The sequence below is a fragment of the Asterias rubens genome, chromosome 8 (assembly GCF_902459465.1).
Source record: "Asterias rubens chromosome 8, eAstRub1.3, whole genome shotgun sequence".
NCBI classification, from domain to species: Eukaryota; Metazoa; Echinodermata; class Asteroidea; order Forcipulatida; family Asteriidae; genus Asterias; species Asterias rubens.
The window spans coordinates 12,836,517-13,052,305 of NC_047069.1; the positions used below are offsets into that span (position 1 = coordinate 12,836,517).

General features: G+C 38.3%; 9 protein-coding genes across 13 annotated transcripts; 6 read left to right on the top strand and 3 right to left on the bottom strand.

Annotated features, from left to right (window-relative positions):
- Positions 1-287: 287 nt before the first annotated feature.
- Positions 288-8,337, bottom strand: LOC117293884. Its single transcript, XM_033776359.1, has 6 exons — positions 8,162-8,337; positions 7,266-7,332; positions 6,430-6,504; positions 5,961-6,073; positions 5,122-5,176; positions 288-4,417 (listed from the first exon to the last, which is right to left on the bottom strand). Exons 1-6 carry the CDS (start codon positions 8,264-8,266, stop codon positions 921-923), a joined length of 3,912 nt encoding a protein of 1,303 aa, XP_033632250.1. The 5' UTR covers positions 8,267-8,337; the 3' UTR covers positions 288-920.
- A 92-nt stretch (positions 8,338-8,429) lies between these two features.
- Positions 8,430-23,392, top strand: LOC117293434 (electron transfer flavoprotein-ubiquinone oxidoreductase, mitochondrial-like). Of its 2 annotated transcripts, none has more exons than XM_033775765.1 (13): positions 8,430-8,464; positions 10,236-10,346; positions 12,134-12,286; positions 12,921-13,079; positions 13,448-13,566; positions 14,565-14,642; positions 14,873-15,019; positions 15,552-15,617; positions 15,945-16,163; positions 17,697-17,865; positions 18,145-18,327; positions 20,281-20,502; positions 20,884-23,392. In XM_033775765.1, the coding sequence occupies exons 1-13, from the start codon at positions 8,431-8,433 to the stop codon at positions 21,045-21,047; spliced, it is 1,824 nt and encodes a 607-aa protein (XP_033631656.1). In that variant the 5' UTR covers position 8,430; the 3' UTR covers positions 21,048-23,392. The 2 variants fall into 2 exon arrangements, with proteins under 2 accessions (XP_033631656.1, XP_033631657.1); XM_033775766.1 differs by having other exon boundaries at positions 8,451-8,464; positions 10,233-10,346.
- Positions 23,393-23,792: 400 nt separating this feature from the next.
- On the bottom strand, positions 23,793-27,389 carry LOC117293436 (60S ribosomal protein L21-like). Its single transcript, XM_033775768.1, has 5 exons — positions 27,318-27,389; positions 26,023-26,165; positions 25,524-25,636; positions 24,781-24,940; positions 23,793-24,006 (listed from the first exon to the last, which is right to left on the bottom strand). The coding sequence occupies exons 2-5, from the start codon at positions 26,155-26,157 to the stop codon at positions 23,917-23,919; spliced, it is 498 nt and encodes a 165-aa protein (XP_033631659.1). The 5' UTR covers positions 26,158-26,165; positions 27,318-27,389; the 3' UTR covers positions 23,793-23,916.
- A 119-nt stretch (positions 27,390-27,508) lies between these two features.
- LOC117293435 (ubiquitin carboxyl-terminal hydrolase 12-B-like) lies at positions 27,509-44,053 on the top strand. Its single transcript, XM_033775767.1, has 11 exons — positions 27,509-27,594; positions 30,915-30,995; positions 34,671-34,884; positions 36,139-36,219; positions 36,729-36,901; positions 37,531-37,607; positions 39,167-39,250; positions 39,979-40,111; positions 40,884-40,948; positions 41,363-41,441; positions 41,860-44,053. The coding sequence occupies exons 1-11, from the start codon at positions 27,592-27,594 to the stop codon at positions 41,962-41,964; spliced, it is 1,095 nt and encodes a 364-aa protein (XP_033631658.1). The 5' UTR covers positions 27,509-27,591; the 3' UTR covers positions 41,965-44,053.
- A 4,637-nt stretch (positions 44,054-48,690) lies between these two features.
- Positions 48,691-52,667, bottom strand: LOC117293437 (signal peptidase complex subunit 3-like). Its single transcript, XM_033775769.1, has 4 exons — positions 52,462-52,667; positions 50,639-50,783; positions 49,861-49,976; positions 48,691-49,627 (listed from the first exon to the last, which is right to left on the bottom strand). Exons 1-4 carry the CDS (start codon positions 52,602-52,604, stop codon positions 49,498-49,500), a joined length of 534 nt encoding a protein of 177 aa, XP_033631660.1. The 5' UTR covers positions 52,605-52,667; the 3' UTR covers positions 48,691-49,497.
- A 5,923-nt stretch (positions 52,668-58,590) lies between these two features.
- On the top strand, positions 58,591-73,912 carry LOC117293452 (microfibril-associated glycoprotein 4-like). The gene is made up of 5 exons (XM_033775791.1): positions 58,591-58,803; positions 69,946-70,212; positions 70,688-70,857; positions 72,012-72,279; positions 73,214-73,912. Exons 1-5 carry the CDS (start codon positions 58,752-58,754, stop codon positions 73,453-73,455), a joined length of 999 nt encoding a protein of 332 aa, XP_033631682.1. The 5' UTR covers positions 58,591-58,751; the 3' UTR covers positions 73,456-73,912.
- A 9,038-nt stretch (positions 73,913-82,950) lies between these two features.
- LOC117293601 (fibrinogen C domain-containing protein 1-like) lies at positions 82,951-93,574 on the top strand. Its single transcript, XM_033775958.1, has 6 exons — positions 82,951-83,263; positions 83,762-83,931; positions 85,001-85,268; positions 86,062-86,148; positions 92,187-92,362; positions 93,266-93,574. The coding sequence occupies exons 1-6, from the start codon at positions 82,951-82,953 to the stop codon at positions 93,572-93,574; spliced, it is 1,323 nt and encodes a 440-aa protein (XP_033631849.1).
- Positions 93,575-98,241: 4,667 nt separating this feature from the next.
- Positions 98,242-154,885, top strand: LOC117293319 (kelch-like protein 8). 4 transcript variants are annotated; one of them, XM_033775579.1, is made up of 9 exons: positions 98,242-99,085; positions 120,268-121,030; positions 130,168-130,363; positions 146,081-146,224; positions 146,656-146,767; positions 147,334-147,518; positions 147,996-148,139; positions 152,207-152,408; positions 152,590-154,885. In XM_033775579.1, the coding sequence occupies exons 1-9, from the start codon at positions 98,943-98,945 to the stop codon at positions 152,711-152,713; spliced, it is 2,013 nt and encodes a 670-aa protein (XP_033631470.1). In that variant the 5' UTR covers positions 98,242-98,942; the 3' UTR covers positions 152,714-154,885. The 4 variants fall into 4 exon arrangements, with proteins under 4 accessions (XP_033631470.1, XP_033631471.1, XP_033631473.1 ...); XM_033775580.1 differs by lacking the exon at positions 98,242-99,085 and adding an exon at positions 107,833-108,248; XM_033775582.1 differs by lacking the exon at positions 98,242-99,085 and adding an exon at positions 116,273-116,877.
- A 10,097-nt stretch (positions 154,886-164,982) lies between these two features.
- On the top strand, positions 164,983-196,218 carry LOC117293603 (fibropellin-1-like). The gene is made up of 29 exons (XM_033775961.1): positions 164,983-165,064; positions 166,734-166,893; positions 167,822-168,012; positions 170,317-170,488; positions 174,643-174,756; positions 175,275-175,382; positions 176,788-176,901; positions 177,415-177,528; positions 178,019-178,132; positions 178,526-178,639; positions 179,319-179,432; positions 180,645-180,758; positions 181,568-181,681; positions 182,535-182,648; positions 183,421-183,534; positions 184,540-184,653; positions 185,129-185,245; positions 186,084-186,178; positions 186,373-186,591; positions 187,118-187,189; positions 188,062-188,218; positions 190,009-190,146; positions 190,905-190,989; positions 191,503-191,611; positions 192,252-192,298; positions 193,277-193,400; positions 194,408-194,517; positions 195,035-195,134; positions 196,060-196,218. Exons 1-29 carry the CDS (start codon positions 165,047-165,049, stop codon positions 196,216-196,218), a joined length of 3,435 nt encoding a protein of 1,144 aa, XP_033631852.1. The 5' UTR covers positions 164,983-165,046.
- The last annotated feature ends 19,571 nt before the right edge of the window (positions 196,219-215,789 follow it).

The window sequence follows — 215,789 nt, forward strand, 5'->3', positions numbered from 1 at the left end:
TGCTCAAAATAATTTTTAGCATAAAACCTCACTTGGTAACAAGTAATGGGGAGCGGTTGATAGTATAAAACATTCTGAGAAACGGCTCCCTTTGAAGTGAGGTAGTTTTCGAGAAAGAAGGCATTTTCCACAAATTTGATTTCAAGACCACAGATTTAGAATTTGGGGTCTCGAAATCAAGCATCTGAAAGCACAGAACTTCGTGTGACAAGGGTGTTTTTTCTTCCATTATTATCAACTTTGATGACCGATGAGCTCAAATGTTCACAGGTTTTGTATTTTGTGCATATGTTGAGATACAGCAAGTGAGAGGACTGGTCTTTGACAATTACCAATAGTGTCCACTGGCTTTTATACCTTATTGCTTTTAAGGAATATAAAATTGTTTTCTCATGTTACACAGCCATACTTCTACATTGTTTATGTACATCAGCATTAAACAACAAAATATTACAACTCCCTTCATACAAAACAGTGAGATTTTGGTTTTAAAAAAGCAGTTCTTTTCACCACCAGAAGTAGTGCAAATAACAAATTGCAGAAACTATAAACAGAGGTACAGCCACCAGAATGCATCACGCTGTAAAAGATAAATCTTCTCTGATGTAAAAAAGTGAGATTTTAATCAATCTTTGAGAACACTTTGGTATGTTTTGGACGATGATTTATACAAGTATTTACACTTTGGTTTTTTTGGCAAGGTTATCATTAAGAAAAAACACTGCAAGTCACCAACATTTCATAGAGCTGCTTAACAGATTATACTGCTAAGCACAATTAGCCGAGGACCAGTCATAAGGGACAGATAGCATAGCTATGACATTTGGACTGGTAACCCAACTTTTTGTTGGGAATTGTTCTCTTGTTTTTAGCTTGTGAGTGTTATAAGCACCTTTGTGACTGCAAGTTAATACCGACCTTTAACTGAGCTCACTTAAAGCACAGCTGAAGCAGAAGGGTTTGGTGCAGTGGCCTGGTCCCTCACACATATAGGAAGAGCTGACATTGCAACCACTAGAACGCAGGGGACTAGACGCTAACGATCCAACATTGCCACTCTCGTCAAACTTTTTCATCGGAGACGCAATCAACCTCCTCGCTACTGTCTTGGCAGGCGACCCTCTCTGGTCAACTTTGGTTGAACTCCGCACAGATTTGGTGTCCGACTGATATGCCCTTGTTGGGGAGTTTGCGTACATTTTCCTGCTTTTTTCCACACGGCCTGTGCGTGGCGGTGAAGCACTGTGGAGATTTCTGGCGATGCTCTTCGTCGATTTTGGAGAGGAGATAATCTGGCCGCACCGGATGATGGTTTTATGTTTGGTTTTGAAGCTTCCTACGTGGTTTCTTTTACTGACTTCGGGAACGGCCACTGGTACTTCCGCAGGGTCACTGTCATATGTGTCCATGATGCTGTGGTTGGACACCAGGGAGAGAAATTTAGCAGAGTCACCTGAAGAATCACTCTCCTCGTCCGAGAAGTCCAGCGTTTGTTCCGCTCGGACAACGAGCTTCCTCTCTCCTCGGATTAGAGTGGTATCTGAATTATTCTTCCCTTGTTTTGACACTGTTCTGTTTGGCGCAAAAGTCTTGTTTGCTAAAACTTTCTCCTTCTTTGAATGAAAAGGACTTGACTGTCCAAACTCTCCATCATTTTCTGAATTTCTAAGATCTTTATGATATCTCTCTGATTGTCGTTGATGCGTGTACCGTTCTAGCTGCGTCTTGGTATCGACATCAAAAACTCTGTCATGCTCTTGAGACTTTCGCGAAAGATGACTTGCTCTTGATTTATCTTTGCCCGAGATGCTGTTATCTCTATGGTCATTATAGCTCATGGGAGCTGGTTTGCCGTAAGAATGAGCAGTGCGTCGACTGCGGAAGTGACTTGGACCTGGCGATGAATCATCTGCTGTTAGTGAGTAAGGATCGACGTCAACTTCCATCTCATCCTCGGAATCGTCATCAAAATCTCTGATGGTCATATGGGTTTGGTTAAATTCTTCTGAGGCTCGCTGCCTATCATTCAATCTCAAATGTTCAGCCATAAGGCTTGTCTTCGGATGACCCTCGGAGAGCTTTTTCTGTTTTTTCCTGACAGCCTGTTCCAAAGATGTCTTTTTATCAGAACCTTTAGGGAGTTGGCCTTTAACGGGTCTGTTGGTTGCTTGGGGCAAAGCTAGGGGCGAAGCCAGAGACATGCGATTCAACGGGGAGGAGAGCGTGGAGGGTGACCTTTGAACTGTAGGGGTCAAAATACTCCTCTTGACCTTTGAGGTCTTTGAGGACAACGGGGTCGTCTTTGAGTCGTCTTGAACATCTTCAGCACTGTTTTCCTTCAGATGCCTGGACTTCTGCATTGACTTTTTGCCAGTGTTGTTTGCAGTCCTTATTGGTAATTGTCTAGTGGTTGAAGGTTTTTGCTCACTGTGTTTTCTCCTTGCGTCCTGTTTTGTTATTGAAGCCGGAGTTCTCCGGCAGTCCAATTTTGGATTGACTGAATTCAAATCAGTGTGTAGGTCTGGGGTGTCAGTCGACCGTGAAGAGCGATGATGATGAGCTGTTCGTCTGATTTGAGAATCTGTCACCCTGAGGTCGGCTCCACAAACTTCAGAATGCTTGGCGTGTTGCTCTGGTACATTTAACAATTCATTGCTGTTGCCAGGAATTTGTCTCGTGGAGATGTGAACCCCTTTGCACACAGATTTGTCTTTTCTAGTAGGAGCCATAGTCTTAAGTTCCCTCGTACCTTCCTTCAAATGTCGATTACTTCCCTGTACTTCAGGCCTAGCAATATTGGTTGCTTCAACTACTTCTCTCTGGTGTTTACAATGACTTGCAATTTCAACAACCGTTGGTGTCTTTGGCGTCCTTGCAATTTGGTTTGGTCCATCATCAGAAGTTTCACTTCGCTGATCATCATCACTCTCGGAATCAAACCTTAAACAGTCTAATGTCATCTCAGAAGCAAAGTCATTGCTCTGAATGATGATCTCCTTTGCTGATTGACTTCTGTGACCTGTACTTTTCTCTTCTTTTGACAATGAGGGACTCTGGAGGCGCAGTAACGCATTCGTTAGTGGACCTGGAGAGGGCGCTCCAGAGCCTTCTCGCCTTACTCTCCGTCGTGGTGTCAAATCCAAACTATCAAAATTGATACCTGGTATGATCAGTGGCTTCGGCGATCGGAATATCTCCATGATTTCCTGAGTGTTAAACCGAGGGGAAGCAAGGCTCGTCTTTGAGTTTACCGTTACGACTTTCCGCTGCCGGGCTCTAGGGGTGATGCCCGATACATCGCAGTTACTGGGACTCCTAATGGAATCTTGACGGTTGTGATTCCTTGTTGTTGGTGTGTTTGATTTCAGTGAATTATGAGCAGGTCTTCTGTTGGCGTCATCATATTTGATGGGAGTTCTGAATTCTGAGCTCCTTTCAGACTTTGGGGACTTGCTTTGTTCGTCGTCACTTCTAACTTCAGGCTTAGACTGAGCACTAAAGGGCACCACTCCGAGGCACATCTCTCCCTGCCCGTCAAGGGGTAACTCAAGTTCTCTGTGCCGATCCAAATCCAGTTGTGGTTTCCTCTTGGCTGTTCCAAGTGCAGAGGGTTGAATCTCACTAAGCATAGTGCTGTTGCAAATTGCCTCAAAGGGCGGCTGGGATTTTTTGCCCCTCGAGTCTCTGTTCTGGTTCACCCTCGAGAGCAGATTGGAAGGGCGGAAAAGTTGTTGGTTAGAATGCAGGTTACCAGCTAAGATAGTGCTGCAGTCTGTGTAGTCGGAGTCGGTGCTGGTGATTGTAAGTCCATCTAAGAGCCTCTCATCCTGCTGAGGAAAATCTTCATTTTTACTGCTAGTATTACCCGCACCTGTTATCCGATTCAATTTTGAAGTTCTTTTTGGTGTGGTCCTGGACTGGAGTGTCGACCACGCGGAGATGGATCCACTTGTTGCTTCACTGCTCTCAATAGTTCCCGCGCTTGCCTCGTCCTCACTCGACGAGTCCATCTCATCAACACCATCACCATCGCTAAAGCTGTCAGCAAGAATCGACTGCATCTTGAATAAGAATCGGTTCCGCTCCTCAAGGATGGAAGGAAGTTCATCTTTGAATTCATACGGATCCTCCTCCTCCTCCTCCTCCTCATCTTCGTCGTTCTCACTAAGTTCCTTAATCATCTCTTGCTCTTTTTTCTCTTTTACTCGATACTCATCCTCGAACCTCTTGGAGAGATTTCCACGAGCTCTCTGGTGAGCGCGATGGATGGGGTCACTTGTGGTGTCTTGAGGTCTTTGGCGTTGCGTCAGTGTTTTGAGAGAGGATTTTGTTGGGGTGGAGATCGGGCCGCTGCAGTCGGACTCCACATCCTCATTGCCTGAATCCTCTGAATGTGAATTACGACTCATCAAATCATCTGTAAAAGGAACAACAAAAACAAATTACAGACCAGAATATTCATAGTGTTTGGCCCAATTTCATAGAGCTGTTTAAAGGCACTGAACACCTTTTGTAATTGTCAAAGACCGGTATTCTCACTTGGTGTATCCCATCATAAACATAAAATAACAAATCTGGACTCAACCTACATAGTTGTAAGAGAACAGTGAAAGAAAACAGACTCTTGTTGCACAAATTTGTGTGCTTTCAGATGCCTGATAAAAGGCTTCAAGCCTGAATTTTTTTAATATTTCAGTGAGAAATTACCTTTTTTCGAAAACTTTTTCACAATGTTATATACTATAAATAAAACAGCTCTCCGTAATTTGTTACCGGGTAAGCTTTTATGCTACTAAATATTTTGATTCAGTAATTACCATTAATGTCCAGTGCCTTTAAGCACAAAAAGTAACTAAGCACAGAACGACGGTACAAGCCAACTTCTGTGGTGCTTGCTTTATTTTATCCAAGGAAACTTGACCGGTAAATGAGGAATCACAAAATCCTGACATCAAGAAAAATTCCTGAGCAAGTTACTTATAATTGGTTTGGCCAGGACGTATTAACTCTCAAAATAAGGCAAAACTAGAGTGTGGATTTGGGCAGGTGAACAATAAAAATTCCCCCTCCCCCCCTCACAAAAAAAATAATAATACAAATTGACCAGGAGAACCAACTTACCATCAACTCTTTGTACAGCTTTTGCTCTCTCTTCTTTGTTGACATGTTTGGGATTCTGGACAAAGGAAATATATAAATTGGGACATTAGAAAGCTTTTGTCAAATATCAAGTGAAATTGTATGATGCTGGCTTTCATATCATTATCTACATTTGACCTGTTTGATGACTTGGGTCTGTCAAAGTGAACCTACAAGAAGATTTGTCTAATTTGTTCTAAATCTTTCATACTCGACAGACTTGAAAGACACATGTATTTATCACTCTAAAAAAAGGCAATATACATTAAATTTCCTTTACCCACAAATCTTTGAGGTACGAAGGCAAACAATTGTTCAAGATCTCGGACTTCATCTCCTCAGTGTGTTCACAACTGTACCGTTCGGTGCTCTGGTATTTTTCAACTCCAATTTAAAGAGAATGTGTATAAGGGGGAACAAATCTGATCTTTCAACCACAGTATGAGCTTGGAAATGGAGGGTGATCATTGACAAAACTAAAGCTGTCTAACAAATCCTCTGGTTGCTCATGCTCAAGTATTTCTTTTGTTTATCTTGGTTGACTAAAGTTGCCACACAACAGAATTTAAAGATATTTTTTCAGACTCTCATAGTCAATTATTTTTTCCAAAAAGATATTGCACAATGCGGTAGCCTATTATTACCCATTTGAAAAACACAATACCACAGGGATTGCCCGGTCATAAGCTTACTGGCCCAAAGCTAAAATCTAGGGCCTAGGGCCTGTGGTCTAGTGTTGACTTCAAGCCCTGGTAAAACACTTGCAAAGCCCTGTTTATTACTATTACATGGTGGAGGATTCATGTGTCTGTGTACAGTACCTGGTGGTAGGTATAGTTGACTAACGTCTCCGTCCCTGATGTGTCTTCACTCTCGCTGAGGCGGCTGCCAAAAGCCGAGTCCGTACTGTCCTTAGTTGAGTCCCAAGGGGTAGCTACGAAGAACAAAATGAAAAAAATTGCAAAACAAAGCGGCAAATCCTACTTTTCTGAACAAAATTCAGGCTAGTATTTTATCCTTGGACAAGAAGTAGGAACATCTTTTTTTCGCAAGGGCTGACCTACATGTTGAATAAGGAGTTGGGTTTAATGGACTTTGCAGGCTAATTAATCACAATTTTTTGTATTGTTTCAAGGCAAAATATTTGACAATCAGACTATAAATAGGAAGAATACCATGCCTGGCAACAATTGTGGATAGTTTTTCCAGTTTTTTCAAGGTTACCCTCCTGTGACTAAGCCCCCCTCCCCCTAATTTTTCTAAAATAATAACATGAATAATAATTGTTACCTTTGTTAGGGGAGACTTTATCTGCTGCTAGTTTGATTGTTCCGATCCGTATCTTTCCTGTCCTGCCAATGGAACCTGCATGAATAAAAAATAAAAAACAGTAAGCAACAATCAATAAAAGTTAATTTTGCAATCAAATTTGCAAATGGTACACATACATGTATTAACTCATTCTGTGTCTTGGCTCTGAGGTCTACTAGAGCATGGGGACTCAAGATCTGCTGGCCCCTAGACATCGGGGGTGTGAGGTTCAAATCTTGGGCATGACTCCTGTGTCTTTGAGCAACCACTTAACCATAAATTGCTTCTCTTAACACAGTATATCAATCAATAGGAACCTACAAGGGCTGAGATTGAAATTATGTTGGATTAACACAAGCAGCTTGATGTTGGATGGTACCCAAGAAATTGAGAAAGTTTGAGGATTGAATCAAGTATGTAAGATGAACAAGGATAATGTTGTGAATCGCCTTTACCTACAATCCCAGGAAAAAAACATTGGTACACATCACCCTTCCAAGTACACCACTCCTTAGTTTATCCATATTGTAATGGCAAAGCCGATTGGCTGGTAAGAGGTGAGGGGGAAGCGCCAGTTAAGCTTCGCTGTGGAGCTTCCGCTGCTGGTCGCCCCCTGCTAAGCCATTGGGTAAACTGTTTGTCAATAACTTTGTTGGGGGTGTCAGTCAGAAGCCATTCGACCTGTACTGTTCTCCATGGTTGTACTAGCCAGAGATCACCCGAGTTTCCTGGGAAGCAGCAGTAGGGCCTGGATTGTAATAACCAGTCACTTTTTAATATGCAGTTCTGCCCTCTACACTGATTTATTATGTTACCTCGATCCTCTACCACTGTCATGTTGCTGAGATCCAGAACGTCGGATTCAACAAACGGGCGGTCATACTGCAAAGGGGAAGGTTACAAACAAAAACAACAAGAGTTGTTGTTGAATTTTGTTTTACCATTTGATTTTGAATTTGTGACACTTTCGCTTAATAAGCAAAAAATTAGATCCAATCATAATGCATCAAACAGGAACAGAACGCTTTTCGACCACATTTGTAGAAACCTTTTGAAACTACTTATTAATTTATTTTAATGACCAATGATAAATACATTATAAATGCCTGGTATTTCATCTTTGACATATTGAGAAGCCAGGCCCAGGCAAAAAGCATGTAAATCAATTAATAGCACATCATATCTCTCCAATCAAGTTAAGTTAAACCATGGAATGGAGCAATAAGGCTTGAAATAAAATTGGATAACTTTCCGTATGGCGCCACCACTTTTTCACTCATTTTTACAAAAAGGGATATCTCATTGAGGTAAATTAGAATGATATTTTTTCATATCAAATGAAAAAGTGGTGGCGCCATACGGAAACTTTTCCATAAAATTATTTAATGCTTAAATTAAAAGTTAAGTTAAACAAATATTTAAACAAAAGAAAAGCGAATAGTTTTTAATTTTATAATAAAAAAAAAATTCAATTTTCTGAAAATTTACACAAGCAGCAAATCAAGTAAGAGGCAACTTGGTCGGGGTGACTTTGTAGGGGACGAGGACCGGGAACGATTTTGAAATAGGGTGATTTTGTGTGTGCGGGGGCCGGGGCGACTTCGCAAGGGGGGGCCACTGACCGAAACCACTTGTTATCGGTAATGACTTTGTATTCATTTTTATTTGCATGAATTATTAATTTAAAGCGAGGGAAGTTTGAAAAGCATACCTTGTCAATAATTGCCTCCAAATTCGTCCGAAACCTTGTGGAAATTCGCTCTTTATCTCTAAGATAACTGCTAGTCTTCGTCTCATTTTGCGTCAAGAATGCCATGATTCTGAACGAACTATTCTCAGAAAATAAGACGACCTTTTTTCATTTTCGGCGGGTGCGTGATCGATGGCGATGGCGATGTTGTTTTCCTAAAATCTACAGACTGAAAAGCGCCCTCAATAGTTTAATTCTGGTAAACAATGAATTACACAACTATTTTTGAGATGGCGCTGTCCACGTCGAGACTATGCCGTGCTGGTATGTAAAAAAAGTATTTTGTTTGTGTATTTCTTTACCTGTAAATCCTTTTAATTTCAATTATTTATGTAGCCCTATGATATCCCGTTGTTTTCGAGTTGTTTCTATGCGTCTTATTTGTCTCATAAGAGAGTTTATCAAGACATTAGCACCGGCAGTTTTTCATTCTTAGAAAAATCAGATTCTCTGTTGTGTTGTGATGCTGACAGTCAATGATGATGTAATTGTATTGTAATGTCTTTTTTTTCTAGGGCGGTGAGCTCAAAGGGTCAATTTTTGTTTACATTAACTCCTTCCCCCTCCATGGTTATTATAGCTCTATGGTTTATGTTTATCCGTGCCCATGGTTTATCATACCACAATGACAAAAATATAGTTCAAACTGATTGTTTTGTTGATATTAAAACTTTATTTTTAAAAGTCTATGCATGGATGGACTCGGTCGGACGTAGAAAGTGTGATCAGCAGGCAGGCAATCAGTTGAATTGAACCAACATTGAAATAATTGTTATCTCTACAGACTCAACCTTGTCATTGTGAGTGTCGACTGGACTGGACCGGAGTACAGTATCTCAGTTCCATTACATTCATTAAACAAAATTGAGAGAATCCACCATAACTATATTGACACTACATTTTAGGGGTGGGGCTAGCTGTTCGGGCAGCCAACCCATCACAAACAGTGTATGGACTGTAGTGTTTGTGTGCATTTGTAGTTAGTTGAATTGGGCCTTTTTGTGTATTTTGTTTTCAAGGTTCTTAATTGGTAAACAGAATTGTCCAAAGGCCCACATCACAACTTATATTATAAAATAACAAACCTGTGAAAATTTAGGCTCAATCTGTCATCGGAGTCAAGAAAAAATAACTGGAAAACCCACCCTTGTTCCCACCCTTTCTTCGTGTCATGACATGTGTTCAAAATAAATCAGTTATTCTCGGTATAGAGAATTGACAATTGTTTTAATGTTTTCTCAAGTAAAGCATTTCATGGAACAATATTTCAAGGGAAGTCTTTCACCATTACCTTCTGTAAACCCTATAAGTTACATGTACTTGTAAATCTGTGAACTTTTAATTTTTTGTTCTGTTCAGAAAGTGTCCAATGGCTTTGAAACCAAATAAAATTTAAAAAACAGTTGATCATCCGGATTTAAAAAAAAAAAAGGAGGATGAGGGCCTTTAACATTTGTTTTCATTATTTTGTTTTCTAAGATGGCCGCTTAGTATTTTAAATCAAACAGGCCACCAATTCTTCAGTTTGAAAACCAGCCGCAAACTTATTTTATATCTATTTGTTGCATGAGGACCCGGGTTAACAGGGTCAAATTATTACACTAAAAATATTTGCTGGTACATCACTAATTTTGTTTTATGAAACAGATGGTTACACGTGTTCGAGAAAACCAAAGATATTAGAATGCTAATGCGCAACATGATAAACTCCAGCTGAAATTGTTGGCCTGTTTTTTGCGTTTATTTATTAACATATTTATCTATTTTTATATTTCAATGTTGTTCTCTTTAGGACCAGCTGGAGAGGAGAGCCTCTCGACAGGCTGTGTTTCTTTTTTCTTTTTTCTTTTTTTTTTCTAAACAAAAATCGAAAAATAAAAAATAGTTAAAAGGTCTCTGTTGCTTGTTACCAAGTAAGGTTTATGCTTATATGTATATTTTGAGTAATTACCAAATGTGTACAGTGCCTTTAAAGACCTCAAGTCATATTCCTTTATCTCCTTTCTCTCTAATTCAATTCATGTTTTGTCAGCAGCGTGCAGATATGCCAGAGTGTCTACTAAGGCATCGTACTGCACATCCACAACACCCAAAATCACTACACACTACACAGTCGTCCCAAGGGAAAAAGATGAAAGATGGAAAGGTAATGGTTTTAAATATTAAAGAATGACCCAGTAATATTCAGGGTGTGAGTTTGGCACTAGACCACATCTCACAGGCTGAGGCCAGTGATTTTAGCATTGGGCAAGTAAACTGAATGACCCAGTAATATTCAGGGTTTGAGTTTGGCACTAGACCATAGCACCCAGGCTGAGGCCAGTGATTTTAGCATTGGGCCAGTAAACTGAATGACCCAGTAATATTCAGGGTTTGAGTTTGGCACTAGACCACAGCACCCAGGCTGAGGCCAGTGATTTTAGCATTGGGCCAGTAAACTGAATGACCCAGTAATATTCAGGGTTTGAGTTTGGCACTAGACCAGAGCACCCAGGCTGAGGCCAGTGATTTTAGCATTGGGCCAGTGAACTGAATGACCCAGTAATATTCAGGGTTTGAGTTTGGCACTAGACTACATCTCACAGGCTGAGGCCAGTGATTTTAGCCTTGGGCAAGTAAACTGAATGACCCAGTAATATTCAGGGTTTGAGTTTGGCACTAGACCATAGCACCCAGGCTGAGGCCAGTGATATTAGCATTGGGCCAGTAAACTCATGACCTGACAATTCCTGCAGTCTTGTGATTTTCAATTGAATAATAGGCCCTAGCCACTGTGATTTCAGAAAGAGCCGACGTTGGAATGTTGACTTGGAGTCTGGTACTTATACAATTATAACTCTGTTGAGTATCAAAGTACATCGTACACTTCTGTAAACCATCAGACAAATAAAATAAAGCTTCTATCAGTACTTGTTAAAAAGATAAACTTACAAGATGAGAAAGCAGATTCTCACGAAGATTCCGATAGAGGTGAAATAAATTCTGGTACGGTTATTATTTTGAACTTTGATTATATATTCAGTTCAAAAGGCATTTTATTTGATCTTTGATCTTTTGACTGACGCAAAAACTCCTAATTGAATTGTACAGACTCATCTGTATTTGGTATAAAGGACATCGTATTTGAAATATCACTTGTAAATAATATAAAATAATATAATGAATAGGGTAGGTGGCCTTAGCTTTCGATCCAAACCGGACCTTCTTCAGAGGCATAAAATAAGTACAAACAAATACATGTATCCATTTATAGAAGAAGAGAGGGGAAAGGGATTAAGGGAAGGATCATATTATAATAATAAGATTACATGTTGTCTTGCAATTACATTTCACTGCCACGCAATAGATTTTTCAATATTCGGTAGACATCTAAGTTCTTATTAAAGAACTGGTTATTAACTTCTACTTTCACTTTAGTGGATTGAAGGGACTTCCCGCCATAAACTTCACTATTGCAGAGTGAGTTCTAAAAGGCAGTGGACACTATTGGTAATTGTCAAAGACTTGCCTTCATAGCTGGTGTATCTCGACATATGCATAAAATAACAACCCTGTGAAAATTTGAGCTCAATCGGTCATCGAAGTTGCGAGATAATAATGAAAGAAAAATAATCCTTGTCACACGAAGTTGTGTGCGTTCAGATGGTTGATTTCGAGACCTCAAGTTCTAAATCTGAGGTCTCGAAATCAAATTCGTGGAAAATTACTTCTTTCTCGAAAACTATGGCACTTCAGAGGGAGCCGTTATTCACAATGTTTTATACCGTCAACCTCTCCCCATTACTCGTCATCAAGAAAGGTTTTGTGCCAATAATTATTTTGAGTAATTACCAGTAGTGTCCACTGCCTTTAATTGGTCTCAACGTTTGGACTAGCTTGCACTAGTTATCATCAGGAGACTTGCTGAATTACACTTTGTTTGTGACTTCCTAGATGTGGAGATGGAACGTTACGCTGATGAGGCTGATGTTGTGATCGTAGGAGGCGGCCCAGCCGGGATGGCCGCTGCCATCAAACTCAAACAACTGAGTCTAGAAAAAGGAACTGAACTCAGGGTGTGTCTGGTGGAGAAGGCTGCTGAAATAGGTAAGCGCTAAGACATGGGGCCAATTTCATAGAGCTGCTTAAGCAGAAAATATTCCTTAACAATTGTCTGCTTAGCAGATATAAGCAGGATACCAGTCACAAAATGTGTTTGTGGCATGGTAGTTTAGTTGGTAACCATGTTCTGGTTAGCACAATTTTGTTGTGCTTAGCACAATTTTGTTGTGCTTAGCTATTGTTTTTGCTGAAAGCAGTTCTATGAAGTTGGGCCCTGTGTTGTAGCTAGACTAATTTTAGTGGTGGGGTCCAGATCCACCAAGGGCAAATCAGATCAACAAAATTATTTGTGTTTAGATATATGGGCCATCATTGCTGAAGTGCAATCTGGGGGAAGTCTTTGCTGGGCGGCACAGTGTATATTTTTTGTTAGAATGCTGGGAAAAAATGTTTTGTCCTGGGTAGGCCCATCTTGCACTGCCTACCACGCTGATTAAGACCAACAAAGTCATTGTGGATGTTTTGTGAGATTAAAACCGAGTGTTTTTTTAAGTTGTCATCAGTTTTAAAATTTAGTTAAACAATGCTGTTGCTAACTCCTCCGTCGTGATGTGACAAACGAAACCACCGAGCCAACCTGGATAACTAACAAGTTGCTGGTGTATTTTTTTCTTTTCAGGTGGTCACACACTCTCTGGAGCGTGCGTTGAGCCCCGGGTATTTGATGAGCTTATACCTGACTGGAAGGAGAAAGGCTTGCCCCTTCTCACCCCTGTAAAGGAGGACAAATTTGGGATCCTGACGGAGAAGGGACGAATTCCAATTCCAATTTTTAAAGGTACATAAACACAAAGATTTTTTTTAAGGGCAATTTCAAAGTTACTCACAAAAATGAGAAATTCTCCTATGCATAACACATAATTGTGCATTGTCAAAATAATCTTAGCATTTGCCCATACCTGTAGGTATTACTGATTTTACACTTTGACATTAACTTTGAGCTATGTATTGATGTAGAAAGGATTCGCTATGTGTTTTGTGTTGTCGTTTAGCCTTCGAGAAAGGCTCTGCTAGTGTCGAATCATCAGGCCAGAACCTTTTTTTACATTTATGTCGTAAGTCTTTTAGGTTGGTAAGCAGATTGCAACAGCTATTTATGCTTCTGTGTACTTAAGATTCATTTCTTGTTATTTATCTCCCTTTAAGGGCTTCCAATGTACAACCATGGCAATTACATTGTGAGGTTGGGTAACGTTGTACGCTGGCTCGGTGAATACGCAGAAGAGCTGGGAGTTGAGATATATCCTGGCTACCCAGCAAGTGAGGTTAGTAGAGGAAGAGTTAAGTTTTTTGGTTTATAACAAATGATAATAGAGCGTCAATGGCGCTACATGGAGATTTTCTGCTGAAATTGTGTGCCCTTGTATGTGTTTTTTTATGCGTATTTGTAACATTGTTATTGCTGATTGTGTATTTAATATTTGTATATTTTTACATTTGTACATTTTTAAATTTCAGTTGTGGTCTTTAGCTGGAGAGGAAAGCCTCTAGACAGTAACTGTGTTTCTTTTAGGCAATCCGTTGGGCTCAAGATGGTTGTTTTCCTCTGTATTTTAATTGCTCATTGCTATATCTTGTAATGTTTTCACCTAATTAATGTGCGTAATATTGTACTTTTTATCTACCCGCGAAAATTAAGTTAATATAAATGTGAAATGTGTTCTGAAGGCCATTTCAGTAAGCAACTCTTTTGATGCAACATTAGACAAGTGCAGACACTGACATTTACTGTCAAAGATATAACAAATCATTTGCTTGCTGAAATGGTACAGGGACTCTGTAATCTTTGGTTATAACTCGCTTTTATACTAGTGTAAACACAACCCAAGAAGGGTAGTTCTGTTAGGATCCTACCTCACTCCAACAAAATCCAACACGATATGATAACTGAACACCCAAACTGTTGGACTGTATGCAGGCATGAAATTCTTCCTACATTTACTTTAGTCTGTTTCTGATTTGTTGCCCTTATTTTTTAATCAGCAAAGAGCGTCATTAACAAGCTGGGAAAAAAAACATTAAAGCCTACACCATATGAACATATAGGTCAGCCTTGGTGCTCTAAATGTTTGACAAAATATCATGCCTGTATTATGTAGGTTTGCATAATCCATGTAATCGGCTTATTACAGTCCTCAGTTTAACAGAATAAAATGTGGGCACATACCAAACCAAACCAGTTTGACTTACCATTTCTGTTGTGATTTTGTGTAGCAATTGCCCCAAATAAACCATTTAAACAATGTGATAAACTTACCTGCAGATTCTGTATCATGAAGATGGAAGTGTTAAAGGCATAGCAACCAGCGATGTGGGAATTGCAAAGGATGGCTCACCAAAGGTAAGAAGAGACTCAAGTTTTTTCACTTCCTTCCCACAAAGTTTTATTGTTGATTTTTGTTTTGTCGTCAGCCTGAACTGGTAAAAAGTTCATCATGTTTTATGAAGCCCTTAATTTTATCCTTGAGAAGGCTCATTGAATTCCACAAAGGAATTCTTCCATGGAACTCTGCTCATCATACCCCAACTGCTTTTTATTGTTATTAAATGGTTGAATCCTTGCATTTTCAGGACACATTTGAGAGAGGAATGGAGCTCCATGCAAAATGTACAATCTTCGCCGAGGGATGCCATGGTCATCTAGGCAAGGAACTGTACAAGAAGTTTGACCTCAGGAAGGACTGTCAACCACAGACATACGCCATCGGTCTGAAAGAGGTCAGGCGGAACACTTTTATCATTTAAATTCTTGGAAAAAAACAAAGCCTCACCCCCAAAATAAATTAACTAAATAAAAATAAAACAGCTCCAGATTCATCAACCAGACAGCTTTTTCTGCTGATCTGATACCTTTGGTTTCCGGAACTGTTTAATTGCTTTCATTCTATATAAATGTAGATGTATACAATAAAAGTAAGAGGTGAAATTTTCATTCCAAAAGGTGGTCAGGTTTCCGAGAAATCACCTAAGTGGTTATGTCAACAGAGTAAGAATAATCTCCAATAGGAATACACAATCTTAAAACCTAAATGTCACTAGTTTCTCAGATTCAAATTTTGGGGCATAACAACTTAAATCCTTTCACATAACCATATTACTTTAAAGTGTTTTCTAGGGAATGCTGCTGTAGGCTTCTAAATATTTATCTCCATTAACTTTCAGAGTGATTACCAAGCGTATACCTTCCCTTAAACTGTGTCTGGTTATCATGAAATAATGCAATTTTTTCCAAATTGATCTTGGATTAAAGGTATGGGAAGTTGATCCAAGCCAGCACCATCCAGGGCGAGTGGAACACACCGTGGGTTGGCCACTGGTAAGTTGAGTTTAGCAAGTTGGCCTAAACAAAGAAACAAGTGATTTATTTGATCATCAAACAAGCCTTACTAGCTTCTGTAGATGTCCTAGGGCGACCTTGCTACGTTTCCCATGGATGGCCAGCGTAACCAGTTGTAGAGTTGCAATACAATACAACACAATACACCAACACGACCGCCCCTGATGTTAGTAAGGCATACACAAGGCGGACACAAGTTCGAAATTGGCATCCCAAACTTTATTTTGGTCACAACAAAATTGCGTTAAATAATAATGATGTTTGAAGATATTAAATAACTTGATTTCTGTGTTTTTTCCCGTTCAGAAACTTGACACATACGGTGGCTCATTCCTCTACCACTTGGATGAGGGCTCCCCAACAGTTGTCGTTGGGTTTGTCGTTTGTCTAGATTACAAAAACCCATACATCAGTCCATTCAAAGAGCTACAGAGATTCAAGCAGCATCCGTCCATCAGGCCCACGTTTGCAGGAGGCACAAGGATAGCTTATGGTGCAAGGGCCCTCAATGAGGGCGGTGTACAGGTAAATAAAGACATCGGAGCATGATTTCATAAAGCTGTCAGTAATGCTTAGAACGGTTTCTTTGCTAAGTGAAAATGAGTGGGCACCAGTCACAACAACCTTTAGCTAAGCAAGTTTTTTTCTGTGCTGAAAATTTTGTGTCCGCTTTAAGGCACAGATTTTATCGTGTCATCAAAACTTCTTACAGGGCCAAAATTTCTGAGCTATGAAGTAAAACAAAAAAACACAAAGTAAGCACAAGACTATAATTGCTTACCAGAAATATCTTACCAGCCAAACTTTAACCTTTAGTGTATTGTTGCTGACTGAATCCCTGCTTATTTTTTCCTCAGCAGAAATTCATTGAGCACAATTTTTCTGCTCGAGCACCTCTTTGAAAATTGAGCCCATCGTTGTCCAGAATTTATTAGTCTTTGGGAACTCGACCACCTTGATATGGTTGAAGTCTGTTAAGATTGCTGTATGATTTATGACATGAGTTGTGACATGAGTTGTGATGTTGTGCAGTAGGACCCGATTTATCAATTTTCACCCCATTTATCAAATTTTGTTTGTTTGTATAATTGTGTCTTGCATTATGGTGCATTATTGTTGTCTTTGATCCATTGTTCTTTGCAAACTGTACTGTATTTGTTTCCAATTTCTAAATATTATAGTTTGTAATGTGCCATTTACCATTTTGCATATGAACCATTATTTTATTACTTTTTCTCTGTGTTTATTTAAATTCTTTACTGCCTTTGTACTTTTCCATGTAATTTCTTTTTCATTGTACCTGAGTTTTAGCTTTGTTTTTTTCAATTGGCCTAGATGTATTTCCTAAAACTTAACTGCTCCTACAAATATAACGCTGTGTTGTCCGTGCTGTGTGATTTGTTTTTAAATCCGAAGTGTAACATTAAGTATGACTCTTTATCTGACACAAGGGAATTTTCAGGCAATCAATCATATTCATACCAAACAATTATAAAGGTCATACTCATTTCATTTTAGAGGGTGAGCTCGAGAAAATTGACTAAAGTGAGGTTTGAACATGGGACCTCTGGATAAATGTGTCGGCGCTCTACCAACTGAGTGCCAAGCCCTAATACCCAGCCAGTTATCTGTTGCAGCAGCCTTATCTGTGTGGACAAGTGCGTTCCACTATGTCATGCACTTTGTGCATAGTGCAATGATTATTACCGCGATCGGATATTACGAGCTCCTGATATAACGAGGAATACTGGCCAGCCCGGCGGACCTCATAATAAATAAGAGTCGATTGTATTTTACAAAACCAAAGCTGGCACATTAGTCCAAAGCTTACAGGTTCAAAACCGCTGTAGTCAATTTTTCTTTGTTCAACCATATACATGTAATATTATTATTTACTCAATCAGTTTCCATTATGATTAATTACTTAATTCATTTTTTAAATACTTTTAGAAAAAAAAATCTATTTTGCAAGCAAAGTATTCATTATGAATGCTTGACAAAAAAATGACCACCTATGATAAGACACTTATATGCTCTTTGTTTCCTTCATGATTTCAGTCCATTCCGAAGCTAGCTTTCCCCGGAGGCATGTTAATTGGATGCAGCCCGGGCTTCATGAACGTGCCTAAGCTTAAAGGTACCCATAATGCCATGAAAAGCGGCATGATCGCAGCGGAGACGCTGTTTGAAAAGCTCACTCAGGAAAATCCCTCGTCGGAAACAGCAGGTAATGTCTTCTCTTTTTTTTTCTCACTTAATATTAAAGGCACTGGACACTATTGGTAATTACTCAAAATAATTTTTAGCATTTACATTAACTTGTTATTGAGAAATGGAGAGCTGTTGATAGTATAAAGCATTGTTTCAGACAACAAATTTTTTGTGAACTTAATTCAGAATTTGGTTCGGCACGACTCTGGAGCGCCTGTCTGAAAAGGGTGTTAATCAGAAATATCAATATTTATAAACCAACTTTTTCTTGTTCCGCCCTTTCTCTGTTATGCAGGGTTATACATTGAAGACTATGAGCCCAAGCTGAAGGATAGTTGGTTGTGGAAGGAGCTGTACTCAATAAGAAACATCAGACCAGCGTTCTATAATCCTCTAGGAGTCTACGGGTCTATGCTGTATGCGGGCATCTTTTACCTCCTAGGAAGAGGGAAGGAACCATGGACACTGAAGCATCATGGTAAGCTGAGCTCAAAATTAACACTGGACCCCAGGCCTGAGGCCAGTGATGTAGCATTGGGCCAGAAGACTTACGACAGTACAAGTTTGGCGATCTTGTGTTTTTGAAAAATAATAACCTCACTGCATTTTTAACATACAAATATCTTTCAATTCTGTTGAGAATTTAACTTTACACATAAGACAAATGAGATCAATCTTATAATAGATGTTGTTTGCATCGGGATAAGGAATATTAATTTTGGTTGTTACACATACACCGATGTTTGTTAGCACTGTTTACTCAGTACTTTCCCGAGTCCTGGGAACAAAATATCTCGGGCATATTACTCGGGTGGGATTCGAACCATAGACCCTTGCAATTGCAATCTTATCTTAGTGCTTGTTCCAAACACAGCTTCAATGTAGAACTGTGTAGATAGTGTCTCATTTTGGTTCCAGTCTCTGGTCCAGTTAAAGTTCTGAGCTACAAGCCCTGCAGTCTTGTGCATATTCCCCCCCAATTCGAGCCCAGGTATAATAATAATGGCTTCTTAAACAGCGCTCAGGTCCGTCACGCAGTGACGCTCATGGCGCTCCAACATTATTACTCCTGGTCACAAGGCCTTAACTCACTCCTTAAACCATCTCAGCTTCCTGGGGAGTATACATCCTTGTGCAACAAATGCGCTACTCGGCTAAATCAATCACAAGAACCATCTCTGCCCTCACAGGATACCCATTTACCCCTGGGTGGAGAGAAGCAATTGTAGTGAAGTGTCTTGCTCAGGGACACAAGTGTCACGACCGTGATTCGAACCCACACTCTGCTGAACAGAATCACCAGAGCTTGAATTCTGCGCTCTTCTCCGCTCGGCCACGACACCCCATATAATATGTATTATGGGAAGATAACATTTGTAAATTAGTGATTTTGTATGTTTGGGTATTCAGTCTCTTCATACAATAAAGGCCTCCATACCCGTTGTTACATATTGCCTTGGTGCCTCTGAAATGGTCCAGTAGGAATTTGCTTACAGGACATATTTTCTGACCTACATCACTCTATGAAATTATAATATTTTTTTTTTTGACTTCCTTTTTTGGTTTTTTTGGGCATCGGCTTACCAAAGCATATCTCACAAGAAATGTGTTATCGTGCAGGGGTCCTTTCTCAAAAAGTTAGGACTAATCCTTGGAGATATTAAAAATGTATGGCGAGTGCTAAGTTAGGACGAGTAACACGTCTTATACTCGATGTAAGACTAGTCTTTACTTTTTGTGAAATCTACCCCACGTGACATTGCCTCTTGCGTGACATTGCCTCTTGCAGAAGTACACAGCCGCAATCATGGGTACACTTTTTGTTATAAAGACCCCAATTGAACAGTGTTGAGTAACTCTTTGCAGATCTTGTATACTTGATGTATGACTAGTCTTTACTTTTTGTGAAATCCACCCAACTCAACATTGCCTCAGGCAGGACATTGCCTGTTGCAGAAGTACACAGCCGCAATCATGGGTACACTTTTTGTAAATAGAAAGACCCCAATTGAACAGTGTTGAGTAACTCTTTGCAGATCTTGTATTCAACAAACTCCATCATTTTTGACACAGCGATTGCATATACATGTACATGTACATGTACATGTACATGTACATTAAGATAACTGCTACACAGTGGTTTTCAAACTGTTGTTCATATTAGGACAACACAAAATTGTGTACACATGATAATGACTGTGCACATTTTGTGCTAACTTACAAAATAATCAAAAGACCTTATGCATTTACGTCATCCAGCCTCCATCTTAGAGGTAAAACGATGATGAAACTATTGTACACGTAGCGCACATGTTTGGCCAATGAACGGCAATTTTTTTACCTCTAGGTGAGGGCGCCTTACTGGTATGACATCATGTGCATAAGGTCTATTCTTCACATTTAAACAAATGCATTCCTCTCCCTCTCACAGGTAAGGACAACGAGTATTTAAAACCAGCGGCGGAGTGTACCCCCATCGAGTACCCCAAGCCAGACAATGAGGTGAGCTTTGACCTCCTCAGCTCCGTGGCTCTCAGCGGGACCAATCACGAGAGCGATCAGCCGGCCCATCTCACACTGCTGGACGACTCTGTTCCTGTCAACCATAACCTGAGTCTGTACGATGGACCAGAAGGAAGGTTTTGCCCTGCTGGTAAGAACTTTAATTCAAATAAGTAAATAAAAGTCAAATTTGTTTAATGTTTGGCGATGACTTAAGCAGGCTAAGACTAGTCGTATTTCACTCCATGACATATTCGTTTTCGATAGTGTAAATCCTTTAGTTTTCATGAAAACAATTTTTGTAAATGATATTTGATTTTAAACCTTTTGGGGGACAGAAAATATGATGATTATTTTTGTTAAATGATTATTTGTTTGTTATTTATATTAATGTTTAGTTTAAGAATTTTTTTATGTTTCTTTAAATTAGTATCATGCCTGTACAGAGCATTGGGGTCTTGCCTTGGACGAATGCGCTATACCAGAATGATTTTTAGTATTATTGTTCTGTTTCGTTTACCTGTCTCCCTAGGTGTCTATGAATACGTTCCCAAAGAGGAAGGAGAAGGGATGAGACTACAAATCAATGCAGCCAACTGCGTCCACTGCAAAACCTGCGACATCAAAGACCCCACCCAAAACATCAACTGGGTTGTACCTGAAGCCGGTGGTGGCCCAGCCTATAGTGGCATGTAACGACTGGTTACTGGTGGCCTAGCATACTGTGGAATGTAATGACTGGCTACTAGTGGCCTAGCATACTGTGGAAAATATCTTTCACTGAAGGGGGAGGGGGGTGGGGGCATTGGTTGCTAAGCCAATATTGCAATAATTAGAACAGTTGCTGGCCATTAACCCTTGGAGCAGCTGCGAGGGAAATACATTTATGACCCACTGGGCGCGCTCGGAAGGCAGATTGTATTTACGGGTTAATGACTATGTTTGGAGGGCACAATTCTGGTTCTAACGTTCTGAACAGAGTTATGGATGTTCCCTGGACCCATTGAAGCAGTCTGAAAATTTACACATTGGTTCACTACTGAAAGGCTAATTCAAAGGATTAAGTTTTTGAGCACACATAAGAATTTTGTGTGTACACTAATTCGGGTCCATTTTGACTAATCTGCCAGTCCACACTATTTTGTCAACCTCTGGGTTAACCCACCCAGAAAACACTATAGTATATGAAAGTTTATGGGTAGTTCCAAAAAATCAAGCAGCAGACTTTATCCAAATACTTTGTAGTTAATAAAAAAAAATAAAAAGTATGAAGCTGGTCCTTCTGCCTGCGCCCCTCGGCTGCTCAAAAGGTTAAAAGCTGGTGGCTCAAATTAACTATTGACCCAAATTTTGTATAGAGATCCTTCAGCAGGAAATAATTTGCTAAGCAAAATACGCAGGATACCAGTCTTGGATGATACATGTTACATGGAGTGTTGTCCGGTATCCGCACTTGCCCAACTCAACATACACATGAACTAACAAACCTGTGAAAGTTTAAGCTCAATCCGTCTTTAAAGTCATAAGAAAATAGTTGAGGTCCACATTTCATGTTATCATTGTTTAGATGTTGGCCACGCGAGATCAAAACGTTTTGGACTCCCGAGAAAATAGCATTCCTGGGCAGGTGTATTTCAAGTGAAGTTTTCAACCATGACCATATCCAAGTCTGTGAACATTAATATTGTAATTTTACCAATGTTGTATCCGACCTGTAATTGACCAGAAGTGCCCCCTAGAATGGTGCACCCCTTGTATTCTCCACCCTAAAATTTGAGCCTAGTTTCAGCGAAGATTGGAACTTTTCCAAGTGTGATTGATGTGAATTGTAAATTCCTGTTTTTAATTTTGGATAATTTGGTCATGAAATAAAACAAATTTTTGTTAATTTATTACAGAAATAAACTGAGTTTTGAGGCTTAAAACTGTCGTGTTGTTGAGAGAAATGATTGTGCTCAAAGGCTCTCCAAACTTTTGGAAAAAGACGGGGACCAATTCAGGCATAGAAAAATGTTTGTTTTTTTTTACATGCCTTTTTAACAGAATATTTGTGTACATGCAACAACAATGCAAAATATTTGAATTTCTTTGTTATCTAGTGTGTCTTGATAATCTCATCATTGTGGATTGCTTGATTTTGTTTTTTAAGAAGATTGCATTTGAAACTGGTGTTTAAATTCTGTCGGGGTTGGCCTGCTGCCGAGTGCATAATTTTTCCCAGGAAAATTGCATTATGTGTGAAAGGAACTACGCTGGCAGTTGGGTTATTGTTCCCAAGGAACTTCTGGGGTTTTAATTCCTGGGAATAGGCTCTGTGGTGTGTAGAGGGGCCATAATAATCAGAGTTACTGGGTTGTGTGAGACTGAGGAAGGGTCCAAGTAGGCTGGTATTAATCACTCAATGAAGTTGGGGTTTATGGAGCGGCCGAGATTCTATTTGAATTGTGTTCACAAACGTGCAATTTCTAAATCGACTACTGAGGCTTGTTTCTTGTTGGCTGCATATATTTATAATGTTTACCAGAACTGGATGAATAAAGTATTTGAAATGTTTGACATTCATGACATCTACTTTAACCTTTGACAAAGACTCTCCTTTGGTCAAAATATAAGCCACTACAATGTTTTTGTAGTTTTTCTACTCTCCTTTTTGAAGAGATGGTACATTTTAAAACCAAATTTGAAAACATAATCAAGTGTTTAACAGTTAATTTACCGATTCTGTCGTCAAACTTTCCCAGTAGAATTTTGGTCATCCAAACCTTTTGAATTGCTCTACAACCAACAGCATAAGTAAATCTTCTGTCTGGGTACCATTAATTACTAGTTAGTTGAACACTAGCAGTAGGAATTGAGTTCCCTGCATTCAGCGATGCATCCTTAGCCGTGGAATGCATTTTGAACACCAGGTAACATCTTTGAATAATTGTATCGTTCTATTAATATTGTACATTCCTGTGATTTTATTTTTTCAAGCCTTATTCTCAAGGATTTGTCAAATGCAAAATGGAAGAAAGGGTTTAATCTGTGGTTTTAAAATATTAAATATTTGTTTTTAATATTGTTCCCAACAGCAAGACTGGGCCCAATCTTACAAGAGCTGCGTTACCACAAAAATTAGATACACACATGGTGTTACCGCAAACCAAAAATACATTGATACCTCACCATGCAATGCCTCAAATCCTATACACAAACAGTTACTTGGCATAAAACAATTGCGCTGATCAGAATACTTTTTGATTCGTTTTGATTCACTCTTTAATCAGAGTACATACATTCAGAAAACTTTCTTTAGTTGACATTGGTATTAAAAATTAATGGTATCCTGCACCATCAGCAGAAAGCTTTTAGTAGTAAAGCAATTTTGTTTCCATAACAGCTCTGTGAAATTGGGCCTATAATAGATAAACGACAACAAACAAAAGGACAACAGAGGAATTTTTTTCAAGTTTTACCTTTGATATTTTTTTTATTTTTTTTTATTACATAACTTTAACCCACACAACAGCTGGTTGCATTTTACAATGATGTAATTTTGTATCCGTCCCGTTATCGTCGTAGATTAGGCGATGAACTTGTATGGGATGGGCTCCACAAGCTGCGGTGCATTGTTCTTGGACCTCACGAAGTGGGCTTTGCGGGGCTGCTCCGGCTGCAAATGAAATGAAAACACTGCATCAAAAAAGTCTGCATAGAAAAATAAATCCGCTCAGTCCCCTTGTAATGCATACATGCCACAAATTGGATGGTCAAGTTACTTGCAAGAAAGCTGTTGTGATCTCACTATGCGCGAGTTGCATGACAGTGATTTTACTCAACATCAGCGATGGGTGACATGGCTCAACTTTAACACAGGACCACATGCCTGAGGCAAGTGATTTCAGTGTCTGGCTGGTAAACGCAAGACGGGACGTGTTCGTTGGTCTTGGGTTTTTTTTCAATTCAACAACTTTATTGCAAAAGCATGATGTTCAAAAATTGGGTTTGAGATTCATGTCCTTCAATCCTGTGGAGTATCACCCATAAAATATACAAGATCTATCTTCTCTTAATTCTTTGATCAAATGAAACAGTTCAGATGATAAAACTGCATTCTCATTTTGATTCTAGTTTCTTTTCGTGTTGATTCTGGTCTTGTATTAACATAAAACACTGCGATGGCTTGAGAATGTATGCCAAAGTCCAATAGCATGATTGGCAGCTGATTCAGCCTGTGAATTGTGAAATATAAAACCCTCAATGGGGGACTTTTGAACACTAGGTGGCAGCAGACTTACCAATGTTTACGTAGTTCTGAGCCTGCGCACATTACCAAAAACAGTGGATTTTACCTAGTAAGTCTGCTGCCACCAAGCGTCCCAATGGTCTCCCATTAATACCGGCCTCAATACTAGCACCATTACTCTTAAATATGTTGAGAACTAACCTGTCTTTTGAGGAGACTGCGGTCCAGCTTGACACCCTTCTCCTTAGCGTCACGTCTCAGCTGTTCGTTGCGCTTCACACGCAGGAGGAAATCGTCACGGCACTTGGAGGGCTTCACGTGCTGGATGCGTACGTTGATACGCTTGGGGAGGATTCGGTTTCTGTATGCAACAAAAAAATCAATCCAACATTAAGTTTGTGTTTTCCATTAAGACGTTTCCAGTCAGTTTCCGTGTTTGTTTTGCTTTTGAGCAATTTTAGATTTTTGTTTTGTGGATTTTCTAGCGCTCTTTTGGAGGGTTTTTGCAATATTTTGTCTGGACCTGGAAAATAAATGTATATATTTGCTGGAAATCATTCAAAGTCTTCACTTCGTGCAAGTAAAACCCAGCTGGCCAACACTAGGTGGAAAAGTTGGGAATTTTGGAGGGAGAAGAATTGACTCAACTGAATTCTCTGTATAACCCATTACATCGTTGCGACTCGCGACCTCAACACATATGATTTGAGCTACCTCCAACCACAGGGCTAGCTCAATGTTCTAGTAGTAAAACATTTGCTGCAGCAAGGCAACTTGGGAGAGTACTGAGTATACAGTGTGTGTTGGTGTAACAGGCCTTTAAGTTCACTCTTAAAGGGGCACAGCAATTTTTCCTCTGGCAATTCTACGCCAACAATAAAGTGGACTTGAACTTTGCTCGGTACTGTTTAATTTGTTGCGTGTATTCATCTTGGGATACTTACCCGACCTGCTTGTTGACGATGACTCCAACAGCGTGAGGGGTCACGTTGAAGACACGACCAGTTCTACCATGGTAGGTCTTGTGGGGCATACCCTTCTGGAAGGCTCCGCAACCCTAACAGAAACCAATACAAAGAGTAACAAGTTAGCCACCCAAGCGTACTTCTCATTTTACTTGATTAAAAATGTGACAAAATTAGTAGTTTTGCATAATCATGGGTACACGTTTTGTTCAGGTCAGTTTTACGAACAACAGTTCAGACACTACTGATGTAGCAGACTAATTATTTATATCAATAAACAATCACTGTGTCAATGATGAACGATAAAAAGTGCTTGAGTTTGTCAAATACAAGATCTGCAAAGAGTTACGCAGTATTTATTTGTTGTTCATTTGGTGTATTTGTAACCAACCTTTTTAACAATGATAAACTTTACTCAACAACCATATTTTTTGTCCATGAGGTAAACGACCCTCATCAAAATTTGTTTTCATAATACCTTGATGTCGACGTAGTCTCCTCGCTTGTAAACATGGAGGAAAGTGGAAAGCGGCTCTACACCCTTCTTGCGGAATTCACGCGAGAACATGTACCGCGTACCGCGACGGTAACCTGTTGTGTTTGTCTTCACCATGATGCTGTCTGTAGGAAAAATGACATTACAGAAATGGTGAATTAATGAATTTTAGTGAATTAATTTTGTCAGGTCAGGTAAAACAAAGTCACGCCCCCTTACATGTTATCGTTTCACTTCCTTAAGTATCCACACTTTTCCATGAGCATGATTCTCATGTCATGCCATTTGTTGGTGGCCGGCACCAAGAAGCGTTTTCGCTGCAAAACATTTTGGAAAGATGCCAAACCCCCACTTTTTTAGTGATCCCAACACAAGTAAATTTTTAACTCTCCTCAGAAAAGTTTCCATATCCGCAAACTGGTCGCCACTTTGTCATATTATGAAATAAAATTGTCTTGAATAATAATGAGTGGCACTGGCACTGTACGATTGAAATTGAATATAAACCATAGGATAACTTTTCGTATGGTGCCACCACTTTTTCACTCATTTTTACAAAAAGGGATATATCAATCAGGTAAATTAGATACTATATTATTTTATTTCGAATGAAAAAGTGGTGGCGCCATACGGAAACTTTTCCAAACCATATAAATAATTATAAATGATTGAATTTGAATATGGGAAACCAAAAGTTTCAGTATTCTGCTCCCACTTTTGCATTGGTCATTATCTGAAATGAGAAATTCCTTTTTGAAAAAAGTAAACAATTTGAATTTGTGAAAAAATTGTGGTATTTTATGGGATGGATGGATAACAAAAGATATCCATCTCATTCTTCCTTTCTTTCTGTGCAGGATGATTGTAATCTAACTGATAATATTAATAAGTTATTGATGGCGAAATATTAAACAATAGTGTAGGCTGGATTTTGGCCACCTTTTCTAACAGTTTTTTAGACTTGGGGCGACCTCACGGGGCGAACTGACCCTACGTGTTACGTCCACCATCCACACAGCAGTTGCAGCACACACAAGCCGAAGCATGCTGCACAACATGTACCGCCAATGCAACGCGATGTACATGCACACAACTGGCCAAGGTGAACTGTTAATTATGTTCAATTTTATCCAGCTTTATGATAACCCAGCTTTATATTTACACAAATATTAGAAATTCAACTATATCATTTACAACCCTTTCCATAAAAACCGATGTTATTATAGCCCGAAACACCCTTATAATGGGTGTAAAATGAGGAACACTTTTTCTCTCACCTCTGGTGAAATGGCCGACTAGAAAGAGGGAAATCACGGGCACGTGGTATTTCTCGCGATAAAATACGTGGCTTGCACTGAAATTCCAAAGTCATTGACCTTAATAGTCTAGTCTGGTTCCTTCAAAAACCCATTCCCAAATCATGCAAAGTGTGCATCATTTCCCTGTTGAGGTAGAGGCGGCGCCTTGACCAAAGTTGACATGATGAGATTGCGCGAGTGGAAAACTACGATCCTGTAATGTTGTCGTCGGGTTTTTTATCCCATTTTTAAGATGGTGAGAAATGTTGTTTTCTTTATTTACGTAAACATTTACAGAGGAAAGGTATTTTGTGACATATTTCAATTGTTCTTTTATAATTTTAAGCTGTGCAACTGTTTATGCCAGTGAGGTAAATAAGCGAAAACAAACTAGAAACGCGACTGTGTACTTTGGGAGACGCATTGGATTGCACGTAATCTGTAGCTGAATGGTCCAGTTGTTGAGTGGTATGGTTTATTGTGTCAGGCCGGCCGAGCAAACGGGGGTTGAGGGCAGGGCTGGTTTTGTGCCACAAAGACATTGTATGGATGGGAAGGCAAGTCCTTCACCCTTTCGTGAACTATAAATATTTTATTGCCAATTCTCATCACAATATTGAGACTTGAACAAGATCAGAAATTAAATTTTTACTTTTTGTAAGGAATTTGTCTACACCCAACCATGCCAACACCACTCAACAAGAACAATGCCCAAGTTTGGGCTTCACCAGCCAGGAAAACTGGAAATTTAAATAAAAAGTTAAATACTTCAATATTTGTTTACAAGAATTAGATTGAATTTATTCGCATTGTGTGTAAATGGATGATTACCTTTTTTGTTTATGAAAACAGTGAATAGTTAGGCGATGTGTTAACTTAAAGTTTAAAGTTTAATAATAATAATAACGAGGTCTTATAGTCATAGATAGAGCGCACAATTCTCAAAAGTACTCAGGGCGCTATTAGTATTACAGAGAAAAAACAAACAGAAATAACAAAAAACAGATTAATTAAATACAAAAGAACGGATCTATAGACGTGAGGTGTGTTTTGAGAGATGTTTTGAAAGAGTGAATGGAAGTGGATGTTTTGATGTGAAGAGGTAGTTGATTCCAGAGACAGGAAAAAAAAAGGCAAAAAAAAAAAAGTAAAAAAGGCTGTGAAATCATTGATGACATATATTACTACACTAGGTTACTTTACTTTTTATTCATTAAGCATTCTAATTTCATTTGCAGCATTAAAACAAAAGAAAACCGCAGTGTTTTAGTTTCACTTTTATATTTAGTATTATTAGTAATGTGTGAAGTTTGATTTTGAAACAACTCTCCTCAATATTTACGGATCGCAGTTTATTGCGCTGGTATTTTTCATAGGACTGTGGAGTGCTGTTTGCATTTCATTTTCATTTCATAACATTTATTTCCATTCCAGCAGATATTCAAAGTAACAATAACAAAGGTATTCACTACAACAGAACAATAGACAGTATTTTAGACAGAAATTGTTGCCAGGGTTCTTCTCAGGACCTTTAAAAACAGGGCATTCTTGACCCAAATTTTATAAGTTTGGCATTTAAGGCATGGTCCTCGGAATGTTGATTAGATTGTATAGTCATCTTTTGTTTATAAATATGAAAGCCTTACTCTGCAATCTGGAGCAATCTAATGTTTTTATCTTTATGATTTTTGTGAAGTTGATCTTAAAGACATTGGACACTATTGGTAATTGTCTAAGACCAGTCTTCTCACTTGGTGTATCTCAACATATGCATAAAATAACAAACCTGTGAAAATTTGAGCTCAATCGGTCGTCGAAGTTGCGAGATAATAATGAAAGAAAAAACACCCTTGTAACACGAAGTTGTGTGCTTTCAGATGCTTGATTTCGAGACTTCAAATTCTTAATCTGAGGTCTTGAAATCAAAATTGTGGAAAATGACTTCTTTCTCGAAAACTACGTTACTTCAGAGGGAGCCCTTTCTCAGAATGTTTTATACTATCAACCTCTACCCATTACTTGTTACCAATTAAGTTTTTTGTGCTAATAATTATTTTGAGTAATTACCAATAGTGTCCACTGCCTTTAAGTCATTAACATTTTTTTTTTTTTTTTTTTTTTTTTTTTGGAGGGGGGGGGGTGACATATCGGTGATTACCCATACATGCTTTCAAATTTTCTACACAAGCACAATTTCTTTTTAACTTGTATTTATAAGGTATAGATGCAGAACATTGGTAATACTCACATGTAGATTAAAAATGTTCACAGCTTTGCACTTGACTTTGTATGGTGATGGTGTGTAGATGGGTACGGGCAAAAACTTCACTTGAAATGTTTTTGCCTTAAATGCTATAGTTTTGTGAAACAGTATAGTTTTTATCTCAAGTTTAGTCAATTTTCACAGGTTAAATTATTTAGATGTTGGTCACATAATGTGCAACTTTGACAAGTTGTCCATGTGCTTTACAAGAAGGGGCACAGCAATTCTCTGAGGAAAATGTAGCTTTGTATTGAAACTTTGCAAAGGGCACTACTGCAAAAGCACAGGGCACCACAGCTGTGGTTGTAGTGGGTTATTTCGAAGCCTGTCTTCTTATTGCGTCAGATGCCGACATGTATACATGTCGGCATTTGACATGACACGTATCCTTACAGCAAGTCAAAGTAACCACTTCCTTGAGGAGTGATGTATTTTTTTGCCCTTTTGCGGACGGACACTCCTCCGCTATGATTTCCTTAGAGATCTCTCACTGCTATGTCTTGAGCTCGATGATTCATCCACCTCCAAGTTGTTGATTTTTCAGCCAGTGGCTGTAGGCTCTTATCATAGAGTAAGGACATGCTCTTATCACCTCTCCTCTGATGTTCAATCACTGAGGCGAGTTCTTTCCATTTCCAATATAGACATGTAAAAAAGTGTTTAAACATACACCCCTATGTACGTTTGGCACGTAATGCAGTCAGCTCAATGTAAAATCTATCCTAGTAAATTTGACTCTTGCAGGCCTGTATGCTTCATTTTTGAAAGGGCAAGGGCACCAAGGTATTTTCTCCCTGATAAAGGCCACCCTATGAGGAAATTGTAAAATTCTACTGTAGTAATTCAAGGGCACCAAGGCAATGACTAGGTGGCATGGAGGCAATCAGGCCTTTGTTGCTTCCGTTAAGTATCAGGCCTGCAATTACATGATGTTACCCTCGTATACTTAGTACATTTTACACGCAGTCAGTTCAAAAGTTCACCTACCGGTACAATGCAGATGTCAATTAAAATTAATTGTTTTATTCAAATACCTAGGCAGAAAATAATGTCACAATTATGCTAATTGGTTTTAGGCCTTTGATAAATTCTCCTAATTATATTTTTAGGTTGAAGTTCCCTGTGTGGTAAGATTGTCAATAAATATTCAAAATATATGGTTTTCTAACTGAGTAAAACTGAGTTTCCTAGCCCCGGTGGGCTACATTACAATGCCTGCTATAAAGTGGTAATATTTATGTGGTTGAATATGCTTGAAAAAAGTTGTAAAAAATCTTCTTCTCATATTGTTTGGTTTTGTTTCTTTTGCACAGGGAGCAAATGCATCTGCTTTGGAGAAAGAGATTGGATCAGACCAGTTTCCTCCCAATGAGCATTACTTTGGATTAGTCAATGTAAGTGAAGTAGAACTTGAAACTTTGCATTATGGCTATTGGCCAAAATACTAACTATATCTACGTAGTAAGGTTTGCTGCAATGACAGAGATTATTATAATAATAATTATAATGATAAGACTTGTAATGCGCAGATATGCACCCTGCTGGGTGTTCAAGGCGCAGTAAAACCAAAAACAAAACAAAAACAAAACATATCACAAAGAAAAACAGACACAACAAAATTAATCCTTGAAAACCTGTGACATAAGATAAGTTTTGAGAAGAGACTTGAATTTTGTGGTACAAAGACAAGATCGAAGATTAAGTGGTAGAGAGTTCCAGATGCGTGGCGCGGTTGAAGAAAAAGACCTATCACCCCATGAGTGTCGAGACTTGGGTTCAATGAGGAGAAGCATGTTGTGTTAAGGTTGCAAATCTCACCATCCCCCAGAAATTTTAGAAACTATTCATGCATGAATTCTTACTTCTGAGTGAAATGTTTTGTGTTGAGAAATTATCCAAATATTACTTCCAATAGAATCCCTTCTTGAAACAGTTTATACTACCTCTATCAACAGCTGCAGTGCTTCTCAGCAAGTAGGTTTTTTTGGTCATTACTTTTTGGAATATTGACCAATCTATAGTCCAACCTTTAAAGCAAACATTAGCAGATGCCTACATTGTTGTACATGTATGCAAATGTTACCAGAGCATTTGAGCTATAGACAGTGCAAGGCTCGCACATACATGTAGTAAAAATGTCTTGTGTATCTTGGGTTCCTATCATGTATACATGAACATTGCCTTTATTTACGAAAGAAACAAAATTGTACACTTAAATTTCAAGACTTTGCCCAGTCTTTCCTCGCTGAATGGAATTTGCCCCTTCGCATTAGCATATCCAGAATTATTTGTAATAATCATTTGAAGTGATCTGTTTGTTTCCATACTGTTTGTTACAATGCCCTTTTCAAAACCATAAAACTTAAGTGCACTTAAACCTCTCATGTGCAGCCTGTATATAATTGGCAACAAAAAAAAAACAATTGAAGAGGGCACCTCGATTGGGAAAATGTAAACTCAACTTGAATGTTTTATTGGGCACCAGGACAATGACTATTGGTTTTGACATTGCCAATAAACGCAGGCCTGGTCATGATGTTTCGGTGAGGCAGCGGAGGCAATAAACCCTTTGAATGTAACATCACAAGCCCAAAACATTGAGGTCAATGAAGGCCTATCATTGGCTGAGAGTAACGTGCAGCGCTTCCATGTTTCCAATGTTTGACTTGGTGATGGTGTCGAAATGAAGAGGTCTATTGCCTCAATGGTTATAGAGATGCTCTGTTCTAAACTAACTTGCCATTTTTATGTCATTGTAGCATCAGGCCTGTTGTATGCTATAATTGAGGAAGCGATTCGTCAAGACCACATGACTGTGTTTGATTTCTTTCCAAAAGTCCCCTTGTTGTTTTAAAAAGGGACTCGTTGCCTTGGATCGGGCGAATTGGTCTTTGAAAAGCATTTCAAACCTTTTGTTAATATAAAATGCATAATGGTTAGAAAGATAGTCTATAAGTAGGACATAATGATCCACACAAGCATGCCTCGAAATTGCCCGTTTTCCTTTTATCTCGCCAGTTAACATGGTTAACACGGTCGGTCATCTTATGGAGTCAAAATTTTGACTCCACCGAATGGCCGACCGTGTTTGTTCGCAACAAATTCCATTAAGATAGCTATAATAGTACTTCCTGCTGTGCAATTGTTTCATTGGAAATTCCTCCGTTGTTTAGAACAAGAATGTCAACAATTTTGAACCTCCAAGTCTAGCCTTAAGTTTTAGAGATCTGAAAATTTATGTGTCTCACTAAAACGTGGATGGACTTTCCAGTCTTGATTAAAATACCCTAACACCATGGACACATTTGTTTTGCTTTCTCAACAAGTAAACACTGTGTTTAGCTAAAACTTTGACATATCACCTAAGTGACTTTTTCTTGATAAATTCGCCCAAATCATACATTGACAAAAACAAAGACTCTACCTTTAATAATGTCCTTTGTCCACAACTTGGAACTTCAGTGCACTTATAATATGTAAACCTTCAATTTAAAATGGATATTGTTGTCTATGATATTACATTGCAATAAGCACCAATACATGTACGTTTGTAGGTTCGGACTGCTCTCTCAAAATTCATTGATAATCTTGATATTCTGAAAATACACATAGAAAGTATGCATGATTGGTTTCCCTAAAATAATAACACTTGATAATTGTGTACACGGATGCACTTATAGCTGGAAAAATAGAGGTCTCCCTTTTGTTTGTAGAGAACCATCTGGCAGCATTCAATGTTGACACAAACATTGTCTGCCACCCAGCCATATATGATTGAGCATGAATGGATTTTCATTCGAGATTTAAAAGTGCATTTATAATTTTTTTAAGTGTTACTCTATACTTCCATGGAACAGAATTCTTTTCATATTACAAATAGTAACATATGTAATCTGTTTTTATTTGAACAATCACTTAGAGAAAATTTATCTTATATTGTTTTTTTTTTTTTTTTTTTTTTTAATTAAACATATATTACACATTGAGGTTGGACAGGCCCAAAGCTAAAATCAAAGGCCTCAAGCCTTTTTGTCTAAATTCTAATCCTACAATAAAAATACCTACAGATGAACATGTGTACAAATTTAAACAGTCTTTTAATAATGCAGTTAACAGAATGTGAGAGGTAAAATATCAAATTTAATTTGACAAATTTCCAAATAACAGACAGCAGGTTTTACATCCACAGCTGGTGGACGATGCTCGTAATCGTAATTAGAACAGCCCATATGCTCCCTGTACTAGATACATATTAAAATCAGCTGGTGTTTTTTAGGTATGCTAAAGTGTACAATCGATCAATTGAGAAAAACGTTTACAGTGTATTAGGCCCTACCATGTCACTCAGAGAGCATCCCACTTTTAGATTTTCCTGTACAAGATGTAACTCATTGAAGCGCAGACCTAGAATAACACAGAAGCCATGTGCTCTGCTGGTGCCCTGGTCTTGTCCTTGGTGCCCTTTCTAAAGAGCGCGGATTTTTCCCATGGAAGTGCCCTTTCAACATGTTAAAATATTCAAAATGATGGCCTCGTCATTGTTGACAAACATGTAGCAATATCTAAAACCAAAACAACTTGTTTGTTTCATGTTATTTTTGTTCAAATTTGAATGGAAAACATGTAATGGACCAAGTGTGGTTGGAGGTTCAATACTAAGTCATCTACACGTAGCGCAATGGACTACCCCATTAGCAAATTTCCTAGAGCTTCTTAAGCACAAAACCAATTTGGCTTTAAAGTCACCAGTCAAAATCACCTGTTTTTGTGACAGGTGTCCTGCTTAATTGTGCTAATCAGGGTATGTGTAAATGTAAGCATTATTGTGTGCCTAAGCAGCTCTTTGTAATTGGGCCTTGAGGCTGAACAAAAAATGAGCACTAGTGTTATCAATGTCTTGGTTTTGTTTGTGATGATTATACATGATGTGATGATTTGTCTTTAAAAGGTTAAGGGATTCCTGTTGTCCAATTTACATCAAATTTGAACACCCTGTTTTTTTTTAAATTCCGTTGCAGACCCTGCTCTACATTTCTAATACAGTAATTTATTCTCATTCTCTCCTGCAGTTTGGGAACACCTGCTACTGTAATTCCGTTCTTCAAGCGTTGTATTTCTGCAAGCCCTTCCGGGACAAGGTACTCGGCTACAAGGCCCAGCCGAAGAAGAAGGAGAACCTACTGACGTGCCTCAGCGACCTCTTCAATAACATCACCACACAGAAGAAGAAAGTGGGCGTCATCGCACCCAAGAAGTTCATCGGGAGGCTGCGCAAGGAAAATGGTAGGAGTGTGCGATGGGTGGTTTTTTTTAGCAGAAATATTTTTAGTTTTGGATTGAACAAAGACAAACTGATGAGGGTGGAACTAGAACCCATGTCCTTTGGTATTAAAGACAGTGGACACTATTTGTAATTGTCAAAGACCAGTACTCTCACTTGGTGTATCTCAACATATGCACGAAATAACAAACCTGTGGAAATTTGAGCTCAATTGGTCGTCGAAGTTGCGAGATAATAATGAAAGAAAAAACACCCTTGTCACACGAAGTAGTGTGCGTTTAGATGGTTGATTTCGAGACCTCAAGTTCTAAACTTGAGGTCTCGAAATCAAGTTTGTGGAAAATTACTTCTTTCACGAAAAACTACTCCACTTCAGAGGGAGCCGTTTCTCACAATGTTTTATACTACCAACCTCTCCCCATTACTCGTTACCAAGTAAGGTTTCGTGCGAATAATTATTTTGAGTAATTACCAATAGTGTCCACTGCCTTTAATGTGCTGGCCAAAAGATCTTCCTATTTTGTTTTCAGATACATAGAATTTTTTTAACTTGAAACGGATTCATCTAGCAAATTGACATAGCAAAGAAAGCTCGACTGATCATTCAACATATATTTTACACAATGAATGCCGATGTTGGATAGCAGCAAATGAATGATGGTTTTGTATTTCATGAGTAGTAATGGATGCATTTTGTGTAGCATTGTGCAATGCTATACAAATAAAAAAATCATTCACTGATGTACCATCATTGAACAGAGAGACGTTCATTTAATATCCCTAACTTAATTACAAATTATAGAGCCATGTTTCTCCCAGGAGAGAGTCATGTCGAATGTTCTGTTGATGTTTGCTCTGATAAGCTCTGTATTTGCATGACTATTCGATCTTAGTGGAGAGTGGGCCTGAAGCAGAATGAGAAAAGCAAAAACATAGCCCGGTTTTGATTCGCCTTTCTGCATCTCCAGGATGCCAGCCAATTTCTACAAAAACCTTTTTGTTTTTTTTCTTTTTTTGCTTTAGGGTTGTGTCAGGCAAGGCCTTATTTCGTTCATGAAGGGGTACAGCATTTTTCCTCTTTGATGACAAATTTCAATTTGTAATGGAACTTTGCAAGGGCACCAAATCAAAAGCCTAGGGCAACAGGGCACTTGAGTGAAATGACTTTGACTCTAGCAATGTCTCGGGTCGATCGTATTGGCTCAATACTTTACGCAATCTCATCTTGGCTTGTTCTACTGTTTGATTTTCTTCAGAGGTGTTTGATAACTACATGCAGCAGGATGCCCATGAGTTCCTCATCTATCTACTCAATACAATAGCGGATATCCTGCAAGGTATGTGCATTGTTCACAGTGTCTCTCTACAAGTTTCTGCCCACAGTAGTTGGTGCCCGGAAACCTGCCTGACACTCTTGACTCCCCAACCACCACTGGCAGAATTTTCTGTTTTTGACCACCACACGTTTTCCGAATTGCTGAATTAAACTTGCAGTTTCCTTTCAAAGGTTTCAACAAAATGTCAAGTTGGATAATTTACCAGTTAAAAATAGTTAATACAAAGCCATACATTTCAAGTACTGTATCTCTCGATTTCGATTTTAGTATATTTTTATGGTAATCTAAATAAAAAAATACAATTGGTGTTAATAAAATACCAAATCGTTGCTAAGTTGTACTTTGGTTTTGGGTTTTAAAAAGTTCAGTTTTTCATACAGTTAGTTGATTTGTATAAAAGTTCATACATTCTATTGCTGTTTCAGTACACATTTTGCATTTTTTGTTTTGTTAATTGAAAAAATCTTATAAGAATATTTTCTGAATTTTCCTTTCTGATCTACTTTTAGCGGAGAGAACAGCAGACAAGCAAGGTAGTAAACCAAACAGTAAAGCCAGTACGCCAAACGGTTCGTTAAGCAACAACAACGACTATCATCACCACAAGACGGAACCAACATGGATCCATGAAATCTTTCAGGGTACCCTCACCAACGAGACCAGATGCCTCTGCTGTGAAGGGGTAAGTTACTGCATAACTGGATCCGTGTTTAACAATCTCTCTCATACAAACATTGGTTGAATGTCTGTGGTTATGAATTGCACAACTCAAGACATTGAGATCCAAAAAATAGATGGCAATAGTTATTCTAGTCATTGTGAAATCAAGGGTTAGCTTGGTAGGACTTGAACCCACAACCTGCAAGTCCTGCAATCTTAACCACTTGACCACAGTGATCTGGTCCTTTAAGGCACTGGACACTTCTTGGTAATTACTCAAAATAAATTTTAGCATAAAAACTTAATTGGTAACGAGCAACGGAGAGCTTAAGATTGTATAAAACTTTGTGAGAAATGTCTCCCTCTGAAGTTACCTACTTTTTGAGAAAGAGGTTATTTCTCCCTCAAATATTAAAACACGCCTGAAGCCGTTTTTAGGCTTCTGGGAGCTTACAAGGTTTTTGTTTTATTATTTTTTTTTTTCATTATTCTCTTGCGACTTTAACGACCAATTAATTCCAATGTTTTACAGATTTGCTATTTTATGCATACATGTATGTTGGGATATGCAAAGTGAGAATACTTGTCTTTGACAATTACCAAAGGTATCCATTGCCTTTAATGGACTTTCACTTTCTTCAATTTTTGTAGGTGAGCAGCAAAGATGAGGATTTCCTGGACCTGTCAGTTGATGTGGAACAAAATACTTCAATCACCCACTGTCTAAGGTAAATGCCAAGCCATATCACTAATCTTGACGGCCACTCTGTGTTTTTTTTAAGGGCTTTTTGCTGATTTTGTTATATTCTGTGTTGTCGTTTTTACTATATTGAGTCTTCTCTGACGTCACATTTTCAATATTTTTCTTTTAATATAATTTCTCTTAGGCAACACTGACCGCCTTGTTATTTTAAATCATTCTCTATTCTTGGGCTCTTTTCTTCAAGACCTACCTTGAGTCAGAGAAATCCCAAGTTGAAACATGTTCAGCTTCGGGAAGTGAGGACAGAGCGAGGTTGTTGAAGTATCCACTTTTCATGCATTTTATATGCAGCCTTCAATCAATTGGGTTCATGTTACATTCAGAATGGTTGACATGCATTGGTTGTAACATTGCACCAACTCAAATACAATGCTTTTTCTGCCTTGACTTTTTCTGTTAATTTTCTGTTTGTTTTTTCTTCTGTTACAGGGCTGACTGTTTGAATTATTAAAATGTGTACCAACTCATAATCAGAAATATGTTTGCGATTAAACAATGTGGTTGAATGTATTCTGAGTGATGGTTGTTCTGAGAAGAACCGAAGGACTCCGTGTTTCAGACTTATACTCTGTCCATCATCAGAAGACAGTCATCACAGAGTATACTCTTCGAAGCACTGAGTCCTCTGTAGCCGGTTTCACGAAACGCTAGGATTAATCCTAATTCAAGTTAGGACGAGTAACCTGTCCTAACTTGGGAAGGGTTCAATGCATCCTACGTATTTGGATACGGAACTGACCCCATCTTAAGTCCTAAGATTAATCCTAAGTTAGGAAGAGTTTGGTGAAATCGACGTCTGGTTGTTCTCAGAACCACCATCACTCAACGAGATTTATCAAATGTCACCGCAAAATATTTCTTATGAGCCTTCCACCATGCAAACTTTCTAATCTTGTCAATGCATAATCGTTATTATGTATTATTGTATTATTGTTGTTGTTATTTTTCTTTTCATTTATTTTCTGCATATTTTCCTTGTGTTACAGGCCTAAAAACATATTTTTGAAATTATTGAAATGTGTATCAATTCATTATGGTGATCTGTTGACTATTATGTATTACTGTTGTTTTTGCTTTCAAGATTTAATATGATATTATCATTCATTGTGTTACTGTGGTGGTGTTTTTTTGTGTGGTTTTTTATTATTAATTGATTGATTGATTTATAATGTAGAATGAAATTTAATGTAACCTATCAAGCTTAGCTGATCATAAGAGGCCCTCGGTTTAAATTGTTAAAACTTTTTTACTTGCACTTTAGCTTTAATATACTTTATTTTTATTGGTATATTCATTATATTAATTATGGTTTCCCATTGAAATTATTATAGTGATTATTAGAAATATGAATCTATTGATGTTTTTATCATACATGTACCTTAATGATGACTCACTGAAATTAATTTGGTACTTTTTTTCAACTGTATTAAACATTATCATTTAATAATACACAATTTTGAGAAGAGATTTGCACAAGCTAGTGTTATTTTTATAACATGCCTGTCATCCATTCTTTGTTTGCAGAGGTTTTAGTAACACCGAGACGTTATGCCATGAGTGTAAATATTACTGTGAAACGTGTTGCAGCAAACAAGAAGCGCAAAAAAGGTAGGTTGCCCAAATCTTTGTTGTTAGTTTTATTCACATGTCCCGGAACTTTCTTCCTCATAAAACTGCACTACAGAGTCACTGGAAATTTTCAAAAAAAAAACATCTTGACTGGAGCAGGACTTAAACCCAAAACCTCTGCATTAACATGCCAGCGTCTTGTGGTTGCAGGTTCAATAATAAACTACAGCATTTATAAGGCGCACTTTACTGGAAAAGACAAACATTCAAAGGCAACGGTCAAGTTTTGTCAAGATGTTGGAAAGCAAGCAAGAACAAGTGTGTTTTGAGTTTCTGCTGGAAGAGTGATGTTGTGTATTTGTCTGAGGTATTTCGGAAGTGAGTTTCCGAGGCGAGTTCGAGGAACACGGAGCGTATTGTTAATAGATCTTAGACCGTGTCTAGTTGTATGGGGTGTCAAGAGATCGTGTATGTAGGGTAGAGCTGAACCATGTAGTGCCTTGAATGTGAGTAGGATTATTTTGAAAGATGGCCGCTGCATAGACTTTTGAACAAATGTCTCAACAGTAAATGTCCAGGAAAGCCATATTATGTTAGTAAGGTTTATGGTGAAAAGATCCTTTTTGATTAATTTCCAAACACGTCCTCAAAATCTCACCATGACCCTCCAGCATAACATAATCTGACGAATTTCCACTCTTGGATCCGGCGTTTTTTACATTTTTTATCTTCTTATTTTCTAATGATTTTGTTTTGCTGTCTGACAGAATGCAAGTAAAGAAATTGCCTCAGATTCTAGCCTTACACCTCAAGCGCTTCAAGTACATGGAGCAGGTTCACCGCTACACAAAGCTATCCTACCGCGTTGTATTCCCGCTGGAGCTGAGACTAATGAACACAGTAAGTCAAATGTATTGCATCATTCAGTCAGTCCCACAATTGTATACCATTCCTTATATATGGTAGATGGTGCTCCATTAGTCTTTGATGTTAGTCAAATAGCACCTCTTTTTTTTAATGTGATACAATTGTAAACAATGTGAGATCGGTGTAAGGAAAAAATCAATTATTTTCTTATTCTTATGCCCTTTCTTGCCTTAATGTATTTTGGGGATTTAGGATATGTACATGCGCCTTTATTTTTTTTTACTTTTGTGCTCTCCTGGGCACCCCATTGTTGTTTTACTTTGTTGCCTTAAATATTTATAATGTGTGTTAATGTGTGCCTGTAAATGTGTTTGCCCGAATAAGTATTATTATATTATTATCACTGATGCACCTGAGACGAGCAGAATATACTGTTCGAAACATCCAGACCACACCGGCTCTTCTCCGAGCCAACACTCACACAAAAAAGGGGTGGGGGGGGGGGGGAAAGTGAACTATTTGTTTATATATAGTTTTTTCCTATTTACTGTATCCACACCATGCAAAACTTCAAACAATACTTCAATCTATTAAATCGTTGTGTCACCTGCTGCTAACACATAGAGCTGGCTCGGTGACAGTGGTCAAGCAATTCAAAAGAGCGATTTGCCTGTGGATTTTTTTCAAAGAATTAAGGAAAGTAATGAGTTTGTGAATACACATCGATGTTATGGGTGCAAACAAATTATAGCACCTTTTGTATGAAATATGAGTTTAATTTTTCCCCCTGTTTTTCTCTTGACAGTCTGACGATGCGACGAGTCCGGACAAGCTCTATGACTTGGTTTCTGTTGTCATCCACTGTGGAAGGTAAACCACTAGATTCTTATGTTAAATAACACTTCTTACAGCGCTAATGGCAAAATGAATGGGAGACTTTGAAACGCAAGGTGGCAGCAGACTTATCAGGTAAATGTCCATTGTTTATGTAGTTCTGAGCTTGCGCACATTACCGAAAAGAATGGATTGTATCTGGCAAGTCTGCTGCCACCAAGCGTCCCGAAAGTCCCCTATTGGTCTCATAGCTCCACGTACCTTGCAGGGAAAAATACTAAGCGCTTTGATACGCCACTGATAAAACGATATATATATTTACAAGAACGTAGTATTATTATTACTATTATTTAAACACGAGCAAGTTACATGCATTACTTTAATTTGATCAAGGTCATTTGGTTGTTGTTTTTTTGTGTTGATACAATGTTGTTTTTCTCCTGAACACAGTGGACCAAACAGAGGTCATTATATCACCATCGTCAAAAGTCACGGGTTCTGGTTACTGTTTGATGATGACCTTGTAGATGTAAGTGTTTTTGTAGCTTTCTCTAGTGTAACGTTGCGTCTTGTGACCACATAAATTCATTGGGGATATAACCGCGTCAACCATGGTATTTGTGATAGTGTAAAAACAGTTTTGTTTCGTAATCAGTTTCTTGAATGTTCTTGATCGTTCTGGGGGTCGTTCGAAAGTGACATGGTTATCCTGTTTCTTTATTTACGTGTTAATATCCCTTTACTGTATTATTTTATGTAATTTTTATAAATCTTTTTAACTTCTCCATTTTTTGAGGTTTTGATGAAATAAATTAATAAAAATAAATAAATAGAATATAATGTGTTTTTACCTTAACACCAATGTGTATTAAGCACTACTTTCAAAAAAAATTCACAGGCAAATTAAATTATACTGTTCTCATTCTTCTCTTTGTTTATCTTGGCAGAAAATTGATGTTTCAAACATCGAGGAGTTCTACGGACTTGCAACCGAGGTCCAAAAGACGTCAGATTCTGGCTACATTCTCTTCTATCAGGCAAGGGACTTATAAGCCGAAGTCGTTTGGGGGGAGGGAAGGGCAGGAGTTGTAAACTATCCATAATTACTTTTTAGTCAACATGCTGCAATGGTTTGTGAATGGTCTGCGAGGATTGTAAATTGGGAGAGGGAAGTTGTGTCTTGGTTTAAGTGAGTTTATACTTGGTAAAGAAATCTTCAACATTTCAATGGCTAAGGGTTGTCCGATGCATTCAACTAGTTCCTTGTGTTTGTGGAAATGTGTCTTCACCTTGTGTCTTCATGAATTTCATTTATCTGGTTTACACACGAAAATGTGCTTAGCATGGAAACACCTTGCTTAGTAGAAATGGGTTACCGGCTAAAATGATGTGTACTAGACATACATGTAGTTGTAACTGGTTCCCTATACATTTTTATTTTTATTTTTTCGTTTTGGTATTTTGGGGGGTCATCAGTCCACCGCAGATGATGAACAGGAGTTTATTCATACATGATGGCCCAAAATACCAGCTGGGCCACGAGCAAGAGTCCAGTCCTTTTAACTTTGGGCAAGTAACATCACAACCAAACAAGTCCTAAAAATGAGTGTTTTTTTTACCCAAACCAGTATATTTGAAGCCTTCGCCAAAATATTCTCATCTTTTCAATCCCAAACCTCCATCCTAAAATGTCGGGAAATATATATAACATCAAGTAAAAAAATCACAAGGGAAACTAACTGGGTAAATTTACGTTGCAGGGAAAGTTAATCGCAATCTCAGACTTGAAATCAAGAGTTATAGCATACATGTATGATAGCCAGTAGAGGCAAACAGAGCTCTGCATGACTGATGCAGACCAAAGTAAAGGCAATCTTAAGACTTGAAATCAAGTCTAGAAATGAACTTGACTACATATGAGCTGACTAAAGCAACAAGCACCCTCATGCATGGGTTTTGAGCTAGGATTTGGTGAAAGGGTGTCTAAGTTTGCTGGAAATAAAAAGAAATGGGTGTTCAAATTGTTCACTTGTAATACGTTTACATGTACAGATAAAACAGGGTGTCCAAACTTACAACAGGGTTTCCAAAAGACACCAGACACCCTATTGGCTAACACTAAGCCCTCCTGAATTTGAATATCGGTTGATTAAATTATCACAAATTTAACTCAGTAAGCATTAAAGCAATTACCATCAGCAAGGTTGTAGTTTGCAAACAGCACATAAGTTGTATCTTTCAAAAAAAGGAACAAAAAAAACGAAAGTATTTTTCTAAAAAAGGCAACATTCTTATTTTGTAATGATTTTAGAAAAGTCGAAAAGAGTTGCCAAAAGTAGCATATGTAATGAATAAGTATAGAGATTATTTCAATAATTTGTACATAAATATCTGAGAGATGTTGATAATTTTTGTATATGTAAAGCAGATTTTAGTGTCATGGTGGTAACGTGTGGTTGAGTGTGGTAAGAAAAAAAAGTAACCAATTTTATTTTAACAGTAATCTGTGAGTTTTTTTATTTTAATTTGTTCCCCTTCAGATGTGGAAATGTGATGTTTCTTTTTGGTTTTAAGGTTAACGCTTAGTGCGTTTAATACTTGTTATTTTTTCTTGTTTGTTTAAACAATGCATTTGTAGCCAGCCCAGGGGCTAAATTGCTACAAACTTTACAATTTAAAAACACTACAATGTACATTATATAACTTCTGTAAAAATAGTTACTGATTTGCACATGAAACTAAAATATAACTAGAAAACCAAAACATTGCTAAAAAGAGAAAATTTATACTTGGTTCAAAATACTGACACAAAAATTTAGGTATCAGACTATGTTTGTTTTTGTGGGAAAGATTGTTAATGTTTCATAAGTTCATACTGCAAACTAAAACCTCTTTGTTTGGGTAACCACAGACCGAACATATCAAAATCGTTCAGCTTTGGTGCAAAGATCTTTTCTGTGTCAATGACGTAACATCTTGTGCTAAATGCATTAGGACGTGGCGATCCAGTCTTAGCCGTAGCCGAGGCTGCCAGTTCAGACACAACCCTAAGTTTAAGAAAACATCTGCCTCTAGCTACCGGGCAATCTCGGTAGTCTCGTTGGTAAGACACTGCTCTATTGCAAGGGTCATGGGTTCGAATCCCACCCGAGTAAACATGCCTGTGATATTTTTCCACAGGACTCGGGGGGGAAGGTAGTGAGTATACAGTGCTATAAACCAAAATTATTATAACATCTACCATCAAAAGCATTTTGCAACGGCTATTTCTTCATCATATTAGATGAGTTGCAATAGACGCCATCTTTACGGGCAAATTGCATTTTAGCTTGCAGGCTGTTTTTGCACAAAACGCATGGCTGTGTTTTCAAATAGCCCGTAAAGATGGTTGATTTATGTAATGTGGGACTTTCTATTGTGGACAAACATGATTCAGGGGGATCATTTTCTGTCAAGCTTGTTTCCAGTTCACTTAGTTTTTGCATCAAATAAAGAACATGTATAAATTTTTCTTTGCAAAAAGAAAGAATATTATGTTTGACACCCAATGTAAAAATGGTTGTAGATATTTCTTGAATTTCTTGAATGTTCTTTGAAACATTTATGTATGCAAGCATATTTTGTGTTTCCTCATATATATCCATGTGTTCTAATTTTTACTTATAAATCTTATCACAGTTTAGGCCACATACAATTTTAAAGAAATGTGGTTGGTCTATCGCACATGCACATTGATTCATACCAAAAACATAGCAGAGAGGATGTGTACAGCTTAGTATGAAGAATCGCTAGGTTTTAAATATTACTTTATTGGAAATAGCTAGAAGTTGAAATTCCATGTCGGAATTGCAGCAGAGGGCTGTTTTTCAAAATAATTTGATGAGGATGGTTTATGTTTTCCTTTCATCGATGTCATGGGTGTCATGCTTGATACTTCATGCCCCCGATCAGCCTAGGTGTATGGGTCTCTTTGGGTAAAGAAGGAGATGAGAAGAGCAGTTGATTTCCCGGAATTGTACACAAACTTGTTTCAGGAGACGATTTAATAATAATAAGGCTAAATTGGTACAATGCCACCACAATTTAGAGAGAGTGATTTGTTCATTCACAGAGTCTTGCCACAAACATCTTAATCTAATAATATTAGATTAAGATTTGAGTTTGAGTCCACACCAACATTGAACCTAAGCACTGTAGTTTAAATTCGCACGCACTTCAGAGTAGACTATTTTAATCACACAATGCGTGTAAACACAGTTAGCTGTATTCACTTTTACCTGCCTTTGGGGTTATGCCTAAAAGGGGGCACCTTGCTTTCAAATCTCTCAACATTTTTTGCTGTTTGGAACTATTTCTTATCTTTGTTTAAGAGTTGCTCAATGTGTTATCATTGGTTTGTAATTATTACAAAAACATAAAGTTTGCCTCTTGGAATACAACCAGCGGAACATATACAGTCCTCCATTTTGCGGAGTCAAAGTTTGGTTGTACAGAATAGTGGACTGTTTTATCTGTCATTAAAAAAAAACGGACAATTTCAAGGGATATTTATGTGAAACATTATACATGTACTCTACATTTGAAATATCTTTCCAATCATATTCATTTGAAAGCAAATGGGTTTTTTTTTTTCGCCCAAAGCACCCAATCGGAAGGCAACATGTCCTATAATATGTATCCGAGACATGCATTTAGTGTTGTGTATTTGTCATTGTATGTACATAGCCATCTGCCATCTTGGTCTAGTTCTCTGAATACAATGACTCAAGTTGTAGTGACAAGGTGGAACACCACCCTTTGTATCATACCAAAGGTGCCAGACTATTTGCCCAGCATTAGTGAAGTGCTGTTTGAAGCTTTGCATGGTGTGAATAATAAGAATTAACTATACTGGTAAATAAGTAGTCAGTTTGCAGAGACAACCATGTATTAAATCTCTTTCGTGTGAGATTTAGCTCTGAAAAGAGCCAGTATGGCCCTGACTTTTCTAACAGTATTCTCCTGAAGGCGAGCAGAGTAATAATAATAATTTACAGCACTTATAGAGCGCACAGAATCTGGCAAAAAAAAAATTGCCATTCAAGGGCGCTGGTTCCCAAAGTCAAGAGTCACGGATTTAAGATATTTGTTTGAAGAGCCGAGTTTTGAGCTGCCGTTTGAAGATTGAGGGATTATTTTGAGTATACTGTTTAAAGGGTCAACACTTACACAAAGAGATTTAATACATAGTTGTACCTGCAAGATTACTATTTAATTATAGTTAAATCTCGGCACTAGGTAGATGTGGGAGCCAGATACCTAGTTATGGCAGTAGTTTATGCCCCTAACTGCCAAATCTAAACTTTTCAAAATCTATTTAAAAAAAAGAACCTACCGATTATCAAGATTGTAACTAATCGTTATCGCATTACGCTCAGCACAGAGAGGTTTCATCTGTATGAGTAATTAAACTTCAGGGGAATAGTGGAAAAACACTTTTGTATGAAGGGATTGTAATGTTATTGCTCTGTATAAATGTTTTTTCACATTTATTGAAATGCCACAAAATAAAAACTATGTACAGACTCGAATAAGCCTTGTATTACTTTTGCCTCGTCATTCAATTCTTGTTTTTCATACATTTACAAGGTAAAACTTGAAACATAGTACTAAATTAATAAATGCACATTATAATATTAATGTACACGATTCTAATATAGACCTTTGTCACACCGGCTCCTGCCAGATATATGGAGCTACGTATTGAAGTATGAGACCTATTCCTTTATAGCACCAGGTAATGGTTTACAATGTACTGTGGCGCAACATGATGCCGATAAAACCCCTTCTTAAGCGCTTGGCCACAACACTATATTTTACTGATTTTTTGTTGACAAAATGATCATACCAGAATGAGTGTTCAGGGACTGGGGATTTGTATTTAGTTTTGGAGAAAAACAAAATGCTTCTGTAAGTTTTATCATTTATTGAAAACTTCAATAGAAAATTTTTTCCTGAAATTTAGCAATATGTCTTAATTAATTTTGTGCCAATACATTGCAGTTCTATGAGCATGGCGGTGCTACAAGGGGGGGGTGAACAGGAGTGGAGGAACTTGCAAGTTTTCCCCCAATGGCACAAATTGTAATTAAACACCAAAACATTAAAAAAAAACAATAATGCAGTTATGTTGGCGTTACCGCAGCTCAATGCTCTACATGTAAGTCACTTGGTTTATCAAAATTATTTTTTGCCCCTTAAATTAACCTTGCCCCTTAAATTAACCTCCCCCGCTGCCCCAAAGATGTACCAAACATAACTATGAGAGCAACATGCCTGTACAACCAGTCTTCTTTGTGGTCCCATCATAGTGTTAGCCAGAGGGGTGTCAAAGTGTCTTTTTGACACCCCGTTTTAAACTTTTAGTGTGCTAATTCTCATGTAAGTGTATTGTTATAGTAAGTGAACAATTTGGATGCTCAGTTTTTAAGGTTCCAGCAAACTTTGACATCCTTTTACCAAATTCTGGCTAAAAACCTTGCTTGGGTCCCATCAAGACTTGTGTTACACATTTCCATTAATAAAACAACTAATACAAGGCAAATGCCTGGGCTGTAAAATGTTAATTTCAATTAAGTTTTAGTAATATTCTAAATAAGGATTACGTTATCGGTGTTCAAATTTACGATAATACCAATGATGACATTAACAATACAAAATCAATTCATAAAATAGTCAACAACACATTTTAATTAGGAGAAAAATCTTAATGTGAAATGTAAAGAAGTATTATTCAGATATTATGATAAATCAACCGTTGATTTTACAAAGAATTAGGACTCGTCTTATCTCAAGTTAGGACTAATCTTAAGGTCTGCATGCTACAGTGCAGGGTTGGGACTCTTCCTAAGTCCTAAGATTAGTCTTAAGTTAGGAAGAGTTTTGTGAAATCGACGGCAGGTGCTCAACAAATATTGTAAATGTTCAGGATATTTCAAATCTCAACCCTGATGTCCAATAGTAGACACTCATGATGCTTCAATTCAATTGTGATCAATATTTATTGTACATAAAATAATAATAAAATGAATAAAATCCAAGAAATTTTAGCTGATTGTTTCGAGCCAATCAAAAGAAAAGCATAGAGTAAGTTATCATTATTAGAAGATTATTTTGTTAAAATTTGACTTTGCGTTAAGAATGGCAATTGAGGTCCAGCATGTCACTATTTTTAAATTGAAATTTTACTAAAATGGCCCCATTTCATGACTCTGCTTACTGCCAAATTCTGCGCTTATGATCATTCTCCGCTTATTGTGAAAGCGTTGAATTTCTGTGCCAGCTGTGCAAGTGAAGAATGCCTAATAAAGTGGAGTACGATTGCGCACAAGCAAAAATTCCCTTCTTCTGTAAGCGCCAATTCTATGCTAACAGTAGCAGAGCCATGTCATTCAGCCCAAGTCCACCGCACCATGACTGATCAAAAGATTGAAAACATACGAATGTTGGAATAAATAAAAATGTCCAGAACCTTAAAGTAAAACATGAGACATAAAAGTTTGTCAAATACATAAAGTGTGCCAGGGGTATCTCCATCAAATCATTTGTATGATATAATTTGGTCAGTAGCGATAAATCTTCAACCACTTTTGACAACATAAGTTCACCTTTTGCCAACAGAATTCAAACATGACTCACAGAGGGTACTGTAGTCATGATCAAAACAGGATTGTGGCTGTACATTGAACTCTCACCCAATTACTGAACACAACCTTACCGATCCTACTATCGTTCTATTATTCCTTTTTCTAAAGAATTCCTTTCTTGGGTCCAGGTTTAACAAAGATTTCCCTTGTGTGGTCCATTGTTGCAATGTGTTTAAGACCCCACAAGGGAACTCCTGAAAGCCCACATATTCCTGTGCCCTCCATAGATAAGAGGGAGGGGGCTGGGTGGCACACTTCATGAAGTCTAAAACAGGATTTCTGGGCCCAAATTTAACAGCTCTATTTAAAAATACAAACAAGTAGTGAAGCAAAAAAGAAATTACGCTTGATCAGAATAAGCCGAAATCCCATGGCGCCAATTTCAAAAAGCTGTTTAGCAAAAATTCTGCTGAGCATATTTCTATGCTACGAGAAAATGAGTCGAGTACCAGTCGCAGTAATAGTAATTGTATGGTATTCTGGCTGGTAACCTAATTTGTCCAAGCAAGCTTTTGTGCTTACATGCTTTTTGAAGTTGAGCCCTGGTCACATGTACTTTCAGAGACTTTTTTCGCCGAGCAGAAAATTGTTTAGCAATGTGTTTTGCTTCAGCAGCTCTGTGAAAGTGGGGCCTAGCCATAGAGTTATATATAAGAACTAGAGGACGCACTGGCCTAGTTACGCAGTCGCATAGCGTGTATTTATCATACACAGACACCGACGTGTACTTCATATTCATTGCACGTACAATGTTCATCTTACAAAATGGCATGCATGTCTCCTTGCAGTCCTGTAGCAATTGTGCACGCAGCATCACCGGTGCGCCCTCTAGTTCTTATATAACACTATGGGCCCAGCTGATGCTTCCTAACGAGATTAAGATTGGATGTTATCTTTCCATCATACTCTCTTCCTACTGTATTCATCTGGGAATCCAAATACATGCTTGCCCTGGCCACCGACCCTCGGCAGCATGCCGGCTCCTGGTACTACATTCCAATTCAGTGTCATTGTAATATTGTCGTGCCCTCTGTAGAAGATAACCGATGAAAAAGAGAAAGAACATTTAAGAAAAATTTACCCCAAATAATTGGTCAGGGGTTTTTTCTTCAAAATTTTGAAAAACAAATAAACAGTTTTAGAGATGAACTAGTAGAAAAGTAGATCACCAAGTACACTTCTAAAAAGTCTAGAAACTAGATAATCTAGTAAAAACTGGATAACACAGATACAGCGTACGAGAACAAAACTCTACAAACTTACTTAAGGCCGTTACCGTCATCATAAAACGGGTATTTTAGGCTCATTTTCTTCAAGTCCAAGTTGGCCTTACTGCCACGCTTGATGATCTTATCCCATAAAACGACCTGATTTAATTTCTGAAACAATAAAAAAACAAAGGAAGAAAAGAAGAGTTCAGGGAAAAACACTTACACTTAGTTATAATACATTGTCTTCTCTGAAAGGTATTGGGTGATTTCCAGCTCTTTAACCCGTTCTAAATCTACACCAGTGAAAACTGGGTCATGTGTTCCTCATAAAATGTGGCTGGTGATTAAGTGCGTTGATCTCAAATTATGGTTGCTGAGTCATCAGGGTGTGGGCTCGAATCCCAGTCATGACACTTGTGTCATTGAAGAGTACACACAATTGCTTCTGTTGGGGTAGCCTATATGGGTTCCAGCGAGGGTAGTTGAGATGGTTTTTGTGCTTGATTTAGCTTGGTGCGCTATTTTGGCAGCACTTGTTCCATACTACAATGGGAGCTGAGATTGTGTAAGGAATGAAATAAATGGCCCCGTGACCCAGTGCAATAAGGAGTGTCACTGAGTGATGGATTTGAGCGCTATATAAGAAGCCATTATCATTATTATTAGACAACACCAAGTATTTAGTTCGTATTTATTAATTTATTATTTTAATATTTATTAATTTATTTATTAGTATTTATTATTTAGTATTTATTAATTTTCACCTGCAAGTTGTACAATCACAGAAATATTAAGATCTCACTTCAACTCAAGATGTGACGAACACTTACATTGTGTTCCGTCTCATATTCAACCATCAGATAAAGAAAAAGCTGCTTGGTGTTCCATGTGAACAGTGGGTCAAGGTCAGATGTCAGGTCAAAGGTTATGTGACCTCGGTCGGCTTTCTCGCCATGTGGGGTGTAGGTATTCTTCCTGTTGGAATAAAGAAGTTTCCTTAATCAATCAATCAATCAAAAGTTTTTAATCAGGGCTTGAATTTTGCAAAATATTTCATCACACTGCAGGGTTTGTACCTTGAAATGTTTAATGGACCAGAATTTATTTTACAAGACCAGGATTGGACTTCAGAAAATGGTAAAGACTAGTCTCATTTTGAAGTTACTGTTCCCAACATAGAAATAGGCATAAGTTTTTCATAACTCCTAGTAGGCCTACTAGTCCTAAGTTAGGACTATCTCTGTGAAATTGACCCTAGAATCTTCATAAGAAAGATCTTTCTTTTCTACAGTTTAAGCAGTTTAAGCAGGATTCGAAATTTTCAACCTGGGACATTTTTTACTCTTTCGCTCGGGGATCTGGTAAGTTTTTGTCCTTTTTCTTCAAATTATTTCCTCAATGGTGTTTTGAGTGATATGGTAGGATACATTAGACATTGAGGATCAAGTACGTGTTCCTAGAATTTGTGTCATGATTTTCCAAAGTGGTAAAAATGGAGCAAATCTGCTGACTAGCTGTCGAAATTGGATGTTTTCAACCATTTCGCCCTGCACAGATTGCGGATGCTTCGTAACCCTCCGGCCTGGTGGCCGTCAGGAGGAGGGTTACTTTATCGTAGCCCCACTAGTGTGGCCAAGGCTAGCTGAATCCTTAGCCACACGTCCACACCATTTCCTCATGCAGCTAAGAAATAACCAAAAATAAAAAAATTCTGGCGCCTCCCCTACGAGCCCCTCGGCAGTATAAACCGGCTGAATGTGTTCACCTAACTCTTAGCTTGCTTTCTGTGTATTGAAAACTGAAACAAATAAAAATTTAAAAAGAAATTTTTAACAATAACTTTGCTACCTTTCTCCGACTCTAATTTTCTTGATTCGTACACGGCGCAGCCATCTTGGAAAATGCCAATCAGCATGCATGACGTTGTCGGCCGGCCGAGCTGTGGGCGGAGTGTGTGGAGCGCGAATACAAATCAACGGCTGTTTTATGTGAATTAAGCTTGGGTATTATTCATGAACTACGTAGCGCATGCCATAAACAAAAGTACCCAAGCTTAATTCACAAATAACAGCCGTTGATTTGTATTCGCGCCCTCACGGGCCCACAGCTTGGCAGGCCAATGACGTCATGCTGATTCGCATATTCCAAGATGGCTGCGCCATGTACGAATCAAGGAAATTAGAGTGGGGGCCACTGGGAGAAAGGTAGCAAAGTTATCGTTAAAAATTTCATTTTATTTGTTTCACTTTTCAATACACACAAAAGAAAGCAAGCAAAGAAAGAGTTAGGTGAACACGCTCAGCCGATTTATACTGCCGGGTGGCTCGTAGATAAGGCGCCAGATTTTTTTTATTTCTTAGCTGCATGAGGAAATGGGGTGGACGTGTGGCTAAGGATTCAGCTATCCTTGGCCACACAAGTGTGGCTACCTTTAATTATCGCAACTACCCTGTTAGTTGCCAGCTTGGTATATCCATGGAGGTAGAACATCCATGGTCTATCCCCTTGTGCCACAAGTTGTGGGAGTTTGCCGAGTTCCCTTGATGGGAAGATCATCTAACTAAACAAACAAACAAACAAACAATATATAAGCAGACCCACGGTAATGAGGGCTGACTAACTGAGTTTTAATGGAATATTGACCAATACTTACACCAGATGTTTTTCAGTTTCCATGTAAACTGGTGCGATATTGCTGTCAAAAGCTGTCGTCAGAAAACAGCCAAATGTTAGGGCTGCCATAACACTGAGCGTGAAGGCAAAAATAGTATTGGCTCTTGATAAAACATTGTTCATTTTGGACGATTTTTTTGACAAGCTTTCAACCAGAAAATCGTGTTATTCATCTGCGGTATTGCACCCTTCTTACACTAGACCATTAGCATGTAACTATTTGCGCTATATCGCGGGACCATTCTACCTGTAAAGACGATGTGGCTTTCAGCCATTGGTTGAGGGCGCTGTTCAAAATACATCGTTAGCAGCAAACGAATAAAATCGTATACAGCAACCAAAAACTAATAAACCAAAAACTAAAATTAATGTTCAAAAAATACTTATAAGTCGCTCAGCCTGTTGAAAGCCAATCAAATATATTTTTGGACAACTACATTTAGTTTTTGGCAGGTCAGCCGTTTGGAATAATTGCTAATTAACCCAGAAAAACACCCAGAAAAAATAATGTGCTTCAGTTTTCTCAAACTGATTTGGTGGCCGTGCATACCCAGTTTCACATTTTGGGGCACAAAAGTGATATATTTTTTTTGCATGAAACACTTTACTTCGAATGTTTCTTAAATAAAGATGTGTACTATCGAAATCTATTGTAGGCTTATAACATGTGATGCCGTGCTGCCCTTTAAACGCTTCTTGAACAATTTGAGTGCGTTCCGATTCCCCCAATCCCCGCCTACATCATATCTTTTGTTATGACGTTTCGCACGGGCCTGACGGCCGTAAAATACCATCAGAGTACACCGTTTTTCATATTTGTAATTTATTAGAGTGGCTTCTTATAGCGCTCAATCCGTCACTGATGACGCTCATGGTGCGTGTATACTTACCCCTGGTCACTAGGCCATTTTATTAAATTCCTTCTAGCATCTCAGCTACCTCTCGGACATGGAGCAATAAACTATACATTGCTCCATGCAGATACAGCCCGTGCTGCCAAGTGTAGCGTAGTGTAGTGCACTAATATTAATCTTAAGAACCATCTTTGCCGCTGAGATAGGGCCTTCTCTCGAAGTCCAAAAAGAGTGAAAAGCACTCTTTGAAGAGCATGAGGGAAAGCACTCTTTGAAGAGCATGAGGGAAAGCACTCTTTGAAGAGCATGAGGGAAAACTCTTTTTCGAGTGGTATTCCACTCTTTTTTTTAGTTGCATATTTTGCTTTTGTGCACTCTGTCCTGGAGTGAAACCCCTCTAATAGCCACCCCTCTTTTCAAAGAGCCATATATAATAGTTGAGGGACAACCCGAAATGTAAAGAGTGTTTTTTTTTTTTTTTTTAACTCTCCTTTACATTTAGAGAGTACTATTCACCTCTTGATGAAGCGAAGCATGTGAGGCCTACAGTTAAGAGTCTCAGCTCAACAACACAGTCACTATAGTGGTACCATGACCGGGAATTGAACCCATCACACCTTCATGACAATATAGCCATGGCCACTGCTTGAATTCGATACTCCCACTCGTCACGACACCCCATGGTAGACCTATATAGATCTTTGTCGCTGTGTTACACATTTAATTTGGTATAAGCGTTACCTGCTGGTATCCACACCCTGTGAATTTGTATGCCGCTACCAGCGACGAAGACTCAATTGGAAGTGTAACATGTAAAGGACCTATAGCTGTTACCGTTATAAATAATGTGCAATTATGAATTACGAATCATATCACAAAAAAAATAATGAAACTTACAAACAACGATCATAGGCACCGAATCAAGGCCTATATAGATGAGGGGGAAAAAGTGGTAACAACGCACAAATTTCCCTATTTCGAAAAAAACACACACAAAACAAGGTCTATAATTTCAATCGTTTTATAATTTCAGTCGAATCTGAAATAATGCATCGCTATTAATTTGTTTAGGAGTAGGGCCACACCATTTAACTTTCGAGAAAGACTCTGCAGGTAGGGAACTGCTTGTCAATGACAATTATTTTGGCATTATAGGCACATTCATTTGGTTTGAGATTGAGAGCAACTTGCAACAGCTTATTTTCTCGAAATACTACGACTTCAAACACTTCCGTCCATGCCGGTGTCCTGGTTTCATTGATAATAGAGAATCGATCAAGTCTAGAGGTCCGTGGTATCACCATTGAACTCACTAGCCTTGGACGCCATGTTGACATTCACCGTGGGTGTTTTCTTTTAGTTAAGCCAATAAAAAGTATTATGTCTGTGTGCGAGAGATTCTGATGCTAAAAATATTTCCCAAAAGCAACAATTACATGTTAAAAAAGCTATAGGAAAATAAATAATAAAATACAAAATGAGCTTAGGCCTACAACAGTGCATTTGGACCGATCTCCCCCCCCCCCCCCCCCCCCTAATACTTAGAACCTCTCATGCTGTCTCACATTTTGATCATACAACCTTTCCCTACTGGGTGGGAAACAAATAATTATTGTAATAACGAAGCTGCAACCTTTAATATTTCCATAATATAACCATTGAGCCACTGGACCGCCCAGCCGCCTATCGATATACTGTAGTGGTAGGAGGAAACCTTGCTAGCTTGTGTTTGTGGAAAAAAAGGAACATCAAAAGAATCCTCGATAGTCATTATTAAGCTAATGAAGCTAATGATGGTGAAATAATTTAGCTCTTACCCCAACAAGACGCTCATTAGTAAACACAAAGGAAACTGTATTTATTCATCATTCATGATAATATTGTCGAAAACTCACGCCTTCGCATTTAATCAGTATAATCATTGAGTCAGATAAAAGCCTTGAAAAGCTATTGTGTCCATTTTGTCCTTACAAACAAATATTCGCCATAAAAATTACCGTAGCCGTTTAACGAGAGACATGTATTGTTCTCATGCGAACTTGTACTTTTATACAAATATCAAGGTTCAAATTGTGCATAAAAATTAAGCTGTGGCTATCTTTTAAAATTTGAACGACGATTCCAGTAGTTAACTGCAAGAATCTTGAAGTATTAGTTTTCAGCAAACTCGGGCGGTGCAGGGACTAGAGGGATAAGGTCTACAACATAATTGTAATTTCAGTCTCGTAATAGGCTGGGCCTACATTCTCATTATCAGAGGTATATCAACTGTTAAATTAAATAACCTAGATGTTTTCCCATTTTTTGACAGAATAGACATATTATAGGTTAATACATATTTAAAGGCACTGGACACCTTTGGTCAAAGAAAAGTATTCTCACTCATGTATCTCAACATAATGCATAAAATATCAAACATTTAAACATTAAATTGGGCTCTTTTGTCGTCGAAGTTGCGATAAAATAACGAAATGAAACCACCCTTGTTGCACGTGTGTGCTTTCAAATGCCTGAAAACAAAAGGCTTCAGGCCGGAACTTGCCTTTTATTATTTGAGTGAGAAAATACATCTTTCTCAAAAACTAGGTAACTTCAGAGGGAGCCGTTTCTCACAATGTTTTATACTATCAATAGCTCTCCGGTGCTTGATACCAAGTAAGTTTAATGCTAACAATAATATTATTTTGAGTAATCATCAAAATTGTCCAGTGCCTTTAATGATTTCGCCCCTTCGGGTCCATGGCGTGCTGTGAGAGAATCAATAAATTGAAGTGAAGTGGAAGATACTCATGAAAGTAATACCAATTCCTTGGACGCCATTGTTATTTTTGTTGACACGATCACGCTCAAGTGATAGGCATATACTCCGTGTTTTTTCCATTTAGTGGGAGTGTAAACATGATAATAAAATGTGTTAACAAAATACATTATAACCCTCAACATGAGAAATTCCCAACCATGAATATCTTAGTAACAATCGAAACACGACAGGTAGTTGTATTAGTAGATTACTAATGGAAAGTCTGTAAATTTACTTAATTGTAACCTCGCTGTGCAAAAAATAGTCAGATAATTGTGAATTCTGACAGAGAATATGTGTTTGTATTAAGTCATTTTCATTTCGTTGTTTTTTTGGAATGATCTTTTTATTACCAAAGTTGGGTCAGCGGTCACGATAGAAAATTAAAGGTCACGATGACCTACTTTAAAGGCAGTGGGCACTATTGGTATATTACTCAAAATAATTATTAGCATAAAACCTTTCTTGGTGACGAGTAATGGGGAGAGGCTGATGGTATAAAACATTGTGAGAAACAGCTCCTTCTGAAGTGCCATAGTTTTCGAGAGAGAAGAATTTACAACAAATTTGATTTCGAGACCTCAGATTTAGAACTTGAGGTCTCGAAATCAACCATCTAAACGCACACAACTTTGTGTGACAAGGGTGTTTTCTTCTCTCATTATTATCTCGCAACTTTGATGACCGATTGAGCTCAAATTTTCATAAGGTTAGTTATTTTATCCATATATTGAAATACACCAACTGTGAAGGCTAGTCTTTGACAATTACCAATATAGTGTCCACTGCCTTTGAAGCCATTATACACTTTCGGAACAGAACAAACAATAAAAGTTCACAGATTTTCAAATAACTTACAGGGCTTACAGAAGGTAATGGTAAAAAACTTCTCTTGAAATATTATTCCATGAAATGCTTTACTTTTTGAGAAAACATTAATTACGGACAACGAGAATTACGGATAAGAGTAAACACATGTCATGACACGGCGAAACGTGCGGAAACAAGGATGGGTTTTCCCGTTATTTTCTCCCGACTCCGATGAAAAATTGAGCCTAAATTTTCACAGGTTTGTTATTTTATGTTTAAGTTGTGATACACGAAGTGTGGGCCTTTGGACAAAACTGTTCACCGAAAGTGTCCAATGGCTTTAAAATATATATATAAATTGACAAAAGACTTTATTTGAGCATGATTTTAATACCATTCTTGCATAATTATTTGATGGCAATTAACACGGTTATGACCAAAAGGGTAGTATTTGATGTTTGTGGCTTTTTGCCCTGACCACAGTTATAGGAAACTGAGCACCTTGAGACGCCAAAGAGTTAGTCTTAATTTGTGACCCTGTTTGTGTGTAGAGAGGGCGCTGTACATCGTAAGTTTTTGGATGCTGACTTGGAAGGACTGTGCAAGTCTGCACATCTGGATCGAAACAGTTTGAATATTGTTTGTTTTTGTGATACAGATATCTCTTCACTAGTAATTCGTGTTGTTGATAGTAATTCGTGTGCCATATATCGGCAGGAAGTTAATAAAAAGAACGTGGTGCCACTCAAGACTACAATAGGGTGTGATAAAGCGCTACTATAAGAACCAATTATTGTTTATTATATTAAAAAGAAGGCCTAACTGTGTATGTGGCGTGTTGTTGTTGTAGCAACGTTTTATGTATTGAGTGCAACTCTGTTTCTTCAAGGACGCTGGTGCAGCAAATTATATTACTATTATTATTATTATTATTATCTTGGTCAATTATTTAAAAGGCAAAGATCTCAAATTGGCACGTTTGAAAGAAGCCGCGTGTAAGGTTACTTTGTATCCGACACGTCACACTTTTGTCGTCAATCAAATTGAGGCTTTGGTACAAAACGGTATAATTGCAGCTGCGTATAATTTCATATTATACAGAAACTATAGTTGAATATACATGCATGATTTCAGTTATGGACTTATGATGGGTTTAAGGCACTGGACACTATTGGTAATTACTCGAAATAATTGTTAGCATTAAAACATACTTGGTAACGATCATTGGCGAGCTGTTGATAGTATAAAACATTGTGAGAAACGGCTACCGCTGAAGTAGGCGTAGTTTTTGAGAACATTTTTGAAAATCTCACTCACAAAAAAACTTTAGCTGAATTCTTTTATTTGGGCATCTGAAAGCACAAAGGGCAACAAGGATGTTTTCATTCTTATTCTCTCGCAAATTCGATGATAAAAAAATTAGCCCAAATTTTCACTGGTTTGTTATTTTAGCATGTCGGGATACACCAAGTGAGAATACTGGTCTTTGACAATTACCAAAGGTGTCCGGTGCCTTTAATGTGGGCATGTATACGTCACTACTGTGGACAACCAATCGAACTGAAGCTTCGGTTCACCGATATTACAACTGCGTACTTAATTTAACTCGATAATTTTCACCTGTGGGCCTATCTCTCTAATTCAACTCACTCGCAATTTCGGTATCTCGGCTTCTGTGTCTAGTTTAGACTGCCTAGTTGTTGTCATCTCACCCGATCACCATTTGTTATTCTCGTGTGATGGAGATTATAGTTGTCTAATTGGGGTTGATCAACAACTGTTTGCCTTTATCGGTTTAGGTGAAAAATGGGAGTCGGCTGGATGTGGAACGTCATCGTTGCAGGTTGCTTTGTGACAGGTAGGCTTTCGTGTTGGTAAACTATACTGTTCTTTTCTTCTTCTTTTTAGCTCCGAGCATGGACACTTTCGGTAAGCAGTGTTATTCAAAGGCCCACACTTCGTGTTTCACAATTTATATAAAATAACGACCCTGTGAAAATGTAGGCTCAATCGGTCATCGGAGTCGGGAGAAACTAACGGGAAAACCCACCCTTGTTTCCGCACGTTTCGCCGTGTCAATAAATCCGTAATTCTCGATATCGAGAATTTATATTGCTTTTTGAGAAAACATTAAAATGTTTTCTCAAAAAGCAAAGCATTTCATGGAGTAATAATTCAAGAGAAGTATTTTACCATTACCTTCTGTAAACCCTGTTATTTGTAAATTTGTGAACTTTTTTTCTGTTCCGAAAATGTATAATGGCTTCAAAGGCAGTGGACACTATTGGCAATTACTCAAAATAACTATTAGCATAAAACCTTACTATGTAACGAGTAATGGGGAGAGGTTGTAGTATGAAACATTGTGAGAAACGACTCCCTCTGAAGTGACGTAGTTTTGGAGAAGATGTAATTTTACTGCGAATTTGATTTCGGGACCTCAGATTTAGAATTTGAGGTCTCGAAATCAAGCATCTGAAAGCACCCAACTTCGTGTGACAAGGTGTTTTTCTTTTATTATTATCTCCCAACTTCGACGATCAATTGAGCTTATACATTTTTGCAGGTTTGTTATTTTATGCGTAGTTGAGATACACCAAGTGAGAAGACTGGTATTTGACAGTTACCAATAGTTTCCAGTGTCTTTAACGACCTATCCTAAGCATGATTTATTTTGAATACAATTTCCTTTGGGTCTTATCACAAAATATCCATCAAATAAAACACCACAATCAAATGAAGACGGGTAAACTGACTAGCGGGATTTGAACCTCCGGATTAATTTGCAGGCGCTCTACCAACTAATAATAATAATAATAATAATTTTTATTTATGTATTTATTTTACTTTAAATCTTTAGACATACACAATAGTTACAAGTTGTACAGGGGCTGTCAAGGTTAAAACAAAAGTATAAAAACTGTCATCAAAAGATATGTAAAACCAGACCCCTGCCAACGATAAAAATATAATTATACAATATATAAAGGTGAATGCACTGAAACATTTAAAAATCACACACAAGAAAAAAATTCAAACACAAGCAAAACCAGACTATTGAAAACAAAAAACTGCACCCACAACAAAACACCGCAGCGATAAGAGGAAGGGATAACAATTTAAAATAAAAACCATAGAATGGACTAAAACCCCTGAAAAACCAAAATAAAATTGGCACAGAGAGCAACCTTACAGATACGAAGTTCTTATAAAGCGCACATAGACACTAGATCAATGCGCTGAACAATAGAGAAATAACAATGAACAAACTAATGGGCTCTGAACAAATTGGTCTTCAACAGTTTTTTGAACAGCATGATTGAGTCAGACTGGCGGATTTCTGGAGGGAGGTTGTTCCATAGGTTGGGGCCGCTATATAACAAAAGCATGCCCTGACCAACCACTGCCTTACAGATGGTGGGGGTAAGTTTTGTTACGCTCTCCAGTTTACTGAGGTATGGCGGACTCAAGATCTCAGTTCGGGGTGCCAGTCTGAAGGCATTAGCATATTCCATGTAGCCTGGGATTACATCTATATGGTATACGATACAAACTGGGAACATAGGTGTCAATCATAGAGGCGACAATGGGACATTTCCGCTCTCTAAATGTAAAAAAGTGAAAACACCACTCTTAATATTTCGAGTGGTCCCTTTAAATAGCTATTTAAAAAGAGTGGTGGTTATTTCACTCTTTTTAGATGGGTTTTACCAAAGACCAACTCGACCGATCCAAGGCAATGTGTGCCTTTAATTGTAAACTTGGCTGTATTTTGGGGTAAATACATATCGGAAAACATAATATGTGATTTGGAGGCACAAAAAACGTCGAACCTTATAAATCCCTTTGCGAAACTGCATGTCACTTTCTGCACGCCACAGCATGCCTGCCTAAAAGCTAACCCACGTGGAAGAAAACAACATGCCTGATCCGGCACACAGAAAATAACGTCGTAAAATGATTTTTCAGAAATTAATAATAACTATAAATTATTTACTGTTTTTTATCTGTAGCCTACTATTAGGCTATAACTCTGAATTGCAAGTATTTAATTATCACTTTTTACAATATGGAAACATTGATCGTCACCGAGCTACGATCCCGGCAAAAAAGCTTGGGGATATTTATAAACAAGCTTCCTGTCTGCGACCTCCCCATACTAGTATTATTAAGTTCTGTAATTAAGTTTCCCTTACATTGTACATGTTATACAAATGGTATGGAAAATAAACCTGAACCTGAACCTGAAACATTCCCCACCTCTCAATGTTGATGGCAGCGCATACCACGCAATCGACCTTTATCACGCTGTCACCATCTTGGTCATGTTCCCTGTTTCCATAACAGTAATGAAAGCTAACATTCATTGCGCAAACATGGCACCGGACTATTATTTCGTCCAGCCTCAGTTTGGATAGAAACGAGTTGCCGTGATAAAGGTCTATTAGAGCCAACAAATAGTGGTGCGGGAGTCCATCACGAGATAATGACCGGGATTGTAAACCCAGCAGGCATGATCAGCAGACGGGGGAAATATTCAGATTCATGGCAATTTCTTGCGGTTTTATTTCAACAAATTTCCGTTTTCCCCTCCTTTTACTCAACATATATACAAAACAGCTCACAGACACACACATTGAGTGTTCACTTAAAGGCACTGTACACGTTTGGTAATTGTCAAAGACCAGTGTTCTCACTTGGTGTATCCATCATAAGCATAAATTAAAGACAAATTGGTAATTGTCAAAGACCAGTCTTCTCACTTGGTGTATCTCGTTTGGTATTCGGAGTTGCGAAATAATTATGAAAGAAAAAAACACCCTTGTCACACGAAGTTGTGTGCTTTTAGATGGTTGATTTCGAGACCTCAAATTCTAAACTTGAGGTCTCAAATTCGTGGAAAATTACTTTCTTCTCAAAAACTACGTCACTTCAGAGGGAGCCCTTTCTCACAATGTTTTATACTATCAACCTCTCCCCATTACTCATTACCAAGAAAGAGTTTATGCTAATAATTATTTTGAGTAATTACCAATATTGTCCACTTCCTTTGACAAGCCTGTGAAAATTTGGGCTCAATTGGTCATCGAAAGTTGCGAGAAAATGATGAAAGAAAAAACACCTATGTTGGACGAATTTGTGTGCTTTCAGATGGGAATAAAAGACCTCTGGCTAGAAGTCTTTTAATATTTCAGTAAGAAATAACCTCTTTCTCAAAAACTACGTTACTTTCAGAGGGATTCATTTCCCCCAATATTTTATACTATCAACAGCTCTCCAATGCTCATTACCAAGTCAGTTTTTAAGTTAATACATGTTAGTTTTGAGTAGTTACCAAGAGTGTACATTCCCTTAAAAATAAAGGTTTCATATCCACCTGAAACCATTGAAATGTTGACGTCAAAGCCGACAATGGCCGACCATCTGACAAACCACGATCATGCGGTTATACAGTTTCTATAGACCATTATTAATTCCCCGTCACAGTTGACTTGTAAAATTTGTACACTTATAATGATTAAAGTTAAATTGTCTTTCATCATGATGATATTTTAGAAAACTAATGCCCTAGCAATAAAATATGAGTATATTGGGCCGCATAACAAAACCTTGAAAAGCTATTGTGTTAATTTTAACCTTTATAAAAGAATAATCGCCATGGAAATGACCAGTAGGCGTTAACGAGATGCATGTTTTGTTCCCTTTATTATGGAGACTTTTATTTCTGGACAAAATATTACCGAAAAGGACACAAACTGTATTTATAAATAAATTGTATAAATAAATTGAATACATAACTAATAATATTTTATATAATTTGGACCACTATTCTAGTAAATTTTACTGCAAGAATCTTGACAACTACAAATTACCTTTTCAGAAAACTCGGGCGGTGCAGGGGCTTGAGGGTTAATGTCACTGGAAATTATATCTGGATCAATTGAATTTGAGATGATTTGGACCCCATAATGGCAAAGGATATAGTCCCATTAGAGCCATAGGCCTAGTCGGGCTTGCCTCCTATACGGAATTTATGCTATGGGCCTAAATGCCCCACTTTCACAGAGGTGCTAAGCAGACAATGTTGCTAACCAAGTTTCCGCTAAGCAAAACTTCACTGGATATTTAAATGGCATTTTGTAACCATACTTCGGTATAATTACTGCGCTCGGCTACTTTGTGTTCTAAGCAGCTCTATGCCATTGGGCCCACGTGCCAGACTGCCCATTGTAACACGCGGTATAGCAGGACACCTCGCTAGATTGAGTTTAATACCCCGTTCGTCAAAAGCGTTGCCGACTCGATGCCACTACGGTTAGCTTGAGAAGAACATGCCAATCACCCCGATCTCAAAACAAATATCAAGTCGGGAGTATGATCGCCGTCAAAATCAAGCAATTTGGAAAATTTAAGGCTCCGCACAACTTTACTATTTCTACGCAAAAAGTGTTCTGACGATTACACCAAGACCAATGCCGACCAAGCGGTTTTCTACAGAGATCTCCTATGGTCAGTCTATGGTCAGTCTATGGTCAGTCTATGGTCGGTTTATGGTTAGCAAGTCAACTGTGAAGGAGAGAACTTTAAAATAATGACCGTAATACCCCTGGAAAAATGACCGAGAGCATGGCCAGTCGCGGACCAATCGTGGGCCAAACGTGGGAGGATTATCATGAGCGGGATGGGATCTCCTAGGTCGGGAAGCTGCAAGCTCTCCAAACGCTTATTTTAAACATGTTCACACAGACGTCACTTTTACTACGATGGAAAAGCGGCCAATAGTCAGACAGGTCGGACGTTACTGGGATGTACACTTTCAAAATGTAATATATTTACTCATAACATTGTTTCATACCAAAGTTAAGAATCTGCTTCTATTACACACCAACTATAATAAGACTGCCTAAGGATCAACTTGTTAGGTAGCCTTATATAATTTTAAATGGGTTTATAGCAGATATTGCTGCAGTGACTTTCAAAACAAAGAGTTATTTTGTAAAGCAAAGTACTTTCTAAACAAAATACAAACAAGAGTTGTCATTTTTTTGACACTTGAAAGACAAGTTAGACCAGTCAGATGTAACACGGATTTACACTTTTAAATTGTATTATGTTTACTATTGAAACCTTTAAAGCTGCTAACTTATACACATAACCCCCCCCCCCCCCCAAAAAAAAAAAAAAAAAAAAAAAAAAAAAAAACATGTTTTTTCAAAACAAAGTTTTATAATGTGATTCTCTCACACACCGACTACAATAATTATAACTTGTTAGGTAGCCTTTTATACTTTTAGATGGGTGCAGCATTACTGCAGTGACTTACAGCACGTTTTAATGTGCAAGATAAGCCATTAGACCTCTCAGTGTGGCGGTTTCTTTCGATTGCACACCTTGCTGGCTGAACACACACGTTTCAAAAAAAGTCCATACCCCTGGCACTGAACTTGGTATTTGCAGTCCAGCACATAGTGTGCCTTGTAGTACACATCTACTGCTTTCATGACTGATGGTTGTGGAAAAGCATTTCTTGACTCCCGATCAGCGCTGCCTAATGATAGCACAAAGGGCTGGGGATGAAGCTTTGTGTCTATCCTTCAGGTAGTGTGGCATTATGATATCCTGTGGCATAACAAAAATAATTAATAAAACTGGTTTATGTCCTAATACTCAGTTCTTAAGATATAGCGCCTAATATAACATTCAAATTAATGTCAAGTAAAGTGATCATTATTATTTTATTTAACAAGAGGATACACAGAGTTATTTTTTTGAGTTATGAGAGCTGTTTAAAGCGCCTTGTTAGGGTTTACAAAGTGGTAATTGTCAAAGACCAGTCTTCTCACTTGGTGTATCTCGTTTGGTATTCGGAGTTGCGAAATAATTATGAAAGAAAAAAACACCCTTGTCACACGAAGTTGTGTGCTTTTAGATGGTTGATTTCGAGACCTCAAATTCTAAACTTGAGGTCTCAAATTCGTGGAAAATTACTTCTTTCTCAAAAACTACGTCACTTCAGAGGGAGCCCTTTCTCACAATGTTTTATACTATCAACCTCTCCCCATTACTCATTACCAAGAAAGAGTTTATGCTAATAATTATTTTGAGTAATTACCAATATTGTCCACTTCCTTTAACAAGCCTGTGAAAATTTGGGCTCAATTGGTCATCGAAAGTTGCGAGAAAATGATGAAAGAAAAAACACCCATGTTGGACGAATTTGTGTGCTTTCAGATGGGAATAAAAGACCTCTGGCTAGAAGTCTTTTAATATTTCAGTAAGAAATAACCTCTTTCTCAAAAACTACGTTACTTTCAGAGGGATTCTGAATTCAAAGAGAGTGTGTTCGAGTCCCGCTCGTGACCATTACTGTGACTAAGGCAAGACACTTAAGAGTCGGTTCAGGTAAATAATTGACATAGTTGCTCACGGTCAAAAAATGATTTTTTTTTATACTTTGTTGGTGGAAGGGCCTTGGGGTGCAAGTAAACAAAATTGCATTTCAGTTCTATATATAGCCCGTTGCCATGGTTACGGCTCATTTTGTTTTTTGGCCATTTTAGGCCGATTTTGGGGTTTGAAAAACGGGTTTTTAGCTCATATTTACAACTCCACCCCACCAAAATGCAAAATTATTTCAAAAAACCTTTTATATCACTACAAAGTATCATCCTTGGCCTTCCTTGGGAAAAAATTATTGCTTTAAATATCACCCTTGTGCTATTTTTGCATCATGCATTACAGTATGTTTTTAGAACTTGCAAAATCGACATTTTTACCCTATTTTTGGACCCCAAAATGTCAACTTGCCAGGGGTCTCAGAAAATTTTCCTTTCGGCTGTGATTAGAGCCAACATTGGTCTTTCCATATCTGGTGTCAAAAACTTGGGCAATTGTATCCTGTTGTGACAGTACTGCCTCAAAACTAGACTTTTTTCCCCAAAACGTGAAAAATGCCTTTTTAAGGGTCTTTTCACATAATATCGACATACGTGTCCACGGTAAAAAAAGGGAATATTTTTCTTATACTTTGTGTATGGTAGGGACTTGGGGTCCAAATAAACAACATTTACATTTCAAATCATAATATAACACGTTGCCATGGTAACAGTTCATTTGTGTTTAGGCCACTTTATAGGCCGATTTTGGGGTCTGAAAAACTGTTTTTTTAGTTAATATTTACAACTCCCCCCACCACAAAACAAAAATATTTCATAAAACCTTTTACATCACTACAAAGTATCATCCTTGGCTTTACTTGAGACAAAAAAATATTGCTATAAATTTCACCCTGGTGCTATTTATAGAACGTGCATTAGAGTATGTTTTTAGAACTTGCAAAATCAACATTTGTACCATATTTTTTGCCCTCAAAATTTCATTTTTTCAGGGGTCTCAGACTATTTTCCTTTCGGTTTTGATCAGGGCCAAAATTTGTCTTTTTATTTCTGGTATGAAAAACTTGGGCAAGTGTATCCTGATGTTAACAGTACTGTCTCAAAAATAGACTTTTTTCCCCAAACAGAAAAATGCATTTTGAATTGTTTTTTCTTCATATTGAATTTCTAACATTAAAAAGTAATAATTCTATCAATCTTGCAGCTTTTCCTAAGCACTAGTGGATTACCCAACATTGGTCAGGAACTGTTGATGACCTTAATTTTAGAATTTGCCCGGCCCAGCCCCAATCATATTTCTTGACATTGCATAAAACAATGTTTTGTGAATAGCGCCTCTTTTTTGAAAGTATTCCCTTTCGGTTGTTATTGGTGTTTTCATGTCTTCTGGTTAGAAACACTGTGTTTATTGTATCCTGTTGTGACTGATCATGCCTTAAGTATAGTAATTTTTCCAAAAACAATGCATGCTTGTTGAAAATCTGGCACTGTTTCCATGCCCTTTGAGTAATTAATACAAAGTTTTTATTTAAACATAATGGTATCCAACCAAACCATAACCAATGTTTTGCCACTGGAATTCTTGATTTGGCTACTTTACCTATTGTACAGGTATGATTCCCATTGCAAGTAGAGTGCGATGAGCATTCTTTACAAGTTGTCTTTAATACAGGGCCTACTCTCCTTGGTCCCTGCCTGCTACCAAATGTAAAACTTTTCATAGAGATAGAGATCATAAACAATGTAGTTTCTGTGCTTGAGGCAGATGGTTTAGAGCATCCAATCATGTCCAACACAAATGTGGGAAATTAAAAAGCCCGCTTAAAAGTGTTGGAAAAGTTTGCCAAGATCTTATTTTAAAAAACAATGATACTAACGATTTGCAAGATGAGCGTAAGAGATCATTTAAAAGGAACACGTTGCCTGGGATCGGTCAAGTTGGTCTTTGAAATGCGTTTGTAACCGTTTGTTATAAAATGCATGGTTAGAAAGATATTTTTGAGTGATACTTGTGTGGATCATTATATTCTACTTTTAAAATATCTTTCTAATCATATGCATTTTGTAATAAACGTTTACAAACGCTTTTCAAAGACCAACTCGACCGATCCAAGACCCCAAAATCGGCCTAAAGTGGCCTAAACACAAATGAACTGTTACCATGGCAATGTGTTATATTATGATTTGAAATGTAAATGTTGTTTATTTGGACCCCAAGTCCCTACCATCCACAAAGTATAAGAAAAATATTCCTTTTTTTTTACCGTGGACACGTATGTCGATATTATGTGAAAAGACCCTTAAAAAGTAATTTATCACGTTTTGGGGAAAAAAGTCTAGTTTTGAGGCAGTACTGTCACGAAAAGATACAATTGCCCAAGTTTTTGACACCAGATATGGAAAGACCAATGTTGGCCCTAATCACAGCCGAAAGGAAAATTTTCTGAGACCCCTGGCAAGTTGACATTTTGGGGTCCAAAAATAGGGTAAAAATGTCGATTTTGCAAGTTCTAAAAACATACTGTAATGCATGATGCAAAAATAGCACAAGGGTGATATTTAAAGCAATAATTTTTTTTCCCAAGGAAGGCCAAGGATGATACTTTGTAGTGATATAAAAGGTTTTTTGAAATAATTTTGCATTTTCGTGGGGTGGAGTGTTAAATATGAGCTAAAAACCAGTTTTTCAGACCCCAAAATCGGCCTAAAATGGCCAAAAAACAAAATGAGCCGTAACCATGGCAACGGGCTATATAGAGAATTGAAAATGCAATGTTGTTTACTTGCACCCCAAGGCCCTTCCACCCACAAAGTATTAAAAAAATTCATTTTTTGACCGTGAGCAACTATGTCAATCTGAACTGACTCTTAACCATTGCTTCGTCCTTCGCATGGGACGTAAAACCGTTGGCACCGTGTGTCGTGTAACGCAAGTAAATAAAGGAACCTAGTGCACTTATCGAAAAGAGAAGGGGTTCACCCCGGTGTTCCTGGCTGGATTGACAGCATATTGCGCCACAGCACCTTGTAAACCATTGCTTCGTAATTCAAACTTCGTCCCACACTCACATTGCAGTAATAAAACAATACTTGGCGCTTTGTATCCTTTAAAACAAAGGCGCGTTATAAATATGGTTATTATTTTAGTATTATTAAATGCAAGTATAGTAAGCCTACCCCTGAAATCCAACCAAGTATAATACATTGGATTGCGTAGAGATTGGGGAGGGGTAGAAAAGTGACCACCAATCACCAATCGCTTAAAGTCACCTGGAAGTGGGGTTTTTTCAATATAAAGCTTTTGTCACTAATATATGTGTTTTGATGAGTTGAATGTGAATAAACAGTTAACTAAGGGTTAAAAAAATCAGTTCTTATGTTATTTACAAATTTAACAAGACCCGACCCGAGAGGGCGCTGTTCGTGACGTCAATCGAGGCAGACTTTGCCTGTAATGCGTAGAGTAAACAAAATTGCAAAGTACATGTACATGTACGGACCAAGTCGTGAGTTTGTACGTTTCAAAAACAAAAAAAATGTTGTTTCTTTTCCCAGGTGTATTGCTGCTGAATGCAGAAAAACACTTTTTGAAATGTACCAACTCTCGACTTGGCCGTACATGTACTTTGCACGTGTGTTTACTATACGCATTGCAGGCAAATTCTGCCTTGAATGACGTCACAAAAGGGGTAGGCGGAGTCAGCCCCCAAACAACTTTATATATTTTTTAAACATATAAATCGGAAGAAACCGCGGGGCCGACCCATCCCCCGTCCAACGCCCGGAGGCGAGGAGGGTCAGGGAAGGCGCACCGCGGGCCCCGCCCGGGGACGCGAGACGTGACAAACAATTACTAAAAAAAATACTCTTATGTTTGAAAGAAAAAAAATTATATTTCCAGGTGACTTTAATTAACGTGATACACAATACTTACTTAATAATTATTATTCATAATTGTATGTTCCAACTCGTTATGTTAGTGATAATGAATGACCAAATGAGTGGTAAAATCTAATGGTTGTTAGATAGTCCATGGAATCATTTCACATGACATAAAGCTACAGTGTATAGCAAAAATGTATCCGAATCTGTGTAGTGACTATAAGATATTCCCCTTTCAGGAAAATATATCCATTTGACTTTATATAGTCGATTATTTTCAGTCAAAAATTACTAGAAAAAAACGCATCAAATCGCGCCAAATGAGTTTATTTTTTTATTTTCATTCAACTTATCAGTGAGCCACACATCCCCCTCAGAAACCCCTCTGCGCAAGAACGGAACGTGGCGCTGTCGCATTTAACTCCATTGTGTCCGCCTGCGTGTCCCCCCCCCCCCCCCCCCCCCCCCAAAAAAAAAAAAAAAAAAAAAAAAAAAAAAACTGGGAAGCGGCAGCGAGGGGATCGGTTGCGACTATTTATTTCAGATATCAATGTCATAATAAGTATAGGCACCCTCACCTAGTGGTCAAAAGGCTGGTGAGTGGCCAAACATGTGCGCCGCGCGTGTTTCGTCATCGTTTTACCTGATGGTACTAGATGACGTCAATGCATAATACCAAGTGAGCAAATTATTTCAAAGGCGTAAACTTTCATTGGTTGCAGTGACTTTGGTGTCAGCTCGTTTGTGTGTTCTGGGCACGGAACCAGATGAATCTTTTGGCGGCAAAGTTCGGTTTGTTCTCCCGCCGGGTGATCCGTGCTCCTGCACTGAACTCATGCTGGGCGGACACAACTCTTATGCACCGCCCAGAAAGGACAAACCCGTCTACATCGACAACTTACCAATGGACGCTGACGGACTCCGTAGATCACAAGGATGCCCAGAAAAAAGCACGCGAAGAGAATCGACGCAAACGCCAACTTCTAAGGGTAAGAGAGAAAGACACTCGAAAAGATCAAGGTTAATGGTTTTTATTAGGGTTTTTTTCTGAAACCATCGAGTTTTTTAAACACAAAAATACTACGCCACTAGGAGCCAGTTTGAGGGCGAACCTAGATTGACCACTACCAGCAACGTGCATGCGGGAACACTCCATCGGGAACACTCCATTGCATGCTTTCCACATGTTCGCTGTTGTAGTGTCTCTGGTTCCCTTCTGGAACAGGCTATCGGGACGACAGAAGAACTTGGGCTAGTTCCAAATGGTTGACCACTGAGTCGTCAACCAATGGTTGACCCGCCTGGGTTCGAGTCAAAATAGTCAACCTTTAGTCAACCAGGGTGCACACAAATAGACTTGCATCCGCTTTGAAAATAGATCAACAAAGGTAATTATCTAAAATGCTCGAGCGAGTTTGTTCCTCACACAAACCATGGTGGTCTTTTTTTATTTTGTTTACATAGTGGAGACAACCGATTTGCCAACTACCAGGGAAACTCTAGCACCGGTAGTGTATAAAGACTGCCAGGATGCTTTAGAAAAGGGTCAGACAACCAGCGGAGTATACACCATCGAACCGTACGGGGTCAATTTCGATGCATATTGCGATATGGCAACAGAAGGGGGGTACATTGTAAGTGTTTCTCGATTTGTGTTACTTTGATATTTCTTAGGGGATGCACCTCTTCTTTGATAACACTCTCTTGTCCGGAAACTCGGCTTGAACATCACGGACAATAATTAATTGTGTAGGTTTTTTTTTAAACTTCATCTAAAACCACGCATTTTAGTATTCGGTGTTTGTACACAACATTTTGATGTTATCATTGACATCAACATTTCTCACAAATAGCAGTCATACAACTCTAAAGTTTCGTGATAGTATACAGGGACAATATCAAAAAAAATTACAGTTTTTCAGGAATGCTTAGCGCGGGTACGGTGCCAAATTCGAGTTCTCTGGGTTGGAAATTCCAGGGGAAGGGAATTTCGTTTTCGCAGTTTGTACTCGTATAGTGCGCGTAGTTTTAACGCACTTTATAAGCAGTTATCTCATGTTATTAAACTTCAAACAAATCGTATCATGATTGACGATCTATACTTTCATGGATGTTAAAGACAGTGGACACTATTGGTTATTACTCAAAGTAATTGATAGCATAAAAACTTATTTGGTAACGAGCAATGGAGAGCTGTTGATAGTATAAAACATTGTGAGAAATGGCTCCCTCTGAAGTTACTTCGATGACCATGAGTTCAAATTTTCACATGTTTGTTATTTTGTGCATATTGTTGAGATACACCAAGTGAAAAGACTGGTCTTTTGACAATTACCAAAGGGGTCCACTGCCCAGTGTCTTTAAACAGTCAAAGTTGAATTGGTAAACAGTCTTCGAAATTATTACTTAAAAATAGTTTGACTCAAAAATTTACTCAAAACATGAACCAGTTGCTGCAGGGGTTAATTAATTGCTTCTTCGTGAAAGCGGTAACGATAATATGACGCAAAAGATGAAGAAAAATATCGTTACTTCTGTTATGACAAAAAATGTGTTTCAATGACTCGATTATGCCTTCTTTAATTCCTCATGCTAACAGTAGCAAAAATAATATGGAAAACATTAATTGCCGATCAAAGTATCAAGTAACTTAAAACCGTCCTACCACCAGGTCATAGAAAGGGATACACTAGAAAAGCATATAATTTGTATGCCCAAATAAATATTTAGAATTCCCTGCCATGAATGAACTGAATAGTGAAGTTTCTTCGTTTCCACGTTCTTATAGGTGATTCAAAAACGCTTCGATGGATCTGTAGACTTTAACAGGAACTGGGCCGATTACAAAACCGGTTTTGGAGACCTAAATGGAGAGTTCTGGCTTGGGAACGAAAAGCTCCATCAGATAACATCCCAAGATCCGAAGTATGAACTGTTGGTGAATCTGACTGCATTCGACGGCTCTGTTGCTCAAGCTCGATACAGTGATTTCAGCGTCAAAGGCAAGGAGGCTAAATACGAGATAAACGCTGGTTCTTTTGTCACCGGCCGCGCTGGTAAGGCAAACCGCACCGATACCGGTGTCCCAGCGATAACCGTCCGCCGGAGATTCTGTGCCCCCCCCCCCCTCCTTATGGGAAATAAACGTGGGCTGAATGAGGATGTTTCAAAAGAGGGCGCTACCAGAAGTATAGTTTGTACACAGTTCGCCCTATGGGGGACAGAATCTCCGGTGACCCGTCAGGGTATCTGTCCGCCTGAGATTCTGTCCCCCTTATGGGAAATAAACGTGGGCTGAAGGAGGATATTTCAAAAGAGGGCGCTATCAGAAGTATAGTTTGTACACGGTTCGCCGTATGGGGGGGGGGGGGTAGAATCTCCGGAGGACAGAATCTCCTGTCATATCGGATTCTTGTTTCCTTATAAGTGTCAAATTCAGTGTTATTATGCTCCCAATTCCCCAAAGATAGGGTCTTTATGCAAGTTAAGAGAAAAAAGTCTCTAACCTCCCGTTTAAAACGGTGTATACAAATGTTAATAATTTAACAGTCTTTCAGAGCAAAACTTTTAATTCTGTGCATTTGAATAATAAGAACAATGTACATTCCAAGAATAAATGTTTGCGTCGGTCAAAAGGTAAAACTCAATTTCCTTTTTGATTGAATATCAACGCTTCTAAGATAGGCCTCTGCCCATATCTTTTAGGCCAAGCTACTCTCTTATAAACTAGACATGTCATGGACTGAATTCGAAAGAATTCATTTGATAACGAAACTTTTCAGTATATCACTCTGAATTGCGATGAACTCACATCATTTTGTAAACATTTTCAAAGTTACTCAAACCCTTGGAGACTGCCAATTCTAAAGTTGTGTACACAAAGGAGCAACGCACATTTCCCCGAGAAGTAAAGGCCTATACAATAGCATTGTGTCCCGTCCAGTCTCCCCCAATCTGAAAAAAAAATGTTTCTTTAACTATCTTCTGAAGATAACGGTTTGGAATCGAAAAAGTTCTCAACGTCTGACAGTGACAACGACGACGATGAAAAGAATTGTGCTGGGTTGCTGAGTGGCGGTTGGTGGTTTTCTAAATGTTCGACCGCACCGAGTAATCTAAATGGCGTGTACTCCGACACCCACGTGGGAATATACTGGTCACCATGGAAGGGTAGCGACGTATCCCTTAAAGCAACTGAAATGAAGATAAAAATATGTTTGGAAGGTTGTTAAGAATGTCTTGAATTTAACTTATTGTAAGTTTGAGTTGAATACTCCACTGGCCCTCTATACGACGCCACGAGTCAGTCTTTAAGCCTGCTTTGTTACGGCCAAACATTAATGTGTTTATTGTTTAGGACAATATCATTACATATAAGTTTAATTGTTTCAACAAATAATTGCGAGCAAATTAAGAGTAATTCGATATTTAGAGTAAAAACTTATATGAGCACAATTTTAATTATTTAATTTCATTAAAATTGTGACACTTTGATAGATAAACTTGAAGTAATGGTCTGATATTCAGAAACATTCTGACGTCACATTTTGAGGCTCGTGCATTCGCCAGAGATCTGCGTTGAGCCTAGAGTCCAGAATCACCTTTGACCTCGCATCCATTTCACATGAAGATTCGCAGTCAAATCCTATACGTATCTACATGCAGCGGCGCAATTAGGGTAATTTTTTTAGGGGGCACAAGGGGGGGGGGGGCACACAATTTTTTAGTGGATTGAGACCAACATTTTAGGGGGAAATTTTGGTCAAAGATAGAGCATGCGAGCACACAGCGCAAAGCCTTTACGGCGTGGAATCCGGGGCCCTCTTAAGGGGCCCAAAATTGTTTGCATTCTAGATATTCTGTGGTGCAATCTAAGGCCATGTACAGGCTATAGGCGGTGATGAAGGAAATAGAACAAAAGGCCTTCAACATTTGAGCTATAGAATATGAGCCTTTTAGATTTTGGCCAATACGTGATCTTATAAAGTTCACGATGTGCTAAGTTTTTGCAAAACAAATTCGATTGTGCTTACATCTTGAAAATCGCAAACCGAAATTTAGTTTTAGATGCCGTCAGTTCACCTGTAATGCGTTTAAGCATTGATAACTTTAACTTAAAATCTTGTAAACTTTTAATGTGGTAAATAACTATCCTTGCTATGTAAGAAGCTCTCTGAGTTTGCACATTATATATATGATGTAGCATTTGGATTTCGTTTTGATGTGTTAAAGACAGTGGACACTATTGGTAATTGTCAAAGACTAGTCTTCACAGTTAGTGTATCTCAACATATGCATAAAATAACAAACCTGTGAACATTTGAGCTCAATCGGTCGTCGAATTTGCGAGATAATAATGAAAGAAAAAACACCCTTGTCACACTGAGTGTGCTTTCAGATGCTTGATTTAGAGACCTCAAATACTAAATCTGAGGTCTCGAAATCAAACTCGTGGAAAATTACTTCTTTCTCGAAAACTACGTCACTTCAGAGGAAGCTGTTTCTTACAATGTTTTATACCATCAACCTCTCCCCATTACTTGTAATCAAGAAAAGTTTTATGGTGTCCACTGCCTTTAAATAATATTGGTTTAAAAGGAAATATGTTATTGATTCCCGGACAGAATTGATACGGTTGCCGTGTCCCAGTGACCCGGGCTGACCACTTCTGGGTCAGGCTAACTATGAAAGTGTTTCTTTTATTGAGATTTTAACGGGGTTCTGCATTAATTTTACCTATGTCTGGATCACAATGACACAGAAATGGGTCAGACCCCACGGGACCCGAATTCGGGTAACACGCAAAGCTTCTAGAATTGCTTGCAATTGCAACGGCACTGCGAATGATTCACATAGAATAAACGCGCTTTAAAGGGGCACGCATGTGCGAACGTATATATCTATAATATAAACATGCAATGCAATTTAATTGCACCACATTTGTCACTGTTGTATATAAAATAATTATATCAAATCTTAATAATATCAAATCTTTTTAGCTTTCGAGAAAGACTCTGCTTTGGTCGATACGTCTGGTCATTTTCTATTTTTTACATTCGTATCACAATGGATCGTTGTGGTTGGTATAAGCAGTTTGCAACAGCTTATTTATATTTTCTCATATCGTAATAACTTATAAATTTTTAATTTCTGTGTGTGATTGTTATTAATATTTCACGTTTTTTATCGAAGGAATTTGTCATTAATGATGACGTCATTGAATCTAAACATCGAGTTTTTAGTGTTGACTTTGTCACAGAAAAGTGACATTGACCATTCCAGGGTAGTTCCAGGTAGACAAGACTCTACGTGGCCAAATTTCATAAAGCCTGCAAACACAAAACCTTGCTAAGCTCAAAAACAGTTGCGTAGCAAAAAAATAGGTTACCAGCCAAACACCGAACAGTCACCATTGCTGCAACCGATGCCCCGGTCATGTTTTGTTCAGCCGAGAAATTTGTTAAGCAGAATTTTTTGCTAAACAGCTTTATGAAATTGGTTGCCAAGTATCATCAAGGATGTTCATGTTAAATAAAACATCTATGTAAAAAAAACAGTTTATGAGCCTCATCTTTAAATTAAACTATATGTATAACAAAGTGCAGTGTGCAGTTTCTGTGAAAGATATAAGGGTATCAAAGATCAATTAAGTTGCACTATTGGTAGTTACTCAAAATAATTTGTATCACAAAAAAACCTTTCTTGGTTACGAGTAATGGGGAGAGGTTGATAGTATAACACATTGTGAGAAAGAGCTCCCTCTGCAGTGACGTAGTTTTCGAGAAAGAAGTCATTTTCCACGAATTTGATTTCTAGCCCTCGGATTTAGAATTTTAGGTCTCGAAATCAAGCATCTGAAATATATACTACTTCGTGTGACCATGGTGCGACACCTATGTTTTTCTTTCATTAATATCTCGCAACTTTGACGACCGATTGAGATCAAATTTTCACAGGTTTGTTATTTTATGCATATGTTGAGATACACCAACTGTGAAGACTAGTCTTTGACAATTACAAATAGTGTCCAGTGTCTTTAAGAACTGTACTCGTATTGCAAAAGAAACAGTCTTCGGGGAAATTTGGGGAAATTAAAAGTCTCTATATTAACCTCAAGTTGAAACGGTGTAAAAAATGTCTCTGTGTTTATTATGGATCGGTTGCCTTGGATAGGGCGAGTTTGTCTCAAAAACGTTTGAAACCGTTTGTAATGCATATTATTAGAAAGATGCCTTTCAAAATAGAATATAAAGATCAACACAAACATGCGAGATATTGATGAAAGAAAAACATAGGTGTCGCACCATGGTCACACGAAGTAGTGTGCTTTCAGATGCTTGATTTCGAGACCTAAAATTCTAAGATCAACACAAACATGCCTCAAATTGCGTGGTTTTCCTTTGAATATGCGAACTAACACGGCAGGCAGAGTCAGATTTTTTTACTCCACAATGGCGGACCGTGTTAGGTCGGAAATTGAAGAGGGAAAACCACGCAAAGTAGAGGCATACTTGTGTGGATTATTGCGTTCTAATTTTAAAACATCTTTCAAACAATGTGCAATTTCTTTTAACTGAGGTTTCCTGTATAATACAGAGACATTGGTTATCTGGACACCTTTGGTAATTTATTGTCAAAGACCAGTTTTCCCACTTGATGTATATCCAAACATCAAAATAACACCTGTGAAAATGTGGGCTCAATTTGTCATCGAAGTTGCAAGAGAATAGTGAAAGAAAAACAAATTTGTACATTGCTTTGTGTGCTCTCAGATGCATATAATAGAAGGCTTCAGTTGAGTCTGTTGTTATTTGAGTGAGAAATTACCTCTCTCTCAAAATCCACGTTATGTTAGAGGGAGCCATTTCTCACAATACTTTATTTTATATCAACAGCTCTCCAGCATTGCTCGTTACTAAGTAAGTTTTTATGTTAACAATTATTTTGAGTAATTAGCAATAGGCCTAGTGCCCACCGTTGCCTTTTAGCGAAATCAAAAACCTTGATTTTAAAGACGGCCTTTCCCCATCAATTTGAAGGTAGCGTGAGGAAGATTAGAGAATCGTATACAACTGTACCGTTCCATTTCGAAGGTCTCTCGGCAAATATCGATTTTAGACAATGATCTCAAATCAACGTGTCGTTTACATTTGGAAGCCTCGTGCAGAAAATTGGGTTAAGTACCCGGTTACGTCACCATGGTCATCCAATCAAATTGAGGCTTCAGTACAACGGTATTACAACTGCGTATAATTCCATCATTTACATAATATCCATAAAACAGGCCATATTCTTTATTTGACTCAAATGCAGTTTCGGTATCTGGGCTTCTGTGTCTAGTTCAGTGCGTATGTCACCATCCAAACGCTATTTTTTGTTTCTCGTTGATGATTATTTCTTTGGATTTATCGACAACTATTGCCTTTTATCGCGATCGGTTTCTGTGAAACATGGGAATCGGCTGGATGTGGAATGTCATCGGTGCAATTTGCCTTGTGACAGGTACGTAGTATGACGTGTTGGTAAAGTAGATAGGCCTACATTATTGGAGTTCAAACAAACATTCGATGCCCGTAGATAGGCATTATTTTATTTTGAATAAATTTGTTATAATACTAATCTCATAATAACATTTCCCTAACAATTTCATTTTCTTTTCAACGCGAAGCCTAAACATTTCACGCCAATGCGTCCGTTAATGGTTTGCAGAGCCGCGATTTGTCGCATGTCGGCGGCGTTAACATTCGCGTTTGGAGGCACAATTCGTGAAATTTTATATTCGTGTTGGGTGTAGGCTAGCCTTTAGTCAAGGCGCACGCGGCACACCGGATGGCACGCACAACCCCAAAAATGTAACGCTCGTTTTGGGGCCTTATGTTTTTCTTTACATTTGCCAACGATTTTGGTGGGAGAAAATGTAATGCATAATGCATTAGCGTGGTGAGTTGCTGGCCAGTAAGAAGCCACAATTACTTGCATGACGTCACAAGAATGTTCGATGCAAATTCGTTACATTTTCTCCCACCAAAATCGTTGGCAACGGTAAAGAAAAACATAAGGCCCCTAAACGAAGGCGCTTACGCGGCTTCGCCGCTCGCGGTGATATTTTGTTTTCGTGCGTTACATTTTTGGGGCTGTGCGTGCTATCCGGTGTGCCGCGTGCGCCTTGACTAAAGGCTAGGTGTAGGCCTACCTAAGGTCACCATACGAAATAGATGTTAGAACTAGTTCTATGACGTGTTCAACCGTTCTGGTCCCAATTTCATGGCTCTGCTTTCCGCCGAACTCTGCGCTTACGATCACAATTCGCCGCATACGTGCAAGCGCCGAATTTCTGTGCTACGGTGCAGTAAGCGCAGAACGCCTAGTAACTTGAAGTACGCACGCGTACAAGCCAAACTTGCGAACTAGTCCATGGGCCAGAACAGGGCCCAATTTCATAAAGCTGCTAAGCACACAAATTTGCTTAGCATGAAATCTTTGCCTTGATAAAAACAGGATTACCAACCAAATTTCCACGTGATTTTTCAGGATAAGCAAACAACAGCTGAATACCAGTAACAAGCAATATCCAACAATTAATGGAAATTTGGTTGGTAATCCAGTTTTTATCAAGGAAGAAATTTCATGCTAAGCAAATTTGTGTGCTTAGCAGCTCTATGAAACTGGGCCCTGATATGTGTACCACCCCGGGTGGCAAAACATGAAGGTTGCCAAATGCTTTGTCTCTCTAAATGTTAAAAAGTGAAAAACACCCACTCTTTACATTTCGAGTTGTCCCTCATAATGTCTCTTTAAAAAGAGTGGCGGTTATTTCACTCTTTTAAAGGGGCTCACTCCAGGACAGAGTAAAATATCACTCAAAAAGATGCAAACTTAATCTAAAAGAGTGGAAGACCACTCGAAAAAGAGTTGTCCCTCATATGGCTCTTTAAATAGTGCCTTTTCACTCGTTTGCATTAGAAAGTACAAAAACGTGTGATAGCATCTCCAAATGAGTAGCTTAGTCTCTCTTTTTCTTCGTTTTGTGTTTTGCCATTGAGTTATAATGCTTGGCGTCCACAAGCATGGATAACTCCATTCTTTCGCAAGCGCCGATTCTTTGATTACGGTAAGCAAAGCCATGAATATTGGCCCTTTTTAGATTGGCCCACTGTGCATTGCGGCAAGTGAAAGGGATTGTATCGGTTGGTAATTGGAACCCACTGTTTCTTTCAATATGCTGCTGATATTATACAATAAAACTAATCTGTGAAAATGTTATTTCAAAAGGTGGTAGAATTTTTTTGTTTTATATTGCCAAAAATCTGGAGCGGTTATTTCCACGCAGGAAGAATAATCTGCAATTGGAATGACACAATCTGAGAAACCTTACTGTCAGTAACGCTTCGGATTCAAATATTGACGGATAAAAGTGGTATATTTTTCCGTAACCGCACCGCACTAATTCGAAGTGAAACGTTTCTCAACATCCCTGACACATAATCCTATGAATTTTGTATTGTTTTTAATTTCCAGCCGTCGATTTCACAAAACTCTTCCTAACTTAGGACTAATCTTAGGACTTAGGATGAGTCCCAACCCTGCACTGTAGCATGCAGACCTTTAGATTAATCCTAAGTTAGGACGAGTTACTCGTCCTTACTCGATATAAGACGAGTCCTAATTCTTGTGAAATCGACCGCAGAGTCATTAAACGTGCACTGGACACTGTTGGTCATTACCCATTGGCTTACAAACCTACTTGGTAACGAGTAATGGATCGGAGAGCTGTTGATAGCATAAAACATTGTGAGAAACGGCTTCCTTTGAGGCAATTAAATGTATTTTTTTGAGAAATACGTAATTTCTCACTTAAAAAACCCAACTCGGCTTAAAAAGCACACTTAGTAATGCAACAAGGGTGTTTTCTCTCATTATTCTCTTGCAAATTCGATGACCAATAATTGGGCCCTAATTTTCACAGGTGTGTATCATACACCAAGTTAAATTTGACAGTTACAAAACGTGCCCAGTGCCTTTAATTCCAGTTACCGTGGCAAACATAAACGTCGCTGCCCGAGCAAGCAATGAAATTTCACATATTTTAATTTTGTGACTTCATCAAAATTCATCAAAATTGTCCAGTGCTAAGTGGCGGCCATGAGATAATAAGTGGCGGCCGCAAGATAATAAGTGGCGGCCGCGAGATACTAAGTGGCGGCGCAAGATACTAAGTGGCGGACGCAAGATAAAAAGTATTGCCGCAAGATATAAGTGGCGGTGCTGTGAAATACATCTCATTCAGTGAAACATATACATGTATGCACTTGTCAAGTGGCACCAGTAGGGCTTCATATGAAACATCCCCCCTCTCAATGTTGATGGCAGCGCAAACCACGCAATCGACCTTTATCACGCTGTCACAATCTTGGTCATGTTCCCTGTTTCCATAACAGTAATGAAAGCTAACATTCATTGCGCAAACATGGCACCGGACTATTATTTCGTCCAGCCTCAGTTTGGATAATCGAGTTGCCGTGATAAAGGTCTATTAGAGCCAACATTGAAAGGGGCAGGCACGGGCCGTGGTGGTGCGGGGGTCCATCACGAGATAATGGCCGAGATTGTAAACCCAGCAGGCATGCAGCAGACGGGGGAAATAGTCAGATTCATGGCACTTTCTTGCGTTTTTTTTTCAACCAATTTCTGTCTTCCCCTCCTTTAACTCAACGTATATTGTTCACTTAAATAAAGGTTTCAAATCAACCTTAAACCATTGAAATGTTGACGTCAAAGCCGAAAATAAATGGCCGACGATCTGACAAACCACAATGCGGTACAGTTCCTGTAGACCATTAATGCAGGGCGACCCTCCAACGTGTATTGTACGCCGAAAATACGCCGAAAATGTATCCTTTAAAACAAAGGCGCTTTATAAATATGGTTATCATTTTAGTATTATTAACTGCAAGTATAGTAAGCCTACCCCTGAAATCAAGCCAAGTTTAATACATTTGATTGCGGAGAGATGGGGAGGGGTAGAAAAGTGACCACCAATCACCAATCGCTTAATTAACGTGATACACAATACTTATCACTGTAACAAGGCGCTGTAACTTTGACAGTATGTTACTGTATTTGTGCCCAGTAGTTTACCGTAATTGCATTTTACAGTTGTTTACTGTAATCCACAGTAAATTCCAGACAGCAGTTTTGTTGCACGCAATATTACTGTATTTTAGAAGGGATATTACTGTAAATTATATTTACAGTAACTAACTGTACATACGTCACGTAGACACGCCCACAATTGTCGGTTGCCGCTCACTGACTGGTCTGTGTATGTAAAGCACTTTACTTGCTAATTTTGAATGGACCATAGAATAGCCGCAATGTTGGGGACAGCAAACAGTTCATTAGTTATTTGTTTTATGGTTTTTGTGTAAAATAGTAGGCCTATCCGATAACTTTCTTTGTAAATTTTTGATCTAAATGTATTCATCGATCAGAAGTTTTGAAATTCTTACACATTTAAGGTATTTGAATTTGTTGAGGATGCTATGATGAGTACACAGATCATGGAAATGGTGTAATAACACATAATAGCCTCTATTCATTGAAGCTCATTTGTTAACCCATCTAGTTTTTGTTTATAGATCATTGTTAATTCTCCCTTCACAGTTGACTTGTCGAAGCTAATGATGATGAAATAATTTAGCTCTTACCCAACAAGAGCTAAGAACAAAAACGCTCATTATAGTAAACACAAAGGAAACTGTTTACATGTATTCATCATGCATGATGATATTGTCAAAAACTAACGCTTTCGCATTAAATCAGTATGAGCATTGAGCCAGATAAAAGCCTTGAAAAGCTATGGTGTGCAGTTTATCCTTACAACAAAATATTCGCCATAAAAATTACCATAGCCGTTTAACGAGAGGCATTTATTGTTCCCATGAGAACTTGTACTTTAACTATACAAATACTGAAAGGGTAAAAGTGTGCATAAATATTAAGCCGTGGCTATCTTTTAAAATTTGAACTACGATTCCAAAAATTTACCGCAAGAATCTTGAAAAATTGGTTTTCAGCAAACTCGGGCGGTGCAGGGGTTAATTTCAGATTTGTTTAAGAATTGTGTGCAATAAAACATTTAAAATGTAAAACAATTGTCACTGTTTGTTGGTTTTGGAGTGTACAATGTACAAAATATAATCCTTCGTTACTGTAAACTTCAATCGAGATTACTGTTATTTTTACTGTAAATATAACTTGTTTTGTACAGTAAAACTTATAACTATACTGTACAGATAGTACAGTAATTTACCGTGTAAATGAACGGCACCATTTGAAAAAAAATGCATCAAATCGCGCCAAATGAGTTTAATTTTTGTTATTTTCTTTCAACTTATCAGTGAGCCACACATCCCCCTCAGAAACCCCTCTGCGCAAGAACGGAACGTGGCGCTGTCGCATTTAACTCCATTGTGTGCGCCTGTGTCCCCCCCAAAAAAAAAAAAATTAAAAAAAATAAAAATAAATAAATAAATAAATAAATAAATAAATAAACTGGGAAGCGGCAGCGAGGGGATCGGATGCGACTTTTTATTTCAGATATCAATGTCATAATAGATAGGGCACCCTCATCACCTAGTGGTCAAAAGGCTGATGAGTGCGCCGCGCGTGTTTCGACATCGTTTTACCTCTAAGATGTCTACTAGATGACGTCAATGCATAATACCATGGTGAGCAAATTATTTCAAAGGCGTAAACTTTCATTGGTTGCAGTGACTTTGGTGTCAGCGCGTTTGTGTGTTCTGGGCACGGAACCAGATGAATCTTTTGGCGGCAAAGTTCGGTTTGTGCTCCCGCCTGGTGATCCGTGCTCCTGCACTGAACTCATGCTGGGCGGACACAACTCTTATGCACCGCCCAGAAAGGACAAACCCGTCTACATCGACAACTTACCAATGGACGCTGAAGGACTCCGTAGATCACAAGGATGCCCAGAAGAAAGCCCGCGAAGAGATTCGACGCAAACGCCAACTTCTAAGGGTAAGACTAAGCGAGAAAAAAAAAACTCGAAAAGATCAAAGTTAATGGTTTTTATTAGGTTTTTTTTCTGAAATCATCGATTTGTTTGAACACAAAAATACTACGCCTCTAGGAGCAAGTTTGAGGGCGAACCTAGATTGACCACTATCAGCAACGTGCATGCGGGAACACTCCAACGGGAACACTCCATTGCATGCTTTCCACATGTTCGCTGTTGTAGTGTCTCTGGTTCCCTTCTGGAACAGGCTATCGGGACGACAGAAGAACTTGGGCTGGGTCCAAATGGTTGACCACTGAGTAGTCAACGAATGGTTGACCAGCCTGGGTTCGAATCAAAATAGTCAACCATGGTGCACACTCGAAATAGACTTGCACCCGCTTTGAAAAATAGACCAACAAAACTACTTTATCTAAAATGCTCGAGCGAGTTTGTTCCTCACACCATGGAGGAATAAATCACACAAACCATGGTGTTTTATTTTTATTTTGTTTATATAGTGGAGACATCCGATTTGCCAACCACCAGGGAACCTCTAGCACCGGTAGTGTATACAGACTGCCAGGATGCTTTAGACAAGGGTCAGACAACCAGCGGAGTTTACACCGTTAAACTGTACGGGGTCGAATTCGATGCATATTGCGATATGGCAACAGAAGAGGGGTACATTGTAAGTGTTTCTCGATTTGTGTTACTTTGATATTTCTTAGGGGATGCACCTCTTCTTTGATAACACTCTCTTGTCCGGAAACTCGGCTTGAACATCACGTACAATAATTAATTTTGTAGTGTTTTTTTTTTAAACTTCATCTAAAATCACGCATTTTAGTATTCGGTGTTTGTACAAAATGTTTTGATGTTATCATTGACATCAACATTTCTCACAAATATCAAGTCATACAATTGTAAAGTTTCGTGATAGTATACAGGGACAGTATCACAAAATTTACAGTTTTTCAGGAATGCATGGCGCGGGTACGGTGCCAAATTCGAGTTCTCTGGGTTGGAAATTCCAGGGGAAGGGAATTTCGTTTTCGCAGTTTGTACTCGTATAGTGCGCGTAGTTTTAACGCACTTTATAAGCAGTTATCTCATGTTATTAAACTTCAAACAAATCGTATCATGATTGCGATCTATACTTTCATGGATGTTAAAATCACTGGACACTATTGGTGATTGCTCAAAGTAATTGTTAGCATAAAAACTTACTTGGTAATGAGCAATGGAGAGCTGTTGATAGTATAAAACATTGTGAGAAACGGCTCCCTCTGAAGTAACTTCATGACCGATTGAGTTCAAATTTTCACATGTTTGTTATTTTGTGCATATTGTTGAGATACACCAAGTGAAAAGACTGGTCCTTTGACAATTACCAAAGGTGTCCAATTTCCAGTGTCTTTAAACAGTCAAAGTATGGAAAACATTAATTGCCGATCAAAGTATCAAGTGTTTTTAAACCGTTATTAAGAATTCCCTGCCAGGAATGAACTGAATAGTGAAAAGACTGGTCCTTTGACAATTACCAAAGGTGTCCAATTTCCAGTGTCTTTAAACAGTCAAAGTATGGAAAACATTAATTGCCGATCAAAGTATCAAGTGACTTTAAACCGTCCTTGCACCAGGTCATAGAAAGGGATACACTAGAAAAGCATATAATTTTTATACCCAAATAAATATTTAGAATTCCCTGCCATGAATGAACTGAATAGTGAAATTTCTTCGTTTCCACGTTCTTATAGGTGATTCAAAAACGCTTCAATGGATCTGTAGACTTTAACAAGAACTGGGCCGATTACAAAACCGGTTTTGGAGACCTAAATGGAGAGTTCTGGCTTGGGAACGAAAAGCTCCATCAGATAACATCCGAAGATCCGAAGTATGAACTGTTGGTGACTCTGACTGCATTCGACGGCTCTGTTGCTCAAGCTCGATACATTGATTTCAGGGTCAAAGGCGAGAAGGATTACTATGAGATAAACCCTGGTTTTTTTGTCACCGGCCGCGCTGGTAAGGCAAACCGCACCGATACCGGTGTCCCAGCGATAACCGTCCGCCGGAGATTCTGTGCCCCCCCCCTCCTTATGGGAAATAAACGTGGGCTGAATGAGGATGTTTCAAAAGAGGGCGCTATCAGCAGTATAGTTTGTACACAGTTCGCCGTATTGGGGGGGGGGTAGAATCTCCGGAGGACAGAATCTCCTGTCATATCGGATTCTTGTTTCCTTATTAGTGTCAAATTCAGTGTTATTATGCTCCCAATTCCCCAAAGATAGGGTCTTTATGCAAGTTAAGAGAAAAATGGCTCTACTCTCTAACCTGCCGTTTAAAACGGTGTATACAAATGTTAATAATTTAACAGTCTTTCAGAGCAAAACTTTTAACTCTGTGCCATGGAATAATAAGAACAATGTACATTCCAAGAATAAATGTTTGCGTCGGTCAAAAGGTAAAACTCAATTTCCTTTTTGATTGAATATCAACGCTTCTAAGATAGGCCTATGCCCATATCTTTTAGGCCAAGCTACTCTCTTTTAAACTAGACATGTCATGGACTGAATTCGAAAGAATTCATTTGATAACGAAACTTGTCAGTATATCACTCTGAATTGCGATGAACTGACATCATTTTGTAAACATTTTCAAAGTTACTCAAACCCTTGGAGACTGCCAATTCTAAAGTTGTGTACACAAAGGAGCAACGCACATTTCCCCGAGAAGTAAAGGCCTATACAATAGCATTGTGTCCCGTCCAGTCTCCCCCAATCTGAAAAATAATTGTCCCTATAACTTTCTTCTGAAGGTGATGGTTTTGAATCGAAACAGTTCTCAACGTCTGACAGTGACAACGACGACGATGAAAAGAATTGTGCTGGGTTGCTGAGTGGCGGTTGGTGGTTTTCTAAATGTTCGGACGCACCGAGTAATCTAAATGGCGTGTACTCCGACACCCACGTGGGAATATACTGGTCACCATGGAAGGGTAGCGACGTATCCCTTAAAGCAACTGAAATGAAGATAAAAATATGTTTGGAAGGTTGTTAAGAATGTCTTGAATTTAACTTATTGTAAGTTTGAGTTGAATACTCCACTGGCCCTCTATACGACGCCACGAGTCAGTCTTTAAGCCTGCTTTGTTACGGCCAAACATTAATGTGTTTATTGTTTAGGACAATATCATTACATATAAGTTTAATTGTTTCAACAAATAATTGCGAGCAAATTAAGAGTAATTCGATATTTAGAGTAAAAACTTTTAAGCACAATTTTAATTATTTAATTTCATTAAAATTGTGACACTTTGATAGATAAACTTGAAGTAATGGTCTGATATTCAGATACATTCTGACGTCACACTTTGAGGCTCGTGCATTCGCCAGAGATCTGCGTTGAGCCTAGAGTCCAGAATCACCTTTGACCTCGCATCCATTTCACATGAAGATTCGCAGTCAAATCCTATACGCATCTACATGCAGCGGCGCAATTAGGGTAATTTTTTAGGGGGCACAAGGGGGGGACACACAATTTTGTAGTGGATTGAGACCAACATTTTAGGGGGAAATTTTGGTCAAAGATAGAGCATGCGAGCACACAGCGCAAAGCCTTTACGGCGTGGAATCCGGGGCCCGCTTAAGGGGCCCGAAATTGTTTGCATTCTAGATATTCTGTGGTGCAATCTAAGGCCATGTACAGGCTATAGGCGGTGATGAAGGAAATAGAACAAAAGGCCTTCAACATTTGAGCTATAGAATATGGGCCTTTTAGATTTTGGCCAATACGTGATCTTATAAAGTTCACGATGTGCTAAGTTTTTGCAAAACAAATTCGATTGTGCTTACATCTTGAAAATCGCAAACCGAAATTTAGTTTTAGATGCCGTCAGTTCACCTGTAACGCGTTTAAGCATTGATAACTTTAACTTAAAATCTTGTAAACTTTTAATGTGGTAAATTAACTATCCTTGCTATGTAAGAAGCTCTCTGAGTTTGCACATTATATATATGATGTAGCATTTGGATTTCGTTTTGATGTGTTAAAGACAGTGGACACTATTGGTAATTGTCAAAGACTAGTCTTCACAGTTAGTGTATCTCAACATATGCATAAAATAACAAACCTGTGAACATTTGAGCTCAATCGGTCGTCGAATTTGCGAGATAATAATGAAAGAAAAAACACCCTTGTCACACTGAGTGTGCTTTCAGATGCTTGATTTAGAGACCTCAAATACTAAATCTGAGGTCTCGAAATCAAACTCGTGGAAAATTACTTCTTTCTCGAAAACTACGTCACTTCAGAGGAAGCTATTTCTTACAATGTTTTATACCATCAACCTCTCCCCATTACTTGTAATCAAGAAAAGTTGTATGGTAATAATTAATTGAGTGTCCACTGCCTTTAAATAATATTGGTTTAAAAGGAAATATGTTATTGATTCCCGGACAGAATTGATACGGTTGCCGTGTCCCAGTGACCCGGGCTGACCACTTCTGGGTCAGGCTAACTATGAAAGTGTTTCTTTTATTGAGATTTTAACGGGGTTCTGCATTAATTTGACCTATGTCTGGATCACAATGACACAGAAATGGGTCAGACCCCACGGGACCCGAATTCGGGTAACACGCAAAGCTTCTAGAATTGCTTGCAATTGCAACGGCACTGTGAATGATTCACATAGAATAAACGCGCTTTAAAGGGGCACGCATGTGCGAACGTATATATCTATAATATAAACATGCAATGCAATTTAATTGCACCACATTTGTCACTGTTGTATATAAAACAATTATATCAAATCTTAATAATATCAAATCTTTTTAGCCTTCGAGAAAGACTCTGCTTTGGTCGATACGTCTGGTCATTTTCTATTTTTTGCATTCGTATCACAATGGATCGTTGTGATTGGTATAAGCAGTTTGCAACAGCTTGTTTATATTTTCTCATATCGTAATAACTTATAAATTTTTAATTTCTGTGTGTGATTGTTATTAATATTTCACGTTTTTTATCGAAGGAATTTGACATTAATGATGACGTCATTGAATCTAAACATCGAGTTTTTAGTGTTGACTTTGTCACAGAAAAGTGACATTGACCATTCCAGGGTAGTTCCAGGTAGACAAGACTCTACGTGGCCAAATTTCATAAAGCCTGCAAACACAAAACCTTGCTAAGCTCAAAAACAGTTGCTTAGCAAAAAAATAGGTTACCAGCCAAACACCAAACAGTCACCATTGCTGCAACGGATGCCCCGGTCATGTTTTGTTCAGCCAAGAAATTTGTTAAGCAGAATTTTTTGCTAAACAGCTTTATGAAATTGGTTGCCAAGTATCATCAAGGATGTTCATGTTAAATAAAACATCTATGTAAAAAAAACAGTTTATGAGCCTCATCTTTAAATTAAACTATATGTATAACAAAGTGCAGTGTGCAGTTTCTGTGAAAAATATAAGGGTATCAAAGATCAATTAAGTTGCACTATTGGTAGTTACTCAAAATAATTTGTATCACAAAAAAACCTTTCTTGGTTACGAGTAATAGGGAGAGGTTGATAGTATAACACATTGTGAGAAAGAGCTCCCTCTGCAGTGACGTAGTTTTCGAGAAAGAAGTCATTTTCCACGAATTTGATTTCGAGCCCTCGGATTTAGAATTTTAGGTCTCGAAATCAAGCATCTGAAATATATACTACTTCGTGTGACCATTTATTTGTCAAAGACCAGTTTTCCCACTTGATGTATATCCAAACATAAAAATAACACCTGTGAAAATGTGGGCTCAATTTGTCATCGAAGTTGCAAGAGAATCGTGAAAGAAAAACAAATTGTTACATTGCTTTGTGTGCTCTCAGATGCATATAATAGAAGGCTTCAGTTGAGTCTGTTGTTATTTGAGTGAGAAATTACCTCTTTCTCAAAATCCACGTTATTTTAGAGGGAGCCATTTCTCACAATACTTTATTTTTCATCAACAGCTCTCCATTGCTAAGTTTTTATGTTAACAATTATTTTGAGTAATTAGCAATAGGCCTAGTGCCCACCGTTGCCTTTTTAAGCGAAATCAAAAACCTTGATTTTAAAGACAGCCTTTCCCCATCAATTGAAGGTAGCGTGAGGAAGATTAGAGAATCGTATACAACTGTACCGTTCCATTTGGAAGGTCTCTCGGCAAATATCGATTTTAGACAAAGATCTCAAATTAACGTGTCGTTTGCATTTGGAAGCCTCGTGCAGAAAATTGGGTTAAGTACCCGGTTACGTCACCATGGTCATCCAATCAAATTGAGGCTTCAGTACAACGGTATTACAACTGCGTATAATTCCATCATTTACATAATATCCATAAAACAGGCCATATTCTTTATTTGACTCAAATGCAGTTTCGGTATCTGGGCTTCTGTGTCTAGTTCAGTGCGTGAAGGATAGCTTAAAAGAACAATACTTGCTACTTAAACAACCAATGTGTCTTCTCCTATTTGTTTATGTCACCATCCAAACGGCATTTTTTGTTTCACGTTGATGATTATTTCTATTGATTTATCGACAACTGTTGCCTTTATCGCGATCGGTTTCTGTGAAACATGGGAATCGGCTGGATGTGGAATGTCATCTTTGCAATTTGCCTTGTGGCAGGTACGTAGTATGACGTGTTGGTAAAGTAGGTAGTAGGCCTACATTATTGGAGTTCAAAAAAACATTCGATGCCCGTAGATAGGCAATATTTTATTTTGAATAATTTGTTATAATACTAATCTCATAATAACATTTCCCAAACAATTTCATTTTCTTTTCAACGCGAAGCCTAAACATTTCACGCCAATGCGTCCGTTAATGGTTTGCAGAGCCGTGATTTGTCGCATGTCGGCGGCGTTAACATTCGCGTGGATGCACAATCGTGAAATTTGATATTCGTGTTGGGTGTAGGCTAGCCTTTAGTCAAGGCGCACGCGGCACACCAGATGGCACGCACAACCCCAAAGATGTAACGCTCGTTTTGGGGCCTTATGTTTTTCTTTACATTTGCCAACGATTTTGGTGGGAGAAAATGTAATGCATAATGCATTGGTGAGTTGCACGCGGCACACCAGATGGCACGCACAACCCCAAAGATGTAACGCTCGTTTTGGGGCCTTATGTTTTTCTTTACATTTGCCAACGATTTTGGTGGGAGAAAATGTAATGCATAATGCGTGGTGAGTTGCTGGCCAGTAAGAAGCCACAATTACTTGCATGACGTCACAAGAACGTTCGTTGCAAATTCGTTACATTTTCTCCCACCAAAATCGTTGGCAAATGTAAAGAAAAACATAAGGCCCCCCAAACGAGTTGGTAAAGGCGCTTCGCGGCTTCGCCGCTCGCGGTGATAGTTTTTTTTTCGTGCGTTACATTTTTGGGGCTGTGCGTGCTATCCGGTGTGCCGCGTGCGCCTTGACTAAAGGCTAGGTGTAGGCCTACCTAAGGTCACCATACCAAATAGATGTTAGAACTAGTTCTATGACGAGTTCAACCGTTCTGGGCCCAATTTCATGGCTCTGCTTTCCGCCAAACTCTGCGCTTACGATCACAATTCGCCGCATACGTGCAAGCGCCGAATTTCTGTGCCACGGTGCAGTAAGCGCAGAACGCCTAGTAACGTGAAGTACGCACGCGTACAAGCCAAACTTGCGAACTAGTCCATGGGCCAGAACAGGGCCCAATTTCATAAAGCTGCTAAGCACACAAATTTGCTTAGCATGAAATCTTTGCCTTGATAAAAACAGGATTACCAACCAAATTTCCACGTGATTTTTCAGGATAAGCAAACAACAGCTGAATACCAGTAACGAGCAATATCCAACAATTAATGGAAATTTGGTTGGTAATCCAGTTTTTATCAAGGAAGAAATTTCATGCTAAGCAAATTTGTGTGCTTAGCAGCTCTATGAAACTGGGCCCTGATATGTGTACCACCCCGGGTGGCAAAACATGAAGGTTGCCAAATGCTTTGTCTCTCTAAATGTTAAAAAGTGAAAAACACCACTCTTTACATTTCGAGTTGTCCCTCATGTGGCTCTTTAAAAAGAGTGGTTATTTCACTCTTTTAGAGGGGTTTCACTACAGGACAGGGTGAAAAATCACTCAAAAAGATGCAAACTTCAATTAAAAGAGTGGAAGACCACTCGAAAAAGAGTTGTCCCTCATATGGCATTAGAGAGTACAAAAACGTGTGATAGCATCTCCAAATGAGTAGCTTAGTCTCTCTTTTTCTTCGTTTTGTGTTTTGCCATTAAGTTTACATGCTTGCGTCCACAAGCATGCATAACTCCATTCTTTCGCAAGCGCCAATTATTTGATTACGGTAAGCAAAGCAATGAATATTCGCCCTTTTTAGATTGGCCTACTGTGCGTTACTGTCAGTAACGCTTCAGATTCAAAAATTGACGGATAAAAGTGGTATATTTTTCCGTGATTTTTCAAGTGATGTAGTTTTCGAGAAAGAAGTAATTTTCAACGAACTTGATTTCGAGACCTCAGATTTAGAATTAATGGTCTTGAAATCAGACATCTGAAAGCGCCCAAATGCGTATGACAAAGGTGGTTTTTTTTTCATTATTATCTCGCAACTTCGACGACCAATTGGGCCCTGATATAGTACATGCTCCGCTGCAGTTAGTTGCCTCCAAGAGTCCAAGTATAATACTATAAGAGTTTGCGGTAACACCATGTAATTATTATCTCTAAATGAGTTGGGGTGGTTCTGAAAAGAACCGTTGGATTACGTATAATACTGTTAAAGTTGCCTCGCGTGACAACGCCCCTATAGGCCACATTTTAGCATTTCAAACTCGAGCTGAAAAAAACAATCCCATTACCCTGCTCACTGCTGTAGAGAAAGGCCTCACAGTTTTAGAAGTAGAATTTCAAACCATATTATTTGTTATCTTTGTAGCGGAGACATCCGATTTGCCAACCACCAGGGAAACTCTAGCACCGGTAGTGTATAAAGACTGCCAGGATGCTTTTAATAAGAGTCAGACAACCAGCGGAGTATACACCGTTAAACCGTACGGGGTCGAATTCGATGCATATTGCGATATGGCAACAGATGAGGGACATGGGTACATTGTAAGTGTCTCTTGACTTGTGTTTTAAACGGTATAATTTACTCCGATGGTAGGCCGTCACGTCTTATTTTAAAACAACACTCTATTGTCCTTTAGAGCTAAATACACCCATTACTCCATTAGAGGCTTAATGATGATGATATACGTATCGTAAATTTTCCTGCAGCGCCAACTTGTCTACTTGGATATATATATATAGGCTGGGCCGCGGCTCATGGGTACTTTGTTTTTTTCGAGGCCATCACTAATTGTTCTCAGTGACGGCTCGTTTACCATGTTTGGAAAATGTCGGCCGGTCGTAATCGAACCTAAAGCAATTATCAACATAAAAAAAAACTTACTTAAACGAGCAATGGAGATATGTTGATAGTATATAAAACAAAGTGAGAAACGGCTCCCTCTATACTAAAGTAACGCAGTTTTTGAGAAAGAGTTAATTTCTCATTCAAAATCATTACAAAAGACTTCAGCCGAAACATTTTAGCATCTGAAAGCACACAAAGTAACGCAAAAACGTTTTTTTTTTTCAGTATTCCAGTCTTGCAAATGTGATGACCAATTGAGCCCAAATTTTCACAGTTGTTCACTGTACAAAAAAATCCGTAAAATGTACGGTGCTTTACCTGGCAGCTATAGGGTGCCGGGTAAACTGCAATAAATTTCACAGTGGAAGCTTTGAAAATATTGTGCCTTGAAGGGGTTGTTTGCAAAACTTTCACATTGAAGTTTTCTGCACTTTACCTGGCACCCTAACTGCCAGGTAAAGCACCGTAAATTTTACGGATTTTTGTTTACAGTATATTTTATGCATAGTGTTTGGATACACGAGGTGAGAATACTGGTCTTTACCAGTGTCGAGTGCCTTTAATGATCAAATAGTTATCTTCGTTTCAACATTCCGTAGGTATTTGAAAAACGCTTCAATGGATCGGTAGACTTCAACAAGAACTGGGCCGATTACAAAAATGGTTTTGGGGAACTAAATGGAGAGTTCTGGCTGGGAAACGAGAAGCTCTACCGGATAACATCCCAAGGTCCGAAGTATGAACTGTTGGTGACTCTGACTGCGTTTGACGACTCTGTTGCTAAGGCTCGATACACTCATCTAATCTTCAAAGGCGAAGATAGAAGCTATAAGATCAGCCCTGGTGACGCCCCACAAAGTACCGATTATAATGCTGGTAATGCAGAAAATTGCTGTATGGAACCTTAGTTCGTACGCATTACTTTTAAATGGTCTTTATTCGTTTGGGAATGACTCTGCATAATTGCAATCAAAGGCACTAGGCACTATTGGTAACTACTCAAAATTATTGTTAGCATAAAAACTTACTTTGGTAACGAGCAATAGAGAGCTGTTGATGGTGTAAAACATTGGGAGGAACGGCTCCCTCTGAAGTAACATAGTTTTCGAGAAATAAGTAGTTTTCCATTTAAACACTTGAATTTGATTTCGAGACCTCAGAATTAGATTTTGAGGTCAAGCATCTGAAAGCACACAACTTAATGTGACAAGGGTATTTTTTCTTCTATTATTATCTCGCAACTTCGACGACCAATTGAGTTCAAATTTTCATTAACATTCTCTTTTTAGATGTGATTTTGTGTGGTATTTTCCGAACATTCTTGCCAAACAAAATGTATTTGTGGAGTTCCTTTTTCTTAACAGCGCCCTCTACATTCGCAGATACGCAAAGCAAATGCTAGTCTGAACATCTGACGTCACACTTTGTGAGCCACTTTTTTCACACAATGACCCGGTCATGAACTTACATCGACCCAATGTGGTTTGTCTGCGGTTTCAGGCTAGTCTAATATTAATTAGGACCCCAGAGGCACATGGCATAGGCTAGTGACAAATCTGGAGCGAAAATTTAAGAGAAAATGACATCAAAAATTTGCGAGAATTATAAGACGATCTAGGGGAATGACAAGAGACAAAACCAAATGATGGGAACGCCTGGAACTTTCGGCCAATGTTTTTTCAGCAAGGTAATTACAGCGTGCTTTCCGCACCACACAGGGGTAAGTTTTTAGTTCGTGTGGCTCTGGCGCGCGTGATACAGATCCATTCGATTCAACTCTAAATTCTCAAGTTATAAAAATTATATCTTATATCCACCGAAAGCAATGTAAAATCCAGTAGACTGGAAATCAATCTAGCATGCAGAAGACTGTTTATGTCAGTGTTTATTTGAGGATTGAAACCTTCTTAGATGACTTACACCCACTCGTAGGAATTAAGAGGGTAGGCCTTCATCTCAATTAGGTGAAGTGTTAACAAAAACTTAACTAATAATCATCCTTAGCTGTTTTTTTTTAAATTTTTTTTTATAGTTTTTTTGTAATTAATTGAAATACAATATTTTAAGTAGATCTGGAGATTTTTTATGACAATTAAAGGATTTAGGTACTTTTTTCAAAATGTCCATAGATTTACATTAAACTTACAGTGTTTGAAGATAATGATAGTGGAAAGCTTCCCTTCAAATATTACTTACTGAGGTGCTGTAGTTTTTGAGAAATAAGTAAAACAATGTCATGAAAATACGTTTGTAAATGATTACAATAATTTTCGTCTCATGAGACGCTAAATTATTTTCATGACATTGTTTTACTCATTTCCCAAAAAACTGCAGCACCTCAGCACAAAATATTTTCAGGGAAGCTTTCTACTATCATTATCTTCAAACTGTGTTAGTTTAGTGTAAATCTGTGGACATTGTGTTTTTTGTCCTACAAAAGTTACATAGACCCTTTAATGTTGTATTCAAATTTAGCATAACTTTTGGGGTGGTTTTATACTCTTATTTTGTTTTCCTATAATGGGTGGTTGAGTGTATGAGAATACATTACAAGTCCTTTTGACTCTTTATGTTCCTTCACAACTTGTATAAATAGACCTGCATCGGCCTTTATTGTTATATTTTACTTGATACAACGTTCCTGTTGTTGTTTTTTGCAAAAAAGACCTGTATTAGTGCTTTAGACCTAATTTTATTTGATTTCTCTCTGATGTCCTGACGCCAGATTGTTAACTTATTGCAAGTGAGTGTTCACGATGAAGCTGTGTTTAATAATCATTATCTGAACAAGAGGACTTGTGCTAACTTTAACCATGGAGCTAAGCTTTAACTCACTATGCCACCGTAGCCCACCAATGACTGAGTCCATCTTGGCGGGGGATAACTTCAAAGATTGTTTGTTGCAAACGTCCCAATAGCCCTTTATCACGGTGTGGTCATCTTGGTTTTCTCTCATTCAAATCAAAATATAACCATACCGAGGCTGGGAAGGAGAGAGAGACTGGTTTCTTTTTATACAATGAATGATATGTATTGCTATTGGATTCAAGGAACATGACGAAGATTGTGGTAGCATGATTAAGATGTATCGACTTGAAATTCCCGCCTAAAAACTTTCCTTTACACTTGATCTCTTTCGATTTGCAAAAACATAATGAGCACAAAACAATCCTGCTCAATTGCTAAAGCGAACGATGCCCTTTTTTTTTTTTTTTTTTTTACAAGCTTAGAGTGTACATTGTGCTGAGATAATTTTATGCGATGAGCTTAAAGACAGTGGACACTATTGGTAATTGTCAAGGACTAGCCTTCACAGTTGGTGTATCTCAACATATGCATAAAATAACAAACCTGTGTTAAAATTTGAGCTCAATCGGTCGTCGAACTTGCGAGATAATAATGAAAGAAAAAACACCCTTGTCACGCGAAGTTGTTTAGATGGTTGATTTCGAGACCTCAAGTTCTAAACCTGAGGTCTCGAAATCAAATTCGTGGAAAATTACTGATTTCTCGAAAACTACGTCACTTCAGAGGGAGCTGTTTCTCACAATGTTTTATACTATCAACCTCTTCCCATTACTTGTAATCGAGAAAGGTTTTATGGTGATAATTATTTTGAGTAATTACCAATAGTGTCCACTGCCTTTAAACAGGGATAATTAGTAAGATTAGATTAGATTATTTTGGTATCGACAACCGTATCACTAATCACTTTATTCGATGACATTAATTCTTATCATAATAGGTTGATGGGTTGATGGAGTGCAATCGTTGCATCTGCAGTTAAAATTACATGTGTATATAATAATTGACACGATTTATTGTTGCCAAAGACCAGAGTGCACCATTGGTTATAACATTGTCAAACCAGTCCACGAATTATGTGAACCATGAAAGTTCCGCTCGATCAGTTATCTGCCCTATGGTTTTTTTCACTGGTTCCAAACATCGAATTTTGGACTCGCGAGATCATGTCAAGATTTATTATTTTTACCCATTTCTCACAGTACAATCCCACTTCAAGACTGGGAAGTTTTCCACCACGACCATCTTTATACCAAAGGGTGTGTAAATTTGAACATTATTATATAACTCAAATCCAAAGAACGATCTTTTAATATACACAGAATTAGTAAGATAAAGCTTGCGGTGAAAAAATAGATATCTTGAGTGAGTTTGTGGTTCATAAAAGATAAAAGTAGCAGAGCTTTACCCAACGTTTCAAACTTGAAGGCCCTGCCTATCATCAGGTGGTTGCCTATCGGTTTTGGTTTGCATGGTGTGACAACCATTTTGGTGCCCATCGGAATCAATGAAGAACCAGTAGGCCTACGCTGCTAAGCCCCGCCCCGTCTCGCCCTAAAACTACGGCCACCAACCTATTACGGTTTCAGCATTTGCAACAACAACAAAAAGTTAATGGCCTGATGCTAACCTTAGAGTCTCTCTAAAAGGTTGAAGACACTGGACATTATTGGTAATTGTCAAAGACTAGTCTTCTCACTTGGCGTATCTATCTAAAAATGCATAAAATAACAAATCTGTGAACATTTGAGCTCAATAATTGCTCGTCACAGTTGCGAGATAATAATGAAAGAAGAAAAAAAACCTTGTCACACGAAGTTGTGTGCTTTAAGATCCTTGATTTCGAGACCTCAAATTCTAAATCTGAGGTCTCGAAATCAAATTCATATGGAAAATTACTTCTTTCTCGAAAACTAGGTTACTTCAGAGGGGAGCCGTTTCTCACAATGTGTTCTATTATCAACCTCTCCCTATTACTCGTTACCAAGTAAGGTTTTACGCCAATAATTATTTTGAGTAATTATACCGATAGTGTCCACTACTGTCTCTATCTAAAGAAAAAGACTCTGCTAGAGAGAACAACTCTTCGAGATAGAAAGACTCCTACTTATAGTGTCGAAAAGTCAGACCGTTAACCATTAAATTTTGCACTTATGCCATGTAGGTCCTTTAGTGGTTGGAATGGTTAGCAGTTTGCAACAGCCGAATATATTTTTGTTTACTATTTTTATATCATACAATTTACCGCGTTAATTATGTCCCAGTACCTTTTTTACCTCCATGTTTGCACGATAATCGCTTGAGGTATCAAGGCAAACAGTTCACCGTGACGCCGTATACTTCGCCCAAAAATCAACTATGTTTGAATAAGTTTTTTTTGTATTTATAATCCTTTATATAAACCATCAAAATAGTGTGTGGGCGTGGTGTGTATGGAGGTCGGTCGCTTCCATCATAAATCAGGCGATATTTGTTTGTTTGGAGTTTGGGGAGAGAAGTGGCCTCTCTGACAAAAGCAGGTCACTAGATTTTTGTGTATGTTTATATAAAAAAACTTCTACCAATCTGGAAGTTTTGAAGCACGACGCGTACTTTATTATGTCAGCCAGAAGGTACTCGCGGATCAGAAAAAAAGTTTATTTAGACTGGAAATCTTAGCAGCCTAAACTGGCCTTGTCGATCGGGAACACACGCACCTGTTTACCTGGAAGGGATCTGCCTCAGAGGAAACGGCCAGTGGGTAACCCGACGGGGCTAGCTGCCCGTGACGATCGCGCTTGTCAAACCCAACTAAAAAAGTCCAAGGACCATTGCTCCTTTTTGGAGCCTTTTATTACACAAGCTTGGCATCATGAAGTGAGTGAATACGCAACGTGACTTCTGAATGAAGGGGGGCCTTCGACGAAAAGGGACCTTGGAGAAATTTGATTAAAAATTTAATTCAAGCACATCGAGACGGTACGTCACCAAACATAGTTCTGCAGTGGGCACGTTTCTCAATGAAGGGTGATGTCTGTACGACGAGCGCCACGGTCACTGTTTATGTTTGGGAACTAGAGTGCGGTTGTCTCACATCCTGTGCAAAGTGTCTTTCAACTTGTCATGCATCTTGGAACCAAACTTTGAAGCTTTCTCAACACACGCGTACTGGTGGCCCACTTTGTTGTGGTCATTGGGCCCTTCATGATTGGGAGAAAAGTAAACAGCGCCTTCACTCGACGAAAGGATTTTCACAACGTCGGTGACGAAGACTCCTTAAGTTGCTGTTAAAAAAGTGATCACTAGCACCAGCTCGTTCACTATTTTGCAAATTCGACATAATTTCTTCTGCAGAAAACAGCATATAAATGACTGACTTGTAAACTTTTGGAGCTCAGAACTGCTCAGAAACATTTTAAGCTGTTATTCTAGCAGCTTTTTACTGGAAAAATTGTTCTCTTTGATAAACTGCGAGCAGAAGTGGGCTTCACCATGAAGGATTTTTTGAAGAAGTTAAGGAAGCTTTCCTATACTCTCCGTGGTTCCCAATGCTACCATGCTGATTACCAGTTAAGACGAAACCATGTAAACTTTGTACACGGCCGTGACCGCGGAAGTGGATACCCTCTACGACGGTAAGCGTTTCTAAAACTTCATTTTCTATTGTTTAGATGACAATACAAGTGTATTCAAGCCCCTATTTGCATTGAAATGTTCTTCAAATGAAGGGAGTCAAAATTGACGGGGTGAAGTTAACTCTGCTGCAAGGTTATGGTTCCAAATCCAACACGGGTTTCTGAACTGTCTGTCCTTTTTAAATTTTAGTTTTTGTTTACTCTCCCCTCTCCTCATCAACCGACCGTCCCCCCCCCCAACACTTCCACCCACAATCGGTCCCCTTCACGCTCAGCTTTGTTCGGCTGTCACCTTGGTTGCGGCTGGGGGCCCAAAATGCAAACCTGGCAACTGGTGCAAGGAAAAATAAGGCCCACGTGCTTGTTTTGTAAAATTAAATTGCTTTGTTTACGTTTTGACAGATGAGATGACAATCATTCATTGTTCAACAGTTCAACAATCAATGTTTTAACTTTTATTGGTTTTTTCACTATCAAAATATCTCACAAAATAGCAAAACACCAACAAACAATCTTCAAACATAAACATGCATGGATAAAAAAAAGAGTTATTTGGCACAGTTTTTTTTTTACAGCTGACCAGATAAAATCACAGTTCATGAGGTCCCGTATTATTAACTGGGGCTCCGTTAGGGCTCCGTACTTGCATTTTTGTGTTTTCTAGTATGCAAAAAAAAAAAAAAAAGCCCCTGTTACTGCGTCTTATTTCACACTGAATATTTGTACATAGTGAATTAGTTAATGAGCTGTGACAGTATTTTCTATGGAAAGCTGAAATTGTGAGTTGACAGAACCCATTGTGGCGGCATGGTCTAAGAAAAAGTAGCAGGCACTAAAAAAATCACTTGCCTGCATGAGCACTGAGCACGCGTGTGACTACCTTTTGACAGTTTATCCCCAAACAATTAGTGCCACTGTCAATTTAAATTAACACCTTTGTGAGGCGTTGATCTTTAATTGGTTTGTGTTCCATGCAGGAAGGAAGTCCTTCCTAACCTAACCCACCCATCAACAAGTAACCTGAATTTATCTAGTGTTTATGAGTACAGTTTATCCTTCTTGTTCTTGTCCAACTTCCCTTTGTAAACAAAGTAAGGAGCTAAGTGATTCATTTCCAGGAATCTATTTTCTTAAAAATCATAGCCTTAATTTAGAATTTAGGATGCACCCCACTAAATAGGAGAAAACAGAGCATTGGTCTTATTATATTGGTAGGCCCTTGAAAATAATACATTTAAATATAGACCCCCCCCCCCAAAAAAAAAAAAAAAAAAGGGTAAACAATATTCCCAATATTGTGACCTGGGGATTGTTTACTTCCAACTTGAGGTATTTGGGATGACATTAGCCCTGAAATAAATGGTCCTATTTGCAGAGAGTTGTTGAGAGATTATTCAAGATAATTTTGAAAATAACACCAGTGTAGTTTTTTTTTTAACTTGTCGAGGGAGAATAATTTGACGGGTACTGGGACTCTCCATATCAAATTGAGCAGAAGATGAAAGTTCACAAGTCAATAATAACAGATGATTTCCAATTTGCTGTAAAAGAACTGTGAGACTTTGAACTATTTTTCATATTCTTTGCAAAGTTCAGTAACCCCACTTGAATACAAGATACGCAACTGGGCAATTTTTGCCTCAATTGGTCATGGAAGTTGCAAGAAAATGGAAGAAAAAACACTGTGGTTGAACAGAATTGTGTGCTTTCTTCAGATGCCTGAGAAAGGCTTCATACCTAAAGCCTTTCTCTGATTCAAATGGGGGTAACAAACGAAAACACTTCTCCAATATCCTACTTTGTACTTCATTAAGTGCTCTTTACCAAGTAAGTTGTGTTGTAACTTTTGGAGTAAAAATCATGTACATATAGGTCTCTTTTCAGGAATTGCTGCATATTTCAAATCGCATAATGGGTGTTTGCTGTATCGTACATTGTATTGTGTGTAAACATACAAAAGCTTGTCTCTTTTGTGGAACAGCAATGCTCTATGGTCTGACGAGGTCAAATTGAGAAATCACTTGTGACCAAACAAAATTGTATTCTGACATTATTCAAAATTAACTCGCCATTTGTCATTTGTATTTGAATTGATGAGTTCTTTCTGTGGTTTGCTTGTGACTCTGACCATAGAGTACTCTATGCTCTGACTGGTTGCCTACTGGGCCCAATTTCATGGCTCTGCTTACCATAAGCACAGAATCGGCGCTTACGGAAGAAGGGAATTCTGTGCTTACGGCAAGCGTATTTCACGGGTTAGCGGCGAATTTGGGCTTCTGTGCGTGCGTACCTCACGTTACTAGGCATTCTACGCTTACAAGGCTAGCGCAGAAATTCGGCGCTTGCACGTAAGCGGAGAATCGCGATCGTAAGCGCAGAATTCGGCGGTAAGCAGAGCCATGAAATTGGGCCCTGGTTATTATCACTCACTTGAATGTTCCTGAGCAAACAAAGTTCAAAGTAAAAAAGCTTTCATTGTAGCTGGGCCAATGATTTGGTTGGAATCTGTTAACTTATATACATTTCGTAAACGACTCACCTTTTTAATGTTCATTGCTTTTATGTGCCTTATTAATTATCTTGATGGAATACTGCTTATCTAATTGTTATGTTATGTGGAGTAACCGTTTATTTTGGCAATATACATACATTTTAAGTAGGATTTGAAACTTTGCATGGTGGAAGTAAGATATAGAAAAGTTTGCGGTAACACCATGTAATAACAATCTCTAAATGAGTTGGGGTGGTTCTGAAAAGAACCGTTGTCCAACGGTTCTTTTCAGAACCACCCCAACTCATTTAGAGAAAAGAACCGTTGTCCAACGGTTCTTTTCAGAACCACCCCAACTCATTTAGAGAAAAGAACCGTTGTCCAACGGTTCTTTTCAGAACCACCCCAACTCATTTAGAGAAAAGAACCGTTGTCCAACGGTTCTTTTCAGAACCACCCCAACTCATTTAGAGATTGTTATTACATGGTGTTACCGCAAACTTTTCTATATACATACATTTTCTTTTATTAAACTCAGCATGTTTCTACTCATAGAAACAGCTATGAAATGTAAGTCAAATTGTGTACAGTTACTATCATACAGGTCTGTAAGTAGGCCTAGGCGAATTATTTGAATATCCGGTTAATGGCGAATAGGTTTTCCTATCCGTAACCGCAAATGGCTTTTTTTTTCTTAACCGGATATCCGCAATGGGCGCGAATACTTATTTATAAACCGAATAGTTCTGTAATTACAACCAAGTAACTGGATATTCTTTAATATCCGAATATCCGCGGACGTCGGGCCACAACTGATAGGAATGTTTTGTCTGAATCCTTATGAAACTTCTATTAAGACAGCATAAAACAGCATAAATTAAGTGTTTAACTATGCTCACCTCCGTGAAGAGTTAAAACAATTACATTTCAGACGTAATTTGTTCAAAGATTCAATCACGATCAAAAGAAAAAGCAAATCGCTATCTTTAAATTAGATCCGGTTATTTTTATGAATGAACCGAGTGACACTGTCTAAAATTAATGTCAAGCCGCCCATAAGATCTCATTCACAAACGAACAGCGCCCTTTTTTTCCCCTTTTTTTTTTTAAATAGCGCCCTCTAGCGGCGAAAAAACTATTCGAATATCCGGTTAATTTCGGATAGTTGGCCAGCGGTATCCGAATACCAAAATTTCACTATTCGCCCAGCACTATCTGTAAGTATTGCTATGTATAGTGTAGGCAAGATCCTTTACATCAACAAGTTGTACAGTAGGCTCCTTTATTGTAATACACATCTGTTAGACCACATCCACAGGATTCAGGAAGTGTCTATAATCCCTCCTACCAAGGGGGAAAGGTCGACGGAGGTCATGAGAGTGTTGGATGCAGGCGCCTACCATCACTCCATGACATTACCCCCCAGTCTGATGCCCTACCACTGACACCTGAAAATAAATAAGAAAATCTGTTTCCTCATAATCTTTGACCAGCTAATGAACTTGTCAGGGGTCAATTAGAGAATCAGTTAATGTCAATCATCATTGAGTTACCAATGGGAGGAGGTGGGATGGAGGTTGATTTTTATTAAATTGATAGGTGTTTGTTTATTGCTAGATTATTATTAATCATGGGGGGTCATGCTCCTGGGGAAGTGGTTTCGGAGATGATTTTTTACATCATGCTAACAAGTTGTGTAGTTTGGGTTCAGAGCATGATTTACACATTCATGGTGCCACCAGGCCTGTAATGCTTCGTTTCGCGGAAAAGGGCAAGGGCACCAAGGCATTTTCTCCTTGGCGAAGGGCACCCTATCAAAAAGTTAAAAATTTCTACTGGAGCGTTTAAGGGCACCAAGGCAATGACCAAGGGGCATGGAGGCAATTGCCTTTGTTGCCTCCGTTAAGTTTCAGGCCTGTTAATTGCATCATATTTGTATACATGTAGACCATGTAAAGTGCATATTTTTTTAGTACGTATGCATCGCCTGATAATTGTAAAAAAAAATGATCACAAATATAAGGGTCATTTGCATATTTATACGAAGGTCATTGTAACTGTGAATACCTATGAGTCATTTTTTAGAGTTTTTAAATAAAACAATATTGTTTTAATGGTGGTTTATCCATCTGGAACACTTTCGTGTTCATTCTGAGAGTGTCATTTGACACAGTTTGAAAACAAACTTAACTAAGGGAAAGAGCAGTTTTGGTTTTTGGAATAGTTTACACTTTTTTATTTACGTATTTTTCCAGACACTTATATTATGCCTAGTGCAGGGCTCGAATGTTTCTGATAAAATTCCACGCAAACATTTTTACCAGACTCAAATTTATTTTAAAAGACCAGAATCCGATTGTAAATTGTGAACTGTTTTTTTTTTAACAAGTTGCAAAAAGATGAGAATTATCTCATTTGTCTAAAAGGCAGTGGACACCTTTGGTGTCAAAGACCAGTATTCTCACTTGGTGGATCTCAATATTTCAGTTACCAAATCTGTGAAAATCTGGGCTCATCTGGTTGTCAAAGTTGAATAATGAAATTGAAAGAAAACAACCGTGTTGCACAAATTTGTGTGCTTTCAGATGTCTGAAAAATGCGCACAGGCCTTCTAATATTTCAGTTAGAAATAACCTTTTTCAAAAAAACAACAACCATATTTCAGAGATAGACGTTCTCCTTTGTTTGTTACCAAGTGAGTTTTTATGCTAACAAAAATGTGCAGTCCAAGTAAAATATTTGTCAACTACGTTATCTATTGTATTTGCAATACTTTTTCTTTTACTACATTGAACCCTCTCTCATGTTTTTGAACTTAGTCACCGCAGGACATTTTCAAAAGATGAGTCTTTAAGTAATAATCGTTCTTAATCATCCAAGACAATCGGGTATTAAAAGTTATGACAATCATGGACATTTAGTTTTAGAGGTCAAGTCTATTTAGTCACTTTATTAATTTGCTCAAAACAATGCTCGCACAATTTATGATGCCTGCAAAAAGAGTTTTAAAAGTCACGCGAAGAGTTTCATAGACAGATTTAAATATGCAAAAACTGACCCGTCATATAATTCCATTGTTGTGAGATATAAATTGATTTGGAGCGTAGATGCCGATCGATGAGGAGAGATATTTTGGGGTCTCCTATGTTTTTGATGAAAAACTTTTTTTGACAAGTTTATGTGAGAATGGATCAGGGGAGTTGAAACTTCTGCTGAATTTGTTAAACGTCTTATCTCACAACCATGTCTGCTGTGTGTAGAAGAAGAAGGTATGTACAATGTACTTGCTAAAGAAGGAGGAATTTCTTGTGGGTGACATCCATGAGAAAATTTCTTTGAGATAATTAAAAAGTATGTTTTTTTGAACGATTGTTTTGATCCTAGATATAATAAAACTAACCTATTAAAATTTCATTTAAAAAAGTGGTCGTGTTTTTGAGATAGGTCCGGAACGGTTATGTCCAAGCCGGAAGAATAAAAAAAGTTTTCAGATTTATGTTTGTAAATAAATGTTTATCTGTCCATATCACATTACTTCAAAATGTTTTTTTGTTCTGTACTTGTAATCACAGTCTTTATTGCAATTAATTTTAAGAGTGATTACCCATGTAAAATGCATTCCACTAATTTAAGTTTCTGTTCCCGTCGACTAATGTGTTTTCTTTACATGTGACTTTTGGTTGTGATAGGTGTTTGTACTATTTGTATGTTACCCATAAAGTACACCAAAGTAAGATAGGCGTTTAAAAGCACTGTATACAGTTACAAATCCATATTTGATGTTGTGTGAGTCCACATGGAGAATCAAACACGACCCCTTTGTTCTTATAAGGGCAAGACATTTTTTTCACCAGGCCTGCTGAACCGCTAGAACACTGAGTATGTCCTGCCACAAGAGGGCGCTTCGAGTCATGCAACATGGTTACCTGTAAAACAACCTCACACCCACCCCTAAAATTGGGTCCCTTTTCCTGCCAAACAGGAATATCCTGTTTCAGTTTGTACCTTCGTTTGAAAAGGTGTCATCCTTCTTTGTTTTACTTTTCGTTATCGCTCAGTTCTGAAGTTCAGGAAGGAAGGAAATTAGGTTTAGCGTCGAGCAAAGACAATACTCTGAAAATGAAAGCTGTCGTTTGCACTCTGTAGTATTGATGTTGAAGTTGAGGTATTGTCAAAGTTATTGTTTGCTGGTATAGCTGTTTGAAGTTGGTACATGCTCCTTCCTGTCTTCGGATTTCTTTTATTATCTATTTCACTTTTGTGGCAGGAAAAATATTTGTGTTTAGGAAGTGAAAGTTTGTGAAGGATAATGACGTTTCAAGTTACGACTTTTTGTACCTTTCTTTTTAAACAACACAAGAATCCAGGAGATGCTTTTATGGTAAATGAATGTGCCACCAGTGTGTCTGAGGCGGTTCCTCCTATCAAGGTGTTTGAATGTGAACCACGGCCTTCTGCTTTCTCTCACCCGCCCACTCTTGTTTTGCTGAGATGTAGAACAGAGAGCCTTTCCAACGGCTTTATTCCATGTTAGAGGAATGTCAATTCCTACCTACAGCTCCCTGAGTTACATTCATCTTGAATTTTTTTTATTTCTTGTAGCCCCTTTCAAAGAGTGGCTTTTGAGGAGTTTTTTTTCAGGGGGGGGGGGGCGAACTGGCATAATTAGGTTTTTTTTAATCCTTTTATTTTTGTAGGTTTTTTTTAAGGAGAAAATTCCTTGGGTCAACTAGATTAGTCCATTCCAACCAAATGAACACAGCAGCTGGAAAACAAAAAAACCTGTCAAACGCAATATTACACACAGTGAAACAAAAGGACTAGCCCCTATGCTGCTTTATCTGAAGTGATTGTTTTCTTGTTTGTACTTTCCCCCTGCTGTATCTACCATTTTGTTATTTCAAGAATTTTCCTGATAGTCTCATTTGGTCATGGTGTTTCAAAGTATCCATAATACAAAGGCCTGATCTTGGAGCTCCCATTAAGGCCAGAAGTTTAAGACATTGCCCCAGGTCATGAGATAACTGGTAGTCAGTGTTTACCTTTTTGGTGGATAAAACTCTGTGGGGAGGTATCCTGTATCCTCAAACATTATCTCACTATCTTAAAAAAAAACATCATCGTCATCATTGTTGCTGACTTTCCTCCAGGAGTGCCCTGCCCTTGCCTGTGGTAAGAATATCTGGTTTTGGATACCACCACTTCATGGGTTAATTCTTGAAGTCTTTGAGGGGTCAGAAGATCATGGTTGGTGTTTCTGTTACGAGATGTACCATGCCTTCCTCCATGGTAGAGTTGTGTTTTTACAAGTCTTCGGAGTAAAAAATGACCAGCCTTTGTCCAGCTGTACTGTACAGCTTATGGAATTTTGTGTAATCATGAATGGTATCATGTGAGGCTTTTATCAACAGACCGGTCACCTTCTTAGAGGTTTAGTTATAAGTTCCTGAAGAATTTATTTTGTTATGGACATCAGTGCTGGTCTATTTTGTTAGAGACATCACAGTGCTGGTCTGAGACCACTCTCAGGACTTATTGGTGATAACTGCTACTAGCCATCTTGGACTCTGGACTGGAATGTAATAGTAATACAGTGAAGCATGAGTGAAGTAAGATAATATGAAAGGACAAGAACAAAAACCATGGACTCCCAGCTACACGTAAGTACATTTCAGATCTGGTCTAAGATTACTCAGGATCTGTCCTTCTGAAACCAATAGTTGGACCGCACCATCAACAGAAAAGTAGACGACTTTCCTGGAGTGAAGTACACAGAAAATATTAAGGAAATCATAGAAGTCTGCAGAATTGTAAGCGATTAGAACCTTGGAACTGAGAGCTGCGTGAAATTAGTTTCAGCTGATCGACTCCGAGCCTGGCCTTCCAAATCCAAGATATTCAAGTGGACCTGACTGCGCCCCCCCCCCCTCCTTCAAGTAAACAGAGAGCTTGATGGGTCAGAAATCTGTGCCTTTCCTACCTACTGTTTATTTGCTGGATCAACAGGATGGATTAAACTACTTCTATCTTAATCCCCACAACCCAAAAGATGAGATTTGCTTCCCCTCTCTTCTGGGCTAGCTCTTCTCACCGGTCTGTCGCACCAGAATGGCTGCATGGATAAACAGTTGACAGGGGAGATGTGTGTATGTTAAGGCCCCCCCCCCACAATACACAGTGGGCTGAGGATTTTAAAGTAAGGAGGTAAAGGAATAATCAGTGGACTAAAGAATTGTTGGACAAAGAGTCGGGATTAAGAAGGGAAGTTGGTGTTCCTCTTTTTGGAGGCCAGATGATACCTTGGATTTAAGAAGAATGAGACCCTCCTGCTGATCCGAGACCTCACATCACCATCTCTTCCTTCTGTGGAACATATTCTACTAAGTTGACTATTCTTAAAGCTTCTACATTCCTGGATACTACACTTATTCTGTCTGATTGACTAAAGGCGACTCAAGAGATATCTATTTTGTTCAAGAACGCTGTCGACTCCAACTACTCAGTTACAGCAAGAACATAGCCCAAAACATCTGATCTTGTCAAACCCATTTTTGGTCAAAATTGGAGAGTTGTGTCAGCCGAGGGGCAGGGATTGTTGGTTCTTGTTCTATGCAAGTGGCTTTTGATGTACATAGCCATGCTGGGATTACAACAACGTTCTACAAGGCGGAGGTAAGCTTCTAGTGGATCCTTGGCAGAGAGAGTGAAACGGTTTCAAGTTCAATTAGTATCATTTGCTGTAACTTTGATTCTCGATAATGTATAAGTCGGTTTGATTTGGGGGGTAAATAGCCGAAGGCTTACATGTTACTTTAATTTTTGATTATAAATCGCAAATAAACATGTCACTTAAGGTATGCACCCCACCCTCGTCAGGAATGCCCTTCACTTTTTTTAGTGTTAAGCCAGAAGAACCAGTTCGCTTGTCATTTCACTAGTCCAGAAGCATTTCCCCCAGTAGTGCAAGTGTAAGTTATATCAAAACAGTACTCGAGTAGAACTCACATTTGAGAACTATGAGACTGAACATGGGTTAAAGTAAAAATAAAATGCGAAAGTGGCAAAAGTGTTGTTTGTAACTGGTGACAAGGAAAACATTTTTAATAATTCGTAGTTAAACATGGCTAACGGTCATCCGCTTTGGAAGGTGTATACTGCAGAACTTGGGTTAAAATTCGTTAAGTCCATGCAAGTTCATCAAGTTAAAGTGGTCTCCCACGAGTGCCCTTCAACATCTGGCCCTCATGGTCTTGATCAAACTCATGCGAGACCTCATCAAATACGGTTCACCTTCATTGATTAGTCTTGGTAAATTGAACTATGCTCAAAGATCTTAAAGCAAAGTACAAAACTTTTGTCAATTTTTTTGTTTCAACTTTTATGCATTGTAAACTGAAAAAGCTCACAGATTTAACACTTTTATTCTTGAGGCTAATATGCTGTTGAGAAAATATCATTTGAAGACCCCCCCAAACAAAAAAATATATATATATATCACTGATGCTTATTTCGATGGCAGCACAGAGTGTTTGCTAAAAAATAATAGTATACTATTGGCAGTTGCTCACATGTACAAACCTAAAGGACTTAATAGTTAAACACCTGATGTTACAACCCTAGAAGAGTCTTTCACTTTTACTCACGCCAAAGTCAGGCCTTTAAAACTACATGAACGTTTTGCAGTTTAAAAACTATTGCAGTTTAAAAACTATTGCAGCTAAAACATTCTTTAAAAAAAAGTTTGGGATTTTTTCCTTTAAGTTTCTGCCGACTCTGTTCTGAGGATTGTTACCCTCTTCTATGTCCCCCTGTGGGAATTCGAGTAGACATTTTAATGACGCGAACTAATGTTCCTTCAGTTTTTGAATTATCCAGCTCAAAAAGTACGTGCCAAGTGTAAGTTCGGTCAAAAAACTCTCTTATATAGGGAGAATTTGTAGGAAAATTGTAGGGTTTTTATTTGAAGGGCAGACTCCTTAACCCGCATTTTTTTAAGAACCCCCATTGCACCCGTGCTCAATTTTAAAAATTAAAGCTGAATGCAGTAGGGTGCCCATGGGTGCTGAGTAAAACTTACCCATGGGTACCAGGTACCACAGGTTAAGTACTCTGGGTAGCAGTGAACTCTTTCTTCCAGCCTTGTCATCCAAACTCTTGCAAAGATTCCTAAATGCGTTTTTTTATGAAAATCAGAAATTTACAACCAACAAATCAAGCGGGAGTCTCAAGGACAAAAAATTAAATAGATTTTTTTTGTTTTCAACTCCGGTGGCAAAATGCGCTGATAGTTGTGGGAAAGAACTGGAGTGATATTAGCTTGTCGCTTTGCTTCATCTAATCTGACCAACGTTTGCTCCTTTTGAAGAAATGTTGTTATGGAAACAGTTTTCATCCCCCCAAATTTAAATTTGAGAAATGTTATTGTCAGATTCTCAGTCTGTGTATTTTAATAACATATTTTTTCCTGCGTGGGCATAACCGCTTGAGGATTGTGTGCGATATCTCAAAAACTCTACTACCTTTTGAAAATAAATTTTCACAGATTAGGTTTATTATCTCTGTATCAATAGGATTAAAGTATGTTCCAAAAACCAAAGGTGTGAGAGTGTCACAGGTATTGGGTGTTATTTCCATCATATCTCAGTCAAGGTGGTTGTTCATTTGCACACTAGACCATGTGTTCGTTGATCAAAATATGAACTTGCAGAAAGTCTAAGGAAAAAAAGTTTGGGATGTTTTTGATTCAGTTTCCTTTCAAAATTTTCGTACTAAACCACAAAGTTGTTGAATGGCATTTTTATTTCATCTGTTAAGTGTAGGAACCAAACTTCAAAAAATTCAATGCTTCACTTTTAAAAATATGCTCTTTCCATGTCATTATTGGGCTAGATACACAGTGGGATCAAATGTTTGAGTCTGTGGTTCCATAAACATGTGACATTTTCAGTTTAGGTACGAAGGTCATTAGACTCTAGTGTGGAGGAGTAGACTCGACCCTAGAACTCTACTAGAACTCTACGGACTTTTTCCTTAGGGTGCAGGGTTAAAACATGGAGGTACTATCCTGCTAAACCCTGTGGAATTCAGCCTCTCAGACCTGTCACCACTGCACATGCCAGACACATCAGTGTATTCAGGGCACCTCCTAAAGATAGGAAGTGTTGATAAACAAATCATTGAAAGTTTTCCCAAATACAGGAGCACTTGCTCTTTAAAGATACTGGACACTTATGTTAATTCTTGACACTAATGGTAATTGTCAAAGACCAGTCTTCTCACTTGGTGTATCTCACTAATGTACATGTATGCATAAAATAACAAACCTGTGAAAGGTTGCGCTCTATTGGTCTTCGAAGTTGCGAGATAACAATGAAACAAAAAACACCACTGTAACACAAATTTGTGTGCTTTCAGATGCTTGATTTCGAGACCTCAAAATCTAAATCTGAGGTCTCAAAATCAAAATTACTTCTTTCTCGAAAACTATGTTACTTCAGAGGGAGCTGTTTCTCACAATGTTTTATACTACATGTATCAACATCTCGCCATTGCTTGTTACAAAATAAGGTTTTGTGCTAATGATTATTTTGAGTAGTTACCACCAGTGTCCACTGCCTTTACTAATAGGTCTGCTACCCCCCCCCCCAGTAAGAGTGAACAGTGAATGACCCTTGAATTGGTCACACGCACTGACAGCAGAACCAGGCCAAGGTTAAAGGTTCCCTGGTGACTCAGTTGAGGGTGAGTTCAGGAGGGATTGGTCAAGTGTCCTTCATGACGACCAGCAAATTTAATATCATGTTCTTTGACCATAATCTATAATTATTATTCAGTAAGATTAAGAGGTATGCATTACATTGGCAGGGTCATCTGAGGCTAGTCTGCCATTCATCCAACCTTTGTCTGGACATGGTCCAGTTGTTTAGGACTGCTTGGACAGCAACATTGTGCTTAGCAGATTAAAAGGACAGTTTGCCTTGGATCAGGCGAGTTGGTCCAGGAAAAGCTGTTTGAATCCGTTTGATATAAATTGCAAAATTGTTAGAAAGATGATTTGAAAGTAGAATATAACAATCTACACAAATATGCCTAAAATTGCATGGTTTTCCTTATACGTCATGAACTAACGCGGCACGCTGTTTTGTGGAGTCAAGTTTTTGACTCTTCAAAATGGCCGACTGGTTAGTTCGCAAAGTGAAAGGAAAACCACGCAATTTCGAGGCATTGTTTGGAGCATTATTCTACTTTTAAAACATCTTTCTAACTATTGATTTTATAACGAATAGTTTCAAACACTTTTCATGGACCAACATTTCCCTTAAAGGTTACCAACCAAAGTACATTGTAACATGAAGGCCCGGTATCCTGTACATTTTGATCGGTATCCTGTACATTTTTGCAAAATATGTAACGGTTAAAGGGTGTATGTAACTTTTGTAGGACAAAAAACACAATGTCCACAGATAAACACTAAGCTTACACAGTTTGAAGAAAATGATAGTTTTAAGATAATGATTAATGAAAATATTACGTGCTGAGGTGCTGTAGTTTTGGGGAAATGAGTAAAACGATGTCATGAAAGTAATTTTCGTCTCATGAGACAAAAATTATTTTAAAGATTTACAAACACATTTTCATTACATTGTTTTACTCATTTCTCAAAAACTACAGCACCTCAGTTAGTAATATTTGAAGGGAAGCTTTCCGCTATCATTATCTTCAAGGAAGCTTTCCACTATCATTATCTTAATACTGTACCTGTAAGTTTAATGTTAATCTATGGACATTTTGAAAAAGTACCCAAATCCTTTAAGCAATGTTTTCTGCTTAAGCAGCAAAATGAAATTAGGCCCTGCAGTTTAAGGCCTTGTCCAATTTGGCAGATACTGCTACCCACCTGTCATACTCCTTAACACAACACCAATTTTTCAAGAAGAAACTGTGATGATATTTTGTCAACCTTGTGGTGCTATGTAAATCTGTGTCAAACATAAGGTAGACAAAATATGTAAAGTGCATTAAAATATTACATTTTGTCATTTTTGACAGATGCCTGACCCAATACCACAGTACAAATAAAGGACATTTACACTGTATCAAAGCCAGCTTTTTTGTTTACCCACTAAGACGATTTAAAGATTATCCCGTAAAAATCTTAATTGGAAGTGGTTTAATTAGCTAAATACTTGGAATCTCGTGCTTCAAGTTTCACATTTAAGGAATCTTGAAGAGCAGATGGCATGATGGTGTGGTCCGTACCATTACAGATGATCTCATCCTAAAAGACCGCAGAACCATCTCAATCAGCCATGAACACACAACCATACCAGTCACTCCGACTGGAAGTGCCAGGATGCTTTCCGACGAATCTAATAATACCGTTTGTGGTTCACGCTCTCTTTAGAGGATTAGAGCGGCTTAGTTGGAATCACTTGCTTTCTAATATCTTCCCAACACAGTAGACAAGATCCTCTCAGAAAATATTTTGTGCCCATTACAGATTTTCATTTTCAAAGACTATCCGTCTGTCTGGGATTTTTTTATCTGGTCCACTGGTCAATCATTTTAACATACCCTGATTTTGATCCAATAAAGCTTGCCCTGGCTAGACTTACAATATTACAAGCTTTATCCATCTGTAGCCACTTAGTATGTTACATACTGCTGGATGGAAGGAGTTAATGGTATGAGATGTTAATGGTAATGATCAAACAGCCTTGTGACAGGGATTTCATGTCTTGAAGCTTCTTTTTTTATAAACTCAATGCCCAGGCCTGGATTTTCATTTTTGAAAAAGCAAGAGCTTGTGGTGTATAAAGACTTTTTAGGGGTGGGGTGGCAAGTGGGGTAAAGACGTGATTGGGTGTGGGGTGTCTATTTTAAAATGCATCAAACCATTGATTTTAAGTGCATTTATTTTTTTCAGTGCCTATTTTAGTTTGTGAAGGGCACTTCCTTTTGGACAATTTTCATTCATATGGGAAACTTTTGAAGGGGCACCTAGGCCAAGACAAGGGTGAAGGCCTCAGTAGCTGTGTCTGTACTCTGTGGCCTTCTAACTCCTGAGTCCTAGCTCTATGCTTCTAGCCAGCAGGTGTTGTCAGAAATATTGGGCTGAAATAACTGCCACATTGATAAAAGGTTGAATTGGGGGGGGGGGGGGTAGACACTGACAGAGGTGAAAGGCAAGGCACCACTGAGCAAACCTGATTTAAAATATGTCAATTGTGTTAGGCCTGAGCACTCCAGCACACAAAGTAGCTATTAAGCACAAAATAGTTTTGCTTGCTGGAACAAGGTTTAAAGTTACCAGCCAAATTGCCATGTTTAACATGTGTCATTGGTGACTGGTTTTCTGCTTATCTTTGCTCAGCTGCAACCTTTCCTGATTTGTTTATGATGGTCTATAATATTAGGCCCAGGTTGCATTGTGGAAAAGGCCTTTATGAAAATATACATAATGCAGGGCTGTATGCTTCGTTTTTGAAAGGGCAAGGGCACCAAGGCATTTTCTTCTTGGTAAAGGGCTCCCTATGATGAAATTGCAAATTTGTACTGGAGCATTTCAAGGGCACCAAGGCAATGACCAGGTGGGACACGGAGGCAACCGCCTTCGTTGCCTCCGTGAAGTATCAGGCCTGATAATGGTTTTGAATGATTTGCTTATTATTGAAAACCCAGAGGATTGGGTTGAGAAATTTTCTATTTAAAACATTGACGATGATGTGTCATTCATACATGTAGATTGTGTACATTGTATAGGTAGAGACTGGATTATTCTGTACAGCGATTGCACGACAGATGCTAATTAGTAATATAAGGTTTCTGATATTCAATAGTGTGTGTTGACTTGACTTGCACCGGTAGATGACTTAAACATGTCCATTTGTGTAGCGTCCTGTACCTAATGAGAGTGGAACACAGGAAATTGGCATTTCGTTGTGACATTCAAGCCAATCAGACCGTCAAGTTGGTCCTTGTATGCAGCTGATGATCCTTTGTTTCCAAAGTTTGGCAGGATCTGGGTTTTTGTTTTCGGTTGGTCTGTTTTTGATAATTTTTTGTTTTGGTGCTGGATAGATCAGTTTACAGTAGAAAAACATCCACACAATTGTGAGTGTTAAAGGGAAGCTCATTATGGGGACTGGAATTTAATCTTTGGAGGAGGTTGGAATTTCCATTTTGAAAAGGGCAGACGAGTCTAATTGGCAAATTTCTTACAGTTCGTTAGCCTTTTTGAGGTATGTTGACATGTTATGGTCATTATGGCATTATTGGTCAGGCCTTGCACTCTAAGTTTTCATTAAAGTAGTAAACCCGGCTAGTAAACTGTGCATTTTACTTGCCCCCAGGAAGTTAGGTAGCCCAGATTTGGAACATGTATTGTCATTTGCATCTTTCGGGTACAATATCAATGGTAGTGGTAGTGATAACAACCAGTTTATAGAAAATAAGTAAATTAATAATTAAATAGGTATCAAAAATTCTGGCCCAGTTTCCACGGCATCATTATTTCTTATTTTATGGTGTCAAGTCGTGCGTTAGTAATCCAACTTTTCAGCCAGCAAATGTTAAAGACACTGGACACTATTGGTAATTGTCGAAGACCAGTCTTCTCACTTGGTGTATCTCAACATATACATAAAATAACCAACCTGTGAAAATTTGAGCTCAGTCGGTCGTCGAAATTGCAAAATAAAATTGAAGAAAAAACACACCTGTCACACGAAGTTGTGTTTTTTTAGATGCTTGATTTCGAGACCTCAAATTCTAGACTTGAGGTCTCGAAATCAAACTTTTGGAAAATTACTTCTTTCTTAAAAACTACGCCACTTCAGAGGGAGCCGTTTCTCACAATGTTTTATACCGTCAACCTCTCCCCATTACTCGTTATCAAGTAAGGTTTTATGCTAATAATTATTTTGAGTAATTACCAATAGTGTCCAGTGCCTTTAAGCAACCCTAAAAGTTAAAATTACCGATCGTTCCATTCCTTTCATTACTCTCAATCGTTAATGTCAAACGAGATTGAAAACATCTTGCCATTTGATAATTTATTAAATAATAACGCCACAATCCAAGGTTACACAAGTTCTGAGACAGAATTATTGAAAATAAATTTGATTAAAATGAACAATTAGTTGAAAGGAATGAAAAAACAAATGAAAAGAATCTTGTGAAGTTGCTTCATTAATAATATGCCCACTACTCTTGTAAAACTGATCAGAGAAAAAAAAGTTATGATAAGTGCCAGACTTTTTATGATTGTTTGAACAACCCGCCCGGTCGATGTATCCAGTACATGCACAAACACAACACTACCCCAACAAGTTAAATACAATACAATTACATATCCTTTGTATCCACATTCATAAAGCAATATTTACCTGTCGTCATATTCCGAAAATCATTTATGGACCGCTAACCCCCCCTCAGGCTGGCCCAATCTATTATTCAACAAAAAACCACACTCCGCCTTCTGACTCATTCACTGCACCAGTAGGTTTATATTTTCTTTTCAAAATTTCCAGAAAAAAAGACGGTAGAGTGTGTGTTTTTGTGCTTTCAACTCAAGAAATACCAGTGAGCCAAACTCCTTTGTATTATTCTGCGAATGGTATTTTTTCTCATCTCAATTTTTTTTACTGCACGCGTGTACAATACCAGATGTTTAATAAGCTATTCGCCTGGCGTGTCCACATTGTGTTGCTGTAATATCAACCTAACTACTCCGAAACGAAGTAGGACAACACCAACCAAAAATTTGCCAGGAAATGGGAATATAAGTATTTCAAACCCGGTCTGAGTGGCCATATCCTTCATTATTGTAGTCGACGACGGAGGGGTTGGCTTTCGAAAGGAAAAGAGACTTTGTGTGTGTGATTTGATAGACAGAAGGAGATCCCATGCCGTGCTTAGTAGAGAACAGTATGTTGTGTGTGTAATGCTGATCAGCTAATTATTGCTGGTGGTGCACTCCCCATTCACGCCTGATTGAAAACTACTCTTCATCAACTGCTTCACTTCCCCCCCCCCCCTAACCAACCAACCACGGGCTTCCTTTTCGGATCTGATAGTAGTTTAGATGTTCATGGGTAAATGGTCATCATCATCATATGGACTTGGATGAGCATTCAGTGAGCTACACTTTTAGAGTTGGTGGTCAGTTGTTCGTTGTTATTAGTGATGGTCAGTATAGTCAAGCCAGAGATTGTCGACCTGGTAGCATCGTGTACTGTGGATTATGTTTTATCAGTAGGAATTGGTGTACTGTTTTATAACTGGAGCTAATGAGCATGAGGTATGTATGAACAGTGCTATGATGATCATGCTGGTGAACTTATTTATTATGTCATGATTTTATTATAGGCAATTACTATCCTTGTGTAGAAAATGTGCACGATCAATCTCTTTAAAAGGAGTATTACACAGAATTGATAGAGCTGAAAAAATAGTCGCAGACAGTGTTCATGTTTTGTGTGATCAATCATACATAAAATAACAAACCTGTAAAAATTTGGCTTTAAAATTTGTGATGCGAGTCAGGAGGAAACTCCATAATCAGTATTCTTTCAGTAGTCCAGATACAATGTTTTTATCTTTACTAATCCTGTAATTAATGCTGAAATGGTGATTATTTAGTAAATCGATAATGAAACTTTCCCACGCATTTGTTGTTGTAATAATAACAAGTCTCTGGTTCTAAACAGCACTGAAACAGAAAGAATGCAAAGAAACTTTCTCTTGTTTGATTTGAACAAATACAATAGTTTTACACTTAAAAGTACAGGCCTCTGAGGTTGGGGAGGGGTGGGGGGGGGAGGCTAGGTTAAGGTCAGGTGATAGGCCTACTATGAATTTGTTGGCTGACAACAGAAGTGGCGTTATACTGTACACACGTGGTTGTACCATCAGGGTTTACATTGTAAGTTTTCTAGCTCATGGTTCTACCATGTGCTATGCAGTCATACACCATTGTATAGAGGCCTATATAACACAATACAAGAACAAGTTACTGTGGAGGATGCGACTGTTTGCAACCCCTTACCCCCTCCCTCCCCTACCATTCCACCCCATGATTTACATGTGTATTCAGATGCACATTATAAAAGAATGTTCTGTAAAGAGAAAGTACATTGTACGCGCACAGTTCATTTTTTCTTTTTCTGTCTGAGTAAAGTTGTTACCATATTCTATAGTATACAAATATTGACTGCTTCGAGTGCTATGGTTAAAACTACGACTCCCGAGGTGATCCCCGGAGCATTTTATTTTCCTGAGGCGCAGCCGAGGGAAAATGGAACGGTCCGGGGATCACCGAGGGAGTCGTAGTTTTAACCATAGCACGAGTTAAAGCAGTCAATATTTGTTTTATAACACCCGAACAGACTGTTTATCATCTTCGTACACATAAAGTTCATACACGCATTTTAGATACATAGATGCACAACTGATTGGGTTCGAGGTGGGTAAAAAGACGTCTGGGTACTGTGCGCCATGTGATAGTCTGTGATAGTCGTCGGACTATCACACGGCAAACGATGCACTATCACACGGCGGCCATCTTGCAGAAACTAAGACATGTCATGTGACGCGCTCTAAACCAATGAAAAGGCAGAATATTTGTAAGGGGTGTTATAATAGTTTATAACGGCTGGTGATGCTACAAGAATTATTATGAACCATAGGAGCACTGTGTATAATGGAGGTCCTGATATTTGTAACTCAAAAAGCCCAGATTCTTTAAGTGGTAAGCAGCGCTAAGAAATTGGATCATGTGTGTTTAGGTGATTACTAAAGACCTGAACACAACACTATAGGGATGGGCTGAAGCTTGTACACATTCTTGTTCAGGATGCATTTTTACAAATAATTATTTTATTAGTACACATTATGTGCCGTCAACCTTCTTCTTTGTCAATTTATGTCATTTGGTAATTTTTGAATCGTACGTGTATGTCAGAAAAAAAAATTGGGTGAGGTTTCTAAATTCATACCTCCCTACTTATCAAAAGCTCAATTTTGTTGTTGTTGAAACATCTTAATAATAGTTACAAGCCCAAAGGACTTTTGAATAATCGTTTACCTCTGCCATTGGTATGGCAAGCATTTGAAGCGCAATACTGGTAGGTCTACATGTGTACTTGTTGTTTTCAAGTACAATATCTAGTAGTTTTATGAGTGTGTGAATAGTTGAAGGACTCTGATTGTGATGTTATTACTTGATTGTGTTTGGTAATGGTTCAGTAAATCTACTGCATAATGGAAGGTACAGGATAGTGTAATGACATTGGAAATAAGCCAACCACACAACTAAATTAATAAACGCCATTTTACAAACAGTTTCAAATCAAGGCCAGGGCCTATACTGTTCAAAAGCATGTCCTGACAACATTGGTAGGCCCTACATGTTATTGTAATCGCCTAAGACCATTATCTGCACTTTTTCTATGACTCAACATGAATGAAATAACAAACCGTTGAAAGTTTAGTCTCATTCGGTTATTTGAGTTGCAAGAAAATAGTTCTAGAAAAATGTTCTGCCAGCCTACAGTATGTAGCTTCAGAAGTTCAAGCTTAGTTTGGTTTTGGACTTATGAGATCAAAATTTTATTTAAAAAAAAAAACAGTCAGAAATGGTTATAAAATGTACACAAAATAAAAACAACAGTGAAACTTTAAGGCTCAATCGGTTATCGGAATCACAAGAAAACAGTTTAAGCAAAGCCTTGTTCACCAGCATCCTGTCTTCAAACTTGGTTTTGGATTTTTGAGATCAAACCAACATAAACAAAAATGCCAGAAATGGATGTATAAAAAAAGTACACAAACAACGATTTTTTCCCCAAATAATTTGTGAAAAAATAAAAGGTTCTTCCTCTATAATCAAAAGTATCAGTACATGTAAAGAAAGAAGAAATGTTTAGGGCCTACTTTCTTTTGTTTTAAAAAGCAATGCAGCAGAGAGTAGTTTCTGGTGCCCTGTTTACCACAAAGTGTGTTATTATAATAATATTATTTCCGTAAACAGAAAATGAAATCTAAACCAAATGTTCATGCCTTTTGATGGAAGTGAAAGCTTTCATTAATACAAGTCATGTGAGTTGTTTGCACGCAATCATCAAGGAGTCGCATTCATTGTGGAGTGTCGTTTTAATGTGAAACAGTTGGAGGTTTGTGCATGGAACATTGCTTGTGAAAACATCTGGAGGATGCGAAGGACAAAGTAACCCTTAGTGGTGTAACTAGGGCCCAGTTTCATTAAGCCTGAGTGAAAGTTATTGCTTAGTGGAAACAGGTTACCAGCTGATACGCTGTTAAATTTACATTGTTACAACCGGTGCCAGCTTATTTTTTGCTAACATGGAGCTAGTTTCTGCACAACATTTTATGAAATTGGGCCCAATGTTTCTTTAAATGATCTTGGAAATTAAATAATCCTGGTCTGCACCACCCCACCCCGCCAGTCACCATTTTAAATTACTACAATGGCTTTTCAGTCCTCGAATATTACCATTGCTGACTTAAAATGTTAAAATATCAAACACAAGGAAATATAAACTTTACATCATGCAACATTTTGACTTTAAATTTCACCTAATTCTAGTTCTCTGTAGATCACATTTATCGAAGTTCTTTGCAGTCTTTCTTAACTTAATGTTTTCCTCCTCTCTCTTCAAACCCCTAACAGGCCCAACTCCACAATCATCATCGAGATCTCCAGTACCACCACCAACAACAATCACCCCGAGAAAGCCGCCATCACCACCATGGGGGATAAGATGCCGGAATTCCAGGAGCCCATCACCTCCTTGACCTTTGAATGTCACACCCACTGGCAGGACTCATTCCTCGTGCTGCGAGAACTCTACGACCGCCAGGCGCTGTGCGACGTCACTCTGGTGGTGGGCTCGACGGAGCTGCAGTGCCACCGCCTCGTCCTGGCTTGCTGCAGTCCGTACTTCCGTGCGATGCTAACCTCAGAAATGAAGGAGAGTCGAGAGCAGAAGATCCTCATCTATGACATCGACGAGGCATCCATGGAAGCCCTCATCACTTTCATGTACACCTCCAAAGTGCTCTTAACCGTCGACAATGTGCAAAAACTCTTGCGTGCGGCCTCGCTGACGCAGATCGAAATCGTCGCCAAAGCTTGCTGCGACTTCATGACATCCCACCTTCACCCTTCAAATTGTCTTGGCATACGAAGCTTCGCTGAGCTTCACGGCCGGACAGAACTCCTTAAAGCTGCAGACATTTACACCTTTGACCACTTCCTTGAGGTGGTCAGGAGCGATGAGTTTATAAACATTACAGCAGCCCACCTGTATGATGTTATATCGTCGCCGGATATAAGGATCGAGAATGAATCTCAGGTTTACCAGGCTGTCATGAAGTGGGTGCGATTCGATCTTCCAAACAGAGTGAAGGAGTTGTCTCAGCTTATATCAGCGGTAAGTTAAAAATACATGGCACCCTCTACAGTTTGCCCTCAAAGTTTGTTATGGAACAGCAGGCCTGCATGCTTCGTTTTAGGGTGAAGGCACCAAGGCATTTTCTCCTTGGTAAAGGGCATCCTCTATGAGGAAATGTTTGCGTCTTGTGATGCCTGCCATATGACCCCAACTGCTTTTTGTTTGTCGTTTGCATACAATAGCAGCAAGGTTGTACATGTTGTTATAGAATCCAGAAGTTCGCATAAATCAACATATTTGCTTTTTAGTCCTGCACATGCCTCAAACATTATTGTGCAGAGGAGGCCTTAAACAAACTAATCGCCTGTGGAACCAAGGTTTGGGGCTCTTAGTAGCAAAAAACAAACAAATCGAGGTGGTTTTGGGGGAGGGGGGGGGGGGAAATATGAAAGGTTTTGCAAAATTAAAAACTTGAAAGTCTGGATGACGCGGTTGGCTGGTTTTCATCAAGAACAATGAGTTGATCTAGGACAACTCCATATCACTATCAGATCTATTGAACCAGAAAATTAAAACCATAAGCTCAATCCTGCTGTTTCAAAACATAAGTCATGATACAAAATAAAATTATAACACGTATAAAGAGAACGCCTTTACTGTTGACTGATGTATTGTCCTCCCCAGGGGCCGGGCATTCAATGTGCAACCAGTTACACCTTTTTTGCCTCATAATTCAGTCACAGTATCGCTCTGCTGACTTCAGTATAATTGCGCAGAGTTGTAAATCGGTTCTTTGTTTGCACGGCACAGTGGTTTGCGCGTCTACCATATGCAGAAGGTTTCTCGTGACTAATGGTTCAAAAGCTGCCATATTTTTGCCAAAAAGTTACTTTTTTTCATCATTTAAAGGCATTTCTCAGGGTCCAATTTCGTAGAGCTGCTATTAAAAGCTAAGCACAACCAAATTAAATGCTACCTGAACAGGGTTGTTTCTACCAGCCAAAATATAATGTCACATGTACCTATTGTGACTGATATACTGCTTATTTCTGCTAAGCAGGAGTTGAAGAAGCGAAATTGTCTGTTAAGTCCGACAAGACCTTGAAACCCTGGAAAACATTTGGGAGCGGAAAATACAAGTCAAATATTAAAGTATTAATCCACAAGGAATTCTTACTTTTTGCTAAATCTTTTAAAAATTTGGGTTGAACTACATGTGTAAGAGGTGGCACTCTACCAACTAACTAAGCAACAGGGACTAATAAATGTTGGCGTTCTCCCTATTTTGTCAACATCTTTTTCTGGGGTGCCAATCAGAATCCATTGAACCTGTTTCTACGTACCATGTTAAGTCACACCGAGGTTTACGAAACAACCTGTGAAGCAGCAGCAGAATGACTTTAACTTTTGGTGATATTTAAAATTTCTTTCAAAAATTGTTCGAGTCTATCATCTTGCTAAATCCCCTAAACACATCTGTACATTGTTTATTCAACATGGTTTTTCCTCATTTATTTAATTTAAACTAATATAAATATTTCCTGTTCCTCCTAATTCCCATGGTTGTTCATTGTCTGTGACTTTCACTAAAGAAACATATTGTGATACATCAAGCATGGTTTCTACATCAATATCACAATTTTTTTTTTATTAATTTGGCAAGTCACTTACCAGTGCTAGTCTCCCCAAATTAACTTACCACATACAGAGTTCATTCTAGGTTTCTCTGTGGGGTGAAACGACCGAGACTGGCTGAATGAGCGAGTGTGTGTGGCAGAGCATAGAGAAAGGACCACAGAGGCAGCAGAGGCTGTCTAACCATGGCCCTATATGATCACTTATTGCTCCATGGTGTCTGCCAAACCAAAAGTTTGACTGAGATGAAATTTGTGTATTGTTAGTCAATGACATTCACTTCTTGAACTCGAAATGACGTCATCATGTTGTTATGACATTTTTTGAAATTTTGATCGTTTATTACAAATCTTGAGAACAAAGCAAGGTGTAATATTTTTTTTTTTTTTTCACCAGGCTTTTATTTTACTCCCGGAAACCGAACACCTAGAGTTTGTTCACAATCTCTCAATGTCTAGTTGTAAAACTTTTTCATGTGGTCATCAGGGCCACATTTCATACATTGTAGAGAAGAAAATATTAGTCAACATTTTCCTGCTAAGCACAACTAAGCAGAAAACAATTTGTACAGTATTTTACATGTAGTTGGTAACCTTAATCTGGTTAAACATACTCAACTTTTGATGTGCTTAGCAACTTGTTATGCTTTTTAAAAGCAGCTGAAATTTAGCCCTGGACCATAGAGCTGCTTTTAAAAGCACAAAAAGTACATAACCCAAATACATGTATGCTTACCAGAATAAGGTTACCAGCCAAAGTACCATGTCACATGTACAAGGTACCATTTATCACTGGTATCCTGCTCTGCTCATTTCTGCTAAGCAGGAAATGGTATCATGCAAAGTGTAAATACTTTTAATCAGTTCTATGAAATTGGGTCATGCTGTCGAACAAGGTTTATATTTGTTACTTTTCACACGGTGACTCATTATCTTGGCGTGTTTTGGATAAGGAATCAAGATGCATGAGATGAGAGAATAAGGAACTTGATGAGGATAAGGTTGATTGATTGAGATGATTCCTGGAGATGAGTCAAGCTTTTATCATATTTGTGGTAGTTTTTTTCTGGCAATGAAAAGCATATTGATTAAGAATTTTGAAGCATTGTTACTGACACCTGTAAAGCAGATTGAGTTTCAAACACATGTTTATGTAATTCTATATTTAATTCAAATGGGAAAAAGTACATGCAACTTGTCATTGCTCCGTTGAGTTTATAAAAAAATGTGGTCCGTCATTCTTCAATAATGCATCACCCAATCAACATGGCTACTGATGCTAATGTAACCCGGAAAATGGGTACACTTAGAATAAGAATGAATAAAGCTAAATAAAAATGCTAACTATGGGGGCACTCGCTTGAACAAATGAGAAAAAACCAAGATCGGATAGGGCTAAGACGCGAGGAGATGCAAAAGAAATAGGAACAGTGACTCAAAGTGTAGGTTTCTCAACAACAAAAATAAAATAACTTTATTGACTATAAACCAAAAACCTTTAGACCGAAAACTCTTGATCTAAACCTTCTTCCTTAAATTAAACCAGTCAAACCTAAACCAAGATATTTAACTGAGACTCAAAAACCAAAACTAAAATACAAAACATAGTTAAACCAGAGTTAAATCTAAACCTGAAACACAGTGCCAAAGAAAAGTTACAAATTAAAATCAAAATGGCGTTAGGATACCGAGTCCAGAATAGCAGAAAATACTTGAAACAGGCAAAATTACATGGTGAAGAAAATCAACACTTAAGAAGAGAGCTAGAGCACATGTGCTTCCTGCTCTGCCAGGCTGCTATCTGATTATAATTATATACAATGCACTGGATGGGTCACTACACAACCAAAGGATTAAGAAACTGTTTACCAACATGTAACAAAAGACTTCTAAGAAATAACAAACTACATGTACAGGGGTGCAATAAAACAGCTGAAGGGACAATGTAAACAGGAAAAGGCAATTTGACTAGAACCTGGAATTAACTAACTTGAATAATAACACAATGAATTTTCTACCCCTACTACACTAAGGAAAGTCAATTAGGTGGTCTTGTTTTAAACTCCAACTTGGTTGAAAACAGCAATTACTGATTTTTGCTGAAATTTTTCCAAAATGTGATCAATCAAATTGATTTCACATGAGAGTAAAAAAATAGATGTAAAGTAAAAAACAACCAATCATTTATAATACACAGCCTTCAAATAACTTTCTAGTTCGATCAATAAATTTTGTTTATTTTTTCGTTTATTTACCATTTGTTCCATGCCACTTCTGAAAATTGATGAATAATAGAAAAAATACCAAATTATGAAATAAATGGAATGGAATGGAACAACGGCTTAATTTGTTTGAGAGGATGCAGGGTGAATTTTGGTAGGAAGGGAATTCCACAAGACTGGTTTTTCACTCTCTGACTCAGCCTTGGACCCGTCTACTCTGGAACAAGAACAAGAACAGAATCCTTCCATAAATAAAGAAATATGTGGCTTTCCCTGAATTCAATCAAATCATAGAGCAAGGATAAAACTTTAAAAAAAAGTCACAGAGGACAGTCAAACGTCATTGAAATATGATACAAGAATTTTAAAACCACAATTGTTTTCTTAAGTATAAAGTCAGTGTGATATCCTTTGGTGTGGTTTTGTCAGTGGAAGCTGTGCTGTACAGAGATTAGCGGCATGATATTTCCTTTTCTCCACAGGAAGAATGGGATGTGGGTTAGCCATGTTTAGTGGGAAAGCACAACTTCTACCAAGAATTACTTTTATTTCTGAGGGTTATTTTTTTTGTGTTGCTCATGATCTGTATTTGGAAATGTCTCAGCGGGAATGTTGATGTAATAAGTTATGCGTTCTGGTTTCATGTTAAAGGGATCGTATACCTCTAAATGTATTAATCTTATATAGGCCTACATATAAATGTAGATGTATTGACCCATTTCACCTGACGTCATCATCAGAAAAATCTTGAATGCGCCATACTGGTGGGCAATTTCACTGTGCGTTTTCATATATAACTCTAAGCCGTGCGTTATGCAGTGAAGTGTGCATTTTAGGCGACGCGGCGTTAATACACGTAAACCTAACTGCCCACCAACATGGTGAGCGTGGCATCAGTCACCACGTGTGACGCGCGTGCAAGGGGTCAATACAACTGCAATGTACACAACGTAACTCAAGTTTTTAAGGTATAAAAGTAAAAGCCAACAGACTAGTGAACCAGCAAGCTAAATGTTACTAGTAACAACACATGTATAGTCCTGGGGGCTAAGGCAAACCATGCTTTTGAATGTGCAACAAGGTCTGGAAGATTTTTTTAATTGTCCTCCGCCCCTTTGAAGGTGGGGGTCACTCGGGCGTTTGGAAAAGATTTGAGGGAGGAAGGGGTGATTCAGAAAATATAACATTTCAATTATTCTTTTCTATACTTTTTGCTTTTAATCTGTACATCGATGTGTGTAAGCACTGTATACTCGGTACTTTGCAGAGTACTGAGAAAAAAATCACAGTCATTTGATTCGATGGGATTCGGACCCATGACCTTTGCCAACCTAGACTAGAGCATATGTCTTACCAACAGTTTGATTCCTGAAATATGAACCAGTGAAATGCCTACTGGAGAACTGAAATGACAAGATCTCTAGCTGGTCCTGAGTCACTGAAAAAGTGGGATTCAAACCTATGACCTTTGCCAATCTTGAGCAGGGCCCAATTTCATGGCTCTGCTTACTGCCGAATTCTGTGCTTATGATCACGATTCCACGCATACGTGTAAGCGCCAACTTTCTGCACTAGCCTTGTAAGCGTGGAATGCCTAGTAACCATGGAGTCCGCACGTGCAGAAGCCAAAACTCGCCGCTAACTCGTGATATACGCTTGCCGTAAGCACTGAATTCCCTTCTTCCGTAAGCGCCGATTCTGTGCTTACGGTAAGTAGAGCCATGAAATTGACCACCGAGATTGCCTGATATTTAGAGGCAGTTCGAACCCTTTATTTTAGCAGTGGGCACTGAAACACCTGCGAGACATAAATTTTGAGCCTACGTGCAAAACATTTTGGACAACTATTGGCACATTCTTGAGATTTTAATGTGTTAACCTCACTTTAAGTTATCACCCTCTTCCCGGAATCAGTCTTCTTGTTTCGTGTGGCCTTTGGTCAACATCTGGGAAAACATTGATTGCTTATGATTATGAAAGCTGTTATGCCAGTATCCTGCCCCCCCCCCCCCCCCCCCCCCCCAAACCCCAAACCAAATGTTTTTGACAACTCTTGGACGTTCTCAAGATTTTAACGAGACTTTTAACCTCACTTCTAGTAATCAACCTCTTCTAGGAATAAGTACTCTTGTTTCTTGTGGTCTTTGGTCGGCATCTGGCAAAAGCTTGGTTGTGTATCATTATGTAAGCTGTCATGCCAACATCCCCCCCCCCAAAAAAAAGAAGATAAATAAACAAACAATTTTTGGAAACAGCTGTCCAACAGTTTTCAAGAATTGTTAATAAATCTACTTTTTTTGGTTTTACTGAAGGGCATAATTTTATGACATCAAAGTTGAAAAAGTCAAGGAACAATGACATGAACAAACAATGTCAAGCTTCACATTTTGAATGTTTGCCAAAAATCTGTTTGGCGGCTACTTTTATACACAACAACGATGTTGTAATAGAAAACTAATTTTCAAAATCCACAAAGATGGTGAACATTAGCCATTCAGAAATGATTGTAGGTAAAGTCTTTGAAAAATCACAAAAGTCTATTACCCGGTAGAGTTTACACCATACATGTTCATGTAGGTCAACCCTTGTAGCCTAATTTACCTTGTAAATCCACCACTGCAACAAGCGCCCTCCATCATGCATCTAAAATCAATACAACAACAAGGGATTTTTTCCCGCAGATAAGATTTTGTGTGGCTGACTGGAAGATTAAAGTGTGAAATTGCGGTCACTTATATCTCAAGGGCTGGATCATCTACATTGTGCAGTGGGATTTTCAAAGGTGTAGTTGTGGACTTGACTGGTCCTCTATTGAAGCTTACCATTAGTTAAAGGGCAAGTCCAACTCACAGACATAATAGGTGTAATTATGGACTTGGTCCAGTGTCCTAATATCTGTCCAAGAATACTCGCAGTTACATGGACTTGATTGTCTCCTAAAGAAGTTTACCATTTGTCAAAAGGGAAAGTCCAAGAATTATCACAGTTACATATGTGCAATTGTGGACTCGATCAGAGTTTTAAAAAAAGCTCACACTTTGTTGAAGGGCAAGTCCAATTGTGGACTTGATCGGTCTCATAAAGAAGCTTGTTTAAAAGGGAAAGTCAAAGAATTCTCTCAGTTCTGTGGACTTGATTGTTCTCCTAAAGAAGCCTACAATGTACCATTTGTTACAGTCCCTGAATTCTCGCAGTGACAACCAGTGTAAGTGTAACTGTGGACTTGATTGGTCTCCTAAATAAGCTTAACCATTTGTTAAAGGGCAATCCCCAGAATTCTCGCAGTTACATATACTGTAGGTGTACTTTGTTGACTTGATCGGTCTCTTGAAGAAGCTTGTTGTCCAAGAATTTATGCAGTTATATGCGGGACATTAGGAAAGTTTTAACCCTCTAAAAAGAAAGTAAGATATTTATTTTCTCATGATGTTGGGCATCAGCTAGGAGTGTACCCGGAAGAACTGATGTTATTAGTTCGTGAGACATGATTCTTTTATAGGACCACAAGGGGTGATTTTTCTTGGACTAACCATTAAAGGAATATTACAGAATTGTTTTTTTCTAACAAAACAGTAACTTGCAGTGTAAGCACTTAATGTAATCCACCATATACATAAACTGACAAACCTGTAGAAGTTTGAGATCGATCGGCCATCTAGGTCACGAGAAAATAGTGAAAAACCAATTACACATTTTGCATGACATCGATGCATTATTTTTTTATATATTTTTATTTACGCTCACTGAGCAGTTACCTCCAAACGCAAAGTTAAATTATTTATTTCTCATCAAATATTACATTTCAGGCAGATTTTTTTGAAGGGGTGTTTTCTTACTATCATCATCATTAGACTATGTAAGTTTTATGTAAATCTGTGATCTTCACGATTTTGTTTCTTACCAACTCTGTAACGTTCCTTTTTGAGCTTTCCAAACAAGGTATTTGACAACATAATTCAATGAGTACATTTTAAAGTTCCATGACAATGTACCCCTGTGTTACACAATGCACGCACTAGCCTGCGTTATCCATTTGCAATCAATTACTTGAAGTACAGGAATCTGATTCCTGAACTCACAAAACCTTGATGAAGTTGGACATTCGGATATCATTCCACTGTGACTCAAAACAAAAACCTCTCTGTCTACAAATCAACCTTGCCATAAGGCATAGTATCAGTTTCCACAAGGATAAATATGTGTAATGTTCTTGTGTGTGTAAGTATCATTGAAAACCGTTACATATTAAAAATGTTGAAAGATTTTGGGGTAGGGGCAGTCCACTCCTGTGAAGGGTGTAGGGGACATCAAGGAAGTTGACATTTGCTGTCCTGAAAACAAATCTAAATAAGTCCAGTGGTTGAATGTAAGTACTGCTATTATTCAATGTAGTTTTTCAATCTGGCACAAGTTCGGAGCTCTGATTTCAAATGGGATGGGGAGAGTGTAGTCCAAAGTTTAGAAGGGGCGGGGAGGGTAGCTTCGGGGGAGGTTGTAAAGGAACAGGCGACAATGAGGTGATTTCTGTCTTGAAAGATAACTGTCAAAAAATCAGTTCAAGAGTTTAAGGAGCCTCAATGCTACAAGTTCTCGCATTTTGGTATAGGTACTGAGCTCAGATTTCAGCTGGGATGGGGGAGGGTGTTGGGGGAGGGTGTTGGGGGGGGGGGGGTGGGGGCGCATCGAGGGAGGTTGTAAAGGAACAGATGACAATGAGGTGATTTCTGTCTTGAAAGATAACTGTCAAAATCAGTCCAGGGGTTAAGGAGCGTCAATGCTACAAGTTCTTACAGTCTGGTACCCTTGGCTCAGATTTCATTTTGAAAAGTTGAAGGTTTGATTTGTCCCCGAGGCATCAGCGTTGAAAGTATGAACCCTTCATCAAGATGGGTCTTGAATGTCCCTCTTGTGGTTACTTACACTCAGTTGACATAAATCTATCAGTCTGGTGACGTACATGCATGTCATAGTGCGCTTAAAGTGCAAACATGGAGGACCTCTTCTTTTTTTCTACTTGAAAATTGTTTTTCCTGTGTGCACTAAAAACATTCAAATTCGAATCAGGCATCAGCAACCTACAATGTAGTTATAATTAGAGATGACCCAGGGTGTGTTATCTTTATGAAAATGGTTGACAACGAGTCTTTCAATGCTGTTGAGTTTCAAAGTAGCATGACAAATGAGATAGATCTTCTCTTCCTGGTTGTTCAACTCAATTTGAATCTGGTCTTGTAAAATGAATTTTGGTCGTGTCAAAATATTGAGCTACAAGTTCGGACCCTGTAACTTATTCTGTTTTGATGCTGGTTGTTTTTAATAGGTCCGTCTACCCATGGTGCCTGCAACTTTCTTGATGGACGTTGTGGAGTCTGAGGAGCTGATCAAGAAGTGCCTTAAGTGTCGGGATCTTCTTGATGAGGCCAAGAACTACCACCTCTCAGTCAATAAGGTGGTCCCACAGAGCCCTAAGAAGGTCTACCAGTCAGAACGAAGCCAGCCCAGGAAGAGCACAGCAGGTGAGGCAGTTTAAACACTAAACATTTTAGGCCAGGTTTGAATTGGTGGGCCATATGGCTATGGCTAGAATGTCAGGCAGTTTCTGAATTGACGGCTACAGCTATGGCTATGACTGTTGCCAAAGGTGTTGCCAAGGATGACTTATACCTCAACGCATGATGACACGGAAATCTAGGCATAGCTGTAGCCACCAATGGGAGACTTTTGGACGCTAGGTGGCAGCAGTCTTACCAGGTAAATTTACATTGTTTACGTAGTTCTGAGCGTGCACACATGAGCGAGAATGGATTTTACCTAGTTAGGCCTAAGTCTACTGCCACCAAGCGTCCCAAAAGTCTCCCATTCGCCACCTATTTGGATCACCCTTTACGCATATTGTGACTGTTTTGTTGTTGGTGCAGTCAGGCTTTGGAAAACAAACCATTTTGTTTGCCAGGTGGGTGCTGGGTTTTCCAAGGAATAATTTTCCAACTTGTTTTATGTGGATATACTTGTATATTAGAGCGTGCACGCAGAAACAGCGGGAGTTCAACACCAATTTAATTTTTTTTTTTTTTATCGCCACTTTTTTGCCTGAATTTGAGAGGGCAGTTGCACCCTCCTTGCCCCCCTGGGGCGTACCTGTGCCTACATGTAAAGCACCCATATCTGTTGGACAGGGGCAGGGTCCGGTTGTCTTTAGGCTCTGTCCCAAGTTATCATCAATTTGTATAATCTAGATTTTAAAACTTTGTAATGTTATAATATTAGTAATATTTTATTTCAAGCCTACCAAGAACTAACAGTAGGTTAGCATTTTAAAGCATTCCAATGGAAGTTTTGTGTTAAAGGATTTGGGTACTTTTTCAAAACGTCCACAGATTTACATTTTTACTTACAGGGTTTGAAGATAATGATAGTGGAAAGCTTCCCTTCAAATAGTACGAACTGAGGTGCTGTAGTTTTTGAGAAATGAGTCGGGAAAAGTCACAAAATAATTTTCGTCTTAGTGAGACGAAAATTATTTTAGCATGTAAAAACCCATTAACCAGTTATGATATTGAACCTTAAACATACATGTAGCATGACTGGTTAAAACGTTTTTACATGCTAAAACTGAGACGAAAATTACTTGTTTTACCCATTTCTCAAAAACTTCACCTCAGTAAATTGAATTTCAAGGGAAGCTTTCTACTATCATGATCTTAAAACTGTGTAAGTTTAATGTAAGTTTGTGGACATTGTGTTTTGTGGTCGGAAAAAGTACATAGACCCTTTAATAATTTGTGAAGTGTTATTTGAAAGGATTCATAATGCTTGCGATCAAGCATTATCAACAATAAATTGTAGCAAAATATGAGAAACTTAAAAATGATTTCCTGAGCATAATAAGAACTAATGGACAGGATGCACACAAATGACAAAGAATACATGAAAAAAATGCCAGATATTTTATTTTCCTATTAAAAATAAACCCCGAGTCTAAAAAGCCTTGTGCTTGTCTCACCGTTACAGTTGATCAGGCGTTGATTTCACAAATAGTGTGAACGTTTGAACCTGATGAATGAAAGGACCCTATTGGAATCATTATATAAATTAAATTGAAATGGACTCTAAGGCTCTATAAAGGACTCATTGAGGCACGGAGAAAGTGGAACAGAGGGGAGTGTGCTAAAGTTCAAGGTATTTCCTGCGCAAGTGGTTATTTGTTTGTGCCTGTGAAGAAAAACAAAACAAAAGCATGCCACTCCTATAAAATTACTCTCCGCGATTGATTGTTGTATCAGAATTTATGAGAGTGTGTTTGTCCGATAATTGTGCAAGTTATTTTCAACTTGTGGAGAGGTAGACGTGTGTAAGAGGTGGGCATTGCGACGATTGAAAGAGAACAGGTGATTGCCATGGCGTACCAAAGGAATGCGCCCTCATTGCAATCTGAGGGCCAGGCGACCACAGACGCAAATCTATGTCCAATGATGGTGATAGTTGTTTCTATATGCAAAATGATGATCATAATTGTGTTTGTTAGAATTGGAAAACTGTTGAATGGATGTGTCAGGGCAGTACATGTATCTGCAAAATTTCATCCGCTTGAACTCAGTAGAAGTCAATAATGCACTTTCACATATTAAAGACACTAGACACTATTGGTAGTTGTCAAAAAACAGTCTTTTTACCATAATGCATAAAACAATGAACCTGTGAACATTTGAGCTCAATTTGTCGTTGAAGTTGTGAGATAATAATGGGAGAAAAAAAACACCCTTATCACACGAAGTTGTGTGCTTTCAGATGCTTGATTTCGAGACCTCAAATTTTAAATCTGAGGTCTCAAAATCAAATCCGTGGAAAATTACTTCAATCTTGAAAAATACATCACTTCAGAGGGAGCTGTTTCTCACAGTGTTTTATACTATCAATCTCTCCCCATTACTCGTTACCAAGTAAGGTTTTATGCTAATAAATATTTTGAGTGATTACTAATAGTGTCCACTGCCTTTAAATGGCTCCATAGTTCATTGGTTTTGGGAAGAGGAAGTGCACTCCCATTTATTTTTATCCTCTATGTTGCTCATGAACTTTGTCAAGTTGTTTGTTATTAGTGCAATAAATTGTAAGGTGAGAGTAATTCTAGGGTTTTCTTTATCTTTTTTGAGATTATGGCAAACACCACAGAAGTAAAATGAACGATTTCCCTTGTATAGCGTAGCAATACAAAATGTTTCAAATGCTGTTCAGATGCACAAGTGTGCATTGGAGTACACCATTTTAACTGGGTGTAAACTGGCAGATTGCATTTATAATGTGTCCATCTCGAAATGATTTACTTGAACTGTGCTGCATGCAACCAGCAGGGTGCCTGAGAAAACACCTGTCAGTGGTTAAGACTTTTATAAAGTGCACACTTATCCATCTCGATCATTTCTCTATGATTTATCCAAGGCCTTAAAAATGTCCAGCCTTGTGTCTAATTTGGATCACAGGCTCGCTGCAATTTCCAAGGATGAAAAAGCAGACTCTGATCACTCATTATACACACCATACACACCACAAGAATGCCAATTAGTTAATCAAATCTGCTGGCTGAAGGGTGAATTCGCAGCCGTGTGAAGTGTTCACTTCAATATCAGTCTCTTAAATTACATACCTGTACCCCTCCACCTAAATTAGTCCAGCATGGTTGGTCACTTCTCTAAATAAAGTCAGATCAAATGTTTGGCGTTTCAGCTCTGCAGATGCAACCTTGTCACATGTCAAGCTCCCAAAGGAGGTTGCATAGCTGCTCTTGCTGAGTGTAGCCTAGCATTAGAGGTCATTGAACTGACAGACTCCAAAGTGTGACCACTCATAGAGCATGGACCACTCAACACCTAGCTGATAGAGATTCTTTTTGATTAACCCTGTAGGCTAATAGTTTTCAGGCCACTTGTAAAGGCTAATGCGTGTGGTGGCCGAGCGTGTCTTGGCCGAGCGGTTAAGAACACCAGTCTCAAGATCTGGTGTTTCTTATCAGCAGAGTGTGGGTTCGAGTCCCGGGCATGACACCTGTGTCCTTAAGCAAGACTACCAATGTTGCTGTCGGATGGGGCGTAAAGCTGATCTGGCAGTGTCTGGCAGTGGCTGCTGAATGCACCATAGCACCTTGTAAACCCTTACAACTGTACATGATCTTATAATTCAACAAATTCAAAAACCTGTATACTATCTGTCAGTTCAAGCACCTTGCGTACTTTATCAGTAGATAAGTGCGCTATATAAGACTATTGTAACTGATCCTTTGAAAAAAAGGGTACAGTTTAGCTTTGGCAGAAACTTTCTCAGATTGACAATCTTTTAAATCCTTTTCTCTAAACCACATTCCTTAGCAGGGAATTGCTCCTCAAATGTGTACCTAGGCGAAAGTTTTCAATATTGTTTTTATGGTCATTAACTTGTTTGAGAAAATTAGTATAGGCCTACTGTAACTTTTAAACTGAGAAGGACCAAGTATGTTTGTATTGTCATTAATTTTTGGAGTAATACAAAAAGTAAAACCCAATCGACTAAAATGCTGTTGCCCCCCCCCCCAACACATGCAGACAAGTTTGTCAACCCTGTAATGGTTGCTTTGTATCCTTTCCATACATAACCCACTACTCAGTCTAGAAATACCTAAAGGCACCCAAGACTGGTACGCTAACTTGTTGTACTATCAACATGAACGTGAAATGAACTTTGCCTTGTAGCACCGTGACCCAAACAGGGCTATTATCCAGTAGGTGTGATTACTTTTGTATGGTGGAGTGGGTGGAGCCAGGAGCTGTCTGACCTTAGCTTGAACTGATCGTTATCTCGCACTCTCTGGTTTCGGCTCTGGACACTTTCACTCAAGACCCTGTACGTATACAGTGTGTTTTGTATACAAAATACAGGGTATTTTTAAAGGCGCAGGGCCCAATATCGTAGAGCTGCTTAAGGCGCAAAATTATGCTAAAACATTTTTCTGTTTTATATAGCAAAAACAAGCAGGATACCAGTCACAGATTGTATAAGTGATATGGTAGTTTGGCTGGTAACCTTATTCTGGTAAGCATAACTTTGTTGTGCTTAGCTGTTCTTAATTGGGCCCTGGACACTATTGGTAATTACTAAAAAATAATTGTTAGCATAAAAACTTACTTGGTAGCAAGCAATGGAGAGCTGTTGATGGTAAAACAAAACAAAATGTGAAAAATTGCTCCCTCTGAAGTAATGTAGTTTTTCGAGAAAGAGGTGGTTTCTCACTCAAATATTATTGTTATTATTATTATTAAATAGTAAAAGGCTTCAGGCTTAAAAGTACACACATGTATGCAATGCAACAAGGGTGTTTTTTTCTTTCATTATTTTCTTGCAATTTCGATGACCAATAAGTAAAGAAATTCACTTTTTTTTAATATTGTATGCATATGCTTGGGATACAAAAAGTCTTTGACAATTACCAAAGGTGTCCACTGCCGATAAACTAGCTTACAGCGTACGTTGCAGCTTGGCTTCAATCAATGACTATGTGAACAATGGTTATGACTTACATGTACATGCGTACATTTTTTCTTCTTCTCAAAAATGGACCTAATACAACCTGACATTTGAGGTTAGTTGGCTGAGGTGTTTTTTTATTGATAGGTTCTCCCTTGGATTTGATGGCATTGACAAGGAACTCAAACCTTGGATCAATGACAAGTTTATGCTTGTTTTTATATATTTTTTATGTTAGTATTATAAACAAAATTGTGATGAAAAAGTCTGGTACAGCTCAAGGAAGGAAATCAATAAGTGAGAAAATATTTCCACAGTGCATTTTTAATTGGTATAGGCTACATGCAGACTATATTTTGTTATGTGATATCTGTTTAACCAAATTTTCCTTTAGAGCAAAACAAATGATTTTCAGTGAAACAATGTCCAACCAAACTTTCTTATAGAGCAAAAATAGTGTTTTTTGCAAGGAGTGAAGTATCTTGACTTTTGTTATTAAATGTCACAATGTTTACAGTTAACAGCCAATTTCATTTGCCCTCGACTACACCGAATACCTTAAATAGCTTTTACTAGGGGACAAAGTATCCACATTAAACAATATAGGAAAGATCAAAATATACATAAACCCTGGAGATTTTTTGTATGATGTCACAAATATCTTCTTCTTTTTGGGGGGTATGGGGGGGGGGGGGCCGGGACACAGGGTTCTTATAAAAACTCTTTGATACGTGCATGTTGTGATATAATATTAGTGTTAGGATTAAGGGGAAAAATCCACCCAAATTGGTAGTGTTTCTTTGTAATAGAGTCGATGGTTGAAGTTTCTGTGGAAAAGAAAAAGCAGAACTCCAGTGGGCTCCACTCAGTGTCTCTACAGGATTGGTTGTGACACTGTCGCCAGTGAGGGGGGAATTCAATGTAGACTGATATTAACCTCAAACCCTAGGTGGTCAGTCTGTAAGAGATATTTCTCTGTATCGTGTTGCTTGGAAAGTTTACAGGGTTTTTTTGTACTTGGGGATGAACAAGGTAACAAACTTTGCTTTGTTAGTTGAGTGCAAATTTCCTAAACTGCCTTGCCCTACCTAACAAGGACTAAATATCAGGGCTGCCAATTTCATAAACTTGGTTGCCCTACCAAGGACAAAGTGTCAGGGCTGCCATTTTCATAGACTGCGTTGCCCTACCCACAACAAAGTATCAGAGCTCAGCTGCCAATTTTATAAATTGCGTTGCCCTACCAAGGACAAAGTATCAGGGCTGCCAATTTCATAAACCGCATTGCCCTACCAAGGACAAAGTATCAGGGCTGCCAATTTTATAAACTGCGTTGCCCTACCAAGGACAAAGTATCAGGGCTGCCAATTTTATAAACTGCGTTGCTCTACCAAGGACAAAGTATCAGGGCTACCAATTTCATAAACCGTGTTGCCCTACCAAGGACAAAGTATCAGGGCTGCCAATTTTATAAACTGCGTTGCTCTACCAAGGACAAAGTATCAGGGCTGCCAATTTTATAAACTGCGTTGCCCTACCAAGGACAAAGTATCAGGGCTGCCAATTTTATAAACTGCGTTGCTCTACCAAGGACAAAGTATCAGGGCTACCAATTTCATAAACCGTGTTGCTCTACCAAGGACAAAGTATCAGGGCTGCCAATTTCATAAACCGTGTTGCCCTACCAAGGACAAAGTATCAGGGCTGCCAATTTTATAAACTACGTTGCTCTACCAAGGACAAAGTATCAGGGCTGCCAATTTCATAAACCGTGTTGCCCTACCAAGGACAAAGTATCAGGGCTGCCAATTTCATAAACCGTGTTGCCCTACCAAGGACAAAGTATCAGGGCTGCCAATTTCATAAACTGCGTTGACCTAACATTAACAAGAACAAAGTATCTGGGATGCCTTCTGTTAACTTAAAGCAGCCCTGCCCTTAACTTAAAGCAGCCCTGCCCTTCAAGAACAAATTATCAGGCAGCCAGTTTCAAAACTTCTGTAGTGTCTGATGCTCTGCCTTTTTCAGTGTTGTGCTGTTTCAGGAGGCTGGAAGTGTTGAGTGATGGTGAACATGTGAAATGATGGATCAAGTCATGTGTTCTGTATGTTGATGAAAAGGTCATTGGCTCCAAGCCATGTGGTTATGCGTTATACAAGGCTGGATTATGGGGAGAATGCCTTCATTCCATTGGGGCTTTGTTTGAGGTTGCTTCATGCTGGGTGTCCCCAAAAATGTTGTTTGGTTTTAGAGAAAGTGGTGAGATTTTGTAGGAGTGCAGTCACTCAAATACTTAAGCCTACATTAATAAAATGTTTTTAAGGGACATTGTAGATAAGCTGTTTAGAAAAAAGAGTCATGTTCAAAATAAGTACTGAATGTGCCTAACGGGCAATTTGGAGTCATCAATGTTTAAAGAATTTCAATTTTTTTTTAATTGGAATCCAACCCAGCCAGTACTTTGGTTTTAAATATGTGCAGAATATTTTAATACCCTACACACTTAATGTGTCTCCTGAGCCAAAGTTGCTCAAAGTTGCTTCATGAAAACTTGCCATTTGTGACAGGGCTGTCACAGTACAAACATAGAGGGCGCTATTCAGAGAATACTGTGATGCAGTCATGTTGAAACTGACATTGGTGAAGAGTGTTGTTGTAGTCACCAGTGTTTCTCTCTATACACTGGTGATCCTGGTGGCCAAATACCATTTCAAACACCTGAGTGACCACTCAAACTTCACTGTGAAGTAGTCTGGCTTGCCACTTCATCAGTGTTGAAAACAAAATCATTCCTATTTAAAAAGCTTGATGGACTAGTGGACCTTGAGATTATTGTCTTGTTATAAAAGTGTTACCGATTTCTTGTGGATTTTTTGTGTGTGAATTGTTGTATATTTTATTTAAAGGGTGTGACCTCTCTTTTTTTAAAGTGCTCAGAGGCCTTCGGGCATTAGGCGTTTTAATTATGATTCAAAAACAAGCTACTACATTTACAGTACCTGCATGGGGTCGATTTCATAAAGAGTTAGGACAAGGAGATACTGAAAACGTATGATTAGTCCAAAGTTATTACGAGTAACTCGTCCTAACTCAAGATTAGACTAGTCCACCCCTGGTCCTGCTGACGAGTTAAGGGCAAACCCTGCTCACTAGGCACACACCAGTGATGTTAATAACAATAATCCATACCCCTCCATACTCCTGGGGCCACTTTTATAGAGCTGCTTAAGCAAAAAAATTGCTTAAGCACGAAAAGAGCTCGCTTATTTTACACATGTTACTGGCCAAAATTTCATGCCATATACATTGCTTTTGACTAGTATTTAGCTGTTGTTTACTTAGCATAACAATTGAGTGGAGTCTTGGCCGGTAATCTGGTTTTACTAAGCAAGGATTTTTTTGCTTAAGCGAAATCTTGTGTGCATTGCATTGATGCACCTTGATTGATTTGCCAAAGTAGAAATTTAAAATCCCCCTCATGGAGTTGCTCCCATCATGGGAAAAGTGCCGTGCATCTGGAGAACTAAGCATCAGACCTGCTGTACCGTAACCAACAAAAACCACATGCATTGTTTTTTGGCGAATTGATTGATGGAAATGTGACTGACTTCCCTTGGCCCAGAAAGAGAGAGAGGCTCTGATCGAAATCTCAAGGCTTGACAATAAATTCTTGAATCCACGCCAAATGTAGTGGGGCCTAAACCCTGTGACATGAGACCAGGGTTGTGCTCTTTCATTATCTGTCATGGTCTGTCATGCATTAAGATTCCTCTGGTGGTACTGTGCAGTCCCCTTGGTACTTACTCCGCATGCTCAGTTGTTCCTCATATATCTTGCAGCATTTATACACACCCCTTTCCACTGGAAAGTGACATTCAGGGTGTACATTTGTACATGTAAGAAGATGAGACAGGACCCCCTAGCATCTTCAAAAAAAGACAGCAGCTTTTGGGGAAATTAAAGGCACTGGATGCCATTGGTAATTTCTCAAAGTAAATGTTAGCATAAAACTTACTTGGTAACGAGTAATGAAGAGTTTTTGGTATAAAACTTTGTGAAAAATGGCTCCCTCTAAAGTATTGAGTTTTTGAGAAAGAAGTAATTTCCACTAAAATATTTGAATTTGATGTCCGCGTTTGAAGTTGATTTTTTTTTTTTATTAGTGATTCGGACAGTGTTTGCCATTTAAACGTTTACCTTTTACCAAGCATACATGTATGTGGAAATCTCAAAACATGCAAATATGTTGTTATTTTAATCATAGTGAGTTTAATTACCAAAGATGTCCAGGATTGGATTTCACATAGAGTTAAGGGTAGTCTTATCTGGAAGAGTTACTCGTCCAAACTTAGGATCTCCTTGGACTAGTCCTTACTCTTTGTGAAATCGACCCCTGTGCCTTTTAAAGACAGTGGACACTATTGGTAATTACTCAAAATAATTTTGGTAACGAGTAATGGGGAGCTGTTGATAGTATAAAACATTGTGAGAAACGGCTCCCTCTGAAGTAACATAGTTTTTGAGAAAGAAGTAATTTTCCATGAATTTGATTTCGAGACCTCAGATTTAGAATTTGAGGTCTCGAAATCAAGCATCTGAAACCACACAACTGTGACAAGGGTGTTTTTTCCTTTATTATTATCTCGCGGCGTCGATGACCAATTGAGCTCAAATTTGCACAGATGTTATTTCATGCATATGTTGAGATACACCAAGTGAGAAGACTGGTCTTTGATAATTACCAAAAGTGTCCAGTGCCTTTAACATGCTGGAAAGATTTAACGTTACAGTGAAGAGATGTAGGATCCCTCCTCATTTTGTAGTACCTCAGGTGGTGTGATGTGGTCTTTTGACGCCCTAAACAGGTGTTTCAAAATCATACCACCTCATTCTTTCATACATTATATAAAGCATTGTCTTGTAAGAAATAAAAAACCTTTTGAGTGCACATCAGACGAACGTCATACTTGATCGGATGTGACATTACACGTACTTCTTTACACCTGCAATAAAATATTTATGTGACTGTCAGATTAATGACTTAATAACGTGTACCTTCCTACATGTAGTTCACTCAATAGTCCAGAGTCGTACCATAAGGCAAAGTTTGGGCGTGAAGGCCCCTTACCCTACTCCCAACACACACATAAATGTTATCATTTTAAAGTGGAAGTAAACTTTAAAAAGTTCTTCCTCAATGACAGTGAGACAAGCTTTTTGTATGTGTTCAGAGCAAATGTTTTTAAGAAAGAGTTAATTTCTCACTCAAACGTTGAAAGCAGACACTTTTGTGTAGCAAGGTTTTTTTTCTTTTTCATTGTTACATGTATCTTTTTATTTTATGCATATGTTGGGATACACCAAGTGGTAATTTTACGGTCTTTGACAATTACCAAAGGTGTCCAGTGCCTTTCACTCTTAAAGACAAAAACATTTTGTCCTTTTTTCAAATGCCAGGTATGAGTCTCCATACCCATGCAAGATTTACTGGTAGACAAATTTATATAGTGTTAACAGATCAGTTTACAAACACTGCCACAGTTTTTAGTACATGTTCATGTATAAGACAGGTTTACAATGTGGATGCTCAAATAACAGGTATTGGCCAGCAGTGTTTCAGTTGAGAAGTTAATGGCTTTTGGAGAGAATTCAGGGTTTTTTAATGTCTGAATGGGGAAAAGGGGTATTATTTATTTCAGATATGAAGAAATCGAAAGTTGATTAACATCGCTAGTTCTCAGAGGCTGAAGGTTTGTTTTTGAAAGGGCAAAGGCATTTCTCCTTTAGAAATTTCTACTGAGCATTTCAAGGGCACAAAGGCATTGACCAGAGGGGCATGGAGTCGATCGCTTTTGTTGACTCCAAGAAGTATCAGGTTAGATAACGTTACACATTACAAGACGCTACAATTCATCCATGCTTGTTATGAATCAGAACTTTTTCTCCATGTTCCCCCTTTAGCCAAGAACATCTGATCGCAATTTTGTTTTCTCTGCTACTCATCGTCAACCTAGCTCCCATCCCCAGCTGCGATTTCCTTGGAAGAATCGCTGCGTGGCACGACAAAAATACTCTAATTTCTAAAAATAACATCCCATACTAAGTCTTGCATTGTTGAAGGATCCTTACAGTTTTTTGAAGAAAAACTCAAGACTCGGGTTACTTTATACCATTGTTTCAGTTTCGTCTGCCCGTTATATGTAACTCACTTAGGGATTTTTGGCTCTGTAGACAATTCATACTTTTTTCTGTTTTTTTGTGTCAGATTTTTTTGACGAAGTTGATGTCAAACCGAACCCCGAGGCAAAAATACCGTAATGAGATTATTTTTTCGTTTAACTCTCCTGACCTCCATCAAGTTTCAACTTGACGAAGGGGGAGGTAGCTTGTTATTTTCTGCCTGGAGTTACATTTCGGGAGATTTGTTCTAAGACGCTGGAATTTCTTCTTTCTGGTTTTTGCGAAAAACAAAAGACGGCCTTCAAATTTTGACAGTAGATTGAAAACAATAGGCCTTGTGGTCGGACAATGGTTCTGTGCATTATACAGCTGTTGCAGGCCTCCAAATTAAGAACATAAAGTCTTTAAAACATCAGGGGGTTTCTCTGCCCCCCCCCCCCCCCCCACCCCCTCTCTCTCTCTCTCTCTCTCCCCCTCTCTGAAATTTTACTGGAACTATCATTTGTTTAAACATAGAGCAAGGGTTTAAAGAAGACTTAACGGCGAAATATGTGTAAAGCACAAATTGTTATAATATATCACGAGTTAATTTTGTTGGAGAAGGTGTTTTAGACTGAAAATAAAAGTGATAATCAGGAAACTATTTTAAGTGTGCAAAAGAACTTATTTTGGTCATACCAAATGCCAATATTGAAGAGAAAATTGTGATATAATGGTTGAAACTGATATGTTTTGTGTAGCATTTTGGAAAACAGAAAGTGTTCACTGATAGTATTATAAAGACAATGGACATAATGAATATATTCCACTTTGCATTACAATAAATAACAAAAAAACAATACACAAAAATAAATAATCATTGTGAACACTTACAGATTCTATGAAGGAACACATTATATAGTTCTGTTGTACCATTGTGTATAAAGTAGGTCGCATTGTGACCTTAATGGATTTAAATGGTTTGAAATTGAGCTGATAACTTGTACATGTACTTTAAATTTATCACTTGATAGTCCCAGACTCACTTGGGACCTTAGGCCAACAAACGTTGATTTATAGGCATTTTTCTTTCCCTTTAATATTTCATGATTGTTCATCAAGGACAATACTTGCAGCATTGTTGGTGGACATTCCAGACTTTGTTTCTAATTATCTTTTTAAGAGGCTCTTAATTGGATAGCCTGGCGAATGCCCTTGCTCAGGAGGTGAACCTAGGGGGGCTGGCCACGGGTGCTCAGGGTTAAACCAAGGAGGGCTGGTCATGGGTGCCAAGGAGTGGGTCTCTCTAAAGGTACTGGACAGTTCAGGCATGTGAGACTTCCTCTTTTCAGCTGATTTCCTCTTTTTGGGTTTTGATTTTCCTCCTTTTTCCTTAACTGACTGTGTACAAAAGTATAGGAAAATGTTCTTTTCCTCTTTTTTGCTTGCCTTGTTTCCCCTTTTCCTCTTTTCTTTTTTCATGGCTAGTTACTCGCATGCCTGACCAGTGGGTGGTTCATTGCAGAACCCGTGGGCAGGGTTGTCGGGGGGGGGGGGGGTTAGAAATCAGCCCATTGGATACAAACAGGTACATGTACAAACATTTTTCACCCCACCTTGACAAAAGCACCAACTAGAGTAGTTTATTACTTGTCCCAACTTGAATATCAGCCTACTAGCTATCCTCGGGTGGGGCTCCCCCCCCCCCTCTGTTTGCAGGTGGTAATGGTTGGTGGGGGGTTGGAGAGAAGAGGAGGAGAGGAATTATGTAATGTTTTCGACCGCTGGTCAATTTTGCCTTGGAGGTAGTGCATGCAAGCTCACTTTTTTTAAGCTGCTTATTTGTAATCTGCTTATTTGTTATATTTGTATCTTTTTCTCATTGTATCTTTTATTGTTCTCTTTATGGACGGGCTTCAAGATACTTTATGCATTAGGCGCTTTCTAATACATGTAGTCTTCATTATTATTATAGATATAACCATGGAACATTAGCTTTCTGGCTGACAAAAGGTAGCTGCTTGAACTTGCCCCTGGTTGGGGAGGGGGTGGGGGTAGCTAAATGGGCAGTTGGTTACAAGGATAAGAATCCATGGCAGGGGAAGGTGGAGACTGAGACCATACCTCACCTACCAGTGGGTGCATTGAGGGCCGAGCAGGCCATTCCTGGGCTGTGAGGGCTGCATCACTGTGTCAATGTGAAACACCAAGGTTGGGGTTAAAACTTAAAGTACGTGTTCTGAACAAGACCTCCATAAGGAATAGTGATTTAGAGTGGCCCGCTGACATGTTTACGGTGTTGTTTTAATCTCAATAACATTGTCATATATTTAATTGCTGCCACCCCTGAGACTAAGGACACCATGGATCTGAGATCCCTAGGATCCCTGGTGGTGTTTAAGGAATCTTCAGGTTGCAAACAAATTGCTGAACCAACACTTTGAAGGAAAGGGGTTGGGGTGAACTTAGCTTTTCTGTTTAAAGTCCTCTGCTATAATGATGATGAAGGCCATTGCTATGTACATGTTCAAAGACAACATGTATTTACACCCCTGTGCACGGGGCTCAAGATTCTATAAACAGCTTCCACTCGCTACTTGACCAGAACATAGTTTTTAAAGACCTAAAATGTCTCTTTCAGTTTTTAAAAGTTATATTGTGCTGAACTCTGAGGCAAAAAGTTGGAATTGAAAAACTCAGAAGTATATTAGAGAGGCTTGACTTTTCCTTTTTATGTATTATGTGTGGTAAAAGTTGGTTGGTTGGTGCAACAAACTATTTCTTTTTTCACAGCTGTCTGGGTTTTAATCCCTCATGGCACTTGTTTTGTGTACTTTTAACAAAAAGGTCTCTGTGGCTTTCAACTACACAGTGCATTCAGAAACTTACTATTTACAGCAACCCACCAAAGGTGCTCTAAATATTTCCTTAGTTGAGAGTTCAATTTGTTCACTCACTCTGGTGAAGTTTTTCAAGCTTTTCAAAATTTCAAGGATGTCTTGGATTTATGTTTATTTTTATTTTTACGACAACAGCGTAAGCCTCCCTGAGCCAGACATGTGACCTACAAATGGATCCTGTATTCAGGAATAAAGAATGGGATATAGTAACGGCACATAATAGTGCTTGTGTGTACCCTCCTTTCTGTATTTATAGCACATCCATGCCCCTCCCCTGAGGTAATTTAAAATTTAAAAAAATTGAAGTTAAAGAGTGGTTAGTGTCTCCACCTGACCAGGCTTCAAACTCGGGGGATTAATCCACAGGACCACAGGGCTTGAAGCTCAGAATATTAACTGGACCAGATTTTTAGTTACTTGACCGTAATCAAAATGGAAAATGACTTGTTGAAGAGAACGGAACCAAACTGACAACAAATTTTAAGCTTTTTGGATGAACAAGCTCTGAGCAAGCATCTTAAAAAAAAAAAAAAAAGTTCGCTGTGGTGCATACATGTACGACCAGCCTTCACACTATGATCCCTTTACCCCCTGGGTTTATCCCCAGTCTGCCCCTGGTCTATAGGCATACCCCAGGGAAAAGCCACCCCTAATTTAGAGTAGGGGTAAGCGCTAAAATCTTGGGTATTCTTGAAACGTGCAACCGAAACCCCATGAAGTAGGGACGCAGTGTGAAAGTGTGCCAGGGTAACTGTTGGGTAAAAAATCTTCTCGGGCTGTGTTCCACAGGGATAAGAGATACAGTGTGAAATGGATAATAACTCACAGCCCTCTACGTTATCTTGAACCAGTTGTATACCCTCTGCTGTATGACAATGTATTAGGGCCTATATAATAATAATTTCTTGTTTGATATTGGCATGCACAATTCGGTTTTTATCTAGCGATACATGTTTTAATAAACCATTTTTTAATTGAATTGAATTGAATTGAATTTGTCCCCTGGCACTTAGTACTTTCTAGCCCTGGGGAGCTTCCTTCAGAACTTTAGGGGCTTGCTAACACAAACACAATGCTTGAGGGAAAACAGTCTTGTTTACTGGTGTCTGAACTAGATAAATAAACAGACTTTCACCTTGTTGTAAACATGAGGTATAAACTGGGTCTCCAGGGGGACCCCTCACCTTGAACCACCTGTGAAGAAAGCCAAAAGAGAAGGAGAGTGTTTCATAAGGCAAAACAATCCACAATTTAAAGGGAAAGTGTATACATTTTAGTGTATGGGATTTGATGCACATGCTGAGGTATCAATGTATATTTTTTGTTTGCGGTAACACCACACGTGTATACTTGCTCTTTTGAGAACTTGTCTTAATATTCTACTACCACGGAGTAGGTTTTTGGGGGGAATTCGGGAGACTTCTCTTCTACCGCGGAGTAGACTTCTCAGTTCTCAGTTCTGAAAAGAGCTGTCCTGTTTTTTAACTACAACCTGGGTGGAAGGTAGGAAATCGGCCAGGAAGTGCTACTTTCGCTTAGTAGATCGAGGGGACTTCTCGTTTTTAACTTCACTACCTAGATGGTGCCAAGCAAGCTGGATGCAGTAGTAGGAGAAGGAATACACATTAATTGGCAATTGTTAATTAGTCTTTTGTTCTCTCGTTTTACCTTGTAATGCAGGTGTTCTATTTGTGGTTGGTGGGCGAGGTGCTTCCGGTGACCCTTTCAAGTCTATCGAGTGCTACGATCTGCGAAGCAATCGCTGGTTCCATGTCGCCGAGCTGAACTGCAAGAGAAGGCATGTGGGAGTGATTGCTGCATCAGGTAAATCATGGAGTCCAACACTAACTCGACCATTCTTGGTTTACATAAAACAAAAAGGGGACCCCGCAGCTGATTTCACAAAACGCTAGGAATAATCCTATCTCGATTTAGGACGAGTAAAACCAAGGATGGGTTCAGTGCGTCATTATGTCTATGGATATTGAAGGCAGGATCCGTTTCAGCCTGCTGGGTCCAAATTCATGGAGCTGCTTATTAAAGCACAAAAACTACAGCAAAATTATCCTCGCCACAATAAGATTACCAGCCAAATTAGCATTGATACCATTTGTGGCTGGTTTCCTGCTCTTTTTTGCTTAGCTGAAAAACATCAGCAATTACTCCCAAAATTGTGAATGGGGCAGACAGAAGCTGCGAGGGGTTCAGAAGAAGGTTGTGTTTACATTTGGGTTTGTTGTATTTGCTACTTTCAGGCAAAGTGTATGCAGTTGGCGGGCATGACGGCAAAGATCACCTCAGCAGTCTTGAAGCATTCAATCCTAAGACAAATAAGTGGAAGTTGCTGTCTCCAATGAAGACAAAAAGGTAGGATATGATGAGACATCTCATTGCTTGAAAAACCCAGTGGACCACCACTTCTGGGGTTTGTCTGTCTTAATTACCTCTCGTCGAGGGAACTCAGCAAACTCCCACCAGAGGATATAATTGCAAAGCTGGCAACAACCAATTTCTCTCATGCAAACATACGATTATCAGTTGCACAAATCAAGAAATTGTGATCCAGTAACTAGATGACAATACTTATTCTCCTTTTGGTGGAATCAGCAGGTATAGGATTCGAACCCACAACCTTGTGATTGCAAGACCTGCAGTCTAACCACTGGACCACGGTGACCAGGAGGCAACACATAGAGGTCAAAGCAAAGACTGTGTCCGGATATTTAACTTCGCCAATGTTTCCTACTTTAAAATAGCACCCAGATTCAAGAATCAAAAGAAATTTTATGTTTCGGGTTATTTTTGTTGAAATTTTTACTGAAAACAATGGTGATTAAACATTTACACAACATTAGCGATGTCTAGGCGTCTGATATTAATACAGAAATGAAGGGTTAAGTAACCATTTCACTTTTTTGTCCTGCCCTTTACAGGCGAGGTTTGGCCGTGGCCCAGCTTGGTGGACCACTGTACGCCATCGGAGGGCTTGATGATAACATGTGCTTCAGTGAGGTAGAGAGATACGACATCGCCACCGACAGCTGGAGCTATGCTGCATCCATGAATATGGCAAGAGGAGGAGTTGCAGTGGCTACACTTAATGATCACATCTATGCAGGTCAGTTAAGGTCAAGGGCCAGAACAGGTCAGGGGTCAAGACATGGGGGCAGAGTGTGAAGTTCATTGTGTTGTGCTGTTAAAGATCATGGCCGAATACCAGTGAATGTGGTTGAGACAAGTTGTCTTGAAGCCTGGTCATCTTTTGGTGAAAAACTTTTACATTCTGACAAAAAGTATTACAATTTCAGACGACCCTCTAACATAATCAGTGGTCAAAGATGATTTTTAATCCTGAATAAATTTGCTGTATAGTTGGTGGTAACGATGGCTCAACCACGTCAGTAAATAAAAATGATTACAATTTTAGACGACCCGTTAACATCATCAGCGCTCGTTGATGAATATCAAATGTTGATCTTGTATAAATTTGCTCTATAGTTTGTGGTGATCAACGTTTAGACCACCCGCCATAACATCATCAGTGGTCAGTGATGAATGTCAAATGTTAATCCTGTATAATAAATTTGCTTTATAGTTGGTGGTAACGATGGCTCGACCACGCTTAATACATGTGAGAGATATGACCCACACCTCAACAAGTGGACTCCGATCGCCTCAATGCAGACAAGACGAGCAGGAGGGGGAGTTCTAGCACTCAACGGATTCCTCTATGTCATAGGTGAGTATCTGTTTTGAGTTGACGCTGTCAAAAACTCGGCTGCTTTGCTGACTGCTTTTTATGTTGTTTCCTTGGAGATCTATTTCAGAGATTTGTATGTAACAGTGGGACATAAAGCTGTTGGTCCCGTGTGATGTGTAATGCACATAAAAGATCACTGTAACACTTATCGCTAAGAGAATGGGTGGCTGCTGAATGCGCCATAGCTCCTTGTTAAACCTTATAAGTTGCTTCATAATTGGGTCTCAGATTTCATCACTGCAATAAACTTTCTGAAAAAGAATGTATATACTAAGCACCTTTAGTACCTTTTTGGTAGAAACATTTGCTTAAAGGCAGTGGACACTATATTGGTAATTACTCAAAATAGTTGTTAGCATAAAACCTTACTTGGTAACGAGTAATGGGGAGAGGTTGATCAGACCATAATTTTAAAGGAGCGCGATCGCTCGCGCTCCTCCGCGCTCCTTAATGTTTTCCAAGGAGAGCAAAAAAAAGCGCTCCTTACAAATTTAACAAGAGCATGTTTTTTCAATACCCTAATTGTTGATTAAAATAAGCCGCTTGAATCTCGGAGTTTATAAGCCTGCTGCCACTTGAATGTTGCGAGTTGGCAGTGGCAAACGAGTCCTATTATAGTCTGCTCTGACTGTGTTTGCGTGCGCGCGTGCTTGATGATTACCGCAGCCGGTCACACAGACGAATGTGAGCGATTCCACACTGGTTGTGTTTTTGCGGGCACGTGCTTGATGTTTACCGCAGCCGGTCACACAGACGTATCTGTGTGGGGCCTATAGAATTCCACACTGGTGGGCGGGCTCTTACACTAAAGAGTGGTACCGCAAATACACGCTCATGATTGGTTAAGTATTTTGTCATGATAAAAGTATGCCGTAAAGGGGGGGGGGGGGGGGGATCTCCGGCCACCTGGCTGGACAAACGCATTTTGGAGTAAAAACAATTGAAAGGAACTGGGATCATGCACAGTAAACTACAGTAAGAGCCCCATGCTGCTCGACGTGAAAATTTTGTTTGCTTATGCTGGATTATGACATCAAGATGTCAAGTGTTCAATTATCAACATTCTTGAGGTGGAATTTGGAAAGTTATGGTTACGAGACGGCACCAATAAATGACAGGGTCATGGTAACCAAAATTTGGTGTAAGGTTTGTCGGACATATATCGACAAAATCAAGCAGGATAAAAGAATTCGTGGACAAGCCCAAGACATGAGCTAGATAGAACGCCAAGGGACAGCCGACCGGAACTACTCCCATTTTGTGCATTTCGTCCGATACTTTTCGTGGATTCATGAAAACATCGTCAAATAATTATTCTCAAGATATACCTGCAACTTTAAACACTTTTACAACCCCACAGTGATAAAAAGGTACACTGATTCGAATAATAAATACTTGTTGCTCACAAAAACGCTGTTTTAATGGCGAAAATGTGTGTCAAACTTCATAAAAAATGTCCCGCTGAATTACACACAAAATGGTGGCCATTGAGAAAGTTTTCGCCGTTACGTCATGAACTTGGGTCTCACTCGGGCCCACACAGCTTTGACGTCAAAGCTAATCATACGCACTGGGGATGGTCAGATCTGGGTCGACCCGGGAAATCTAATCGAACGCACCCGCAAGTAATTGTATGCCCCCCCCCCCCAACCCAAAGGATATTTTTGGCTCCAATTCAAGTCCCGCCCGCCCAGCTCTCGAGCCCAGCCCTCAAACCCCTCGTACATTTTAAATAGCGCCATTGCAACAACTACTGCCAGCGCGCGTCCTTCATTCTTGGCGCTTGCAACGCCGGTCCAATCACAAGTCACATAATCGCGTACTGATGCATATGGAAGATCCCACGTACTACCCATTGTATGCAGATATTTTTCCAGACCAATCACAAGCACACATGGTGTTGTAGCTCATGCATATGGATAAGTTTGCACTGTGTATAATAATTATGTACTGCATGTCCAGTACAAGTGTACAAAAGTATGGCCCGTGGTCGGCCCTGTGTGCAGTATGTGAAGCTGGCCGTACCAAGGCAGGCTAATCAGTCGCGGTCGTTTTGTGGCGCGATCGACGATCGGCAGCAGTCGGTGGTTCCCCACACTGCTTCATAATACCAATACGGATTACGCTGACGTACATGTACACACTACGGTGCCGATGTGCACAGCCACAGACAAGAATGTTTCTTTGCTCTGGAGAGAGCTACAGACAACTACAGTATTAAACAAGCCCCAAGAAATAACAAAATAATTGAAAAATAGCGGACACAATTTTTTTTTTGACAGTTTTTCTGTTATCTTTAGGCAAATTCACAAAAGATAATTACTATAAAGTTAAGACAATTTCATTCTCTGCCATATTTTGTACTTAGGCCTATTCTTTTTTTTCTCAAAGGGTGGCAACATTAACAGCGGATAACCAAACTTTTTATTTTTAGGGGGGGGGGGTGCCTGGGGGATATACATAATTGTGGGGTCTATTTAATTTATCGAAACATTCATTTTGATTGCAAAAAAGTTGTTTCATGATTAAAGTAAACTCATTAAATTGAGTAAGAAAAAGTTAAACAACTGGTGAACTTTGTGTTCATTTTCTTGAGTACGTGTTCATTAAACTTGGGTTTTGTTAGCGAGAGCAAAACGCTCTCCTTAATTCATTTTCTTGAATTAAGGAGAGCAATTTACAGCTCTCCTCGGATTTATTAAAATGAAGGCCTGGTTGATAGTATAAAACATTGTGAGAAACGGCTCCCTCTGAAGTAACGTAGTCTTCGAGAAAGAAGTAATTTTCCTTGAATTTGATTTTGAGACCTCAGATTTAGAATTTGAGGTCTCGAAATCAAGCATCTGAATGCACACAACTTCGTGTGACAAGGGCGTTTTTTATTTCATTGTTATCTCGCAACTTCGACGACCAATTGAGCTCAAATTTTCACAGGTTTGTTATGTTATGCATATGTTGAGACACACCAAGTGAGGAGACTGGTCTTTGACAAATACCAATAGTGTCCAGTGTCTTTAATAAGACTTTCATATATATATTGTTAGTAACTTCTTTAGGCCCTTTTTAAACTATGGTTGAGGATGTGTTTCTGGCTTGGACTCCGGCTGTGGCTCTGGCTCAGGCTCTGGCTCAGGCTCCATTGTGTTATTTTAAAAATAGGCGCTTATGGTTTAAGGATTTTAATAGGTGGACGACGCCTAACCATTAGCCCTGGTTTCGAAAAAGAGTTTGAATCAACTAGAACTGAAGTCAATTTTAGAAATGACTTTTTGACCGGAAAATTGATAGTGTCTTTAAAAACAGGATCACTTGCTCTCTGTGTTACTTTGAAGAGCTGAAATTTTAGGGCCATGCCAAAAGTGTTACTTACAGGCTATCAGTTTGTAACACTTTTTGTCAGAATGTAGAATGTTTAGATTTTAAATGTCTTGGAATGTTTAGACTTTAAATGTCTCAGAATGTTTACGTATGTCTCATCCACAACGCAATAATTGTTGAGTGTCTTGCCTAAGAACCCTAGTATCATCAATAAGACTCGAACATTCAATTTTAGAGAGAAAACAAATCTTAGTTCGGAGTGCTAAATCGATTAGCCGTGACACGCTAAGCGCTCATCTTCCTTGGCCTACTGATGTGTTTCATTTGCACTGTTCAAAAAATATAAAAAAACAAAGATGGCCTAGAATATAAATCACTCTAGACGAAACAAGCTGGTTTTCAGCAGTATCTTGAATGATTCGAGCAAGCTTGCTTTTCTGCAGCTATCGGGAAGTTAATTATACAGGGTCGGGTAGCATTAGAGAAGGCTCAGTCTCCTGTTTTAGTGTTTGTCCAATGCTCAAAGAGAAGGTTTGCGTGAGGAAGATCAAAGGCTATGAGTTATTTGCTGTTGCTGAATCCTTTCAATGATGTGCCTTGAAGATGTGTAGACAGATTTTGAAGTCTAAACACCCTAAATTCATCTCAAATCGGCTAGTTCGCTATATTGATTATTTTTATCAATAAACCATTTTATCAACCCATCTGTCTGTTTGTGGTTATTTTAGGTGGATTTGACGACAGTTCCCCTCTGAGTTCCGTAGAGAGGTACGACCCTCTGACTAAAGCATGGAGTACAATGACCTCAATGTCAATGTGCAGAGGTGGGGTGGGTGTCTCGGTCATCAGCGGCAAGATCTACGCGGTCGGAGGTCACAACGGATCCTCTTATCTCATGTCATCGGAGTGTTTCGATCCAGCAACTGAAACGTAAGTTAAGTTTGCACCGTTGAGTTTGTTATTGTCTTGCGATGGTTCCAAAAAGTAGCTGGAAAATGTTATTTCCTTGAATGATAGTAATCTCACCCCATAATTTTGTGTTACATGTAAGAGAGTAGGCATGAACTGATTGTATTTTTCTTTAATTGGGACCATTTCTTTTTCTTGACAGGTGGACTCCAATCAAGGATATCAGCACATGCAGGGCCGGAGCAGGTGTGGTCACATGTAACTGTCTCGTCCATTCACTCAAAGACATCGGCAAAAACAACAGCGCGGTTCACAGCTGTGTATAACCAAAAAGTGCTTTGGGCCAAGAGGGAAATGAGCACAAGAGCCTGACGGACTGCATGTTTTAGCAAAACATCGCCCTCTGTTGGCAGTTATAGACAACAATTTGTTTTATTATACCCAGAAAGAGAGGAGGAAAACCAAATTGGAGACATCTGTCTGCTGCCCTCTTGTATTAGGAAATCACTAAATTCTGTGCCGTGTGAATCAATACAGCACATATCAACAACTCTCAGAGAGAACGGAGACAGAGAATCGATCAGGCAGCTGCTTCTAATGAATGCTGCCCTCTTGTGGTCTTCGGGAACATTGAGCAATCAACTCAAATTTTCTGTTCATACCTTCTGATGTATGTGTGTCTTACTTCATTCATTGGCCCTTTTCGAAACCGGCTTTGGATTCGGCTTCAGACTCCATCCTCTTGTCTGAAGCCCTGTCGCACAGCATGCACAATTATTGTCAAAACAACCGCGGGGCAAAGCTAGCCTGAGCCGAACCCAAAGCCGCAGCAGTGGTTTCAGAAAGGGCCATAAAGACAACTGAGTTGCTAGTTTCACTTTTAAAATTTTCCCTGTGCCTGACACTAACAACTCATAATTATCAAAGTGGCCATTTTGAATGATTCTCAACAAAATAATGCACTTGCCTAAAAGTATTTCTCAACATATAGAATGTTTAAGACATCACATCACAAAGATATCAAGGCTGATGTTTCGGTTGCCTTCACTTTTCATGCCTTATCACTATTCTTGAGGAGTGCCTGATTTTGCCAGTTTGTTGAGGGTCGTCAAATATGCAATGATAAATTTTTAACTGGACAAACCAATTCTAACTCTGGCAACTTCGGATATCTTGTTTTACCTCTTCGAAATGGAGAATACGCAATGATCATATTTTTAACGAGACAAACCAAATTCAACTCTGGCAACTTTATATGTCTTTTTGGGGGGTGGGTGTCCTTAAAACACTTTTTTCATTTTTTATTTTTATTCAAATTCTTCAACAGTACTGACAAGGGGAAATCTTTGAGTAACTGTTGAGTTCAGTCTTCCAGTACTTCTAGTAAGAACACAGAATTGATCAGTACGAAACATTAAGGAAATGTTATGGTAGACTGGTCCCCTGTCCATATCCCGACAGGTATTGGTTTTACAGAACCAGTGATATCATTGGATACAACATACACTGTATGACAGTACATGTAAATTTATAAAATGATGTTTTATATGTAAACGTGTACGTAGAATTTGACTTCAAAAATAAATGTGAGATCAACGCAACAGTCAATTGATGTCGGATCAAGGCCAATCTCTGGCGTAATTCGCAAACCTCGAAGTGTGACGTCGGATGTTCAGGCTCATGTTATGCTCACAACAAGAGACACTACGTGGAAGCAGACTCGTCAAGAGAACCTGTTCATGCTCTGAGTTTAAGAACGTGTTTGCATCAAGCGACTTTGGCTTTGGCTTTGGTTAGGGTCATTCCAGCCATAGCCTCATTGATATACATTTGATAATCACTCTTAAAATGAATGCCAACAAAAACTTACTTAGTGAGAAGTACAGCATTTTTTTTTAAATCATTCCACTTCAAAGTAATGTGGTTATAGAAAAATTATATCCGTTTTTATTCTGAAAAGTTTGAATCTGAGAAACGTTTCTGTCAGATATGTTTCTCGGATTGTGTGTTCCAATTGCGTATTATTCTGCCTGCGTAGACATAACCGGATTTTCAGCGATATCTCATAACAGTACATGTACCACCTTTTGGAAAGAAATGTTCTATATTTGTATAGGATTAAAACAATCAAACGGTTCCAAAAACAGAAGGTATACGTTCCCTTTAATTAAGTATTTCAACAATAAGAAATATTTATATTCTATCTGCCTCCACCTAGCATACAGAAGTCTCTTAGTGATATCTTCAATATTTTTGAATTTTTTAACAAATAAAAAGTTATTCTATTACATCTGTTACACTTTTGCTTTTCTATTAAAATCAATGTTAAATTTTGTATAAAAAGTAATTTGTAAATACTTCCTATTGCCTTGCTTGTCCATGTAAAAAAAAAAAACATCGAAAACCTGTAAATACGTGTACAGATTGTATTTAATCGGAAACTAAAAACTAGCAAGTTTTTATTTCTGTCTTGATGTTGAGAATTTTGTTCTCAAGAAGATGTTTCAGTTTTTTTTTTTTTTTAAATCCACCTATGTCAGCATTATGAATAGCCTTTTATGCTTGTGTGTATTAGATATTAGGCTTTTTTTGTATTGTATACTAAGCTTATAGAATATGATAACTCTGTGTCTTAGAATTGACACTCTCCGGTGAATGCCTTTGTGCATGTATGAACCTGGTAGAGTCAAAATTCAACAGGGGACTTTCGGGATGCTTGGGGGCAGCAGACTTACCAGGTAAAATCCATTGTTCTGGGTAATGTGCGCATGCTAAGAACCACATAAACAATAGACATTTACCTCTAACCTGGTTAGTCTGCTGCCACGTAGCGTTCAAAAGTCCTATTAGCGGTAGTGTTGTGGTTGTTTGTTCTTGATGCTTGTTAATTGTAAGGATTGTACGCATTTTGTAAACATTAAGAAGTGCTTCATTATTTGTTAGTACATGGTTAAGGTATTGACCCGAAATCACTAATCTGTGAGAAGAGAGACACGCCTATGTTCCGACACCCCTATGTTCCGACGCCCCTTTGTTCCGCCACCCCTCTGCACCCCTGTGTCCCTAGATTATCAGAACATTAGGTCGACAGAAAATAGGCCTGTCGGGACATAGAGCTGTAAAACTGTTGACTTTGTACTCACTCCATATACAGAGTATGAAATTGTATCCACTGTTTGTTTTTTGTCTTCTCACTAAGGATAGTCCACATGTTGTTGATGTGATTTGGTAATTGTGTTTAACCAAATTAATGTTGGGGGTTGGAATGATTGTACTCTTCCTAAATCTTCCAATGAACTTCCAAATTTTTTTAGAAAAATTGTATCAAAACAAAGTATTTTCATTTGAAATCAAAGTCTTTGCTAGATATTACTAAATATTACTATTAGAAGAGTACTGGAAACAACATATTGGCAACCAGGCTATTTTTTAAAGTCGTTCCAAGTTGTATTTAGCTATATACATTATCCAAGGTCTTGTTCCCAACCACTGCTGTGTGGAAAGAGCAATGTAATTTGTAGTAACTTGTCTTCTTGAAAATGTCTTCTTTTGTATTTCCAGTTTGTTGAATAATCATAATAGACCTGTTGCAATAGACCGATCCAGTAGGCTCCGCCCGAGACGCACGTGTGAGCAAGAACACGTGGGGCTCTCCAATGCCTTTCTGCACAACTCTGACGTGCGCGCCAAGATACGCGCACGCATGTCGGACCTTATTTGTCGGACCTTCGTTGCGTTGTGATTGGTCAATTAGCAATGGGGCGGGGCTTAGTGGATCGGTCTATTGCTGAGGTCAAACAATAAAAGCGTACATGCGTGTACGCTCTACCACAACTCTCGACCAACAAATAGGTCTGATTGACCACAGTGAGGGGGCTGTGCTGGCGTGTGACATTTCGTATGCAAGGGTTTCCTTCAATTACTGCATATTAACCAAAACAACATACATCTCTATTTTAATATATTTACAAAATAATATTTTCTAATAAAGAATAATGTAAAATGTTTAATACCAGGTTTTTTCCAACGAATTGTTGAATTTAATGTTTTAAAAAAGGTAAATGTGTTTGGTTTGCCTTATGATTTTGTTATAAACGAATTGCTATCATTTAACATTTTTTATTAAGGTAATGAACAAACACAATTTATGTATTTTTACCTGAGCAATATTTTTTCAGAAATTTGATAAATGCATGCAGCAAATGCAATGAAATTAACAAAGGTCTCGTCAATGTTAATTTGTACTGTTTCTTTTAGTGATATTCCATCAGGGTCAAATTTCATGGCTCTGCTCACAGTGGAGATGACGCTTACCAAACCATGTAGAGCATGACTCCATGGGATGTAATAGCTGACGTCCGGGAGCATGACTCCATGGGATGTAATAGCTGAAGTCCGTGGTAGGCAGAGCCATAAAGTTGGGCCCTCTTCGTAATGTCAAGGAACTTCCCACCAACCTGGACCCAATTCAGAAAAATTTGCTAAGGTGCCAGCATGTTTTCACATGTTAGCAGAAAAATGTTGCGTTTACCATGGATTTGCATTGTGACGTCATTTAAGCACCGGAAGGATAGCATACCTTATCATGTGCTTAGCAGCGCTATGAAATGGAAATCGCACAGTAAGCACAAATTCAACGGCTAAGAAGTGCTAGAAATTTGTCCCTGTCCTTTTAGTGTATTTAGCACTACATGTATAATCTCTGCATGTATAATCTGTTTTGAATTAATTGTTATCTGGTAGTGCACAAAAAATCTTATGTGAAAAAACAGGCAGCTTGAGTAACATTTTTGTTTCAGACACTGTGGGAGTGTCACAGTGGCCTACCAGGGAGTGCCACTCCCCCCCCCCCACCCCTTTCCTAATGAGAACAAAACATTATGAACGGTTCCATGCATACATCACTTCAAACGCAGTTTCCTCCGAACATAAAGTTTTTGCTGCAATGGGGCTCAAGTTTCTTTTCGTGAAAACGGTAATAATCTTTAAGTGCACATAAATTTTTCAAAAGAAAATTTTTCTGAAATAGGCCCATACATGCTGTTATTTCTAACAATGTCGAGTTAAACGCACTGTTGTCCGCAGAGCCTGCCAATAATTCATTGTGACCCGTTCGACTGGTCTCCGTTCCAGCTGCTCTGCCGACGTTTGCTTCCGTACAACCACGGTCGAACTCACGCTAACAAATCGCACCTCTTTTCTTTCATTTTCCCGCGCATTCTCGTTACCGTGCGTTAAAAACTGCATGCAGGTGGTTCTATCACCTTCTGAGGATGACGCCCTTTTATTCACAATGACAGGGGGAAATTGTTTATGTGTTGGTTGCAGATATAAATCTCGTCTGCTTTCAAGTATCTTCTTCAATGTTTCTTGTTTTGTTTTAGCCACAGTGTGGGCTTCAATTGAGGAGTTGAACCCGAAAGGAAAAATTCGCCTGTTAAAGGAACACGTTGCCTTGAATCGGTCGAGTTGGTCTTTGAAAATCGCTTGTTATAATATGCATATGGGTAGAAAGATGCTGTAAAAGTAGAATACAATGATCCACACAAACATGCCTCGAAATTGCACGGTTTTCCTTTTACCTCGTCGACTAACACGGTCGGCCAAATTTTTGACTCCCATAAATGGCCGACCGTGTTAGTTCGCACAGTAAAAGGAAAACCACGCAATTTCGAGGCAAACTTGTGTGGATCATTGTATTCTGCTTTTAAATTTCCAACCATATGCATTTTATAAAAAACGATTACAAACGCTTTTTTATGGACCAACTCGTCCGATCCAAGGCAACGTGTTCCTTTAAGTTCTAATTTGAACCAGCACTCTCGGGGGATGGGTCGAAATTTCAAAATATTCCGCCATTTTGCATTTTTGTGCCAACAATTTAAGTCAGACTTGACAGTGCAAGATGATAGAGTAAATTCCCCCGATCAAATTTTCCGTGTACTATAGGGAAATGCTCAATGCACAATACTTTGGGAATTACAAGTTTTCGACCAAAAAGTGACGTCATCATTTTGACTACCTCAAATATATAAAACCTAGAGCAAAAAAGGGGAGGTGCCCGCAACAAGTAAATCTCAGGGATTTTTCTTGATACTGGACTGATTTTATGTTAAGCTTTGCATTTTGTAAAGAATATGCATTTCGTGGCGTATGGAAAAGTGGTGACTTCACAAATTGTTGTACAAAGTACAAAGTTTCCCTGCTGCAGTATCTTGCCTGCCAGACAATGCCCTAGATTATACAAGGTCATTCTGTTTTGTGAAACAAATTACATGGTCTATAGATACATTTCGCTAGAAACGGTACAGACTTTGGAGTGTCAAATGTAAAACTAGGTTTACTAATTCGCGTTTAAAATCAATTCAACAAAGTCATTAGGACATTAGAATGAAATTAAACAAACATTACTTCGAGTGCCACTCCCCCCCCCCCCACCCCTTTCCTAATGAGAACAAAACATTATGAACGGTTCCATGCATACATCACTTCAAACGCAGTTTCCTCCGAACATAAAGTTTTTGCTGCAATGGGGCTCAAGTTTCTTTTCGTGAAAACGGTAATAATCTTTAAGTGCACATAAATTTTTCAAAAGAAAATTTTTCTGAAATAGGCCCATACATGCTGTTATTTCTAACAATGTCGAGTTAAACGCACTGTTGTCCGCAGAGCCTGCCAATAATTCATTGTGACCCGTTCGACTGGTCTCCGTTCAACAAATTACATGGTCTATAGATACATTTCGCTAGAAACGGTACAGACTTTGGAGTGTCAAATGTAAAACCAGGTTTACTAATTCGCGTTTAAAATCAATTCAACAAAGTCATTAGGACATTAGAATGAAATTAAACAAACATTACTTCGATTCAATGATCCATCTGCTGTAATTTACTTATGACACTAACTTTAGGCCTAGCTTATGGATGTGTCAGATTTTTCTCTGGAAAAGGCTGTTGAAAGGAGTGTTTTTTTTTTACAAACCATGTAGATGGTCTGAAGATAAAATGCAACCATTATTGTCCAAACCTTATATGAAGTCAATTTTCAGTAGTGTTTCAAGCACTTCCAATCATTTTGTTAAAGGAATCCTCAGTGTAAAGTGAACATTAAAGAATGTTTTCGTAATTAATTAACATTAAAGTTTCATACATATTATATTGAGACATTGATTCTTCCAAAGTAGCCGGTTTCCAACAAGTGTTTAACTATAACGGAAATTGAAGGTCTCCAACCTCTTGAGTGTTGATATGCCTGTTCTAAACAAACAAACAAACAAACAAACAAACAAACAAACAAACAAACAAACAAACAAACAAACAAACAAACAAACAAACAAACAAACAAACAAACAAACAAACAAACATAAACAAAACAAACAAAAAACAACCAGAAACAAAAGACAACCTTAAAGTACTCGTGTCATTAGACAATCCCTGGACTTACTTGTGATTAATTAAGGTAAGTCGATAAGAAAGAAAAGGGAAAAACTATTACAAATTGGCAGATGTTTTTGACAAGCACGGTCGGAAATTCGGTTTCTGCCTGCGTACTTCCTCTCTTGCGGTAGTTATCGAAGTGAGATCACTGGTCGTAACATCCATGCGCTGTTATGGTAGCCGCATCTGCTCGGTTTTGAACAACAGAGAATAAAGACAACAGCAACGACACAAACTGCAGTCGTATAACTGTCTCCCACGTCACTGTACATGACAGGCCCATCGGTCAGAAACAGAGCCTGTCATTGATGAGCACCATAACATTTCTTGTTTTCTAAACTGCCGGACGGATTTCTGTTTTATTATTCAAAGCCCGATCACAAAGAAAGTCAAAAGAGTTTGCCCGCGAGCGCCTGGAGCGGAGATGGATGAAGGGGTAACCAGCGAGGGAATTGCCCCGGGTGATACCGGTCCCTCTCCCGGTCGGTTCCTCGATGTCTGTAAGTAGATTCATTTATTCTGTTTCCTTTCATTTTAATGAAGTCTGTGTGGAATAAACACCCCTCTTTTGATGTTGCAGGATATTCGTATTCGGCAACTCTCTCTTTCAGTATAGTTTCGCCGCGGTGGTGACATCGTTGAGAATTGTATACTCGAATTCGTAGTACACATTGCAAAACTGTTTCACAACCTGGTCTTCATTAAACAACTAGACATTGTTAGCTGGTATAATAGTCTAGATATTCACACACCGAATTACCGATTAGAGTTGAGTACTTTTGTCTACATCAGGTGCTGAGTGTATGATCCTTATTTTCTGTAACTTTTCTGCAGATGAGCGTATGGAGAGACGCAAGTGGTCCATCTTCTTCTCATTGTGTCTTCTTCTGGCTTGCCAAGGAGATTTAACCGGTAAGATTAATGTTAACGGCACCGGACACTATTGGTAATTACTCAAAATAATTGCTAGCATCAAACTTACTTGGGGCAATGGAGAGCTGCTGTTGATAGTATAAAACATTGTGAGAAACAGCTCCCTCTAAAGTAACATATAGTTTTTTGAGAAAGAGGTCATGATTTCTCACTGAAATAATAAAAGACCAGCTGGATGCCTTTAATTATGCATCTGAAAGCACACAAAGTAATGCAACTGTTTTTTTGTTTTCTTTTCTTGCAAATTCGATGACCACTTGATGAGGAAAATTATTTTATTCATAATTATGTTTGGATACACCAAGCGAGAATACTGGTGTTAGACAATCATACCAAGCGTGTCCAGTGCCTTTAAGGGAAAAAGTATACTAAGGCCTATCCTTGTTTTTATTAAACCGTTTGATTATTCTGTAAACGATTGTTTATGACTCTAGCAAAATGATTGGCAATACATATCGTGGTAAGAAGTGCAGCAGCTTTGGAAGTTTGCGGTAATAATGGTGTAGTGGTATACCGCGTAACGCTTCTTAGAGTGTGTTGGGATTATTCTTCCTGCGTGGCAATTTTTCGCTCAGGATTTGTTGCAAACGCGACCACCCTTTGAATCGGAATTTTACATACATTTACACACATATTGCATTTAGACATTCGAGAGGTAAAAATAAAAACCAAATGTATACTTTGCGTTTATAGATATAATGGTTAAAAGTAACCTGTGAAATTTTCAAAGGTGGTCGCGTTTGATTTTTTTTTATTTATCTGAAACGATTATGTCCATCCTGGAAGAATAATCCGTTAGTGGAATATACACAATCTGGAATACGTTAGCCTACTGAAGCTAACGCTTCTCAGATTAAAATTTTAGGGGATACTAAACTGATAATATATATTTCTTCCACAAACAAATTACTTTAAAGTAAAATTAGTCAAAATTCTGTATATCGAAAGCTGCAGTACTTTTTACCAAGTAAGTTTGTACCCTTAATAATTTCAAGAGTGATACCAAACGGACGAATTTCCTACATAACGCTAAGTTACTTTTGTAAGTTTTCTCGGTCAAATTCGGCAACATGAGCAGTCAATTTCATTTTCATGCGTTCGAATTGAAGCTGTTTTGCCTCTCCAGTTGTTACTGCGTTTCAAATTCAGAATTCGGCCATTCAATGTCGTTTAGAGTCGAGTCAAATTCCTTTAGCACTTTGAAATTGAATCATTATTGTGTTAAATCGAATGACCATTTTCAGTAGCATTCGGTTTCGAGCGAACTAGAATAGCTTGGTGGTTAAATTAATTGGCTGCTCATTTGCCGAAATTGACCAAGAGAAAACCTATATTATTTGCCAGTGCTTTTACGGTTTTACCAAACATCAGCCTCGCCCCAAAAAATTGGGGAGGAATGTTGGCTCTTGCTGCAACATTGTTTCTATAGGCTTATGGGATTTCCCCCGATTTCATTATTTACCTCCAGAGATTATCCTTCGAAGATTTCTGGGTTTGTTATAGGATTTCCCGGACAATTTCGGCACGCATTTCCCCAAATCCACTCAAACTATAGGATTTCTTGAGTTATTAATGCATTCAATTTCGTTTTTGTGCACTACGGTTTCATTTTTCTCATTCATGTTCGCTTCAAACGTTGTATTTCATTTAAGCCTTTTTTAGTTAGACATTCAAAGACAACACTTTGACAATTCTTAAGTTAAATTAAATGTTGATGAAATTTAATGGTAGATCAGCACTTGCTGCCGGCTTAAGTTTTTACGAAATGAAAAAAAATTGCGAAATTAAATGTAATTGAAAGATCTTATTTGACAGTAAATGCTTATCTGGTGAAAGTGAATAACTCCATTTGACTTTTGAATGCTAATCCAATGGAGCATTAATTTTGAAAAGAAATGTAATAAGCCGGGTGTTAAATGAACGAGTTTGGTTGAATTTGGTCGAGAAACCATTTTTATTTTAATTTTATTTTTCTTTCTTACTGCCTTTTTTTTTGGGGGGGGGGGGGGCTGATGAGGAGAATCGGTCACCTCCAAAACCATAGTTTACAACTTATATAATAAAAACCAGGATTCATTCTTATTCTTAAGGCACATCTCAGCGTGGATCAATATAATTAAAGCTCTGGAGCAGAAATTTTTACAGTTTTCTACTAAGCGAAAATAAGCTGGATACCAGTCACAGATGGAACAAAATAACATGATAATGTTATTTGACTGGTTACCTATTTCTGGAGCATTATTTTTGTTGTGCTCATCAATGTTATACTTAACTTGCAGCTTTGATAAAGACACTGGACACTATTGGTAATTGTGAAAGACCAGTCTTCTCACTTGGTGTATCTCAACATATGCGCAAAATAACAACCCTGTGAAAATTTGAGCTCAATCGGTCGTCGAGGTTGCGAGATAATAATGAAAGAAAACAAAATACCCTTGTCAAACGAAGTTGTGTGCTTTCAGGTGCTTGATTTCGAGACCTCAAATTCTAAATCTGAGGTCTGGACATCAAATTCGTGGAGAATTACTTCTTTCTCGAAAACTACGTTACTTCAGAGGGAGCCGTTTCTCACAATGTTTTCTACTATCAACAGCTGCCCATATACCAAGTAAGGTTTTATGCTAATAATTATTTTGATTAATTACCAATAGTGTCCAGTGCCTTTAAAAGTATGGTCCTCCTATAGTAAGACCCTTCAAGACCCTTCTGTTGCATGCCACATTCACCGTGAGCCGCGAGTTTTGCCAACCTGCCCCGCCCCAAAATGGTTTTACACGTTTCATTATCAAAGTTATAGTATATATATATTTCGTGATACCCAGGGCTGCTCATCAAACATAACTTGGTCAATGTTGGTAAATAAAGGTAAAAGTGTATTATAACAAAGTTAACTAAAAATTTGCATCGCCTGAAATTACACGGAGGCCATGGCCTACTGTCATGTATGTTGCCATGATGCTTTGCCCTCGGTGGCCCATTAATTTTTTAGTCATTTCAAGATTTTCCAACTGAAGAGCCATTTCGGCATAACAATGGCCACTGTAATCATTGTATAAAGAGCCAGATGTGTGAGCTATTTTCTAAAACAAACACTATTTCTCCTGAAGACGAGCAGATACTCTTCAAAACGTCGAGACCACACCGGCTCCTCTCAGAGCCAACACTCACAGAAAAAGAGTGTGGTTGTACCCGCAAGTTTACTAAAGTTATTTATAGTTTCTTCCCAGACAATATTTCGAAATTGACTCATAGCATAATGAAAAAGATTCAACGTGAATCAATGTGTGGTGAAGAGGTTTTCAACTAGTGGTCTAATCCCGACGAGGCCTGGTTCTTGATAATTTTACCGAGACGAAGTCGATGTAAATTATCACGAACCAGGCCTCGGCGGGTTTAAACCACTAGTTGAAAACCGATTCAAAACACTTTGATGCCCATTCATAAATACCTTTTCGGTCAAAAACATCAACACTTTTTGGTCAAAAAGTAGGAAAAAAAATCAAAAGTTATAATTGTTCAATGATTTCTTTAAACACAACACCCCTCCAGCTATGAAATGGTAAAGCCCTCCGCCGCCCTCGGGTAAACAACTCCTTACAAGGGAATGCTGTGCGCGTCGCGCGTATCGCGTGATGTGGCACAACTGTTTCAGCCGTTGCTCTCGACCAATAGGAATGAAGAAACTGTCTTATAAGAACAGGTGCAAGCTCGCGTGTTTCAACACTTTTTACTGGTCATAAACAAAGGCTTATACACACCCACGTGCGCTCTCCACCTATAGGAGTAGCGAAACTGTATGAGGTATTTATGAATAATTGTTTTGTCTGTATATTGGTATTACAGTTGCCGAATCTTATCAATGTCCGGCCCCTAATGGTACCTTAACGGCATGGACGGGCCACGTCAAGACGGCCAACTTCGGTGTGGCAGCCACCTACACCAACAAACAAGACTGCTACTGGCAGATCATGATGGCCCATGGGAATCGGATACAATTGACTGCAGATTCATTTGAATTGGAAGGTCCTGCAAATGATGTTTGTTATGATTTTCTCAAGGTAAGCATGAAATGTTTTTTTTCTTCTTGGACTTTCCACCAATGAAAATGTAGCTTTACCAACCAATCAGTTGACAGGTGGTAAGCAGTCTGAAACCAAGCAATGCACATGCGCAAAAAGCAAGATGTGCATGAATTATGCAAATCATTCACTGTGTACTTCCTTGTGTCGTGTGTGGACGTCGTGTGTAGTTTTGTATTCGTATAAAAGTTGCTCCAAAATAGATGTCAAAATGTCAAATAAGCCACTGGTAAGTTTGGGAAAATGTCATGTATAATGCCGTATGGTAGGCCCCTACACACGTATCATGATTCATGTCGTTTGAGTTTCGCCAGAAACACAGGAAAATTGACGACCAAACCAAACAGTTCGAAAAGAATATTAAATAAGCCATCTTGATTCTTGTTGACTCTTACTCTATACCGTCATTTAGATCGTCTGCTATTTATATCTGCTCATATAATATGATGAACCTCCATTGCCAGCAATTATTAGCATTTAGGAGCACTGCTGCCGGACTGTGAGGCACAGATAGTTTCTGTAACGGTCGAGTACTGCAACAAACTTCTTACCTTAGGGATATTATGGGCAAATTGTACGCACCTCGCCACCAATTTATCCGTTGTAAACATTGGTAAATTACAATTACAAATTACAATTGTTTCTTTCTTACCTTATTAACCATGTCAACTTGTGACTTAAAATAACATCCCATCCTTTTCCTACAAACTTGTTTTTAGAAAGGGAAGGGGGCAAATCGAAAAACTAAACATGTGAAAATTTAATTTCAAAGGGTGGACACATTTTACCCAATCTCAGATTCAAATTTTACATTAAACTTTTTGGTTTAGGCCTACATCACTTCAAAAATAAATGTTTCTCAAACTGCTTTATATACCATCAAAAGCTGGGCCAATAACCCCATTATTTTTAAGTGTGAGTACCAAATGTAGGCGCTATACCTTCCCTGGACCCTTTCGGTACAGAAAAAAAAAAAAAATCACAGATTTACAAATAACTTACAGGGTTAACAGAAGGTAATGGTGAAAGACTTCTCTTGAAATATTATTCCATGAAATGCTTTACTTTTTGAGAAAACAGTAAAACAATAATATCAATTCTCGATATTGAGAATTACGCAAATTATTTAAACACATGTCATGACACGGCGAAACGTGCAGGTACCAGGGTTGGTTTTCTCGTTATTTTCTCCCGACTCCGATGACCGATTCAGCCTAATTAAAGCCCTAAATGTTCACAGGCTTGTTATTTTATAAGAAGTTGTGATACACAAAGTGGGGGCCTTGGACAATACTTTTTACCGAAAGGGTCCAATGGCTTTTTAAAGGGTGCTTGGTCTATTGGCGCTGTACAGTCGCTCAAATCACCAAATTATGATTCAAAGTTTGTATTGTATGCTTGTGTCAACAATGTCTATAATGGCATTATCAGAAAGCTTAACCTCTTTGGCAAAAAAATCACGCATGATGATCTCAAGAAATTCACCAGATAATAGCGCATTGTTAGATAACATGCAGTGGTGGCTTTGCACATTTTGAAAGTCAGATAAGCTGTGACTGATATGCAGGAAAATTTGGCCATCAATACCACAGAACTTGGGAAAGTACTGAGTATATAATGCTTACACACAATCGTTTAGCAGTACCCGCTGCTAAAACATAGGATTCAAACTGCCTCTAGCTATCGGGCAATCTGGGTGGTCTAGTTCGTAATGACACTGCTCTAGAATTGCAAAGGCAGTTGGTTCGAATCCCACCCGAGTAATACAGTGCTAGCACACATCGGTGTATATGGGTAAACCCTAAATGAATACCATCAATACCAATTGATATTTAAATTTGTTTTTTGATGATCAATTTAATAAGAGTATCTAAATAAATTGAAATTGTATTTGACAGATTTATGATGGAGAAAACACCAATGCTCCACTCCTCAGTGGTGAAACTTTCTGCGATGATGGATTTTCAACGCCACTTCTATCCAGTGGCCACTCTTTGGTTCTTCATTTTCATTCGGACGACACAGCCACCTTTGCAGGTTTCAAGATTTTATATACAGGTATATTTTGCTTCTTGTAGTTTTAGTTCAAGAGCGTGAAACCAGACTTTCTGCTTCTTCTCACCCACACTCTTGATCTGCTGAGATGTGGAACAACGAGCCATTCCATCAGCTTTATACCACATACTGCATCTCTTTGGAACTCCCTGCCTGGTGTATGTTTCCCTAGCCCCTCCATCTATATAGACTGTTTTGAGAGGAATATCAATTCCTACCTTCAGCTCCCCTGCGTTCTTAATAATTTTTTCTTCTTGTAGCCCCATACAAAGAGTGGCTTTTTAGCCTTGTTCTTCTTCTCCCTATACGAGTACCAGCCTCACATGTGAATGTCGTTTGGGGCAAACTTGCACAATAGTTTTCTATTTTGAAGTGGTAACTTGTGACCAAGTACGTAATTTTACCAGACATTATTAAAATCTAACGCACAAATGGCGTACTGCAATGTACAAGTGCTGCTAGGTCTCACCTTAAAGGAACACGTTGCCTTGGATCGGACGAGTTGGTCTATGAAAAGCTTTTGAAACAGTTTGTTATGAAATGCATATGGTTAGAAAGATATTTTAAAAGTAGAATATGATGATCCACAAAAGTATCACTCAAAATTGCACGGTTTTCATTTTACGTTGCGCACTAACACGGTCGGCCATTTATGGGAGTCAAAGTTTTGACTCCCATAAATGGCCGACCGTGTTTGTCGACGAGTTTAAACCAAAACCACGCAATTTCAAGGCATATTTGTGTAGATCATTGTATTCTACTTTTACAACATCGTTCTAACCATATCGATGTTATAACAACTGGTTACAGGACGCTTTTCAAAGACCAACTCGACCGATCCAAGGCAACGTGTTCCTTTAACATGAATTGAACATCTTTACCTATTTCTCAAAAAAAAAATCTCTGAAATAAATGATCTGATTCATCACAGGTGTATGCTCTGGCCAGACGATCACTGTACCAGTGGGAGGCAGTGGGTTCATCGAGAGCCCTTTGTACCCAGACATCTACCCAGGTGACATCAGCTGTGGCTGGCTGTTGCAGACAGACCCCGGTCACCGCATCAATGTTAACTTTGACAAATTGCTTCTGAACAACGACTGTGCAGCGTCTAACATCCAGGTACGAAGGGGGGGCACAAGGAATTGGGGGTTAGGTTTAATTATTTAATTATTTTGATTGGTTCTCAGAAAAAGTGAACTAAATCACTATACAGGCGAGTAAACAATGGAGAGAAGACAAGAGAGGAAGTTTCAGTTTTAGATGTTGGTGGTAAAAAGATATTGATATTTATAGGAAGACCACTTATATAGCACTAAATTTCTCAGTTGTTAGAGCGCCGGCATGTAATCCAGAGTTCGTTGGTTCGATTCGCAATCTAGTCAATTTTTCTTTGTTCAACCCCAAACTTATTTTAACATGTACCCATTTTCAGTTTCCCTTGTGGTTTATATTGATATGGGTGGAAAACTTGTGAGAGCTATTCCAGGGAAAACCCCGGCATTATCAGGTGGGGACTGAAAACCCAATCCTAACATGGTGCCCTCGGCAGGATTGGAACCAGTGTCCTAGAGGTGGAAGGCGAGGAAAGAAACCACTAGTCCAACCTGACCACTGTTAAATGTATCATTTAAGGTTAGGCATGGAAGTACATGGACCAAGCCATGGCCTCAGTTGCCTGTCGTTTGCCATGGTGCCCCTGCTCTACCATGGTGCCCCTCCTTTGCCATGTCTTCAAAATGAGGGGAGGGATGGCAATAGTTCTGGGGCGGGCTTAAGCCCCTCCCCGTCTGGTGATCCCACTGCACTGCGAAGAACAATCGAACGTGACAAGAAACAAAGATTACAAAAATTGAACCGAAAGAAACACCTTCACTCAAAATCATTTTGAGATAATAAGAGACAATGGTTCATCCTTGCAGTGGCAGTTTTGCACCTGTCTACGGAGTGCGACGTGAGGGCTCTCATTTCCTTTAAGACAAAAACACCTCTCCTTGTTGAAAGAGACCGATGCCGTGGTCCCACCTGTTGCATATTTCCTGTCTCGTTGTGATGTTGTCATCATTACGCTTGTTGATGAGGGTGTAAAGAATAAATGCCATTGGTAAACGGCCTGAAATGTTTTTGCCATTACATGATCTTTATAAACAGGGCCTCGAATATTACACTGGACGAGTAGTTCGAGGCCAGTAGTTTTGAACATCTTTGCAATGCCTTGTCTCTAGAGTTAAAGGCAGTGGACACTATTGGTAGGCCTAATAGGAGACTTTCCAACGCTAGGCGGCAGCAGACATACCGGGTAAATTTCCATTGTTTACGTAGTTCTGAACATGCGCATAATTCTGAGAACAATGGATTTACCCGGTAAGTCTGCTGCCCTCTATCGTCCCAGAAAGTCTCCCATTGTCAAAGACTAGCCTTTACAGTTGGTGTATCTCAACATATGCATAAAATATCAAACCTGTGAAAATTTGAGCTCAATCAGTCGTCGAAGTTGCGAGATAATAGTGAACGAAAAAAACACCCTTGTGTTTCTCACAATGTTTTATACTATCAACTTCTCCCCATTACTCGTTACCAAGAAAGGTTTTATGCTATTAATTATGTTGAGTAATTACCAATAGTGTCCACTGCCTTTATTTTGCCTGGCAACAAGTATTCTTCATCTCAAACTTTAATTCTGGTTTAACTTTAAATTTATTTGGGTCTTTTATTATTTTGACAGTATGTTAAGATTAACAAATTTATTTGTATCTTATGAAAACGGAAACCGTTTATAAAAAGTGTCATGAGTTTTTTTTTTGTTTTTACTATTTTTTTATTTAGACTCGGGTGAGGTTTTTTCGGTAGCACCAAGTTTATTTTGAGTAGTAGTCATTCTGACCCGAACTGGTTTTTGACAACTCGTCGTTTCAATCGGTATGAAGACAATTAGAGCATACTAAGCTAGCGTTATTATGTCAACCACTGGTTCTTCTCAGAACCACCACTTACTGAAAAGAGGGTTGTTTGGTGCTACCGCAAACCTCACTTGATTGTACTCCCACTTTAGTTTCAAATCCAACATAAACGATCTCAGAATTGCAAAGTTCGTTGGTTCGAAGCCCACCCGAATATGGTTTTTTTTTCAAAGAGCTCGCGAAAGCACTGACATACAGTGCTTAGGCGCATCGTTAGATAACGTGCAATGGTGGCTTGTACATTTTAAAAGTCAAAAATTTGGCAGCTGATTTTTTTTATTAAGACCATCAATACCACGGAACTATGGGAAAGTACCGAGTATACAGTGCTAAACACACATTGATGCCTATGAGTAAAACCAAAAATTATTATTGTTTATCCCCGATGCAAATTTCCATCTAATAAATGATCTTGTTCCACCTGTTTTCTCCTTTTTTATACGACTCATACTTTTAATGGTTGCAGTTCTATGATGGTTCCAGCCAGTCAGCCAATCTCTTGGGTCAGTTTTGTCAAACGGACAGCCCATCTCTCTCACCGCCTAACGATGTCAGCTCTACCACAAATTTCTTGTACTTTTCATTTTCTGGTGATTCCAACCCAGTGGATGAGATGTTCCAACTGGTCTACTCTACTGGTAAGTTTACTAGATAATGATTTTAAGGCAGTGGACACTATTGGTAATTACTCAAAATAATTATTATCATAAAACCTTTCTTGATTACAGATAATGGGGAGAGGTTGATAGTAAAAATAAAAAACATTGTGAGAAACGGCTACCTCTGAAGTAATGTAATTTTCCACGAATTTGATTTTGAGACCTCAGATTTAGAATTTGAGGTCCCGAAATCAAGCATCTGAAAGCACACAACTTTGTGTGACAAGGGTGTTTTTTCCTTTCAATAGTATCTTGCAACTTCAATGACTGATTGAGCTCAAATTTTCACAGGGTTGTTATTTAATGCATATGTTGAGATACATCAAGTGACAAGACAGGTCTTCGACAATTACCAATAGTGTCCATTGTCTTTAACATCTGTGCACGAAAGCACAAAAACTTGCTAAGCAAAGAAATGTATTGCTTAGCAGAAATTTGTTACCAGCAAAAGTTATGGTAAGTTTGCATTTTTGTGACTTGTGCCTCACCCCAGAGAAAATTTTCAAGCAGCATTTACTGCTAAACAGCTTGCAGTCCTATTATGTGGTCCTGGAGCATTGTGGGGCAGGCAAGCTTGTCTTTCTTTTTATTATAGGAAAATTCATATTTTTACTGTAACCAAAGAAAACGTCAAGTATTGTAATAAATAATGGAAGAAATGAGACTAATAATAAAAACCATGAATGTTTGTTGACTTCTCAAATATAGTTGGTTTATGCATTGGCACAAAACACTTTTTCTGGCAAACAAAATGTGACAGATGTAAGCTCTTTTGCATCGACAACGGTTCAATGGTTTTTAGAACACCATTGAACATCTCCTTTTCTACTGCACCATTAGCAAAACTTTGTTTTAAAAACTCTTTAAGGGCCTGGGTATATTTTGTAGGACACTAGACACAATGTCCACAGATTTACATCACACTCACACAGTTTTTGAAATATTAATCACAAATATAATTTATAATATTCTTCTCAGGAGGCGAAAATTATTTTAGCATGCAAAACATTGTTTTAACTATTTCTCAAAAACTACTGTACCCCAGCAAATAATATTTTTAGGGAAAGCTTTCTACTATCATTATCTTCAAATCGCGAGTTTAATGTAAATATGTGGACGATGTGATTTGTGTTACAAAAAGTACCCAAATTAAGTACAAAAACTTAAAGACTAATAAAAGTCACTGAAAAAAAATGAGACTACAAAAGAAGAATATGAATTTGCATTATGATATCACTGCAAGTCATATTTTTTTGCATCCTGTCTGTTGTTCTAACCAGTTGATTTTTGTTCCTAAATCCGTTTAACACACCTCCGTCCACATCTTGAAGATGTGCTGGGTTGCACAAGCTCCCCATGCACCAACCAGGGTACCTGCTACAACGTTGGCCTTGACTTCAGGTGCGAATGCCCCCCTGGCTGGGACGGCAAGACGTGCGACAATAATATTAACGAGTGTCTGTCAGGGCCGTGTGGGGAACACGGTGTCAACTGCGTTGACATTATCAACGGTTTTGTCTGTAGTTGTCAACCTGGGTACGAAGGGACGTTTTGCAGTATAGGTACGTGGGTGTCGATGATGATGATGATGTCACATGTTAATCGCACCCTCACACCTCCTGACTGTTATTATTGCTCACTCTGATGTGCATGCCAGACCCTAAAGTATATCCCCCTGCTGAAATGCACCTGCACAAACTGACACCCCAAACTGATCCTCTCACTCAGTGTGTGACAAATGTAGGAACAGGTTGCACTCCTGCTATAATGTTGAATCTCTCACAGGTGATGTTGAGAATTCCCTAAGTCAGCATGTGTGATAGAGTAGGTATACACATTCAAACCGGGGACCTATAACAAGAGAGGAACAATAGACTCCATGGTTCCGGAAAGGTCCACAGTTGGAAAACGTGTACAAAACCAATGGGAGCCGTTGGGAAAAAGTATCAACAAAAGAGGGACAGTAGGAGGTCCATGGTTGTAGGCGTATACAAGCTTGTAAGTGTTGGCCTAGAGACGCTACAGGCACTGGCATGGTCACTAGTCGCGGTAGTTTTTATCCAGCATGCTGTCTTGTCATCCCCACTTAACCACCCCTTTGTGACTAACCAACTTACTAATGATTGTTTTATAGTGAAGACAATTTTAACCTTAGGCTGTAGAAGTCTTTCGAGAGTAATGGCAACCACATGATTAAAGATCCACAGCTCTTAATATGGTACATCATGACTGTATACGTAATTTTTGAAAGGGCAAGGGCACCAAGGAATGTTACTCCTTTGTAAAGGGCACCCTGTGAGGAAATTGTAAATTTCTAACTGGAGCATTTCAAGGGCACCAAAGCAATGACCAGGGGCATGGGTGCAATCGCCTTTGTTGCCTCCGTGCAGTATCAGGCCTGGTACATGGTTAGGGCAGAAAGGCAAGTACCACATAAGCCTTGGCGTTTTCTAAAGGCCTGTTTATAGTCGGTCACGCGATGGTGTATGTGTATGGGTAAGTGTTGATTAAAAATTGGTAGTTGTACATGTATGTAATTTCACAATTCATTTGCTACTTGACATAAACAGGTCTGAAATTTCAGGTTTTTTTGTCTGAATTCAGACTCTGTCTTAGCTTTTAGAGGAAAAAAACATGTAGCACTTTAATTACTACTCATAAATACCCCAGACAGTTTCGCTACTCCTATTGGTGGAGAGCGCGTCACGTGGGGGTGTTTAAACGGTTGATAATGACCAGCTGGAGAAGTTTATAACCGACTGGCTTCCGCATGTCGGGCGCGCAAGAGTATCACACGCAACACAATTAATAGCCGCATGATAAGCGCGCACGCTTACATAATGCACAGGTGCGTGCGTACGCACAACCCATGCGCATCAAACAGATTCTTCACAAAGTTTTTGGAAAAAATATTTCAAACCTCAAATTTTCAATTGTTAAAGTGTCTCTAATTGTATTTTTTAACATTTCTTTAACAAAAAGGCATTTATGAATAGGAATAAAAGAGTAGTGACTCGTTCTTAATCAACCGTTTAAAACCTTGCCGTCGTCGTTGCCGTGTGATAAAGGCCCTTTATCATTTATCACACAGCAACGACCCTGCCGGTTTCAAACAGCCATTTAAGAACTCGCCGCTACCCTTTTATTCCCTTATTACTAACTAGTTATATAAATAACTATAATAAATATGATTATAAATAAATATCTGCATGAGCTTAAGTAGCAAGTACTTCATCTTCACAATTTATTGTCCTCTGTGCAATTACCTGACTAACATGGCTTGCTACCACTTATTTTCAGAGGGTAAGGCCATTTTCCTATTCCAAAGAACACTCTTATTAGAAAAGTGTTGGAGTCTTTGAGAATTTTCGAGAGGGCATTAAGTCCAGGAGGGGCAACAGGGCCTCTGTGTAATCTATAGCCAAGTTGAGTTCTAACACCACCGGAAGTGACCATGGGTTCTTTTTAAAGGCGCTGGACACGTTTGGTAATTGTCAAAAACAAGTGTTCTCACTTGGTGTGTCCCGACAGATATGCTTACAAATAAAAAAATCTGTGAAAATTTGGGCTCAAATGGGTCATCGAAGTTGCATAAAATAATGAAAGAAAAACACCCTTGGTGCACAAATGTGTGTGCTTTCAGATGCATCAGAAAGGCTTCAGGCCTGAAGTCTTTCTCAGATTCAAATATTTTCGTGAGAAGTTTCCTCAAAAGCTACGTTACTTCAGAGGGAGCCGGTTCTAACAATGTTTTATACTATCAACAGCTCTCTGTTGCTCTTTACCAAGTAAATTTTTATGTTATATAATTTGAGTAATTGCCAAACGTGTCCCGGGATGGATCTCACAAAGAGTTGGGACTAGTCTGATCTCGAGCCATAGGACGAGTTACTCTTCCTAACTTGGGACTAGCCCTTAGTTTTTAATATTTTCTATGACTAGTTCTAACTTAGGTCTAGTCCTAACTCTTTGTGAAATCGTTCCCCCGTGTCTTTAAGAGCCACCACAACTCATGTGTTTATTGCAAACCTTACTGAACGTTATCTTCAAGTTCTCAGTACTCCATCACCAGTAGATGTTTATTACCTCAACCTTTGAAAAATAAGAATGTTGCATTGCTTTGATTGGTGCAGATATTGATGATTGCGCAGGGAGTAATGACTGCCAGAACGGTGTATGTAGGGATGGAGTGAACACGTACACTTGTGACTGTACAGCGGGCTACATGGGAGATCTCTGTGAACGAGGTAATGTTGAGATGCATTCTCATATACAAAATTCACTATTTACATTTGAATTTATTTATTTGGAAGGTTTTAAATTAATTGATTGATTTATTAACTTTCTTAGTTCAGACATTTGAAGGGAATGTGTTTGCTTGCTATCACTCTTAAAACTAATTGCGATAAAAACTATTGGTTAAAAGCTTAATAGCAGCTTCCGATAGTAAAAAACACTTTGAAAAATATTTCACTACGTAGAAATGTGGTATTGTAAAAAGATCAGTCTTTTTGCCACAATTTTGTAATCTTTTTATTTTAATCTGAGAAGCGTTAACTGTCTGTTGTTTCTCAGATGTGTATTCCAATGACGGATTATCTGGAAAACTTTCTATGAAATTGGGCCAAGGAACGTGGTATGATTTTTAGCCACAAAAAGGAGGCTTTTTTCAAATGTTGTTTCTTAATATTGCTGGAAAAGCAGAGAGCTTGGAATAAAAGTGGTATTACATGTACCAACAACGAAATTTCCTTTTTGCCTATAGTGGCTTACTGTGCAGACGTACCTTGTCAGTTTGGCACATGCTATGAAGTAGCTGATGGGTTTACCTGTGCCTGCGACCCTGGCTACGACGGACTTACATGTGACAACGGTAAGAAGTGTCCATCCCCTCTTCCTTTCATTTCATTTATTCTGGTTGTGAAGCCAAGGAGTCTCAGAATCGCGAACTTAATCGCTATACGAGAACCAAAGGAGATAAGACAAGGAAGAAAGTTTTAGTTTGATATGTATGAGGAAAACCCCAGACAATTATTCCAGGGGAAAATCCAGTCTAAAGACGCTCGATCAAGCTTTGGTGTGAAACATAAATTAATGTGGAAGTAACATACTGCATTATTATTGGATTTGAAAAAACAAACGGACCTCTTAAAGGCAGTGGACACTATTGGTAATTGTCAAAGACTAGCCTTCACAGTTGGTGTATCTCAACATATGCATAAAATAACAAACCTGTGAACATTTGAGCACAATCAGTCATCGAACTTGCGAGATAATAATGAAAGAAAAAACACCCTTGTCGCACGAAGTTGTGTGCGTTAGATAGTTGATTTCGAGACCTCAAGTTCTACATCTGAGGTCTCGAAATCAAATTCATGGAAAATTACTTCTTTCTCGAAAACTTTGGCACTTCAGAGGGAGCCGTTTCTCACAATGTTTTATACTATCAACCTCTCCCCATTACTCGTTACTAAGTAAGGTTTCATGCTAATGAATATTTTGAGTAATTACCAATAGTGTCCACTGCCTTTAATCCATGATTATCAACAATCCACATGAACTTATTTGTTTTATACTGGAATTCATCAGAGGAACATACTTCCTAATAATATCAAGTGTTCTAACAATTCCTCTCAATTTGAAAGGGCAGTAAAACAACATCTCATCTCAATTTAATTTGTAACAGTTTGTACATTTTTTACTGCCATTGTTCACTATTTGTTGTGAATTTTTTTAGTGTTTTAGTTTTTAGTGTTTAGTATTTATTTGTACAATGTATGTCTTGACTGCTTTTGAAGGCCCCTGATGGGAGTAAGCTTTTTGTGATATCCTTGGCTTTTCATCAATGTAAATTTGATGTATTTCTTCTGTATATATATATGCTTGATTTGAATGCCGAATAAAGTAATAATATAGGTTTTCTCTGTAAATTTCGGTAAAAGTACAGCCAATTTAATTTCCATGTGTTTTTCTGTGTTTCAAATACAGAATTCATTCAACTGTGTCATTCGAATGCCTATAGCAATGTGTTCAATTTAGCATAACATTCAATTTAGCAAAACTGATTGGACTAAAAAAGCCCCTGTAAATTTTAATGCTGTTTTGTTGAATGTTAAGTTGGATGTTTATTTTGATAAATCGAATGACGCAACATTACTTTTGCCAAGGCTCAAAAACAAAATTGAATGACCAATTTAAGCAGCATTTAATATCACGTGAAATAGAATGATTTGCCAAAATTTACCAAAAAACCTTTAATAATGTGTTTTATTTGACAGATATTAATGAATGCTCAAGTACTCCTTGCGGTCATGGTGGGCAGTGTGAGGATCAAGTCAATGGATTCATTTGTTCCTGTGCTGATGGGTTTACAGACGACACTTGCCAGACAAGTAAGAGCTGTTAAAATCAATATTGAGTTGCGGCCAAATTTCATAAAGCAAAAGCATGAAAACTTGCTAAGCACAGACAAATCTTGGTTAACAGAAACAGTTTTTTTCTGCTTAACAGCTTGATCAAGCTCACAGAAACTTGCTTAGCACAGAATAGTATCGCTTAGTAGAAAAAGGTTATCAGCCAATAAGTTTGCATTGTTGTTGGGCACCCACTTATTTTTGATTATCAAAGAAGTTTGCTAAAATGTTTTTTCTGCTAACAGCTTAATGAAATTGGGCAAGAACTCACCTAAAAAATTCACCCAACACCAGTCTGCCTAGCATTTAAACTTCAAAAAAAAAAAATTCTGCAGTTTTTTTCCCACTTCATTTTGTTAAATTTTGTCATGAGATCTCTTTAAAGATCTTTTCATATTCATTAAGTAAGTTTCATGCCGGTACGTTCTTTGAATGGAATACAAGAGTGATATATTAGTGTTATCTCAACTTTATTTGTTATTATTTGTCCAGATATAAATGAATGTGAGAGTGCACCATGCCAGCATGACTCGCCCTGCGTAGATGAAGTGAACGGATACCAGTGTTTATGTACAGCAGGCTACGAGGGGAACCACTGCCAGACTGGTAAGAATATTATCAAACCATTTGTAACTTTAATTTTGCGATTAAAAAAAAAAGAAGAGTTTTACAACTCTATGATAATTATGTATGAAATGCATTACAATTTTAAAATAAACCGTGTACGTATTGGTTGAAAATTTTGACATTTTATTGACCAAATAAAGCAGGATGAATGTTTCAGAAAGCTCTTTGTGATTGATGTAAATTAAAAAACTGTTGCTGGGTCCCGTGTGTTGTGTACTGCTCGCAAAGAACCTAGTAAACTTATAAAAAAGAGAAGGGGTTTGCCCTGGTGTTCCTAGTCTGATTGGTCTGATCGGCAGCATTCTGCACCACAGCACCTATAAAGGAAAAGGTATCATAATTTCAAAAGCGTAGCTCCATATACCTTGCAGGACAAAATATTGAGCTGATCTGAATTCAATTACAATGTTTAATCTAATTCTTAATGAAAATAAAAACAAAGTGTTTTTTTCTTTGGTAACTTGTCTAGATATCAATGAATGTGAAAGCAACCCTTGCCTGCATGGATCTACATGTCTTGATGGACTGAATAACTATGAGTGTATCTGCGTGCTGGGATACAATGGAATCAACTGTGAACAAGGTACTACATACAATAACTATAGCCGATTTCACAAGAGAGCAGCTTGGCATGGGTCCCTTGCTAAATTTTTGCAAGGTTGGCGTTTTTTTTTCCAAAAACACTTTGTTAGAAAGGACATTTAGTTCTTCACTGTCAAAGTTCTCCTATTTAAACGACAAATTCTTCCCACTTGCGGACGTTTGGGCCAAAAAGCGTGCATGAAATCATTGTGAGATGGGAACTTATCCGATGTTCACATTAATCTGCCACATGTCCACATTGATTGTTTTTCAAGTGATGTTTATTAGTGTGGCTAAAAGTAATAAGAAGTTACTGTTAGTAGTAGACTTACGGGTACAACGTCAGAACTTTGGAACATTCCACTGACTTGTTTTATCTGATGTTTTGTATTAGAGTTGAATGAATGTGGGGATGCACCATGCCAGCATGAATCGACCTGCCTGGATCTAGTGAATGACTACCAATGTATATGTACACCAGGGTACGATGGAAACAACTGCCAAAATGGTAAGATAATAAAGAATAGAATTAAAGCTTCAGTAAAGATGTTCATTTTACCAATTCCAATATATGGATGACATTTTTTGAAAACAAAACTAATTTGTGAGTTTGTTCATCCATATATTGGTAAAATGAACATCTTTACTGATAGTTTTTAACCATATCTGGCTGACAAGGGGCTCTTTGCATAGAACACACAAACGCCTATAATTACTAGAAGACCTAAAGATGAAAAATAAAAGGTTTTTTTCTTTATATGCGTCTCTCCAATTGATGTATGTCTTGTGTCCCCCCTCCCCCCCCCTCTTGATTTAAAATTTGGTCTTATGAGATTAAAAATTACCAGAGTAAAATGTTACATTTTAAAAGCTGTAATGTGATAATGTAAATGTTTTTAAAACTATTTTTTCTACTTCCACGCAGGCAATGTATTTGCTTTTACACTTGCATCAGATCATCTTTTAAAATATCAAATATTAAATGGCATTTACAAGAACACTGAAATGGCACAAAGCGCTTGTTGAAATGCAGCTTCATTTTTAATTGGCATGAAGTTCACCCATAGAGATAAGGATGCACCCCCTGTGCCCCCCTGAAATGTTCCCCATATATTTGGCGCTGGCCTATGGATATTTTCACTCAGACGATACCTCTGAAGTTGGAGAATTTGTTTTCTTTTTCTCAGACATCAATGAATGTGCGAGCCTCCCTTGCCAGCACGGATCAACATGTAATGATGAAGTGGATGGTTATGAGTGTGCATGCCAACCAGGCTACGACGGAATCAACTGCCAAATTGGTGAATATTTAACATCAATTGAAACTGTTCCTACCCTCCCACAACACTATTCCTACTGCCACGTATCCTTGACCCCCCCCCCCATCCTTACAACCTCATTTCTCAACCTCTTCCCCCCCCCCCTAAGGATTTTTTTTTTTTAAATTGTTGTTTGTCCTCATCTGATCGTCCGACCATCATTTGCGTCATAACTGAACAAGATTTGTTGTTTTGAAAACAAAAAAATTCCAAATATTTTCACTAAAGAAAGCTTTTTAAAAATGGTCATATTGACACAGGAAGAAAATAAAATATCTTGATAGCTGAACAGATTTTAGTATTAAAATATAATTCAAAGACATTATCAACATAGTTCAATACAGTTAGAGTGTTGTGTTGGACTTAATAACTTGATGCCAAAGAGTTTTAAATTCCCAAATACAACATCCATCAAGCATGCAACTTTTTCTCTGATCAGCTGATTTCCTTTCTTTTTGGTTTTCATTTTTGAGATTCAAAATTTAAAATTACTAGACAAATTCAGTGAAATTTTGTCGTTTCCACTTTTTTACAGTTACAGTTGCATGTCTGATCCATAATCATACAAATTACAAATAAAGATTGACCTACAGATCCTACCTTTGGAGGACACTTGGACACTATTGGTAATTGTCAAAGACCGCCGGTCTTCTCACTTGCTGTATCTCAACATAATAATACTTATTTCAACATAAGAATACTTCTGTAAAAAAGTTTAACTCAATTGGTCGTTGAAGTTGCGAGATAATAAGGGAAGAAGAAAAAACCTTGTCATATGAAGTTGTGTGCTTTCAGATGCTTGATTTCGAGACCTCAAAATCTAATTCTAGAGTCTGGAAATCAAACTCTTGAAAAAAAACTTCTTTCTAAAAAACTTTGTTACTTCAGAGTGAGCCGTTTCTCATAATGTTTTATACTTGTTACCAAGTAAGCTTTTATGCTAACAATTATTTTGAGTACACCAATAGTGTCCAGTGTCTTTATCACAAAAAACCCCAATTTGTTTGGCCTAAGAGACCATCCACAGTTGTTCATCATCATCAGTTCCTACAGAGAGTGCTAGTTTTGAACATTCCATTCCTTATTTGAGCACAAGACTCATTCATTCATTTATTCATTCACTCAATAATAAGGTTATTAAAGATTTATTATAGATAAACCTTAATAAGATCTTTTTGTTATTTATATTTTCAGACATCAATGAATGCACAAGCCTCCCTTGCCAGCATGGATCAACATGTAATGATGAAGTGAATGGTTACCAGTGTGAATGTCTACCAGGATATGACGGAACAAACTGCCAAATTGGTAAATATTTGCGGCTGTTTTAAACAACAGACAATGTAACCTTGTTATCAAATGTGATACATTTTGGTATGATAAAAAAAACTTGTCTAGAGCAACAATTGAACCTGTGACCTCTGGTTCCAGAGCTCTACCAACTGACCAATCACATGATAACTTTTACTGTTTTAAAGCGAATTCATAAATACCCCAGACAGTTTCTCTACTCCTATTGGTGGAGGGCGGTCACGTGGGTGTGCATAAACCTTTTGTTAATGCACACTCGAGCTCTGTTTATGCACACTGAGCTGGCTTCCGCATGTTGGGCGCGCAAGATTATTGCGCGGAACGCGCAAATCATAGCTATCAGCGCATAATATAAGCGCGCTGAACACAACCCATGCGCCTTGAACAGATTCTCCACAAAGTTTTGGAAAAACATATTTTAAACCTTGAATTTGCAATTGTTAAAGTGTCTATAACTGTATTTGTTTACGTTTTTTAACAAAAGGGCATTTATGAATGGGAATAAAAGAGTAGTGACTCGTTCTTCAACGTCCGTTTAAAACCTTGCAGGGTCGTTGCCGTGCAATTATCACACAGCCGCCGACCCTGTCAGCTTTAAAAGTACGTTGAAGAACTCGTCGCTACCCTTTTATTCCCTTAATATATGTATGGTGATATGATAATTTCTGAGTTATTGTTGCGAAGCAGTTACTTCAAATACATTTGTGATAATACATCAAGTCACAAAAGTCATTCAGAAAAACTTTTGATGAAGGAATAAGTTTTTGTTCAAAAGGTATAATGTTGATCAAATTTTCATGTTTCAGATTTGGATGAATGTGCAAGTAATCCATGCCAGAATGGGTCACCGTGTGAGGATCAAATTGACGGGTACCTGTGTGAATGTCTACCAGGCTATGATGGAGCCCACTGCCAAATAGGTAAATACAACACAACCGCAGCCGACGATTTCACAAAGAGTTAGGACTCGTCTTATCTCAAGTTAGGACGAGTAACTCGTCCTAACTTAGGATTAATCTTAAGGTCTGCATGCTACAGTGCAGGGTTGGGACTCGTCCTAAGTCATAAGAATAATCCTAAGTTAGGAAGAGTTTTGTGAAATTGACGAAAGGCCTCAAATTTGCCTACGACACCCACAGCAATTGCCGTTGTGCCCCGGGCCCAATTTCATAAAGTCAGTAAGCATAAGAACTTGCTAAGCACAGAAAAAGTATCGCTTTAAAAGAAACAGGTTGGTAACAAATGTGACATTATTTTAATATTGTTGTGACTGGTGCCCCACTAAAATTTTGCTTAGCAAAGATATGTGTCAAGCAATAGTTTCTGCTTAAAAGCTTTATGAGGTTTGGCCTTGTGGCCCTTGCGAGGTTTCAATACAAATGTACAATTTCCTCCTATAGAAGTGCCCTTTACCAGAGGAAATTGTTGTGCCCCCTTCAAGAGGGAAGTTTAAGGCAAGCAATGGCCACCACTTTTAAAGGTTTGGTATACTGGGCTGATGTAAACCCTATTGAAAAAGCTGCACTCTATGTACAATTTTGCCAATTAATGGTTTTCTTGGTTTATTACAGGTTAAACTGAAAATTTATTTGAGTCCATACTGGAAAAAGTGGTTTATTTGGGGGTTTTCACCTCATAACTTTGTTCTTTTTCTGTTTTTGTTTGCTTTTTTTTGTAAATTAAACATTTTCTGCATAGTTTTGCTGTATATGTGTTTTATGGTTTGATGATATTTCTGCAGTTGCCTGTTTAAACTTTAGCTTTCTTTTTCAGACATCAATGAATGTGCGAGCCTTCCCTGTCAGCATGGATCAATATGCACTGATGAAGTGAATGGTTATCAGTGTGCATGTTTACCAGGCTACGACGGAATCAACTGCCAAACAGGTAAGAGCTAATTTTGGAAAGTTATCCTAAGCGCACTGAACTGAAACAAAATCCTCGGAACGGTTTCTACTTGGTGTTTATGTTCGGTTCAAAGCCCTATTGTGCAATCTGGAGCATTCTAAATGGTTTTGTCATTATGATGTTTGTGAACTTGATCTCAAGTGTTTCCCCCCAAAAAGAAAAGTACAAAAAATAAGATAAATAACTTGATGTGTATTACATATCAGCACGATATGCTAGCTTGTGCCGGGAGAACCCTCGCGCTTAAGATGTTATTGGCATTTAAGTTTGACATGCTGTGTAAAATAAAATAAATGTTGGGAACAATGTCCAGAAAGTTCCTATACTCAATAATCATTATTTGTGAATTTATCAAGCTAATTGAGTAATTTGTGGGAAATAGCTGTATGGAGAACTGTAAGCCAAAAACAGGCAAATCGGTGACAGTTTCTAAAATATTTTATATTGGTAATTTCATTACTGATATATAACATTTTTAAAAAGTTCAATTTAGCATTAAAAAAGATAATGTGTCGATTTATTTCTCAATTAACAAGTCAACTTTAAACCCCCGTTTTATCCTCTCGCATCTCTTGGCATGGTGTTTTTACTTTCGTAACTTTTGAACCAAAGGTGATATCAGCAGTATAAAGTAAAGTAAATTGAAAATATGATATTGGTCGACAAACTTTTAATTACATGTTTAGGAGTATTTTAATTACATTTTAATTACATGTTTAACCCTGATTGTTTGCCTATTCATCCATTCCAGATATCAATGAGTGCTCCTCTAAACCATGTGCCAATGATGGAGAATGCAGTGATCTTGTGAATGGATACAAATGTAGATGCCAAGTGGGATACACAGGAACCAACTGCACTATAGGTCTGTCATGATGTTGAAACCCTGAAGGGCCATTAGTCCAGAAAGCGTTGGTTTAAGTCCCAGTCAGTCCCCCTGGTGGTTTATTACTTGATAATTTTATTGCTTAATCTTCATCACACATACTCTATGTTCCCAAAACTCGCCTGGCAAGCTACGGAGACCGCTCCTTTTTCAGCTGCGCACCGCGTCTCTGGAATTCCCTGCCAGTGGGACGAGTTGAGGGCAGTCCAACCAGGCTAAACCTGATCTGTCAACATTCAAACGCACCCTCAAGACTGATCTTTTCAATCTGTCAGAACTTGCTAGCAACTGGCGCCTTTGATTAGACTCCAGATACTGTGCGCCTTATGAATGTTATGTTGTTCTTATTCTTCTTCTGCTTCTTCTTATTAGCTGTCATTTTCCATTATCACAAACTTGGGGGTGATCCCTGGCTACATGGTTGGCGGTTAATGGTTTTGGCTTCTGACTGCCAACCCTGCACAAAGATATTGACTAATAGGGAGACCACCAACATAGGTCTGATAGCTCAGCTGGTAAAGTGCCGGTACCCTAAAGCCATTGGACACTTTCGGTAAAGAGTATTGTCCAAGGCCCACACTTCGTGTATCACAATTTCTATATAAAATAACAAACCTGTGAAAATTTAGGCTCAATCGGTCATCGGAGTCGGGAGAAAATAACGGGAAAACCCACCCTTGTTTCCACACGTTTCGCCGTGTCATGACATGTTTTTAAAATAAATCCGTAATTCTCGATATCGAGAATTGATATTGTTTTAATGTTTTCTCAAATAGTAAAGCATTTCATGGAATAATATTTCAAGAGAAGTCTTTCACCATTGCCTTCTGTAAACCCTGTAAGTTATTTGTAAATCTGTGAACTTTTTTTGTTTTCTGTACCGAAAGTGTCCAATGGCTTTAAGGTTGTTGCATGGTTCAAGTCCCGCTTTTTTTTTTTAAACCCAAAATATTTAAACAATCTAATTTTTGTTTGTTTCCACAGATGTTGATGAGTGTGCTAGCGATCCTTGTTATAATGATGGAGAGTGCGTGGATCTTGTCAACAGCTACAGGTGTGTCTGCGCTGAAGGTTTCATTGGAGACAGATGTGAAGCTGGTGAGACCATATTTTTGTTTTTTCTCAATTAAAAGCTTGAGATTTCTTTTATTTTTTTTGGTCCCATTTTTAATTTTTACATTTTTGTATTTTAATTCTAATTTCTTTCAAGATTTTTGTATAAAATGTTTGTATTTTTTATTTTGCTGGAAAAAAACCAGGGCAAAACTTGAAGCGCCGCTTAATGGGTGATTTGGTGCTTACTTTATAAATTTCTATTTCATAGTGATGCTAACCAAAATCACAGACACACGCTAATAAAAAATAAAAAAAGGCCAGACCCTGCCAGCTAGGTATTTTGTCTTCTCCTTTTTTTTTTTTAAATATAAACTGAATTTCTTCACAGTTGTTACTTTTGACCCTCCCACCCATAATTTGGAGGGAACAAAAAGTTGACTTATCTGATAGCCCCATACAGCTTTCTATACAACAATATTTATTTGAAACTTATACTTTCTACCTGCTTGATGCTCAGAGGATATTAAGGAAGTCTGTGCTGGTGGTCAGGATGACATTGAAGGGAGTGGCTTAGTGTGGGATGAAACGGAACCAGGAGAGACCAACATCAAAGCATGTCCAGAAGGAGTTATTGGTAGGTGTGACTTCACTTTCTTACGATTCTAGCCTCCTTATTAAAGGACACTATTTGGTAATTGTCAAAGACCAGTCTTATCACTTGGTGCATCTCAAACATATGCACAACTTACAAACCTGTGAAAATTTAACCTCAATTGGTCGTCGAAGTTGTGAGAGAATAATGGAAGAAAAAATACCCTTGCTTGCACAAATTAGGTGCTTGAATTTGAGACCTAAGCAGAGGTCTCAAATTCATTTCAAATATTTTAGTGATAAATTACTTTGTTCTCAAAAACACTGTTACTTCAGAGGGAGCCGTTTCTAACAATGTTTTATACTGTCAACAGTCCTCCATTACTCATTACCAAGTAAGTTTTTATGCTAACAATTATTTTGAGTAATTACCAATAGTGTCCAGTGCCAATAGTATCCAATCGTCTATGAGGAAACCCTACATGTATCTGTCTCCCATGCTGTCCCAGACCAATGGAACAAATTAATTGGCAGTGCAAGTAAAGTCATCTGTTTCTTCAAAGGCACTGGACATATATTGGGAATTGCTCAAAATAGCTCTTAGCATAAAAACTTATTTGGTATCATGCAATGACCAATTGAGTCAAAATTTCCACATTTTAAATTAAAATTTGAAATGCATTTTAACCCAGTGCCTTTAACCCAACTTAAAAATCTTAACGCTCATCCTTTCAATTTGAGTGTTTGAATGAATGGTTTAATTTTACCTTAACATTATTTTTATGTTTTACTTTGTATTTCTTTACAACATGTGTTGCATCCTGGATTTCTTCTCGGCTAAGGCTTAATAAATACTCTACTACTATTATTTTTATTTTTAGGCAATGCATCCAGACTGTGTGATGTGACGGCCAACTGGGCTAACCCAGATCTTTCAGGATGTGTCAGTCCAGCATTCGCTGAGCTCAACAATAAGGTATGTTCACAATCATTAAAAAAAAAAAAAATTAAAATAATCATAAAGCTGCTTAAGCACAACATTTCTGCTTACTACAATAAGGTAACCAGCCAAAATACCATTCTGCAAGCACAGTCTTTCACTGGTTCCTTGTTAGTATGGCGAATATATAAATTGTATGATTGATTGATTGATAATTGATTGATTGACAGGTGGAGCTACTGAAGTCCGGCAATGCGAGTGCGTCCGACGTTCTGGACCTCGCAACCTCTCTGCAGAATATCACTGGAGGAGGGGAGGAGGAGGGGGCGGAGTCCAAAAAGATCTACCCTGGGGACATGGATATCGCTGCAAAAAGCTTTGGTGTGATCGCTGGGGCAACCGGCTCGGCCAAAGGTCTTGATGTGGACACTGCAAAAGACCTAACTATGGTATGAAGGCTTTGGACGGTTTTGATTTTGATTTCATTGGTGTTAAATTCTAGACTTGAAACTGTTTAGTGATAAAAATAATTAAGGACATATATCTGTCACCCCTGAAAGAAATCCTGGCACATAGAAAAAGAACTCTGCTACTGACAGTACTTAAAGCTATGAAAGAATGGACAAATGCGTTTTCAGGTTGGTTTTGAAGTTGGAGAGCGTGTCTACTAATCTGAGGTTCGGTGGAAGAGCATTCCAAAGAGATGGTCCAGCATGTGAAAAAGAACGGTCTCCCCAAGTGTGGTTTGAACGAGGGATGTAGATAGAGGAGCATGGTGGTGTAGAGTGAAGCTGTCTTGTAGTAAAACTTAGCTGTATTGAATCCTGAGTCTACTTAGTAGAACCAGGAAAATAATGCATCATGAACCGGGAGAAAACAAAGAGCTTGTTAAATTGGAAAGATGTGTGACGTGCATCTAGTGTGTGACATGCGCTGAACTAAAACTTGATTTCTTTTGGTATCTTTACCCTTTAGGCATGCGCAGGAACTTTTGATAATGTGGCTGATGAATCACAGCTCCATGCCTGGAAGAATGCCAACAATCCTGTAAGTCATATGTCAGTAGCAAGAGGTGAGAGTGTCATGGCCGAGTGGTTAAGAGCATCGAATTCAAGTTCTGGTGCTAATTCACCGGAGTGTGGGTTCGAATCCCGGTCATGACACTTGTGTCCTTGAGCAAGATACTTTACTATAATTGCTTCTCTTCACCCAGGGGTATAAATGGGTACCTGCGAGGGTAGAGGTTGATATTGTGAATGAAAAGCTTTCGGAGCGCCACGGCAGCTCGGGGCTGTATACTCCCTAATGGGAGCTGAGAAAGATTAAAGGGATGTTTATTGGCCCAATGACCAGGGGACTAATGTAAAGCGCATTGATATGGTTTATTGTGAAATGCGCTATATAAGAATTTGTTATATAAGAGGACCCCTTAAGATGTGACTTGTTTTTTGAGAATAAGGAGGGCTTTGTGTCCTGGTCATTGGATTTGTGTTCTTAGCCCTTTAGTCCTCAACCACCCTGCCTGTTACTCCTTTTTATTGACCCAAACCACTCTGCCTGTTAACTCCTCAAACTGCCCCACCTGTTTCTCTTGAAACTGCCCTGCTTGTTACTCCTAAAAAAATTCCCAAAACCACCCTGCCCTTCACTCATCAAACCACCCCAACTGCCCTGCCTTTTACTTCTTAATTTGGCAGACTTCTCAGTTCTGAAAAGAGGTGTCCTGCTTCTTTACTACTACCTGGGCCGAAGATAGGAAACTGGCAAGGACTACAACTTTCACTTAGTGGGTTGAGCAAACTTCTCGTTATTAACTGCACTACAGTGGAAGAGTTCTTAATTGGTCTCAACTTTACGACTAGCTTGCTCTAATCATCGCCAGGAGACTGACGTCTTTTCTATCAACCTCTTTTCCTCAGGGCAAAGTAGCTTCCAGTGTGACAGAGATGATGGGCTCTATGGAGGCCATAGTGGATGTGGTAGTCAGACAAGACGCTAAGACAAGGAACAGTAGTCAGAGCTATGATAACTCCACAGAAGAAGAAACTATTCTGCTTATCAAGGAAAAGAATCTGGGTAAGAGTTTCAACGAGATGAGATTAGATTAGATTAGTTTGCATCAGATTGGTTCATCTAAGCCCAGCCTTAACGCACCATCAAGCCAAGCCCAACTACCAGTTAATTTCCAACAAGGCAGTACTTAAACAGAATCCATCAAGAAAGTCCAGCCTTCTCCTGAAGACCATCAGAGCATACCGTCTTTTCAGAACCAACACTACTCAGAACCAACACTTATATCTAGAAAGTACTGGGTACACAGTGCTTACTCATATAATAATAATAATAATATAATAATAATAAAACAGTATTTATATAGCGCAATATGAATAAACATTCCTCAAACAGCAAAATGAAAAGCATTAAGAGAACAAAAACTCGGGAATATATTTTCCAAATTTAAGCCCATTTACAAATAAATATAAAATAAGGCCAGATCAGCTTTTGCCTAAATGAAGTCATTAAAAATACTACAAACAATTAAAAGGATCTAAAAAATCACTGTAAAACTAGTTAGTAAAAATGACAAATTGTAAAGCCAAAAAGATTAAAATGCCTAAATGCTGAAAATTACACAGAAACTATACGCATTGATATAAAGGTTGAAAGCAAGTAATATTCTTTATATTATTTCTTAGGCTATTTATTTATTTCTCATTGCTTTGTTTTGTTAATTTTTGATTCCTTGGTATTTTGTTGTAAAGTGTTGTGGTACATATATAAACATCTATAAAGTGGTTGTCGGCACTCACTACTTAAATCCCGGGCAATCTCGATGGTCTAGTTTATAAGAATCTCTCTAGATTGGCCTAGGTCGTGTGTTTGAATCTCATACAAGTTTTTGTTCACAGAACTCGGGGAAAGTACCGAGTCTGCACATCGGTGTAGTTTTTACTCTCGGTCATGAATATGTATAAGGTATAGTAATATTCTTTATCCCTGTGCAAACTAAACATCTTTAAAATGGTTGCTGCACTCACTACTTTAATACCAGGCAATCTCGATGGTCTAGTTTGTAAGAATCTCTCTAGATTGGCCTAGGTCGTGTGTTTGAATCTCATACAAGTTTTTGTTCACAGAACTCGGGGAAAGTACCGAGTCTGCACATCGGTGTACTTTTTACTCTCGGTCATGAATATGTATAAGGTATAGTAATATTCTTTATCCCTGTGCAAACTAAACATCTTTAAAATGGTTGCTGCACTCACTACTTTAATACCAGGCAATCTCGATGGTCTAGTTTGTAAGACTCTCTCTAGATTGGCTTAGGTCGTGTGTTTGAATCTCATACAAGTTTTTGTTCACAGAACTCGGGGAAAGTACCGAGTCTGCACATCGGTGTACTTTTTACTCTCGGTCATGAATATGTATAAGGTATAGTAATATTCTTTATCCCTGTGCAAACTAAACATCTTTAAAATGGTTGCTGCACTCACTACTTTAATACCAGGCAATCTCGATGGTCTAGTTTGTAAGACTCTCTCTAGATTGGCTTAGGTCGTGTGTTTGTATCTCAAACAAGTTTTTGTTCACAGAACTCGGGGAAAGTATCGACATTGGTGTACTTGACTCTCGGTCATGAATATGTATGAGGTATAGTAATATTCTTTATCCCTGTGCAAACTAAACATCTTTAAAATGGTTGCTGCACTCACTACTTTAATACCAGGCAATCTCAATGGTCTAGTTTGTAAGACTCTAGATTGGCTTAGAACATGTGTTTGAATCTCAAGCAAGTTTTTGGGAAAGTACCAAGACACATCGGTGTGTGGGGAAACTTAAATGATAAAATCTTTATCCTTGTAAAGAGATTCAAGTCAAGACGTGGAGCGACCAAGATAAGGAATCGACAGGAGTGATTGAGACAGATGAAGATGGTCAGCCCCTCAGTAGGGTGGAGCTACCTGCAGATCTATTAGATTGGGCAGATGAGGTTAATAGCACAGGTAATCCAATTTTTCTTGTTTTGGTTTTCTTCTTTATTTTCAGAGTTCAGCGTTTTTAAAGGCACTGGACATTGTGAGAACTTGCTCCCTCTTAAGTTAGGCAATACAAAAAAGTGTTGGCGTAACCTACCCTAAAAATACGGCCGACCCTGGGTATTTTTTATTTTTTCAAGGGAAGAAATTTAATGATAAAAATCTTTTAAAGACATAAAATAAATGTCATCAAGAACTTAAAAATATACCATTTGTTGTGCGTAGCCTTGTTTTCTTTTGTTATCGTGTATACTATCGGCTTAAACAATTAGAAAAAATGTAGTTTTCGTTGCTGTGAGGGGGGGGGGAAGTACCTACCTACCCTATTTTTGGGGGCCCGTTACGCCAACATAACATTTTTTTAATGCCTTACAGAGTTTTTGGGAAAGAGGTAATTTCTTCCTAAATATTTAAATATGAGAAATCCTTTCTCTATGCAGGAGATTTTTTTTTAAATTACCAGGTCTCAGTGGTTAGAATACTTGTGTATATACCCTCAAAAACTATTAGCACACTAATTAGTGTGCTAATAGTTTTTATTTTACATTGAGTTACCGGCGTATTGAATGTGTTACGCGTAAAATAGCCCCAAGGTCCCGCGTCACGCCTATGTTTGTTATATCATAGGTTTAAACGCCCCCACGTGATGCCTTCTCGAACACTCAGAATTGATAAACTGTCTTGGTATTTATAAATTGTATTTTGATTGATTCTAATTGATGTAGGTCCTGTTAGAATCATGACGGCTAAGTATAAATCTGCAGGAGATCTTTTGACTCTGGAAAGTTCAGCTGCCGAAAATGAAAGCAGGTACATGTTGTGATTCAAATTCTAATTTTCTAAAGCACATACTCAGAAGAATTAATTTAAACAGCGACAATTTGAAAGGAGGATTGCATAGTTAAAAAAACAAGTCACAATGCTGTTTTTTAAAGGAACACGTTGCCTTGGATCGGTCGAGTTAGTCTTTGAAAAGCGTTTGTAACTGTTTGTTATAAAAAGCATATGATTAGAAAAATGTTTTAAAAGTAGAATACAATGATCCACACACATTTGCCTTGAAATTGAGTGGTTTTCCTTTTACTTTGCGAACTAACACGGTCGGCCATTTATGGGAGTCAAAAATTTGACTCCCATAAATGGCCGACCGTGTTTGTCGACGAGGTAAAAGGAAAGCCACGCAATTTTGAGTGATGCTTGTGTGGATCATATGCATTTTATAACAAACGGTTACAAACATGTAAATCTAAATCTAAACTGATGATTGGCAGATGAATATATTCCAGTTGTACAGCTCTGATATAATTTGTGATTGTTGTCTAGATCGGACTTTGTCAATACCAACGTCCTCTCAGTGAAGGTGTTGGGACTACCGGAGGACAACTTTCAGGTATTGGCGTCACCAGTAAGACTGGTCTTCAAGCATAAAGAGGTATGTGCAAAGAATTTTGTTATGATCTTTCCCTCATTTTAGAATAGTAGTAATAATAATAGTAATAAACGGCTTTTATATAGCGGCATTAACCCCAAAAAGGTCCTGAGGCGCTTCACAGAGGTTAACAATAATTATTTTAGACCTATTAATGTTTGTAAACATATCCTTTTTTATGACCGTCTACCCTCAGAAACTGAAACTACAAAATTTTATCAAAATTGAGATTTTTTAAATATCTGCTTGTGGAAATAGAAGCTGTTTTTTACTTAATTCAAGGAAATTCTACCTATTATATAAATTCTCTAGGTTTGAGCTACTCCTCCTAGAAACTCTATGAAATCTGTTTCTGCAGGGGTGACCAAAAGGTTGAAATGTCATTGATTTAAAAGTATTGTATTATTATATCAAATTAGAAACCACAAGGGAAACTGACTGGGTATAAATGTTTGGGGGTTGAACAAAGAGAAATGTTTTCCGGATTAACGTACCTTGGCTCTACCAACTGAGCTATCTAGCTCTATGATGGTGATCTCCCATTGTCAATATCTTAGTATTATAATATGTAATAATTACACACTTATTTACCTTTTAATTTTGTTGAAGTTGACTTTTAGCTTTGATTGTTTTTTTCTCTTAGACTGGAGCCAATAATTCACGCTGTGTCTACCTCAACATGACTTCTACGTAAGTTGATATATTTTATTTACAAATAAAAACAGTTGTTTTCATGTTCTACAAATTTCTGTTTGTTTTTACTAACTCAAAACACAAAGTCCTCAGATTTACATTAAACTTACACAGTTTGAAGATACTTATAGTAGAAAGCTTCCCTTAAAATATTACTTACTGAGGCGGAAATTATTTTGCGACTTGTTTTACTCATTTCTCAAAAATTTCAGCACCTCAGTAATTAATATTTGAAGGGAAGCATTCTACTATCATTATCTTCAAGCCGTGTAAATTTAATGTACATCTTTGGACATTTTGAATAGTACCCAAATCCTTTAACAGGAAGGTATATGTTTTGTAATCGCCCTAAAATTAATGGTTAATAAAAACCTTTGATTACAAAGCCTACATGTACAGTAGCGTAGAGCATTTTGAGAAAACATTTCACTCGGAAAAAATTGCAGTTATGTAAAAAGGCAACAGTTGTTATACCTGAAAGCTTGAATCTGAGAAGCGTTACTGCGCTCCGATTGTGTATTCCTATATTATAGGGAGTATTCTTCCTGCATGGACATATTATTCACTCCAGGTTTTTTGTCAATATCTCAAAAACTTTGTCATTTTTGTATTAAATTTTCAGAAGTTAGTTTGACTGTGTATATTTACATATATATTAATACAATCGAACGATTCAAAAAGCCAAAAATATACTTTATACCTGATATTCTTAATTACTATTTTAATCTGTCTGTTCATTGATATTAAGTTTTTAGTGTTTTTGTCTGTACTGTTTGAATCAAGGCCAGTTTTAATTTCCCTAGAGTGGGATAATAAAGTTCTTTCTTATCTTACCTATAAGGAGGATGGTTCAGAATTGAAAACGTTTAAAGATTGGGTAAGACCCTACATTAAAACAAGTGTGTAATTTTTATCAAAAACAATGTTGTAAGGATGATAATGGTATAACCGCTTTATGAATTCAATAATTTTCAGAGATGCTGAAACTCGCTGGAGCAATGTTGGATGTTATGTCAAGTCCGCCAATGCTACACATACAGTGTGTGAATGCACTCATCTGACTAACTTTGCTATACTCATGGACGTCCACGGAGTGCACGTAATACTTTTAATATCTCTGTTACTAAAAAGGGTTTGTTATGGAATGCATATAGTTAGATAGATCATTTAATTTGGCTCCACAAAATGGCCAACTGTGTTAGTTCGCAACATAAAAGGAAAACTGCACAATTTCGGGTATGTTTGTGTGGATTATTATATTCTACTTTTAAATTATCTATCTAACCAGATGCATTTCATAACGGGTTCAAACGCTTTTCAAAGACCAACTCGACTGATCCAAGGCAACATGTTCCTTTAACTTCAAAATAAAGTCGCAAGTAGTGAAATGGGCCTGGAAGAGAAAACACCCAGACTTTGCTCATCGTTTTCACTTCTTTAATCAAATGCCAGTAAAAATGTCAGCAGAAAAATCACGAAACAGAAAATTTAGTTTTGTGTTAACATACTACATTGTGTTAACATACTAGATTGGAAAGTTTCATATCCGGACATGACCTTTACTTTAACCTCTTTATGTGAAGGTTATGTAGGTCAAACCTTGCAGCCATTTGCGCCCGCTTTTTGGTAAAAGCCGCTCGTGGCCGCTATGGTCTCAAAAGGGTTAATGTAAAGTGCATTTGAGACAATATTGTGAAATATGCTATTTAAAGCCATTGGACACTTTTGGTAAACGGTATTGTCCAAGTCCCACACTTCGTGAAAATTTAGGCTCAATCGGTCATCGGAGTCGGGAGATAATAACGGGGAAAACCCACACTTGGTTTCCGCACGTTTTGCCGTGTCATGACATGTGTTTAAAATGAATCCGTAATTCTCGCTATCGAGAATTGATATTGTTTTAATGTTTTCTCAAAAAGTAAAGCATTTCATGGAATAATATTTCAAGAGAAGTCTTTCACCATTACCTTCTGTAAGTAAACCCTGTAAATTATTTGTAAATCTGGGAACTTTTTTTTTTTTCTGTACCGAAAGTGTATAATGGCTTTAAGAACTAGTTGCTATTATTATTATTTATGTTATTATTGTAAAATTTCACTGATACAGGATAAGATTGCTGTGGGTCATCAAACTGCTCTGTCCGTCTTGTCATACATCGGTGGCACTTTATCTGTCTTAGGTTGCTTCTTCTCCATCATCATCTATCAGTTCTTCAGGTTTGTCAATTATCTCAGATTTTCCCTTACCAAGCTTTTTCCATGTAGTGCAGGGCCCGAGTTTGGGGGAAATCCTCCAGATCACAGGCCTTGTTGCTTAAAATATTGTTCAGTTGATAGCGTATAGCATCTATTATCAAGTCGATTTTGAAATTCTGGTAAAAGAACATGACAACAAATTCACCATGCTGGCATGTGAATATTTTTGCACAGTTTGGGGTTCAAATAAATTTATCAAAATGTACAGTTTCAAATGGTAGAGTAGGGTCTACTGAGGACATTTTATTTGTGTCGAACGAGTATAATTCACCCATGTACCTTTCTTCGGGTATTTTTTGGGCTCAGAAATCAGTATTACATTGACAAAAGCCAAACGAGGACCTTACAGGAAAATAGAAAATACGTGTTTCTACAATCATAAATGAACATTTTTGAAACTGAACATATTGGCTAAAGGTCATTAAGAATGTTGACCAGGGCCTTGGAGAGCTAACAAGTTGATTTTGTAATGTTACAGGTTGAAATCAGATCGTATCCGAGTGCATGAGAATCTGGCTGCTACCATCGCTCTCTCCCAACTCATATTCCTGGTTGGCATTGAGAGAAATGAAGTTCAGGTGAGTTAAAGAAGTGACTCGGTGAACTTGTTATAAGAGTTGAAAGATGCTACATGTATAGCCCCCATTCTAGCCAATTTGAGCTGAATTTGAGACTACATTTTTAAAGAGCTATTTTTTTTATTGTTTCAAGAAATTTGTAAGATTTCATTTGAGGTATTGTGCGATACATATTCAGACAATAATTGTCCCAAACTGTTTGCTGTCTACTTTACTTTACACAAGTCTTTGGCTCAGTCCTTAAAGGTCATTAATTGCAATTTCACATCCGTAATAACCAAAAGGTCATAATATAAATGAAAAATGCTTATCATTTTGAAGAAAAAATAAAAAGTCAAAGTCAACAAATAATTATTTTACTTGGAAAAATTAATGTTTCTTTTTGCCAAACAAACATTTTGAAAATATGCAACTGAAATTTTGTGAAACCCATACAGAGGGCATTTATTACCTTATAAGCTTAAAGCCATTGGACACTTTCGGTACAGAAAAAAAAAATAAAAGTTCACAGATTTACAAATAACTTACAGGGTTTACAGAAGGTAATTGTGAAATAGTATTCCATGAAATGCTTCACTTTTTGAGAAAACTTTAAAACAATATCAATTCTCGATATCGAGAATTACGGATTTATTTTAAACACATGTCATGACACGGCGAAACGTGCGGAAACAAGGGTGGGTTTTCCCGCTATTTTCTCCCGACTCCCGATGACCGATTGAGCCTAAATTTTCACAGGTTTGTTATTTTATATAGAAGTTGTGATACACGAAGTGTGGGCCTTGGACAATACTGTTTACCGAAAGTGTCCAATGGCTTTAAAAAGAAAAAGTTGCTTTTAATTCTAGGAAGAAAATGAGGAAATCTAAACTTGGTGTGCCGTTTAAAAACAAAATTCCAAGTTGAATTTGCTTGTTGTTTGCAGTGGGTGTGTAAGGTGATTGCTATTGTACTACACTACTCTCTGACTGCCATGTTCTGCTGGATGTTGGTAGAGGGAATCCAACTGTATCTAGCCCTGGTTCATGTCTTTGGATCCTCTAGTCACATCAAGAAATATCTCCTGCTTGGTTGGGGTGAGTAGCAATGGTATCAGGGTGTTATAATATGGGAACTATTTTAGGAGGGGTCTTTTGAAGATTCTGGTAGGGGTGTTTTGGAACTCTTCAGGGGGTGAATTGAGATTTGGGCAAGGGGTATTTAAGGAATTTTTCAATGAGTGTTTTGGGGGATTTTTTTCAACGACTGTTTTGGAACTTTTCCAGGGGTGTTTTTGAACCATTTTAGGGGTGTTTTGAACTTTCCAAGGGTAATTTGTGAACTTATCCAGGGGTGTGTTGTGAACTTTTCATGGGGTATTCGGAAATCTTTTAGTTTTTTTAAAGAACTTTTCACTGGGTGTTTGGGGAACTTCTTCAAGGGTGTTTTTAGAACTTTCCCACTGAGGTGTTTTTTGATGTTTTCAAGGAGTGTTTGGAACTTTTCCAGGGATGTTTGGGAACTCTTTTTTAAGGGATGTTTTTGGAATATTTCCAGGGGTGTTTTGGAACTATTTAAGGGGTGTTTTGGGCTCTCTTCAAAGTGGTCTTGAAAACCCCTCTAATAGTCTAGGCGGATTTCTGAAAAAGAGCTCTAATTAAGGTGATTGAGGCATTTTGGGGTAAAAGCAGGGAACCAGATTTTTTAATACATTTCAGGCGTGCTGATTCCGAAAAAAATAGTTCCCAAGTGAAATTTTGAGTTGTTGACCATCTAATTTGCATAATTATATTTTTGACCTTTTTGAACCATTTTAAGCAAATCTCTGTAACATGACAATCAAAACTGACAAGTGATGCGTCAGTACCTAGATGTTGAAGGTCACAGAGTAGGATTAAAACATTTCTGAAGTAATTAGTGCTAATTAATACTCATGAATATGCAAATTAGTGGCCGCCATTACAAAAACATGATTTCTCTTCAATATCTCTGTAGCTAGGCAAGCAAACATGATAAACGAAGTGTTTTTCCATTGTTCTGAGGCTGAACCAATGTGATCAATGGTAAGCAAGATGCTTTTTATGCAAACGATCTAGTAAAATAGCTTAAAATGCTTATTTATGCAAATCAGCTAGTATGACTACCAATGAATTTCATAACAATTCATGAATGAACGCTTACTTTACACCGAAATACTACTTGATGCTAATACAGGCCAAAAGAGCAATTGGTGTCACTCAACAATCCCTCATATTAAGTTGGATATAGAATGAACCGCTGTTGCCTAGGAACATGTAGCCATACAGCGACTGTCATCACCAATCTGTTGCTGAAATGCACACATTGCTGTGCATTGAAACCCATGCTTCTGGCATGAACACAAAGTATCTTCCAGCAGGTAACTTTTAGGGATTTGACTCATTGACATCAGTTTGGGCTGTGGTTCGAAGTCACTATGTTCCCATCCATTGTACATGGGCTCAGAAAGCTCAGGTATGGAGCAGTGAACATTTCACCAAATAATGATTGATAGGAAGTACGCATCAAATTGAAACAGGGAGCATCAATCTTTCATAGTTCACACCTTGAATCAAATCAAAGAGGTACAGACCTCCAGATTTTCAGCGCTTACTCAAAAACGCTACCCCTTTTTGAAATGAAAATTTCACAGGTTATTTTCATTGTAATATATAAATTTGTATATGATAAAAACTGTGGAAAGTTTCGAAACAACCAAAGGTAGTAGTAGGCCTATAAGTCCCCTTTAAAAAATTCAAAAAGAGATTGTGCTACATGCACATATGGAACAGTTTAATTCAGCAATTTTGCATTGCAAAAGAAAAAGGGGGAAATAGCCATACAACTTTGTAAAGTGTTTTTCAATTATCTGGGACACAAAAGAAAAAAGAAAGAGGAAACCGGCTGAAAATTTTAAAGCCTGAATTCTTGATAAAAACTTTCTTTGCACCATCTTGAAAGAAGGAGGTTTGGAGTGAATTGGATTTTTTCTATTGACAGTCAAGTTGCTACATAGATTGGGTATTGGACTCTCTCTTTAAAGTGTCTTGCCTTGACCGCCAGTGAACCAAGAAGTGCCTTGGATCAGGGGTCGGTTACAATTTACAGGCCTGTATGCTTCGTTTTTGAAAGGGCAAGGGCACCAAGACCCAGGGCATTTTCTCCTTGAGGAAATTGTAATTTTCTACTTGAGCATTTCAAGGGCACCAAGGCAATGACAAGGGGGCAAGGAGGCAATTGCCTTTGTTGCCTCTGTGAAGTATCAGGCCTGAGTTATCATAAGACTTCTTTATAATGGGTCCTTCCTTTAGCCCGGTGTGAAAAAGCAGCCCTCTACTAGGATGAGGGATTCAAAATTCAATCTAGGAATTGAAACAGAGCCTGGTGGTAAAGAGAACTTCTTAGTTTCTGAAACAAAAATGTCATTCTTTTTTGGGGGGGATTTTAGGCATTGCATGGTGAGGTATCAATACATGTAGGCCCTATTGGTTTGCAGTTACACCAACTGCATGCATACATGTATCAAGTTTACTAGGGAGTTCCTTTTTGAACAGAAAACTTGAATTGCTTTATATTACACTACCATGGAGTAGATTTTTAGAAATCCTGGAGACTTCAGCAAGACAAGTTCTCCAAAAGAACATAATCTATCCAGCAAGTATGTAGATACCGCATTTATAACCAAATATGCTTTGATGTTGTTATTGGTTTCTAGAAGTTGAAAATCTTGTCCAGGGGAAGGGGGTTCAGTTTAATTTATTACCGTTATTGCACAAAGCACAAGAATATGACACGTTGTACATCAGGGGAACCTCGGACAAGCATGATACAAGTACAGGTCCACTAAATGGGGACCATTGCTCACACATCAGAAAAAATAGATACAACTGGTAGAATCTATCCAACCAGAATAAGTACAAACATCTGTTTCCCTGCGATGATCAAATGCAGAAAAAAATATTTCTGAAAAGTATTTTAGAATAAGCGATTCCAATTTCACCTTGACACCACATGTGGGGAAGATTCACTTATACTTATAGACAACCAAGTAACTGTGTACAAAAAGCAGGGGAAAAAAATAGCTGTTCCAAATAATTTACCGACTTGGGAGTTGACGCATAAAGTACAAGTGTGGCGTGCAGCTACAATAATTCAGGATTCAGCAAGGGTAATTACAGTCGCTGATCTTTCAGTACAGTAACAAATGCATGTCAGGAGAACCGTTGCCCCCATAAGCCAGATAATGAAACGGCCATCTGTCAGTGTTTTCCCTGTCTGACTCAAGTACAACGAGAAAAGGGAGGGGGGGGGGAGGATGGGGGTCCAGTTTCACATGGTTTCACTCTACTGTTTCACTAACTTCTCCACCTGAGAGTTCACTCTTGTCTGACATTATCAGGATGGTTGATTGTATTTTTTTTTCTGATTAAAGAGATCAGGGTTTACTCCAGTAATTTTCTGTAACTGTGGGGCTTTTTATAAATTTACAGTTGAAGGATCCTGACTTGGAAACAAGATCTTCGGAATGTTTTCTACTTGGTGTTTATCTCAGTTCTAAAAGCCATATTGTGCAATAGGATGTTTTTTTTGTGAAATAGAAAAACACATTTTCATTTTTTTTTTTTTTTCTGCATATCTGCCGAAATTTGCATGTATCAGCAAGCAATTTGCACATATCGGCACGCAATTGTCGCATATTGCCCGGGTTACACTACATGCAGCTTGTGCATGGAGAAAACCCTTGAGATACCAAAACCAAAGATGATCTACAGTACATGGTAATGCTCGTACAGAACTCATGCTACATGAAGCTTCATGAAGAGCGAACCCAGGTGTCTCCCAAAACCGAAATCTTCACCACGCAAACCTCCAAATCATTTTCAAAACATGATACACAACAATAGCAGTCTACACACTTGAGTTGGACTAAATTGCACTGTGTTCCTTGCTTCCATCCCCCTCCAGTCCATGGAAAGGGTCCTAACTAGTGCCTATGGTCAGAGGCAGATGGCTTCATCAAGGTTAACAGATTTCAAGTTATGACTTCTGAAAGGTTTAGCCTTGGGAGTGTATTAAGGGTTCTCTTTCATGACGCTGATAAATTACCCACATGAGTAGTATTTTCAAAGGTCATGTGGGGTTTAACTCTTTTCAGTAAGATTGCCTCATGATTAGCTTTTCATGTGGCTTTTATGCCGTGCACTGACTTAAGAATTAAACCAGATGGTACAACAATAGCAATCAGACTTTTTGTGAAATTTCTTTTTGTTCATGTTATGGTGGAAAGTTGGGTTGTTTTGCAAACTGAGTTTAAGATCCCAGGGTCTGAAGATGGTTGGTCAGAACTGAAGAGGCCTCCATACTGATTCTGTTTGTGCAAGAAGTCTGTAGCTTTCGACCATTGTCCTGCACAAATGCATAGCCTGCAATCATCATTGAACTGGGCAGACAAAATGTCAAGTGATAAACCCTAGGGGAAACTGACTTGGTAAATTTATAAAAACTTTTGGGTTGAACAAGGACAAATTTACTAGAGTAGCGCTTGAACCTGTAACCTATGGATTAACATGCTGGCACTCTACCAACTTTAGCTACATCTATACAAGTAGCAATAATTTTGGAAGTCTACCTATTATTTGTAAATAGATTTGTTGGGGGGTTGGGAGGGGATAAGGAGGGGGGTTGCCAGTCAGAAGCTATTCAAGCCATTTCTGCCGTGTCGCTAGGGATCACACGCAAGTTTATGATAGAACCTGAGCAGTGGCGGCAGATAAGGGGATAACACCCTTTTAATTTAATGTTTTTTTTAATGGGATACAAATTTGAAAGGTTTTGAGAATCTTGGGCCTATGCCTATACCTGCGTACAGTATTCCCGGCATTGTGAGTAATAATCTAAAATCATGGCATTACAAGTGCCGCCAAGTCTGACCATGGCCATGATCAGACTACATGTACCTCCATGATCAGACGCATGCATGGTCTGATCATGGAGGTAGTCTGATCCAGTGTTTCTTCAATACTAACCATCTAGGTAAAAACATACATTGAACCAGTCAGATTGGGGGTACCATGGTATGAAGGGATAACAAAAAAGCCACAACAATTAAGACTCTTCATTCAGTGCAGATGCACTGGCAACTGGGACTATCCCCTGCCTGCACACCCCTCCCCCCCCCCCCCAAAGAGCCTTTTTAGAAGCCAGACTGTCTAGCCTTAATCCTGTTTACCCCTGGATTGCCTGCAAGGTAAAAGTGATCCCTGAGCCTAGTCAACAAACACGGGGTGGTAGTGCACTGCTCCCCCACTCCATAGGACAACAATAATGAAATTCACCAAGCTTCAGGTAAATGGGGGTTCGTAGTGGTCCCATTAAAAAAATGTACATTAAATATATTGAAAGTGATATCTGCAGTCTCTTGGGAAATTCAAACCGGAACAGGGGCTGCTTTTACCCAAAGAGCTAAGATTGATCTTAACTGCAAATTAATCGTAGTTGCTAAGTAAAGTGTGATGTCAAAATACAAATCACTATGGTAATACTGACAATTTGTCACGGTGGTAATACTGACAATTTGTCACTATGGTATCACTGACAATTTGTCACTATGGTATCACTGACAATTTGTCTAATATGATGAATTTAATTGTGAAAACGGTCCCTGAATCCAACCTGTACTTCCATCAGTGAGTGATGTTTCAACCCTCAACTTTAAACATGTACTGAGATACGTGTACATGCTGTTTTATTCCTCCCATTCCTCTGATGAAAGGATCTACAACTCTCAGTGGCCAAAATATGAAATGATGTTTTGGATATTGCATGTTTTGCTGGACAAGCAACAAATAAATAATGGTTATTACCTTGAAAAATCTGTGTGAAATTTGCATTTGGTATAAAGAAGGAAATGGTACTAAAGAATCTGCTGTCAACAGTTAATATTATAAATGATGTTTATTGGTTACAACTGCTGGGGGGTCGGGTATAATTTTCTAAATATTTCAGAGAAGAAATAAATTTGTAAGCAATTTGTAACGGGTCACTAGTCTTGTTTGTAGGTCCTTGTGTTCGATGGCACTCATAAAATGTGCATGACTGCACATTATGGGACATTTTCACCGATAGTGTAAATGCAGCTTAACCAATAATAACAATTTAGAAATGCACCATTGCTGCACAGGTTTTTTTTTCTCCATCTTTTCTACGTGTAAAGCACACATTTTGTACAAAAGTTTTGTAAGTGAATTCCCAGTTTGATACTTCACAGAGGCAATCGAGGCATTTGCCCCTAAATGCCCTTGACAAGTATTCCTGTATAAACTCATATTTCCTCACTGCTTGTCATATTATCATAAAGAAGAGTCCTTTACTCAGAGTTGTAGGATTCGAGTCCAGGACTTGGACTTGAGTCAGTCGTCTTGAGTCACAATTCTAATGACTCAGATTCAACCATCAATATCATGACTCGGACTTGACCCAAGAGGAGGAGTCACATATTTTCACCAAAAACATCACTTTTCTAAAATACTAAAAACAATTCCGATGATCCGATCATCGTGCACACAGAGGAATATTAGCGCTCAACACAAAGTATCTAACCTGGATATCCACATGACCATTTTGAGGCTGGGATGAATTATTTAGTCAGCCCCCGATTTCACGAAACTCATCGCAAGTAGCGACGCATCGTAGGGTTTTCGATGCGTCGCAGACCTAAGACAGAGTTCCACAATACATTTCACCAAACATGTCGTAAGCGCGACGAGTCGCAATACAAACTATTTTCACTCTTAATAAAAACAACCCTTTGGACGAGGATGAACTGCTAAAGTTCTGCGGCTGTTTTATGTTGTGTACAACTTGGTCATGAAGCAGTCGTGTATTATAGTTCATTCAAGATGGCAGACACTACACCGTTTCGGACTAGTGTTTAGGTATTTTTTTTTGGGGGGGTTATAATTATTTATTTGTTTAGTTGTTTTAGTTTGTGTGTGTTCGTTTGTTATGCGTGTGTTTGTTTTCTTTTCTATTACCCGTCCTTTTTTTTTTATTGGGTGGGAGGGGTAAATTTCCATTTTGTTGTCTAGTGTCTTCCCGATTGGTTCACGGAAGTTACGTGTGGTAATTGTTATGTTCTTTCATGCATTTTGTGCGTAAACAAATGAAACATAGCATTCTTACGACGACCCTATGTGTTGTCGTAACTTACGACGTGTTCTTCCTCGTTGTCAAGAAACTTGCGACGCATCCAACGCATCGTAACTTTGATGAAATCGATTTCATACGCATCGCAACTTACGACGTGTTACCGGTCGCAACTTGCACTTGCGACGCGTTGCAGCGCTTCGTGAAATCGGGGGCTGGTCCCTTTTGGAGGACTGCAACTATTAGTGTGCTTGAACACAGGGTACCAATGATAAAAAAGATGGCCATGAGTTGGAACCCCCCCCCCCCCATCCTCACCTGCCCTGAATCAAACAATCATGGTGCTTGACTCGTCCCAATAAAGAAGCTGTACAAAATGTTGACTGTAGTCAAAACATTTTGTTCACAAATTTTCTCAACCGTACTTTAGATGACGACTATTATTACACTGATCTCTATGAGCATGTCAATCAACACTTCATTGATTGCAACACTGTGTCCTTCCACCCAGTGCACACAATTCTAAGAATGTGTCCTTAAAATAATGAAACACAATTCAGGAATGCAGGTGTCCTTACAAACTGACATTACACAACCAAATTATGATGGAGTGGGATGGACAGGTTAGCATTCATTGCAGGTCATTTGTCCATGAAAACAAACTGTTTTTTGGAGTGACAATTGTAGGTATCCAAAGAAATTACTCCAATTGTGCAAGGAGATTTAACAGAAAACAACTTCTTTTAAACACAAAACAGTATTAAAAAAGAAAATCAAATACAATATCTCAAATTACAATTGTAGGCATGCAGGGTGGGGTAAAGGAACGATACAGTTGATACCAGGGCTGCTTTCTACACAAAAATCACCACAAATTGTAGTATTGTAAAACAAATATTCTCTCTTTTAAGATTGAAACACATTTCAGGAATGGCAGTGTCCTACTTGTACAACTGACCAAATTATGATAGTTTTTGTGTTTTTATTATTTCAATAACTATGATATAGAAATATATTTATATCATATGGGGGGGGCTTAACTGCACCACTTGGAGTGCATTTCTGGTTCCAAGTGAGTTGTAACTGGCATTTGGCCGGCGCACAGCTATTAATAAAGGGAGAATGATGAGGCAAATACTTTATGTGGTCTTAAATTCAATTCTAAACCCATCACATGCCCACATTCGTTTTCTGAAAAAGCAATTGGTGTATTCAACCTCAGTGCTGTAACACTCAGTGCTGTGAGGCAAAACTTCATAACTGTCTTTTCAAACTACATTGGGATTAGTTTAGCGTTTGTGGCCTTGAGAATGTGCTTATATCATTCAGCGAGGGATTTGATTGCCTGAAATACACTTCAATGTAATGTCAAGTTGTCAAACTCAATTTATAAATAATACCTTTGATGTCAAGATATGAGGGCAAAGGCCCTGGGGTAAAATGTTAAGCCCTGTTCAGCTATGTGGAGTCAGAAAAAAATTATTCCAAATAATTTGTACACTTTTTTGGAAAACCAATCGCTTTCAAAAGCATGAGCCAATTTTTTTCTATGAGAAAAAACTTTTGATGGATTATTTTTTACTATGTACCCACGTTGAAGGCATTGGACACTATTATGTAGGTAATAAATCAAAATATATTACATGTAGCATCAAACTTAACTTGGTAATTAGCAACATGCAGAGAGCTTGTGAGAGCTACTCCCATTGGTAATTTAGTATTTGAGAAAGAGGTAATTTCTCACTAAAATATTTAAATCTGAGAAAGACTTCAGACCTGAAGCCTTTCTCAGGCATCTGAAAGCATATAAACTTGTGCAACAAGGGTGTTTTTTCTTTCATTTTACATGTACTTTTCAATTTTTCACAAATTTGTTATTTTGTGCTGGGATACACCAAACATGTCCAGACCAGTGCACTGCAACTTTTTAAATTATTTACAGTTTGGTTCAAAGCCTTTGTGTATTTGATTGTATACAAGTATGTTTTGTTTTTTAATTTGTGTTTATCTAACTTAATTTAATTTCTGTTATATTATTTAATATTGTTATTATTATCAGGCCCCTTTATTGTGGATTGCGCTTATTATTTATTTAGTAATAATAAAAACCATAGCTCCTTGACCTGAATATCAACCATTGTATGGTTTGGGATTAGAGTTAATCCTGCGTGAAAATAATAATAATCACAAAACAGCGAAATATTATCCATGTATGACTTTTAAAGCCATTATACACTTTCGGTACAGAAAAAAAAAAGCATGACATCCTTCGGAAAGGGAGTTATGAATTTACGCCCAGCTTTTACTTATTGGATTACTATTTTGGTTGTCGTTTCTAAATATTGTGGGAAGTCAACATTTTCTTACCAAAAATCAACCTATAGTTATGTTTTGGCAAAACCAACAGTAGATTGTTTAACCCATCGATTAACCCCTTTAACAGGGGTCCCCTTAACAGGGGTCCACTGGCCAAAAGCCAGTTAAAACACAGGAGGACCAGTCACATTTAACTTCTAGAGCTCTGGGTGGCTAGTTAAAAATTCACTTCTGTAGAACTTCAAGAGCTCTGGGTGGCAAATGTAGCTAGAGAATAGGCAAGCTAAGGCTGGAATAGGCTGGTTAAGTCACTGAAAGGGTGCAAACCCTGTGATTTGTTTCCCAATTTTGTTTTGTCTTATGATACTTCAGTGGGCAAGGCATTTCTTGAGAGCAGTGACACGACAATTAGGTAGGCCTCAACCTCAAAGTTAAATCATGAAGAAGAAAAAAATCATAATATAGCATTATTTTCAAATTTCACGTAACTGAAGGACACTTCATCTGCACACAAATCTGCTACATTAATTGGGAATTTGGGGGGAAATGGGAACTTGCATACTACAAAGCAACTGCCTCTGAGGTCTGAACTTAGCATTGGTGCCCCTTCAAATTCAAGTATTTCCTTAAAGTTTGTCTAAACTCCAATAATAATCTAGAAATTTCATAAACTTTGTGCCTCAGAAGCTTGCTTTAGGCACACTACAATAAACAAACTGATAACATGTTTCACATTTGTAAAAAGAAAAATATTAATTTCATTGATCCTCTTACAATTTTTTATTTGATGAAACTAAAATCCTAAGTCTACCAATACACAAACTTAAAGCCAAATCCTCAGCAAATAAGCAAAGTTTGTACACTTCTTGGTAATGACTAAACTTTCTGTTCAAAGCTAACAAAGCAAATGTGTGAAATAACCTCATTATACCTTTTTTATCCTAATCTCACAGATTTTGGTTTTATCCCATTATATCTTTACACAAAGCAACAGCTCTCAGCTTCACCTCATAATAAAAACTACCCAAACAAATCTCTTTCAAAAAAGTAATATAGTTTTTCAACAGATGTCACGCTAATTCTTTTAGTCCATTTATGCCTGGAGCAAATTTCTGGAAAAGGTTGAAACTGAATCTGTTCTCATTCTTTACCCCCGAAATGAAATTGTACAGGGAGGGAAAAAAATACTAAAATAAATTGCAACCCTTTGAACAATTTATATTTCTGCAGGGAAGCTAAAGGACGTGTCTATCACATTGAATAAAAAATGGACTGAAGAAAGCAAATCTGATTAAGTCCAATGGGTTCTGACATTGCAAAAGGACATGTATGCAAAAAATGCTGGCTCACTTTCAAAGGAGAAGTGGGAAAATCACCATTGAGTCGCCAAGTGGGAAAATCACCATTGAGTGGCCAAGTGGGGAAATCACCAATGAGTCAAGAAAGCTACCAATAACAGAACAGCCCTATTGTGCTTTAAAAAAATAATAACCTCCTCCCAAAATGATCAAAAAAGTATTTGTTGAAAATTTGAAGTTTTGAATGAGGTAATCTTAAGATCATGATCTTTTTCCCGATGTAAATTTAATCTCTTTCTGGATGCTAGTAAACAGGCCTCAAAATAACCAATGGCACCACAGGAATTGCTGTGGTGCCCTGTGCTTTTGCTCTGGTGCCCTGTGAGAGGTTCCTGTACAAACTGACATTTTCCTCATAAGTTGCCCCACCTACTAGAGGGACATTGCTGTGCCCCTTCCAAGAGTGAAGTAAAATGCCAAGTATAATTGAATTCTACATTTTGGCATCAACACTTGATCACTGCTAGTCATTTTTGGTGATGGTTATAAACAGTAGAATCAGTTGAGTCAAATTTTAAGACTATCAACCCTGTAATTCTTTACAATAAGAATCCTTCACATGTGCACCTTATCACCACAAGTAATTTAACAACTCAAAACAGAACCCTATTACTGAGAGATAGGATCTCGCCATCATCAGCCTTCCATATTGCTGGATAGAATGTCCCTACATACCCCCAGGCATAGCAAGAAATACCAGCTTGCTATTCTAGATCAGTCACCCATCCCTGGCTACCATACCATTATGGATTTCAGGGAAATCAGCTAGTCTGTGGAGCCATTGTGTCTTGTGGTTTAGATTGTAGGATAAAGACAGCATTTTCCTGAAACTTTTTAAGGGACTGGCCAAAAGGACCAGCTTGCTTGTCATTTTGAGTAGTCCACCACATTTTCACTACTCCATAATCCAAGAAGTAAGGATCCTAGCTTTTCAACACTGAACTTACCAGCCTGACCACTTGGAGTGGATTCTAACTGGTCCTCGAGTGATTTAACTGGCTTTGTGGACCACTGTTTTAAAGCCCGTACAAGGGAGAACTCTGAAACTAAAACTACTGGCACTAAATTGAATTGTTGTACCACTAAATTAGGGACGATATTTGAGAAATGTGAACATTCCTAAAAAATGGCTTGTGGGCCTGGGCTCCCGCTTAAAATTCTAGACTCAAAGGTGTTTTTTTCAGGAAATCTACATGTAGGATACATGCCTCCAAAACAAACCCTACCCTACCCTTGGTGAACATTTGCTTCCAGGTCACTTGACTGGAACACCCAGCAGGGTGGATATGTGCGCATTACAAGTCTTATTATTATTATTATTATTAAATACAAAAAGGACCATGAAAATGACATAAATCACAATGACATAAAAAAATGATGCCCATAAATCACAAAATTTGTAATAATAAAATAAACTGTCCCCACTTTTCAAAATCATTGAGGTAGGATAAAAGACAAAAATTTACACTCCCTTTCCACAAAAAAAAACCCACACAACTGTTACACTGAACAAAACATCCAGCCCAACCCTCCTAAAATAAAAACTATCCAATCCCTTCCTGGTCTTATGACTTTAACAATGCATGACAAATTGTTTGATTTTCTGCAAAGAAAACTTACTCCAACATTCAAGTTTTCAACAATCTATAACCATACAAAGAATCATTGGCACTTCATAAAAATGGGTCACGTAAAAAATAAAATCAAAAATAACTGGGTTACAATGTTTATGGGAAGGGGATTGGGGTTTCATGGATTTTATTATAAATAATCACTCAAAATAAATCTTCTACATGGTGTCAATCCCCAATTGTCTTGCCACCATGCAAACCTTAGTCTTATTTGTCTTGGCTTTTTCCCCTCTGTTTTTGAGAAATAAAATTTTTGTTTTAGCAACACTGAGACCAAATACAGTTTTCTTACATGCATGTAGACAGTTAAAGTCCTCAAAAACATACATAAAAGAAGGAGCTGTCATCACCAGCAATCGTTTTGTTTATTTTTTCCCGTCCACATGTACCAATCGCGAGTGGTACTTTTATGAACCACTTTATGAACCACAAAAGAATGAATGATGAAGGGGGTCCAGCCACACACCATATCTCCAGGCTAACCACATACACACAAGATGTATGCCACTATTGTCTGCTTAAAAAACGACAACAGTGATTGCATTTACAGCAACAAGAGGTGGGACCCGAATCAGCAGAAAATAACTGGAAAATCAAACTTCTTTTTAAAAAGAAAGTTGCGCAAAACTCTCTTTTCTTTGGCAATGATTTCATTTGTTTAGAAGAATAAGAAGCACTCAAGTAGAGCATTGATACTTTCATTCAATAGGTCAGGGATTGGATAATCACAAAACCACAGAACTGAATACGAATTGGGAAGCACGTGTGCCTGACAAAGAAAACAAAACAATGACAAACCGAACCAGCCACATGAATGATTTCTGATTCACCAACAGAAAATTCCAAATGCACGAAGGAAGAAAAAAAAACAATCATCACCAAACTGGAGGTTTGTCCATACATATAGGTTTTTATCAAGGCTGAAATGTTTTACAAACTTGTGACCATTCCTACTAAAAATTTACAATTTAAGATATGTATTTATTCTGAGGTTAGATTTAAGGACAAAAAAAAATTAATATTAATACAAACAATCTATAAGATCATCTATAAATTTGTATCATTATAGTGAACAATTTCACATGCCGTTGAACAGTAGGAATTATTAGTGTCCTGTTTAAGGAGCTACAACAGGGCTCAAAATTTACACTTGACCACGGGACAGATGCCAGTGATTTTAGCATCAGGCCAGCAAACTCACAATCAGACAATGTTTAACAATGTCTTTAAAATACAAAATTATGAGCGGATGGTAATTTTAAGTCTGATAAATAAGTTTAAACTCTGTTGCGTATCAAAATATTACCTAATGGACACGTTGCCTTTGATCGGTCGAGTTGGTCCATGAAAAGCATTTGAAGCCGTTTGTTATGAAATCGATATGGTTAAAAAGAAGTTTTCACAGTAGATTATGATGATCCACACAAACATGCCTCGAAATTGTGTGGATTTCCTTTTACTTTGTGGACTAACACTTTCGGCCATTTTATGGAGTCAAAAACTTGACTCAACAAATTGGCAATGCCACATAATGGTGCAGACAATGTTCCAACAAACGAATGTCTGCACATTTTTGTTTAACTTTCTACACTTGTGCGATGGTGTCAACTGGGGTGAAACGCTCCGCAAATACGACCGAAAAAATCATTTCACCTACTGATGCTCTATGTGGGTGTAGGTCCATGAAACGGAGGAAGTCCAGCGTATTAGCACTCCGTATGTGGCTAGAATTAGAGGTATTTTAAGGAGGAGCAAAACTAATTTCCACACGTCCTCAATTGCCTGCCAAATCATAAATTACTCCAAGACCACTGTATTAAATTTTGTGATGTAAACAACCTATTTCCACGCTTCAAATATGATCCCCCCTTCTCCATTTCCTTGGTACCCAAACAAAATTAACATTAAAAACCACCCACCTTCGATGAGGTGCTCCTTGTGCTCACCGTCGTCTCTCCTCCGACCCCACCGATCCCAGCGTTACTCGTCCTGGGTGGGGGCGACCCAGGGGCTTTCCCTGGTCTCTTCAACCCATCCAATAGTCGTACCAGCAATATATTGGTGGGCAAGTCCGTCACCAACCGGCAGGGGACCACATCCCTGCACTCGGGACACTTTAGTTCATTTCGGGTGTTTATAATCTGCTGCAGACATCGCATGCAGAACGTGTGCTGGCACGGAAGCACACGACTTGTGACGTCCAGCGGTTCCAAACACACCGAGCATTCTAAGAGATTGTAGATGGTCTGCTCGTCCATGGATATGTCCTTGTGCCCGTGGACGGGACCTGCGTGTATAAAATTAAAATGTTAAATTATTTCATTTCAACTACAACCATACTAAGATTGGACACATCATGGAAAGTATTTTTTTTTTAAACCTGGGGCAAAAAGTCAGGAATTAATCATATCAGTGGGTGAAAATGCCATAAACGAATGCCACATTATCTTCATTAGGCCTAACTAAGGTCAAATTATATCTTTACATGTCTAGAAAATTTTACAGAATGTCCAGACTACAGACAGTCACAGAGAGAGAGACAGGCCATTTTTTGGTCACCTTTAGTCTTGGACAATGCTAATTTCTGAACACCATTTTAGTTCCATTGGGAATGAGTGCGTGAGACTTTCGGTTGCACAATGAAATGTCGCTTGAGTTTTCTTTTTTAAAAGTCAATAACAAAAATTACTAGTACTACCAATTTTCTCAACTCAGTCAAATCGAGGAATATTATTATTATTTTTTTTTAAGTAAACAATTCCAACAAGGCAACAACCATAAATTTTGAAAAAGGGCAGTCAGAAATGGAAGGTTTCCCATAAATAAAGAAATGCCTAGTTTATTTAGTTAGATTATTTACCAGATTCAGAATTTGTCAGTCATTGACAATATTGTCATTGGATTGGATTGGATTGGTATATAAAAAATGTTGTTTATGTTTGCCAACTTGACTTGATTCCAAAACAAGCCAAAAAAACAGCCTTAGCTTGGTTAGTTAGGGTTACTATTTTTATGAAACGAAGATGTTTAAAAAAACTGCAATCATGGAGGAATAAGAACAGCAATGAAGAAGATTTCACCAATCAGTGCTAATGACCAACTCGACCTTCGTTTCAAAATTTTGAGCCCCCATGTCTTCAACGTAAGCGCGGCTCATCCCACCGCGAGAGGCAAGACCGTCTACGCAGGATGACTGATTGGGGTTTCGTTTTCGTGTGAAAACAGCGAACAAACAAACCCAATTTGTGTCAGTTCTAAATGTTGAATTTTCCTCAAATCACAGGATGTTACAAAATAAAATCTCATTTATTTACTCACCTTTCTGATGTATTATAACGATACACAAATTCCAAGATATTTACATGATATCTGCGACCGATTCGTCATCGCTGACTGACCGACCATGGTCGCCATCTTGCTTTATAACCTCAGTCGGTCAAACTTATTTGGTTCTTCCACATCAAAGTAGTCCCTAAATTCACACATTTTTCTCATAATTATGTGAACTGAAATTTGCAATTTTAGTGTTTTTGACAAATTTTCTGTAGATTTGATTCCCTAATAATCTAACCAATTACTGCTATAAGTAAAACATTTCTAAACGGAAATCGCGGAATAATTTGTCCGTAAAATAGATCCGACAAAATTAATGTCCACAGACAGGCGACAGACGACGTGCGTTATATCGCCCTCATTGCCCAAAATACAATAGGTTTGAAGTATTAAAAAAGTTTCAAAGAAAGAAAATAATATCAACAAACAAATAAGCATAAATTTTGAAAACACAATGGGAGACTTTTTGAAAGCTCTGCCACTAGAGGGCAGCAGACCTACCAGGTAAGGGTGCACAACTCCTATAGCAAACAATGGTGAATGCTAAAAATTCAAAAAATATTTAGAAGTCTCTCAGCCTCTTGAAAATTAAATCAGATACACTTCAGATTTCTTCTCAATTTTTGGTAGGTCAGCATTTTGGAATTTTTGCTAATTACCCTAGAAGAAACACTCCCAAAAACTCATGCACACCGCTTGTTATCATTAGGGAACTCGTGTCCAGTAAGTCCTGTTCCAGAACAGTTTGGTTTATGCTGGCATTGTGTTATTAAAAACAAAATACAGTTTGGCTAAATCTAAATACAAAATCAAAAACACGCAAAACACAAGGTATTTGCTGTCAGTGACCGTCACTCATGCTTCTCCTATTCCTAAGTTGTTGACATTACCTGGTGAAGAGCGCCCTCTCTTGGTGATTGGCAGATAGTCTAAAGTTTCCCATTCTCACGGAGGAAATAAAGAAAATAAATTAAATAAATACAAAAATTAACAATCAGTGTGTTTCAAATCTGGATTTTATATTTATTATATTTCACAGAAACAAAATGCCCCAAAATATCAATGGAAAACCGCAACAAATGCACTATTTATACAACTTGGTTTTGTAATAATCAAATTCTACACTTTAGACAGTAATAATGCTGACTTTGTCTGACTCCCTGATTTGTCAATAGTTTCCACAGCACTGATTCACTTTTATCCCCTGCAAACCTTAGGCCGCTTCTGAACTAGCGACTGCAGCTAAAGTAGGCCTACACCTGTGTTGAAGCATTGGCTATACTACCTTAGCAACAGCCACAGCCAAACACAGCAATCCTTTCCAGAACATTACTTGTAAAAAGACATTTGAATACAAAAGGCCTTTGCATTTTTTCAGTTATTTCACCATCTCTGAAATGAGTTTGGCAATTCATTATATCATCTTTGGGAAATTTAAATCATTTTGTTCAAATAAAAAAACTAAAATTTCCACTTTTCCATTTTTGGTCTGCTCAAAGAAAGTACTTAAAAATTAGAGCGTAACAACATACTAGTGTGACAAATAGGATAACTTGAAAAAATTCTGGAAGAGTAGGCTTAAGTTCATTTCAAATATCTAGTTTCCAATGAAACACCAGCTTTATATTATATAGAAAGATGTGTGAAAAATTGAACAAAACCAGAAGTTTTATTAGTGTTTTATTGTTTAAATAAACAGTTTGTTTTGTTTCAGATTTTGGGTTTGATCGCATTAGGTTTATTTTGATTGTGGCCAACATAGCAATGATAATTTGAGGCGTTTCCAAATGCTATTTTAATTTTAATTTTTTTTTTCCAATGAGATTTTTATTTAAAACTAACATGTTATTTTAAACCAAAAACCAATACTGTTTGGCTTATTGAACAAGTTAGATTTTGATACAAAACCACGAAAGTAGACAGTAAGACACAGTATCAAGTAAAATCATTTGTGCAAATTCATGACAAATGGTTAAAAAAAAAAAAAAATCAAAGGAAGGTTTAAGCAAGAGGATTTGTATAGAAAAAAAATGTGCTTTTAGTAATTATTGTAAAATAAATTCTGTGGTGGAGGTGTGGGGGCTGAAAAGTGGATAGCTAAAGCAGGTCTGATGCTTCAAGGAGGATTGCCTTGGGGCCCCTTGAAAATTTCCAATATAAATTTACATTTCCTCATGTAGAGGTGCCCTTTAAAAAAAGAGAAATCACCTTCTGGTGCCCCTTCTCTTTCAGGAATAAAGCATCATGCCTGGTGAAATATATGTCAATTATGTACAAGCTAAAAAAGTTGTAAAAAAAAAGAGTAAGATCTAAGGTCTATACACGCACAATCTCAATGGAGTCTCTAGTTCATGCCAATTAATTTGTAAGAGAACAAGGATATGAAGAACAGTTTGAAAGTTCTCATACCTGATGGCTAAGGTATGATACAAGATTAGTATAAACCAAATCATCCAAGTAACAGTAATAACGATGAGTGGAATTTATCTCAAGGTTAAGTTATGATACCAGTCAGTACCAAAAGGCCTTTGGGTGTATTCAAACATTAGGGCAGTTAAATTTGCAGGGGGTATGGGGGACACAATGCTACAACACTGTAAAGTATGTTATTCAGTGAAGTGCGCATTTTAGGCGACGTTGCGTTTACACGTAAACCTAATGACCACCAACATGGTGAGCGCGGCATCAGTCGCGGCGTGTGACGCGCGGGTATCACGTCCGCCATACCTCAAAAAGGCTTATAAGGCCGTGTCCGAAACGACGACTTCGGCTACAGCTACGTCTAGATCAGCACGTCTACCAGTGTTGAAGAATAGGCAGACGCGCGCGATCTAGCCGTAGCTGTAGCCGAAGTCGCCGTTTCGGACACGGCCTAAGACTCTCTCTGAATGAATTTTGACAGATAGTGCCATTTCAAAACAAAACACATACACAAACCTTTTGCATACACAACACACAATGCACTAATAACAAGTAATATACATAACTGTTTGTGAATGCTTGGCCGACTTGAATTAGTGTTGGGATCTAGACAATAACCCATTCTTAGTGTTCAATTAACTACAACTAATCATTGGCCGATTATTTTGTAAAGTAAACTTTATCACACCTATCAAAATGGGTGTTAAAAGTTTCCAAATTTGTTGTCAAATAGGCAAACAATTGGATCTAGCATTTGCTTCCGTCGCAAGGTTGAAGCAGTTGGTAGATATTAGATATGATTCAAAGCAAACACATACTTTAAAAAATATAATCAGGTACTATACCTGTAACAGGAAATAAATACTGGTTCCACAAAAGTGACGCAACACGTATATTAACATTCCGAGATCTGAGACAAGTCTTTGAAACTGTTTTTTATTTTATTCCAAGCTTTATTTCTGCCAGAATTCAAATTCGATTATAGAAATTTATTTTCAAATTTCAAATAGAAATAGTCAAATTTTCACATCAGCTACCCTTTAAAGTAGAAAAGAAAAACAATGAATAGCTTAACAGAGACAATACTTTATCAAACAAGCAGTTATTCTACACTTTACATATTTTTTGCATACATTCTACGCCACCTCCGGAACCAGTGTTATTATCCTTAAAAAAATTGCTGGTTTTTTTTGGAAAATGGGTTGCCTTCTCTGACATGTTTTCCCCCCTAATGCTAGATGTGTCAATCATATAATTCATTCTTGGGGTCAATATGAACATAATATCAAATAATATTAACATAATATCAAATGCCGGGACTGGAATTTCATCTTTGAGAGGGCAAGTCCAATTTCATTTTGCTGAGAGCTGGGAAAATTTTTGAAGGGGACAGCAAAGCCAAGACCAACAGAGGCAGTGGCTGAAAAATGGTTTTGTGGTAAACAGAGAACAAA

What these genes read in the sequence shown, in the direction of transcription:
- LOC117293884 (XM_033776359.1), bottom strand. Translation starts at nt 8,266, where the DNA reads ATGGCATTCTTGACGCAAAATGAGACGAAGACTAGCAGTTATCTTAGA. An exon ending in TAAAGTCTCCCCTAACAAAG is followed by an intron (nt 6,074 to 6,429) that starts GTAACAATTATT and finishes TGTTCTTCGTAG; the next exon opens with CTACCCCTTGGGACTCAACT. An exon ending in AGCTGTACAAAGAGTTGATG is followed by an intron (nt 4,418 to 5,121) that starts GTAAGTTGGTTC and finishes TTCCTTTTACAG; the next exon opens with ATGATTTGATGAGTCGTAAT.
- LOC117293434 (XM_033775765.1), top strand. Translation starts at nt 8,431, where the DNA reads ATGGCGCTGTCCACGTCGAGACTATGCCGTGCTG. An exon ending in ACACCGTGGGTTGGCCACTG is followed by an intron (nt 15,618 to 15,944) that starts GTAAGTTGAGTT and finishes TTTCCCGTTCAG; the next exon opens with AAACTTGACACATACGGTGG. An exon ending in TCAATGAGGGCGGTGTACAG is followed by an intron (nt 16,164 to 17,696) that starts GTAAATAAAGAC and finishes TCATGATTTCAG; the next exon opens with TCCATTCCGAAGCTAGCTTT.
- LOC117293436 (XM_033775768.1), bottom strand. Translation starts at nt 26,157, where the DNA reads ATGGTGAAGACAAACACAACAGGTTACCGTCGCGGTACGCGGTACATG. An exon ending in GAGACTACGTCGACATCAAG is followed by an intron (nt 25,637 to 26,022) that starts GTATTATGAAAA and finishes GGTTTCTGTTAG; the next exon opens with GGTTGCGGAGCCTTCCAGAA. An exon ending in GCAGTCTCCTCAAAAGACAG is followed by an intron (nt 24,007 to 24,780) that starts GTTAGTTCTCAA and finishes TTTCATTTGCAG; the next exon opens with CCGGAGCAGCCCCGCAAAGC.
- LOC117293435 (XM_033775767.1), top strand. An exon ending in TCAATCACCCACTGTCTAAG is followed by an intron (nt 37,608 to 39,166) that starts GTAAATGCCAAG and finishes CTTTGTTTGCAG; the next exon opens with AGGTTTTAGTAACACCGAGA. An exon ending in AAACAAGAAGCGCAAAAAAG is followed by an intron (nt 39,251 to 39,978) that starts GTAGGTTGCCCA and finishes GCTGTCTGACAG; the next exon opens with AATGCAAGTAAAGAAATTGC.
- LOC117293437 (XM_033775769.1), bottom strand. Translation starts at nt 52,604, where the DNA reads ATGAACAATGTTTTATCAAGAGCCAATACTATTTTTGCCTTCACGCTC. An exon ending in GAAACTGAAAAACATCTGGT is followed by an intron (nt 50,784 to 52,461) that starts GTAAGTATTGGT and finishes TTATTCCAACAG; the next exon opens with GAAGAATACCTACACCCCAC. An exon ending in AATATGAGACGGAACACAAT is followed by an intron (nt 49,977 to 50,638) that starts GTAAGTGTTCGT and finishes TTATTGTTTCAG; the next exon opens with AAATTAAATCAGGTCGTTTT.
- LOC117293452 (XM_033775791.1), top strand. Translation starts at nt 58,752, where the DNA reads ATGGGAGTCGGCTGGATGTGGAACGTCATCGTTGCAGGTTGCTTTGTG. An exon ending in TGCAGGTTGCTTTGTGACAG is followed by an intron (nt 58,804 to 69,945) that starts GTAGGCTTTCGT and finishes CATTGGTTGCAG; the next exon opens with TGACTTTGGTGTCAGCTCGT. An exon ending in TTTTGTCACCGGCCGCGCTG is followed by an intron (nt 72,280 to 73,213) that starts GTAAGGCAAACC and finishes TATCTTCTGAAG; the next exon opens with ATAACGGTTTGGAATCGAAA.
- LOC117293601 (XM_033775958.1), top strand. Translation starts at nt 82,951, where the DNA reads ATGGTGAGCAAATTATTTCAAAGGCGTAAACTTTCATTGGTTGCAGTG. An exon ending in GCAAACGCCAACTTCTAAGG is followed by an intron (nt 83,264 to 83,761) that starts GTAAGACTAAGC and finishes TTGTTTATATAG; the next exon opens with TGGAGACATCCGATTTGCCA. An exon ending in CAACAGAAGAGGGGTACATT is followed by an intron (nt 83,932 to 85,000) that starts GTAAGTGTTTCT and finishes ACGTTCTTATAG; the next exon opens with GTGATTCAAAAACGCTTCAA.
- LOC117293319 (XM_033775579.1), top strand. Translation starts at nt 98,943, where the DNA reads ATGAAGGATTTTTTGAAGAAGTTAAGGAAGCTTTCCTATACTCTCCGT. An exon ending in GGGAGTGATTGCTGCATCAG is followed by an intron (nt 146,225 to 146,655) that starts GTAAATCATGGA and finishes TGCTACTTTCAG; the next exon opens with GCAAAGTGTATGCAGTTGGC. An exon ending in CGGATTCCTCTATGTCATAG is followed by an intron (nt 148,140 to 152,206) that starts GTGAGTATCTGT and finishes TGGTTATTTTAG; the next exon opens with GTGGATTTGACGACAGTTCC.
- LOC117293603 (XM_033775961.1), top strand. An exon ending in CCAACTGGTCTACTCTACTG is followed by an intron (nt 170,489 to 174,642) that starts GTAAGTTTACTA and finishes TGATTGGTGCAG; the next exon opens with ATATTGATGATTGCGCAGGG. An exon ending in TGGACGTCCACGGAGTGCAC is followed by an intron (nt 193,401 to 194,407) that starts GTAATACTTTTA and finishes TCACTGATACAG; the next exon opens with GATAAGATTGCTGTGGGTCA.